This window comes from Poromitra crassiceps (genome assembly GCF_964638095.1).
Source record: "Poromitra crassiceps genome assembly, chromosome: 3".
Classification (NCBI taxonomy): Eukaryota; Metazoa; Chordata; class Actinopteri; order Beryciformes; family Melamphaidae; genus Poromitra; species Poromitra crassiceps.
Window position 1 is genome coordinate 34,415,812 of NC_139625.1, and position 239,024 is coordinate 34,654,835.

Sequence of the window (239,024 nt, forward strand, 5' to 3'; positions counted from 1 at the left end):
AATCGAATTGTTGACAGATGAATCGTTGAATCGTTTATGTTTAAATTTCTGTTGACAATCAGATTTTAAAGCGCTTTCTAAGTAAAAAAGGCCCTTGATATTTATGTGACTGCTTGTATTAATTGATGAAAAAGTAGCCATGTGCAGTAATAATACAGAAAATTGAGGATTTGATACTTGGAGCTGCAATACCTTGAGCTGTATCGAGATGCATCGTGGAATCGAATCAAATCGTTGACCGATGAATCGTAATCGAATCGTGAGGCCAGTGAAGATTCACAGCCCTAGTCCCTAGCATGCCCATGTGTAACAGAGGAGTACTGTGTAAGGAGATACAATTTAGACACAAATGGTGGATATTATTGCCAAATATTATTTATATCTATGATCTTGTCCCTCTCCAGGTGAGAGAGCAGTTCGTCCAGTTGAACGATCAGATGTCCGCCATCAAGAAGCGTCTGGAGAGGAGCACTACCAGTGAAATGGACTAGCCTTCTGCACCTGCTCACTGCACTGCAGCCAGCAACTGGGATCTGGTTGATTTTTTTATGTTGATGTTGGTTCTTTGGCCTGTACAGTGTTCAGTGTTTTTTATTAAACAGGTTTTGTTGCAGAGTCGTCATGGTCGTATCATGTTGCTCTTGTTGTTAGGTGAACCTGGAAGTGAATCGCACCCAAACCACAGTACAGACTTGGTCAAGGTTCCTGCAAATTTTCCATTTCAAAATATTCAATTTATTCTTCAAACCTTGGCTTAAAGCAATATTCCAATATGGCGGTTATGTGGCAATTGACCCACAAGAAAACCAGAATATAAATGACTCACAAAGATGAGATGCATCTAATCTGGATGAGTTTGTAATATTTGTAAGTAAATGCTATCAGGATCAGTTGTTGAATCTGTTCATGAACATGTCAATTTCAGTTTTCAGGCTGTTTTCATTATGGCCTCATTCAAATGAATGGGAAGTAATCTGAACACTACAAACTCATCTAGCTGCATCTGATCTTGTTAGGTAGTTTATATTCTGGTTTTCATGGCGGTCAAGTAAGTGCCAAATAAACCCCCATGTTAAAACTATGTGGAACATGGCTTTAAAGGGATAGTTAGGATTTTTATGCCTCCGCCGGCGATAGCCAGGCCGGAGGCATTATGGATCCGGGTCGTACGGCCGTACGTCCGTACGTGGTTCGTTAACGCGATATCTGAGGAACGCCTGGACGGAATTTCATCAAATTTGCCTCAAACATCGACTTAGACTCAAGGATGATCTGATTAGATTTTGGTAGTCAAAGGTCAAGGTCACTGTGACCTCTCGAACGCCATTTTCCAGCTTGTTAACGCGATATCTCATGAATACCTTGACGGAATTTCATCAAATTTGCCTCAAACATCTACTTAGACTCAAGGATGAACTGATTACATTTTGGTGGTCAAAAGTCAAAGGTCAAGGTCACTGTGACCTCTCAAACGCCATTTTCAAGCTTGTTAACGTGATATCTCAGGAATGCCTTGACGGAATTTAATCAAACTTGTCTCAAACATCGACTTGGACTCAAGGATGAACTGATTAGATTTTGCTGGTCAAAGGTCAAGGTGAGCTCTCGAACGCCATTTTCAAGCTTGTTAACGCGATATCTCAGGAATGCCTTGACGGAATTTAATCAAACTTGTCTCAAACATCGACTTGGACTCAAGGATGAACTGATTACATTTTGGTGGTCAAAGTTCAAGCTCACTGTGACCTCTCACACACCCAATTTCCAAGCTCTGTAACGCAACATCACAGGAGCGCCTTGACGGAATCTCTTCCAATTTGCCTCAAATGGCGATTTGGACTCCAGAATGAACTAATGCGGAGGCATAAGTCCGCGTTGCGGTCGTTCTAGTTTTATGTGGGGTGGTGAGGTACTTGCTGACAGTGTACTACATGCAGTAGAATGCAGCCGGCGTGGTCCCAGTTTGGAGAAATGGAGACAGGCTGCGTCAGGCAAGTATAGAGCTGTCTGCTGAGTGAACAGGCCCAACACGGTCACGAACAAAAAAGTGGGGGGAGGGGGCTCACCTGGCGTAATCCAAGTCTCCACAAGCCCTGAAAATATGTAATTTACACCCAGTTTTTATCTTAAATCTGCACTGTGGATTACGCCAGGTGAGCAGCATGGAAGCATATGCTTTTTTTTTTTTTATGTTTTTCTGTTCACACTACTAGACGCAACCGATCTCATTTCTCCAAACTGGGACCGCGCCAGCTGCATTCTACATGTAGTACACTGACTGTCGGCAAATACCTCATACAACCCCACATCAAAAAAATCTCAACTATTCCTTTAAATACAAGTGCAACATCATCTCCTCCTACCTAGTCCTACGTTGGTACTTGTAGCTTTATCCTCCAACACTGAGTAGCTGTGTTTGTGTGTATAACTGTAAAAAGATATTGAGGTTGATTCATTGTACTGATGAACTTCTGCAAATACATTGTGGTTATTTTGTAGTAGGAGGCAGTAAGACTTTAATGGCCCTTTAATTTCTTGACTGGATTTTAACTAAAGTAGGCTAACAGTTGTGCATTAGGACTGTAAACTAGGCCATAGTTTATTCTTCACAACAACACACATGGGCCTACGACTATTTGAAACATGTATTCATCTGCTTAAGAATTTTCCAGATTTTCCATACATTCCAGCCCTACCAGACCCATGTGGGAATGCAGCAAGGTCTAGTCATTTATTACAAATAACAAAACAAACCAACACCCAGACGATCCAATTGGCACCATGCTGCTTTTTATTGCTGAATTTCTGATATTTTCTCAGTTAATACAAAACCAGACAAGAGGCTCACACATAAGCATGCCCAGTTTCTCCTCCTGGAGTGCATAGTTTCTACATAGTCCACCAATGTCACTAATCTTTTCTTATTCATAGGCTTTTGTTGTCTTTTCCCCGCTAGAACAGAGGTTGATGTTTTTCAGCTGCACTGCTAAGCTTACATTTGACACAAAAGAGAGCAAGAGCTGAATTGCTGAAACCAGCTGACAAGCAGCAGTAATATAATATATATATATATATATAGTAATATTCCTTGAGATGTTTTGTTTGTGCAGTTGGTTTCTCAGTGAGGTTCAGCAGTCGGCCTGTATACTCCTGACAAAGGCCGTCCTGTTGTGTCAAACAATCATCCCATATGTGTCACCTTGTTACAGAATCATAGTTACACTCATTCACATTACAAAATTGGATTATTGCATGCAATACAAATCATTCATTATTCTGCTAAACATGCATATTTTTTAACCCATATATTCATGTCGCTAAACGGCTACTTACTTATAAATTGTGATTATAAATCCCCACATATAGCATTACAGAGTTTTTAGAACACAGTATTCAAGACAGGGTGATGATGATGACAGAGAGAGAACGTGCTTTTCAATGAGTATCAAGTTCGTTCATTTGTCCTTTGAAGCCACACAGTTACTGAAAAACTTGTTATTTTGGGGCGGGGGGTGGGAGGCAATGCTACAAGAATGAGATTTAACTGCATCTGGTTAAGTGCAATAATTTAAGCATCAAGTATTTTGTTTTGGGGAATTTGTCAAAGCAATGCTACGGTGCTAAAGCAATCATGTTAGCCCAGCTTCTGTCCAAAGTAGCCCCAAACCTTTGTAAATTATACTGTATTCTAAAGCCAAATACAATACATATCCCAAAAAAGTTGACTCAACAGCTACCATAGGCATAAAAAAGGGCGGTGGGATGCGGCGGATCCTTTCGACACTTATACCCTGGCACTAAACTCATGCATTATTGTCAGTTATTGCTTCTAAAACTCTAATCAAATACAATTTTATGGATTAAAATATAATGTTCTGAGTACCAAAACTAGGAGGTATTATCTACATTACAATGTTATGGTGAGATCGTTTGTTCTATAACTAAAACACTATGTTGATTGGATCCAGATCTAGAATTTAAGTACTACTCTTATTAGATTTCTAGGTTTCTATCATCTGAGACTTTTTGGAGCTTTTTGGCCATCACATAAGGCTAAATACGTTTTAGTTTTTCTCAGACAATAACGGTTTACAGCAGCTCTGTTAGAAAGCGTATAACTTCAGCTGAAAGTATTGAGCATATAAACCTGCTTAAAAATACTTGAATCTATACTTTATAATTGATATTTTCTTGTCAAATACTTATACTTTCATTACTCAACTCATGCTACACCCTTGGCCCAGACTAGAAAGGAGATTTTGCATTAGCCTTAAAGAGTGTAGGATGAAGCTGTGACGAGATACATAATGTGGTTTAATTATGGTATAGTATACTGATTTATCACCTAGTCCCTCCGTCAAGTCTCACTGAAATAGTTTCCGCAGTTTCAAGCTCCAACTTAGTCTAGAAATCGATTTCACTATTCTTCATGAAGCAAGCATCACTACTAGTCATCATGCATGGCTACTATAATGTTGGCACCACAGTCCTGCTAAATAAGCTAATGCACATGGGTCTATACATATCATAATGGAAGACATTGGTGATTTTGTTGCTTTCAAACAACTTGTCACTTGTTTATACAATATACAGTTTGGTCAACAACATGACAGTTAAGATCAAATATTGCACAAATCCCGATAAATGTGTTTTTTTCCTATATATATATATATATATATTGAAATAATCTCAACTGAACCAAAAGAGGCTTAACGAATGATACCAGGGTTACCTTCAGGTCAGGACCTATCCAAGGTGAAAACAGTTTGAATCACTCACTGGAACTACAGATGAAATATGATCGTACAGCTTCTCTGGACCAACGACACACAGCACAGTGGGTCAGGTGGAGGCAATATGACGTTAAGAACCAGCAGAAAGAAACGCATGGAGGAAATTAGATTTAGCATTTTGCTGTGGAATTTGTATCTCAAGGATCAAGATGGGGAAAATGGACAATTCTGTCTCAAAGTGCAATGTGTGAAGAAACTCCCATTCATGTCTCTTACTTGCTAATAAAACCACTTAACAAATGGCAAAAGACAATGAGAGTATGAGGAGAAAAAGAAAAAGTATGTTGGGGGGAGGTATTTAGGCAAGTGGGTTGCAATCAATCAACAGGTGTGTGTTGCTACTGCTAGACGCAGAGCAATACAGTTTTTGACATAAATGTAGCGGCGCTAAGCCTATAACGTTAAGTCACTGAGGTGGCTGCATAGATGGCGATGTAGTTGACGCGCTGGCCAACAGTAGTGTCTGTGAAGTAAATAAGATTCCAACTCCAGTTTCTTATTTTGATGAATATGCGGCCCACCGTTTAATGGTCTTCAATAATATTGGCAAGAATCCATACACGATGCAGGGGAAATCTTCATATAAACATAATTATTCCACAAAACACCAAACCGGTGGTCAAAAACTGTATTGCTCTGCATCTAGCAGCACCTGTTGATTGATTGCAACCCACTTGCCTAAATAACCTGTGACTCAAAGTAACCATTGACCCAAGGGTGTAACTTAGTGACCAATTTAGTATCATGCATAGAAAACCATGAAATGGCTCCTACAAGTATGTTTGTGAATTTCTATCTCAAGGATCATGGAAATGTAACTCTACAATAAGACTGGCAGCAAGATGAGGAGAAAGAAAGAAAACACTCTTGTGACTTTCCTCAGAACAGGTGCATAGGAGAGGAGACAGTTTGAGCGAGTCAGGCTTTTGTAAAGATGGCTGAACTGAAGTAAGAGACAGAGTGCAGTTTTGTAGGTTTCTAAATCTCCTATTCGCCTGTTGACAGCATTACTCAGCTGTGCTGTGCAACCCTCTCATCAACTCCATCTAGAAAGACTGTAAAACCTGGTGGCGCTTGACAACCATTTGGCTACTCATGCTGATCGCACTCCATCTCGTTATAGTTTCATGTGTATGACAATGAGGTAGTGCAAAAACACGCAAAAAATCCAACACCCTTTAAGTCAAATTCAATCACAGTCCTGGACCAGAGCCGTCTATATAGCAGAGTCACGCCATCTCCATTCACTCCAATGGACCAGTTTTTGACTCTTAAGAGTTCCCGGAAGTAAGGTTCTGGATTAACCCATTGACACCTGATGCATAGTCTCTTAGAACAGACGAGTTGGCTTCCGCAATTTTCAAATGCTTCCGCCATACCGTCTGTAATTTGTGGGGGAGAATCATGCACCAACCGAAATGGGAAGCAGAAAGGCGGGTCTTCCGCTCATTAGTCCAATCAGAATTTTTTTAAGGCGGGTTTTCCGCTCATTAGTCCAATCAGAATTTTTTTTTGTGGACACACGTGTTGTGAATGGTCGGATTTTGTCGAACTTCCTTCCTGTCTGAAGGTTTTTTTTCCCAACTTCCTTGTGCATGTTCTGGGGGTGTAACGTACAGACTGTATAGCTGCATTTGCCGGATGTACCGGTAGATGAGACAGTCTGTTTTAAGGGACTACCTGATGCGTGTATATCCCTCATTTGTGTGTGTATCCCTTTAAGACCGCGTCATGTGGTTTGCGGTCTTAAAGGGATACACACACAAATGCTGCATCGGGTATCAATGGGTTAAGCAGCGCTATCGAGTTGCAGCAAAATGGACAGTTTGTGTTGTACTTTGAAAGGGTCAGACCAGACGTATAAAGAATCAAATTGTACATTATCAGCTTTATTTTAGCATTCAAAAGTAGCGCAAGACCCCTTCCTGGCTATTCATTGGCTGAGTCACACATTTTGGACCTCCGCTGACGCCACTCTCTTACTGGATTGCTCTGGCCTGGACGTTTGCTACAGTATGTTGTGTCTTACTTTACTCCCAGAAAATGGGAGCTAAGAGCAATTTGTTCATAATAAAATTGCTTTGTTCTGATTACAGCAAGAGGCATGGCAGCCAGTGTAGGAATATAGCCAGGGGCAAGGGCAAAAATGCCCAATAAATCTCAGAATACCCCTAAAAATTGTGATAGCGGGGCAAAAATTGCCTAAGATTATTTTAATTTCCATTTCCATCTCTATAATACACACTGAGCACCTGCAGGCTGGTTGCCAGAAGAAGACGATGAAGAACACACCCCCACACAAACGGTGATGTTCACACCATGCTTTAGCAACTTATCTTTAGCCCACAGAATTTAGTAAATGCCCTCGTTTTTTTAGACAGTGGATGGGGCAAAAGTAGCCCAAATAAAAGTAGCCAACATATTTTTTTTATTTCCTACACTGGTGGCAGCCGTTGTAAACTAACGACTGTGTTTACATGCAGCCTGAGAGTTGGAACAGCCTTATGAATCTCGTTCAGATTTGAGTCAGCTGTTACAACCCAGTTTCAGGCTAAATGTGGACACAGTCAGAGCATGCATTGACCCAGATGCATCCTGCAGAGGCCCTCGCCGTGATGGGGAGCTGCACTGCAGACATGAGAGGGGAGAGGGGAGAGGGGAGGAAAGGAGAGGAGAGGAGAGGAGAGGAGAGGAGAGGAGAGGAGAGGAGAGGAGAGGAGAGGAGAGGAGAGGAGAGGTCAGTGTCCCGACAACTTCCCTGAATCGGAAGCAGTCTCCCAAAGCCCAGAAGAGCTTGTCATGGTCGTGGGTCTTCATGCTTTTCTACGGGGGTCTCCCAGTTCCAGGGTCTACCAGGCTCAGCAGGCTGCTGCAGTCCGGCTGGGGAGAGCTGGGTCTGGGCCTGGGGAGAGCTGGGTCCGGCCTGGGGAAGACGCATCTCTCTAGTCTGGGCATCAGCTGACCTTAGAACTGCACCAAAGTAAATTGGCAGTCGAAATTAGAAAGGTAATGTAAAAAGCGTTTAGAGACGTCTGACATGAGTGAACAGCACTGACCTTGGCGAGCGTTTGTCCAACATGATGCACAGATATCTCCACTGTGACTTGAGCTGCAGCTGCTGCATTCACTGGTAAACAAAAGCCAGGGGGGTTTCTTCCACCGCGGGGACACATTTTGGCTCTTCCAAAACCGGAGAACTGGACTTAATAGCGACCAGGACGGCCAGACAAGGCGACGATACGTTTGAGAGTATAAATATCGACTCCGAAATGCCAGAGAGGAGACGAGAACGTCCCCTCGTCCCTTTGCACACTGCCAGTCTACGCCATTTTCGCTCTTCTACTACAAGGCAAGCCAAGGCAAGGGCGTGCGTGTACGGTGATTGCGCGGGGAACCTGTCACTCAAAGCCCGCCCCGACACCATAGAAGTGGATGTTGTAGTAGAGAAGCTGCTTTAAATGAGTCTTTATAGTAGTTCACCCCAAAAGTAAAAAGAGGGGCAGTGTTAATAGTCAGTTGAAACAACAAGTTTGTACTTTAACTAAACACTTTGTAGTCCCGTATCAACCCTCTTTCAAACGTTGCAATCTTTTAACACTAAAAAAAGCAAAAAGCATAACAGATTTTTCCAAACATCTCATACAACATAAATGTTTTGTAACCAAACATTACACTATGGGTCCAAAAGTCAAATGTTTTCAGTTTTCTCTATATTTCCCCCATTGTCTATGTGTGGTCGTGAATATTCGGCAGCACTTGAAAGCAGCGTCTGTTCTAAAGATTCTATCTCTATGTCAGACAGCAGTGGGAAGGCCTGCACACGCGTCATCGTTTCTACCTGCCTCTTCTGCCCGCCCACTTCACAATGCAGGAAGACAGCTAGGTGCGCTCATGGATCTATTAAATTAACTTGGATGCAGCGATCCCCAGCGCGCACTTCCAGCGTTTAACCATACAGTCAATTGTACCATAGATACCATATATCTATGGAGCAGACTCTCTGGTTGTAGGCAGCCAGCCTCGGCACCCTCACTGCTGCAAGTGCAAGGAGAGGGTATGCTGCCTTCAAGCGCTCCTCGTTTAGGAAATTGTAATGTAAAAGCTTGTACCGCATAAAAGTGCTTTTGGAGGGGGAATAAAGTTATTTGGGTGGCTGTTGTATTTTCGAAGTGACCTTTTCCCAAAGTGGGAGAATGAAGATAAAAAGCTGCAAATCAGGCAATTGACGTTTTCAGTAACCAGACATTTTGTATTAGAAGACACGAAATTACACCTTAGTGGGGGGAAAACATGCAGAGTATTACCACCCACACACACAAACCGTTCACTCTTCTGATTAGTTGACAATCTGTGCGTCTCGTCATGGAATGTTCATTGTTTATCCTGTACCTACACCGGCTTTTCAAGTCTTTGGTTGCTCACGTGCGCTCAACTCGTTAAAAATATTTACGACAGCACAAGACAGCAACCTGAGGTGGTAAAAACAGGAAGTAAAGCAGGTGTATAACCAACACCATTAATTATGGTTCCATTCCATTTGTGTTCCAGTGCCTGGGCCCTCGTTAAAGCTAATTGTTACACCTGCTTTAGCAACTCAAAAGGTTGCTGTGAAATTTAGCTATTTCAACCGATGTTGCAGGCCAACGGCCTTTCATATCATCCAAATCAATATGAAAGTTCAGATAGCATCCTATGTAAACCCTCAGATTTATATTTCCCATCCCTTTAATGATTCTAAATGTGTTTGTAAAAAAAAAAACAGATCTTACAAAAATCTTTTAATTTTGAAAGGATGACAAGAACCAGGAGTAGTAAATACAAATTATATGATTGGCTTGATGCAAGAACATTAACATAAAACTGCATATCAATCCATTTGGAAAAAATTAAAGTGTAATCTCTGGATTAAGTCAGACCATTTGAGTCTTAAAACAAGACTGTTTCAGAGCCAGAAATAACAAGGTTAAACAATGCCAAACACCTCTATTAAGTTACAACATGGGATAAGACATTCTGTTACGACCTCTTACAGTGCACACAGCAGTGCCACACTGTATGCACTGATAAAGGCAATAGTAACAGTATGTTATGTATGTTAGCTTCTGTCTACACTCCATAAGGTCAGTGGTTCATGCACATCAGAGATGATCACTGCACATGCAATCAATTCTCCATGGAATCTACTGGATGTTGTGTGAATGAGTTGAAACTTGCCCAACGCAAACCTCAGTGTTTAAACCGTTTCCCTCCATGGTTATTTAAAAGCAGGGACAACACAAGCATCTTTACAGTTTAGGTAATACACTATGGGTCAAACCAAAATCAAAACGAGACTTCCTTGTGACAAATCAAGCTCTTAATGAAACCCACACTTCAGAACATACCAAACCCGTAAAAAGAAAACAAAATACTAAAGAATAAATCTGTACATTCTAAAGCTGAACCAGGTTGATGACAAACTTCAAAAGAGTGAGTGGAAGATTGGGGGTGGGGGTGTGGGGGATTGTGGCCCTTGTTTTCAGGACATCTGTGAGGGGGACATCTGTGCCTTCCTCATGGAGCGCAGGGCCTTCTCTCGTAGGTGCTTCTCTAGGTCATCCAAGCATTCCTCTACTTCACTGTCTGATTCCTTAAAGAAAGGTAGCATTAATTATATCTCACTCAACTTAGCCAGCTGCGTAGATGCAGAATGCTGCTGCATGAGAGACAATAATAATAATATCATCCATTTCTTAGATGTACACTAATATTGATTTAATATTGATTTAGACACCCAGGCCAGGACAGAAAGTCTAAACAGGCAGCCTTGGTCACTCAAATAGGAGAAATAGACTTCACCTTTTTTGACTGTCCATCCTCGTCCATGGCCTGGTTGTCTTGTCCGTCCCCGGGCCCAGCGGCACCGCTCTTCTCCTTCTTGTGTTTCTTGTGCTTCTTATGCTTCTTCTCTTTCTTATGTTTCTTTTCCTTCTTCTTCTTCTTTTTCTTTCCTCCGGCGTCAGTGTCAGAATTCTGCAGTAAAACCAATTTCATGAGCATGTCATTGAGTGTTACACAGAGAAGAAACACATTGCACCACCATATTTCTCAGTAAGCTGATGTTATCGAACCTTGCTTGGGGACTGACTGCCAGAGCCGCTGCTGGGCTTTTTGGCTGGAGGTGGAGACCCACTAACAGAGCGGGAAGGTGATGGGGAGGCAGATGTAGGAACTGGACGTTTCTGTGCTGCTGGTTGAGGGGAAACTGATCTGGAGGATGCTCTCCTCATAGGCTGGGGGCTTTGAGAGACTCTGGAGAGGAGGAGGAGATGACATCAGAAGTAAATAAAATAGAAATGCAAAAATATTTTGTTTAATCAATGTGACTATGATCATATTGAAGGATCAATGCTTGCTGCCTTGCTTACCTCTGGTTCTTGCGTGGCTCTGGGGTCCGGGACACCCTGCGGATGGGTCTACCGGCATGGGAAGGGGACTGCTGCCTCCTCTGGTTAGACGGAGATGTACCGGAAGTCTCAAAATGCCCCTGAGGACTGCTGGAGCCCCTCACCATGCGACCGCGGTTAGCAGGGGATGGGGAGAGGCGGTTAGGCGGTGCAACAGGGGATCGGGCATCCCTGCTTGGCCGGTTAGAAGGCAACATGGGGCTCCTCCTGTGTCTGGGGGGAGACGTGGAGGAGGGAGGTGTGCGTCTCTTTTGAGCAGGAGGACTCCTGCGTTTGGGGGACCTGGAGGGGCGTCGCTTGGCCCCTGGAGAGGGGCGTTTTGTGGGAGAGCTAGACAGCTTTCTTTTCTGAGGGGGCAGGGGTGAGGGGCTGTAGCGGCGCTGGATAGGGGGAGAGTACCGTCTGGGGGATGGAGATCGTCGGCGGGGAGGTGGGGAAGGAGACCTGGGGAGCACCAAAGACAAATCGATCAAAAACAATTCTTGCATTGCCAATGTTAACACTCAAATGTTCATCCAGAGCATGGCTGTCCAATTTGGCTCCCTTTTCTTGGCCTTTCCATGGATTTGACAAGTTCATCCTCGTCCACGGTTGACATTACTGGCTTTCACAGGGTGTAGCAGGCGAAATAATGGTCCAAAGTTAGGCTAAATGTTGTTGAGGAAAAAACTGGCATGGCCATTTTCAAAGGGGTCACTTGACCTCTTACCTCAAGATATCTGAATGAGAATGCGTTATTCTATGAGTATCCACTAGGGATGGCCCGATCCGATACTCAGTATCAGTATCGGAGCTGATCCGGCCAAAATCACTGGATCGGATATTTGGTGGGAAAAAGAAGTAGAATCCGATCCGATCCATAGCCTAAACTATCACTAAATGCTTCACTAAACTTTGAGAAATGCGCCATCACGGACGCGTCGCAGATGAACAACCGCAGCATGTGAACAGAGTGAGATTGCACTGTGTTGTCGCCACAGCTGTGTTGATCAAGGAAGAAAAAAGCTGCATGCAATTTATAGACAAGTTTCCTCACGCTGGCCTAGGGCGGCGCCATAGCAGCCTTAAGCTTCTGGCATACTCTTCGCGCACGCGCTGGAGGCGGGGCTCAGAGGAGGGCGCGCGCACTCTGCGCGGGCCAAAACAGAACATACTCAGTGCGCAGCTCCAGGCTCCAGGCAGTCTGAATGAAATTGAATGTAACGTTCCCAATTCTATGTATTAAATTATAAAAAACGACCCCTCCACATTTGGGAAGGCTAAGCCACACAACTAGTTCGTTATAATCGAACAGCATGCTTTGAAGGCGACTTTACGACGGTGAGGACTCAATCACAGCAGATATCCGCTGATAGCCTACCACGGAGATCTCAGGCACAGGCAGCAAAACCGACGCGCTGATAGAAAAATCTCCATGGACGCGCCGCGCTGCGCTCAGGCCTCGCCCCCCGACACGCCCCGTGCGATGTCGTCATAATCGCCGTGCGCCCTATGCGCTTGGCTGGGCGCGAAGAGTATGCCAGAAGCTTTATATGTCCCCGGCTTCCGGTTAAGTCCACATTGCGTCCACAGCAGCGAGCACATCAGAAGGCAGCAGCCGAAATATCCAAACTTTTTACAACGATCGCTAACATCAGCTACACTAACGTTAGCAGACGTTATTAACAATGGGTTATTCTGGAACACATTGTGCAGTGCGTGGCTGTCACAATACACAGAAACGCCTGAACGAGTGGTTGGATCGACAGTGTTTTGAGCTGTTTAAAAGTGACTGACAGCTGTCATAGCTTAGGACGCTAGCCAACGTTACTTACTAGCCTATTTAATGCCGTTTTTACTGCGTCAAGAGCTATTTCACAACAGCGATAGTGTGCTGTGTAATAATAAACGGCTGTAGTAATAGCAGCAATAAAAGCCCGGGTGTTAGCTACTGTCCACAAACGTGAAGGGAAAGAGACTAGAGGCTAACGTTAGTAGCAAACATTGGGCTCATGCAAGCAAGCGTCAGATCATATCAAACAAACATTTAATGTTAAGGTTATTTACCTTTGCTGTCACGACAATGTTTGATGATGATGATGTCAGACCAATTGCCACAGATGAAATAGTTATAGGACTCAAGGATTTGAAAGCCTTCAGCTCCTGAGACGTGTATGCCAATACTGTATTCACAAGGTAGTTATAAATGTCCGGTACGTTATACCTGGCAATATAATGAGTTATCTTTACTCCAAGTCAGTTTTTTATAGGCCTCCGCACCTCCGACCAAAGCCGTCGTGTTTGTAGATGAGCACACGACCTACTTTGTTGCTGTGGAGATATTGGTACACTTCGGAGCTTTTGAGATTGTTCATCACGTTGCCGTCCACCGCCATTGATTCCTCAAAATACGCTATAATCCTGCCTGTAGTTACGTTCGGCCATTTACACATATTATCTTCCCATGTGTCCACTGTCAACGGGTGTGGGATAGACACTCTTTCGTTAGACAGGAGACTCGGAGACTGATCCCAAGTTTGCATTTTTTCGGCGGTCGCTATGGCTACTACGCTAGTACGTTACGCTTCTCTGTATTCACAAACACCGGAAGAGACAGACATATCGCGGCCGAGTCCGGAAGCTATCCGGAAGTGCCCAGGAAACTTGTCTATACGATGTGAGTGTTTTAAGCGTTGGAAACTTCCAACACTGCGGCGCAGACTGCCTGCCTGATACAATGGTCACTGTATCACACACAAACCTGACTGCAACGTTACAGAGAGGGAGAGAGAGGAGATCAGATGCAGATCCACTCCAACTAGACACCGGTGAGCCACAAAACACACCACCAGCCGAGTCAATTCCGCAGCTCAGCATGCCACAATATCACAATCAATAATAGGCTACGTTACCATTCCAAGAAGTGAAGTCAAATCTACACACTTTCTGCATAACGGATCGGCAGATTAACATTAATAAACACTCACCCAACTCAGCAGCGATAAAGTTAGTTGTTCTCTCCTGTTAGTCCTTATTATAATTAATCCCAAAAGTACAAATCTTCCTTGAAAACACCAAATAAAACTAGATTAGGCCATGTGTCCATGTTTACAAACACCATGATCTGTGAACTGCGCTCCTCCGCCCCTTGTTTCACGCAACACGAAAGTAGGGGAGAGCGGGGACAGTTATAACAAGGATGTGTGTGCGCGTGTGAAGGCTTAAAAAGAAGCAGCAGCATTAGTGCATTGCTGTCTATGTTCTGGGCTATAGCCTTTCATTTAACTCATTCACTGCCAACAACGTATGAACACGTTTTCAGAATCCAGCTGTTCCCTGCCAACAACGTGTTTACACGTTTTTGGCATCGATTTTTTTTTTTTGACGGTGGGTTGTGCATCTAAGCCTTTTACATCTCTTATATAATTATTGGAGCCACCGAACGTTTACAACCCATTCCACCGACCCACTAAGTGGCAACAGTGCTCTCCTTGCTAGAGGAAGGAAAGCATTTTTTTAACTTGTCAAGCCATTCTCAGCCCAGCCATTCTCCTTTTCGCGCTGATTGCTGGCGATGCGGGATTGCAAATTTACATAATAGATTCAGCCGATCTACTATGATCGGGTGATAGATTACAGGTGGACGAACACACTTTGAAACACGCAGCATAAATATGACCAGAATCGCAAAAGCTTCTCTCAACCAAAACTCCAAACGAGTGAGTCCATCCCGACTTCCTCAAACAGCGGCTGTGCAGACAGGCACAGGAGAGCAGCAAAGCACTGACTGGTGACAAGCTTGTCCGCCCACGGAGGGCGGAGTTGAAGCAACTCGAGAGGGAGGGAGAGAGAGAGAGAGAGAGAGAGAGAGAGAGAGAGAGAGAGAGAGGGAGGGAGAGCGAGAGGGAGGGAGAGAGAGAGAGAGAGAGCGAGAGGGGGAGGGAGAGAGAGAGAGAGAGAGAGAGCCAAAAATGAATGGTTAAAGTGACAGTTCCATCCAATTTCACAAAAAGCCGTTTATCTCTGAATATTCTTTTTCACGCTAAAACCATGCTGTATTCAACTGCTAATGCTTACATAACTACTAACTCTACAAACTAACTCTTTTAGACAGAGAAAGTACACATTCTATTAGTACTTTTGAGATATTGTATGTTCACAAACTCCAAGCTGAAACGAATCCTCGGCTCTTATAAAATGAGCCATAATCCTCAAAAAACGGCTTGGCAGAAGCTATCTACAGCAAAAAAAAACGTCTGGCAGTCAATGTGTTAAGGAATAAATATCGTTCCACAGATTGAACATGCTGTTTAGATGGCTGGGTTAAGCAAAGTGCATTGGTACATTTATTATTAACAGCTTAGTTGTATAAGCGAGGGAAAAAGATCGGCAGATACTCAAGATTGTGGATCGGATATCGGATCGGATATGGAACTAGAACGACCGCAACGCGGACTTATGCCTCCGCCATTAGTTCATTCTGGAGTCCAAATCGCCATTTGAGGCAAATTGGAAGAAATTCCGTCAAGGCGCACCTGTGATGTTGCGTAAACAAGCTTGAAAATGGCGTTCAAGAGCTCACCTTGACCTTTGACCACCAAAATCTAATCAGATCATCCTTGAGTCCAAGTCGATGTTTGAGACAAGTTTGATTAATTCCGTCAAGGCATTCCTGAGATATCACGTTAACAAGCTTGAAAATGGCGTTTGAGAAGTCACAGTGACCTTGACCTTTGACTTTTGACCACCAAAATCGAATCAGTTCATCCTTGAGTCTAAGTAGATGTTTGAGGCAAAGTTGATGAAATTCCGTCAAGGTATTCATGAGATATCGCGTTAACAAGCTGGAAAATGGCGTTTGAGAGGTCACAGTGACCTTGACCTTTGACCACCAAAATCTAATCAGTTCATCCTTGAGTCCAAGTCGATGTTTGAGACAAGTTTGATTAAATTCCGTCAAGGCATTCCTGAGATATCGCGTTAACAAGCTTGAAAATGGCGTTCGAGAGGTCACAGTGACCTTGACCTTTGACCTTTGACCACCAAAATCTAATCAGTTCATCCTTGAGTCCAAGTCGATGTTTGAGACAAGTTTGATTAAATTCCGTCAAGGCATTCCTGAGATATCGCGTTAACAAGCTTGAAAATGGCGTTCGAGAGGTCACAGTGACCTTGACCTTTGACCTTTGACCACCAAAATCTAATCAGTTCATCCTTGAGTCCAAGTCGATGTTTGAGACAAGTTAGATTAAATTCCGTCAAGGCATTCCTGAGATATCGCGTTAACAAGCTTGAAAATGGCGTTCGAGAGGTCACAGTGACCTTGACCTTTGACCTTTGACCACCAAAATCTAATCAGATCATCCTTGAGTCTAAGTCTATGTTTGAGACAAATTTGATGAAATTCCGTCCAGGCGTTCCTCAGATATCGCGTTAACAAACATCGTACGGACGGATGGCCGTACGGACGGACGGACGTACGGACAACCCGGATCCATAATGCCTCCGGCCTGGCTATCGCCGGCGGAGGCATAAAAAGTGGTATCGTGCCATCCCTAGTATCCACGAGTCTCCCCTGTACAGACATGCCCACTTTATGCTAATCCCATGCAGTTTTTCCATCGTCTTCAGGTTAATTGTCTCCAATTATGATGCCAGGGTGTAGTGTGACCTGATTGGTCCACGCATGCCCTCCTCTTACTCTGTAAGAAGAATCTGATTAAGGTCGTTGGAACGAAACATTATTCTTTTTTTAATAAACCTCTATTTTGCAAGTGGAGACAGTGTGCAGGAGTTCTCTTTTCTTTGAATTCAGTCATGTTGTCTTTTTACAATCAACTCTGCAAAGTAGCATTTCTATTATTTCGAAAGTTTATTTTAGATTTAGAATGTAAATTGTCTATAAAATAACTATAATACATTTTAATGTAATGTAATTTCACATATCAACATTTATTTTTGGCCCACAGCCAGATAAACTTGGCCCTTCATGGCAAAGAATTTGGGCAGCCCTGATGTGGAGGTGAAATGAGCATGCCTGTACCTGCGTCTGGCAGGAGAAGGGGATCGGCGGCGGCGTGGGGGAGAGGGGGAACGACGTCTGCGTGCTCCAGGAGATGGAGAACGTCTTTTCCTGAAGAGAGGAGGCCAAATACACAACAACAGATGAAGAAGGCAAAACTTTTATTTCTATCGAGCTAATTGAGTCAAGTGGCATTCATATTGTGGATGAAGTGCTAAATGTCTGACCTTGGAGAGGCATCCCGGTGTCGTCTCCGTGGGGAGGGCGTATGGCTGCGCCTCCTTCTGACTTCACCATTCCTGGCCCCTAGCCCTGGGCCCCCTGCTGGCCTCTTTGGCCCCTCATCCTCTGATGAAGAGGAAGAACCTGTATCTGAAACCAAACGGACAGAGGACCCCAACAGTCCTTCTATTATAGCCTCAACTGTATGTGTATAGAGGGAAAAAACACAGAGGTTGGGGTTAGGGCACGGCTTCAAAGGTCCAAGAGACGGTGAATGCAAGATGACACAGACAACAAGGACTTGGTTAGACAGAGGGGGGATAAAAAGGCTTCTAACCTGAAGACGTCTGCTGATTCTGCCTGCGATACTGACGTCGTTGCTGCACAGAATCGGCTGTTGCCCCTTTCTCATTCTTATCCTCCTCTGAAATGTAAAGCAGTGAGCGTCCAATCAGAGTCAAGAAAACCAGAGAAACAAACAGAAAAAGACATGCAGAATTTACACAGACAACATAGGACACACAGATTTGTATCCTTGTGGCGTGCGTTTCTTCCTTTTCGTTTTTCTATGGCAGTGGTTTTCAAAGTGGGAGGCGGGCCTCCCCAGGGGGGTTCCAAGCAGTTTCAGGGAAGGCTCAGTGAATGGAAGTGAAAAAATATTACATAAGTTTTCAAAAGGAGATCACATAGAATAGCCTAAATGTTTGTGATTTTTGTTTGGTTAAAGAGATACAGTAGTTTGGGGGCAATTTGACAGTTTTCCCATAAGGCCCAATTACACTCGACGTTCAAGACGGAGACGGACAGAGCCTTCTGTCATAGGCATCCAGGAATTGAGCGAGGGGGGGCACCTTTTTCAAGCTTTGTCTGGGGGGAGGCCCACAGTCTCAGACTTTGAAAACCCCTGCTCTATGGCATAGTGGCATTTGTGTGGTGCCTCTGTATATACAAAGTAGGGATGTCACCGTGTACACGGATATTAAATCATATCCGTTTAGAAAAATCAATAACCGTTTACATGTCTTTTTGTGTGTGTCCTTTTAAATACAGTTTTGACAATGATTTTACTGTGTTCTAGACTCACAATCATTCATCTCTCATCAAAAATAAACTGTGCATGTGTCCGCTAGGCGCATTCCTGTCAATTGGGCGCTGGGGGTGCACTGGTCCCAGTGGACAGTGTGCGGGGAAGGAGATTAAAATAACAGTGGCTTCAGAAAGGCGCTGGTGCGGGCGATCGTTTTCAGGCAACTAATCATATGGAGAAACTATCACTACACTACAGAGACAGAAAGGCTCAATTGTGGGAGCAGATTGGCTAGACACTGGTGAGTGCTGTGCTTTTTATCACAGTATGTGTTGTTAGCTGTTAGCTATCAAGCTAGCTACCGCTGCTAACGTTGTTTTGCATCCTTGCATGTTGTGTGGTGTGTGGCACTCCTCAGCGCTCTTCCAGCGTTTAAATGCCAGAAAAATAAGTTTAGTGGATATCTACTGCCTGTAAACTACAGATGATAACTTTATCGTTAAAAGTTTGCAGTATGTTGCACGTAAGGATGCATTGTTCACAATGCACAAATGCGGTAAAAAACAAACAAAAAACATCTGGTTAACCGGTTACACGCTGCCAGAAGGTCCAGTGTACACGTTTAGAAAATGTTAACATGTTAACAACATGTTGACATCCCTAATACAAAGTAGTAGGGTCTTTGTGTGCACTGTGTGTAATTATAATTTCATTTTTTAACAATATTTTTATTAAAATCTTCAATGCTCAAATGTTAGCATTATTTAAGCAACATATTACTTTGCAAGTTTTGCTTTTTAACAAACACAAACAATACCCTCCCACACACATATCCCCACATACACACCCCTACTCTACATACCCCTTTCATTTTAGAGCCAGAAATCAATATAAAGCATATGGCAATATCAACCATACATTTCAGTGGTACCACAAATAAAGTGCCTTCATCCCCTTCTGGGGTCTACCACACACCCACAACTTTAAAACTATAAGACTCAATACATTTTATCTCTAGGGGCTATCCAATAATTAGTCTCAACACCAGACCCATGACAGTTCTTACACTGATACACTACGTTACTGCATGCTGCAGATCTCTCTCTGGGTCTGGGACACTTCCCCTCAGCCACCTGGGGTCGGAAGTGAACCGTTCACTCGGCCAGTGGTGGATTCAGTCTTCACCATTTAGTAATGACAGTGACGGCATGGGAGGCGCAGCCCATTTTTTGAACCACTCTCATTGGTGCTACAACCTGTCACTCATTCAATTTCACCCCCCTAGATGTGCCCTCAAACCCCAGCAGTGGCTGTGAACTGGCACAGACTCACTATGTAGTATGCGGAGTGCAGCGATTCAACGTAATATTTGAGTCTGGGGAGAGACTATCCAATAACAAACATTCAGAGGTAAGACCTCAATGCCACTTTCGTCACAACAGTGATATGGGGGTAAATCACAAGTTTCATCGCGATATGATATTATAGATTCTTTGGAGTCCAAAGTTTGGACGATGCAATATTTGCTGAAATCACAAAGTCTGCCATGATATGATTTTGATGCAATTCATGGGTCTGCGATCGATATGAGACAATGTATGCCCATTTAACACAATCAGCTAAAAAAATGTAATACCTCATTGTGATTAAGACTTTTTAATACTTTTAAGGGCTTAAACTTTCCCTAAATAGATTTATCAACTTTTAATACTTTTCAAGACCTCGCAGATACCCTGATATATAAAAATCCACATCTGACAGGTGAAGGAAAGGCTGCCGCTGCACACATGATTGGACTCGTAGATTTGTGAGTTGAGACATCCTGAGGACCATTAGTGTTTCCTTTCTTCAAACACTCTGCTCACCTGACTCAGACCCTTCAGATGGTCTGGGTTTGGTATTATCAGATGGAGAATCACTCCTCCCTCCTTGTTTTCGCTTTAAACCTGAAAAACAAGTAACGTACAGTAGATCTTTAGATGCATTTATAGTAATCAAACTACTTGTAATATAGCTCTAGTGCGCTAGTCCTACATCTATTCATATTTACAGAAGGAATGCTGTGGTAGGGAGGCGGGAAAAAAAACTGTTTTACACCATGGTTTACACGCCAACAGCAAGGAGTTGAAGGCAAAGTCATGACCCGCCTTCCTCTGCCTCTGATTGGCTAGACTCATTCCTTTCGTCGATTGGATTGGTCACATTATCACCACAGGGTCAGAGCCGTATAATAGAAGAGTTCCGACATCTCCATTCACTCCAATGGACCAGTTTTTTTTCCAGGAAGTAAGGTCCTGGAACTCAAGCAGCACTGTCGAGTTGCAGCCAAATAGACCCTTTGTGTTGTACTTTGAAAGGGTTTTTCATCCCTTGAATCAAATTGTACATTATCAGCTTTATTTTAGCATGCAAAAGTAGTGCGAGACCCATTGCTGTTCATTGGCTAATGAGTCTCGCATTTTGGTCCTTCGCTGACGCCACTCTCTCTCTAGAGGACACTACACAGGGTGAAGTATGATTCACAACACAGGACACGCTTACAATATTGCATGTGAACCATTGAGTTTACAGGCGTCAACGCCATTTTGCGTAGTTTTAACTGACAAATCGTACGAGTGTACTTTGATGCCAAAATGCACGCATGGTACGAAAAATGCGTGCAGGTTGGCAGGTCTGCATTTGAAACTATTAAATCAAATCCAATTTCCAAGTCATTGAGTTCAAATCACAGTCACAGCAATCCTGTACCTTGTCCAGTCTCCCCCCATCAGCGCTAAAACAATATACTCTCCTGTATATTCTGCTGCCACTGGCAGATCATTGTATAACAAGAGACGTTGGTCCGATGTTAGAGAGAGGGTGATATGATGCTACAGTACAGCATGGGATAACACCTATTTTCCAAGTTCCTCTTTTACCAAGGCCCTATGTAAGAATAATGCAACTGTGTTTTCTTTACATTCATGTAGCAGTGCCCCCCAGCTCCCACGCACAGCTATGAAAATATGTAAATACAATGAAAATTGTTATTGTTGTCATCAAAAGCATCATAACTGCAGTACAACACTGTCCATATCTACGGTAATTATATAAATATTCCGGCAAGTGCCATTTACGGTGCCTACTGAATTGATCATGGAATGGGCCTCAGAATAAACCCAAGTCTCCTAATCAAAATGGCCTGAAAACATTACATTACATTACATTTCGTCATTTGGCAGACGCTTTTATCCAAAGCGACTTACAATAACACACTTTTTGTCGGCAATAGAGCAATGAACTATGGAGCACAGTCTATGACAACTACAAATCCTGAAGGAACAGTGGTACGAGTTTAGTTTAGGATTTATTTATTTTTTTTATAGAGAAAGAAGTTAGATCAAGAAGGGCCCAGATGGAGCCTGAAAAGGTGAGTCTTTAGTCTTTTCCGAAAGATCGGCAGTGATTCAGCAGTCCTGACCGAAGGTGGCAGCTCGTTCCACCATTGGGGTGCCAGGGACGAGAAGAGTCGAGATCGGGATGAGCGATTTTTGAGCACCCGTAGCGAAGGAGGAGTGAGGCGCCCTGCACTGGTGGAGGAGCGAAGGGAGCGGTGAGAGGTTTGGAACCTGACCATAGATTGCAGGTACAGTACAGGGGAGCTGACTGGTGTACTGCCCTGTAGGGGCAGTACAAAACAGACCTACACAATATCTATTCTGCAATCCAGAAAATCATCCTGTAAACATACTCTAATATCCAGGTGGTTGAAAATAATGTTACACTGTTATGAGTGTAGGGCAAGGAGGTCATAATTATTATAGAGTGCAATGGAAGAAGAAGAAAGGTCTTCATACCAGATGATCTGGATGGGGAGGCAGAGGCCCGGGCCTTTCTGGCCCGTGGAGATGGTGCTGACGGGCTGATGGGGACGTCAGGATGGCGGGCCTGTTTTCGGGGTGGTGAGTTAAGTGTCGTCTTCACAGCTTTCTTAGGTGAGCGAGAGGTGGAGGAGCTGCTGCCCGAGGATGAAGCAGAGCGAGAGCGCCTCCTGCGTGCCACAAATAACATTAACAAGATAATTCGTACATTTCAACATGTCGGGAAGTTATTTTTTGCTTGCCCAACCCCTGCAGGCAGGTCAGAGGTCATGGAGAACTACAGAACAATACCCCTGGAGCTGGCAGCGATACATTATCTTGCTCAAAGACACCTCAGCTGGTGAAACCCCATGCTGGCAAGCATGCACCCTCATGCTTGCCAGCATGGGGTTTCACCAGAGGCCATGCGGTTTAAAGAAAGGCTTTGCACATTTTCAACCTGCTTTGTATCATCATGTCAGTATGCAGATGGGCAGCCTTTATCTTCTCTTCGTGTTTTCTGGCACCGAGAGCTCTGCAGTTATTCCAGGCAAAATGACGGGTTTTGTGTCATTCTGATACGGAAGTGTACAGATGTTCTTGAGGGTGGCTGTTCCAACTACAGATTGTTGTTTTTATTTTTTCTGTATGCGCACAGCCATGGAGAATCGCATTGAGAGCCTTAACAAGCATTAATGACCCATACCAGCTGGCATAAAACATAGAGAGAAGGTAAGCACTGTCCAACTGCTTATATTACCCAGATTATGATATAAAGCGGGTTGAAAATCAGCAAAAGCCTTCCTTTAAGGACGGTTCCTCATCACCCCTTTGCTTTTGTGAAATAAGCCTGGCAACACACTGACCTGCGGACAGGTGAGCGCCTGTGTCTGTGTCTGGAACTGGCGGGGCCACGTCTAGGGGGGCTCCTACGGCGGGGGGACATTCTCCTCCTGGGACTCAGCCTTCTACGGGGGGAGTATGATCTGAATAGGGTAGAGAGCGAATGTTTATAAAGCTTCAAAGACTGAAAAGAAAACATACAAAACACAGTTAACCATCAACAGGGTCAGGGTGTTTTATGTGTTTATTTCTTTTATGTTTAATTGAGACAATAATACTTTTGCAGGACCTCCACACATCCTGATAACACCTTTATGCCATGAATGGTGGAAATTACCTGGAACGAGAGCGTCGTCTACGAGAGCGGGGGGAATGTGAGCGTGAGCGGTGGCGAGGTCTGTCTCTCCTGCTGTCCTTCTCTCTCTCCCGGGACTTGGGCCTCTCCTCCTTCTTGACAATCTTTTCTGGGGTGGGCTCTTTGACTTCAGTCGGAGCGTCTGCTTTCACCTCCTCTACCAGCGGATCACTAAAGGACAGGGAAAAGCCACAGACTTCTACATCTTGCCGCTAAATTGCCTCACTCAGGATAAGAACCCGGGATTTCTGACAGGGCAAAGCAATGCAAGAGTCAGGAGTTGACCAAGTGAGTGACCATAGCTGCTGGTCGCACATAACATACTAAAACTGAACTATAATTATATTGCCTGGTTCCAAATCTTTGGTTTTGATCCAGGAGCATTGAGAATGCAGTCATTTGAGCGTCAAACTTAAATTAAAATGATTATATACTATACTATAATAACTGCATACAAAACAAAATAAGCACTCTGCCAACCTGGTAGAAGAGGGTTCTTGGACGACTGGCTCTGGCATGGCGGTTTCTGATGTATCGGGCTCTGGTTGCTGCTCCACAGGCTTTGGGGGCAGCTCCATTAGGGCTGGAAGGGGTGAACTGCCACCAATGGGACTGGGTTTGGGACTGGGTTTGCGTCGCGGAGAGCGTGAGGGACTGGGCTTCCTGTCCCGCTTCACTGGTGACCTTCGTCGCGGTGACGGCGACCTCGACTTTCGCCTGAGCAGAGAAGCACCAACCAGAGAGATAAGATTTTCATGTTTTGTGATAAATATCCAATTTCCATTCACTGAAACATAATATTGAGGACATTTTGCATTACCTCCTCGGGCTCTTGGACTGAGCTCTCTCTCTCATTTCTTGTCTCTCTTGCCTGTCTTTTTCCTTCTTGTCATCATCCACTTTCTTCAGAGAAGCAAGCTTCTCCTGTTCAATCTGCCAGGGAAAGAAAAATGCAGTACAATTACATTACAACTAAATTACAACTTTTCCGCAACTTTTCATGGATCCAAAATAGAATTCCCATGTAATGTGAGGCAGTGAGTCTGAATCAATACCAGGAATTATGACCACAGTGGACAAATAGGACACACCTCTTTATATTGGATTTTATTGCTTTAGAGTCACTGCGTCACATTACACGGAAGCTTTTGAAATAAAACATGAATTTTACATTAAAAAATAGATTTTGATACTCCATGACTTTTCCAGATTTTCCATGTCCGTCGGAACCCTGTACATCTTTATCACCAGCATTTAGCAGATACTGGGCCTAACAACAATATGATTGATGATTACGGTGGCCTTTAAAGTTACTGGACAGAGCTTGTGAAAGTTTGTAGTTGAGAGAATCTCACCTGTCTCTGTTTGATTTCCTCTTTCTTCTGCTCCAGGAAGGCGGAGGGGATGCCAGCGATGTTCTCCTGGGCACTGAGCAGCAGGGGCCACAGGTCCTTCATGAACTCCCGGGCATTCTTTCCGTTCAGGAAGCCGGTCAGGTTGATCTGCATCATCTTGCTATCCGGGTGCTGCAACACACACACGAAGGGGGAAGAGAAAAGGCCATACAGACATTGAAACATGGAAGGAAAGCGAGCAGGAGGAGGTAGGATCCCATTAAGGGGACTGCCTACCCCATAGTCCTCACTAAACTACTGTATACCTATTGGCTATGTAAATTTAACCATACTCAAATCAAGTGAAAATAAAATGACTAGATAAGAATATTCAACATCCCTGGGTCCAAAAGTGGACTCAATAACAGCCTATCAAAATGAGGGTGTGATTGATTTAAATTGTATTCACAAACTCCTGAAACTGAGAATGTGAGCTAGCTGAGGGGAGACACATCTAGCAAAATACTGCATGCAATACTGCCCCCCTATCAGATTTTTAGTAAATTGGTAAGCCCCATACTTCCAAAACAACTATGAGTCCCACCCCCACCCCCTTACAACTCTACATCCCTGCCCACCTCTTGTTCTCCATCTCCCCACAGTCTACTCTCCAGGAGATAGAACAAATAGCCACAATACAGAGAGCATTAAAACCCAACACTGCAAGTACAGTTCCGGTGTCTTCAGTGAGTCCCGTGGGATCAGTGGGTACGGAGCTCCATTGGCTTGCTTCCGCCTCCCTACTGCTTGAGAGTCAACCACCTTGAGCTTAATGTTATATCATTTATCTAAATTGCAAGAGACGAACAAGCAATAATGAGTACACAGTACATAAAGGGGTTTTATTTCAACAACTGATGCAAGAATGATTGTGAGATACCGCCTTCACAGGTCAAAAAGCCTTTCTTAGCAATGTGCTACAGTAGCCTTTGAAGGACAATTCCAGCACAATTTGATTTTTGCTCATTTCCTGCATTCCCTTACGGTTTCACATCACTGTAGATTGTTTTCCAGCGCTTTTCCATATTATGAAATGTTTGCTATTTGCCTTGGTTGTTTTTCAAAGTAAATATTTTTAAACAACCGTTGTCTAAATAACAAGCTACTCCAATTAAAGGGATACGCCAGCATTTTTGGAGATTCACCTATTTGCCAATAGTAAAAGTAGGATCTAGAAGCCTTTATCTTCACTGTGCGTGCAGTACAAACTGCGGTACAGCCCTCACTGCTAATTAACTTAGCACTACATTGGCAGTCTATGGTACCGCTTAGGGATGTAACGATAACCGGTTTTAATGATAACCGTAATAAAATTCCTTATAACGTACCATTTCAAATTTTCATTATCATTAAAACCATACTGTGATGTCACCATGATTACAAAAACATGGTAAATACTGTCCATCATCAACCAAAGTGGGCAACCGTCTCCCAGATGCAGACACGCATGCAGCCTTGGAGAAATGATTTCAGTGAGTGTATCAATAATTTTGGGGCGTGGTGACGAGTACACGAGTCACATGTCGCTGTGTAGTGTACACGTGTAACCGGATAGTAATTCAGTTTAGAAACATCAATAACCGACTACCCGTCTTTTTTTCCCCTTTTAAATAACATTTTTAAATAAAGTTTTGACAATGATTTTACTGTGTTTTGGACTCGCATTCATTCATTTCTCATCAAACAACTGTTTAGAGGTGATAATGCTGCCTGTAAGCTACAGATGATAACGTTAACGTTACACTAATCAGTGCAGTAACGTTGCACGTAATGGACGCATGGCCCATGTGACCGTGGCGGTCACAATGTAACGTTAATAAAGCGGGCGAGACCTCGTGGGGAAACCAACAAGGGACAATTTTGTGACTCGAAAACTCACAACCATAATGACAGCGAATCTTGCCGCTATTTCCGCTTGGACCAGACAATGAGTTCAACAAAGAGGGAACAGACACACAGAGAACATGCTGCTGTCTATGGGTTCGGGAGGTATTTGAATGGCGACAGTGCCCTCTAGTGATTATATAATGCAAATGCAGGAAAAAAAAAACATTAGAAAATGTTGTAACCATTGACACCCCTACAACATGTACATGTGAGTGTTTTTCTGGCACTGTTGGAATGTGTATTTTGGGCGATTGAACGGGGGTAGGCAACGGTATCATGGACTGCCATTGTAGTGCTAAGCTAATTAGCAATGAGGGATGGACCAGTTTGTACTGCACGCACAGTGAAGATAAAGGCATCTAGATCCTACTTTTACTATTGACAATATGGCAAATAGGCGAATCTCCAAAATGTGGCCGTATCCCTTTAAAGGAAAGCTATTTTAAGCCACTTTTAAAACTTGCAAATCGCTTTCTCTCTAATAAGGTCTATTATATAATTACAGAGTTGTTAGCTTAAAATCAAATTTGTATGCAAATTCTCCACAGATGAGACAATAATACCATATTTTATATTTGAGGTGCATGTCACTGTTCTCAAATGCATGCATTCATAAGAACCCGTGAAACATGTAAGTTTATAGCTTGATATTAGCTTTCTGGCGCAACTCTGCAAAATGTGATTGTGAGCTTCCCATTCACAGCGGATGGATTTCACTTACTGACCAAATCATAAATCTCCAGTTATTTTCTATGGCATTTTGAATTGAGTTGGAGTGAATGAGCCCGAGAGGTATTGCGAAACTAATTTATGCATGTAAAAAGTCCAAATTCACGCTCAAGGGATGGAAAATGTGAGAATTGAGCAAAAAACTACAATCAGATTGGAATTGTTTCAAACGTAGCAATAACGTCCCTCCCACAACCCCAAATAATATAGCAAACAAAATAAAATCAAAAACATTTTTATAATGGAACTATTTTCCTATAGACTAAGACTTGACTGCAAGTATGCTATGGGATCCTAATTATATTATAATTATTACAATAATTATTATCATTTAAGAAGGATGCTTTTTTAAATTCTCATTATTTTTCTGATGTTCCCCTCATTTTCTCACCAATTGTACTTGGCCAATTTCCTCCCCTGCTGCCCCGGTCGCTGCTCCACCCTCTTCCAATCTGGGGAGAGCAGAGACTAGCACCATGCTTCCTCCGACACATGTGCAGTTGCCAGCCGCTTCTTTTCACCTGACAGGGGGAGCTTCACTGGCAGGACGTAGCACATGGGAGGATCACGCTACTCCCACCAGTTCCCTCCCACCCCGACCAGGTGCCCCAACCAACCAGAGGAGGCGCTAGTGAAGCGACCAGGACACATACCCCCAATCCGGCTTCCCACCCACAGACACCAGCCAATCGTGCCTGTATGGACGCCCGACCAAGCCGGGGGTAACACGGGGGTGCAAACCTACGACCCTCGTGTTGGTAGGCAGGGAACCTACCACTACACTACCCGGACGCCCAAATGAAGGATGCTTCCTAAATTATTTGGGTTTCATCCATTTTACTTTTTTAATTTTCCAAAAGCGGGTGTAATAGAAATAATCAATTGCTCTATGAGACCCCAAGTGGTCTGAAATATCAGTGGGGCACAGAATATGACAAACAGAAGAAATAACTTAGACAAAATATTTATCTAAGTGTACCAATTCAATGTATGTGGCCTATGGGCTATAAAGTGAGGAGCATGCACACTTCAGTCTTAAAAAATATGATGCATAACATCAGCGGGGCTTAGCATTACAGCTCCAAAGTTTGACTGCCACAGACATCCTTTGAACTTGTACTTTTCCAAGGATGTAAAGAAGCAAAGCCATTAATTTTACCAGTGGGGTATATCATATTGATACACTGCCCTGTTTTCAACTCCTGTTATGGCTAAGGGGATTTAGGAGATTTTGCAAATATCTATGGAGAATATGATTATGGCATTGTTCAGGTGCGTCTATCACTGACATGATATTGTTGATCCCTGCACATAACTCACCTCAAACCACACACTGCATCATGAAGGGAGAGTTGGGCTCAGTGACTTTGGGCTCAGGAGAGAGCTAATTAGGTGTTGGTGCTATACTTCTGATGCAAGGTATAACATCCATATTGGTTCAGGCCTTTTAAATCATAAATCACATCATCATTAGAAGACTGCTGAATAAGAGGAACTTTGTCACATCACAGAAACAACAAGGTTATGTCATTATAAATTCAGTTCATACCAATTGTTATTTCCCCATTCAATTTAAAAAATGTAATAGAATGTCAATCATTTTCTTACACCCGCTGATTCTCATCTTACTGACTAAGCAATACCCTGCATTAACACTTGTAAAAAAACAACTTTCACACAATAAATGACATTACCTTCGTCTCCTCAAGCTGGTTAAATATGAACTCTATGACGACATCATCCTCGAACCCCAAAATCTCTGTCACTCGCTGAGTAATCCAAGGTTTGATGACTTCCAGGTTCACTTTGGTCATGTCCACCTAAGGATTAACCAAGCAACAGACAGCATTCAATCATCATAACAGTTTCAAGGACTGTGACAGTCAGTACGTTTACATGTACTTAAAAAATATATATTATTGCGTTAGTCCGCCTAAAACCGGACTTTTGAAATGTATGTAAACATGTTAGCTCGACTGAAATCGAAGTTATAAAAGTCCGACTAACACACCCAGATAATGCGATTGGTAGTCGATTTACTCCTGCATGTATACAGGCTAGTCGGACTGGAACTGGATGAGGCAATCAGCGCATGCGCTGATGTTCTTTGACCCGAAAGTCGAACAGCGTGTAAAACTGTTATGTTAGCGTCCAGGGAGTGATTAGCTAAAGCTAAATGTGAAGTTTGTTGATGTAGAGCTAAATCTGTGTCTAGAAAAAATGTTTTTTTAATGGAATATATTCGTTTCAACTGTATTGAGCTAACAAGGGGCAGCTTTGTGTTACCTGACCATCCCTGCATTTGAACGGTTTATCAGCGCTCTCTCTCTCTCCACATAAACACAGAACACAGCAAAACAATGTCTTATCACTAAAATACACACAGGGTGCAGCGTCTGTCAACATAAACACACTGCCACCCTATTATATGGGCCAGAAGTAATTGTTTTGAGGGGAAAGGTTTGTATTTTTTTTTTTTTTTATGAAATAGCTGCATTATTGAGACTTGCTGCTACCAGCTGTTAGAATTGGGGGACCTTTGGGAAAAGTGCATATCGCCACCTATCATAGCGGAGGCAAGATGATTCCATAAAAAATCGATTTCCCATCCGTGTTTGTATACTGGGACAATACAGTAGTCCGAGTAAATAGCCTAATCAAGCTATAACCATAACTCGACTTAACTCTGCATGTAAACGTACGGAGTGTCTGGTAAATCATAAAATTAATCTGTCAATAACAGGACAATTTGATTTTTTATAACAAAACAGGATATCAACACAATGGTCAGATAGTTATCTACAAAAGAGGCTGGTAAAGGAACCTAAAGATGTACTGTATTTATGTATTTATTTAAAACCTTGGTAGTGGAAAAACTGTACCTTCTTGTCCAGACATTCTGCAAATTTCAGCTGCTTCAGCAGTTTCTTCTGCTTGTTGCTGAAGCGGTTGTCTTGTTCCGCACTTGTGCCCTAGAGAACAAACAAAGCTTAGTTGGCTTGATTAATTAACAAGTAAGTTAACGCTAGTACAAATAGACGCATTGTTCTAACGTTACAGCTAACCAGAACTGGCTTGAAGGTGTCTTGTTGTAAAATCATCAGTGACCCAACAACTTCCCTGCTTCTTCTTCCTCGCCCTGGGGGAAGCATGTTCAGCTCACACACGGACTTGGAAGCCAAACTCCAACATACGACAGCTAACGTTACTTTAACGTGACTTATTTGAGTAACGTAACGTTGCCTCACAATATTGGAGTGAGAGAGACAACTGGGCTTCTTCTTGTTGTTGTTGTTAAACCCACAGACAGAGTCAAAGACATAATATTCATACGAATTACTTTAGTTAACAATTGGTTAGCCTGCTACTGTGTATTAACGCTAATCCTCTGTGGGAAGCAAATGTTAGCGACAGCTGGTTCGTTAACTACCGTAACGTTACACCCACCAGAAGATCACTGGCATGGACATTAGGTAAAAATATTGGTAAATAAGACAATAGTACGTTAACGTTAACAACACACGCACACGTCTAGACACGACCATCGTTAGCTAGTAATGTTAGCCGTCGTGGTTAGCTCAGGGGAAGAGGCGATGCACCGCCATAGATACTGAACTACGGCCGCCATCTTTAACCAAGGCTAAGTTAGGGTTAGCTAGCTAGCTTGGCCTATTTGCTGCCACTGTATGAATATTCTCTCAAATTTGAGGCAAATATGTATGGTCTGCCAAGTAATATACCCAAACATATTAGGTGACAAATGTTCATAATTTACTTATGAGTCGACACATTATCTATGGCTAACGTTAATTCACTTGAACAGGAAGGAAGCTCAAGTCCCAAAATGTTTCTCATCAGTTGATAGTCTGAGCCCTAACCATACCGTTCCCAACTGAATGGCGCACGATCTAGCGAACGTTACATGTACCATGCATGAACTGAACATAGGACAATGTCCTGAGAATTAGTAACAACACAATGCAAATGTCAGAAATGTTTTAAAGCACTTACGCGGAAGAATCCCGCGTCCATTATTGTTGGAGAAGGATATTAGCGGGCGCAGTTGAAGAAGACGTGCCGCTCCGGGAAAAATCCAAGAGTCGAGGTCCGTCTGTCTGAAGCAAGTGCGCCCTTAGAGGAAGCAGAGTGTACTGCAGCTACTGGAATGACAGCATCGAGGAAAAAGATGGACCAGGGATGGACGATGACATTCTCTGTATGGGCAAAGTAAACTGGCTCGTTTATAGATAAGCAGAAAAATCTAAATTTGCTCAGGCACTAGGCTGCATTGTTCACATTGTCGTTGTTATCACCAGCCCCAGTGAACAACGTCACTACGATGTGGGATCAAATAATAATTTAATAAAATAGTAATTCATTCAGATACAACTCTCATCAACTAAATTTGACCTGGCTCTCCATTTATTCTTTAAAGTTGTATATTGGCCACATACAGCCACGGGTTCACTCATTATCATCATCATCATCATCATCAAAACGGAAATAGAGTAATACATGGATATGACAGACATGACCCACAAGTTTAAATATTAGTCTGCTAGTAGTAGGCTATGCAATAGATACTGAAAATTGGAATAATGATTAATTATTGGGCAAATGAGAGCTGTATTTCAAGGTCTGATTCAAAGCACACTGCACTGTTTCTATACATGTTCTTACATAGGAACAGGGTTTCAAATTAATGTACAATTGAAAACAAGGCTTACTTTTTTTTTTTATTGTACTACTCATTCCTACTCAAATCATACTGCTGGTAAAGAAACATTATAAATAGGGTTCCTGTGTTATGTGCTTGGGCAAATGTAATGGAGTTGGATGATTGTAATATTAGTTGGGCCTTTCTTATAAAACATTCAGATGACTCATTTTGAAAGGATAGTGCCAGTTGGACCAACATGGACCAGGCCAAATCCCGGATTCAAATTCCATTTTAACTGTGGGTTAAGTGAATAGGCCTTTCCCAGATATTTAACAATGCCCTGTAGGTTTAGCCTTGTTAACATTTAAAGACAATTTTGCTTCTGTGGAGGAGTCGAACCAGTCCACTTGGACTAGAGTTTAAATTAAACATCCAATGAGGCAGCTCTAACATTTGATACAGTAGTAGTATACAGTGGGAGCAGACTGTGGTACCGATGGGCCATATCATTGCACCAACGAAGGCCAAGATGTATGAATGCAGATTGCTCCAGAATTTCAAATCATTTAATATTTTTTATTTTAATAGGTTTTCCTCATGTATCTTGGGGTGTTGATGAGTCATTATAATCCATACCAATTAAACCAAATTCAAGACATGTATGACAGCCAGATCATCATGGTAATATGGTAATAATTCCAGATTAAAGCCGACTTCAGATTTGCTGGGCTTGTGCAACGGTCTTGAAATTGACCCCAAAGAGAAAAACAATCATAAAAAAGTGACAGTACAAAAATGCATTGATTAATTTATTAATAATAATCACAGAAAGTGCAAGCCTCATACAAATCTCCATAATTGCCTGAACAATTGTCTTGACAAATTTCAATACACCTTTCGGTCCAAATAGCATGGAGATGAATTAGTCATTATAATAATAAACATATCAAAATCAATAGAGTTCTTCCTCTAGGGGTCATCAATGTCCATACCAAATTTGAAAAGATTCTTATAAAAACAGTTTGAGTTATCATGTTCACACAAAGGATCTGCGTCGGGTGGGGTGAATCCATATTTCGGTGGGTTTAATAGAGCACCACAGGAATTAGTCCAGAAGTAGCATGTTGGAGCTTACGGGCAAAGGTGAATGGGGTTTTAGAATGTGGATTTCACTTAAATGCATAAAATAAGGTCTGTGGTTAACAGAAGTTTATGGGAGTGGTAATTTGTGTTCAGCTGGATAATCTTCACAAACTTGAATCACTTTGATGACTTTTGAAGCGTAAATGCGTTTCTTTGTGTGGTTTTCAGAAAACGCTTCAAAAGGCATACAAATGATTCACGTTTGTGAAGATTAACCTGCTGAACACAAATTAATACTCCCATAAACTTTTTTTAACCACAGACCTTATTTTATGCATTTAAGTGAAATCCCCATTCTAAAACCCCATTCACTTTTCCCCTTAAGCTTCAACATGTCCAGGACTTCTGCCTTCCGACTACAAAAATACATCATCTCTGTGGTACTCTATTATTACGTAACATTTTAAAACCTATGATGCCTAGAGAAAAGTATATTGCTGTTTCATTGGAGGCAAGATCCCCATGTGTAAAATGTTTAAACCATTATAACAAAACAATAGAGAATAAAGATAGTAACAACCGAAGAGAATGTTTGACAGTATATGGTTCCCTGAAAATGAAGAATGAAGAAGGCTGCAATGTGTGTGTGTGTGTGTGTGTGTGTGTGTGTGTGTGTGTGTGTGTGTGTGTGTGTGTGTGTGTGTGTGTGTGTGTGTGTGTGTGTGTGTGTGTGTGTGTGTGTGAGAGAGAGAGAGAGAGAGAGAGACTGAGAGAATGAGTGAGTGGGTGAGAGAGAGAGAGAGAGAGACGAGAGAGAGAGAGAGAGAGAGAGCCCGGCCCAAGGCCGGGTCGGAATTTCCCTTCTATTCCTCGGGCCTGGGTCGGGCCAGCCTGGGCCTGGCTCGTGGTCAGATATTCATATAATTGGGGTAATTTTTGGTGTGATAATCAGAATGTTATAACATTGTAACCTTAAAACCTTGTGTATTCATAAGACTGAACAGATAACAGGGTTATAGTTTAGACCAACCTACCAAGACAATTTCAGGTTCGGGCCGGGCCCATAAATGCAGCCAGGCTCGGGTCGGGCTTGTCTTTTTGGGCCCGATCTAAGAGAGAGAGAGGGGAGAGAGAGAGAGAGAGAGAGAGAGAGAGAGAGAGAGAGAGAGAGGGGAGAGAGAGAGAGAGAGACTCTGGCTGCGTTCCGATCTGCTATAGTTCCCAGTGAAGTGGACTGCACAGGGTATTCAGCCATGTTAAGTATGGCTGAATACCCTGTGCAGTCCACTTCGCTGGGAACTGCTAGCTGATCGGAACGCAGACAGAGAGTAACAGAAGTTTCCAGTAGACACCTTAAGTCAAAGGAAGATTCACTGTATTGTGCGTAAACATAGGTTGAAGAAAATTGTGGGCTAGGGCAGGGGTTTTCAAAGTGGGAGGCGGGCCTCCGCAGGGGGGCCCCAAACAGTTTCAGGGAAGGCTCAGTGAATGGAAGTGGGGGGGGGGGGGGGGCATTACCAAAAGGAGATCACATAGAATAGCCTAAATGTGTGTGATTTGGTTAAAGAGATATTTCAGAGATACAGTAGTTTTGGGGAAGTTTACTGTGAAACAAATAAATGCCTTCAGACAGACCTTTTTAATGTATTTGGTGTAGTCTGAAGCATGTCAACAGCTAAATCAGACCATCTTGGCTCAATTTGTTGAGTGGCAATGGGATGAAATAACATAATCGTGATGGGGGGGGGGTGTCTGAGTCCAAACTTTGTCTGAATGAGGGGAGGCCCACAGTCTCAGACTTTGAAAACTCCTGGGCTAGGGGATTGGTTGCTCAGTGGTTGTTCAGTCTCTGTGAATCGGGCTTTGCGAGCTCACTGGCAGTCCCTCGTTGGTCCTCTTGTCTCGAATGGAGCTGAGCATGTCTGCGACCAACTCTTCCAGTGCAAAGTTTGGTGCCCAGCTCCAGTCTCTCCTGGCATTGGAGTCATCAAACCTCACTGGCCAGCTGTCCGCTGCGAAATGACAATCCAGATGAGCACATGACCTCCATCCCAACAGTTAGTGACAGAGAACAATATCAATCCCACCAATGAGTGCATGATTAGGAGGAGCTCAAACTAAAAAGTAAGAAGAACTCATTGCTTTATAGGCCCATTCAGGAAGGTTGGACCTTAAAAACCTCATAGATTTGGCATAGTTTTAACTCATCACAGCCTCTAACAAGTAAACATTTCCCATGAAAAATGCAGGCAGTCAGTAACAAGAGTCATCCTTCCCAGTTTCAACAAAATTGCACCAGGGATGTCTGAGGTATCACATAAATATCACACAATTTTCACCTTTAATTTGGTAAATGTTGGAACACAGTGCAAAGATGCATTATCCCAAGCAAGGTTTGTCAAAATTGGACCTGTGGTGTCTGAGATATCAATTCACACTTTGATGGAGGCAACCTGATCCACAGATTTCATCACGTGGGAAATGAAAACACACACATGCATGCACGCATGCACGCACACACACACACACACACACACACCACAGACAGACATTTAAGTCGTACCGATGGTCTGGCGGACAGAGTCAGGGTTGTAGGTGACCTTGAGGTGAGGCAGATGCTTGCGGATTTCCTTGGCCACCTCTTCTGGGGTGAAGCTCATGGCAGCGATGTTGTAGGTGCGCAGGGACAGCTGGCACTCTGGAGCCTGCATGAATTCCAATGTGGCACGGTGGCAGTCAGAGATGTGCATCATGGGAAGACGGGTGTCTGGGCGCAGGTAGCACTCGTGGTGACCTGTGCTGAGAGCATCATGGAAGATCTGGACTGCATAGTCTGCGGAGAGAGAGAGAGATGAAGAGTGCTTCATAAAGCAGTAGCTCACGACAGGCCATGGTACTGTATATACTGTATATGCACATTATATCACAGCTAAGGGGCGTGGTTCGTGGAGGGCAACAACCCCCTTAGCTGTGATATAATGACCATATAGACCAGAACTGCGCCGCGTCTTCAAGCGTCCAACGCCAAGGCCGCGCCCCTTTTTAGGGGAAACCCACCATAGTAAAAGACGTACAAGAAGCCGAAACCACTTCAAACAAACTATTTAAAACGGTTTAATTTGATAGAGATATGCTAAAGAGCTGCTGTGTTGTTATAGTTTCAGTAACAATAAAATAAAATAAAACGGGTCTGCGATAGAGTAGGGGTGACACCGTCAATGTGGACGATGCATGTAACCTGGTGGAAACTGGATACAGCGTTCGTATAAGGCAAGTACCTCGTGTCGATGTATCTTGCGCATTCTATGGCGGGCCGAGTTGAAATATATTGTCATGTCATGGTGTCTTTGGGTCATTTATAAACAGTACGCAGATACAATTACTTCTCATCTTACTTCGCAGGTTCAGAACCCCACTCCATAGAACAACAAGGACAAACAGAACATTCATCCCCACATCCATTGGACTAATAAACAGACTCTGATACCCCCCCCCAACACCACCCATCCAACCCCTCCCCTAGCCCAATCTTGTGATTTGTTGATGTTGCCAATAATCTTTGTTGTTGTCTTGTGCTGTTGTCTTGTCTGATGTTTTTGATGTCCTTTTTGCCAATGACCATGATGTACAAACCAATTTTCCTAACGGACAAATAAATACTTCATTCATTCATTCATTAAATATTCCTTTCAAACTCCAAGTAGCTCCTTTTTTTGCCTTGTATTCTATTTTGCCTGCTGAGCTGCTTTGGTCCACATTTTTGTGCTTCTCTGGTCATTTATAAACTAAATTAATTCTGTTATTCTTCTATAGATTTTTTTGGTACTGCTATTTTACATTGAAGTCAACGCAAGTGGCTTGTGTTGTCCCGTAAAAAGGGGCGCGGCCTTCATGTTTTGCAAATTGGCGCGCGTCAATTGGCGCGCGTCCACGCGAAAGAGGTGCGCTAGCCAATCACATTATGAACAGCTGAGTTGACACGGCAGGCACACCCATTTCCTCATTCAGTGAAAGCGCAGTGTGATCAGAGTTTTAGCGGATATTTAATGTAGCCTATGTCAGAATGAAAATCCGCGTTGGATATAGTTTGCTGAAGGACTGTCTAAAGCTGCCGCTTGTATTCACATCAGTCATTTGATTTACTTTGATCCGCGATTTCTGTCTCCTACAGCAGCTTTTTGCGAGTGTAAATGTAAATGTGTAATCTCAGTCTATAAATTTCCACAATCTGTAAGCCTATTTAGACCATAGATTTAGAAACGCATGCTCAATGAATAATGATCTCTATCACTCATTATGTGTGTGGTTGCACTGATCGAATAATTCATATATAAAATAATGATATCCTAATATAAAAGAGAAAACTGCTGAACTGAATTGAGACGATGCGGGCATAGTTTTCATTGATAAAAACTAGCCTATTTTGTGGTCACATATATCTATTGTCAGCAGAGTCACATATCTCCATATTTCATATAATGATGCTGGAAATATGAAGTTCAATCACATCATACAGGCCAAAAGCAACACAGTTGCAGCTGCAAAATGCAGGAGTAGCCTAGATATGAATCATCTTAATATGGGATCGCCTGTGTGCAGGTGATCCCATATTAAATTGCTTAGATGTAGTAGGCTATTCTAGCATGTAGGCTATGACCATTTCAATTCCAACCCAACGTCAGTCTCAGCTCCGTTGCGCACACGGCACCGTGCGCTTTGGAGACGTTTATGTAACCTTTTTATGCCGGTTTAGTGATATTTCTCCACTCACTATTCAGCTGCAATCGATCAGCGGGGTCAAACAACGTATCTAGGCTACTTGAGAGCACAAAAATGAATATATAAAAACATATTCCAAAGTGGTAAGTAGGGCTTAATTAAAATGTAGCCTGCAACAAGTGCAAGGCTTTAGTCCTTGATTAATTCAACATTACAATTCGTGCTCCTTCCTCGATGGGAAACTCGTCCAGAAAGGGGTTGGCCATTTTTCCAAACTGCTGATTCGATTGGTTCGTGGGCGGTGTATGTAAGGTCTAATCTTATCCTTGCAACTTAACCTGCTGCGGACCAGGTTAAGTGTGAAGCATAAGTTGCTATGGAAATATATGTCGGTAAGAAGTTAACTTGCTTTGTAGTACGGCTAAACCAGGTTTAAACCCAAACTTATCAGGATCAACCTAAATCTTGCTTTGTAGTACAGGCCTCTGAAGTGAGTTATTGCTTTTATAAAACGGTTACCAAGTATAGCATTATCACTAACAGACACTTTATTTAAATTGTTTTTCTTTATTAATAAATACTAATGTTCAAAATAAAACAGGCCGTCCTGGCTGCCTGAACATAGTAGTTGTAGTAGTAGTAGTAGTAGTAGTAGTAGGGGGTACGGTGGCGCAGTCGGTAGCGCTGTCGCCTCACAGTTAGAAGGTCCTGAGTTCGATTCTCGCCTGGGACACTGTGAGCGCTGTGGTTGTGTTCCCCCCCATATCTTCAGTGCCTACTGCCCAGGTGGGGTATCTCGTCGTAAGGGCCTTTCTCTCTGTGTGGAGTTTGCATGTTCTCCCCGTACCCCCCAGGGGGTTCCTCCGTATATGGCCCCCCCACTGAAAACATGCAGAAGATCAGATCGTCATCGTCATCCGACCAGTGATGACAACACCCGAAGTTGGTCCCCGGGCGCTGTACGAGAAAGCGACCACTGCTCCTGGCCTGCCCCTCGGAGGAAAGGACATGCCTGGATGGGTTAAATGCAGAGGACACTTTTCACCGGCCACCGTCAGCATGAGTGTGTTGTGGCCGCATGCATGTATTGTGGTGTTCGTGTGACAATAAAAGACGGGCTTGTCCGTTACGAGAGTTTTTTTTTTTTTTTAGTAGTAGTATAAAGTAGTTGTAATAGTAGTTGCTGTGTAATATAACATTAGGTAAGTTACAGCAGCTAACTAGCAGCTAGCGGTGCCATGGCACGAGTCCGATACCTCACGAGTCCGACACCTCACGAGTCCGAAAAAAGAGGCTAACTTCCCCCAGACCCTAACCCAAAACCTAACCTCTCCCACCCCCACGCCTAAACCTAACCTCCCCCAGACCCTAACCCAAAACCTAACCTCTCCCACCCCCACGCCTAAACCTAACCTCCCCCAGACCCTAACCCAAAACCTAACCTCTCCCACCCCCACGCCTAAACCTAACCTCCCCCAGACCCTAACCCAAAACCATGAGGTGTCGGACTCGTGAGGTATCGGACTCGTGAGGTATCGGACTAGGGGGCAGTCCCCCAGCTAGCAACACAGGCTATCTCCGGTTTAGCTAGTAAATTTGGTAGCTGTAAAACACAATTATCTCAACAACCGAGCGAACGGATTTCAAAACAAATTTTACCACTGAAACAAAAGAAAAAGAACGTGACTTGTACATGTTGACAAGCTAGTGTTTCAGTCATTCAGTGGCGTTTTGAGAGTATTTGCTAACTACTACCAGAGCCATAGAAACCCAACCCAATCAGAGGCAGAGTAGGGTAGGACATGCCTTCGCCATCCTGGGGGGAAAGACTGCAAATCAATCTGTGAACCAGTTTGCAGCGCTGCATCTCAGACGCGGAGTGATATTGAATTGTGTAAAGTAATGACGTCATAGCCGTGGTATGTGCTCAATATACCATGCCTATGAACCAATCAGATCACTTGATTTGAGGTGAGGTGAAAGAATACCTGTTGTTCCTCCCCCAGGTTGTGTATTGGCTGAGATCACGCCAGGGTAGCGAAGGCAGCGGAAGTCCAGGCCATATTTATGATGGAGATACTAAAAGAAAAAGGAAGCAGACAAGATGGAGATCATACCTTGCTATAATGTGAGAATGGGAAGGATGGGAGTGGGTCCACCAGTGTTAGTGTATACATGCGTGCATAGGTCAGTCTCTATGGGTGTGTGTGTGCATGCAAAGATAGGCCAACCTCCCCCATCAGTTCTCCGTGCACTTTGGACACCCCGTAGATGGTTCGAGGTCTTTGGACACAGAGGTCTGGCGCGGGGTCCCGAGGAGAAGAAGGCCCAAAGGCTCCAATGGTGCTGGGGACAAAGAGACGCAGGCAGTTCTCCAAGGCCAAGTCCAGCACATTATGAAGACCTAGATGGATAGCAGCAGAGGTGTCAACTTTGCTCAAGTCCCAAGCCAAGTCAGTCTCAAGTCTTCAGGCACAAATCTCACGTCAAGTCCCAAGTCTAAATGAAGATTTTCAAGTACAAGTGTAGTCCATGTCGTTAATGTCAAGTCTCAAGTCTAAATGTAGAAAACCAAGTCAAGTCAGAACAAATCAAGAGTCCAGTATAGATTTAGCATTTTAAAGGAAATAAAATACCTAGCACTTTTCAATGCAATATGGTTTTATATACGGTACTTGGTAAGAGCATCATGAGTTTGCTTTCTATATAATCAGTCCCACCTTCAATGTATTCAATTATTCCATAAAAATTAAATACAAATCCGAAAACAGAATTTAAAGGAGGACTTACCCCCTAGATATGTATTAGAACAGTGATTTGAAAATACCTATGGAAAAAACCAAGAAATGACATATGCTCTTGTCTATACTGGACTCTTTGGCTGTGTTCAAGTCGAGATTCTTTTTCGGAAATCGACGCCATTAGAGTTTGCCTACTGCCTCAAAAATAATTTATTTGAGAGGGGCAATATCTCTATAAATATCAACAACTAGCCAACGCTGTTGGTCTGTATGGAAACAGAAAATCCTGAAATGGTTGATAGTTATATCAATTTGGTAATTCAGTGGCGAACTAGAAATTTAATTATTTTTCTGCATGTATCTCTATGGCAGGTGTCAAAACTACGTTACGAGAGCAAAGTGACATGGGCTCTTACAGCATCACCGCACAATAGGAGAAACCCCCCGCTCTGGGGTAACACAATGCGAGATTTCTCCACGTCATTCCCTCGTACAACTAGCGATAAACCGCGCAATGAAATCTGTTTTTAATTTGCGTTTTGGGGCTTTTCGTGATTCTTGTTAAAAGTTGTGCAAAAGTTTTCCTCTCAGCGCAGTTGCAGGCTGCGCCCTGGCTGGCGAAACAGCCTGGCTCCTCCATGCATGGGGCGCTCTGTAACCTCACGGAGCAACAAACAAACACAGACAGAAATAGCTGGTGTGCGATTTTTCTTTGTGCGATTGAGGGAATCCCGCATCTTTTTGCGAAGGTGCGACTGGACAGGACGCTTTTCACAGACGGGCACAGTAGCTGAGTAGCCTGTCGGATCTCTCCTCCTCCTCCTCCGCCCATTCATTCACAGTCTGTCTGCTGTGCGCGCTCCCGCGGGTGCATGAGAGTGCTGACTCTCCCGTTTGACTGGCCGAGAGAAAGTGCTTCCAAGTCGGACTGATAATATAAACAACATAATTAGAGCTTATCCAGGTAAGATATTTATAATGTAATGACACATTCAGCGATAAACTGTCTACAATGAAGACATATGTCAAATATGACAACGTGGTGTTCAGTATTTTAAGAGCACAGGAGCTACTTGCTTGATCAAACGGTCAAACCCAATCCGCACAGCAAAACACACACACACAGACACACCGAGAGAGCCCAGCTTCTGCTGCGCGCGCCGCCGGAGCTTGGTGCTAGTGCATGAGGTTTACAGTACCGACTCTCTCCCGCCCGCTCCCGCCTGCCTGCGCTGGAGACAGTGCTTCCCACTCGGACTGATAATATAAACATCATCATTCGAGCTTATCCAGGTAAGATAGTGACACATTCAGCGGGAAACTAACTATAATTAAGACATGTGCCAACTTTGACGACGTTTGGTTCAGTATTTTAAGAGCAAACTTCAATAAGAATAGGCTTGGAGTTCTGAGGAGCCGAAAGGGTACAGGGGGGGTAGGGGAGTAATTATCTTGAAATCCCATAGTCTTTGGGGGCACTGTGACGTCAGTGTGCCCCTAATCTCCCATTCATTTGAGAAAAAAAAAAAAAGCAGTGTTCGACCCTTAGAGGGCGCTTATGCCAGTTATGCTGCTGAAAAATGATACAAATGGTAAAATGGCAACAGTTTGGTGTCAAATGTGGAAATTCTGACCAGAATTCTTCACACATCACCCCCAAAGTCATATATATTGGTTAAAAGCTGAAAAAAAGTGTTTTGGAGGTAAGTTCTCCTTTAAATTCAGTCGTCTGGTGGAATAAATCTCATAACTTTCAATCTAAGTAATTTACACATGCACAAAATCTTTTGTCAAGAGTTTAGAAACCTTTTGAAGTCATCAACGTACAAGTCCCAAGTCACCAAAATCCAAGTCAGGTTTCAAGTATTCTCTTCATGCATTAAGATTGCACTTTATTGATCTCCTCAGGCAGAGGTTTTCAAAGTGGGAGGTGGGCCAGGGGGGCTCCAAACAGTTTCAGGAGAGGCCCCAAGTCAGGGGTGTCCAAACTTTTTTGAATGGGGTTCAGATTAGATAATGTGAAAATACCTGGGGGCCAGCTGCTTCTCGCATCATATGGGTTATACTAAAAAAATCACATACAATACTATACATATATACGTAGTATAATATACACAGTAGTTTTTTTCAGCGCCATAATGTTAGCTTAAATCAATAGTTCAATAGGCTGTTTCACTTTACCCACCCATCCACTGCCAGACAATCGCTGGTAAGAATTATGCTTGAATGGAAGTAAAAAAAATTACATTACATTACATTACTTATCAAAAGGAGATCCCATAGAATACCCTAAATGTGTGATATTTGGTTAAAGACATAAATTATAGATAGTTTTGTGGAAAGTCAGAAACAAATAAATGCCTTCAGACAGCCCCCACAGTCTCAGACTTTGAAAACCCAGCTGCTCGAGGAGAAATTCGCCCAGTCATTAGACTTGTGACTCAAGTCTGACTTGAGTCCAAGTCATGTGACTTGAGTCCCCACCTCTGGATAGCAGATTTGTGCAGGGATAGTTTAAAGCAGACCTGTGATGTTGATCTTGCGCGCCAAGGCCACATTAGCCTCCCCCACAGCGCTGAGCAGAGCGCTGTAGTGCACTAGCCAAGTGATACGATTATTTACAATCAGCTCTCTGAGGTGCCTGTAGTCCAACACATCGGCATACACAAATGGGCCTAATGGGAAGAGAGAGGGGAGATCACTTAAGGGCAGGAAAGGAAGTAAGTTGTACATTCTTTGAACTGAGTGGGAGAAGAATTGTGTGAGGAAAAACAACATAAAAAAAAGAACAATCAAGACTTCTATTTGATTTTGCATACCACTGCTGAACACATGTGGTGGAGGCTTCTTTATGTCTGACAGGATTACATTCTCTGTTCCGAACTGTTTCCTAAGAATATACAAATCATCACTTTCAAATCAGGAATATTTTGAATTTTGAACATTTTGCAAACATTCAGGGAATTGTGATTGTCTCACCTTAGCATCTGTGCAAGTCCCACACCTAACTGTCCAAGGCCACCTACATACAAAGACAACAATAAATACTGTATTTTATAAAGGACAATATGTTTGGAGTTGTACATGATATGAAATACACGTTTTTGATGCACCGTGCTTCAACAGCAACCCATTTCTTTGTCATCACAGCTTCATCTAGAGACAATAGTGAGTGCAGGCTATTGTTCTCCCCTCAGTCACTCATTGGCTCTTTTATGGCACCAGCACTGTCTGCATGCGATCTATTGTGATGAGCCAAAATAGGGTCCTGCTGCCAGTGACCAGGGATAACAACACATGTTGCTGTCACTGTAGTATCCTCCCATTCGTGCCACAATGTTATGAATCCTCCCCATAGGCGGAGTTCTATGTTGTATTCTGGTGTGTGTGTGTGTGTGTGTGTGTGTGTGTGTGTGTGGGGGGAGGGGCACCAAAAGAAAAGCTATTATATCCCTGTCAATTCCCAACTATACTGCACCATGTTTCACACACAATGCCAATATAGATCACCTATAGCCAATAGACAATATACCACAACAAATTACAAAAAAGGAACCGACCAAAACCAGGCTTGTATAATTCAATACCGTATGACGGGAAAATAGCTGACTTGCCAGTAGAGTAGACCAGAGGACAGAACGTGATAAAGTTACAACCACACTGCAGGAGCCTACCTTCAGATTCACTCCCACTGAACAAACACGCACTACAAATAAACAACCGGATCGTCTCTGTTTCTGCCCTGCATAGATGTCAACAATCTTTTCTGGTGACAGTCCTCTGGTCAAATCCGTCAAATCAATTTCCACAGCTTAGCTAGTAGGCTAATTTGATTTGACCAAATCTAACAACAAATCTAAAAAAACTAAAAAGAAAAGAAAAAATTTGCACACATATGCAACATAAAAACCTCCCCACAAAACACTACAAGTCAATTGGCAGTAGGCATAACTGGAATTGATTAATCTTTTCTAAAATAGAAGTTTGCACACTCAATACTCGAGGGAAAACAAAAACGGCACATGGTATTCTATCCGTTAACGCAGAGGGATTGGGAAATCATCTTGCACACTTGTGCTTTACAATATTAATGAATAATCATTACATTATATTATGTATAATAATTATTATACGATTTGAATATGATTGAAGAAGCCATTTGGCTATCACATTCCACCATACTGCGCAATGTGCGCATACGCAAAACGGCAGCTCCTAATTTTTTTTAAATTATAATTATGTTAAAGACACATCTGGATCTTACGCCGCTTTCCGTATGACCTTAAACTTTACTATATTTTGCCAAAAGGGTAATGGTGTGATTGAGACATTCCCAGCTAAAAAGAAGCAGTGTCGTCTGGCAGTGAAGACGTGAGACCTGTCTATTGCTTTGCTTGCTCTCTGATTGAACTATCAGAGCTTTAGCTATATGAGATCCCTATGATGCCTGTCAAAATGGATGATTATATTCAGGTAGTGACATTGAGATTTACACCAGTGGTACATACAATAACACATTGATATACCTGCAGGAGTTTACTTTGTGCAGAGGTGCAAATTAAGCTTTATTCAAGGGTTGTTGTAGTCAGAGCCGTATAATAGAGGAGTTCCGACATCTCCAGAAAGTGGAACTCTTGAGTAAAAAAAGCAGTACTGTCGAGTTGCAGCAAAATAGACAGTTTGTGTTGTACTTTGAAAGGGTTTTTCATCCCTTGAATCAAATTGTATAATATCAGCTTTATTTTAGCATGCAAAAGTAGCGCGAGACCCATTCCTGGCTGTTCATTGGCTAATGAGTCTCGCATTTTGGTCCTCCACTGACGCCACTCTCTTACTAGAGGACACTAGTTGTAGTGATACATTTCAGCCAACAGGGGGGCCTTGAATCACCCCCCCCCCCCCCCCGCTATCTCCGCCTATGAAAGTTCTTGCACTTCATCATTGTACTGTATTTGGGAACCCAGGACCTACTGGGAAACTGTGGTTGGGTTAAAGGAATAACACCCCCCTTCTCTTGAGCAAGGCATTGATCCCCCATCTGATCCAGTGTAGCTGCTCAGTGACCAACAGTAGAAGATTGATTACACTGTGCAGTGTGCAGTTCCAAGGTGTGTGTGTGTGTGTGTGTGTGTGTGTGTGTGTGTGTGTGTGTGTGTGTGTGTGTGTGTGTGTGTGTGTGTGTGTGTGTGTGTGTGTGTGTGTGTGTGAATGTGAAATTAGATAAATAAAGAAGCTATAGAAGGAAAGCTACATGTCACCTGTGATGAGGACGCGGGGGTTGTCCCGGGGCAGGGGGGGGTTACAGGCCTCCTGGCTGTTCCACCTGCTGCTCTGGCAGGGTGAGCAGCTGAAGCTCCGGCCAGGCAGACTGCTGTGACACCCGCCGCAAAACGGGGCCACGGCGGACACACACACCCGCACACCCCACTGCATCTCACACAGCAGTGCCTGAAAAAGGTGTGCTGAACATAATTTTCCAGGCCATACTGATGAACTGCAATTTCTACCTCCCAGTATTAAATGATTAAAATCATAGTATTAAAATCTGAAATAGAGCTGGGCGTCCGGGTAGTGCAGCGGTCGATTCGCTGCCTATCAACACGAGGGTCGCAGGTTCGCATCCCTATGTTACCTCCGGCTGGGTCGGGAGTCCATACAGGGACGATTGGCTGTGTCTGCGGGTGGGAAGCCGGATTAGGGGTATGTGTTCTGGTCGCTGAACTAGTGCCTCCTCTGGTCTGTCGGGGTGCCTTTTCTGGAAGGGAATTGGTGGGAATAGCATGAACCTCCCAATCGCTATGTCCTGCCGGTGAAGTTCCCCGCTGTCAGGTGAAAAGAAGTGGCTGACAACTGCGCATGTGTCGGGGGAAGCATGGTGCTAGTCTACGGCTCTCCCCAGATCAGCAGAGGGTGGAGCAGCAACTGGGGCAGCAGGGGGGAATTGGCCAAGTACAATTCTGGAGAAAATCAGAAAAAAATGAAAATATCGGAAAATATTACCTGTGAGCTGACAAAATCTGGGATCCCTGTCAGATCAACGGGCGATCACTTGCTGATCCGAGACCAAAAATTGACACTCGTAGTCGTACTATTCCACTTAACATGAGCTGATAAAAAGGATGTTGTGGCATTTAAGTGTTAGAATTAAGAGATTGCCATCTGATTGGTTACTGTTTGAGCGCACCGAGCAGCCATTGGGTGAATAAGCAGGTGTAGAAAGTCATGCTGAGGTCTGTGGTTGTTGTCCAGTTTGTGGAGTCAACGGGGCTCGTGGCACTGGACTGAACAGGACCACAGTCTCCAGCTCGCAAAGCTCCCATGTGCAAACATGCTGACTTGCTGCTCACAGGGATTTGTATTGTGAAGAGTGTTTAGCTGAGCTTAACAGGACTGAGTGGGAGGTGTGTCAGTTGTAGCCTTCTTCTATTGATTGAGTGAAATACACAGCAGGGATTAAATTTAGACCCACTTGCAATTACAATAAATAGGTCTACATATTTTGAGAGAACTGAGCATTCCATGGAGAGTTTAGATCAAATAAATACACAGGGATATATATATATATATATATATATATATATATATATATATATATATATATATATATATTTAGAACACGGCTCTCTCGAATACTCGATTCTGATTGGTCAATCAACAATATTCACCGGTCATTATTTCTCGACAACCGACCGCTGCTCTGCCACACCTGGATTAATCAGTTGATAAGAGCTTTTACTAATTAGGCCAACCAGTTGCAGCTGTGGTGTCTTGTGTGCCAATTACGAATGAAACCGCTTTGCCGTTGAAAACGCTATTAAAAAATCTATTTGAATAATTATTTTTGTCAGATTATTGAATGATTTAGTTGTAGGCCGTGTTCTAAGCGGGATAATGTATATTGAGGCGGTGATTACTGGGAAATAATGACCTTCAGGTGAATCATTAAGCCCTCCGCTGCGCGTCGGGCTCAATCATCACCTGTCGGTCATTATTTCCCCCGTAATCACCGCCTCAATATACATTATCCCTTACATATATATACGGTATATATATATACCGTATATATATATACCGTATATATATATATATATATATACCGTATATATATATACCGTATATATATATATATATCTATATATATATTTATAAAACGGCTCTCTCAAATCAAGCAATCTGATTGGTTCACAGCCATTGTATAAATCCAATAACCCACTCCAATAACCCATGGCCATGGGTTATTGGTTGCCATGGCAACTCTCTTACTAAAAGCCTTTGGTTACCTCAAATAAAACAAATGGCGGAGACAGCTGTCAGATCCTTGTGAATCGATCTTCGCTTATAACTTTACTAATACTTCGCAGAAAATTATGTTTTGTACAAGAATAAATGTGGGCTAATGTCTTCTTTGCAAAAAAAAGGCTGTTAACCCCGCATTTAACCCCGCATTTAACCCCGTAACGTTAGTTGGTGTCGGGCTTTGCAGAAAGCACTCAGCTTCTCAGCAAGCGCTGAGAATGCAGCGCTGCGCTCGAGCTGCCTGTCGGCTTTCCAGAAAGCTCTCAGCTTCTCAGCAAGCGCCAGGATTGGCCAATGTCAACTTCAGTCTCCAGAACGATCCAATCAAATCACCCGCACGTTCTTGCGGTCCCGCCTTACAGTAGTGTTTCAACTGACTCTATCAGAATACCATGCCAGTCGGACTTATAGTATTATTATTATTATATTATTATACTTGGAAACCGTTTTATAAAAGCAATATAGCACTCGAGCTGCGTGGTGTTGTGGAATATATCCCGCTGATAAGCTGTTATCCCACTCGGCCTGCGGCCTCGTGGGATAACAGCTTATCAGCGGGATATATTCGCCACAACACACTTGCTCTCATGCTATATTGCTTAAATATACATTGAGTATGTGGACTTTGTTTCAAGTTCTGTGTTTGGCCACAGCTATGGTGTTTTACGTGCGATCGGGCCATCGGGCTGAAACCAGGGTGTGTAAAGGGCCTGACGGAGCCGGATTTTCTAATTAGCCTAATTAGCTAATGATGTGATGTCATCAGTGATGATGTCACATCATTAACTATGAGCTACGGGCAAGGCTGCGCAGCAGTATATATATAAATTTGGCAATGTGGGCTCTGTTCTCTGTTTAAATTTTTTTGCCGGCCACAGCTATGCCAATTACGTACGATCGGGCTGAAACTTTCAGGGGGTGTAAAGAGCACCTGATGGAGCTGGATTTTTTAATTAGGGCAGATTAATTGCCCCAATTGCCCTCAGGCTGATTGCCCTAAGGCTGAGGCTATAGTTCAGTGATGTCATCAGTCATGATGCATGGGGATCCTGTGACAAAATCTTATCAAATGGGGGTCCGTGGTCTAATTGATGTCAGTTTAGGGGTTCTTGACGTAAAATGGTTTGAGAACCACTGGGTTAGGGCATCAAAAATGACATCAATAATGACATTTCTTCAAAAACATTTTTTATGAAAGCATTACTCAACATAATACATAGGGTGTTTATGAAAGACAAATTCCACAGTAGAAAAGCATTGCACATTGGTAACAGTCCACGTTAAAATACGCTAAATACTCGCCCCTCATCAGTCAGGATGATCATCCAACACATATTTTCAGTTTGAAAAGCTCCACATCAGCTGAGTGTCAACTTGCCCCACTCAATCACCATGTTCCTGATGTCCTCCTGGGCCTCTTCCAGGTGACGAGCCTGTTGGGTCCACCTCAGAAAGAAGGCTGAAGATGACAGTGATGATGGGAGTCAGTGAGGCAGAAACAATATTCTTGCTGATAATAAAACATTGGCATAAATTGCTAGCATCAAAGTCAACAACACCAGAAACATACAAAACTAGCCAGGCATCTACACAAAATTCAGGAACTTGTTTTTGCTTGAAGGATTGCATAATTAATTTTCATCACAAGGAGATTCGCTCGCCCACTCACTCACTCCGCTAGCTTACCATTAGCCAATTAGCCTGCACACTGCAGCTAATAACACAACTGGTGCCTCAAATTGTCAAGACTGCTCTTGAACACAAGTGCTAACAAAACTCTGTCCTTAACTTGCAAGCTACAGTAAGTAGCTTTACAACCATTTATCTCAAACTGAGCCGCACCACTGTTGTTGATCACTTGCCCCCCTCCCAGCAGCAGTCAGACGGTCATTGTGATGTCAGTAAAATACGTTTTTCAAAAATTGTGAATCACCGCAACCATGAGAGGTCATTGAGCATACATACAGGCATAAATGTGCACAGAAAATATTAGGATTAGTCCAGTAGTCTGCGAGATTAGCTGCAGACAGAACGCATGATCTCCTCCAGGCTTCCCCTGGTGGAGAGAACTAACGTAGACAACAAAAGCATCATACACTGATCATATAGGAGGCTTGGCTGAATGAGCATCACCGGTGATAGTAATTAATTAACATGTAAAAAATGTAAAAAATAAAATAAAGTAAGAAAAAAAGACAGAAGATGATGTTTATATGTACTGTATGTGTGTCTACTTAAGCTCACCTCTCCAGAGCTGCAGGGACTGGGGGTGGACTGAGGGCCAGATGGCCAGCTCAGTGGGCTCATACAAGGGGTTGGAGTAGCGGTCTCTCTCCCTGGGTCTCAGCAGGGCCTGGAACAAACAGTGAGTCTTCTCCATCACCCCTAAGGCAGACCTGAGAGTGAGGGCAAGAGAAGGAAGAGTGAGGTGGTCAGGTGCTGCAGCGAGCGACAGAAGGAAACACCATAGTGATGTGATGTGTGGAACGTCAAACCCGTGACTGACCTCTCCTGGTGGCTGTTACAGAGGAAGGTGCCGTAGTTGGAGGAGTAGGCCTCTGTGGCCAGCCTCAGCAGCAGGGCCTCGGTGAAGCCCAGGGCCAGGGGGAACTGGCGCCATAGCTGCCACACGCAGTCCAGCAGCAGCAGGAAGACTGGCACCTCCTGTTGGAGACGGGCGTGGGAGTAGGCCGAGTGGGCACACCGCTGCTGCAATGGGTGACCCGCCTGGGGAGGACACACAAATATATATCAGAAATATATTGTTGGTTATTTGGTTGGCTTGGTATCAACATCTCTTTTCATGGTAATGTTAGATAAGAAAGTAACACAACTTAATGAGAACATAGTGTTATTGGGTATGGGGGTTGTGATGAAGGAAATGGATGTTTGTTTATTTATTTATTCCAGAGGGTCCAACACTTAATCTTAAACTGAATTTAAACAAATGACTGAAGGTTAGCCAAGGTAGTTTTGTTTCATTGTAATTGATGTGGAACAGCCGAAATCTAATTGTTACACTTAGATGTACAGCTATGACATGGAGGATGATCTGATAGAACAGGATTATGCGTAAGCGCATCACTGGCAGAAAGAAGCCTGGCAATGGTTTCTTGAATGGCTTTTTGTTTGCATCATATCCACCTATCCTATCCTCCTATAATAAGAATGCGAAGTGTCTGTGTGTGTGAGCAGAATTGTGTTCGGCCACAGCTATGCCATTCTATGTGCAATCGGGCTGAATCTTTCAGGAAGTGTAAAGAGCACCCCTGGCTGCGGGTGATTTAGGTAATTAGGGCTGATTAATTGCCATAATTACCTAATGATTGCCCTAATTACGATGTCACTCGACCAATGATGACATCACTCATTGATGACATCATTAATTCTTTTCATTTAAATAGGGACAGATACCCTAGATATCCCTAGATGTTATTAAAAGCACCTGTTAAAAGCAAAGTAGAGGAAAATGCAGTAAAATATACAGTAAGCATCACCAATTCTATAAATACCGGTAAGTGATCATGAATTTGAGTGTGTCCTGGAGGCATTTAAAAAAATAGTAATTAGTTAGTGCATAAAGTTGCTAAAGCATAGTGTGAACAACAGCGCTGTTTGTGTGAGTGTGTTCTTTGTCTTCTGTCAACCAGCTTGCAAGTGCTGAGTGTGTGTTAGAGATGGAAATTAAATTAATTGAATGAAAATAAAATTATCAAAATATTGGGGACAATTTCTGCACCTGGATCATGGTTTTTAGGGGCATTCTGAGATTTCTTGGGGGCATTTTTGCCCTTGCCCCTGGCTAAATTCCTACACTGAGACTGACATTTGTTAGAAAAGAGAAATAACACTAATTTCATGCTCATCTTTTGGGTGAGTGTCTCTGACAATAAGAGCCACCAGGGGCACGGGGGGAGTGAAGGGTCAGTATTTATGTTAACCCCATGATTTACAGCTACATGAAAAAATAGCAAGCCAATTCAACATTTTGTCAAGACACGCCCTGCTAGAGGATATTGTGGGGGAAACCACAGCAAACACTGTGGTACAACCAGTGGCGTAACGTCATTGCCATGGGCCCCGGTGCAAATATTTGCTCTGGGCCCTACCTAACAATTATATTGTTATAGAAAATATGGACTCACTCATTATTTTTTCGTCAGGCAGATTGTTAACCGTCTATTGTGCATTAGCAGTACACCCCGAAGGACCCAAGACACTGGTAAACAAGAGCAATGCTACGTGAAGGGATATTCCTCCTCTCTTGCTCCAGCTCCATATATGGTCAACAGTGTTGGGGGTAACTCATTACAAAAGTAACATATTACGGTACATGTAATATATTACTTTTAGCAGTAACTCAGTAATATAACTTATTACTTATAGGATTTCAGTAATATTATGCCAGTTGTCAAGTAACTCAAGTTACAAATTGAGTTACATTTGATAAAATCAAAGCACATATTTAAAAAAAGATACAATTATTTCCTAATCAAACTGTGTGTTTTTATGCAAATAACCACTATAGATGACAATAACAAAGGAAAAGAATAACATTTAGAATTTTGGATTGTTTACACTGATTTCAAGGTGGTTGAAATTATTTTTCGGGATGGTTCCGGGATGGCAATGTCATTCTGCTGCTGCTGTTGTTTTGGTAAAAGTAATGCAAAAGTAGTGTAATAAGTAATGAGTTACTCTACACAGAAAGTAATATTGTAAAGTAACTTATTACTTTCAAATGAAAGTAACTAGTAATATGTAGTATATTACATTTTGAAAGTAACTTGGCCAACACTGATGGTCAATGATGTCACCAGAACCTCACAGAAGACTCCACTGACACGTTGGGAAGAGAACGCGTTTGTATTTTCCCATATGATGACACCAATCCACTGAATCCAGTAAACTAAACTTAAAGCCTAGTAAGCTACATAAGGGAAAGTGCTGACTGCATAATACAGCATGTAAGTTTATTTGGAGTCGGACTGCAGCAGAAACCGTAAGTACGTTACGTCTCCCCAAAGCAAGACTCTTCGCTCTTCATGAGCCCTTGACAGCTCTGGGCCCCGATGCATTGCACCGCCTTCACCGCCGATCCTTACGCCAGTGGGTACAACCACAAACATTAATGGCCAATATACAAATCATAATACTTTCCGTCCTCAATTTGGGTGCTTCACCTATTTTTGCTATATTTTTGCAACAGTCTAAATTTAGTTCATTAGTATATTTAAGTAGATAAGAATACTTAATTTTGATTTAAAACCTTCACTTTTCTATGCACATTACTGTGCATCCTCAAGATGATTTCACAATCAAAATTAAGTTGTGAATAAGAAATGGCCGCGTCTCAAAATGTCAATTTTACAAAGACAGAAATCCTCTGGCGGCCTTGGCCTTCCTAACTTTAAATTGTATTTTTGGTCTTATAGACTCCGTGCTCTTCATACCTGGTTTAACCCAGAAGCACAGGTGGTGTGGCACTCATTGGAAGAGGAGATGGGTAACCCGTGCAGACTTCATTCCTCTCGAATCCTGTAGATCTAGATATGGCCCTATAAGCTCTAATCTTATCGCAACATTTAGAACTGTTGAATCTCATGCCAATATATCGCTCAAATTTCATAATCAGACATTTACCCTTGTTTAAAGTCGAGCTGAACCCAAAAATGACTTATTTTATTTTAGTTCAAATACCTGGGTATTCAGTGCACCTATTTAACTCATTGAGTGCCAATGACGACAATCGTCGTCAATTCGATTAGTGACGTAGAGTGCCAATGACGACGATTGTCGTCAATTGCGTTTTTTGACGGTGGGACGTGGATCAAAGCCTATTACATCTCCTATAAAAATATGGGAGCTATTGAAGGTGTATAACCTATTTTACAGACCCATTAGGTGGCGACAGTGCTCTCCAGATTAGAGAAAGGTCCGGAAAACAGCAGGAAAAAGCCCTGTGATGAAAGCGAAACCGCTCATGCTGCAGCCAGAGCCATATAGATGGCTCTGGCTGCAGCTGACGTTGGCTGCGAACAGCAGTCAATCCGCGCCCACAACTGAGCCTCTCTGCCTCTGTCTGTCTGTCTGCATAGTTTCTCCACACGATTAGCCGCCAGAAAAGCAGCACCCGACGCCGAAGGGCCAAACCTTTCCCTGCAGTCCGGTTTGGCATTTCCTTGTCGCGCTGGGAGCCGGCGCACAAAAACGGAGCGCTCCGAAAATAGACTGGGTGCGTGAGGCTGTGTGTTTAGTGTGGGGAGGAGTTTGCAGCTGAGGGGGGGAGAGGGGGGTGGGGCACGCAGGGCACCACACAACTACACCACGTCACTACATCAGAAAATATTAGCTTCAGACTCAGTGAATGTGCTTGAAATGCTTCTTTTCACAAAAGGCGGAATATCTCAGCTTCTAATTTGAAACGTGTCTTTTTGCTCAAAACAACCTATCTTCTCCGGCTCATAACTAAAGAACGGAAAATGGTATCAATAAACTTTTTTTTGCAGATGATAGAAGAGAGTCTCATCGTTCTTTGTGCGTGTTCGGTGTTTACATACTAATATCACACAATATTCTGTGGGCCTCGAGAAATCACTGAAAACGCTCTGAAACTCTGGCACTGGGAGCGTCCGTTCTCCAAAAGTGGCTGGCACTCAATGAGTTAATAATGTATGCCCAAAACAAAATCACAAAAATCTAATTTCTTTAGTTTTTCACACTTTTTCACATCAAAAGTTCATTTTTCTATTCTTTCAAGAAGTAGCCGGCACTATACTTCCAAACATGACCGCCAACCTCTTTTCCTTCCAAAAAGACAGATTATGTGCATTTTGGATTAACATTTCATCATGTGGTGAGTACCCGAAGCACAACATTGGCGCCGTGAGATGTGTGTTTTGACAGATTTTTAACAGCTGTACCATTAGCCTCCATTCTATGGCGATAATTACTAACTTCACGACTGTAGCTCACTGTAAACTGAGCGGACAGTGCCGGTAAGGCATGGTGTATCTTGGTTATGTGGGGGGGATGTGGCAAATGAGCTACACGTCCCAAAAAGTGGAGTATCCCTTATGCCAAAATTTTAAAGCAGCTACGAGCAACTTTTTCGATTGTTATTAAACAGTATAAATTTAATATCAATGCATCACATCTTACCTCTAATAGTAGACGAGACCAACGCAGGGTAGTCTCGCTTGAACCCCGAGTGAATCGGCCAGTGTTAGTCTGTCTGTGGCCAGGGAAGATCAGGAAGTGAAATGAAACGGTTTGCAGCAGCCACTTCGGCCATAACCACAAAATAACTTCCAAAAACCTGTTAGAATATAACGAGAGATGTTCGCGAGAGTATGCATGGCGTTCACATTGTTTATGCTATGTTGCTAGGCAGCGCGAACGGGTGAAGGCAGGCAGCTGCGTTTCACTTCCGGGTTTCACTTCCGCGTTTATCCGGTCCGGCGGTAAGGAGAGAGAGAGAGAGAGCCCCCTGTTGACGCGAGTTTAGACAGACACAGACTTAATAATCATCTAAGGGAGCAATCTCCGATTCACACGGCTTTGGTCTCAGCTACTATTATAGGTAAGATGTGATGGATCAATATTGTAATTATACTGTTTAATAACAATCAAAAAAGTTGCTCGTAGCTGCTTTAAAATAAAATAAAATTATCACAAAAAAAGGTTGTGCAAAAAATGTTCAGTTTGGGAGATAATGCACAAAACATATCAGCTTTGTGATGTGGGTGAAGTAGCACATTATTTAATTTGACCATTGTTACCATGCCGTTGTGCTTGTCTGTAATTCTCTCTTTCTCTCTCTCCCTCTCTCTCTCTTTAACTTCTAAAAGGAACAGCCTACCCCGAAGACATAAGAGAGGTGTTTTCTCAGGCAGGAAGACATTGACAATGAGAGATTATTTCTGTAACGATTTGGAATGTTTGTGTATTTTTTTTAATCTCATGACCTATGCCCAAAAATTATTCTCACACGTATTTGCAATGGCAACAGACCCCAAGCATGTTTCACACACACACACACACACACACACACACACACACACACACACACGCACACACACACACACGCACACACACGCACACACACACACACACACACACACGCACACACACACGCGCACACACGCACGCACGCACACACGCACGCACGCACACACACACACACGCACACACACACACACGCACATGCACACACACTCACCTGCAGCCACTCCCTTTCCAGCAGAGCGAGGAAGCCATCTAGCGTGCGGCAGCCTGGGTCCATGATGAGCTGAGCCAGAGTGCTGATGAGCAGGGTGGAGTCTGTCCCTTCAGAGCCGTGGACCAGGACCGAATGACCGTCCCTGCAAAACCAACACACACACATTAGTTCTTCTGCATGCAGCAGCTAGCAAGCCTGCACTCTGACTTTTCTGCAGAAATGCATGTGTCTCTAGGGAGCTATGGGTGTGTGTACTTGGCTAAAATGGCCAATGAAACTATGTAATATCTAATGCTTATCTTTAAAGCTGCACTGGGCAATTTCCCCAAATTACAGTGAAATGTAACTGTATTTTGAGAATGGCAAAGGCTGCATTGGGTTTTCTTCTGAAGCAATTTTTGTATTCTGCTCTCAAGTTTCGATTTATCACTTCCTGTGCTCAGATAGATAAAATTCCTGCAAGTAACCAGACCCAGCTCACACATAATAATAGTAAAATTAGTTTGAGAGGGTATCTCAATTAAGGGCGGTGTAGCACTGCAGTCTTTTCAGTTGCAATCACACTTTTTGATGTGCTGAAAAGACAGGTGTATTTTTACATAAAAAGCTGAAGGCCAGGGTCAAAGTTAATGTGTTGAATGAGTTACGCCATCATTCCCCATAAATGCCGGAATGTCCCCAGAGTTCAAACCTCCCTTGGCCACTCCTCATTCCAGTTAACCACTCCAAACTGACTGGAAATGAGTTGCAAAACACTTTCCAACTGCACTGTTTCATCTGTCTCTGCCTTCCACAACTCTATCACAGACATTTACTGGCAAATGACTACATTAACTTTTCTACCAGCGCTGTCACATTTGAACTGCTTTTATATATTAGTAGTGTTCTTGTTGATGGTGTCTTTGTTATGCTGTTTGCTGTCCTCATGCTGTGCCACTTCACCATCTCTTTCAACACGACTGTTTCTATTATGTTTTGCATTCGGCAAACTGCTAGCCTTTTTGTCTCCCTGGTTTTTCCCCTTTCGCCCAATTGACTTGCCTGCTTACATAAAGTTTCAATTAAATTTTAATCAAATTTTGGTGTAGCTGATGCAGATGTGCATTTATTCTACTTATGTATTATGTGTATCGAACAAAATTATTATTTTACTGTGTTTTTACTAGCTCTGTGGGAAGTTTTCATGATGAATCAGTGTTTATCAGTGAAACTGGGTTGCAAGGAAAATGTATGTATCTACAGTCAGTCACTATTCATGCCTGGCCAGTTTCATTTCAATACATTTGAAGTGTGGGATCCTCTGCAGTACAGCTGTGTTACAGATGAAGCAGTGACAGCCTGGCTGTGGGACCTACCTCTCCACACACTCTGCCAGCAGGCCAGCGGTGGACAGGGCGGTCTGCACGTGAGACAGCCACTTGGAGTTCTCCAGCTTACTGAGCCAACGGTCCATATTGTGGGCCTGGTCTCCACAGGCCTCCACCAGCTTAATTAGACTCTCCTGGAGTGCTTTACCCCTGTGTACACACACACACACACACACATGCACTCACACACACGTGCACACACAGACACAGAGACACGCACACACACCACACATCATAGAATGTATAAAAATATGGACGCAGCCACCCTGACGTCACCAATTGGTTTGTGGCACCGTTTTGAAGCCTCGAGTTTGGCATTTTGACCGTCGCCATTTTGGACAAGATGAGTGGCAGCAGAGAGAGATCATTTAGAGACACCTCACTCCAGGCTCTGCCAGTAGAGAGAGATCATTTAAGCCCCTTTTAGACTGGCCAGAAATCCCACTAATGACCACAAACTAGTGGCATTTTCTTCAGTCTAAAAGTTTCCAAGCCGGGCCGTTTAGCCGATAGAGCTACCCTGCAAGTGAGGTGGGTTTTTACGCGGCGGCTCTACTCTGGCTGGTGATATAAATCTTGGCGGTGGTCCAACACGTGATTTTCCGACCCTGCTTCTCCTCCGCCTGAGTTGCCGCCCCTTTTCCAGCGTGAGTCAGTGAGATTCAATGATTCCCGGTTAATTAGGCTACTTTACATTGATGGAATATGCTGAGAGAAAAAAGCATCTCTCATGCACGAGTGCACCCCACAGCCGAGGTGCAGACAGCATCAAGTCAGCCAGAATGTAAGTAGGTCGTCCGCTTTAGCTCTTTCAAAAATAAAACCCTCGTTGTAACGTTAAACATTTTGAGTCATGCTCTACAGCCATTCATGTCATCTTCATCCCTTAATGAGTATTTTGATACAATGTTTGCTGCTTCGTTTGTTGAAACACCTTTTTCTCCTCCAACATGCATCAGTGAGGCTATTTACTTGTTTAAATGACATTAGTTTGACATTTTTACCCGGAAGTTTCCATTTTGTTTTGAGTGGCCTGACACAGCGCCGTGAGAGAAGAAGGGAAAAGGGAGGGGGAAGAGAGAGCCCGCAGTGGTGGAGAAATGCGGGTTGAGAGTGCGATATAAAAGTTTAAAAGGCGATGCTGCTGCTGCTGCTATCCCCTGCTGCTTCCCTGGGTAATAAAAACACGTGTTCTAGTGCGACTTTTGATGTAAAAAAGGTATTAGAGACACCTCACTCCAGGCTCTGGCAGCAGGAAGAAATGGTACTCTTCCGGTCTCCTAAATGGCAACCATAGGCAACCAGGAATTTTGTGAAAAGTAAACTAAGCTTTGTCTGAGGGGAGGCCCACAGTCTCAGACTTTGAAAACCCCTGCTGTATACAATAACTCAATGAAGGTATCTGTCTATTCATTGCACTCTGCCTCTCTCTTACACACCCACACGCACACACACACACACACACACACACCTTTCCATCTGACTGTGCAGTCTCTTCCAGCAGCTGTAGATGGATTTGGACTCAAAACCGCCGCCTGTCATCCGGGCCTGCTGAGCCTGCTGACTGGACCGGGTGTCGATGATGTAACCTTTGTCCGAGCTGTCAATCACAGCCTGGAGGAGTAGCTCATCTTCCCTGCAGCGCTTCCTATTGGCTCCTACCAGCGGCTGACTGCTGCGCATGATCACCTGAGAGTTGGATTCATCAAACAAAAATGGGAAAAATAGTCAAACACACAAATAACAGAGGAAGACTGGACAGAGATGGCAACTACTACAAACTGAAGAGCCTGGGGAGTTTGGTTGGGAAACATTAGTGGGATTCTTTATCGCTCCTAAATTAACTGTTCGAAAGGTTGTCTTGCAGAACTATTCGCGGCGGGATGGCCTATCCTGGGCCTTCGGATCCAGCCAGCTCCCTGAAACTATCCCTGGATCTATTGCAAATGATGACATCATCACCGATGTCATCACAATGGGAACCGCGGCAGCAAACGACGACATCATCACCGATGACATCACAATGGGAGCACAAATTACCTATAACATCAGATGTGACGTCTTGCCGATGACATCATCAGAGCCAATGATGTTATGACATCAGCTGTGATGTCATATGCACTGCAAACGGCTATATCAGCTAGTGCATGACAGTACGAAGCACTATCTCTATCAACGAGAATATCTCTATCGATGAGAGCCAGCCATCGACAGATGAAAAGGACTCCATCGACTAGTTCAGAATCAGAATCATTTTATTTGCCAAGGTAAGTTTTCACATACTAGGAATTTGTCTTGGTGTGGTTAATGCTCATTAACATTGATAAGAACAAATATACAAGACATAAACAAATAAGATATAAAGGATCTAAAGAGATTATAAAATATTATAAAGGGATTCAGATTTTAACAGATATAGATAGTATTAACAGATATAAACAGTATTAACCGAGTATAAACAGACTTGCCAGCTAGGTGAGGTAGCTTAAGTTTGCTGTTTACAGATTATGTACAGGGTCAGGGTGCATCATATGTAGCAAAAGTAAGTGAGCTTGGTGTTGACATGGTTTGCAGATAAGTGACAGTCAGAGTAATACAATATGTACAGTGATAAGGTGCATGATATAGCAGCAGTAATGAGATAACAGAGTAACACAATATGTACAGTAGAAAGGTGCTCAATAGCAGCAGAGTAATGAGCTTTAGTATTGCACATGGGGTTACAGGTATTGACAGAGAAGCATGTTGTGCATTTAGCAGGATTTGAGTGAGGTTTCAGACTGTGTGTGTGTGTGTTGTGCGTGAGTTCGACAAGATCAAAGACACTCTATGGGGCGGCTGTGGCTCAGGAGGTAGAGCGGGTCATCCACTAATCAGAAGGTCGGTGGTTCGATCCCCGACTCCTCCAGTCTGCATGTTGAAGTGTCCTTGGGAAAGACACTGAACCCCAAATTGCTCCCGATGGCTGTGCCAGCACCCTGCGTGGCAGCTCGCCGCCTTCAGTGTGTGAATGGGTGAATGCAGGCACATTGTAAAGCACTTTGGATAAAAGCGCTATATAAATGCAGTCCATTTACCATTACCATTTACTCTATCAAACGGGCTCGACAAGATCGACAAGATCGACTCACATTCTGTTCAATGCCACAAAGATTAAGCAGATACCGAAGCGGACAAGCAGATACCGAAGCGGACATCAACTCCATGCCAGAAACGATGACTTCCAGGAGATGGACGACTGGACCCCTCTCCAGGGCCAGTCTGTTGCTGTGATGTCTGTTGTGCTTACCTATCGCTCTTCCAGGTAGAAGCCACGGAACATACACCACCTTCTCCCCCACACTTTAGAGGAGGTTCTGGCCAACACAACTATCACAACCATCCAGTTGGCCAGCAGGTTATGGGTATATGGGACCTCCAATGTGCTGTGATGGGCACGGCTGAGACAATGCAAGCTAGAAACAACGAACAGCAGACGGTTGGTTCTCCAAACTTATCGGCGGGGAGTCCAGAACTCCCCTCGGGAGATCCGGTGCACTATTTAAAGCATGGCACCCATTCTTCCCTAAAGCGAGGCACCCATAAGCTCTATATGTGAACATGTGTTTATTTAGCAAGGGGACTCACTACTAAAGGCTTGCAGCCAATTAAATTAGGCATAGTTTGGTTGCTAAGAAATCGACATATGTCCGTTTGCAAGATGTGTGTCTATATTTCTCTATCATATAATTGTTCGATGTGTTATTAGTGGCCAGGCCAGCGAAGCGGCAGGGCCACTTATTGTATTTGCCTGTATTATTATTATTTTTCTTCTCCCGGGAAGTTCGACTTCCCATGGATGAAAACTAACCAAACTTTGCACAAAGGTCCAGTCCATGCCAAACGTCTTTGACACAAATTTGGGGCCAATAGTCCTAACGGTGGCACTACAGCGACTGTCTAAAGTTTCAAACTTTAAAAATTCATAAAAAATCAGGCATACGTGCTACGGCTTTGCAACTTTCACCAAAATGTGCGCCCAAATGAGGAGAAACTTTTGTACAATGCAACCTATGGCCAATTATGAAGTCTAAAGACCGCAAAACTGCAAAAACGAATTAAACCCTACTCCTCCCACATTTTTTCTTCAAACGACACCAAACTTCAGCATCTGCATCGTTAGACTGTCCTACACAAAAGTATCAAAACAGATTTTCGATCGGTCAAAAATTGAGCCCACAGTGCATCAAAACGTTGAATTCTGGCCCCGTGTATAGCCTAATTGCCTTAATTACCTATGGCAATTAGGTTGTATTTGTGATGTCATCAGTCAGTCAAGCAATTGTGATGCCATCACTGATGTCACTCGAGCAATTGTGATGTCATAATAGCTCAAAGTAGAGGTATTCACAGGTCCAAAATCACGGACCGGACCCTAATGGACCCGGGGAATTTGTGCCCGAACCCGTAATGGACCCGTCTATTAAGACCCGGCCCGTACAGATCCGAGAAATACCGAGGCAGAGACTAGTGGTGTCGATGTCAAAGTTGCTTGTTAACTGCTACAAGTTGTATATCAAATGAAACTTTGTGCATCTTAACGTTATAGCATTCTCACCTGGTTGATGCTGCCTAACGCTAGTTAGATAGTACAGTGGCAGTCTCTCTATGCTACCGCCGTTCCTTCGCCCAAAAACACACACAACAGCGCTAGAAACAATCACATACATGTTGTGACTTGTGTACTCACCATGCAATCATCGAATAATAATCCAAAAGTATGGGAAACAGTCATCTTCAATTAAATCCATAGCGAGAGGAGCCAGCAAGAGGGTTACCTCTCTGCAACGAAAATCACTTCCTCATTTGCCTGAGGCACATGTGTGCGCATGTGTACGCATGTGGTGGTCACATGCGCCTCATGTAAACGAGGAAGTAATTTTCATTGCAGATGGGAACGCTCTTTGCTAGTTATTTTCTCTATGGATTTACTTGCAGTTTGTGACAACAAGCCTCACGTGTGCTGTTTTGATGCGTTTCTCTCGTGATCAGCGCTGATCGCCGGGGTCCACTCGGGTCTTATTGGATCCGGCATTTCACTGTCAGAGCCCCGAGACCCGTGACAATCGCTACCGGAACCGACCCAGACCCGGAGGCACTTCTTTTGAATGGACCCAGACCCGGCCGGGTCTGGGTCGGCACCTCGGGTATTCGGGGGGTCGGGCATACCCGAAGACCTCTAGCTCAAAGCCTTGAGACTTGCCCGGCCACGACCCATTGCTGCGCAGCAGCTATAATTACTACTGTAATTTGTTAATGTTGTGTCAGCTAGCCCTCCTTTCCCTGTTCTCTCCATATAGTCTCCCATACTCCTCTATACTCCCATACTCTTCCATACGCTCTCTCCTCTCCCACATTTCCCATTCTCTCCCCACCTCCTCCCTCCCCCTGCTCTCTTCTCCCCCACACACACCCCCGCTCCCCCCCCCTTTCCCCTCTCCTGCTCTCTCCTCTTGCTCCTTCCCCACCTCATATACCCTCCAACATTTCCCATTCCCTCCCCACCCCATCACTCTCTCACATTCCCCCTGCTCTCCTCCCTTCTCCTGCTCTCTCCTCTGCTCTATCCTTCATTTCTATATTTTCTATATTTCTCTATCAATTGTTCAAAATGTTATCTTCATTCTGTATATTCTTGCTACTGTTGTGTCAGCTAGAATTAGCTAGACATATTTTCTGTGAAGCCCTCTGAGACATGCTTGTGAATTAGGGCTATATAAATAAACTTGACTTGACTTGACATGAAAAGAATGGCTATGGAGATAAAGCGCTTTTTGTGTTGCCAGTAGGTGGCGCTATGCCAAATTGCACAGAATTCAGCTCCCTGCACTCCCTTGAGTCCCCCTAAGCACGCTCCCCAAAGTTGAAGTCGATCGGACGAATGGTTCTTGAGATAAACAGCATTTTTTATGTTGCCAGTAGGTGGCGCTATGCCGAATTGCACAGAAACAGGGCACCGCACTGCACAATAGGGCACACTGCCAAAGTTTGAAGTCGATCCGACCAACGGTTCTCGATGGCATGCAGCAGATGATGCTCATCCATAAGCAGTGGTGGAAATAGGATGGGGGTTCCTGGAAGTGGTGTTGCCCTAGAGCAGAGGTTCTCAAATGTTTTTCAGCCAAGGACCCCTTATAAGATAGAAAATATACCACCAGGGACCCCCTCATTCTGATTTGTGATTTCGGGCTCAGCTTGTTTCCACGCTAACGTGCTTGACATTTAAATTGATAGGTTTGTCAGATTAGAATGTAATCCATGAACCATTTTAGATTTAAAGCATAACATATTTTCGTTGAACTATGAAGCTTTTGCACACACAAACAGTCCCCCCCCCCCCCCCCCCTCCTGAAAACTTTTCGCGGACCCCCTGGTAAAGTGCCATGGACCCCTGAGGGTCCCCAGACCCCCATTTGAGAACCACTGCCCTAGAGGATATTATTTCTGAATGCGTGACTCATTATAGCCTACCATTATAGCCACATAAAGATCTCTCAGAAATCTCACTTAACTAAGACCCATGAGCTCTACTGATTATTTCCCCTTGATTTTATTCATAGCAGACTTGAATATTAATGCTGCTTATTCAGTTTACAAATACATGTTCTCCTACCATTCTCTCTCAAATGTTGACTTAACCCCCCCCCCCCCCCCCCCCCCCCGACCCTGTCGTTAAAGTGACGACCCTGTGTTTACTCTCACTTGGTGTCAAGCTGGGGTTGGGGCTTAGGGCTCGAAGGAGCAGAACTGAAGACAAATATTCAAATATCGAACGTGTTTCGAGTCCGAATCGCACGGAAACAGGGCACCGCCCTCCGTCGGGTCGCCATCAGCGCACCCCCGAGTTTCAAGTCGATCCGACCAACGGTTCTCGAGATACACGAAGGACAGACAGAGAGACGATCCCGGAATTATTAGATAATATTTTACAGTTTTTCCCACTTTCCCAGCATTGAAGTATGTTGAACAGCGATATTAGGCTATCTTAGCTCAAATATGAGATAAAATAACATAATCATGCTCCCATAGGCAACCAGGAAAACCAGTAAACTAAGGAGGGGGGGCGGCGGCATTTTCCAAGCTTTGTCTGAGGGGAGGCCCACAGTCTCAGACCTTGAAAACCCCAATAACTCAATGAAGGTATCTGTCTCTTCATTGCACTCTGTAGGCTCTTTCACACCGGCCTTGAAAGCCGAAAAATGCACGGAAAATAGGATCCGCTCCTCCGATGTGAAAGTCATGAACGCGCGTTGGTGGTAAATTGTTATACGCCTTTTGTCCCGGGAGCAAAGCTTGTCACAGCGCCGGTTTAGCAGGCAACCCGCCTCACTTGAAAGCGTCGGAGCAGCAAGGCGGAACAGTGCGAATGCTTCACTTTCGTGTTTTCTGCACCTGCACAGCTGCACCTCCTTGGCTGGCATACATCAGCGATGTTTGGTTGTTGAATGAATTACACAAGGTGACACCATATCGATCTGCTTAGTCAGTGAATTTACTTCTATGAAATGTGTTGTATAAATAAAGTTGGCTTTCCTTGAATGCAATTAATGCAACACTTCGCTGCCAGAAAGTCGGCAGATGCACTCCCCGGCGGAGCCCGTTTTGATATTAGGGCGAGCCCGCCCACCATGCGAGTGCACCTATCCTCCCTGCTCAGCGGACTAGGAGAAGGAGGGAAGTCTTGTTGTTGAATGAATTCGTTCATCATACAGTAGCCTAGGCTACACTAACCTATGAAAATATTAATTTGGGCTAGGAGGAACTGGAAATCCCTCCGCTCGCCTTTCAATCCGGGAGCGGGCGATTTCACCTGAAAGTACACCGCAGCACGGGAATGTGGCCGTGCTGCTTGGCTCTGTGTGAAAGCAATTTCTGTGGCGAGGCTGCGAGCTTTGCGGGACTCCTAAACTGCAATTTTGCGTGATCTGTGTGTGAAAGAGCCTTGTCTCTCTTTCTTACACACACACACACACACATTAGCCTCCATTCTATGGCGATAATTACTAACTTCACGACTGTAGCTCACTGTAAACTGAGCGGACAGTGCCGGTAAGGCATGGTGTATCTTGGTTATATGGGGGGGATGTGGCAAATGAGCTAAACGTCCCAAAAAGTGGAGTATCCCTTTGATGTTTTGTGGTTGTTGTTTTTGTTGTATGTCAAAATTTTTAAATAAAAAAAAATTATCACAAAAAAAGGTTGTGCAAAAAAAATTCAGTTTGGGAGATAATGCACAAAACATATCAGCTTTGTGATGTGGGTGAAGTAGCACATTATTTAATTTGACCATTGTTACTATGCCGTTGTGCTTGTCTGTAATTCTCTCTTTCTCTCTCTCCCTCTCTTTCTCTTTAACTTCTAAAAGGAACAGCTGACCCGAAGACATGAGAGGTGTTTTCTCAGGCAGGAAGACATTGACAATGAGAGATTATTTCTGTAACGATTTGGAATGTTTGTGTATTTTTTTAATCTCATGACCTATGCCCAAAAATTATTCTCACACGTATTTGCAATGGCGACAGACCCCAAGCATGTTTCACACACACACACACACGCACACACACACGCACACACACACACGCACACGCACACGCACACACACGCACACACACACACACACACACACACACACACAGTGAACACCTCACCATGCCATTCTTCCTGTGGTAGTAGCAGAGAATGGGGAAGCGTCCTCCGTGTCTGAACCTGGCCACCTTCAGCAGCATGTCATCATCTATGACCTTGGGGACAATGACAGCCGGAGGGTAGGAGGGACACACTGAGTAGTCTCTGTTCACATCACTCAGCCTCCACCTGGCATGCTGCCAACAGAGGAGACAGAAGGTGATGAGAGGGCCAGGCACAGAGACAAATGAATGATTGAACTGACTGACTGACTGACTGACTGAACGAATGAATGAGTGACTGTCATGCTACTACAATTAATATTTTATTTTATGGTTTCATCATTGCTTCATCATCATTTCCTTTGCATCTTGCGATGTTGGTTGTCCGTCTGCTGCTGGAAAGCACTTTGAGTTGCTTCTCTCCATTAAAGGTGCTATACAAAGTTATTATTATTATTATTATGATTATTATGATGATATAATGTGACATGAGTAAACTCTGTTGCAGCCGCACTGTGATTTAGGCTAAAACAGGTGTATTTTTCTTTTTACCGTAAATTCCGGACTATAAGCCGCGGCTTTTTTCCCGTTTTTTGGGCTTTTTTGCCCCCTGCGGCTTATATAACGGTGCGTCTTATCTATGGATTTTTTCCAAAAAAAAAAAAAAAATCTCTCTTTTTTAGCACTCTTTCTAACTATAAATCCACTTCTGTTTTAATTTCCTCTCTTGCCCTCTTTTAACAACATAACATAACATAACATAACACAACACAGGTAAGCAGAAAGAAAAAGACGAAGCAATCACGCCATGAATGAGGAAATGACTCACCTGCTGGAGGCTGGAGATACACGCTTGGGCTAAACTTTTACTCCGTGAAACACTATCGATTAAGTCCGACATCGCTCAGAGGTTTTGAGCAGCTTGAAAACAAGTTTGAAAACGTGCAGAAGTCCATCCACTCACTCACTAAAGAAACTAAGGCAACCGTGAACAGAGTTTATAATGCGGAAAAGCGCATCCGCGCACTGGAGGACAAAAACAACACAGTGAGTCCGAAAATGGATAAAATGCAAAATCGAAACCCTGCACACGCAGGTTGATGACTTAATCAGCAGGAGTAAAAGAAATAACATTCGCCTGATCAATGTAAAAGAGGAGCTGAGATTGGTGACATGGACGCTTTCGTGGCAAAATCCTGTGTTACATCCTGGACCTGAAGGAAGGCGAGAAACCACCAGAGGTGGACAGGGCACACCGGGCGCCTCGGCCACGTCCAGACCCCGGCCTGCCACCGAGGGCCATCTTCATCTGCCTACTCCGCTGGCCCGACCGTCAACTCATCCTCCAGGCTGCGGGGAAGAAGCCCCTCACCTGGGAGGGTACGCGCTTTTTCGTCCGGCAGGACCTCTCCGCGTTGGTGCAACAGAAACGCGCAACATACAACAGCATCATCGAGTCAATGGATATCGCTTTGGCGTACTGTACCCAGCGAGACTCGTCATAACCAGACCGGACTATCTTTAGCACTCTTTCTAACTATAAATCCACTTCTGTTTTAATTTCCTCTCTTGCCCTCTTTTCACCACACCGCGGACACTGTGTGCCCAGCGGCGGAACAAGAGCTCAAAGTGAAACTGCCGAATATCTTTTGAGTTGGACTGGTCAATAGTACTGTGAGTAACTAAAATAAAAAAATAAAAAACGGAATTCTCTCTTCTTTAGCACTCTTTCTAACTATAAATCCACTTCTGTTTTAATTTCCTCTCTTGCCCTCTTTTCACCACACCGCGGACACTGTGTGCACTGTAAAAAAAACAAAAAATACCACAATGTGTGATTTTGTCTGGGGATTAGTGACCTGACTTTTGTTTTGTTGAAATGTTAATAAATGGGAGCTTCCCCAAACAGCCATCTCTTTCCCGACAATCCCCTCTGTGCATGAAGCCTTACATATGGTAATTAAACATCAAAACACCCGCGGCTTATAGACCGGTGCGGCTTATAGAAGAAAAAAATAGTCACCTTTGAAGGTGCGGCTTATAGACCGGTGCGTCTTATAGTCCGGAATTTACGGTACTTCAAAATCTCACCGAATGCAGCTTTAAATGTGAATGAATGCTTCATAACGAGAAAAGAAAACACTTAACAAACTCAACTCCATACTTCATCTTCATGCATAACATCTCATTTGACAGTTTGTGCTTCTGCTTGCCCCCTGCATTCAGGAGTGAGTGCCTTGCTCAGTTTTCTCATTGTCTCCTCCGTGAGCATGCTATGTGCTGCCTCCCCATGTAATGTACGCATATTCCACTTAGTACAGTGTGTGCACTTCACTGGGTCTATGTGGCCCGTTGCCACATGCAGCATTGCCCTAGGGCTCCTCTACCACTCACCATAACAACATTCCCAGAGCGGGGCCTATTTTGAGGAAGCAGGGATTCAAGCTGTTTCTTGGCACATCTAATATACGAGCTACATGAGCCAGCCAGTCTAAAGTCAAGGGGAAACACGTGGACGCTGTGGTCAGAGTTCTGCACTCTCAGCAACATCGGGATGTTTTGCATCTTGACCCTGACATCAACTGTGGCTGACACTTTCCCGTCATGTGGCTGCCTGGATCACTGTTGGGAGCGATCGACTGTGTGTGTGTGTGTGTGTGTGTGTGTGTGTGTGTGTGTGTGTGTGTGTGTGTGTGTGTGTGTGTGTGTGTGTGTGTGTGTGTGTGTGTGTGTGTGTGTGTGTGTGTGTGTGTGTGTGTGTGTGTGTGTGTGTGTGTGTGTGTGTGTGTGTGTGTGTGTGTGTGTGTGTGTGTGTGTGTGTGTGTGTGTGTGTGTGTGAGCATGTGTTTGAAAGTGCCATACTGTGTGTATTACAGTGTGGTGTGTGTATGTGCGAGCATGCCTGTGGGTGTATTCACCCTATTTTCCAAAACAGGGGTCAGCCAGTTACTTCCTATTGTGTTTACACTTCCTGTGACAGTACAGTTCTAGTGCCCAGGTAAAACAGACAGTGTTTGGGGGTACGGTGGTGCAGTAAGCGCTGTCACCTCACAGCTAGAAGGTCCTGGGTTCGAAGGAAGGAATGCGTGCCCATCCGCATGTCCTCGAGTGCCCACCGCCCGGGTGGGGTCGTCAAAAGGGCCTTTCTGTGTGGAGTTTGCATGTTCTCCCCGTGCCTCCCGGGGGTTTCCTTCATATAGGAACCCCCTTCACCAAAAACATGCAATATCCTGGTTGCTAATGTGGTTCCTCCTCTGGTTGTTAAGGGCGCCTGTTCAGAGGGAGGGGAACTGGTTGGAATAGCGTGAATCTCCCACGTGCTATGTCCTACCAGTGAAGCTTCCTCTGTCAGGTGAAAAGAAGCGGCTGGCTAACTGCCCATGTCTCGGAGGAAGCATGGAGCCAGTTTCGGCTCTCCCCAGATCGGCAGAGGGTGGAGAAGCAACCAGGATAATTAAATTATCGGGGGGGGGGGGGCACAGACAGTGTTTTGAACAGGAAGTCATAACACAACTGGGTCATAAGGCTACATAAGGTGAATAGTATTTCCCTGTGCTAATCTGTGTATTGGCGTATCAGTGAGTGCGAGTGCACACATAGTGGTTGATGTTTCTTACTAGCGCCTCCATCTGAGCGTAGTGCTTTTCGGGAGATGAGAGACCCCACTGGTCCTGCAGGTCGAGATCAGGCGGCCTGTAAAAGAAGGGATACATCTCCGAGACGCAGTCCAGAGAGGACAGGGTCTAGAGAGAGAGAGAGAGAGAGAGAGAGAGAGAGAGAGAGAGAGAGAGAGAGAGAGAGAGAGAGAGAGAGAGATAGTGTGTGTTGTGAGAGACTGTGAGATATTGCTATTGGACTATGTAAAGCAGACATGAGGGCGCAGAGGAAATAGCAAGGAGGAGAGGAACAGAGATCACATCACGAGACAAAAACAACTACTGTACTGTACCTGGTCTACTCTAACTAGTGTACCTCAATAGAGTGGGCAATGTTGAGACACTCCTCCATGCCTGGGATGTCGAGCTGGAGCACACACAGGTCCTTACACTTGATGGTGATGGTCCCTGAGGATCCAGATATCCTGGGCATGACACGCGCACAGAAACACACGACAGCATTATGACACTTTACGCAAGACACTGAAACAATAGGCTGCCCCTCCCCATGTTTCACTGTAGCACTGCAGAAAACTGTTGCTGGCAGCAGGAAAGGAAGAGAGCAGGGCAAACCCAGTCAGCTGTGTCTGTGTGTGGGAGGAGAGCTTCTCTTGCTAACAAATGGGGCCTTGGTTTTCCCTTATTAACAGTCCACTTAACAAGTGGTTCTCAAAGTGGGGTCCTTGAGAGGGTTCCAGGGGGTCCCCAGCAAAAAGGGGAATGCTTTATTCTCACTTTAGACAACAGTTAGTTCGGGCCGAGCAATTTGATTGGACAGGGATCCTAGCCATGCTGATATTTCACTTTTCACTTTATTCTACTACCTCACTTTACCGGTCGCTGCGTGTCTGCACTTTACTGATCGCTGTGCACTTTACTGATCGCTGTGCACTTTAATGCTACCTTGCACATTTATCGGCCATTGTGTGTGACAAACAAGGTCCTTGATGTTTTATTTAGCCTTTTATTTATTCTTAACTACATGCATGTAACATGTTTAACATGCCACTTGTGTTGTTCTTGTCTGTGTTCTTATCTGTATGTCTATCTGCTGCAACTCAATTTCCCCTTTGGGACACTAATAAACTTGAACTTGAACTTGAACTTGAACTTGAATTTCATGAGAACATCACGGGCGCTTCACTGTGTGTATATCACTCTGCTTCACAGCTGTTCTAAACGTTTCCTTCATTAGGCTGCGTTCAAAACAGTGCTCGCACTCAGGGAGAACAATATGGATTACTCAAAGTAGCTAACATTAGCTTAGCTAGCTTGCAGATGGGAAACTGCAGGCAGCAAGGTTACCTGTTGTTGCTTGCTTGGCAACACTTGGTAGTGCAATCCTGAGTAGGGATGCAGCGGTATACCGTTTGAAGGTATACCGCGGTTTGAAAACGTCACGGTATCAAAACCACTAAAATTTGCCGTCATACCTTCCCCACGGTATCAGCTGTTTCCCCAAAACAAAGTGCCCAGGTCGCTTGCAGAGTGCAGCTTACGTGGCCCCTCCCCCTGGCTGCATGCCTACCTAGACTAGAGCACAGTAGAGAGGAGCCGCAAGGACCCCCCTGAACTTTCCCCCATCTAAAAAGATGACGTCGGCTGTATGGGAATATTTCGGCTATTGTAAAAACACAAATGGTCCGCAATACCGCGATACCGTGAAACCGTGGTATTTTTGTCCAAGGTTATCATACCGTCAAAAATACCGTTGCATCCCTAATCCTGAGGGAACTGTTTTTGTTGGCGGAGACGAATAACAGACAGGAATAATATGTTGTTGCAAATTACTTGAAAGAATGCTATTATTACTTGATGAATGGCTTTGTTTATGCTGTTGTATAAAGCAATATCAGACTCGAGGTCGTGCTGTTGTTGTCTAATACCGTCACGACTGTGATTATCTTCGGCACGAAGCCGCGACCTCTCCTGTGATATTGCTTAAATAATTCCATCAATAATGAACACAATGACAGAATGTATGACTATTTTGGTCATGGTTTCATACACTTTCTGTAATAAAACATTTAAAAGCAAAAATCTTATCAGATAGGGGACCCTGGGACAAGATCTTGTCACGTGAAAAAGTTTGAGAACCACTGGTTCAAGCAATGTAGCTTCTGTAAAGCCAGAGAAAAAAGGGTTCATAGCAGGCAATAGTGTCTGGAAGGTGACAAGAAAGAGGAATGGGTGTGTAAACTTTGTGAAGGATTAGCAAATGTCCTCTCCCTCAGCACTGGGGGCAGAAAGCACACACAGCAACACAAATGATATCCAACCTTTCACTCTGGCCTGCACTAGAGAAGAAGCTGGAATAGCCGGAAAGGTTTTCCACACTGGTTAGAAAGGATTTGAGGGATACAGGAATTAGACATGAATTAGACACTCAAGCTGATTTTCACGATGATTAAGGAATTAGACATGAATTAGACACTCAAGCTGATTCCATGATTATTAGTTGTTAGTGTGATTATGTACTGTCAATTACCAAGTTTTCTATACAATTCATATATAGGCCCGCATCACTGGAAAAAAAAATCACAAGTCATTCAATGGCAATGGCATTGAGGCTTAAAATGGTTTTTCTTATGTGGAAAAAAAAATATGTGAATGAAGGGTGATATTCCATTGCAGATCACTCATGAATTCTCTTGTTTCAAGTGTCCCTTAAACATGTTACAATATGGGTACATTAACTAAGGGTTAGTTAATACCTAATACAGTTTACTAATGCATCTAGTAATAATTTACTAATGGTGTTGTTGTTCATGTAAACTAAGGCATAGTGGTTCGGTTGAGGCATGAAGTCACTGAGGTTAGAGCAAGGTTTAGGATCAAGGTTGTTAATTAACCTGCTTAAGGGTTATGCTTATTAAGCATCAACTAACCCTAAGCAGGTTAGTTACAAAAAGCTAAAAACCCTTAATTAATGTAGCATACCTTTATTGTAAAGTGTTACCATTTTCTACATATCAGTCAGAAATCTATTGACACACATGAAACTGCATGTAACCCCAACCCCCCTTACTCGACTAGATTACTTGTGGAGATGGCCATGTACTGTATCGCCCCTCACCTCACCTCTTCTCAATGGCATCGATGTTCCTGAGGAGCAAGAAGAGCTGGCGTGAGCCGCCCTCCTCCCTGTCCGAGAAGAGGAGGTGATGGCCGGTGATGCACAGCGTGCCTCGGCTCGGCGGGTGGAAGGGCTGCCGGAGCACCACAGCCTCCACATTGGCGGTCTTGATGTGCTCGGAGAACTCCATCAACTAAACCCCGCGGCTAAAGCCCAGTCTACCGCTACTGGCCGTCAAAAATCACTTCCTCGACTCTTGTTTTTAGTTCCACTGAAAATGAAAACGTGATTCTTGAGAGAGCCACTCCGCCCCTTTACTCACAGAGTCGTTGGTAGGTTGGTAGAGGTTTGCTCTCTGTTTGTTTGAAGATAAGGAGCCTATAAATAGCTAGATGTTTCCTTTTCTGCCAGCCGTAGCCAGGCCTGAGCTTGCGGCACCTTTTTAAAAGCAAGCTGCTGAACACGACACCGCGCTGAAAACTGCTGCAAAACATCTTGTGGTACAAAAGACGGAAGTGAACGTTTCCTGAGTGGAGCAACAGTGTGCGAGGATGGGAGCGAGGTGTGACCCGGCCACCAGGGTGTGTGACCAGATCGACGGACCAGATGCTGGCTTAGACTGTGTGTGTGTGTGTGTGTGTGTGTGTGTGTGTGTGTGTGTGTGTGTGTGTGTGTGTGTGTGTGTGTGTGTGTGTGTGTGTGTGTGTGTGTGTGTGTGTGTGTGTGTGTGTGTGTGTGTGTGTGTGTGTGTGTGTGTGTGTGTGTGTGTGTGTGTGTGTGTGTGTATGAGGTTGACGCCCCATATGTGTGTGTGTGCGTGTGTGTGTGTGTGTGTGTGTGTGTGTGAGAGAGAGAGAGAGAGACAGCGCATGGGCGGATTTAATGGAGGGGCCAGGGGGGCCAGCCCCCCCAGTGGCAATAATAATAAAAATAATAATCATAATAATGCTCACCATTGTAAATCTCCATGTCACTGTCTGGCTGATTATCATAAAATGTATATCCACGACCACTTTGACAAGTATATCAGGTAGGCCTATCTCTTTGCTAAAGCTGTGACAGGGCCTTGCTGCAGCTGCCCCCTCCCTCTGGAATGCCCTCCCAAGTCACATCTGACAGGCCAAAACTCATTGTCTTTCATACTCTTCAAATATATACATACTACTGCATGCTACATCATACACCCTGGCCCAGTAGACCCAGCCGAGGCCGATTATGACCCCAGGCCGCGCCAATGTTTACGCAGATTTTCAGGAGGCTGATCCGTAGCGTTTGTGGATTTCTCCCTCACGAGAGAGCCAGGCTGGGGTGCTAAAACCCATCCCGTACCGGATGCCGTCTCTCCGACCGTTAACTGTCTCTCCAGCTTGTCACCAAACTATACTTGGTTGTCACCTAGTCTATTCCTAAGTGTCACTGGCCAGGGGGAGCCAGGATTTTAGTTTCAAATATATACATACTACTGCATGCGCTGGGACGCGTCATCAGTGATGTTAACTGGGGTCGTGGGGTGTTTCGGGTCTGTCAACATCATACACCCTCGCCCAGTAGACCCAGCCGAGGCCGATTATGACCCCGACCCGCGTCCCAGAAGCAGCCGCTCACGGATCAGCCTTCCTACTCTGTCTGCAACGTTGCCCGCGGAAGGGTTGATCATGCCCAATCCGCTGCAATAGAGTTAGTGCTACGCAGCAGTATTGCAAGACCCTTCGGTGCATGGAGGTCTAAGGCCCTGTGGGGTGATTCCAGGCCGGGCACCTCCTTCATCTCACCAGAACCTCTCGTGGAAAAAGACAATCCTACCATGCCGTACCATGGCATGGCATGGTACGTACTCATGTCATCTTTAAAAAAAGCCTTCAAAACACACCTTTTCACTGTTGCTTTTGAACTATTCATCTGTTTTTCTCCCTCTCTCATCTATTTTAATATTTTCTCTCTTTATTAAAGTTATTTTATCCTGTGTTAGTGTGTTTGTTAGTATCTGAGCACGGTCAAAAGCAACAGTGAACAGATATAATAAATAGATATATAAATGTACATTACATGTAAATGTAGTGTAGGCACCAATGACTGTAAATGGTAGGCACCTACATCATTGCATTACTAAACATACAATAATGAGTACTAATGTTCTGTAATTCTACTCATATTCTAATATTTCTTATTTTTCCATTCTTATACTTATTGAACAGTAATTACAATAATTACTCTCTGATTAATAACACTAACAACAACCCATCAACTCCTTCCTCTCTCACCTTTTATTTATTTTCTTTATTTTCTTCTCTATTCTTGTTATGGTATTATATTGTGTTTTGTATTGTGAAGCGTCTTTGAGCATTTGGAAAAGCGCTATATAAATCCGATGTATTATTATTATTATTAATAATAAAACAAGAATAACAATAACAATGATTTTATTATTATTCTTAGTAGTAGTAGTAGTAGTAGTAGTAGTAGAACTAGAAGCTATTATTATTATTATGATTATTATTATTATTATTATTATTATTATTATTATTATTATTATTATTATTATTATTATTATTATTATTATTATTATTCAGAGACTGTTGTAATTATTGTAAATAATAATTCCTCTAAATAAAAAAACAGCCAAAAAAATTCGCCGGCGACCCCCAAGTACAAAAGTCAAACTCCGGCCATGACAGCAATGATAATATTGTCAAAAAAATTATACAATTTCAGAATTTTTTACACAGAGATACAAGCATACAGACAATACAACACACCATAGACCAGGGGTGCCCAAATTATTTCCCATGAAGGGCCAAAACTCAATCTGGGTGGAGGGCCGAGGGCCAAAAATAAACGTTGTGGAATTAAAATGTATTGTGTTTTATAGAAAATTAACATTCTAAATCTAATATAATAATCTACTTTTTATCTGTTTGGTAATTGTAATAATTTGCAATTGGTTATATATATTTAAAAAAACATCTGCATTTGTGGGGAGCTTAAACATTAAATCAGTAAACACCCAGTTAAAAACAGTTGTATTTTCCACCTTTGTAATCAAGAGAGAAATTTAACTTAATTCACAACTTCAAAAATCCTCAAGGTACTTTGAAAATCAGTTTCGTAGTGGCGACGTATATTGTACTCTTTCAAAACAAAAGGGCCCGCGGGCCCCAAATTGGGCACCACTGCCATAGACAGTAAAAGAGACACAGTAGGTTAGTCTATGATCTGAACGTTCTTACGACCGACGCCCACTAGATGGCAGTATATTCTCAAATGTAGGCAAACCTGGGGTCCAAACAAGGTCCAAATCCCCCGTTACCATCTGACAAGGATTTTATAAAGCTGAGCAATTAATGCAGAGTAACCGCAAACGTTCTAATCGTAGGCTACTTCTTTAAGTATTTATTTGAAATTATGCAATTGACAGAAACATGCAACACACACACACGCACACGCACGCACGCACGCGCGCGCGCGCACACACACACACACACACACACACACACACACACACACACGCACACACACACACAATGCAGCAAAGTACATGTATTTGTACATGTATCTAGGGCTTTATTGTGTTTTTATCCTTTTGATCAATATTCTTTGTATTGTCCTTTGCAATCCTGTTTTATTGCATCAATAAAGACATCAATCAATCAATCAAAATTAAATAAAGTAGGACGTGTCACCTATAGACATTGCACACATCTGAGTTATAATTGTAAGACTATCAACTATAAGAGAGTGATTTAGGAAGTGTAGGAAAGCTAGACATAAAAGCGCATTGACTATCCAGCTCCATCTCCTTGCTCCTCGGATATGGGCGGTCACAGCTGCTTCTCCCTATAAATGGGCAAGGATCTGTTGCGCTCCAATCGCCAAGTTTCCAATCTAGACGGCGCACTTTAATGCATTGCAGCCTCATTTACTTCCGACCAAACTTTCCACGTCGCACCTATGGATTTTAAAGAGTTTGGGGGAGATGACATCTCAGACACAGAAGATTTGGATAGCGTGAAGGCCCTGACAGAAAAACTCAAATTACAGACGCGCAGACCATCTTATTTTGAATGGCAGGAGCGGTTACAGAGCCGACCGTGGGAGGAGAGTGCAGGAGACAGTCCGAAAGACAGTCCGGACTCAGGAGGACAGGCTGGGAACGTGCCTGTCATTCTGAGAGATGAGAACTCAGAACTAGTTGTGCGCAACATCTGCGGCTTTGATACCATTGATGATGCCTTGGACTTTCTGAGAAAAGAGCTGGTGAGTGACTCTCAAAGATGTTATATTAAACCGAATGTTTAACTTGCTTCATGTAATAATTCAAAGTGTGTGCAGTTTGCAAATAATAATAATAATAATAATAATAATAATAATAATAATAATAATAATAATAATAATAATAATAATAATATACACTGTTTAAACGTTTTAAACCAAGACGTCCAGAGTTTATTTCACACTGCTGCAGCTATTCAGCAGCGTATCACGGTATCACCACCATACATGGTGGCGATCTGCTTTGCATGGATGCCTGCATGACTGACATGTCAACAAAGAGTTTGTGAAACAATAGGAAGGCTGTGTTTTCACACTCAGATTTTGCAACCCGTATAATAAACATAGGCTATTATGATAAGAAAGATAAAGACATGATAAGACACCTCTGAGTCTCCCTCTGGGTATAAAGTGTGCTATATATACATTTGATTCAGTTTGATCTGTTCACTCCCATGAGTTCTTGCAAAATGTAATTTTGCTCTCTCATTGACGCCCACTCTCTCCCACCTTGTGCCCCCCCCCCCCCCCCCCTCAAGAAAGACATGTATGTTAGGGTTAATACTCCTGTCAGTGCCCCTGACCAAGGTACTGGCAAAAAGAACTGGAGTTGGTCCCCGGGCGCTGCACAGTGGCTGCCCACTGCTCCTAGTTCTAGGAAGGTTCCTAGTAGAGGATGGGTCAAATGCAGAGGATGAATTTCCCCAAGGGGACAAATAAAGGATAACTTAACTTAACTTAACTTAACTTAACTTAACTTAACTTAATAACTTAACTTAAATCCCTCCCCAGAGAGAGATGCAGCTTCAGGACAACCGGCTGGCCCGCCAGCTGATCCGCCTGCGGGGGGAGATCCACCGGCTGAAGGTGGAGCAAGTGTGCCACCGTCACAAGGAGATGCTGGACGATGCCACCTACGAGCTGGAGGAGTGCGTCGAGGAGTCCGACCTGCTCTGCGACATCCCCATGAAGGCTGCCTTCGCCCTGTCCACCCCCCTTAAGCACCTGGGCCTCACCAAGATGAATATCAACTCCAGACGCTTCTCGCTGTGTTGAAGTTGATCTCTCGAATGAGAGGAGAGGGTCCAGCGCCTCTGTGTTGGTCTAGTATGTTGGACTGACTGATGGGGCTGTTTCCACCTCAGGATGTGGTTTGGCAAAAGAGTGAAGAATGGCTGCCCCCATTGGTGCAGTGGTGGGAAGTGGAAATGAGTCCTTGCACACTGGCTTAAACAGGCATGAGGAAGCCTTCATGTTCCACCCTGTAGGGGCCCACACCCCAAACACCTTTGGGCTGAACCTACAGAGCGTGAGCTGCTGTGGGATGCTCTGATCTCTGCACATCTTAGTCTGAATCAGTCAGCATAGATAGAGACATGGGTAGATGAATGGCCCCTGCATAGAAATATTTTTTTCCTATCAAGTTCTTTCAGATTTCTCTCTCCAATTGTACCTGACCAATTCCCCCTGCTTTCCCAGCATTGTTCCACCCACTCTGCCGATCTGCGGAGAGCTGTAGACTAGCACATGCTTCACATGTAGTTGCTAGCCGCTTTTCACCTGACAGCGAGGAATTTCACCAGCAGGATGCTATTCCCCCCCAGTTTTCCTCCCCCCAAACAGGCGCTCTGACCGGCCAGAGGAGGCACTAGTGCAGTGAACAGGACACATGCCCCACCGGCTTCCCACCCACAGACATGGCCAATTGTGGAACCACTGACCAAGCTGGAAGTACCATTGCTGGGAATTGAACCCGGGTCTCCGTTGTGGTAGGCGGGTGCTTTTGCCTCTACACTACCCAGATGCCCCAGAAAGAGGTATCTCTTACAGAACTTCCCCTCACGTTTCATGGAGTTGATTGCGATGGACAGGTATAAAGACAGCGCTCAGTATTTCTTCCCTGTGTTCTGATCTGATCTGATCTGTTACTGTCCCAAACAGCAGTCTGTCAGGACACGGGAGGGCACGCTCCAGCATTCTCACACATCTTCTTCACAAACCAAAATAACAGGGATCTGCATTCTGTATAGGGTCGCCACTGAAATGCATTTGACAATTGACGATGGACATGGTTGTTGAGTTATTGTTCTCTGCATATGGCTGGCTAAATGATTCTACTGTAATATGGATGTACTTATTTGACAAAACTCTACAGTGAATATTATACTGTATGAATACAAAATATTTTGAAATGAATTAGTTTCTCTTGCACACACACACACACACACACACACACACACACACACACACACACACACACACACACACACACACACACACACACACACACACACACACACCACATTGCCAGTTTAAAGAGACTTTACAAAAGTCCATGTCATTTTTCAATTACATTTTTATTATACTGTATATATAAAGAAGTACAAAAAAGATTATTAAAATGTCTGTAAAATAAAATAAAATAAAATAAACAAATTAAAAAAGCTTGCATTAAATTCTGTGTGTCTGTCTATCCACTTGTCAATCTCCTATCCATCCTATAGGGCAAATGACCTCAGTCACTCACCGCTCTGTCAGATCTATGTATATACCTTACATAGTGACCCAGCACAATAGTTTCCTCTTTCCTCATGTAATATCCAAGCATAATGTGGCCCTAGAGGCATGTGCAGAACGACAGATAATATTAGTATAACAAGAAACCAAATATGCCTTGTCAGAGTGCAGCCGTTATCGAGCACAACTAGGACTGTTGTAATGACATACTTTAGCACATGCATGACCTCATGTGTGACATTAGACCTGAATAGTGAGGCCAACTGACTCCATTGAAACAGGTGCTATCATATGGAGGATGTGGCAGCACCTTGAGGCGTTATTCGTTAGTGCATGCTTTCACAATAATGTGCTACAGAGGGACTGCTGTTTCTCATGCCACTCAAGTCGAGTTTCCCCCTGACCTTTTCCCCCATATCACACCATAGTATATCACTGTATCAGCACTATAGGTGATCTTACTGAGTGTAAATACAATAATGTCACAAATACATCCATCTCTTTATTTGAAACTACACATAAATGTAACGATGATTATGGTGAGAATTTGTTAAAGAACAGTGAACAGCAGGATTATATTGTTGGATTATTTTTGCTCTGCTGCATTATGTGTAGGCTACATGAGTAAGCATTAACAACAAACAAAAGCTCCCTCAGTCACCTGCAAACAGCCAGCCAGCTGCATGATGAAGCAGGCAGTATAGGCCTAGAGGGCTGGAAAACGTTGTGCACACTGATGGTATCTCAGTTAGATTGCGTAAGAGAATGTGATTTCCAACCACATTTGGAATTTGTGACACCTGTGGTGGAGGGGAAAAAGAGGATTACCCCGAAACGAAAGCCTCATAATAAAGCATACATTCTAGTGATCGCTGATCTCTATAGTGCTACTCTTATAGGCATGCACAATTTAATCTGCACTATCTACTCATCACACAAGAATGTATTAACTACTATTACTGCTGCAGCAAAGCACATGCCTCTCATCATTTCTCAATGCAAATCTGTTTTTCTTATTGCAACATCTCAATAAATGGGTACATACTGTACTGTATATATCGTTATCAAAATGAACATGAAACTACTTGTAAGATAATTTGTCTCCCTGGTACATTGAGTTACACTCTCTGAGCTGCCTCAGGTATGCACTTGTTTCATGGAAAAAGAGTCATCTTAGGTGGTTAGCATTGTACGAACCAATCTATGCTGTGGCAGTCATCTGAGCGCCTATTTCTGTGCACTTCCTGTAAGGTTTGGACCAACTTCCTGTCAGTGCATGCTCTGAAGCTGCAGCCTGCCACCACAAGAAAAGAGCTGTGGCCCATAGCAGAGTACTGTGTCTGGTGGGGAGCGAGCATGAGTGTGTTAGGAACTATGCCAAAGACTTGTTAATTCGTGTCTTTTCTCAGGACTAAATATGATCACAGGGCAGCCAACTACTGCCAAAGAGCCCTGGTGTACATAATGGTTCATAAGAGAGAGTCATCCAGTGGTTGGCCTTTGTATATGATTTGTTTTGTTGTCAGGGAGATATTCAGTCACCAAGCCCTTTCTTATCCAATCTGCCTGTTATAGTTTCATCTGACTGCTGTAATGTGGCAACAGTGCCATCATGCAGATACAGGTCAGCAGCTTCAGTTAACGTTCACATCAAACATCAGTATGGGGGGAAAGTGATCTCAGTGACTTTGACCATGGCATGGCTGTTGGTGCCATGACGGGCTGCTTTGAGTATTTCTCAAAGTGCTGATCTCCTGGGATTTCACACACACAACAATCTAGTGACACAGAATGGTGCAAAATAAAAGAGAGGAAAAAAATAAAAATAAAAACACCCATTGAGCAGCAGTTCTGCAGACGGAAACACATTGTTGATGAGAGAGGTCAGAGGAGAATGGCCACGACTGGTTGGAGCTGACAGAAAGGCTACAGTAACTCAGATAATCTCTTTACAGCTGTGTGAGCAGAAAACAATGCACACAACAGATCGAACCTGGAAGCGCACGTCACTTTGGTAGCCAGTTGACATTGAAAAAGTGGATACCCCCACTATTAGTATGGTGCAATAAAGTGCTCCTCAGTGACCATTTTGTTAAGTCAGTGGTGAAAACCAAAGCCAAATTTCTAAACCGCATAACTGACAAAAATAGCCTTGTTGTTGTCTTGGTGTTGAGGATACACGTCATTCAGGCCTGAAACCACTGCAGAGGAAGCGTGACTGCTATGTTAACTTGCAAGAACATGGACAAAATGCCACTTGTCTATGTGTTTGGATCTGTCCCTTTGAAAAATCCCACTTCAAACCTAAAGCTGATAGTGTTCCTCATCTTAACAGTCACACAGATGTATTATGCAAAAGTTCCACCAAATATGACCTGCAGCACTGTCTCATACTCTGCTATTCATCTCCATTTTTAACTGATGGAACATTCACATCTAGGCTCCCTGTTTTGGGGGGAAAGGTGCTGTCCTGACCCCTTTAGCATGGAGCCTAACGTTCCCTGTGCGAACACACAGCTGCATGCTAACCAAGCACCTGTCAGAGCAACCCTCAACCTTTCAACGACAGGAAATACTCTGGGCTGAATGCTCCACCAAAGTCTTTGCGTGTGTGTGTGTGTGTGTGTGTGTGTGTGTGTGTGTGTGTGTGTGTGTGTGTGTGTGTGTGTGTGTGTGTGCGCGCGTGTCTGTGTGTGTGTGTGTGTGTGTGTGTGTATACAAGCAGACATCAGCGCATATGAGTTAGTTATGATATGAGAAACTGATGATGACATCTTCACGCCCAGACTCTAGTGGTAAAAACACAAAACTCCCTGATTGTTAAATAGTTCTTTTCAGAAATAGAAGCTATCACTCAAACGTATTCTCATCATGGATAACTGAGTTGCGGCTCGAGGAATGTGAACTTGTTGGACCTTCAAAGACCTTCAGTTTTCAAGAGGTGAGTGTTAACTTGTGATTGTGTCAGTATAAGGCTTGTGTAAAATAATATGCGAAATAAAGGACTGTGTGCAAGGCAGACAGCTAAACAATGTGAATTAGGATGTCATTATTATGTTATTGTATTATTTTCTTTTTTACTAAATAAATGTAATTGGTCTTTTCGTTTGCCATGTGTAGGCTATACAGCATATTCAGATACAGCCTGTTACATCACTGTTTGACAAGAAATCGATATTATACCAAAGATGGGAGAACAGAAGAATTATTTTGAGGTTTTGATAATTTTCTTTAAAAATATGCACTTTTGACTCATGCTATTAACCAATTTTATTATTGTAAAATTTAAATTTCAAACATGTCATCCAAATAGGCTATACGAGACATGTTCAGGATAGCCTAATGGCTGTTGTGTGTGACATACAAAGAACATTTTGATTTTTGGGGATCAGAAAGTTACTTTTGAACAGTAATATAACAAGTACTTCTTTTACAACAACAAAAACAAGATTCCCATATTATTATTCTACATGGAGATCAAGCTTGTGTCTTCTTTTATTTTTATTTCAGTGTCAAATGGAAAGGCACATGGCTCACTGACAGCCAGTAGTGGAGGAAAAAGAGCTAAAGCTAGGCTGCTGTTCAAAAACTCGCTCACCATCTACATTCCAATAATACTGTACACAAACAGCAACAGTCAGCAGAATGTGTTTGGAAGGCCATTCAGCATACTGTAAGAAGAGGGTAACCCCTCAATGGAAGATGCTGACTTTGTTTGTGTGCCAGCAGGCGTAGGAGGGCTGATATTAAAATAAAAGCCTTTCCCCCCCCCCAGTGATCATCCCCTGGTGGTTCCTTGGGGTCCCAGTACCACTAGGTCAGGCTTCCTCAGAGTTTTCTCACGGCTTTGAGCCTCTGGGACAGACGGCTGCTGCGATTAGCCCACTGACCCTGTTACATGAGTGGTCCGATGGGAGCAAAGTGAGCTTGAGAAAGCTGGTTTGAGCAGCTCAGCAGTGTAAAACACGATACGGAGCTCGTGCAGACTGTGAAGAATACGATTAGCACGGCTTTTTGTGAAATGTTTATAAAGCACGAATCAAGTCTGAATTACAATTAGAACGGAATTAGAATGGCCACTAGATGTGACACTTCTGAAGCTGATTTGTATGATTGTATTTGGCTGTCAATACAGTAAATTAGGTCATTCTGTTGGAAAACATCAAGTTTGAGTTGACATCATGTTTAAACAGTACAGTGTCCAGTACAAACAGCCTGTCACTGGCCTTGCTTAGGAGGAGTTTTTAGCCTGATCTACCATTGATCCACCATTTTGTGTCAAGGCGGTGACACCGACATCTGATTAAAAATTCTGCAAACCTCTGAAGCATCCTGTGTTGACAATCTGTGACCTATTGCTGGATATTGGAAAGCTTAGCCCTGAAATAATATGATCTCAGCTTAATTTAATTAGGTATTTGTTAGAATTTGTTCCATATTTGATGACTTCAATTTAAAATCTGGTATTGGATTTTAAGCCCTTCTAATCAATATGGTCAACTGTGGGACACACTTATTCTACAATGACATAGCTGACTGGGATCCAGGCCATGATGTTGGGCCTCAAAGAAAGCACTTTCACCAATGCATTTTTGTCCACCCAAGCCAATCCCTTCCAGTCTAACAGCCATAATAAATCTTAAATAATCACAGTTTGGTGTTCAATTAAAGTTGTAAATATAGATATCTGGATTTCCTAAGATTTTTTTAAATCTATAACATTAACATGAACTGTCCAATTTCAGTAAAAATGGGATGTAACTGCAGTTCCGACTATTCAGACAATGACCAATGGATAGAGAACCTGGATGAAGTCTGTGAACACTGCAACTGCCCAATACCACCCCAGTCATGCAATCCAGTAAGTGACAGTATGCACATTGTTTGTGAATATGCGCATATATTATGTTTCTTTGTCTGTTTGTTTTTCTGTCAAGTCAAGTCAAGTCAAGTCAAGTCAAGTCAAGTCAAGTCAAGTCAAGTCAAGTCAAGTTTATTTGTATAGCCCGAATTCACAAGGATGTCTCAGAGGGCTTCACAGAGAATATGTCTAGCTAAATCTAGCTGACACAACAATAACAACTAGAAGATCTACATTTCCTACCGGAAATGTAATTGTGCTTGCAGTCCTCACCATGCACCGCCTGCCCTGCAACGTCCCTGCCCATGCAATTAGGGGGACTACGTAGTTATGGGCGGGCCTATGTGAGTAGCAGCGGGAGGAGGCAAGGAATCCAGGGGCGGAAGAATTTCGATTGTAGATGCTACAGTTCAAAAGTTATGGACCAAAAGGTGAAGAGGGCTGTTATAGCCCCACCATCAGGTCAATAGGAGTATTTTCTTTTAGATCAGAGCAATGAGTAAACATGGGGGGCGATCCGAGGAAACCTGTGAAAAAATAGTTTTGATTGTAGAAACTACGGTTCTAAAGTTATGGACCAAAACGTAAAGATGGCTGTTATAGTGCCACCGTCAGGTCAATCGGTGTAATTTTTTAGGCCAGAGTAGAAGAGTACTCTATGAACATATAGCCCCAATTTGGGAACAGTCGCTCTTATGACTTGTGAGCTACAGGTACTTGATGTTGCTACAGCGCCCCCTATAGGCGAAATTACACAATATTTTTCCTATAGGCTCAGAGTACATCCGTCCACACCTGGACCAAGGTTAGTTAGGTGTTCCGGCGTTATGCCGATTTTTGTGAAATAGGCCCCACCAACAGAACTTTGGAAGTCGATTATATCGCAACGGTGCAGTTGCTTCAAAAACTTCAAAATCAGTGTTGTGCAGGACAGTCCCCACATGATGTGTGCTTTGGTTTGGTGAAGATTGGACAAAGTTTCAAGGAGGAATCGCAAAAAAACTGTTTTGGACCAAATTCAAAATGGTGGAAAATCTAGTTGGACGGAAATGGGCGTGGCCTATATGACTAGATGCGGAACGTCCCAAGGAATCCAGCGAAAAAAGAAGTTTGATCGAGGACCCTACGTTTAAAAAGTTATGGACCAAAACGTAAAGAGGGCTGTTATAGCGGCACCATCTGGTCAATTGGTGTATTTTTGGGGGGAATAGTAAAAGGCCCCTCTGTGAACCTCCCTACCAAGTTTCGTAGCTGTCCCTCGTATGCTTTCTGAGATACAACTAATTTAATGCCAGATTTTTCGAAACCCCATTCAAGTGAATGGGAAAAAAACTTGTGCTTGATCGCGAATCGCGCCCAAACCGCTTCACCAAACCCTTAGCAAAGTCATAGCATATCGTTCCTCAATCAGCCGCATGTTTTGAGTTCTGGCATGTCTATGTGGTGCGAAAAATGTGGGAGTTATTATGTCCCAAAAATTTGGAAGATATAAAGAACTATAATAATAAGTATGTCAGACTTTATAGATTGTGCCTTGCTTTCAGCAAGCACAATAATTACAGTAATAATAATAACAACATGATTGAACAATCATATGATAGAAAGAGACAGAGAGAAGGGGAGAAAGGGGGGGTGGGGGAGGAGAGAGCAGGGAAAGGGAGGAGGTGGGGAGGGAGAGAGGTAGGAAGAGAGCAGGGGAAGGGGGGAAGAGTAGAGAGAGCAGAACAGATAGGATATACTGGGGCTGGGCAATACGGTCATGAATAGCCACAAGAGACAGAAAATGTAGCAATCAAGTTATGTATTATACTTACCAGGTGAAATGAGCCACTGAATAGACAAGAAACAAATTGACATTTATCGCCCAGCCGTAGGGCATACAGCAGCTACTCAATCCGCCTGGCCATCCCGCTGCAGCGGCTGAGGTATCAGCGGCACACTAGAACTGGCAGCGGAGCGGCCAGGCCAAACGTGCAACAGCTCAGACAATCTGACTACTCTAGGCATTAACCTGAACTAATTAGCACACAAGGAATCTAACTAATCTACAGCCTAGTCTGCCCTATCCTACTCTAATCTAATCTTAGCCTGAACACTATAACAATCAATACATATATATTATGTTTGTATGTACAGTATGTATACATGTATGTATGTATCTATGTATTTACGTACGTACGTGTGTGTGTGTGTGTGTGTGTGTGTGTACACGCACGCGGCGCACGCATGTGTATGTATGTATTTGTGTGCATGCCTGTGCACGCACCTTTGCATGTCCATGTCAATAATAACATCTCTGTACATGGGCCGGTGCTCCTGTAGGCTGTTGTATGTGTCAGTGTCAGTATCTGTGTTTGAGTGAGTTTGAACATGAATGGGTGTCATTGTATGTGTGGTTGAATGTGAATGAGGCCACATCACACCAATCCTCAAGATTCAAGATTCAAGATTTTTATTGTCACTCCATGGTACAAGTATCACGTGTGAAATTCTTGTGCTGTGGACTCCGTTTACAACATAAGACAAGTCAGAGACAGTGCACATAGGTGCACATGTCATGTGCATACTTTAGACGTGCTTCTACATCTTATATTTGACGTATTTGACATACAGGTGCAAATAGCATATACCTTATTAAACATACAATTGAACATTAGACATACGTAATGGTAGCAGCTACAGTACGGTACAGTACGGCTACTACACTATTTGTGTATGTTAAGGAGTCTCGTTGCCTGCGGGAAGAAACTGTTCCTCAAGCGATTTGTGCGTGCTTTTGGAACCCTGTATCTCCTCCCTGAGGGTAACAGGGGGGAACAGGCTGTTGTGGGGATGGTTTGTGTCTTTGATGATCTTCAGGGACCTCCTGAGGCACCGCTGGTTATACAGTTCATGCAGTTCTGGCAACTCACATCCTGTTACGTGCTGGGCCGCGCGTCTCACTCTCCGTAGCGCCCTGCGGTCCATGGTGGTACAGCTCCCGTACCAGGTGGTGAAGCAGCCAGTCAGCAGGCTTTCAATGGTGCCTCTGTAGAAGTCCCTAAGGATTTCTGGCCTTAGCCCAAATTTCTTCAGGCGCCTGAGTCCGTGTATTCGCTGTTGGGCCTTTTTGACAACAGTGGCGGTGTGACCGGCCCAAGTCAGGTCCTGGTGGATGTTGACTCCCAGGTACTTGAAGCTGTCCACCCTTTCCACCACTGTGCCGTTGATGGTGATTGGGGGGTGTGCGCCCCCCCTCCTGTAGTCTACAATGACCTCCTTGGTCTTGTAGACGTTCAGAGAGAGGTGGTTGTCCTGGTACCATTGTTCCAGGGCCCCCACCTCCTCTCTGTAGGCCGTCTCGTCGCCCCTCGAGATCAGCCCCACGACTGCTGTGTCGTCTGCAAACTTCACGATGGTGTTCGAAGTTTGAGTCGCCACGCAGTCGCGGGTGTAGAGGTCGTACCAGAAGGGGCTGGAGACGCACCCCTGGGGCGCTCCTATGCTGATGGTCAGTGGTGAGGTTGCCCACCCTCACCACCTGGCGGCGGTCTGTCAGGAAATCCAGGATCCAGTCGCACATTGCCGTGTTTAGTCCCAGATCCTTGAGCTTGCGTACCAGCCTGGAGGGTACTATGGTGTTGAATGCTGAGCTGTAGTCCACGAACAGCATTCTTACATAGGTGTCCTTCCCCTCCAGGTGGGACAGGGCGGTGTGGAGCACGTGTGCTACTGCGTCCGCTGTGCTCCTGTTGGGGCGGTATGCAAATTGTAGCGGGTCGTGGTCCGGGGGGAGTGTGGGGCGGATCTTTGATATGACCAGCTTTTCAAAGCACTTGCTGGCTATTGGCGTGAGGGCTATTGGGCGCCAGTCATTGAGGCTGGTCACTTTCTGATGCTTGGGAATGGGGATGATTGTCGCTGCTTTGAAGCAGGAGGGAACTCGTCGGAGGGAGAGAGACTGGTTGAAAATGTCTGTGAATACGCCTGCCAGCTGGTGGGCGCAGGCCTTGAGGACCCGCCCGGGGATGCCGTCCGGGCCGCCCGCCTTGCGTGGGTTGATGCGCAGGAACGACCGGCGCACCTCATCCTCAGTGATGGTGAGAGGGCGGTCTGGATCTCGCTTCACTACACTGGCTCCCTGTCCACTTCACAATTCAAGTCAAATCTCCTGTTTGTTTTGCATGCTCTTGCCCCTGGCTACATTTCTGAACTCCTGACCTGACCCCCACCACTGTTAGCCCCTTAGGTCCAATGACAAAGGCCTGTTAGCCATTCCACAGTCTCAACTAAAGAAAGCTGGGGACCGGGCCTTTTCTATGGCAGCTCCAAAACGCTCTCTCTCTTCTTCTTTTTTTATGTGCTGATTCAGTTGGACGCTTTTAAAAGATGTCTTAAACCCTTCTTTTTACTCACTAGCTGATTGATCTGGTCTCTGTCGATATGCATGCATGCATGTACTGTATGTATGTATGTATGTATGTATGTATGTACGTACGTACGTACGTACGTACGTACATGTATGTATGTATGTATGTATGTATGTATGTATGTATGTCTGTATGTATGTACGTACGTATGTATGTATGTATGTATGTATGTATGTATGTATGTATGTATGTATGTATGTATGTACATACGTATGTACGGTATGTATGTATGTATAGATACATACATCTACTATGCATTTACACCTGGCAAACATGCGTTTTCTGTGATCAGATTGCAATCGGATAGTGCTTGACCACATTAACCTGATTTACACCTGGTATTAATATGTCTCCAGTGTCCACATTGACATCTGATTGCGATCGCGTCAGGCAAGCTCCATAGTGTCGAGCAGCAGAAAAACAGTGGTGACTGCTGTTGTATGTGGAGTAAGAGGATGCATTGCATTTACACTTGTGTTCAATGTGGTCACAATGCATCCCTGACCACCTCCGTAGGTGGTTTGGCCAATCAGATCGCAATCTGTCCTCAATGTGTCTTGGGGCGTTTACACCTATACTTTCAGTGGTCAAGCACTATCCGATTGCAATCTGATCACAGAAAACGCATGTTAGTGCCAGGTTTAAATGGCTTCAATGTATGTATCTATGTATGTATGAATACCCATGACTGTGTGCAACTGTGCATACCGTATGTGTGTGTAGCACGTCATTTCTATTATTATTATTATTATTTTTTGGGAACAGGGTTGGCACATGTTGTGCAGGACAATACAGTGTGTTTACATTGTTTTCCAGTTTTCAACATGGGTTATGGAAAGGGTGAAAAATAAATAGGTTAAGTAAAGACAAAATAAACACCAAGTTTCATTTGAAAGAGCAGATTATGTTGAAAAGCAAGCATTTTTCAAAGAATATATTCAAATTCAAAAGCATATTCCTAAACTTGCAAACATGATGGTAATAATCAAGCATTTTCCCAACATTCAAGACTTTGTACAAACCATCATTTGTATTATTGTTTTGTTTATATTCTCTGCATTTCTACTTCAGATTTTTTTAAATCTCTGTAAAGCACGTTGGTACAATCTTGTTTTGTTTTTTAAAAGTGCTATATAAATAAACTTGAACTTGAATGACAGCATAACGGATATTCACACAACAAGTTGAATGCAAGGGGGAAGGTGTGATATTTTTGTGAGCTCACACAAATAAGTGTAGCCTATGTTGTTCGTTTCCTCTCCGTCAGTTAGATATCCCATTAGATTAGAATTAGAAGAGAATAACACACGTGAGTGCCACAATGCTGTGAGACACTTTGACTCACAGCTTTTTTTTTTTGTTAAGAAATTAAATAAAGAAAATTAATTGTCTACTTCAGTATAGATCGGTGTATGCGGTCACAAACTTGAGTAGCTAACTGTGAGCGCCACGAATCACCATGCCTCTTACTGCATAAATGTTCTATGGTTTCCTCAAAAATTTTACAGGTCAATGCAACATGTCTGATGTAATCTTGATTTTATCTTTCATCAGTACACAGATCAGTTGATCCCATATCCATCACAGCATTCACCTCCTACATCTCCATTACCAGGTGACAACATATACTTTCCTGTGTGTGTGTGTGTGTGTGTGTGTGTGTGTGTGTGTGTGTGTGTGTGTGTGTGTGTGTGTGTGTGTGTGTGTGTGTGTGTGTGTGTGTGTGTGTGTGTGAGAGAGAGAGAGAGAGAGAGAGAGAGAGAGAGAGAGAGCTCTGCCTGGTGGAGCAGTGGTTCAGGACCCCCGAAGGGCTCGCAAGATAATTTTGGGTGGTCTCAAGATGATTAATGGGATAGGGGCTAAAAAAAACTATTTATACAGTACTAAACAATGTATTTTCATGTTTATTTTGACTTTTTTCTTGTGAAATGCTGAATAGTTTTCAGCTTCTAGGCCTCCTTATTAATCAAATGAAACAACCTGAAAAGAGAAACTTGGTTGAACTCTCTGCATTATGCAGCCCGTAACGAGAGGTCGTGAGGAGGCGTTGCTTCGTTTTGTTATGAGCCAAAAAGCTTGAGAACCACCGTGGAGCAGTGCTCCCCAAACCTTTTTCTGGGCACCCACTTTTTAAAAATGACAAACCATCGCAACCCAATTCACAATAGGTCTTATCTATCAATTGTGAGAAGAGCCAATTTGAATGTACCTCACCGCTATCATTCATCAAATTATATTATCTTGAATACGTAACCAACCATTTCAAAGAGATATAGCTATTTGATAAATCACAACTTTGTTTTATGCACACGTTATTGAAAACATATGAGACCAAATAAATGCATTTAGACAGAGTTAGCAGGCTGTATTCCCCCCAACTCATGAGTAAAACAATATACACAATTAAAATAAAACAATGGAAGAAATTCTGCAAATCTATTTGCAGACCCAAATAAAATCTCCTGTGCCACACCTGTGGGTCACGACCCTGTGTTTGGGAATGACTGCTTTAGTTTAGAGCATTTGGGGAACCAGATAGGAGGCTGCTGCCTCTTAACTTCATATTTAAGATTGTGGGGTTGGATGCTATATGGATTTAAACTAAAAAGTTAAAACAGAGAAGAATGATACTCAAAAATCTTTTACTGTCATGAGTTATGTTGTGCACAGTGCTTTTAACCCCACGCCTTACTCTATCTTCCTGTTATGAATGCTATTCTGTCGGTTCTATTTAACACCAATATTCCTCTTGCAGACAACCTCGTGTTGGCCATATATAGCTATGAGCCCACCCACAATGATGACCTGGGCTTTGAGAAGGGAGACAAGCTCAAGATCATCAGCAAGTAAGAGTTGATACTGAGCATACAGTGCCCATTGTTCAAGGACAATAGTTTACTCCAAAATAACATTCCAGTGGTTATCTACCTACCCCATGTCAACAAGAAGGTAGTTGTGGGTTAACGGAGTCAACTTTTACAGCTCCAAAAAGGCATAACATATCCATCAAATTTCCAAAAGTTAATGCAGAATAATCCGTGTTGTTTTTAGGGCCAAACATTTCCACAACGGGTCCAAAAGTTGAATATTTACCTCATTATATCCTATTTTCCTCACTGACAATTCTCTGGGCATATGCAATATGTGAAGTGTGAAGTGTAAACAGATGGCCCTGTTAACTTTAATAGTTTGAGAGAATGCTAAGATGGAACATTGGGGTGATCTACTGATTTGATAAGCTTCACACCTTTAATAAACCTTATGTGGTGAAACTACAAGAGTAAAAGTCAGTAGTCAGGGTTTCTCTTGTCTCTATGTCTGTTTAGTTTCGATGGCTGGCATGTGTGACAAGATCTTTCCACACTTACTAAGTCTTGCGTGCTTCATTTCATGCGCCAGGCATTTACATTGCAAAGAAACACGTGTCATAGCTAATTATAACATACAGCCATTTGTTTAAAGTTTGAATGAAAAGGTCATGTGCTGAGCCATGACAGATATTTGAACTCACTGGTGGTTTTCTTGCTTTCTGTTTTGCCTACCAGGGATGACCCAGAGTGGTACATGGCAGAGTCTCTCATCACGGGCCAGAGGGGCTACATCCCACACAACTTTGTTGCCACCATGAACACAATGGAGACTGAGCCGTATGTCATACAGGAAATATAATGATACTGCACTCAAAAGCAGCTCACCGCACCTCAACACATCTCATGTGACATATTCTATGCCCCTGGGGGGAGCGGATGTGGTTGGCTGACGTGTGGGACGTCTTGTCTGTTTGCTCTGCAGGTGGTTCTTCAAGAACCTCTCTAGAAACGACGCCATCAGGCTCCTCCTGGCCCCTGGGAACACGCAGGGCTCCTTCCTCATCCGGGAGAGCGAGACCACTCCAGGTGGATTTATTTGACTGTCGTATCAGAAGTATAGTGATTTTACTCCTGCATTCATGCAGCCAGGGTTCATATTTCTCATGGTGGTTATTTGACTGTCATATCAGAAGTATAGTGATTTAACTCCTGCATTCACACAGCCAGGGTTCATATTTCTCATGATGGTCGTATCAGAAGTATAGTGATTTGACTCCTGCATTCACACAGCCAGGGTTCATATTTCTCATGGTGGTCGACATTTCTCATCGCTACTACTGCTGGATGTGGTGCCACCTCTTAATGTTATCTACATGTAGCATTTTGAAACATCAATATATCATTGTCAAATTAATTGGGTTATTGTTAGCCAGTGGCATTGTTCGTGCTTGTTTTTCTCAAAGTTAAGATATATTGATGTTAAAATGCGCCATGTATAGGAACTTTAACCCTATGTTTATGTACCCATGCGTTTCACAGATAGATAGGTAGGTAGATAGATAGATAGATAGATAGATAGATAGATAGATAGATAGATAGATAGATAGATAGATAGATATATAGATATATATATATATATATAGATAGATAGATAGATAGATAGATAGATAGATAGATAGATAGATAGATAGATGGATAGATAGATAGATAGATGGATAGATGGATAGATAGATAGATAGATATATAGATAGATAGATAGATAGATAGATAGATAGATAGATAGATAGATAGATTTGGTCGATCATCTCTGTTGTTACTGTATCCTTAGTCTTGCAGTAGCCAGCCGTAGATATCTATGTCTGGGGCACAACTCTTGACAAATGGTTAAGCACCGCCCCCTGAGACCAAAACAAAATGCGTGACAGACATATGAATTGACCATCCACAGACCTCCTTATTTGCCTGACGCAACTCATGGGGCGGTACATTTTGAATGATGCACCAATGCATGCAGAGAGCCAGACTTCCATAACAGCCCAGCCAATCAGAGGCTTACCACAGGAATTTCTATGGCAAAACCTGGAAATGCTGACTTATGATTCAGACCCCTCCGCTGTGGAGGATCTGACCACGTGAGACTACTGTATCATCAGCATTGTAATGTGTCTGATCTCATTTGAAAGTGTGTTCTTTTCCCTTTACAATGAGGCCTCATTTGTATGGATCCAGCATTTGTGGCTCAGTCCCAAATGAAATGTGCCAAATTTCCCTGCCAATGTCAAACAGTGTATTCTCCTTTTGGTATTGCCCTAGTATCATCTCCAAACTCAAAGCCAAGTTCCATGAAACTGGTGATGTCAAAGAAAGACTGTGAAGTGGGCGTCCCAAAAAGACAACACCTGCACAAAGACCACGGTTCATCACCCTTACAGCACTGAGGAACTGTAGACCGGTTCATCACCCTTACAGCACTGAGGAAGTGTAGGCTGTCTTCCAGAAATGTGCAGGCAAGGTTTACAGGACGTTATGGCAGACGGCTCTCTGATCAGACGATGAGGAACAGACTGCACACAGGCAATCTCCAAGCTCGTAAGCCTGCCAGGAAGCCTGCTATGACTGCCACTCACCATCAGGCCCATTTCCGTTGGTGTCTGCAACACCGACAATGGAACCTGAACATGTGGAGGAATGCCATGTTCAGTAATGAGTCCAGGTTCTGTCTGTGGAAGTTGGATGGCAGGGTCAAAGTATGGAGACGGCGTGGAGAATGCTCTGCTGATAGTTGCATCGATCGAGTAACAGCTTGTGGTGGGGGCACTATCATGGTGTGCAGCTGCATTTCCATCACTGGCAAAACAAGGGTTGTCACCATTGACGGCTATCTGAATGCAGTAAGATATCAGGATGAGATTCTGCAGCCAGTGGCAATTCCATATCTCCACAATCTGGGGCCTAATTCCATCCTCCAAGATGACAACGCTCGCCCCCACAGAACCAGGGTTATCACACACTACCATGACAACACTCACCCCCACAGAGCCAGGGTTATCACACACTATGAGAATGTGGGAGTAGAGAGAATGGAATGGCCTGCCAACAGCCCAGACCTCAACCCAATTGTGTGCTGCACATGCTACAGTGACCAACGCAGAGTTTGGAGATGGTACCAGGGCAACAATAGAGTCAACACCAACAGGAAAATACACTGCATGCATACACACTACATTTGACATTGGCAGGGACATTTCCCACATTTCACTTGAGACCAACTTACATAATCAGTTGTGCTGCTCATCCCACAAATGCATAATCCATACAAATGGAGCCTCATTGTAAAGGGAAATGAACATGCTTTCCAATGGGATAAGATACAATGTTGATGATACAGTAACAACAGAGATATATGATCGACCAAACACAAATTTCCAAACTTTTTTGAGCCTCAGATAACTGTATGATCTCACTTTGTGTTCCTCTGTGTTCCAGGCTCATACTCCTTATCAGTAAGGGAGTTGGACCACATGGCCGGCGAAAACATCAAGCACTACAGGATCCGCAACATGGACAATGGAGGATATTACATTACAGCCAAGATCTCCTTCAACTCCCTGAAGGAGCTGGTCCAGCATCACACAAGTACGTGCCGCCTCATGACGGGTTTCACAATCAACATGAATGGATGGATGAATGAATGAATGGATGAAACTTTTTTGGTTGTGGGCCGCATACAGAAAAATATAAGGAGTCGCGGGCCAAACAATATTAAGCACAGCAGTTTTCGCGGCAAAAAAAATTGGACCAGAAAACCCTTGTGGCATGAACAATTTAATTTCTACCTAAATAAATATATGACACATAGTTTATTGATGTGCTCACCTATTACAATGGGTATTTCTGTATGTTTTCAAATGTTCTTTTCTGTTATTCCTGTGCCAACAGGTTAAGACAGAGATAATTTAACATAACATTAGTATTAAACATTAATTCAGTATTAAAAACGTTTAAAAATAAATAGACCAGGTCAGGGTACTCAAGTATAACCCATTTTTAATGGTTTTAAATTGAAAAAACGAAATGGGGGGAATTTGTTTTCTCGTTTTCATTTTCCGTTTTAAATTTTAAAACAGAAAAACGGAAAAAGTTTTTAGCACAATTTTTTTTTTTTTCTAAATTTGTGGCGGGCCACTTAAAAACGGGCAGTGGGCCACAGTTGGCACGCGGGCCGTAGTTTGGCCACCCCTGACCTCAGGGGCGGACTGGGATCATAATTCAGGCCGGGCATTAGATACCAAGCAGGCCAGGCCGATATGGGCCGACGCGCGTGCCGGCGTCCGAAGGGCGGCGGCGGAAAATTTGGGGCGTTTGAAGCTCAATTTGGGCCGTTTGAAGCCCAATTTGGGCCGTTTGAAGCCAGATTTGGGTCGTTTAAAGCCAGATTTGGGCTGTTTGAAGCCCGATTTGGGCCGTTTGAAGCCCAATTTGGGCCGTTTGAAGCCCAATTTGGGCCAAGTCCAATTTTACAATGAAATGCACCCACTTTAAACCTGAATAAAGTAATAAAACCACTAGTAAACCAGTAGGCGGCGCCTGGCCTGCTGTTCAGTGAGTGGCCTGGCCTGGCTTGCAAAAAAAAAAAAAAAAAAAAAAAAAAAAAAATTTTTTTTTTTTTTTTTTGGCAGGCCAGGCCAGGCCAGGCCACCGGGCATTTGCCCGACGTGCCCGATTATGCAGTCCGCCACTGCCTGACCTACACTGTCTGGATGTCATGAGTTTTTACCTTGTCTGTGGGCCATCCAGGTGAAGCAGACGGCCTGTGCAGCAGGCTGGTGAAGTCCTGCCAGTCCACGGTGCCACAGAAGCCCTGGTGGCAGGACGAGTGGGAGATTCCCAGAGAGTCCCTCATACTGGAACGCAAGCTGGGAGCCGGCCAGTTTGGAGAAGTCTGGATGGGTGAGTGAGAGAGACAACTATTACCACTTTAAGACCAACTTGATCCATGTTCATCCCTTCTTTTGTCAATTCACACCAAGTCAGTCAACACAGGTTAATTCATGACAATTCAGATACTGTATGACCTGGGTCACAACCTGGGAGAGTTGCATAACAATTAGCATAGGCTGTTAGCATAACAAATAGCATAGCAACCCAGGTGGTGCCATTCACACTGAAATTAGTCTCACAAAACCGGGTCGGACAACCCGGGTTAATCCTTATACATACCCTAAATCAATTATAGGAATAACCCTGGTTGGTCCCTTGGTGTGAAAGGGGTATGTGGTAGAGAGATAGCCTATAGGTAAACCCAGCCCCCACGTGACCTGCTCTCTCAGTTCCCAGTCACTAGCTACCTTGTGACTGTAAGCAGGGTGAGCCTGAGAGCAGGTCACTGGGGGCTGGGTTTACCCAGGCTAGTAGAGAGATACTGAGAGGAGCAAGAGAGTGTCATCATGAAGCATATGAATCACAGGAGTGTTTGGTGGATATTGTCTGAGTTGGAGTCAGTGTGGCATTTCCAGATAATATATACTCATAGTGCCAGTTTACACACATGTAAATCGTGTGCCATTTCCCCAATATAGCCTTAATTGTAGACTTGTGTGAGCTAGTGAGCCAGGGATTGATCCTGTTTATTAGCCCTATGTTGTGCAACTACACTCAAACCACATAAAGTCTCCCTTTGAAATGAACTCATGGGTTGGATTTCTATATTGTCTCTTTAACAATCCTCGTGTTACTCTCTATTGTGACTGTGGAAGCCAAGGTTAAACAAGAAGCCAAAATATTTTGACCGGTTGAAATAATATGTGCTGCTGCTGCTACCCCTTATTTTTCAATTGGAAGGGTATTTCCCCCTTCCGTTTCCATCTCATGTTTCCAACACAATACAACATTCTAAACAAACCAGTGCACCAGAGCCAGAAATATCCCACCATGGAGATTGTCTTCATTTCAGAGACACTTTCTATTTACAGCTTAGTTGCATGTGATCTTGGCACTATGTTTGTTTCTCTGTCCTCATCCAAACATTGGTTATTGAATGCACCTATTGCACCAGTGTGATGGGAGTGATTGTCATTTGCCATGAGATGTTTGTCGTGTGTTAGAATATAGTTATAAGAAATTATAACCGAGCCTTTCAGCCAGAGGATTTCCACTGCAGATCAAGAAATGCTCTGAATAGTAAATACAGTTTGTTCCCACCATTACTGAGCTTCACGCATGGTTGAAGATGTGAGCGGCTTTATAAATGACGGTAAACCTGGTTGGTTATCTACACATAGTGCAGCGCTAGTGTACCGGAGCTGGAATGAGATCCTGTTTGCATAACCTCTGAGTAGCACCGTGCTTCTGCTCCCTGCAACATGACTGTTTGAAACCATTTGGCCCTGCAATAGCTGACATGAAGGAATATGTGTAATTTTATTCATTCATGTGCACAAGATGTTTTCTTAAAATCATTCGCTTTTACAGACCGAGTGCTGAGGTTTAAATGTGTATTTCCAGGTGTCTACAATAATGACAGGAAGGTGGCCATAAAGAATCTGAAGATAGGCACCATGTCAGTAGAAGCCTTTTTGGCCGAGGCCAACCTGATGAAGAACTTGCAGCACCCTCGCCTCGTCCGGCTCTTCGCTGTGGTCACCCAGGAGCCCATCTACATCATCACCGAGTACATGCAGAACGGTGGGTGGAAACGATCGAGCACTGTGGTTACTGCGTTACGTCACTGGCTTGCTGGGGGAGCTAAGCAGGTCTGGCTGTGGTCAGTCATTGGATGGGAGACCATCCGCTGCTGGAAGGGGTGTTGAAGGACCAGTAAGAGGTGCTCTTCTCATATCCCCATCCCCAATAGGCTATGCCAGGGCAGAGACAGGGACTTTGTCCTTTGAGTGAGCACGGTCCTTCAGACGAGATGTGAGGTCCTGACTCTGTGGTCAATAAAGATCCCATTGGCACTCTTCGCAATAGTAGGGGTGTGTAACCCCGGTGCCCTGGGGGGTGTAACCCCGGTGCCCTGAGGTGTGTAACCCCAGTGCCCTGAGGTGTGTAACCCCGGTGCCCTGAGGTGTGTAACCCCGGTGCCCTGAGGTGTGTAACCCCGGTGCCCTGAGGTGTGTAACCCCGGTGCCCTGGGGGGTGTAACCCCGGTGCCCTGGGGGGTGTAACTACGTTGCCCTGGGGGGTGTAACCCCGGTGCCCTGGGGGGTGTAACCGCGTTGCCCTGGGGGATGTAACCCCGGTGCCCTGGCTAAATTCCCACATAGGCCTCTCTTCCATCATGGCCACCTAATCTCTCTTTCAGTCCTCAACTCTGATAACTCATGATAGCTGATGTGAGCATTGTGGCACAAACTGGCACACCCAGGTGCTACACATCAGTGGTGGATCATGGATGAGTTGAGTTCCCCCCCCTTCACACACACACACACACACACACACACACACACCCACCCCCGATATGTAAAGCGCTTTAGGTGCCTTGAAAAGCATAATAAATCCAATAAATTATTATAAGAATCACTATTGGCAAAAGAAAAGGACTACGTGGTCCCTGGGCGTTTCCATGAAATGAAAGCTCACTGTTTTCACAGCAGAAGACAAATGATCAAGAAATCCATTTATAATCAGTTTAGCTTTCAGTTTAGTTTTTGGACAGTTAAAAAACATGTCTGAGCTTGTCGGCAGCCGTGACTGCCCTAATCTCCTGCCCTGTTAGACTGAACACGAAAGGCAGCGTCATCACGTTTGTCTCTGTGCCTGCAGTGAAGACACAGTCAGTGTGTTGTCATAGCCTTTCAGGATCAAACATGTTGACCTGTTATCGGAGTTTGGGAGCTAGAGCACGCTCAAACAAAAGACTGGGCTGTGTAGCTGCCCTGTGCGTGTCGCCCCTTTCATGAGTCATGCAATCTTTTCACACGCATTCTCCACTCCACTGACTCTGTTCAATTAGACCCAACTCCTTTTGATCTGACACCCAGACCTCTCTTTCTCACTTTGATATATGATATGGGATGATGAATGGAACTCTAATAGACATTACCTGAGATGATTTCACTTTGTCAAAGAATTCAAGCACTGTGAACAAACTGAGATTGCGAGCAAGTCGTGAGCCTTGCCTCTCAAAACATGCCACTCTGCTGGAGTGGCGCCTTCTGATAGGCTATTTTCAGCTTCTCCTCATGACATGAGAGCCTCCTGCATTCGCTGCCCTGTGCTAAAATGTTTCAAAGCAAACGTGAACTTTCACTTCTATTTTGACCCAGGGCCCGGGACAGGTCTCTTATGTTGACTCACCAAAGGGAAGTCTCCTCTGGCGGGTCGGGGGCGAGAGGGTGATTCACTACGTTATTGTTCACTGAGACCCCGAATGACGCATGACTCCCCTTCTAGAGTCTGCACTTCACACATCACATGCATACCCAAACACACACGCACACGCACACGCACACGCACACGCACACGCACGCACGCACGCACAAACATACATACTGTAGCTACAGGATCTCCAGGAGCGACGAGACAGCCTACAGAGAGGTGGAGGCCCTGGAACAATGGTGCCAGGACAACCACCTCTCTCTGAACGTCTCCAAGACAAAGGAGGTCATTGTAGACTACAGAAGGGGGGGGGGGGCGCACACCCCCAATCACCATCAATGGCACAGTGGTGGAAAGGGTGGACAGCTTCAAGTACCTGGGAGTCAATATCCACCAGGACCTGACATGGGCCAACCACACCGCCACTGTTGTCAAAAAGGCCCAACAGCGACTACACGGACTCAGGCGCCTGAAGAAATTCGGGCTAAGGCCAAAAATCCTCAGGGACTTCTACAGAGGCACCATTGAAAGCCTGCTGACTGGCTGCTTCACCACCTGGTACGGGAACTGCACCACCATGGACCGCAGGGCGCTAAGAAGGGTGAGGCGCGCGGCCCAGCACGTAACAGGATGTGAGCTGCCAAAACTGCATGATCTGTACAACCAGCGGTGCCTCAGGAGGTCCCTGAAGATCATCAAAGACACAAACCACCCCCACAACAGTCTGTTCTCCCTGCTACCCTCAGGGAGGAGATACAGGGTCCCAAGAGCACGCACAAATCGCTTGAGGGACAGTTTCTTCTCACAGGCCACGAGACTCCTTAACATATACAAATAGTGTAGTAGCCGTACTGTACCGCACTGTAGATGCTACCATTATGTATGACTAATGTTCAATAGTATGTTTAATTAGGTATACGCTATTTGCACCTAACAGAATGTTACTATGTTCAAAGTATGTTCATGCCATTTGCACTATGGGCAGTGAATACGCCACTGTCTGTGGCGTGTCTTACTGCTTTATTGCTTGTTGCCTCTTGTTTTTATGCCTCCGCCGGCGATAGCCAGGCCGGAGGCATTATGGATCCGGATTGTCCGTCCGTACGGCCGTACGGCCGTCCGTCCGTACGGCCGTACGTCCGTCCGTACGATGTTTGTTAACGCGATATCTCAGGAATGCCTTGACGGAATTTAATCAAACTTGTCTCAAACATCGACTTGGACTCCAGGATGAACTGATTAGATTTTGGTGGTCAAAGGTCAAAGGTCAAGGTCACTGTGACCTCTCGAATGCCATTTTCAAGCTTGTTAACGCGATATCTCAGGAATGCCTTGACGGAATTTAATCAAACTTGTCTCAAACATCGACTTGGACTCAAGGATGAACTGATTACATTTTGGTGGTCAAAGGTCAAGGTCACTGTGACCTCTCAAACGCCATTTTCCAGCTTGTTAACGCGATATCTCATGAATACCTTGACGGAATTTCATCAAATTTGCCTCAAACATCTACTTAGACTCAAGGATGAACTGATTACATTTTGGTGGTCAAAAGTCAAAGGTCAAGGTCACTGTCACCTCTCGAACGCCATTTTCAAGCTTGTTAACGTGATATCTCAGGAATGCCTTGACGGAATTTAATCCAACTTGTCTCAAACATCGACTTGGACTCAATGATGAACTGATTAAATTTTGCTGGTCAAAGGTCAAAGGTAATGGTCACTGTGACCTCTCAAACGCCATTTTCCAGCTTGTTAACACGATATCTCACAAATGCCTTGGCGGACTTTCATCAAATTTGCCTCAAACATCGCCTTAGACTCAAGGATGATCTGATTAGACTTTGGTGGTCAAAGGTCAAGGTGAGCTCTCGAACGCCATTTTCAAGCTTGTTAATGCGATATCTCAGGAATGCCTTGACGGAATTTAATCAAACTTGTCTCAAACACCGACTTGGACTCAAGGATGAACTGATTACATTTTGGTGGTCAAAGTTCAAGGTCACTGTGACCTCTCACACACCCAATTTCCAAGCTCTGTAACGCAACATCACAGGAGCGCCTTGACGGAATCTCTTCCAATTTGCCTCAAATGGCGATTTGGACCCCAGAATGAACTAATGGCGGAGGCATAAGTCCGCCTTGCGGTCGTTCTAGTTTATTTATATACCTTTTATTCTTTGCACTATGTTGTAACGGAGCCTACAGCACAAGAATTTCACACGTGATACTTGTACTACGGAGTGACAATAAAAATCTTGAAATCTTGAATCTTGAAATCAGAAGTGATTCTCAACCTTTTTCATATCAAGGACCCCTAATCTAGTCCACATTAGGGCCGCGGACCCACATCTGCTGATATTGTCTCGGATCCAAATGTCAGAATATTTTGTTATCGTTAGATATGATTTTGTCCAGAATTCCATGACTATCTTTATTGTAGGTAGAGAGATAACAGTGAAGCTATGATCAAATCAGTCATTCTTCTACATTCTCTAATTGTGTTAACTTCTTGTAAATGAAACCTCATCAATGACTCATCAAATGACTTCATCAATTTGCTGGGGAGCCCCTGGTGGTCGCTGGATGCTATGTTGAGAACCACTGGACTAGGCTACTGTACAGTAGGCTACACGAGCAAAAACACACTTTTGTACACTCTCTTTTTTTCATTTTTTAACACATACCATACAAATACATATAGTAGCACCAAACAATGGCAGGTTCTGCAGCTGCTTGCCACAATCAGAAATCAAAAGCCATTTGGAACCATGACAACCGGTGCAAACAGAAGAGTCGGACATAGGACTCTTAGAGTCCTATGTAGAATTGAACATAATATGCCATGTAGGTGTTATATATGCAGTCGTCTGAAAGTGATCCAATATCATTGCCTATTTCACTTTAACCCCCAAAGGTTGCGGTCATTGTAATTATTTGTCACTAGAGGAAACAATAACAAAGTACAGACTAGAGAGAGATGCTGTAGGCTACTGGTGCAACAACAGCCTTACTATTGAACTGAATGGGAAGCCTTTGTATGGTCTTCTATGAGAGGCCTGTAAACCACCAACAGTGGCTCTACATGAGGCTGTCCCTTTGTCTGGGATCCACGTGTGTGGACAGGACACAATTGTGGCCTCTGTTGTCAGGAGAAAGGATGCCTTGGAGTTCCCATCCTCTCAATTTGTCCCTTTTCTTTTATCACCGAAGACAACAAAGATGGAAAATAACAGGCGTGGCATCCCAGCTTCCCCCTGTGACCTTGACAAACAGCCTTCCTTTGGCTCTCAGACTTCAAAAGAGGCCTTCCGGACTTAAGCAGAGGAGCAGCACGCACGGTCATTCCTCTTAAGTATTTCCTGTGATCGGCCCGGGCTGGCCGGAGTGCGGGGGTATTGTTTCGTCCTAATCAAACTCAACACAGCGTCAGGAGCCGTCAGAGACTCCGCATCAGCATGACTGATGCCCAGCGCACTTCCTCACAATGTTATGTTCCCTGATTTAAACTGCTATTCTGGATCAACTCCATCTATTTATGTCCAGGGGGGGGGGTATCTTGATGTTTTTCCACAAAGGAAAATGTAATTATAGTCTTCTGAACAAAACATGTTTTTAAATAACAGATCAGATCATTCATAGACTTTTCTTTTTGTTACATAGCCTAATTGTTGCACAAGCGTCAGTACATAGCACCTCTAAATACAACACAATAAACACGAGTAAACCAGTGTTAACCATTGCTTTATGTGCAGGAATAGATTTTACAGCAACCAACCGTTTTAAAGCCGGCATAAATCTTTATGGGGTGAATTTAGTCTACACTTTAGCCAGTAGTATCAAACTTGTGTAAGTAATATGAAGATGGGTCTTTTAAAGGAAACAAGACAAGACAAGACAAGATACAAACTAATATTATTGCTGAGTCATTGTTATGCTGACTGGGGGGTCATAATGTACACACCTTTTTATTGACACTCCTAATGATCTGATTGTAATGTCTTACAGGTAGTCTGGTTAATGATCTGATTGTAATGTCTTACAGGTAGTCTGGTGGATTATCTCAAAACCACAGAGGGATGCAGTTTGGACATCACCACTCTGATAGACATGGCTGCACAGGCAAGCAAACTTTTTTGAATCTCTCGATTTGTCTGCGCTATCATCTCTGTAGACTGTCATCTCTGTAGACTACTCGGTGTCTGTGCTGTCATCTCTGTAGAGTGTCATCTCTATAGACTGTCATCTCTGTAGACTACTTTCACTTACTCTTTCACTTCCTTCTCTCTCCGCATGAATCCCATAGAGGAAACCAGCCATTGCTGTAACCAGGCTTACACTCAGCACTAAATCTTGCAATAACACAACTGACCTGTGTGTGTGTGTGTGTGTGTGTGTGTGTGTGTGTGTGTGTGTGTGTGTGTGTGTGTGTGTGTGTGTGTGAGAGTGATGCATATTGTTCTAGACACCTTGTCACAAATACATCCATGTCCCCAATCTGCCATGTCCCTATCAAGCCACTCCTAGTGAGCAAACACCACAAGATTTCTTATCACACTACAAATTTCGTGAACACACAGTTGCCATGACAGTTACAGTTTTCAAAATCAGGGTATGGTGAGAGAAGAATAGGAAAATGTAAAATCTATGACGTGGTGATTTTTCCATCAATTCTAATGCATTTCATCACCACAAGATGAGCAGCGTCTTATCTACTGTATGACAGAGTGACATCAAATATATATTGTTATCCCAATACAAGTCTGATGTTACTTGTGAATCTGCCATGTAACTCCTGAAAAAGTACCCGATCTTTATCTGCAAGTGTAGGCTTAATGAAACTCACTGTATCTAATGGGTGTGGGAACGGAAAACAAAACCACAACAAGAAGTAAAGGGGTTAGAAGAGTGGTTCTCAGACTTCTTAAGTGTGTGAAACCCATGACCAAACAGTCATACATTATATCATTGTGTTACTAAAGGATGGAATTATTATTATTCCCCTTTTTTGCTGGGGACCCCCTGGAACACCCTCAAGGACCCTGACCCCACTTTGAAAACCACTAGGCCAAACATATTTGGAAAAGTCAGGGGCAGGCAAATTCTCAAAGATGCCTTATAGCCCAAAAGAGCTGCAATGCTGCAAATGTGTTGTGGAGAAGGATGTTTTCAAGCAATAGTCAGTACACTGATAGCATTCAACGTAATAGCTGTAAGCACGTAAGTCTAACCATGTGACTGGCTGTAGAATTTAAAGTGATGACTCTTGCCTCAACAGTAGAGACTATTGTCTAGATATCCTTGTGCGTGTGTCTTCTGTCAGAGGATGTTATGTTCATATGTAATCAGAGAAACTAGAGATTTTACTCAAGTGGAAATTACAGTACATAGGAAGCATAGGTGTCTCATAATTATGGTAAATACCAAAAGTGGGTTAGCTTGCGTGTGACGCCTCCCCCAAGTGAATGCAATGGAAAGAATAGAGGCATTGAGAGGTTCCTGAGTGGGTCAAGACAAAGGTTGAAGTTGATGCTATACACATACGCACATCTCAGTTTTCTGCCAAGGGCCCCAGGACCTATGATACTTATGTGATAGATTCTTAGGTCTGAACTCTGAAATATGCACCACTGACCCAGCAACAGACATATATTCACATATGTACACAAACACATGTACACACACACAATGACACAATTCCCATGTGTGGGTGTGGTGAGTCTCACAGAAATCATAAGCATTTTCTTCCACATTAGTTACCTCACACATCAATTTCCTCATACATGAAGAGGTCCAGTGCCATTTTTTGTCCAATAATCTGTCTATGTGAAAATTACTCATGTAGTCTTTACTTCAATCACAGGAACAGCTATTGAAATTTCCCAGTCTGTGTGGTTAGGTGAAATAAGGTAAAATAAGTATGAGGAAATATAAGAGGTACAGCTGTGTACTCCACCCAGAGAGGTGAGGGGCAAGGGACTGACTAACTCAAACATACACAGATCACGCACAGAGAGAAAGACAGATTCACACACAGGGCTCATAGGGAGGGCCCATTCTTATGATGTGCTGTCCCCTGCAGGTAGCCGAAGGCATGGCCTTCATTGAGGAGAGGAATTACATCCATAGAGACTTGCGAGCAGCCAACATTCTGGTGGCTCATGACCTCATCTGTAAGGTTGCTGACTTTGGACTGGCAAGACTCATTGAGGACAACGAATACACAGCCAGAGAGGGTAAACACAAACAGGCCTGCCAGGAAGCTAATAGATACAGTAGATAACATGATTTGTTCAGAGGCTGTTATCTATGAAACTACACTAACCAGTCAAACGTTTTGGATACACCTAATTGAATGTAGTATGTTTTTCATTCTCTTTGTCTTAAACACCAGTTTGATCTAAAGGCTTCTGCTTGAAATGTGTTTCTTAAAAAGAAAAAAAGAAACATGTTTCTTAGACAAATAGGCTATAAATACTGAAGTTGATCCCAATGTATGAATTTCTGTCCAAAGCTTTTGCCTCTCCACCAAGGCAAAGGGCAGCTATATGATCTACATTTTAGATATATATGTATATTTTTTATAGATATATTTTATATTCTAAAATATAAGATACTTTTGATTCGGTCACTGCATAATTCCACTTCTGGTATTTCAGGTCGGCTTACATTATTCTAAAATGTGAAAAATAAAGAAAGGTCCAAACATTTGTGCATTTTAGGTGGGATCACACAAACTGAAAGAGAGAAAAGATATAGTTGTGTTCTACCATGTGAATCCAATGTGAATGCTCTCAAATATGAGATGAGCTTTCAGTACAAGAGCTCCACCAAGTGTTCATGTCTTTCATGCAAATTAAGGGAATTTCCTCCCTTCTTCATAGGTGCAAAATTCCCCATCAAGTGGACCGCTCCCGAGGCCATAAACTATGGCACCTTCTCCATAAAGTCTGATGTGTGGTCATTTGGGATCCTGCTGACAGAAATAGTGACATATGGACGCATACCTTACCCCGGTATGTACTTTATTCACCGAGCATCACATGCCACATTTTGACATGAATTGGTGAATGCATTATACATTCAGAGCTCTAATCATATACATTACAAAATCATTTCAGTGTCTCCAAATAACAAGGCTAGTGTGGAAGGCACTTACTGAAAACATTCAAAGTGTGAGATTGCACTGCACACTAGTTTCACAAAAGAACATTTCCACCATGGAGACCTGGGTTCAATTCCCGGCAGCGGTACTTCCGGCTTGGTCTGACGTTCCTACATACACAATTGGCCGTGTCTGCGGGTGGGAAGCCGGTGGGGTATGCTGGTTCAGGTTGCTGCACTAGCGCCTCCACTGGTCAGTCAGGGCGTCTGTTTGGGGGGGAAAGGGAGGGGGAGAGTAATCCTCCCACGCGATACGTCCTGCCGGTGAAATTCTTTGCTGTCTTGTGAAAAGAAGCGGCTGGCGAACGCACATGTATCGGAGGAAGCATGTGCTAGTCTACGGCTCTCCTCAGACCGACAGAGGGGGTGGAGCAATGACCAGGACAGCAGGGGGAATTGGCCAAGTACAATTGGGGAGAAAATGGGAGGAAAAAAGGAAATATAATTTCGAGCCTACATCTTCCCTTGTGCTGTGCACTGCAGGCATGTCCAACCCAGAGGTCATCCAGAACCTGGAGCGCTACTACAGGATGCCGAAGCCAGAAAACTGCTGCGAGGGGCTCTACAGCATCATGTGCCACTGCTGGAAGGAAGGCCCAGAGGACCGGCCCACCTTCGAGTATCTGAGGAGCGTCCTGGAGGATTTCTTCACCGCCACAGAGAGGCAGTACCAGGATGGTACCTGCTGAGGCACAAAGATACATTCATATTCAAACTAAACGGACAGTTTGTGATGGAGGACATTGGACATTTTTGTGTTGTTTGCTGCAGAGTAAATGCAAACTGAGAGGGCACAGATTTTTGCCCAATAGGAGCACTTTGCTTCTGTATCAAATGTTTTCTGGTGTGGCTTCTTAAACATGACCCAGTCTTATGTGGAACATTGAACCCCAAAGAGCACAGTCTGACATACCTTCAGACTTGAGCATTTTGATTTACTTGTGCAACATCTGGATCACTGCAGGCTAGAAGAGAGGAGAATTGATCTCCTGGTACTCGTTAAGCTGTAAATACTTTCAAACTGCTTCAGTGTCTTACTTTTGTAACTCATTTTAATAAAGAATTTCAAACTATTTTACTTAGCCTACAGAAAAATGCTTTTTGTGGGATTAAAAATACTGCAGACAAACCCAAACTATATCTAGGCTACTGTATACATATCACATAAATAGAGATAATTGTTTTAAAGTATACATGCTGTAAAGGTGGCAAAATGTAAAGGCGAAACAGGCCTCCTGTCTGAGCCTCCTATCCTCCAGCCAGATGGTGGAAAGTTACCAAACTCCATTCAATCCAGAGTGACAACCGCCAATAAACCTCAAAGACGAAGAAAAACATGACATTGATTTTTTTTTAAACTGTGGATACAATGGCAGCAACTGCTGTATGGACTAATAAACCTTACGTGATTTGGTCATGGGGTGAGTATATTAAAGGGGGACTAACCCCCTAGATATGTATTAGAACAGTGATTTGAAAATACCTATGGAAAAAACCAAGAAATGACATATGCTCTTGTCTATACTGGACTCTTTGGCTGTGTTGAAGTCCAGATTTTTTTTCGGAAATCGACGCCATTACAGTTTGCCTATTGCCTCAAAAATAATTTATTTGAGAGGGGCCATATCTGTATACATATCAACAATTAGCCAACGCTGGTGGCCTGTATGGAAAGAGCTTTGCTCAAAATGGTTGAAAGTTATATCAATTTGGTAATTCAGTGGCGAACTAGAAATTTAATTATTTTTCTGCATGTAACTCTATGGCAGTGTGTTAAACTACGTTACGAGAGCAAAGTGGCATGGGCTCGTTACAGCAGCACACCGCACAATACGACAAACCCCCCGTTCTGGGGTAACACAATGCGAGATTTCTCTACGTCATTCCCTCGTCCAAGTTGCCATATAGTCCCTTTTTCATTTTAGTTTGGGGGCTTTTCGTGATTCTTGTTAAAAGTTGTGCAAAAGTTTTTTCCTCTCAGCGCAGTGCAGGCTGCCTGCGCCTCCTCCCTCCTGCCAGACCCCGGCTGCCGAAACAGCCTGCTGCATGCATGGGGCGCTTGTAACCTCACGGAGCAACAAACAAACAGACAGAAATAGCTGGTGTGCGATTTAGAGAATACAGTCTGAGATTGGGTACAGGATTGAGGGAATCCCGCATCTGTTTGCGAAGGTGCGACTGGACAGGACGCTTTTCACAGACGGGCACAGTAGTCGGAGCGAGGCGAGTGTCTCTCAGGGCTACTCAGGGCAGAGCTGCAGATCTCTCCTTCTCCTCCGCGCATTCAGTCTGTCCAAAATCATTACCGATATAATCTCAGTAGGAGGGATGCAGGGAAATGATAGTAGCCGATGTGTTTAGAGAAGCTTTGTCACGTTGTCACGTCGTAGTATAGCGTTATATTTTACATGTGCGCTAAACTGCGACCATATTTGTTTGCGGAAATATCAGACTGCTCTCTCTACTCTCAGAGCACAGAGAGCTCTGCTCTGCTGCGCGCGCCCGCGGAGCTTGGAGCTAGTGCATGAGGTTTACAGTACGACTCTCTCCCGCCTGCCTGGCTGGAGACAGCTGCTTCCAACTCGGACTGATAATATATACATCATCATTCGAGCTTATCCAGGTAAGATATTAATAAAGTAGTGACACATTCAGCGGGAAACTAACTATAATTAAGACATGTGCCAACTTTGACGACGTTTGGTTCAGTATTTTAAGAGCAAACTTCAATAGTAATAGGCTTGGAGTTCTGAGGAGCCAAAAGGGTACAGGGGGGGTAGGGGAGTAATTATCTTGAAATCCCATAGTCTTTGGGGGCACTGTGACGTCAGTGTGCCCCTAATCTCCCATTCATTTGAGAAAAAAAAAAAAAGCAGTCTTTGACCCTTAGAGGGCGCTTATGCCAGGTATGCTGCTGAAAAATGATACAAATGGTAAAATGGCAACAGTTTGGTGTCAAATGTGGAAATTCTGACCAGAATTCTTCACACATCACCCCCAAAGTCATATATATTGGTTAAAAGCTGAAAAAAAGTGTTTTGGAGGTTAGTTCTCCTTTAATGAGAGAATTTTCATTTTTGGGGCTGCACCCCAAAAGAAGGCTCGTTTTTAGTCAGGGATCCAGTCACCCAAAATTTGAGAGGACCTGACATGGCATGCTATACTTTTTGTTTGTGTTTTATCTATTCATTTGGACATTAAGGTCCACTGAATGAGAGGTCTGCTCTGCCGGAAACCTCGCGAAAAAAAGTTGTGGCCACTTTTGTATATGAAGCCTTTATTTTTTGACCGAAAAATGTGAAAGAGTTTTTTTTCCTCAAAGTCCTCAGTGGGTTGCGTAGGCTGTCAATAAATTCATCCCAGGTACACAGAACATGTGTGTTGACAACACCAAGTTAAGAAATACACTTACAAAACCTTTCCAAATGATTTATAGCCATTTTCTATTACAAAAAAGCACTCGTTTTTTGAATTTTCTCCATTATTTTCATCTTTACTTTGTTAGTAAGCAATTATATCCTGAAATATGACATCAGCCAATGTGTCATTCTTTTCAGCAGATATTATAGTCATTCCACACTAAAGATGATTAAAATCAACCCAAAATCAATGGATCTGGTGATTTTATTACCTTTATGCTCGAAATTCCTCGAGACATGTTTTTAGTTTTAACAAAACCCTGTACCCCAAAGACAATACTTGTAACACACGAAATTCAAAACAACAAAATGATTTTAATCACAAAATGTACACTGGATGACAAGCCAACAAAACAATTATTGTTATACAGCTTAATTTGGATAGATTGTGACCAGTATCTAGAAAACATTAAATTAAACATTAGCTGAACAAAATTATTGAACACAACACATTAAAAAAAGAAAGAAAAAAGACTGGCAACAAGGTCTATAATATAACAAAATTAACTTTGCAATGAACAAAATAACTCAATCACTGTCACTGTCTTCAAGTGTGAGAAATAACTCAATCACTGTCACTGTCTTCAAGTGTGAGTTCAATCCTTGAACATTTGTTGGGGTCCCCAGTGCAGAGACATGCGATGACACACTTGACATTGGCTCTCACACAAGAGCATCCTCGGGCACACATGCTTTTCTTGCAGTGACAGTATTTCGTGTGTTTGAATTCTGCAGGTTTTGCCTCCTTCAGCATCATGGTTGCCATCAGCTTACCACTGACAAGCTCTCTGCCAAAGTCAATGGCAACAGGGTAGGTTGGTTGAGACATGTGTGCTCGCTTGCATACAGCAAACTGATGCAGGGCTCGGCGAAGGTGTAACTGGAACGAAGGCATCTTCGGTAGGTGGAAGGCAACGCATGGCTCCTTTGATATTGCCAAAGAGATGGGCTCGCAGTGCATCCAAATTACCACTGAAGTCACTCCTCTCATACAGTGACACCATGTACCGCCTAGCCGCTGTCACAACATCTTCTTTAACATCCAGGCTTTCCCCAGGGTTACCGTATCTGCACAGGGGCAGAAGGTCTTGCAGGTGATCAACGGCAGTTTTGTAGGCGTGCTTTTTTCCTCTTCTGTAGAGCTAGCTGTAGAGATAGCTCACTGTGTCACAGCACAAGCTCAAGGTCCTGGGACTAAACACAGCAATGTGTGACTGGATCCTGGACTTTCTGACAGACTGCCGCCAGGTGGTGAGAGTGGGCAACCTCACCTCCTCCCCACTGACCATCAGCATAGGAGTGCCCCAGGGATGCGTCTCCAGCCCCTTCTGGTACGACCTCTACACCCACGACTGCGTGGCGACTCAAACCTCGAACACCATCGTGAAGTTTGCAGACGACACAGCAGTCGTGGGGCTGATCTCCAGGAGCGACGAGACGGCCTACAGAAAGGAGGTGGAGGCCCTGGAACAATGGTGCCAGGACAACCACCTCTCTCTAAATGTCTCCAAGACCAAGGAGATCATTGTAGACTACAGGAGGGGGGGGGGGGGGGGCGCACCCCCGCACCCCCCCCAATCACCATCAATGGCACAGTGGTGGAAAAGGTGGACAGCTTCAAGTACCTGGGAGTCAACATCCACCAGGACCTGACATGGGCCAGCCACACCGACACTGTTGTCAAAAAGGCCCAACAGCGACTACACGGACTCAGACGCCTGAAGAAATTTGGGCTAAGGCCAAAAATCCTCAGGGACTTCTACAGAGGCATCATTGAAAGCCTGCTGACTGACTGGCCTGCTGACGGGAACTGTACCACCATGGACGGCAGGGCACTAAGAAGAGTGAGGCACGTAACAGGATGTGAGCTACCAGAACTGCAGGAACTGTACAATCAGCGGTGCCTCAGGAGGTCCCTGAAGATCATCAAGGACACATACCACCCCCACAACAGCCTGTTCTCCCTGTTACCCTCAGGGAGGAGATACAGGGTCCCAAAAGCACGAACAAATCGCCTGAGGGACAGTTTCTTCCCGCAGGCCACGAGACTCCTTAACACACACAAATAAACAATCATGTAGCAGCTGCTACCATTACATATGATAATTATGCCTATGTTATTTGCACCTGTGCAAACAGAATGTTTATTTATGTTTTAAGGTGTCTACGCTAGAAAAGAAAAGGAAAAGTTTACTGTTATTGCTTGCATCTATATGCCCTGTTTTTGCACTGTTATACTGCACTATGTTGTAACGGAGCCTACAGCACAAGAATTTCACACGTGATACTTGTACTACGGAGTGACAATAAAAATCTTGAATCTTGAATCCAGTAGGTGCTGAGGAGGAGGAAAGATCTGCAGCTTGAACATCATAGTTCACTGCCAGGGCGTCTGCGATTGCATCTTCTTTACCCACAGCTCCTGCAGGCCATCCATGTAATTTTCCGTGACCCTGGTCGCACTGTTCTGTTAAAAGCAGATTGTCAGGTTGAGCTTCCAGAACTATCCTGTGAGAAGCATGAGGAGGCAGATACCAGGATGTTTGCCCACATTGCATACTCATTACAACATCTGCACCACAAACGGGCTGTAGTGGTGGCTACTGACACAGACGTGATCATGATGTGCATATACTACATTGCACACATGGATGGCCTGCAGGAGCTGTGGGTAAAGAAGATGGATATCTACCTGCTCATGCAATCGCAAACGCCCTGGCAGTGAACAATGATGTTCAAGCTGCAGATCTTTCCTCCATGCTCCTCAGCACCTACTGACTGGATATGACACAGTGAGCTATCTCTACAGAAGAGGAAAAAAGCACGCCTACAAAACTGCCGTTGATCACCTGGAAGACCTTCTGCCCCTTTGCAGATACGGTAACCCTGGGGAAAGCCTGGATGTTAAAGAAGATGTTGTGACAGCGGCTAGGCGGTACATGGTGTCACTGTATGAGAGGAGTGACTTCAGTGGTAATTTGGATGCACTGCGAGCCCATCTCTTTGGCAATATCACAGGAGACATGCGTTGCCTTCCACCTACCGAAGATGCCTTTGTTCCAGTTACACCTTCGCAGAGCCCTGCATCAGTTGGCTGTATGCAAGCGAGCACACATGTCTCAACCAACCTACCCTGTTGCAACTGACTTCGGCAGAGAGCTTGTCAGTGGTAAGCTGATGGCAACCATGATGCTGAAGGAGGCAAAACCTGCAGAATTCAAACACACCAAATACTGTCACTGCAAGAAAAGCATGTGTGCCCGAGGATGCTCTTGTGTGAGAGCCAATGTCAAGTGTGTCATCGCATGTCTCTGCACTGGGGACCCCAACAAATGTTCAAGGATTGAACTCACACTTGAAGACAGTGACAGTGATTGAGTTATTTCTCACACTTGAAGACAGTGACAGTGATTGAGTTATTTTGTTCATTGCAAAGTTAATTTTGTTATATTATAGACCTTGTTGCCAGTCTTTTTTCTTTCTTTTTTTAATGTGTTGTGTTCAATAATTTTGTTCAGCTAATGTTTAATTTAATGTCTTTTAGATACTGGTCACAATCTATCCAAAGCTGTATAACAATAATTGTTTTCTTGGCTTGTCATGCAGTGTACATTTTGTGATTAAAATCATTTTGTTGTTTTGAATTTCTTGTGTTACAAGTATTGTCTTTGGGGTACAGGGTTTTGTTAAAACTAAAAACATGTCTCGAGGAATTTCGAGCATAAAGGTAATAAAATCACCACAGATCCATTGATTTTGGGTTGATTTTAATCATCTTTAGTGTGGAATGACTATAATATCTGCTGAAAAGAATGACACATTGGCTGATGTCATATTTCAGGATATAATTGCTTACTAACAAAGTAAAGATGAAAATAATGGAGAAAATTCAAAAAACGAGTGCTTTTTTGTAATAGAAAATGGCTATAAATCATTTAGAAAGGTTTTGTAAGTGTATTTCTTAACTTGGTGTTGTCAACACACATGTTCTGTGTACCTGGGATGAATTTATTGACAGCCTACGCAACCCACTGAGGACTTTGAGGAAAAAAAACTCTTTCACATTTTTCGGTCAAAAAATAAAGGCTTCATATCCAAAAATGGCCACAACTTTTTTTCGCGAGGTTTCCGGCAGAGCAGACCTCTCATTCAGTGGACCTTAATGTCCAAATGAATAGATAAAACACAAAAAAAAAGTATAGCATGCCATGTCAGGTTCAACCCATTTTCTTGAGCTTTTGGGCCTGTGGATCCCTGACTATTTGTGGTTATTCTGGCTAGCTTAGGTTTTGACAAGAAACTCAGAAAAGTCTATATAGGCCTACTGTAAAAACGTTATGGCTAAATTTCCTTCTGTGGTGTTTTATGGCAGTTGGCATCCTTTATGTTGCATTTTTTACCGCCTCCTGGATTTATCCCTACATCTATTATAAAAGGGAGCATGTGGGCAATGTTCTCCGTTTCAATTTTGTCCCATCAGTGATGTCATAAGAGCAATTTGTAATGTCATCAGTTTGTGACATCATCAGTGATGTCATAAGAGCAAAGAGTCCGCACAGCAGGCGAGCTGCAGGGCGGGCAAGGGAGCCCGCACAGCGGTCGAGCTGCAGGGCGGGCGAGGCCGCGCAACGGGCGAGCCTAGGAATCGAGCGTGCATAGCGTGCGAGATGCCTAGTTCTGTAAAATCGGATCCTCCTCTCCCCCAGGGGAGCTCCTCAGTATCTTCCACCTCTTCTCGTCGGGGCCACGACGTCATACTCGTTTGCAGGCCGTCAGCTATATAAGAGCACATGGCCCTTATTTGTATGACATTCAGCTCCACGCTACGGTGAACAAGAGCAGATATATATTTTGAAGCGTAAATGTGTTTTCTTTAATGCAATTTTCAGAAAACGCTTCAAAAGTCATAAAAGCGGTCCTCGTTTGTTTAGACGATCTTGCTGAACACACACTTCACCGTTTCATAAACCTTTGTTAACCACAGACCTTATTTCATTCACCAAAATTACCATCCAAAAATCCCATTGCCTTTCCCCCCTATGAACTAGCAGCGCAGGGACTCCCGGGACAAGGCTACACAAATACTGTAAATCATCCCTGCGGTACTCTATAGAGCAGTAGCCAGTTTGCCAGTTGCTCTCTCACCGGGGACAGTCCCAGGGTGTGCAAATATGTGGGCTGAAAATCGCATGTGGCTCCTTTGACTTCAATGCTGTTTGATGCCCAAGTTTGTTTCATGATATCATGCATGAGCTGTGATTGGTCTAATTTTGTGGGGACACAGACATACAGACAAACGCTGTTGTAAAAATCTGCTCGTTATCAGAAAATGTATTAACAGGAAATATTTATTCTTAATAATGTCAATGGAAAACAATATGGATTTACTGGACAATACAAAACAAGGCTAGCTTGAGTTTTCATCACATAAACAATATTTAAATAATTCATCTGGGACCTTCTAGTTACAGCATACAACCCCCCCCCCCCCAAACAAAATAAAAAATAAAATCTTTAGGTGTCGTCGAGGTCTCCGGCGTTGCTGCCGTCGTTGTCGTTGGTGACCAGCACTTCTCTGTTCTCATAGGTCCAGAAGCCGTTGAGGTCGATCAGGATGCTGCACACCGTGTCACCCTGGCAACTGGTCACCAAGTCCTGCAGCGTGATCTTGTAGGGGTCTTTAGGCTTCACCATGTCAAAGATCTCATCCTGAGCAGAGAGAGAGAAACATCACTGAATATCGTATTTAGTGCCTTTAAGTATTTAAAGCAGGGGTGGCCAAACTTTTTTGGTTGTGGGCGGCATAGGCGTACAGAAAAATATAAGGAGTCGCGGGCCAAACAATATTAAGCGGGGCAGTTTTTGCGGCAAAAAAATTGGACCAGAAAACCCTTGTGCCATCAAAGATTTAATTTCTACCTAAATAAATATATGACACATAGTTTATTGATGTGCTCACCTATTACAATGGGTATTTCTGTATGTTTTCAAATTTTCTTTTCCTGTGCCAACAGGTTAAGACAGAGATAATTTAACATAACATTAGTATTAAACATTCATTCAGTACTAAAAATGTTTAAAAATAAATAGACCAGGTCAGGGTACTCAAGTATAACCCATTTTCAATGGTTTTAAATTGAAAAAACAAAATGGGGGGAATCAGTTTTTTTGTTTTTGTTTTTCCATTTCTTTTTCTTTCTTTTTTACAAACAGCCATTGCGAGACGGGAATCTGATTGGTTTTGATTGACATAATGCCCAGCATTGCCTGGCCACACCCGTGAATAATTCTGGTACTTAAGACCGCCCAAATCCCGTTTGTGCAGGCATTTTGGGGCACAGATGATTTTGGCACGGCTCGAATTTGCAGCTGCGACACGTGCCGTGATCGTTTCCGCATCCCTGCCGAGAATTGCATCCCCAACATATTTCTGGGCTGTTTTAACTTAGAAATCAGGGAGGTCACGTCTACCAGACAATTATATCACTTTTTTTTTAAATATATATTTTATTTTACAATTTTCAGAACAAAAACAGGCTCAGACAAAACAGAACAAAACAAAAACAACAACAAAAATATATATCAACATTCCAATGTTACAGCGTTGTGCTATCAGCCACATCAAGTGCTTATTGTGCTTGTAAGAGATGTGCGTGGGATCCCATGCAAGGGGTCCATGAAAAGTCAGCTGGGAAAGTTACTTGTCGCTTTCAATCTCGTCTAAGCAGGCCAGAAATGGGTCCCAAATAGCCGAGAATTTCACAAGAGAATTGGTCCTCAGGAACCGGAGTCTCTCCATACATATAACCGAAACCATGTCCGTCAGCCACAGCTTAACACATTCACTGCCAGCCGTTTTTTTTTACTGTAGGTAGCTTCTGCCAGAGGGTTTTTTTGAGGATTCTGGCTCATTTTACAAGAGCCGAGGATTATTTTCTGCTTGGACTTTGTGAACACAAAGTTCACAAAAGTACTAATAGAATGTGTGCTTTCTCTGTCTAAAAGAGTTAGTTTGTAGAGTTAGTAGTTATGTAGATATTAGCCGTTGAGTACAGCATGGTTTCAGCATCTGAGACTGAAAGCTGAGATAATCGCAGTTTTGTGAAATTCAATCAAACAGGCAGAACAGTCACTTTAACCATTTATTTTTGGCATCAGTGAGATATCAGACATCTAAACAATATACAGTGGGTTCGGAAAGTATTCAGACCCCCTTAAATTTTTCACTCTTTGTCATATTGCAGCCATTTGCTAAAAGCAATTAATTTCATTTTTTTCCTCGTTCATGCACACACAGCACCCAATATTGTCAGAAAAACACAGACTTGTAGACATTTTTGCAGATTTATTACAAAAAAACACTGAAATATCACATGGCCATAAGTATTCAGACCCTTTGCTCAGTATTGAGTAGAAGCACCTTTTTGAGCCAATACAGCCATGAGTCTTCTTGGGAATGATCCAACAAGTCTTTCACACCTGGATTTGGGGATCTTTTGCCAATCCTCCTTGCAGATCCTCTCCAGTTCTGTCAGGTTGGATGGTGAACGTTGGTGGACAGCCATCTTCAGGTCTCTCCAGAGATGCTTAATTGGATTTAAGTCAGGACTCTGGCTCGGCCATTCAAGAACATTCACAGAGTTGTTCTGAAACCACTCCTTCGTTATTTTAGTTGTGTGCTTGGGATCATTGTCTTGTTGGAAGGTGAACCTTCGGCCCATTCTGAGGTCGTGAACACTCTGGAAAAGGTTTTTGTCCAGGATATCAATGTACTTGGCTGCATTCATCTTTCCTTCAATTGCAACCAGTCGTCCTGTCCCTGCAGCTGAAAAACACCCCCACAGCATGATGCTGCCACCACCATGCTTCACTGTAGGGATGGTATTAGGCAGATGATGAGCAGTGCCAGGTGTTCTCCACAAATACCGCTTAGAATTAAGACCAAAAAGTTCGATTTTGGTCTCATCAGACCAGAGAATTTTATTTCTCAGAGTCTGGGAGTCCTTCAGGTGTTTTTTGGCAAACCCGATGCGGGCTTTCATGTGTTCTGCACTGAGGAGAGGCTTCCGTCGGGCCACTCTGCCATAAAGCCCCGACTGGTGGAGGGCTGCAGTGATGGTTGTCTTTCTAGAACTTTGTCCCATCTCCCCGCTGCATCTCTGGAGCTCAGCCAGAGTGATCTTTGGGTTCTTCTTTACCTCTCTCACCAAGGCTCTTCTCCCCCAGATGTTCAGTTTGGCCGGATGGCCAGTTCGAGGAAGAGTCCTGGTCACTTTACACTGTGAGCTGTAAGGTCTTATATTGACAGGTGTGTGCTTTTCCCAATCAAGTCCAATCTATATAATTAAGCACAATGAAGGTGTAGGCCCATCTCAAGGATGATCAGAAGAATTGGACAGCACCTGAGTTAAATATACAAGTGTCACAGCAAAGGGTCTGAATACTTATGGCCATGTGATATTTCAGTGTTTTTTTTGTAATAAATCTGCAAAAATGTCTACAAGTCTGTGTTTTTCTGACAATATTGGGTGCTGTGTGTGCATGAACGAGGAAAAAAATGAAATTAATTGCTTTTAGCAAATGGCTGCAATATGACAAAGAGTGAAAAATTTAAGGGGGTCTGAATACTTTCCGAACCCACTGTAGTTCTGAACGCCCTCTCCTTCAAACTCCTCCCTCCGTGGGCGTGTCTGGTGGCTTTCAGCAGCGCGTTTGTCACAAGCAGTTTCTACTGCCTGTCTGAGCAGTGAGCAGCCTCCCTCCCTGGGAGTGTGGATGGGGCTCACTCGTTTCTTGGGTTTGAGAGCTTTGATGAAGCTTTGTGCGATTCTAGGCTTTATGCTGCGTGTTTCAAAGTGTGTTTTCCACCCAGTCTATTTTTGGAACCCCCCACCGTTGTGCGCCCGTGTGCGCCAGCGTGAAAGCGTTTTCGCCTACAGTATGAGAATGAGGCTCGTTCGTTTCTGGGTTTTCGGTTGAGAAACCCCAAGAAACGGGGTTTCTTTTGCGATTGTGGTCTTATTTATGCTGCGTGTTTCAAAGTGTGTTGCACCCATAATCTATTATGCAAATTTGCAATCCCGCACCGCCAGCAATCAGCGCGAAAGCGAAAGCGTTTTCGCCAATCCATTTTACAGTAGGAGAATGGTTTCATCGCGCGTTCCCCTGCAGTTTTGGCTCGACTTTTTCTAGAATGGAGTGCACTGTCGCCACTTAGTGGGTCGGTGGAATGGGTTGTACACGTTCGGTGGCTCCAATATTTTTATAGGAGACGTGGGTTGCGTTGATCAACGTCCCACCGTCAATTTTTTTTTTTTTTTTTTTTGACGACTCAACTCGTCATTGGCAGTGAACGTGTTAAAAGAAGGTGGAGAGGAAGACTTCCACTCCTTCAGAATAAGTCTCTTGGCAACAGTCATCCCCTGTGTCAGAGACTGCTGCACAGCCATACTGAGGAGCAGAGAGGATTCCGAGCAGCCGAAGATGGCAAGTTCCGCCACCGGTTGAAGGGTTATTTTATAGGCCTTAGCTTAGAGTACCAATACAATATTTTGGCCCAAAATCCAGACAGTGAAGGGCAAAACCAAAAAGCATGGGCTAGTGTCCCCTCTGACACCTGACACCTATCACATAGTGCAGTGTTTCCCATACATAAAGGAATTTGTGGCGGGCCGCCACCAAAGGAATTTTTATTTTTTTACAGTGCACCTACAGCGCAACATGCAAGATACCTGCTGAATAAGTGTCCAATAAATGTTCATGTCATTCTGGCCAATACTTCTGTTATAGCATTTCAGTGTGGAATATGGAATATCTTTCAATAATCTATGATTTAGCTGCTAAATTGTCAAATACCACCATCTGCTCGCTACCCAGGCACTTATGTATGCACTTAACCTAACTAACTATCCTGTGTGCACAACATTGTCAGCCTAAACTCCGGCTGACACCCCAAAAACCTACAATCCGCTACAGAAAAATGTATAGTGTTTGTTTATTAACTGGCCCCTCGCCTTCTATCATTTCACGAAAGTGGCAAAGCAAGTTGAGTATCCCTGACCTATAGGGAGAAATTTAGTTTGTCATTGTAAACCCACAGCACAGTAATGATGACATGTTCTTCATAGATCTAGCCTTTTAATTTTGCTCTTAAGCTTTCTCAAAGTACACCAAATTCATGCATTTTACTTTAAAATGTTTTAAAAAAATCTTGCGGGGGGGCATGGCCCCGCACCCCCCTAGGGGGTCTGCGGTCCCCCACCACAAATACTCAAAATCCTGTGGGAAACACTGTAGTGGTGAGACAGAGACAGAAGGTAGATCTTGTGCAACCTGGACTTGGAATAATGAAGATGATGAGTGACCTTAAATTGGATCAGCTGGTGTCTGCTGTTAATTGAGCAGAGTTGAACCACAGACAAACTCCTGTCCCATATACTGTAACCTCAGACAAGTCAACACCAAGTTCCTCCTGCCACGCCTCCTTAATCCTCTCAGTGGGGGCTCTGACATGGTCATCAAACAGACACACAAATCTAGAGATAAGATGCCTGGAGTGAGGGGGGATTGACAAAACATAAAAAAAAGCATGTTAATTTGGGATAACTTCAAAATCACAAATCTAGGATCGAACATAGTTTCTGACTTGTAGATATCTGAACCAGTGCGAGTTGGGCAAGTCAAATTTCCCCCTCAAAAGATCAAAGGGTGCAAAATGACCATCCATGTATAGGTCTCTGATGGAGACTAGACCCTTCTCACTCCAGACACTGTACTTTCTGTCTGACCATGGAGCTAAAAAAGAATGATTAAAACAAATTGGTGAAGACAGAAACATCTGGTAGACTCAAGGCACTCCTAACTTGGTTTAGAATTCTGACTGAGTTCTTCATTACGAAACTTAATTTTTGTAAAGTCCCATGGTGCTCAAGCTTAGAAAATAGCATAGCTGGCAAAGAGGAGTTGGTAATAGAGCTGGCCTCCATTTTCAGTCACAGGGGGGCCCCAAGAGTTAAGTTGCTAGGAGTCCCTTGCCGCCAAAACATTAGAGCCGTGACGTTGGCAGCCCAGTAATAATGCCTAAACACTGGTAGGGCCAGCCCTCCTTCAGACTTGGGTTTTTGCAAGTGAACTTTCAAAATTCTATGGTTCTTATAATTCCAAATGTAGGAAAAAATTATGGAGTCCAGGTTTTTGAAGAAAGCTGAGGTAAGGAAGATGGGAAGGTTTTGACACAGATAGAGGAACCTGGGAAGTGACACCATCTTAACTGAGTTTATACGGCCAATCATGGACAAAGGGAGTATTTTCCAGTTTTCTATACATTGTTTAAGTCTTAAAACAAAATCCTCAAAATTCAATTAATTCAACTTAGATATTAGTTTAGGATCTCTGGGTATCGTCAAGCCAAGATAGGTCAGGTGGTCCTTTGCTAATTTGAATGGGAGATTTTCCAGGAAACCCAGAGTAAAGACATCGGAGAGAGGCATAAAGTCACTCTTTGTCCAGTTGATTGTGTATCCAGACAGCTTACCGAAGGAGGTGACTAATTCTAGGAGAGGGGGGATCAATTTTTCTGAATTGTGTAGATATATTATTACATCATCAGCGCACAAACTGATATGTGTTTCTATACCCCCCGACCTTCAGACCTGCAATGCTTGGGTGGCCACAAATTTTTAAAGCAAGGGGCTCGAGCGAAACGGCGAAGAGTGCCGGCGAAAGAGGGCAGCCCTGTTGGACCGAGCGAAATAATGGAAAACTGGTTGACCTGTCACCATTGGTTAACTGAACATGTTGGACTAGCATATATGAGTTTTACCCAGAAAATGAATGAATTGCCAAATCCAAATCTGTGCAGTGACTCGAACATAGTATAAGGCCACGCAACCTGATCGAACGCCTTCTGTGCGTCGAGTGATAAAATCGCTGCACCACTGATCTTGTTATGGTCTATATATATGGTGTTGAGGAGGCGTCTGACATTGAAGAAAGATAACCTATTCGGGATGAACCCTGTCTGGTCAGGATGTATGATGGATGATAAATGCCTTTTTAGCCAGGTAGCCAGCATTTTAGTGATTACCTTTCTGTTAAAATTCTGGACCGCTATCGGTCTGTAGCTGGCCGGGTCTACTTCCTCCTTCCCCTTTTTTAAAATGAGGGAGATGTTAGCTTTATACTGTGTTTTAGGCAAGACTTTGTCCTTCTTAGAGCTAGATGTCATTCTGAGGAGGAGTGGGGCGAGGATGTCACAGAATTTCTTGTAAAATTCAGCACCAAATCCATCCGGCCCGGCAGCTTTGCCCGATGGAAATTATTTAATGGCAGAAGTTATTTCTTCCAATGTGAAATCTGAATCTAAGTCCTCTCTGGCAGCGTCACTAAGTTTGGGTGTTTCAAGAGAATCAAAAAGGTCGTTTAAATCGGATTGAGCAGCATCAGATTAAGATGAGTAGAGTTCACTGTAAAACTCCCTAAAATGATCATTTATCTCCTTGGGGTTAGTCAACAGGGCACCCCTCTTCAATTTGATGGAGAGGATTGATCTGGAGGCCTGGGCGCCCTTGAGCTGTCGTGCCAGGTGTCTCTCAGGCTTATCTCCCAGTTCAAATTGCTTTTGTCTCAATTTTAAAAGGAGTGTTTATTTGACCACCCAGGATGCAATTGTATTCATATTTTAGCTTCAATATCTTATTGTATTCTTCTGAGGATTTTGAGACTTGGTATGTTGCTTCAAGGGCGGGAAGAGCATTTTCAATCTCCAATAGTTGTTTCTCTCTCTGCTCCTTGGCAGCAGATTCATATGAGATTATGTCACCACGAATGACAACTTTTAATGCTTCCCATAGTGTGGAGTCTGACACTTCACCGTTATCATTGAATTCAATAAAATGTTTTAATTTGGTGGTAATACATTCTATGAACTTTTCTTCAGCGAGTAAGGAGGGGTTGAAACGCCAGGAGTAAGTTTGTTTGGGAAGAGAGAAGTTCAGGGACATCGTTAAGGGACTATGGTCGGAGATCAATATATTATATTTTGTATTAACTACTTGGGGGATTAATTGGGAATTTATTAAAAAGTAGTCTATTCTGCTATAGGATTTGTGGACATGGGTGTAGAATGAATAATCTTTGTCAGTAGGGTGCTGAACCCTCCAAATATCCACTAGATTCCTGGATTTTATCAAATTATTTAGGACCTGCACTGCTGAGATGTTTGGGGGCGGACATGAAGATAGCCTATCTAAATATGGATCCAGATAACAATTTAGGTTGCCACCAATTATTATCATCTATGTTTGGGCCGTAGATATTGAGTAGGGTTAAAGGAAATTAATTAAGGGTGCCAGAAACTAAAATATACCTGCCAAAAGGATCCGCTGACATAAAAGTAAGTTGAAAGGGAATATCCTTTTTAAAAAGAATGGCCACACCTCGGGCATGTGAGGAGAATGGTGATTGGTAAACTTGTGAGGTCCAGTTGCATCTCAGTCTGTCTGAGTGTTGTTGAGTTGTTTTGATGCGGGTTTCCTGCAGGAAAACCACGTCTGCAGAAAGAGATTTAAGGTGTCTAAAGACGTTTGCCTTCTTCACATCTTGGCCAAGCCCCCTGACATTCCATGAGAGTATTTTAAGATCTCTCCCCCCGAAATGAGTCTTACCCCAAGACCCAGGCATTTGTAAACAAGGAGAATGTTGCAAGCAAGCACAGATATATATACAGCAAATTAGGGCGACCGGCAGCACCGTAACAAGAAGCAAAAAAAACTAAATAAAACAGGCTAGAACGAGCCAAACACATAAACCACACACAACCCCCCCACCCCCCCCTCGTGTCTCCGCGAAACCCCTAAATACCTATAGACTTTGGTTATTTTACCTGGCTGATCCTCACAAGGAAGAGCTTGATGAGCCTCATTCTTCCACAGGCTCCAGAGCAAACAAAAATAGGATAATGATTAAAAAAATTATACATATATTCAGACCATTTGAACAATTGGAACATGAAATGTAACTTATCTTATTGCTTTTTTGGTCTTTTTGTTATATAGCTTTGGTCAGACCCCAGAATGATAGGCTATTGTGAGGAAGGGAAAAAAGGAAGAATAAAAAAACATTTTAACAGTTGTCCCCAAGTTGTTATTCAGTTAGCATTATAAATGTCTTAAAGCATATTTAAGCCTCATTCTTCTGCAGGCCCCAGAACAAACAAAAATATGATAATAATAATAATAAAAAAAGTATACATATATATCTGTACGCATACATCCAGACCATTTGAACAATTGGAACATGAAATGTAACTTATCTTATTGCTATATATTTTTTGTCTTTTCTTTCCCCTTATTGCTATAGCTATGGTCAGACACCAGAATGATAGGCTATTGTGAGGAAGGGAAAAAAGAAAAAAAAACATATTATAAATGTCTCAAAACATAAGCACCCATTCAGGGACAAACAATTCCAATACAAAACAAAGGCACCTCTGGTTCAGCTATTAACATTAATGTGCGTGGCTTTTAGACTGACCAACTCCGTCATCACAACACACAGGCAACACTGTAGCAACGTGTTGTTTACCTTCTGTCCATGAAGCAGTACCGGTCTGTTGGCCACGATGAAAAAGTTATTTAGTTATCATTCTTCGCTGATGCAGGCCTGCCTTCCTTCTGTATTCCTTGGATGAACTTTTCTGCATCGGGGACTGTCTTGAATGAAAGTCGCCGTCCGTTGTGCGTGACTACCAGGATAGCCGGATAGAACATAGCTGCTTCTTCACTGGATCAAACAGCCTCTGTTGTCGGTGAGTTTCTGCTGAGTGATCCGGGTAGAATCTGACGTTGTGGGTTCCAAACTGCACAGACTTCTGTCTCCGGGCTGCTTGCATCACGTTTTCCTTGTCTTTGTAAGGAATCTCATAATCACCGCTCTCGGTTTTGGATCTTGGTCAGCAGTGAGTCGCCCTATCCGGTGCGCTCTCTCAATGATAAGTACGTGGGGAAAGTGTTGGTTCCGCCGAGCGCTCTTGGCAGCCATTCTTCCAAAAATGCACACGTCTCGACCCTCAGCATTTTCGGGGAGGCCGATGAGCCTCAAATTGTTGCGACGTCCCGTGTTTTCCTGGTCTTCTACTTTCATTTCAAGCATAGCACATTTCTCTTGTAACTTTTTAATGGCGTTGTGCATTGAGTCCAGATTGTCCTCACCCCTTCCGATTATGTCCTCTGCTTCGGTAATTCTGGTAGCTTGGCTTTGTAGATCAGTTTTAAGTCCACTTATGCCAGCCAGCACATCTTCAAATTTCTTGGAGAAGTCGCTTTGCATCAAACGTATGGCGTTGAAGACTTCTGCACTCGGTTCTACCGCTGGCGTTTCATCCATGTTAACGTCGCCGTCTTCGCTAGCGGCTACAGTTGGGTTAGCCTGCGAAGCCAGTGCTCGTGGTGAGGGTGTTTTTTTCAGAGCCAGCATGTTTCTCCTTTGTTTCGTCATGAAACTAACTAGTAGTCTGGTTCATTCATAAACATAGGGTTTAAACTATTTACAGCCTGTCAAGTAGTAATTTCAATGAGTTAGCACTGGAGCCCCTCAAGACGCCTCTCACCAGCACCACGCCATAACCGGAAGTCAATTATATCACTTTTAAACAGTTACATTTGTATAAATCATTACAATATGCTCCCGTGAGGTGTGGATGCTGCCGGCGCTGGAGTGCAAAACTCGGCATAACACCTGGACAGCGGACTGCAATCTTCCCTGCTTTAAGGCATGCGCAAACAGGTGCGCAAGCGCTAATAGGGGATATCGCCTGTCGGAAGATAGATAGGGCCATTTATCTTCTCTTCATGTTTTCCTGCACTGAGAGCTCTGCAGTTTATTCGGGGCACTTCTATGTCAGAATAATGCAAAACATGGAAGTGAACAGTTGTTCCAACTACAGATTGTTTATTTTTATTCTTTCTGTATGCGCACATCCACGGAGAATCGCATCAAGAGCCTTAACGAGCGTTAATGCCCCATACCTGCTGGCGGAGGTGGAGTTTCTGCAGGCAGACGGATGGAGATTTCTCGGTGCAGAAAACATATAGAGAAGGTAAACACTGTCCATCGGCTTATCTTACCGATTATAATCTTACAAAGCGAGTTGGAAATCGGCAATGCCTTCCTTTAAGCAGTTTACCTGGACACTTCTGGGTGGGTGTGTTGTGTGTACCTCTTGTCAGTAGCTGTCTTTCCATTACCCTCAGAAATGCGCAAATTCGCCAAATCTAAATATCGCAATAAAAATCGGGTAATGGAAACACTCCCAAATATCGAAAAACGTTTTTGCGCTCTGATGAGGTGGTTTTTCAGACGTGTCGATATACATGTAGCAGTAGTGATGTGACGTTCGCGAACGATCCGAATCTATTGAACGGATCTTTGCTATGAACGAAGGGAACCGAGTCCTACTTGAGAGCCGTTCATTTTAATGTTGTGCCTAAATTTCACTGCCTGCCGCTCCCCACCACACACACAGGGTAGACCTCCCTCGCTCCCTCTGCTAGCCCGCTGAGCAGGGAGGATAGGTGCACTCGTTAATTGCTACCAGCGCATGCTCTAACTGGCCTGGGTGGGCGGACTCAGCTTAATATCAAAACGGGCTACGCCGCGGAGTGCATCTGCCGACTTTCTGGGCAGCGAAGTGTTGCATGAATTGCATTCAAGGAAAGCCAACTTTATTTACACAACACATTTCATAGAAGAAGTAAATTCACTGACTAAGCGCAGATGGATAATGTGTCACCTTGTGTCATGTTTACAATGCAGATCATTGATCTATGAGTAATTTAATGATGCTGCAGTCCACAGATGTAAAATGAAATAGTGGTGGGTCTAAGATCAAATTTGATCCAAATCGTACCATATCATTATCCTATGATATGTTATGTGACCCATACATGACGTAGGGGAGGGGATTGTAATGTTGACCAACTTGCATCTATCCATCCAGCCGCAAGGGGTCAGTTGAACCTCAGTCAGTCAGTTGAATACGGAAATCATATGGAAACCTATTTATACTAAGCCTGGTGGGTCTGTGTCTGTAACATGGTGTCATTCATTCACCAAATAAAATAAAATTAAACAATTACAAAAACTGTTTTACCGACTCATATATCCATTATTACACGTTTAAATGCTGTTCATGAGGATTAAGGGGCGATTTATGTTATATGCTGTTTAAAATAGTCACGGCAGCAGCAACCGAAATCACAGTGCCAACACCAAGGAGGTTACGCAGTAGGCTCTGGAGTCCATCTTCCTTAACTCATTGAGTGCCATTGACGTCTAAAGACGTCAATTCAAATAGTAACGTAGAGTGCCATTGACGTCTAAAGACGTCAATTGCGTTTTTTGACGGTGGGACGTGGATTAAAGCCTGATGCATCTCCTGTAAAAGTATGGGGGGTTTTGAAGGTGTATAAGCTATTTTACGGACCCATTAGGTGGCGACAGTGCTCTCCAGATTAGAGAAAGGTGAGGAAAAACAGCAGAAGAAGCCGTGATGAAACGGAAACCGATGCATGCTGGAGCTAGGCATGGGTCGATTTCCGGTTTTACCGGTTCGGTTCGGTATACGAGCCCAAACCGGTTTGATCACGTGCAAACCGAAAAAACCTAAAAAAAAAAACCTAAAAAAAAAAAATTAAGTTTTTTTTTTTTTTTTTTGCCAGTCCATTCTGATTGCACTATTGTTCGTATTAGCCTCTTCTCAAGTTGCACTAGTAGGCAAAAGTATTATTTTGTTTATTATGTTGATGTTTGAAGAAAAGTTAAGCTGAATAGTTATGAGAAATAAAAACAGTGTGTTGTTACAGTTAAAAGGTTCTGCTTATTTGTATTCAGTGTTCGTGCTGGTTGGCAGCATACCAGCTTAGAGGTGCATTATCGCCACCAACTGCAGCCGCTTTGATACGTTTTTTTGGGGAATATCGAACCGGTTTCAAAATGTTCAAACCGACCCATGCCTAGGCCCTATATTGTGTGAATTTGTGAGTTTTGAAGTTTATAAGGCAGCTCAGCTGTAAGCCAATCCATTCTGATTGCACTGCTTGTGTTTTTATTAGCCTTTTTTCTCAAGTTGCACTATAGGCAGAAGTCTTATTTCATTTATTATTTTGATGTTTAGAAGAAAAGTTGAGCTGAATAGTTATGAGAAATAAATACAGGGTGTGTTTGTTACACAGGTGTCCTGCTTCTTTTTATTCAGTATCATTGCTGGTTGACAATACCAGCTTAGAGGTGTATTATCGCTATCAGGTGGACTGAAGTTGCACTACAGACAGTTATGGGCCACACTCGGGAGCCCTGCTTGAAAGATTTTTTTTTTTTTTTTTTTTTTTTTTTAAATTACAAAAAAAAATCGGTTTACCGGTTCGATCCGGTTTAGACGGCAATATCGAACCGGTTTTAAAATTTTCAAACCGACCCAGCCCTAGCTGGAGCCAGAGCCGTATAGATTGCTCTGGCTGGAGCTAACGTTAGCTGCGAACAGCAGCCAATCCGCTCCCACAACTGAGCCCCTCTGTCTCTGCTGCGATAGTTTCTCCACACGATTAGCAGCCAGAAAAGGAGCACCCGACCGAAAAGCCAAACCATTCTCAGCTGGGACTGCTGAGAATGGTTTGGCTTTTCGGTGTCGCGCTGGGAGCCGGCGCACAAAAACGGCGGAGCGCTCCGAAAATAGACACTGGGTGCAGCTCCAGCATGCAGGCTGTGTGTTAGTGTGGGGATGAGTTTCTCCCAGCTCCGGCATGCAGGCTGTGTGTTAGTGTGGGGGTGAGTTTCTCCCAGCTCCAGCATGCAGGCTGTGTGTTAGTGTGGGGATGAGTTTATCCCAGCTCGAGCATGCAGAGATTCGTCGCCTGACGCAGGTAGCAGATTCGAGCAGAGCCACCAGAGACACTCCCACGGAGGAGGAGTTTGCAGTTGAGGGGGGTGGGGCACGCAGGGCACCACACAACTACACCACGTCACTACATCAGAAAATATTAGCTTCAGAGTCAGTGATGTGCTTGAAATGCTTCATTTCACAAAAGGCTCATTATCTCAGGTTCTAGTTTGAAACATCTGTTTTTGGTGAAACCAACCTATCTTCTCCTGCTGATAACTAAAGAACGGAAAATGATATAAATAAACTTTTTTTTGCTGATGATACAAGAGAGTCTCATCGTTCTTTGGGCGTGTTCGGTGTTTACATAGTAATATCACACAATATTCTGTGGGTCTTGAGAAATCACTGAAAACGCTCTGAAAGGGCTGGCACTGAGAGCGTCCGCTTTCCAGAAATGGCTGGCAGCCAATGAGTTAAAGTGGAGTCTTGCGAGAAGAGATTTTACAAGACGGGACTTCAAACTCAACTTCAATGGAAATGCCTGCAAGTCGCAATTGTACTTTTTCGAAATTGTAGAAATATCGCAATTATTTTGCGAAAAACTGTAATGGAAACACAGCTAGTGATAGAGGGAAGGTAGGAGCACATTCTCAACAGCTACACAGTACACACCAACCATCAATACCATAGCAAGGATGTGAACATTCAAATTTAAGTTTAGGAAACTTGGCTAGACTGTGCATGTGTATGTGCTTGTGTGTGTGTGTGTGTGTGTGTGTGTGTGTGTGTGTGTGTGTGTGTGTGTGTGTGTGTGTGCGCGTGTGTGTGTGTGTGTGTGTACCTTGACATCCTGGAAGGAGACAGCCTCTTGGCCGTGGAGCTTCATCTGCTCCTGAATGGCCTGATGAACACACACACAACACCAACGTGAAAACCTGCATGTTGTCATTTTTAGCCGTAACTGTTACATTTAAAGATATATACCGTAGTTAAACACAGTGATCCGACCTATCTGACATTTCTGCTGCGTTTATTTTAAGTAGCATACTGTGTTAGCCAAATCTACCCAACAGTGATAGGCTGGTTGGACTATTTACTGCTAGTTTTGGGTAAACTTGGGTAAGCTGTCATTTTCTTTAGTCTGTAGCTCAACGGGTAAATTAGGTCTCTAGACAGACTAACATTAGTGAAAGTGTTGTTATTAAGCACCAAAAATGCATTTTAGACTTTACAATTTTCTTTTTATCTCGCCCCAGTTTGCTCCACACCATGTATTTAGTATTTATGCGATGCAGGCGTTTTCTACATAGACGATATTGTCAATAAACATTCTATAATAATTAATTCATTTTAATTATAATGTAGAACTAAAATTGTGTGTCTCAGATAGTCTCAGATTTTGAATGTGTGCATTTGTGTGTGCAGATGATACCCTGAAGAAGTAGTTGAGAGAGAAGACGTTGAGGTATCCTTGGTTCTCCATGTCCAACAGCTTAAAAATATACTGCAGCGCAGCAGGCTCCTTCCTGTTCTCCAGCGCCAATACAAAGTCTAGATAGGTCTTATAGTCCTGGGACAGGGATACAGAGACAGACAGACAGAGTTTGTGTGGTTTGCTTAAAGTTGAACTTCAACGTACTACTACTATTTCTACCACAACTACTGTTGCTACTGCTATTGTTAGTACTCCTTCTGGCAGTGTTACACATCTAGTACCATTTCTCCATCGTAGGTGAGGCACTCCTGGTAAACTCTGTCTAGGAAGACTGAGGTGAGAGTGCCGGTGCCGTAGCGGGAAAGCTCCTCTTTGCTCAGCATGCCGTTATGGTCCTTATCCAGGTTGAGGTACTGGCCTGCACAGACAGAGGCACATATACTGAGAAATATCCAGAAACACAAGCACAAACAGAGACAGGCTGTGGTCTGTAATCTCCATTTAGTTTCCTGTCTACACAGACACACACATGCATTATGCAAGTGATTAACAGCACCCTTTTAGACATGATTCATCAATGAATCATGCTTACATTGTTTTTGATTCAGAGAATGGGATTCCTCTTGATATGGAGAAAAAACAGGAAGGGATATTTTGAAATCAGTTTATGGCTCAAAATGACCCTGAAACCATATCAGTAAAACATAATCATGTATCACAATAAATAAATAAAATACACTGCCTAACTTGCAATTCACTATTATTTTCCACATTTCAGAATAACAGTAAAGACATCAAAACTATGAAGTGACACTAATGGAATTATGCAGTGACGAAGAAAGTGTTAAACCAATCCAAACGATCTTATATTTTAGTTAGTATATTTTAGATTCTTTAAAGTAGCCGCCCTTTGCTTTGATGGAAAGGCAAAGGCTTTGGAAAGAAATTCACACATACTGGTAGCAAATAGCAATCTATTTCTATTTGTCTAAGAAACACATTTCAAGCATTTAAGCAGAAGCCTTTAAAATAAAAATGGCTTTAAGAGAATGAAAAACATCGTTGTTATGGAATGGAATTCACCACTCCTCATCCGCTGTGTAAACATCAGCATTTCCAGCCAATATGAAAACGATTACCAATTATTTGAATGAAGCCATAGAGTCAGGAAAGTTAGATCAATCAGTTGTATTCAAGCCATAACATATACTTCTGCTAACTTCATAGCAGAAGGGCTGTATTCACTTCTCAATTGTACACATGATGTATGCAATTACAGAGGTAACAGAATGCAGACAAGAATCTCACATTTGACAGAGAGGGGAGGGGTGAATCTGATCTGACTTGAGCACACAGATTGCGTGCGTGTGTATGTGCGCATGTTCCCTTAGCAAGGTCACTTGACATGCTGAAGGCTAGATGGTGAAGAAATCTCCTCCTTGATAAGCTAGTTATGTGTCTCTGCATATTGCGTCTGTATATGACGTGCATATAATGTGATAACTCATATCAATACAATGTGTATGCAATTATCTTGAATATAAAATGCCAATCAATGGAACTTCAATTTTATCTACAACAATAGTAGATTCAATCAGGTGTCCAAACTTTTGACTGGTAGTGGTAGGTAGTGTATAATGTATGTGGTATCAATACAAATTGTATCATAACCCATAGTATGGTGAGGTCCTTGACAATATTCTGTCCTAACGCCTGCATTATTCCTGAGGGTATTAAACTATGACATGAAACAGCCAGCATCCACACACAGACGTTTTTCCCTCACCGTAGACTCGGAGAGCCGAGGGAGCTGAGAACCAGTTAGACTCCTGACTCTCTTTAGACAACTCCTCATCTCTCAGCTGGAGACAGACAGACAGACAGAGAGACAGAGACAGAGACACAGAGAGAGAGAGAGGTGAAGAAAGAAATTACATCAATAACAGTGGGGCTTTACATTTCATGGAGAGAAAAAAGAACCCATATAATAAAATTACAAATTAATGTACCGTAAATTCCGGACTATAAGCCGCGGCTTTTTTCCCGTTTTTTGCCCTTTTTTGCCCCCTGCGGCTTATATAACGGTGCGGCTTATCTATGGATTTTTTCCCAAAAAAAAAAAAAAAAAAAAAAAAATCTCTCTTTTTTAGCACTCTTTCTAACTATAAATCCACTTCTGTTTTAATTTCCTCTCTTGCCCTCTTTTCACCACACCACGGACACTGTGTGCACTGTAAAAAAAAACACAGGTGGTGTTGTGTTATGTTGTTTTGTTGAAATGTTAATAAATGGGAGCTTCCTCAAACAGCCATCTCTTTCCCGACAATCCCCTCTGTGCATGAACCCTTACATATGGTAATTAAACATTAAAACACAATTAAAAAAAAAAAAAAAAAAAAAAAAAAACATTAAAACACCCGCAGCTTATAGTCCGGTGCGGCTTATATATGTAAAAAACAGTCAATTTTGCAGGTGCGGCTTATACTCCGGTGCGCCTTATAGTCCGTAATTTACGGTATTTACTCTGGAACACAACAAAATTATACTCCCTTTTGTTGCTTTCACCCTCGAAGAAGTGAACAAAAACTATAGGTAAGGACAATCCAGGAATGAGCATGATTATAAATAACCTACTTCCAGCAGGTCATCCAGAAAACTGCAGGCCAAGATGTCCAGGATCTTTATCTTTCCTGAAAAAGACAAACAGCTTCAGTTAAAGAAATGCTACCACTGACTTTGGCTGTAAACCCAGTCTCTCTCTCTACTTTAACCTTTTGACAATCATGTGGATCATTTGTTTACTGTGGAGCTGAGTCTCACCGGTGCGGAGGGGGTCAAGGAAGAAGAAGAACTTGCGAACAGCAGTGCAGACGTAGAATGAGTAGAACGACTTCTCCAGTCCGTCTAACTGGGGCAGAGTGGGGATCAGCTCTAGAATATAATTCTCCAGATCCTAGGGAGAGAGAGAGAGTGTGTGTGTGTGTGTGTGTGAGTGTGTGTGAGTGAGATAGAGAGAGAGAGAGAGATGCTCAGTCATCCTTTATAATGAGATTTTCACTTTACGGGGAAAATATTTGTATATTAATTGAAATCACTGGTTACTGATGGAAAGCTTACCGACTCTCTGAGGTATCCTTGTCCTGCAACATCATATAGACTCAGACCTATCCTAGTCTGGTGCAGCCACACTAGACACACACACAGACACACACACACACACACACAGAAATGGATGACCTTCAGCGACAAGATAAGGTAATCCCATCTCCGCATAAAGCATAATTAAAACACCACACAGGCGTAGTCTCAGAATACCACAGCCACAAAAACAAAGGCTTCTCTGCATTGCAAATCAAGGAAAACAAAGCAGTACAAATTCAATAAATGTCATGAGGTGAAGTCAACCAAGTGGAGCCTGCTCTTTTGCAGACTGCTAAACTTGGGACAAGGGCGAAGGAGAAGACGGAAGGGGAGGAAAGAGGATGAAGGTCCATACCTTTTCTCATGACATAGTTGAAGAACTGCATGATGGAAATCCTCCCATAGGGGTCGCTGTGGAGCAGCTTGCCATACACTCTGGCTGTGAAGAACTGTCTGGAGAGAGTCGAGGAGAACATGTTAAAGCTGAATGTGTAACTTTTGTAGCGCAGAACCTTTGTCTCCTCCTTCTAGCAGTGAGAGTATTTGCGCTGCATTCATGTGGCGTCGGGCAAATTAGTTCCCAACCGTTTCCATTGCTCTTTGTTGTCACGCTAAAACTGCAAACAGCTATCAGTTTAAACGCTCTGAGCAATAAAACACATACGGTACATACATGCATAGATCCATCCATCCATCATTGAGTGCGTTTATATGCAAACAATAAACGGATAACTGAGAATAATCAGGTAACTGGCAATAATCTGATTTCTGCATTTACACGCACCTAGTAAATACCTCAAAGTCTGAGTGGACATTGACTGCAATGAATAAACCTGATGATTCAGCTGAAAACTAGGTGTGTTTAACAGTTTTCTCATAAACTGATAACGGCCTTTATCCAGCAAAGGATGCTGTTTACATCACACTTGAATAATCAGGTAACTCTAGAAATCCCATAATAAACGGTTTATTAGTGTGCATGTAAACACACTCATTATGATTTAAACGATCATGAACAAGGAAGTACGACTTCCCAACTCGGGAAATGGGACAATTTGAGCAGCACATGAATGCAGCATTTCTCACAGGCTACGATGTGGCCTACTGCATCACAGCTGTAAAACAGTCAATAGTTTTGAGCTTCCGCAAAATTACTCTTTCACTTCAGGATTTAACTAGAATGACCGCACCGCGGATATATGCCTCCGCCAACAAGTGAGCAGTTGACGCTTGAGCCAAATGTGAAGAAATTCCGTCAAGGCATTCCTGAGATATCGCGTTAACGAGGTCAGCTAGGAAATGGCATTAGTGAGGTCAGTGACCTTGAACTTTGACCTTTGACCACTAAAATCTAATCAGTTTATCCTTGAGTCCAAGTGGACGTTTGAACCAAATGTGACGAAATTCAGTCAAGGCGTTCCTGAGATATCGCATTAACGAGCTAGAAAATGGTGTTCGTGAGGTGACAGTGACCTTGAACTTTGACCACCAAAATGTAATCAGTTCATCCTTGAGTCCAAGTGGACATTTGAGCCAAATGTGACGAAATTCCGTCAACGCGTTCCTGAGATATCGAACATCGAAGGGACGTACGGATGGGGGAGCCATAACAAAATCTGTCCGATAACATTTGGAAAGTGTAGAAGAGCCGCACGACTGAATTATTTATCCACATTCAAGTTAGAAAAAGCCAGGCTAACCGGAAATTAGCCGGCTAGGCCAGAGCGAAGTCTGTGGTGCGCATGCTCCAGTCTAGCGTGGGGATGCCCCCGGATGACAACTGATTGAGAAATCTGCTCTACTGTGGAATACAGAGTTATCTGGTGGAGATAGGCTTAATCAGCATTGTGGGAACTCGTTTGGCATTGGTTTGAATGTAACAGACATTCATTCATTTATGTAAAAGACTCAGACCCACCTAGAGCAGAAATTGTTTTACTTTTACCCAAACCGAACTACCTTTTCAAAATGGCCCTCTCTCTAAACATACTTGCACTTTGGCCCAGCCTTCTCCCCCACCTTCCGGTAGGCCTCATAGCTGATCATGGCCTCCTCCCCGGTCACTGGAGGCACCTGGTGCTTATCCAGCAGAAACCACAGATTCTACAAACAGATAAGATAGACAAAGATACACAGAGATAGATAGAGAGATACACAGAGAACCATAATGGTAGCCAGCTATGAAGGAAAACACACAGAGGCAGAGAGACAGATATAGACATCTTTTTTCCTGAATACTTTTAGTTAGTCATTATGTGGTGTCTGACTGACATCATTCCAAGAGCAGTAACATTGGAGTTATGTGGGGGCCAATGGGGGCTATGCTCCCATAAGGAGAGTCCGAGACCCCATGAACACATAAACCTGTGGGGGTATCTAGACATACCAACAATGATTATTTTAATCACAAATAATGCAAATGTTCAATGTAACTAATTAGTATTATTTATGTTAATGACATAAATAGACTAAATCACTCAAAGAAACATGGTGTCCAAGTGCTGAATCTTTCAGCACTTGGACAGCGCCATCTGTTGTGTGGGGTCAAGGGGCGAAAAGGCTGCTGTGTCTGTGTGTTTTACCTGTAGTTCCTCATTGTCCAGCAGCTCTCTGCTCTTCCTCTGCAGAAAGACTGCTCTGGACTCCTCTCTTAGCTTCTGCAGAAGTATCTCATCCTCTGCTGGTAACTACAGGGCAATATCATCATCATCAGACTGATTTTCACTTCTGCACCTCATCTTCTGCTAACAAGTAACAACCACAGTACAGACTCGTCAATATTAAAGTCCCTGGAAACCAAAATCCACAAAAACCTTCTAACTATTAAATTTAGGGTCTTATGTGAGTAATTGTGTGCCTCAGAAAGTAGGAGACATTAGTTTCAACCCAAAGCCCCAAAATCGCCACTTTTCTACAAGGTCTGGATTTCCACTTCCTCATTGAAGATGATTGAAGAGAGCGGTGCGCGCGGTGCTACAATGAATGATCTTATCACGTCATAAGATTTAATCGAATCACACACACGCACGCACGTGTGCACACACACACACACACACACACACACACACTAGTGCTGTGCACTCGCAGCGGCAGTCTCTCTTCCTCTCTGTCAGTATGCGCCGAGCAACGAGCGAACACACACACACACGCACACTCCATCTCTCTTTCCTTCTCTCTCTCCGTTTCCTCTCTCTCTCTCTCTCCCCCTCTCTCTCTCTCTCTCAGAGGAGGAGGAGGAGGAGACCTGCAGTCATGCACGCACACACACGGGACACACCCACACAGTCCGCGGGAGAAAATACAGTCTAAAATCTAATTGATTCTCATGACTTTTGTCATGGCTGTCAAACCTAAATTTATATACTTTGCGACGTTCATCATCGTTCAAATTTGGCTGGTGGCTTATTAACACATTCACTGCCAACAGTTTTTTTTTTTACTGTAGGTAGCTTCTGCCAAGTTTTTTTTTTGAGGATTCTGGCTCATCTTTCAAGAGCCGAGGATTCTTTTCTGTTAGGATTTTGTGAACACAAAATATCTCAAAAGAACTAATAGAATGTGTGCTTGCTCTGTCTAAAAGAGTTAGTTTGTAGAGTTAGTAGTTATGTAGGCATTAGCAGTTGAATACAGCATGGTTTCAGCGTCTGAAAATGAAAGGTGAGAAAAATGCCTTTTTGTGAAATTCGATAGAACAGTCACTTTAACCATTTATTTTTGGCATCAGTAAGACGTCAGACATCTAAACAATAGTTTTGAACAGTAATTTCCTCCATAACAGCAGGAAACCCCCCTCTCCTTCAAACTCCTCCCTCCGTGTGTGTTCTCCTCCTCCCTCCGTGGCTGCAGCGGGTGTGTCACAAGCGAGTTTCTGTTGTCTGTGCTGCCTGGCTGCCCCTCGTCGGGCGAGTCTGGATGGGCTCGCTCGTTTCTTGGGGTTTCGGTTGAGAGCTTTGATGAAGCTTTTGCGATTCTGGGCTTTATGCTGCGTGTTTCAAAGTGTGTTCCACCCAGTCTATTTTTGGAACCCCCCACCGTTGTGCGCCACCGTTGTGCTCCAGTGCGAAAGCGTTTTCGCCTACAGTATGAGAATGGCTTCCTCACGCTTTTCCCTGCAGTTTTGGCTCGGCTTTCAATAGTCTGGAGAGCACTGTCGCCACTTAGTGGGTCGGTGGAATGGGTTGTACACGTTCGGTGGCTCCCATATTTTTATAGGAGATGTAAAAGGGTTAGATCAACGTCCCACCAAAAAAATTTTTTGACGAGTTAACTTGTCCACAGCAGTCAACTGTTGGTTTGTTTTTGACGAGTTAACTCGTCCACGGCAGTGAACGTGTTAACATAGGTTCCTGTGATGTGATGAACTCAAAATGCTAAATAATAAAAAGATATTTCTGGTTTCCAGGGACTTTAAACTGTTGAACGTTTTTTCTGCTGAAAACTATGCATCGATACATCATCTTCTACATAATCTTCTTCATCCTCACAACCATCATCTTAATGTTAGTTTTATTTAACCCTACTTCAGTGTAACAGTATTATCATCATCATTGCCAATGCCATCACATCACCAAGTGTAATGTCTTCAACAACATAACAATATTAAAGGGATAGTAAACCCAAAATGTCTTGTAAATGAATCAACTAACCCCATGAGCAACAGAATGAATACAGGACAGGAATAAGGATTTTCTCACAGTCACAGTCAACTTCACGAGTGTGTTTTAGGACACTCAAAATGAAATAAATGAAAAGGTTTTCAGGAAGTCAACGTTACCCTGTAGTAGAAGCGTGGGATGTTCTTGTAGGAGTGGTCTTTGTTGCCTCCCCCCTTCCAGTCTGAGTAATATTTGGTGAAAAGTTCATTTTCCTCTGCTTTCTTTTCCTCTTCGCTTCTCTCATCTATAACGTTTCAGAAACAGAGAAATCGACAAAACAAAAACCTGTTCAGAATAAAATCAAACTCGTTGAACGTTACTCCTCTAACTCAAAGTTGGCTTTTTTGGAGTTTGCTATCCTTATTTTTTTTAAATATCCAACCAGTGAGGCGGGACTTCTGTTATCATGTTTGCGATCTAGACTAATACTACATAAATATAACCTTTTTATCTGAACTGAAACGTCTGTAAATAAACCCACGACAGTAGCTACTGAAAACAAGCGAGACAGATAAACTTCCAGTCAAAACTTTCCAAATAAAACCCTTATCGATGATGTGGTCGGAAGGCTTTTTATACCATAATATGGAATCAGATGACCTGTGACTACAGCGCTCATAGAATGCTCAGAACCTATCACTGCTCAGAACATTTATGGCATCATTAGTGATGTCATACCTCCTTCCTGGCTAAGGCCAATATAAGTGGTGGAGGTTGGGTAGTCCTTCAGAAGAACCCCACCAGTCTACAGTGACCTGAAAAGCTTCTTACTACCTACTATAGTCTACTACTATCTTCTTACCTGCTTACCCCTGACATGGCCTTTAACCAGTTCAACCATCATCTCCAGCAGATGACAGAGGAGCCGAAGGCTTTTGACATAGAGAGACTTGAGATATCAAGAAACCGTCAGTGCCAAAACCCCATAATGTTCCGCTGTATCTCCGTTTCTCTCTTAAACAGTGTCACATAACGTCCCATATTGAAATGGGGAGGTGGGGGGTCGAGCAGTTAAAATGCTCTCCTACCCGTCTCCGACGTCCAATCGCAGATCTGAAGATATAATAATCTCCCGACAGAAGCCAGTAGTATAGGCGGGGGTGTTAAAATTATATTCCTGCGTGAAACAACCATTTAAAAGCAGTCTTTCCAGCCTGTGCCGAATTTAGGAGAGGAGAAGCATCCCAATGCTGACAGGAACCTTGGAATTTGAGTATTTCATGACATGTTTTGCTTTCCAGGTGCGCTGGATTTGATCACTGTTCCGCCGTATCCGTGTGACTGCAATGTTGTTTGCTCGCTGTGTGCAAGCGGTGCACCATGATAGTAAGTAAGATCAAACACACCCTGCTGTAAATTCGGCACAGGCTGTGGAAAGACTGCTTTTAAATGGTTGTTTCACACAGGAATATAATTTTAAACCCCCGCCTATACTATACTACTGGCTTCCGTAGGGAGATTATTATATCTTCGGATCTGCGATCAGATGTTGGAGATGGGTAGTTTAGCGTTTTACCCGCATGACCCGGATTTACCCGGATTTTATTGTCCCTCCATTTCAAAACTCATTCCGGTGAGCCTGCAGAAGGCTTTGCTAGATGAGGGACAAGCACTGTTAAATGAGGAAATGGCATTTCCTCATTCCTCACAACAATGAGTTGACGCCGCGGAGTCACATTTTCGAGGAGCTGCACACCCCCTACGCCGAGCTGCGCCGATAGGACGCCCAGCTGCGGCGACCCCCTCGGTGCAGTCAGTGCCGGCGATTTCGCTCGAGCATAATTTGCGCTAAGTGTTCATGACTGATAGCACATAGAGGTCACGTGGAGGCTGGGTTTACTGGGTACTGATATCATATGAAACTAGAAGCTAAGGCATCCATCCGTTGCTACTAAGGCTCCAAATTTAGGCTAAATGTTGGTGAGGGAAAAATGGTCATGGCCATTTTCAAATGGGTCCCTTGACCTCTCACCTCAAGATATCTGAATGATAATGGGTTCTATGGGTACCCACAAGTCTCCCTTTACAGACAAGCCCACTTTATGCTAATCCCATGCATGTTTTCTTTAAAAAAAAACACGTTTTATTTTGGCATGCACTATAAATGTGTTATTTTCGTCTATTCTTCTTGAATATTTCCGCATACTAGGGCACTTAAACAATCTTGGAATTGCATAAATTGGGTATGACTGGAAAGCTGAGACTCTTGGGAATTAAATTAGCCAAATTATATTGATGATGTTAATCCCCATAGTCGCCATTTCATTGTAATGAACATTTGTTTTAAACTTTACCTCACTATAAAATGAGCTATTGTGACCTCTAGAATAATCACAACCTCATAAAGCTTTACAACCATAAACTAGAGATATAGGGCATTCAGGGGATGTATAGCATGAGGATGGCCACCAGATTTCCATCATTATGTTCTTCTAAGCCCTTATATACTCTAAACGTTCAACATTTGAATAGACGCCTAATCATAACACAATGTGTATTACAGATTTGACTAGAAAACCTTGACACTGACTCTGACCTGCACCTCAAATTAACATTCAGGTCCCCAGCTTTGAGCTTTCAGATGATGTGTACCTCTATGTGACATACTGTTGACCTGCTATCTTACTATACCCTAAATGTGGAGGAGATGGAGAGGTTGTCTAGCAAGAAGCCTTCCCGAGTCCCGACAGAAGAGGATGCTGAGAGGCCTTAACTTCAAGTGAAAAACCTTGGCTGCACCATCAGCACTAGAAGTATAATAAAAGTCCTTACCTAGCAAGATGCCTTCTCCTAATAACGCTACGCTGCTAGCGTTAGCTTGCTAGCTGTCAACTCACACAGTTGACGCTGATTAGCTCGCTAGCTAACGTTACACGTTAGCAATGTACGTTAACGTTACTGCTCACCTTTTTCTGAGTTTGCTAACCTCCTTTTTAAAATATCCGACCAGTGAGGCGGGTGGTTTTCTGATGTCATGCTTGCTCCAAACTATTGATTTTCATGATACCGGTGTTACTTTTATCATCAGAGATGCGTCAGTCTTCTTCTTCTTTGTTTCTTCTTCTTCTACTAGTGATTTATGGCGGTTGGCAAACAACTTATGGTGCATTACCGCCACCTTCTGAAATGGAGTGTGGATCAGAATGGACTTCTAAAACACTATCCTGGCTATATTCTTCTATTTAGTCCAGTTTCCTCTAAAAATGAAAATATAGCCCTATACCCCACATTCCCTGAATTCAACTGCAATAGTTTTTGTGGCGGGGCTATAAGCTTTCAGCAGGGGCCGCTGCAGACTATACCTATACCAGACTAACCTCGCGTCACCAGGCTCTTCTCGGCGAGAAAGAGCCTGGCTCCCGCCCACAATTGATTTTGTCACCCTACTGGTTCCCGCCTAGAGCCCGCCCTAGACCGGATGGCAGCGTTTCTAGCTCGTCAACTTTCACGTTAACTTGACAATTTGACCCAAGTATCAGAATCCTCTTTCACCGTTTTGACCGGTGTGTCAGGCGGTGGTGGCGGAGATGCCATATTGCATAAACGTTTTGTTTTATGTAACGCAAGCTTTGTTTTGATCAGACTCTAGTTTAGGTAACATCACCGCGTCAAGCTAACGGCAACAAAGACGTTGTTAGGCGCATTGCCATCCGGTGTTAATTCTGGGTCCAGGGTTTACGCCCCCATGACAAAAAGCGGGGTGGAAGGTGCCCAGACTAATACCAGACTGTATCTGGACCTGCAGCGCCCCCTGCTGAAAGCTTATAACATTGCACCCCATCGATTCGACATGATATCGCCTCTGTCGCTCGCGGTTCTCCCTCCTTCGGTGTGCGGTGGCAAGCCGAGGAGGTTCATCAAAAAAAGAGACTAAAATGGCGCTTACTTCGCAAGGAACAAAGAAAAAAGTTTGCTACTACTATGATGGTAAGTGTTCATGTGTCTATAAATTGGACAGCGAACACACCGATCCATGAACTCGGTCGCTTTGGTCCAACAAAGGTTACAGTTTATTTTACCTCTTGCCGACCTGGCTATCAAGCTGTACAGCTAACGTTAGCTAAGCTAACCCTAGCTAGCTTGACCTGCGCCCTGCTTCCCTAGTGTGGCGGAGTCCAGACAGAACGGAACGTTAAATTATACACCATGATATTTGGACATTTTCCATAAACACATAGTTTCCATAGAAAATGCTGCGCTCGTTAACTAAGTTACTTGACTTTATTACTTTAATTCAATTAGTTACTAGCTAGCGAGCTAACAAAGGGAATACGAGAACTTCATTGTCACTGCAATTAACATTAACACCAAGCTAACGTTACGTTCCTGAAATTGCTCCTCTTTGACCTAACGCTAGATACCACCAGGTAACGTTACTTAGCTAGCTAGTTGAGCTTGCCTTGTTAGTAACGTTTTGTCGACATTACAAGTAGTTTGCAATTCAAATCTCATCCTGTAATCGCAGCTGCCTGGTTAGTTTCGTAAAGGCGCATACGTTGTGAATTTCTTGACCTACATTTTCACTGAAGCCAAATATTGCTCTGCGAGTCTGCGTAGACACAGTTTATAGATAATATGATCTGATACAATTAGTTGATAATTTCCTTTCTTTAGGCTTAGGAGGAATAACATTATCTGTTCTCATTTTAGGTGATGTGGGAAATTATTACTATGGCCAGGGACATCCTATGAAGCCCCACCGAATCCGCATGACACACAACCTGTTGCTCAACTATGGCCTCTACAGAAAGATGGAGATATATGTATGTATACAATACAACACTGCTTAGTCAGTTAAAATGACTGGGTGCTGCAGTAGCAGTTGCTGTGCGTTTCAGGGACTAATTCATCCTCTCTGTTTCAGCGTCCCCACAAAGCCAATGGAGAGGAGATGACCAAGTATCACAGTGATGATTACATTAAATTCCTGCGTTCCATCCGCCCAGACAACATGTCGGAGTATAGCAAACAGATGCAGAGATGTAAGTTTGGTCAGAGTTGGTCCATGTAGATACGGTTTAGGTTAAGTTTATTTGATATGGACATCACACAGCGTTGGAGATGTTACATACATGTATGCACAACAGCCAGATACACAGTGTTAAGTGTTTATAGTCGAAACGCTAATTTTCAACACCTGTCCACAGGCGACTCCTACACCAAAACACAACCCAAAAGGACATACCCAAAAAGAAACATAATCAAATATAAAACCACAAGAGTAAAGCCATACATACAAATGTATTGACAAGAAAGTCACCAAAACACACCCCAGGGGACATAACACAATCAAATATAAAACCACATGAGCAAAGCTATACATACAAATGTATTGACAAGGAGGTCACTAGATGCTGGAGACTTTTTAAGGGCAAAGTCATGCCCTTTCATTGATTGCCAGATATCTTGACCAAACATGGAAGAGAGCTTCTCCTAGGGCTGTGTCGTTTTTGTGTTCACTGAACTGATTGTGCAAGTCTTGATCTGAGTACTTTTTCTATACTATTGCTCTACAGTTAATGTGGGAGAGGATTGCCCAGTGTTTGATGGTTTATTTGAGTTCTGCCAGCTCTCAACAGGGGGGTCTGTTGGTAAGTTTTCTTATTTACACTGCTCAGATCAAATGTGCTGTGTCAAAGTAGCCGCCGTACCATCATACATATTGCCCCAGTAATACCTAAGAAGTTCAGTATAAGCAATCTGTTCATTCTTTCCTCATCACTGTGTTCCAGCCGGCGCTGTAAAGTTGAACAAACAGCAGACCGACATCGCCATCAACTGGGCCGGAGGCCTGCATCACGCCAAGAAGTCTGAGGCCTCAGGGTTTTGCTACGTCAACGACATTGTACTAGCTATTCTAGAGTTACTGAAGTGAGTACTAAAGCACTATCACAGCCACTCAAGTACCCGTTTGTTTTGAATGAGGGGATAAGCACTACATGGATGATTCAATGGCTGTGTTTAAAAAAAAGTCAAGGGGGGTTTCAGCGATGGTTGTCTTACCATTCAGGCCTTACCTTTTTCAGATTGTAGAATCTCAAGTCCAAGTCGAGTCTCGAGTCCCCAGTGTTCAAGTCCAAGTCATCAAAGAAGAGTCGAGTCAGAGTCAAGTCCCCATTACCTGAGTCCAAGTCCGGAGTTAGCCTACTGAACATGATTGTGAATCCACGTGTAGGTGGAACACACATGCATAATGTGACTAATGTCACAGTATTAACTATTAATATAGCTATCAATGACTTATGCCAACTTAATAAAAAATAATAAATTAATAAAATAAAATAAAAGTATTTATCAAAATAAGTCAGAGTCCGAGTCTCCAACTTCCGAGTCCAAATGCACCGCAACGGTGGGGGCCCTCACTGGCGACGCTAAACTTTTAGCTAACCTGTTTGCATCTATGTTCGCAATGACATCCCAAGTGTCATACTATTATCGGATGCGATGCGAACAGTTGTATTTATGGGATGTGGCACAATGCTCCTAAAAGCAAAATGCTTATTGTTTTGAATGATTTGGCATCTTCTATTACTGTCAACACTGTCAACAACAGTATTGTTGTGTTGTAATAATATGCCATAAAGGTTTATTGAAATGTTGGGGGAAGCAGGCCCGCCAGGCCTGTAGAATGGCAGGGGAAACACTGAAGTGTTAGTCATCAGTGCTCAATTCCAAGTCGTGAAAATGTTTCTATTGACTCGGAGTCGAGTCGGACTCAACTATAACACTCTTGTAGATGTATATGAAGCTGTAAGGAGAAATATTATTTATAGTTACGGAATGTTTGCAAGGACTAGTAAAATGTCTTTCATTTGTCAGTACAGTACCACGTATCTGTCCCTTCCCTCCAGATACCACCAGAGAGTTCTGTACATAGATATTGACATCCATCATGGGGACGGCGTGGAGGAGGCCTTCTACACCACAGACCGTGTCATGACTGTGTCCTTCCACAAGTATGGAGAGTACTTCCCTGGCACTGGAGACCTCAGGGTAACTATTTTATTCATACAAGTTAAGTTGTCATGGTCTCAATGATCTATTGTGTCAGTGAGTTGACTTTTGTCTTGTCGTCTGACCACGGCAGGACATTGGTGCTGGGAAGGGTAAATACTACGCTGTGAATTACCCACTGAGGGATGGGATCGACGATGAGTCATATGAAGCCATATTCAAACCTGTGAGTAAATAAATACCATATTTTTTGTTCATGTTCACTGTTGTGCTTTGGTAGTTTATATCTCATACATAGCAGAAGCGTTCTAGATAGCAGTTGTTTTTGTGTCTGTGTAGATCATGGCCAAGGTGATGGAGATGTACCAGCCCAGTGCCGTGGTTCTACAATGTGGAGCTGATTCTTTATCAGGAGATCGGCTTGGCTGCTTCAACCTCACCATCAAAGGTACAGTAAGTTCACAGACAAATAACGAAGGCTGTGGCTGTTGCACTGTCTGAGAAACCAAAGAGTTGGTCCTTAACTTATCCTACTGTATGTTTAGGGACTTTTGTATCTTATGTATAGCCTTTTTGTGTACAGTTGTCTACTTGGAGCCTAGTCACTGAGGTTTGATTTGACCAATGCAAGCCTTATTTTGTTTCACTCATGCTGTGTACTCAGGCCATGCCAAGTGTGTGGAGTACATGAAGAGCTTCAACCTGCCGCTGCTCATGCTGGGTGGAGGAGGCTACACTATCCGTAATGTGGCTCGCTGCTGGACATACGAGACGGCTGTAGCCCTTGACAGCTCCATCCCCAATGGTGAGTCATGATGAATGTCATTGGTCTGGTTTTCACTCTGGCTTGAAATCGACTGGAGTGGCAGTCAACCACTATTTTTAGTACTGTATTATTCGATATTTTGCGAAAACATTATATGCTGCATCAGGCATTATTGATCCAGTCTATCCAAATCCTCTTATCAAAAGCATAACACTTTGAAGCAAATAATAAGAAGTAATAAGAAGTAACATCTATTTCACAACAGGTGAAATGGGTGAAGGACTAATAGAGGCTGGTCTGCTGAAATAGTAACAGCCACATAAAAATTACTTTACTAAACGACGAGAATGTACTGTACATTGATTGCATATAAATGATCTTCACTCCATAGAGCTCCCATACAACGACTACTTTGAGTATTTTGGGCCGGACTTCAAACTGCACATCAGCCCCTCTAACATGACCAACCAGAACACCAATGACTACCTGGAGAAGATCAAGTGAGTCCTTTATGCCTCTATCTTATCTTAATAAATACATATTTGTCAATCTGCCATTCAAATGAAAGTGCTACTATTTGTCTGTTGCTATTTATTAATGTTGACAGTAACTGTTTCCTCTGGTTTGTCTTTGTTTGCTGATTGTTTACTGTGCTATTAGCAGGTCTCTTGAAAAATAGCTCTTGAGCTCAATGAGATTTCCTGCTTAGAAAAGGAACACAAAAAAATCCCACCCACATGTTGGAAGTAAGCGGTGCAGGTTTAGCGCCTACGTTGCCCAGGTTGGCCCCTTCTCCCCCGCCCCCCATATGCATAGGCTACTCCTGATTGGTCTATCCTCTCATACTGGACATGCATGTCCTACAGGAGCACCTGCACTGCTTAAAAATGGGCTAGAAATAGTTTTCAATTAGTTCTCACTCTAAAATTCTGTATTTGGTTTCTGGGGAAACACAATTAAATTGCCCATCCCAAGTTTCATATATCCTGTGATGGAATAGTTGAGTTTGGCCATATTGTAGATACAGTTTCAGCTGTTCTCTGTCTCATCTCATTGTTACTGGAGTTAGTATATGGGACCTGTGCTCCATCTTCTAGGCAGCGTCTGTTTGAGAACTTGCGTATGCTGCCCCATGCTCCGGGGGTTCAGATGCAGGCCATCCCAGAAGACGCTGTACAGGAAGACAGCGGAGACGAGGAGGAAGAGGACCCGAACAAACGCATCTCCAGTAAGACACTCTCACACATAACACACACTCACTGACACCAAACCTGTCACATCTTGCCCGTTTCACCCTCCTAGTCAAGGGTGTGTCATGTTTAACTTGCCCCTGTCCTGCCATCTTGTTCAGTCCGCGCTCATGACAAAAGGATAGCATGTGAAGAGGAATTCTCCGACTCTGAAGACGAGGGCGAGGGAGGCCGCAGAAACACAGCCAGCTACAAGAAAGCCAAGCGAACCAAGACGGAGGGAGAGAAAGAGGGAGAAGAAAAAGAGAAGAAAGGCGAGGAGACAACAGGTATCCATCCTTTTTTTCTTCCTCATTCCACCTTACTGAAGTCATTCTGTAATATACAGAAATCCTCATTAATTAGCATTTGTTTTAAATCAGACTGACCATCTTCTATAATGCAGATATGCTGCCTGACTGAGAATGCCTATCGATTTGTTTTATTACAGAAGTCAAAGAAGAAGAGAAGGTGCCAGAGGAGGAGAAGATGGACACATCCAAGTGAGCAAACATTGTGCACACTTAATTGACCGGTTGAGTGTGTTAATGATTTCTTTACAGAAAGTGACAGGTTGAGTGTGTTAATGATTTCTTTACTCTGGATCATTTAGGCCAAAAGAGGAGTCCAAGACGCCTTGAAGTCCCTGACCCCTAACAACGCAAATACAATGGATCTGAAAACATTCGTTTTTCAGACCGCTCATCTTTCCAGGCTGCTGCAGTGGATATCAATGAAGGACTATACCCTTTTAAAGATGGACCCTACCCCCTCAAAATGTGGTGGGGATCTATAAATGTTTTTCTACGACACTTTTAAAATATTGCTGTTGGTGGACTTAAGTCAAATGGAGTGTTTTTGTAAGTATTGTTTTTGTATGCTTTGTTAGTGGTTTATCTTTTTTATTCTATTATATAAACCTGATAAGCAGTTGTATAGTCTAAAAATGGCCTAGCACATGTATGCTTTTTTTAATACATATTTTGGATTTAATTTATTTAAATCATGGCTATTTTGGCTACTTTTTTGTTTTTGGGTCTTTCAGGCCCACTTTTGGTCTGTGCCTTATGTAGTTGAAGCATGTTCGTACAGTAGATTAATTTCCCGGATACATTTGTCACTGCTCTTTCCTGCTAAAGCAACAGAGTGGTTCAGAGGGTTGTATAAACTTGAACACTTCTTCCACAGCACAGTATGTTATTATTAATTTACATTCTTGTGTTAAAGTCACAATTTTATATGCGTAGTGTTGAATATTAGAAAATGTTCATGGATGAGATTATGTAGGTGGTTTAGATTCCACTGCAATTGGGACTTAAATGTCCAGTGTACTGTATAGTATACATTGTAATGTACTGTATACTATTCATTGTGAAATGGGAGGCAGGTAAAAGTGCCAGATCTCATTTATTGTTGTAAATATTTTTTATTCTGCAAACATCAGGACAGTTGTTCCACAAGAGTGCGTGCATATTTCATATAAATCTGTGAAAAACCTCAGTCTGTATTGACCACACTTTAAACACCAATAAAAACTGCGATGAAAAGTTACGTTCGGTTCTTAAAAGCTGCTGTTATACAAAATATAACGTTTTTCCAAAATAAGATATTCACAAATGTGATTGACTTGAGAGTGAAAGTCACACTGAAATGAAAAAAAACTCATACACCCTACTGGATGATTTATGCCAGAAACACTCAGTCCTAGAAAATGAAAAATCTTTAGTGATTTACCAGGAGTCAAACATACAAATTTTAACTTATAAAACTTTCTCTCCCTGAGTTCTCATTGGTTTACACATGATCGCTGAATGTCTGCCGTAATATCCTGTTTCACCAGGAATACATATTTAACTACTTCCAATTAAGGAAGCAGTGGCATGCCTGACCAAGTTGGTGGCCTAGGCAAGATTTTTGCTGGTGCCCCCCCCCCCTCCCCCAAAGAAAATATAATAAAAATTATATCTCAGCTAATCCAGCACTGCAGTGCAGGCTCAGAATCGCCCTTCCCCAGTGGCACTGGAGGTACTTTTAGGTAGGGGGTGCTGTAAGGAAGGGTCTCTCGGTGCTGCCTGCGAGGGCAGCGCCGAAGAAAATTTTACGTTTTTTGGACTTTCATCCATATTTAGAAGAATATTTAATTTTAAATTAACATTAGGATTATACTGTTGTGATGTCATTATTCAGTATCTTCTCCTTTTCTCACTCACTTTCATGTAAGCACCTGCTCTCCCTTTAGTCGTTTTACACTACAACAGACAGAAACACAGGCATAAACACTGAACTTATTATTATTATTATGGAAAACCAGATTATGATGAAAATCAAACACTTTTGAAGAGAGAGCGTATGAAATAAGATTAGAGCTGGGAAGCACAAACTGTTTTTTAATGCATCTTGTTGGTGGTATAAACACAAGACAGCCAAATCCAACAATTTCAAAAATCCATTTCTTGCCACCAGGGGGTGCTGCAGCACCCTCAGCACCCACCTTCCAGCTCCCTTCCCCCACTCTGGGAAAAAGCTCCGAGCAGGTAGAAGGGGGCGTGGCCGCGCAGTGGGTGGGGTGGTATGGATTAGGGACCATGGTGAAAGTGCTGGGCCCGGGCAGCCAGAAAGCCAGAATTAGAAAAATGATTTCACTATTATTTAAAGACTTAAGACGTTGTTCTTCTTATTTTTGTCTACTATTGTAAAATAATAGTAGGCCTATTATCATGAAGAAGTATTTGTAAAAAAAAAAAAAAAAATTTTTTACCCTCTCTGGCGCCCCTAACGGCTGAAGCGCCCTTAGCATTTGCCTAGTTCGCCTAATGGACGGCACGCCACTAAGGAAGCAAGAGACTTTCCAAGTACGGTTTCATTGTGACTTTAGATGAACATTCACGTTTTTAGGTATTTTAAGACCTTTATCTACAAAATGCTAATACCTAAAGTATGAATTAATCTTCATATTTTTTAAGCAAACAATGAATATCAGGTACATTTTTAAATGGACAAAGTCTTGTGGAATGAACACCTTTAGTATTTTAAAGTTTTGAATCTGATCTGATAATTCCTTGACATTATAGTTGGTTTAGCAAAGTCCCACAAAATGTCTTCATCAGACACTCCATGAACTGAAGCATTACTGGAGCACCCAACACAACATTCTGGAGTTGAGGGATCCAAGTTCACAGAAGACTGCAGTTTGGGCCCAGCAGTTTCCAACCTATCACATTAGGTTTGGCTCTTCAGAGCCACTGGCTCTGCCCCGCTGCAGAGTTACACTCCAGCAGTTCATGCTGCTCTGCAGCCTCAGTGTCTGGCTCTGGTGCTGGAGGAGGCGATGATGATGATGGGATTTCACTCTGTCTCTGGATACGCACCTGGAACAGTGAGTGAATCAGAACTGAGTGATGCGAAGCCACCACCTCCACCTGTAGCCTGCACTATGATTCCCCATGGGGGGATGCAATGATCTCTCCCTGCTCTCACTTTTTGCTGGATTTAAATCGTAAACAGTAAAAGAGATTTAAATTCACAGTCAGTGAGTGATATGAAAGAGCCATGATGCCGAAATTAAAAACATTTACATTTATTCTCAAAAGTGTTCATATTCAAAACATGACTGAACTGACATTAATTACTGCTGGTGACATCAATCACAACATGAAAATGCATGTTCTGATATGTGCAACCAGTGACACATCATGCAGAGTTTTGCAGACGAGCCAACACTGGCAGCCGGTGACATAAGGGTAACTTACCCTTCTAGCGTTGAGGGGCCTCCTCCTGTGGCATGGACAGAGGTAGAGGAAGGAGGTGCAGGCAGCAAAGCAGCGGAAGGAGAACACCAACTCCACCATGGACATCAAGATGAGAGGCACCCACAGAATTATCGTGGTTCCCTGGTGGAGGAAATGGGCAGCATGACAAAAACTCTTCTTTCTTGCAGCATTTCATGTCACTGTCAAAGCTGCTCTGCTATCTTGGTTAAATATCCATCTTCACGTTTTTAAACTTACGTAGATGCGGGTGGGGTCAAAGGGGCATTCGTTTGTGATGCTGGAATAGCTAATGGCATCAGGAAACTTGCAGTGCGTTAGCAGGATTCGCCCTTTATTGACGATGACCGTCACCATGGAAACTGACATGCCCAAGGCGGAGGCAGTTGCCAAGAGACCTCCAAGGAAGCTGATGACCAACAGGACCCACTTCTGCAAGAGAGCAGTGGCATGGCAGGGATATAATGAGCATTCAACCTTGTTTGTATAATAGTAGCCTTTATATGATCCTCATGATCTTTGCACACTTCAAGTAACAAACGCAAACCTTATAGCCTAGTAGGAAGGAGGGGGTATCATGCACCCCCCGGAAATATACTTCTAATCAACATTTCTAGATTGGAAAAATTGTGTAAAAAATAATGAGCTATGTTATGTTCCCACATATCATTTTTATGCAAATGAGTGCCGCCATCACCAAAAAGTATATTTTCACTATATCTCAGCCAATATTGCAGATAACTGAAGAAATAAGGTGTCTAGACCCATGTTTTGAGGGTCAAGGATCATAATAAAACTATTCCTGAAGTGGCCACATGCAGGGGCGGACTGGGATCATAATTCAGGCCGGGCATTAGATACCAAGCAGGCCAGGCCGATATGGGCCAACGTGCGTGCCGGCGTCCGAAGGGCGTCAGCGAAAAATTTGGGCCGTTTGAAGCTCAATTTGGGCCGTTTGAAGCCAGATTTGGGCCGTTTGAAGCCCAAATTGGGTCATTTAAAGCCAGATTTGGGCCGTTTGAAGCCCGATTTGGGCCGTTTGAAGCCCAATTTGGGCCAAGTCCAATTTTACAATGAGATGCACCCACTTTAACACTGAATAAAGTAATAAAACCACTAGTAAACCAGTGTTCAGTGAGTGGCCTGGCCTGGCCTGCAAAAAAAAAAAAAATCTTTTTTTTTTTCTTTTTTTTTGCAGGCCAGGCCACCGGGCATTTGCCCGACGTGACCGATTATGCAGTCCGCCCCTGGCCACATGTATCTGTGGCGTGCTACTATGCAAATTAGTGCTGCCATTATAAAAATATATGTTTTTTGTTCATGTACTAAATACCTCAGTCCAAAGTTCAACCCCTTCGCTGATGCCAACTGTGTATTTTGCTGGCTATTCAACCTCCAAAAAACAAGGTAAGGAGCTAACTCAGCAACACACCACACTACATCACAATACAGACGTGTAACAGGACACAATTCTACTACAGGGTAAAAATGTGGTCATGAAGAGCTAGTAGCTAGTTAGTACTACTAGCGAGCTATAAACATACACGTTCACTGCCATTGACGAGTTATCTCGGCTTACTTTTTTTTTTTACGGTGGGACGTGGATCAACGCTCCCCACGTCTCCTATAAAAATATTGGAGTCAGCGAACGTGTACAACCCATTCCACGGACCCACTAAGTGGCGACAGTGCTCTCCACACTAGGAAAAGCAGAGCCAAAACGGTAGGGTAACGCGCGAGGAAACCATTCTCTACTGTAAAATGGATTGGCGAAAACGCTTTCACTTCCGCGCATTATCGCGCTGGGAGCTGGCGGTGGGGGATTCCAAAAATAGACTGGGTGGAAAACACTTTGAAACACGCAGCATAAAGCCTAGAATCGCACAAAGCTTCATCAAAGCTCTCAAACCCAAGAAACAAGTGAGCCCTATCCACACTCGCTGCCAGGGAGGGAGGCTGCTCAAACTCGCAGCAGTAGCAGCAGCAGCAGAACACTCGCTTGTGACAAACGCTGCGGAGGAGAACGCCCACGGAGGGAGGAGTTGGAAGCAGAGGGGGGTTTCCTGCTGTTATGGAGGAAATTACTGTTCAAAACTATTGTTTAGATGTCTGACGTCTTACTGATGCCAAAAATGAATGGTTAAAGTGACTGTTCTATCGAATTTCACAAAAAGCCGTTTATCTCTGAATAAATTTCCAGACGCTGAAACCATGCTGTATTCAACTGCTAATGCTTACATAACTACTAACTCTACAAACTAACTCTTTTAGACAGAGAAAGCACACATTCTATTAGTTCTTTTGAGATATTGTGTGTTCACAAAATCTTAGCAGAAAAGAATCCTCGGGTCTTGAAAGATGAGCCAGAATCCTCAAAAAAACCCTCTGGCAGAACCTACCTACAGTAAAAAAAAAAAGGCTGGCAGTGAATGTGTTAAATCTAGCTAGAACCTAGTTTGTTGATGAAGCTGGGTTCATCTCTTATCTCATAATAAGGGGTTACACTTAGCGCACGCAAGGCACGCAAGCTAGAACTGACTGTGTGATATTTCTAGTCATATTTAAAAGTCCAGATTTCATAACAGGGTGCCTATAAGTTAATGGTGATTTGGTGGAAGCAGACATTAAACCTGCATGCCCAAAAGAAAACAGAGTGTAGGTCCTGCAGCCCACAAATGCTGTCCAGCTACATGCATCCTTCATGTGCCATCATGTCTGATCGTGGTCATTTTACACCCCTCACTAAAATCAAAGGAACTGCTACAGAAAAACTACAACAGCTTCATACAATCTGGAACTGACATCTCCACCAGTCACATGAGTCCCCATACCGTATGCAATAAGTGTGTGAGCAGATCCCTACAACTCTCCCCGATGACCTGGAAAGTGTTGGGTATCACCGCAACTGTTATCAGCACTTTACAGGCAATCTTCATCTTCTGGTAGATGATACAGAACCAGAACCATCAACCTCACAGTGGCATCGCTGCCCCTGTAAATTGTCTTCAGGGGGTTCTGCTAGATTCATCTTTACACCAGACTACATTTGTTGTGACAAAGTTGAGATCAAAGATGGTCATCGCAACACTGAGAGACCTGAATACTTCTCATCTTATAAGAACAACGAAAATGCATGGGAGCAAACTGAATCACAGGCTGAAAAATTGAGTCTAGTTCGTAAGGTAAAAGACCTCTTTGCTTGTGAGGTCAAAGAGCTTTAAATCTTTCCGCACAGCATTCGCTAACTATGAGTGCGGGATTGGCAGAGCCAAAAGGAGCAAAGCATAATGAGCAGTCTTGCATGTACATTGCATTACATTACATTACATTCGTTGCTAATGTAATGTAATGTCTTGCATGTCAGCCGCCCATGAAAAAGCATTAATCTTGGTAGTGGAACACATTCAAACTTATGTCGTCCAGCAAAATTAGGTCCCACAGCTATCTTCCTTGTGATTGCTCTTGTCAAAGAACTGAAATTGAATGGGTACGGGAACTGAGATTATCGTTCTGAGAATCTACTGAAATGCCTACAGAAGAACCCAATCAAGGAGCATATCCACTTCACAAACTGATGATCATGACAAAGCTGATGCCATTTCTTTCTGGCTCAAATATCAGCGTTTCTAATCCTCTTGCACGATCGTACACTCCCGGAAGCACAGACAACTACCAAAATGTTGCTCTCCTACTTCGTCTGAATGTCCAACAGGCTTTCATAGAGTCCAATGATCTACCGTGGCTGCCAACAGCCAACGATATGGAGCTCACTTCTGAAAATCTCCCACCCCCAGACCTCGTCCATTCCTCAGCACGGTTATTGCTGGCAAGTAGAGACAAATGCAACGTCTGCAGCGTTCAGTGTATGAAGCGTCTGGTATTCTCCTGGTATTTGGCAAGACCTGTGCTGGGCAGTGTCAGAGGGAAAATGGAAGTTACCAAAACACATTCTACTCTGTGTGACCGCCAGGTACTTGTTCCGAAGCAGGCAGTTCACCATGAGATCAGACAGACTTGGCCTCTCTGAGAGCTACGATTTTGGCTTAGAGCGGGAAACTCCCCTGGCCAAGGTCCTAGATGAAGTCTCAGCCTATCGAACACACAAAATTGTGACAGGAGAAGGCAACCTCGTATTCCACTGTGAGTTGGATAACTTTAATAAAACCACTATCAATGTGCACGACAGCAACAGTGTGTGGGAGGAATAATGGTGCAGGAGGTCAAGAATGGGTTCGAGAGCAATAAGGTCCGAATGCTGCATCAACAAGTCGTAACAGCGTAGCCTGAAAGTCGACACACCAGAAACTCTCTCACACTTTACACATTTTACTCGTGTTGGCCCAAAGTTTCCTGATGGCTCATCATTCACACCCCCTGCAGAGAATGATACTGTCTATCTATGCTACTAAGATGCAAGAGTACTACATCTGGTTCTTCAGCAGGTATATCGGAAGCAGCGGCAAACAGCCCGTGCCTGGACTAGCTGGACTAGGGGCCTCATAGTTAGCGAATGCTGTGCGGAAATATTTAAAGCATGATGGATGGTGTTTGGCCTTACAAGCAAAGAGGTCTTTGCCTTTTGCCTGCCTATGAAGTCGAACTAGACCCATTTTATCAGCCCGTGATTCAATTTGCTCCCATGCATTTTCGTTGTTCTTATAAGATGAGAAGTATTCAGGTTTCTCAGTGTTGCGATGACCATCTTTGATCTCAACTTTGTCACAACAAATGTACTCTGGTGTAAAGATGAATCTAGCAGAACCCCCTGAAGACAATTTACAAGGGGAGTGATGCCACTGTGAGGTTGATGGTTCTGGTTCTGTACCATCTACCAGAAGATGAAGATTGCCTGTAAAGTGCTGATAACAGTTGCGGTGATACCCAACACTTTCCAGGTCATCGGGGAGAGTTGTAGGGATCTGCTCACACACTTATTGCATACGGTATGGGGACTCATGTGACTGGTGGAGACGTCAGTTCCAGATTGTATGAAGTAGTTTTTCTGTAGCAGTTCCTTTGATTTTAGTGAGGAGTGTAAAATGACCACGATCAGACATGATGGCACATGAAGGATGCATGTAGCTGGACAGCATTTGTGGGCTGCAGGACCTACACTCTGTTTTCTTTTGGGCATGCAGGCTTAATGTCTGCTTCCACCAAATCACCATTAACTTATAGGCACCCTGTTATGAAATCTGGACTTTTAAATCTGACTAGAAATATCGCACAGTCAGTTCTAGCTTGCGTGCCTTGCGTGCGCTAAGCGTAACCCCTTATTATGAGATAAGAGATGAACCCAGCTTCATCAACAAACTAGGTTCTAGTTAGATTTAATATGTTTACTAGCTCGCTAGTAGTACTAACTAGCTACTAGCTCTCCATAACCACGTTTTTACCCTGTAGTAGAATTGTGTCCTGTTACACGTCTGTATTGTGATGTAGTGTGGTGTGTAGCTGAGTTAGCTCCTTACCTTGTTTTTTGGAGGTTGAATACCCAGCAAAATAACACAGTTGGCATCAGCGAAGGGGTTGAACTTTGGACTGAGGTATTTAGTACATGAACAAAAAACGTATATTTTTTACAATGCTATGGCCCCTCTTCCTTTGCCCCCCCCCCCCACACCACCAACAACATCCCTAGCCATCCCCCAACCCACCCTCAAATCCTGACTCTTTATAGAGACAGTCCGCATGTCTGGGAACGCCCACAAAATGTTAAAACGGCTGGCGCGCGAGTGGGGTAAAACAGCCGATGTATCTCATGGGCTGACTCACCAAAAGACGATGCTGCGGCTCTAAACTACATGTTTGGGGGTTCTAGAGCAGAACACAAGACGTCTGCTCAGATGTGCGTTTACTGCGGTGGTTAAATCCCCGAACGTGTCTGCCTGGGCTGGGCTATCAGCTAAATTCTAACTTTGCTGAATGGATAGAACGGGGGAATTTACCCCACCCTGACCCCGCCCCCAGCAAGGCTGAGCCAGCTAAAGCGCAAATTATGCTTGTGCGAAATCGACCGCGCTGACTGCGCCGAGGGGGTCGCCGCAGCTGGGCGTCCTCTCGGCGCAGCTGGGCGTAGGTGGCGTGCAGCACGTCGAAAATGTCACTCTGCGCCGTCTCGCGCCGTCAACTCTTTGTTGTGAGGAGTGAGGAAATGCCATTTCCTCATTTAACGTGCTTGTCCCTCATCTAGCAAAGCCTTCTGCAGGCTCACCGGAATGAGTTTTGAAATGGAGGGACAATAAAATGTTCCCCCACCAACATGATTGCAAGTTCTTGGTAAACGTCACGATAACGTTTTGGACGTGTTTTGAACGAGTTACGTTCGAGTATGCACAGTCTCGCTGTCGGCAGCAAGGCTCCAAGTCGTGGCTGCGCAAAACCATGCCGGGCGCTTTACCCAGCGTCTATTGTGGGCGTTCCTAGAGCCTGTATGGGCGTTCCCAGACATGCGGACTGTCTCTATGACCTTCCTATCTCTAGCTACGATCCCTAGCCCCTCCCCCTTCACGAAACTCACTAAACGTCCATGAGTGACTGAGTGGCCTGACTTTGTCATCTTCTGACCCTGGTGTGGGCTCCTGGCCCGGCACCATGGGAAAACAAAGCTGTGGCAATGTGAAAAGACATGACTTTTCCTCAGTAATGGTAACAGGTTTAGCCTAATAGATGAAAGTGAGGTAAAAAGAGCAGAAAACACACGTGAGCACATGTGTTGGGTAAAGGAATTCCATATTTGAATGGATGATTGATCTATATATTTTCATGTGTGTGCACTTTATCTATGCAAATACATCCACCATCTTCCTTGCCTCCACACACTCAACAAAATAAAAGGCAGGTCCTAACAGGAATCGGCACAAGACTGACTGGAGTGAGTCCTGAGCAGAGGAAGGAGAAGCAGTGCCATGGAAAGGGGAGCAGTATTTACCAGGATCCTGTTTTTCTTGTTTTTCGACAACACAATGGCTGTTATCCCACCAATAATTCCCTGAGGGACACAAGAAGTTACATGTTCAGCCAATAAGACAGATCCCATGATAGGTTAGTAATGCAATATTACTAGGCTACTCAAAAAGCAACAAACGCAACAGCACGAGTCCATGGTTATAGATTTGACCAGTGTTGGGCAGTAACTTAGTTAGCTAAGCTATAGACCAAATCAGCAGGGATGTTTACATTTACTTCCGGTTACCCCTGGGTCCACACATTATAATGGCGGTGAACGGCACAAACTGACGTGTTGAAGAGACAAAAACAGACAAAGAAGACAAAAATGGTTCGTTCGTGTTGTGTTGTTGTTTAATATCATTCATAACAACACTTTCACTAACGTTAGTTTTTTTCGATTTCAGAGACGGACAAGCCCGTCTTTTATTGTCACACGGTTACACATCAACACATGCACGGAGGGCCACAAACACACACATGCTGACGGTGGCCGGTGAAATTTGTCCTCTGCATTTAACCCATCCTGGCTTTGTCCTTTCCTCCGGGGGGCAGGCCAGGAGCAGTGGTCGCTTTCTCGTACAGCGCCTGGGGACCGACTTCGGATGTTGTCGTCACTGGTCGGATGACGATGACGATCTGATCTTCTGCATGTTTTTGATGGGGGGGGGGGGGGGGGGTATATACGGAGGAACCCCCCTGGGGGAGCACGGGGAGAACATGCAAACTCCACACAGACAGAAAGGCCCTTACGACGAGATACCCCACCTGGGCAGTAGGCACTGAAGATATGGGGGGGAACACAACCACAGCGCCCGCAGTGTCCCAGGCGAGAATCGAACTCAGGACCTTCTGACTGCGAGGCGACAGCTCTACCACTGAGCCACCGTGCTAGTGGAGACCAGACTAGCTAATTTACCTGTTGGACCAGACCAGAGTAGACTTGAAGCTAAATTAAATTAACGTGGCGTCAGTAGCTCTGTCTGTAACGAGTCTGCAAAAAAACAGCGAGTTTGACAATTGTAAACAAACATTATTAGCTAGCTAACACTACATAAAACAAACACAGAAGAAAGGCTAGATACGTCGGACAAGCATGTTTACCAACCGTTTGAACATTTAAATTTAAAGTAGTCGGCCGAAAACAACGAGAGGGTTTGACAGCATTTATTTGACAACACGCACATTTAAACCTGCCGCCTTCCCCAAGTGGTACGCGGAAGTAATGTTGTTTACATGGTAACGTCACGGTGATTTGGTCTATAGCATGGCTGACCAATTTGGGGCCCGCGGGCCAAACTTGGCCCACACTCCGTTTGTTTTGGCCCTCCATGGTTTTGAAAGAAAGAAAAAACGTTGCCAATATTACCGTCTTTCAGAGGCTGTGGCGGGCTAATTTTTAAAGCTAGCTTGATGATACTTTTACCATATGAAACTAGAAGACCCATTTTAGATTTAGAATGTAAATTGTCTATAAAATAATAATAATTTAATGTAATTTCAGATCATATCAACATATTTTTGGCCCACGGCCATCCATCCAGATTACTTTTGGCCCTTCATTGCAAGAATGTGAGCACCTCTGGTCTATAGTAACTTAGTTATCTAGAATTGTATTACTTTCCCCAGTAACTAGTAATGTAAGGGATTACAATTTCCAGAAAGTCATTATATTACCTACAGTTACTAATCTAAGTAACTTCAAGTTACTGCATTACTTTCTCCAGCGCTGGCACAGCGCTAGAACGAGGTGTGGAGATAGGTAGGCGAGACTACTGCCTTGCCAGAACACAATTAGTTTTTTGTCCTAGGCAGAGCCGTATAATAGAAGAGTTGCATTCACTCCAATGGACCAGTTTTTTACCTCACAAAAGTTCCCGGAAGTAAGGTTCTAGAATCTAGATTAAGCAGCGCTGTCGAGTTGCAGCAAAATGGACCGTTTGTGATGTACTTTGAAAGGGTCCGATGTTTAAAGAATCAAATTGTATATTATCAGCTTTATTTTATGCATTCAAACATAACGCAAGCCCCCTTCCTGGCTATTCATTGGCTACATGTCACACATTTTGGACCTCCACTTTTAAAAGAGTAATCAGTAATAATAAGTAACTAATTAGCCTACACTTCCGGAGTAACTTGCCCAAAACTGGATTTGACTAATATAATATATCAAAATGTTTGTGCTTTGATTCTGTGTAAGTCCAGGCTAAACAATAGCTCTATGGTGCATCGCTCCCTCATGCCTGTAGGAGTCAGTGTGCCATCAGTGTGAAGCACTCACCACCAGGCCAGCCACTATGGCGATCACATTGGCGATGGCGTAGACCATGCTGCGGGCCTTACCGTGCCCCGTAATGTGCCGGAGCACGGCGCCGTGCACCAGCGCACCCAGCAGGAAGTTGACATGACCCACCAGCACCAAGCCCAGCCCCATCTTCATCAGGGCTTTGTTGTCCTTCAGGTTAGCACAGCACACTCCTAGAGGAGGCAGAGGGATGCTTTTTAACAGATCTCATGAGGCTCACCAAAGTCTTCCTGAATTAACCTTTGTGATAAGATCCCGTATGCACTACCAGGGAAACGTTTGGACACACCTGATTGGATGTACTACCAGGGAAACGTTTGGACACACCTGATTGGATGTACTACCAGTATATGTTTTCCAAAGTCATTCTGATCTAAAGGCTTATGCTTGAATGCTTGAAATGTGTTTCTTATGCAAATTTAAACAGTGAAGTTTATGCATATAAATTTCTTCCCAAAGCCGATGCCTTTCCATCAAGGCAAATGGCAGCTACTTTAAAGAATCTAAAATATATACGTTTTTGGTAATTTGTGTTATTTCATAGTTTTGATGTCTTTATATTATTCTAAAATGTATACTAACAAGCGCAAATTTGCAACAGCTGCGACCAAATGTTAAACATTCTGAAATGCAGGATGGTAGGGGTAGCCCAACCTACTCTGCCTCTGCCGCCCTGCATTTCAACAATGGCATGGCATGAACACAAACACACACCTTCTTCTCACACACACGCACACACACACACACACACACACACACACACACACACACACACACACACACACACACACACACACACACACACACACACACACACACACACACACACACACACACACACAATACCAAATGTCAGCCTCCTAGCGAAAACTGTGCCCATAAAAGGGTGAGAACTTTTTGTGGACCGACCGACAGAGGGACTTATAGAGCTGCTGGTCGCAGCTCAAATGTAAAGTCCCATCGTTTGACTGGTAGTATAATGCCTTATTACAGGTGTGTGTAACAAACCCCACATTCTCAGATTTCTGCATCTGACTTTTACATGTATAAGCCAGCTGTGCAAGCATCACTGCTGTGTTGACAAAAGCGACATGGCATGGCTTAGTGAAGCAACAACACAAACACACACCGCAGGTTATTAAATTTCAGCTTTTCATATAAAGCATGACTCTGTCTGCTGTCACACTGACAAAGTGTAGGCTGACAAAGAAGAAAATCAGGTTGTGTGAGCGCTGACATCAGAGCAGTGTTGTAGTCTCACTGTCTCAGCACAGCACGAAGCACATGGGCCAGCTGGTTTACCACAAGACAACACTTATCACACAGGACACATCCCTGAGCACTGCAGAGACGGCATTCACCTGACAAGGCAATACGACATGCTGCAGCTATGGCAATTCATTAACAGAGTCTGAGAAAGGGGTCTATAGGCTATCGACTCTATAGCCCAGCGATTCCCAAACTGTGGGCAGTGGAGGTACTGCAGGTGGGCCGCAAGTGGTCTGCCAACGGCCAACACTCCCGTTTTTCGCGGGCAATCAAATGACTGTAGCAGGGTCAGTTTTAAAGCTACAGTGGAGATCCTGTTATCAGAAGAAACTATGCTAGCTTCTCGGGAAGCGGGCTAAATAACGCTGCAAACATAGGTTACATTTTAGCGAGGGAAAACTATCTCAAAGGGGTCCCTTGACCTCTCAGCTCAATTTATCTGAATGAAAATTGGTTCAATAGGTAACTCACCAGTCTCCTCTTTACAGATAAGGTAACATTTTTCACAGCCTAGCACTAATAGCTTGTGGGTTGATTTCTTCTGTTGTTGCTCATCACAGTTTGTCTCAACAAATGTGTTATGCATGCAAATACTTCTGAGATGAGTAAGAGGGGAGAAAATGTTGGCAATCTGCTTTTGGGTATTTTGCCGAAATTGTAGCCCATGTAAATGTATGTGGATGGATGATTAATTTCCCTTATGCCCAAGTTCACATGCTGTCAATGACGTAAAAAATATATAATATATTAAAACATATAGGGACATACATCATCTTAGTCTTGTGTGTTGATCAGAGTTGTGATTAAAGGGTTGGGTGGGCCCCAGAAGATTTTCACATTTCAAAGTGGGCCGTGGCGTTCTTGGGAACCCCTGCTATAGCCTATAAGAGCACTGTTCCTTCCCCTGAGGCAGGTTGAAGCACCCAAAAAGGTGGTGCTAGCCCCTCCTGAACAACAAAAAGACAAAGCTTAGGGTGGGGTGTTCAAACATTCACCACCAGATAACGCCTGCGGGGTCAAGTAACTGCTGCATGTCTGGCTCCACAGCCTATGGTTGGGTGCTGTGGAAAAACTCACTATGTTTTTGGTCATAACACTAGTCTAATATTTGCTGTTCAGATACACATTGTCATGTCACTGTTTAGAAAACAAAACTCCGATATTATTTTAATATTCTTATAAAGGGGACTTTATAAGAAGACCTGTGGCACTCAATAGTGAATTTATAGTAGTGGCCTTATCTGACTTTTTCAAAAGTATCACTATAATATTCCAATAGGATATTATAGTGATATACAGTACTACGCATTCCTAATCATCATCATCATCATCATCATCATCATCAGTGATGTCATAAGATGATTTTGCTCTTATGACATCATCAGTGGCACAAAAATTGAAACAGACAGAGATTGCCCACTTGCCCCTTTTATTTTATTAGATAGATAGATAGATAGATAGATAGATAGATAGATAGATAGATAGATAGATAGATAGATAGATAGATAGCCTAACCTTGCAAGCCAGCTGGATTCTCTCGCGAGATCAGATTGCCATCTGGCAGCGTCACGTTATAGCCTAACGCAATTTGATACTAAACATTTTTTCATTCACTTAAGCTGGTGAAAAATATATGTAGGCTAGCTATATGCAAGTTAAATGTGGGAATTGCATTTCTATTGAATAACATAGCATGACAAAATACCTACTTGGAGTGTCCCCACCACAACGCACTGGCGCTGACCACGCCTAAAAGTTCTACACGCAGCATGCCCATATTCTGTCAGTTTAGCTTACATTCTGTTGAAGCACACAAAAACAGCTGACTTACCTAAGTTTACCATGGTGGATTTGCTTTTCTCCTAATGTAAAAGTTGTAGTAACGTCATTTCTGTTTTCCAACACCCAGCCTTTGTTCGCTTGTCTTCCTCTACTGCCGTTCACCTTAACAGGCCAGACCTGTGTGGATGCTCCGCCCCGAAGCACCTTGGTACAGTCATTTCTGTCATTTTAGTGGTTCCCAAACTGGGGTACGCGTACCCCTAGTGGTACATGGAGCTACTACAGGGGCTACTTGAGAGCTAGGAGAAAATGGAAAAATGTAAGAATAAATCATGAAAATGAATAAAACGTTAAAATAAATCTGCTCAGCAGGCACTAATTACAACTCTTTCAATCAATTTCTTATTTTGTAATGTTATATTTTTCAAAAGTGTTATCATTCATTCATTGTTTTCTAAGCAAAATGGTGTATAGGGGATACTTTGATTCAGAAATCAGGGAAAGGGGGCACTGAAGGCAAAAAAAAAAAGAGAACCACTGGCCTACACATATAACAAAACTATAATAGACTCATTCTTATTATATGATTAGAAATATTACAGGGATAGCCTAGCCTGGGTAAACCCAGCCTCCACGTGACCTATGTGCTATCACAGATAGAGGTCACGTGGAGGCTGGGTTTACCCAGGCTAGGGATAGCCTACCATAGCAGATACAAAAATACTATAGGGGGCCTACAATAAGATAAGATTATAGTAGCCTTGTAGGCTACAAATTGAGTCACAAACAAGGATATAGGAATATTATTGAGATTTTTAGTTAAGTTTTTCTTAATCCTTGAGCTTGATTTGACATTGTACCTCTTGCCATCTTGAGTGTAATGGTGCATTCAGGCCACATGGCAAAGAAATTGTAGATACGAGATTCCTATTTGAAAATAACATTCACCTCAGCGGCCAGGTGGGAACAGCTACCTGGGAGTCGATGAATTTCTCAAACATTCTGACAAGGAAATGTCATGTTCTATAAAGGTATAAAAAAAAATAAAAAAAAATGGATAAGATAAACTATTCATGACATGATGTATGTAGTATGATCATAACTCTTCAAATGCCACAACACAGCCATAAATAGCCTACTTCCTGGGTTTTAATTTGTGGTTGACATTGCAATGTGTGGTTTGCTGTAAAACAAACAAACAAACAAACAAATAAACAAACAAACAAACAAACAAATAAATAAATAAATAAATAAATAAATAAATAAATAAATAAATAAATAAATAAATACAACTCAAATGTATACTCCTGTGTGTGGCTGCATTTGGGTTGAGGGTGAAAAAGCTGAGAAATCCCATATGACTTGAATGCAGCATCAGCTTCATTAGCTTTATTAACACCACCTGTCCTACTTCCATCTTGTTAAAGTCAAGCTTGTGTGATCAGGGGGCCAGAGAGCAGACAGTTTGGGCTTTGTCATGGGGAAGTTAGAGATATTTCTGTTCTTTGTTCCTTTTTTTATTCCTGTTCAATCAACTATCTATCGTTTTCCAGTTGAAAGGAAATTTGACATAAAGGCAATGAACTGTGAGTAATAAGGGGCGAAGGGCTGAATTTCTCTGTATACTCCAAGAAAATGTGTTTTATTTGTATTTATGGGTTATTCTCTTCCTACAGCACCCTGGACCCACACAGCAGAGTCCAACATCTACCAAAGAGGCCAGGCTGTCTATCTCCAGGTGTCTGCCAAAACCGCTCCAGACAAGCAGCTTTTCATCCAGTCCTGCTTCGTCTCTGCCTCCCCTGACCCTCAGACCAGATCCAGGCATGCAGTCATAGTGAATAAAGGGTAAGCTGATGGGACAGAAGCATGCATCACTTCCAGTTTATACCAGGTGTGGGATATAATCTGACTGTCTTCTGCCAGGTGCACAGCCTCTTTAGGATCTCAGGCTGTCACACAGTTTGTGGCCTCTAAGAGAGAGGATGTGGTTAATTTTGTTCTGGACACGTCTCATCTAATTTATAAGGTGAGTGTTAACAAGTAGGCCTAATTGGATAGACTTGGATGTGGCTTCAATTAACTGTATGATTCCTCTCCTCTGAAGGTGTACATCCACTGTAGTGTGCTCATCTCAGACCAAGGCATCACCTCAGGTTCTAAATCCTGCAACTACAATGAACTCCAGTCAAGGTATTTATACTGAATGAAAATAGAAATGCAACACACTTGTTTTTGCTCCCATTTTACTTTTTATATGCGCACAAGCTATTTCTCTCAAATTGTTAAAAAAAAATGTTTTATTCCTGTTAATGAGCACTTCTCCTTTGCCAAGAGAATCCACCTGACATGTGTGGCATATCAGGATGCTGATTAAATGGTGTGGCTATTGCAAAGGTGTGCCTTGGGCTGGTCACAATAGGCACTCTAAAATGTGCAGTTTTATCACCAGATACTGACTGGTCTTGAAAACATGCATATCTGTAGCCCTAGTCTCATGAGATCTGTAGTTCAGTGCCCAATAAATGTTTTTAAAGATAAAACTGCACATTTATTGTGAGCACCCTAAGGTACGCCTGTGCAATAATCAGCATCTTGATATGCCACACCTGTAAAGAAGTGCTCACGAATTCAAACAAAATGTGAACAAAATAGAGAGTGCATAGAAAGTCTTAGATATTTTATTTGAACTTGTGAAAAATGGGAGCACAAACAATGTTGGGTTTATATTTTTGTACACGGATGACTTGGACCTAGTCATGTTACTGAGTAGTTCTGATGTTTCAGATGGGAGGAGCTGAGTGGAAAGGTGGAGGTGTGCAGATGCTGCAGCTCAAGGTGTAAAGGACCTTCAATCACACACCTTCATGCTGGTCAGTGCTTGCTGTGTTTTTGCTCAAATGTTGCAACAATAAATTTTCGTCCTATAGTCCCGTAATACTTTACAAAGCTATTTCTGGTCTGTGACTTCAGCAGTGACTCACTACCAACCCTGTAGTTTCAGATGCCAAGGCTGCAGTCCGCACTGGCCCCTTATTCATTGTGGACAAAGAATTCATTATGAGATCTCTTCCTTCAGTCCCTGAATCCTACCACACATCCAGCAGCGCTGTAGCTAACTCCATGCAGTCTGATGCCTCTGAACCTGCAGTGACTGACTACCAGACCTCCTCAATCTCAGAGGCTAGCTCTGCAGCCCGAAAGCATGGGATGGCTTCTACCTCAAGAAGCTGGATCCCTGAGGCCCCCTGGTACTCTTCCCAAGAGGCTGTGGCTGTCTTGAGTCGGGACCCGATGGCTAGACAAACTGTGCAGGTTGGTGATGTGAGACTCAACGACAAGATCGCTTCTCCTTTGAAAAGTGATGTAACCCAGCCACTATCAAATTACATCCTGGAGCTTCACCCTGCAGCAGCCACAGATCAGGACTCTCTTCTAAATAGAATAGATGAGAGAGGAAGTGATGCTCTTCCAGTGCTTGATGGATGGCCAATTCCTCCACCTCCAGTGCTTGATGGATGGCCAATTCCTCCACCTCCAGTGCTTGATGGATGGCCAATGCCTCCACCTCCAGTGCTTGATGGATGGCCAATGCCTCCACCTCTGGAAAAAGCAGCTGGTGCAGAATGGCAACAGAAACTGAGGGCTGGAAGATCTTGGATGCTTCACACACAAGCTCCACAAGGGGGCTACAGCACGCTGCCAGCTGGAAACAACGGAGTGAATGACTTGAGCCTGCGTGGGAATAGTTTTAACCATAAGAACCACGCTGGCTCAAAGGCAGGCGGGTACTAGTAGGCATGATCAGAGGATTTGGGATGGATACAGCTGCTGGAGATTGGACAGAGGCTGCTCAGCTGGACTTGTTGTGGTATCTAATCTTTTATCAGCGGTTCCTAACCTTTTTTTGACTGGGGGCCCACTTGAAAATTGAAATGTTCGCAGCCCATATCCGACCGTAAACTGTACGGAGGCCAAATAATGCATTCTCAGAGCACTTTCTTTTTAACGATGAAAGGAGCGGTCTATCAGCACCACACATAAATCAACTAAAAGTGAGGCTGTCTGCAATATCTAACAAATTTATTACAAATTAAATTACGCTCATTCAACAATGGAGAAATTCTTTTTAATCTAAAATGCAACAATGCATGTTTCTAACATTTTTAAGGAGTCTATTTTTCTAAACTTTATTAAAATTATAAAACGATTGACTTATGACCAATTTCGAAAATTTTAAGGAGACTTTCTGTTCCAGCTGCTGGTTCACGGTTTCTCCATGTCGCAGCCTATTTCACCAGGGCGTGACCACAGCTTCTGGTCTCCTTGCACCGTGTGAGGGGGCAGTCTTCCTCACTCTGGTGCTCTGAGGCGGTGGGAAATGGCCATCCAAGGGGCAGCAGTTGGGACATCTGTAGGACCCATCCACACTCTGCATGGAACTGGTTGGAGAACAAATTACTTTTTTTTTTTTTTTCTCCACGAAAATTGTAATGTTTTGCTAATGGTGGCCCACTTGCAATACCTTCGTGGCCCACCAGTGGGCCCCACCCCATAGGTTGTGAATGTTGTGAATGGTTGACCTAAGGCAGTCATTCGACGGTATTGCAAGTGAGCCGCCAAATCATTTTCAAAACATTACAATCTTGTGTATGAGAATGCATTCCTCCATTGTTCATGATAGTTTAATTTGTGATCAATTAATTTGCCTATTGCAGACAGCCCCTCACTTTTAATTTCTGTGCAGTGCTGATGGACAGCTAATTTTTTTCGTTAAACGGTGGTCTGAGAATGCATTATTTGGCCTCGTCTGATGTGGGTCGCAAAGATTTTCAAGTGGGCCATGAGTCAAAAGGTTTGAAACCGCTGACTTATGTGGTTGTATTTTTTCTGTATTGACATAATTAAGTCCATTGCATGTTTTGACAACTTTGATTTCCATTTGACAAATATTCATATCAAAAGATCAAGCATTCATTGCATGTGTAATTGTTTTTTCTTCTCCCCTATGCCCAGGAGGCTGAACAAAGCATTTTAACTTTGTAACTGAATAAATAACTGAATTTTAACTGAATAAAATAAGTTTATCGATAATAATTTCCTCGCTTTTTTCCCACGCTCATGATGTTCCCAAAGGTTCTGATTAAGGCAGGGACAGGAAATTAACCCTGGAAGGCCAAGAGTGCAGGTTTTCAACAGGTTTTCAAATAGACTAACAAAATGTTAGTAAGAACTTGTCGCAGAAGGTTTTCAGAGCAACACTCATCCCTCCCGCCCTATTCTGTTGTATTCCCACCCAGATGTCACAGTAGGGAGCGCAGCTCTGACAGCACAGTATGCACACAACCTTTTACATGACATGCCCCCCCCCCCCCCCTCTCCTAGAGGGTTGACCCTGGCCAGATTTTCTTCACACGGCACTCATGTAAACAAGTGTCCATGCTTTATTCATGTAGTCTCCTTCCCTGTGACAAAACTAGTTACTGTAACTGGGGGGGGGGGGGTATAAGGCTATAAAAACTTTTTGAAAAAAAGCTACATCTAATTTAAAAATGTGATCACCACCCAGAAAGGTGGTGAGAGCCCCTGATAACCTCGCGTCACCAGGCTCTTCTCGGCGAGAAAGAGCCTGGCTCCCGCCCACAATTGATTTTGTCACCCTACTGGTTCCGGCCTAGAGCCCGCCCTAGACCGGATGGCAGCGTTTCTAGCTCGTCAACTTTCACGTTAACTTGACAATTTGACCCAAGTATCAGAACGGCAAACAACAAAACAAAAGATGGACGTACCGAAGTTCTTTTAGAAACATTGCGGATTCACAATCTCACATCTTTTAAGCCAATACAGAAGCTTTGCATCAGACAATTAATCGAGGGAAGAGACATCAAGCTAACAGCAACACAGATGTTTTTTGGCGCACTGCCTTCCGGTGTTTATTCTGGTTCCGTGGTTTACGCCCCATGACAAAAAGCGGGGTGGAAGGTGCCCAGACTAGCCCCTGATGAGCAAAAGGACAAAGGTGTGTGTTCAAACATTTTCCACGAAGGCCTGAGAGGTCAGGTAATATCTGTAGTGCTGCCTGTACTATGAGAGGTCAGGTAATATCTGTACTGCTGCCTGTACTATGAGAGGTCAGGTAATATCTGTAGTGCTGCCTGTACTATGAGAGGTCAGGTAATATCTGTAGTGCTGCCTGTACTATGAGAGGTCAGGTAATATCTGTACTGCTGCCTGTACTATGAGAGGTCAGGTAATATCTGTAGTGCTGCCTGTACTATGAGAGGTCAGGTAATATCTGTAGTGCTGTCTGTACTATGAGAGGTCAGGTAATATCTGTAGTGCTGCCTGTACTATGAGAGGTCAGGTAATATCTGTACTGCTGCCTGTACTATGAGAGGTCAGGTAATATCTGTAGTGCTGCCTGTACTATGAGAGGTCAGGTAATATCTGTACTGCTGCCTGTACTATGGGATGAGTGCTGTGGAAAACTTAACTGGTCACAAGTCAGGTTGCTGCAGACCTGTAAAAAAAAACAACACATTAAATATTGTGTGGACTTGCATATGTGTGGCACTCAGTGACTTTATAGTGACTATCTGACTAAGCCCCCCCCATGTTTGTTTTGAGCTTATTCCTAATATTCTGTTACATCATCACACAGCCATCTTGGTAGGACAACAGGATTATAATCAATGATGAAAACAAGACTAGTATTAATTGTAAGCGTAACATCATGGGCATAATATGAATGTCAATTTGTGGGTGGGGGGTGGAATATGCTTGGACGGCAAAGAATTATAGAAAACCACAACACAGATTGTCTTAGTTAGGCCACGAGCCACCAGGTACAGTATGAGGACGGCTTCAATGCGGGCATAGTTACAAGTCTCTGGAACTCTACTGTAGAGATGAAACACCATTCTTCCAAGATATTCCCTCATTTGGTGTTTTTCAACTAACACAGCATGAAAAAGACACTTGTTCCAACAGCAACACCATGGAACATAGCTGACCACACCTAAAAATTATACCAGCAACAGTCTGTGTATTCTGTCAAATTGCATTCTGTTGAAGCACACAAAACGGCTAGTTTCCCATATTGTAGCATGGTTGATTTATCATACAACAGCAGATAAAGTTATAAAATAACATAAAGTCACAATATATTCACTCCTGAGCAGCCTACTACACTGCAAGAATATTATTTGTTTTTTTGTTTGTTTTTTATGTAATTTAAGTTTTTTAAGTAAGTCATTTTTTTTTAATCATTGTGCTTGAATTGACATTCTTGGTGAGTGTGTAATTAATGGTGCTTTCAGGCTACGTCGCAAAAATGGTAGATATGAGATTCCTACTTGAAAATAACATTTACGTCAGCTGCCAGGTGGTAAATAGTCTCGCTTGCCAGACTCTCTCCCTACAAAGGGGAAGAGTCAAGCGAGACAAGGTGGTAAATGCTAAATGGTAGCCTATAAAATTAGCACAATCAAGGATTTTCATATAAAATGCCATGGATGGATGGCATGACACAACTAGTTAATATTTGCTGGGTTTCCCAAAGACTGGGTCGGGACCCACAGGTGGGTCGCAGGGGATTTTACTTGGATCATCAAATAAATTTGCAGAATTTCTTCAAGTCTTATTTAAAATTAGTATATTGTTTTACTGAGAGGAAATAAAAACAATTAGACAGCCTTTTAACTCCGCCTAAATGCATTTGGTCTAATTTAAAAATGTTTGTATGTTGTATGTATCTATGTTGTATGTTTTCAATAACGTGCATAAAACAAGGTTATGCTTTACCAAACATCTCTTTGAAATGGCTGGTTTACTTAAGATAACAAGATGATGCGGAAATGGCAGTAAAAATGGTCAGGAATGTTCATTTATGCACAAATTCGTTCTTCTCACGATTTATAGATAAGGTCTATTGTGAATTGGGTTGCGATGGTTTGTCATTTTTTTAAAGTCCAGAAAAAAACTTTGGGAAACACTAAAACACAAACGCAAATCAATTGCTGCATTTGTGTTGAGAGTGAAAAAGCTGAGAAATCCCATATGACTTGAATGCAGCATCAGCTTCATTAGCTTTATTAACAGCACCTGTCCTACTCCCACGCTGTTAAAGACAGGCTTGTGTGATCAGGGGGCCAGAGAGCAGACAGTTTGAGAGTTGCCATGGGGAAGTTGGAGATATTTCTCTTCTTTGTTGTTGGAATTTTTATTCCTGTTCAGTCAACAATAGCAGAACAGGCTGCAAAGTTTCATGCTTTCTTTGACAACATCTATCGTTTTCCATTTGAAAGGAATTTTGACAGCCCGTATGACACCATTTTCAGTTCCTGGCGAACTAGGATCCCTGACATGCTTGAGTTACCTCCCCACTTGAAGGTTCCCGAAATACAGGTGTTTTGTAACAGATCTCAGGTAACGTTGCTGGTCGATAAGAGCTTAAATGGTGTCTCACTGAATGGAGAAGAGGTAGAGTTTGGTGAAGGCTGCTACAGCAACGGAGACCTAGAAAACCAGTTTGTCTTTACTTACAACTTTCCTCAGTGTGGAACTATCCATGTGGTGAGGGTGCTCAACTAAACGCTTGAATGGCTTTCCAAATTTCCATAATCTTATAAGGCTTTTCTGAAACCACACTTTGCTCCACAGGTGCAGAATGGCTTGGAGGTGTTCTCCAACTCTCTCCACTTCAATCTCAAAAAGTCTCTCTCTACCTGGTGGCTAACTCCTTTCACAGTGCCCATCTCCTGCATCCCAACAAGGTGTGTATTTTGTGCTCTTATCACATCTGTAAATGGTTGCAAATAGCCATACAAGTGGCATGCTGAGCACATGCTGAGCACATTCAATGTCTTTCAGGTCGGACAACAAACCTAGCTTTCTTGTTCCAAGGGCACTACCCAAGCCTGACTGGAGCTTTGACATAAAAGCAATGAGCCGTGAGTAATTATAAGGGGCGAAGGGCTGAATTTCTCCCCCAAGATAATGCTTTTTTATTTGTATTTATGGGCTATTCTCTTCCTACAGCATCCTGGACCCACACAGCAGAGTCCAACATCTACCAAAGAGGCCAGGCGGTCTATCTCCAGGTGTCTGCCAAAACTGCTCCAGACAAGCAGCTTTTCATCCAGTCCTGCTTTGTCTCTGCCTCCCCTGACCCTCAGACCAGATCCAGGCATGCAGTCATAGTGAATAAAGGGTAAGCTGATGGGACAGAAGCAGACATCACCTCCAGTTTATACCAGGTGTGGGATATAATCTCCTGACTGTCTTCTGCCAGGTGCACAGCCTCTTTAGGATCTCAGGCTGTCACACAGTTTGTGGCCTCCAAGAGAGAGGATGTGGTTAATTTTGTTCTGGACACATCTCATTCTCAACTAACTTCTAAGGTGAGTCTTAATTGCATTGACTTGGATGCGGCTTCAATTATCAATTGTATAATGTTTGATTCCTCTCCTTTGAAGGTGTACATTCACTGTACTGTGGTCATCTCAGACCAGGGCATCACCCCAGGTTCTAAATCCTGCAACTACAACAAACTCCAGTCAAGGTATTTACATAGAGATGAAATGGTTTGCTTTCATTATTCAAAAGTTGCTGACTAGTTTTGATGTTTCAGATGGGAGGAGCTGAGTGGGAACGTGGAGGTGTGCAGATGCTGCAGCTCAAGGTGTAAAGGCCCTTCAATCAAACACCTTCGTGCTGGTCAGTGCTTGCTGTGTTTTTCTCACATTTTGCAACAACAAATGGACAATAGGCTTTCTTTGTCCTGCAATCCTACTTTACAAAGCTGACAGTGACTCACTACCAAACCTGTCGTTTCAGATTTCAAGGCTGCAGTCCGCACTGGCCCCTTAGTCATTGTGGACAAAGAATTCATTATGAGATCTGTCCCTGAACCCCATGACACCTCCAGCACGGCTCTAGCTAACTCCATGCAGTCTGATGGTTCTGAATCTCCAGTGACCTCCTCAACCTCAGAGTCTGGCTCTCCAGCCCCAAAAGACTGGATAGTTTCTACTGCTGCTTTCCCAGGAAACAAGATCCATCAAGCCCCCTGGTACTCTTCCCAAGAGGCTGTGGTTGTCTTGAGTCAGGACCCAATGGCCAGACTGACGCTGTGGCTGCCCGGACAGGTGCAGGTCGCCGATGCTGGACTCTATGATGAGATCCCTTCTCCCGCAGAAAGTGATGTGACTGTTGAAAATGATGTCACCATTGAATTACAGCTGAGTGATATACTATCAAATGACATCCCAGACTCAGAGCTTCACAGTGCAGCAGCCACAGATCAGGACTCTCTTCTGAATATGCCTGCAAATGAGACTCGGGGTCAAGATCTAAATGAGAGAGGAAGTGACGCTATAATGCAGAGTATGGATTTTCCAGGGTTTGATGGATGGGCAACCTTTCCACAGCTGGAAGAAGCAGCCGTTGCAGAAAAATCACAGAGGAAACATTGGGGCAGAGGATATTGGGTTGTCCACAAGAAGGCTCCACAAGAGGGCGACAACGCTCTGCCAGCTGAAAATGCAGTGAATGACTTCAGCCTGCATGAGAATAGTGTCAACCCTAACAAGGATGAGCTGGCTCAAAGGCAGGCTGATAAAGTAGGAGCTATGGCTGACTTCCAACCAGTAATCCGCTCAAAGGTGCAGTTCTCCAAAGGCATGGACGGGTTGCAGACACTGAGTTATGAGGAAGAAATGGTGAGGCCTCAAGAGGGGAAAGGCATGCCCACAGGATTTGGAATGGGTGAAGCTGTTAAGAGGAAACGTGAGACCGGACAGAAGAGACTGCTCTCAACTTTCCTGGATTTGTTGAGGTATTTAATCTTGGAAAGCTAGCGTGTTACATCTTTAGCTATGTAGTGAAATTCCATAACATGTTTTGACAAATGTAACACCCCATCCCATTCTCATCAAATATCAGGTCATGCATTGTCATTGCAGGTGAATTGTTTTATCTCTTATCTCCCCTATCCAGGAAGCTGGACAAAGCAGAATAGTGCAACTGGAATTTTCACTTTTGTAACTGAATAAATGATAACTGAATAAGAGTTGAACTATACATCTTTTTTCCACATCCCCTCCCCCCATTGTTATTCTGCTGACTGAACAGGCATAATGTTCCTTGGAACTAAGGCCAAGAGTGCAGGCTACAAAACAGTGGAGACCGGGGTGGGTTGGTTGGCACACAGGTAGCCTATTTGCTTGTCATTTGACAAGATCCAACACACATGCAACATTGTTTGCTTTCTTGACCTACTCATCTAGACCACTAGGCTACTGTTAAAACAACTGAAGGTCACCAACTTCTTGTGTGAGGGTAACATAACATTTAATTTGTATAGCAGCCTATTGAAAGTATAAAGTGGTCATGGACTAAACTAAAACTGTTAAGAGATAGGGTATTGCAAATCTTACTTCTGGACACAGGAATCGGTTACATTTTGATATAAGATTTGATCTGATGGCAGCTACATATTTCATCAGTCAAATGTGAGCAGGGTTGGTTGGCATACACTCGAAATCCTAATCCACATGTGCATGGAGTAATGTAGGCTACAGAGGGAGAGGGTCATTTTGAAAGGGTAGGTGTAATTGTTTTTGATTTGGCAAAATTATTTTTCAATGGCCAATCAGTAATTCTTAAAGATTAACCAATCCGTTTAAGTGTTTGGTTTAAACTATTTTCTATTGAATCAATGTTCATCTGGTTGCATTGGAACACCCTGTCGACTTGTGTGCCCACCACGGTACGGGCGTTGGGGCTGGTTGGCACAATTGCACAACATGACTTCGATAATCTCCTAATTTTAGAAAACAGTTGTGGACATTAAACTAGAGGGTTTGTTTGTCACTTAGCCTATCACATTCATTTGTACAACATAGAGAAATAGGATTATGGCAGGGCAAAAGGTGTGCCGCTGTGCCAACCAACCGACCCCGCGGTTGGTCTCAGAAGTAGGGTTTCACAGCGTCGATTCAAATGGTTCCCTGGTCCTATTGTATTCCCACCCAGATGTCGCTGTAGGGAGCTGGGCTCGGTAGTTGTGACAGCTCAGTGTGCGCTCTCCCTTTTACACCGCATGCTCAGTGTTGTGCTTTTTTTTCTACCCCAAGTTTGACCCTGGCCACTATTTCCTCCGCACCACACTCACTATAAAGTGCCCATGCTTTTCTCACGCAGTCTCTTTCCCCAGCCACAAAACAACCGTGAGTGTCTAACTCACTGTTCTTGAAAAACCTAAGAAAAAAATATAAAAAAATATAAAATCTATAAAATCTTTATAAAAATAAGTACCGTAATACTAAAAAATAAATAAACATTAAAAAAAATAGCAAAATATTTAATTTAAAAACAATAACAGGAGGCCTCGGGCTTAACCCGAAGTTGCGTCTAAATTAAGGCAGAAATACTATTGATACGCCGAATTACCCGGCTTTTCTGGCTTGTCATTTCATTTTTAGGACTCGGCAAGCTGGAAAACTTAATATCGGAGACACATTGAGTCTATTAGAGCGTCTCTTCATTTGGTGAGAATAAACGCGCTGATTCTACCCCGATTATAATTCATACCAACATTTCTCTGGCTTTTGAGGAAAGAATAGATTCCTTTACTTTGTGAAGTCCGAGATATGAACACGGCGACTACGGGGAGTTATCCAATGGCTTCTCTCTATGTTGGCGACCTGCACCCCGATATCACGGAGGCTATGCTGTATGAGAAATTCAGCCCAGCTGGACCGGTGCTGTCTATCCGAGTATGTCGAGATATGATCACCCGACGATCTCTTGGTTATGCTTATGTCAACTTCTCACAACCTGCTGACGGTAAGAAATTAACGTCTAATGTGATAGTGATGCAGTTGTCACGATTGCTATAACCTATCAGTAGGCTATACCTGCATGCATGCATCAAAGCAGGGCACGAGAGACTGAAGCTATAGGCTACCTACCTATAAGGACTGGTTGTGATTCTGCTATTTGCATGGCAAAATGTTTTATAATGTTTGAAATGATTGCATCAGTGTCTTCATCAGTCTACATCTCAGTGATAAAGCCCTGTTATCTGGTGATGAAAGGGTAAATGTCAACTCTATATCCTGATTTGGGGTAATTGCAGCTTCCACTATCACATGCAGAATAACATTGATAAATTAAAAAATTATGCCATGCCTTTACACTGAATTATGATTTGATAATGATCAGATTATTTTACTACTCCGTTTCAGTTGAAATACTTCAGATTGGTGGGAGTAATCATTTGACCCATATAGCCTATAAGTGCAACCATGGCCCAGTTCTTGCATGCTGCAGTGTATGGCATTGCTAAGATCCACTGAACTAAGTAGCCTACTCACATCTCCACATATGTATACAGTGTATACAGTAGGCTATGTGCAGCTAAACTTTAACGTTGATTGAAAAGTCATTCCCAATATCACCAGCCTAACACTACAATGGGCAAATAAATCCTTTTCCAGTTCTTCCATGCCTAACCCAAACTGACCCATTTCTGCTCCTATTTAAAGGGCCACTGAGGGACAGTTCTGTAGTGAAATTAATTTCCATTGCCCTCTGCTGCTACTCAGTGAAAGGAAGAAAAGGGACAGGCACAGCTGAACAATAACTCTTGCATTTGACTGCTTGACGTCTGTGTTGTCATCTGTCATCTGTGTTGTCTAATAGATGAACTAATATCAAAGACCTGATTCTGTCTAAAAGTATCTTGTATCTTGTATCTTGTCTCTATTTTGATTTAACCCCAGCTTTATTTTTGAAGCGCTTTAGGATTAGCCAATCAGATATAGCATAGTCGGGTTAGGTTCATCTGCAGTATTCTAATTATTTATTTGAAGGATTGCTATATCAGGAACTATTGCGGATGTTGGCAGCAGCGTTATTCCAATATACTGTAGTGCATCTATGTTGACTAGGCTCAGCCTAAATGGGTTCCTAATGGTTTGATTCAAAGGCACAACACATATTATGGGTAGACTATTCAATTCTCAGACTATTCAATCCTTCAGGCCATTGGAGGTCTTACGAAAATTCTGTTGTCTTCAGTGCCATTGTTATAAGTCACCCTTTTCCATAGAGTCTATATGGCATCAAAGCATTGAGCAATGGCGAGTGTTGTGGGGTGGCCATGTGAAACTGTTTACATAGTGTGGGCCTTTTGGCCTATCAACGTGAAACACCTGTCCCAACTTATCTGCACTTGAGCCAGTTACTTAGAGCTGTTGCAATGACTAGGTTACCATGGGCTTACTTCCAGAAAGGTAGTATCAGTCACTGGAGTGAGTGTAAGCGGAGCCACAAGTGGGAAAGTGAAGAGACGCCATTTGTTGGCAGTTTGGAGGTGTAGATATGGGGGATGGTAGCTATTATATGAAGTCCTACCGGAACAGCCTGCCGAGAGACAGAACATATTTACCAACAGTAAATAGGCCTACGACTAGTCCAGGTGTAGTTTGCGCTGGGGTGGCTGACCAGACTTGCATCTGGTTTATATAGAGGATTTCATGCACGGTAAGCCTAGGCAAGTATGTCAAGGCTGTTTATCATCTCTGTTGGGTGTAATGTCACAACTGTACGTGTAAACATTCACAAGACCTGGTGCTGCTCATCTGAACATTCTTGTTGAATGTGTCTCCTCCCCATCAATGGTAGAGAATGCTCTACTCACACTCCATGCCAGCACATACCTCTCAGGACCCCTCTCTAATTATAGAACCTCTTTTAGGCAGTCCAAATTCTGCCTGACCACAATATTTAAACATTTTAACTCCTCAAATGACTTAAATGGGTTCGCAGTATGGCTCGTCACATGCTAATAATTCAGTTTTGGTCCATCGCCTTGTGCTTTTTTGCTAACTGACCAGTGACATTTAATTTGAGGAATTTTGTCTGACACATGATTTAATTAATGCATCATTATCCCTGTATTACACAGCTGAGTGTGGCCTCTTTCTTTTTTTTTCTAATCAAGAACTCCAGTGGGAACCTTCCCGAATTAGAGCACATGTTTGACCATGATCACACCTTCTCTGAGCACATGGGTTGTGAAGTACAATTGCAAGCCAAACTGCTGATGCCAGCAGACGCAAGGCAGCGCCGTTTTGTTTACCAGACATTTTTAGCTGGAAAGCCCTGTGTGTGTGTGTGTGTGTGTGTGTGTTACGGTGGAGTGATTGAACAAAAGGACAATTGCCAGTTGGCATGTGTGCCGAACTGGACATGAGAGCTGACATGAAAGAGAGCAGGTTATATGCAGGAATCCTGAAGTTAAATTCTATACATTTTAAGACCCTTTCAATATATTTTAAGACCTCAACGCCACAATTAGAGTTTTTAATACTTTTTGAGGGCCTTAATGTTTCCTAAATGGATTGATCAACTTTCAATACTTTTCAAGACACCGGGAGTACCCAGAGAAAGAGAGGGAAAAAAGTATGAATTGAACTTCAGGGTTTAAACTGGACTACATGGAATTGTTTGGAAAATGGATAGTATCGTTTTATAGGACAGATATTAAGTACGTCAATTGATTTTGCCTATTTGTGTTCATATAACTTGTAGGCTATATTATGTAGATTCACACTGTATTTTACCCAGTGGCCTGCCAGACATCTCCTATTCTTTGGCTTGTCTAGGTGGGACCTGCTGAGTGAGAGGGCCATGTGCTCCCTGCTTGCCCACAGCAGCTGTCCCCAAACTAACCGTCCCAGCTGCTCCTCTATGGCTCCTCAGCCACATGGTCTACTGCAGCCCTTCACCATGTTACACGTGCCTTGATAATGGCCTGGGAGCAGGGATTCTCCACGGTGGCATACGCAGGAGGACGAACACTTTATGTAGCCTCATTTCATTACAGGGAGATTGTGGGGTAGCGCAGGCAGTATTCTATGGTTAAAGGAACAGTTCACCCAAAAATTAAAATTCTGTCATTATCTACACACCCACATGCCGATGGAAGGACGTGTTAGTTTTTTAGTCCACAAAACATTTGTGGAGTTTCACAGCAAAACAGCATTGCAGAATTCTCCTAAACCAGTGGTTTTCAAAGTCTGAGACTGTGGGCTTCCCCCAAGACAAAGCTTGGAAAAAGGAGCCCCCCTCGCTCAATTCCTGGATGCTTATAGGATCAAGATTATGCTATTTGATCCCATAGACCAGAGGTTCTCAAATGTTTTTCAGCCAAGGACCCCTTACAAGATAGAAAATATACCGGGGACCCCCTCATTCTGATTTGTGATTTTGGGCTAAGCTTAATTGTTTCCACGGTAACATGCTTGACTTTTAAATTGATAGGTTTCTTAGATTAAAATGTAATCCATGAACCATTTTAGATTTAAAGCATACAATATTTTTGTTGAACTATGAAGCTTTTGCAACAAAAAAAAGGTTTTTATTTTTATTTTCCTGAAAATTTTTCGCGGACCCCCTGGCAAAGTGCCACAGACCCCTGGGGGTCCGTTGAGAACCACTGCCATAGACACTCAACATTTACTCAACATACTCAAGATAGCCTGATATTGCTGTTTGACACACGTCAGACTACACCAAATACATAAAAATGGCTATCATTTATTTGTTCTGAATCTGGGAAAGTGGGGAAAACTGTCAATTTCCCCAAAACTACTGTATCTCTGAAACCAAATCACACACATTTATGCTATTCTATGAGATCTCCTTTTAATAACTAATGTAATATTTTTTCACTTCCATTCACTGAGCCTCCCCTGAAACTGCTTGGAGCTCCCCTGGGGAGGCCCGCCTTCCACTTTGAAAACCTCTGTCCTAAACAATTGAAGTGGATGGGGTCCAACTTTAAAAAATATATAATAATAATAATAATAATAATAACGATGATTATTATAAATAAATAAATAAATGCTTCCATACTGCTTGCCTGGTGTAATACAAGTCTCCACATCCTGTAACAGGCTACCTTGGAGCACCTGGCTACCGTGAAGATTTTAGCTAAAAACAGGGTGTAAATTACATCTTTTCAAGTCACCTTAATAATAATAATAATAAGCTTTATTTGTATAGCACCTTTCATACATAAAATGCAGCTCAAAGTGCTGGACATGCAAGAAAAAGACATTTAAAACAGGAGTAATCAGACCATAGCAAAAGAGAATACATTAAAACCAATTTGTAGACATGGAAATAAGTAAACACAATAAGAATGATAGTATAATTAAAATAGAAGTAAAGAAATAAAAGATAAAAAAAATAGGGCTTGTGGAGACTTGGATTATGCCAGGTGAGCGGTATGGAAGCTCCCCCCTCCCTGTTTGAAATTCCACTACAGTGTTTAGGAGAACAGGATTTTGCTGTGAAACTCCACAAATGTTTTGTGGACTAAAAACGTCACCCGTCCTTTCATCGGTATGAGGGTGAATAAGTAATGACTGACTTTTATTTTTTGGGGTGAACTGTTCCTTTAATATACAGTATAAGAAATAACGTGTCATGGTGTGAAACTGTGTACTGCAACAGAGCATGTGCGGACCATGACAGATGAACGCATGTGTAGTGTACTGCTGGCTGGACTTTGTCGACTCCTGGCTCCATGTAAACAAGCACTCTCACCCTTTCATCTGACCTCTTGCCCCCTGACATGGCACACCAGCCGAGAGAGCCCTGGACACCATGAACTTTGATGTGGTGAAAGGGAAGCCAATCAGAATCATGTGGTCCCAAAGAGACCCCTCCCTCAGGAAGTCCGGAGTGGGCAACGTGTTCATCAAGAACCTGGACAAGTCCATCGACAATAAGGCCCTCTACGACACCTTCTCTGCCTTTGGCAACATCCTCTCCTGCAAGGTATAAATGGGATAGATCAGACTGAGGGACAAAAACATCAGTCTGTTTTTATCTGTGCAACAGGAAAATGAATGAAATTAATTTTGTTCATGCTCTTTTGCATGGATTGACCATGCATTCACATGCTATTGGATATATCAGAAAAACCCATTTCCAACTTCAAAATTTCACATGAACATCATTCAAAATCAGATGAAGGAAATTCTGGGAAATTTGGATACCCACATTTACCCACCTTATCAACATGGCCGACAAATTTGAACATCTACTTTGTCTCATACATGATATGTTTTGTCTCCGTCTACATGAAGAAACTGACAGAATTGATTTTCTAACAAAATGCCATGTGAAAGCCATGCTGTTTAGCAGCTGACTTGGAAGTTCCAGCTGTCAGATCTTTCTATCAGCACCTGAACAAGAGTTTGGTTTATAGCAGACTCTGTTTTGGGACTTGGAGATGTTGGACATAAAGACGACTGTATATTCCCTCACCCATGCTGCTGAAAGGATCTGTCTTTATTAAATGCAATACATGTTGCCTTTACATTAAACTGTATAATATCTTCTCTGGCCCAGGTGGTGTGTGATGAAAATGGCTCCAAAGGCTACGCATTTGTTCACTTTGAGACCCAGGATGCCGCTGATCGTGCCATTGAGAAGATGAACGGCATGCTTCTGAATGACCGCAAGGTGTGAGTGTCTGATCATCTTTATGGGAAGGAAGGGTGTCTCAGTTATCATTATTACCATTTAATAAAATCAATTTAAGAAGATCTATTTAAGAAATGACTGAAGTTTCAATGTGACTTTTTAAAAGAATCTTACTAGAGCTTTAAAATGACTTTGATTGGGTTTGGTGGCAGCAGTGATTATGATGTTGAATGTCCAGAAGCAGAAGGTGCATTAACAGTTTGACTTTGTAATGCTTATAGTGATGATGGTACAAAGAGTGATATGTCCTGTTTGTCTGTTCTGCACTTGTGTTACTGTTGAGTGATCTGATTTTTCACGTTGTCTTTTTTCGTGTTGTTGAGTGGTAGGTTTTTGAGTTTGTGTGTGTGGATAATATGACTAACAAGCAGACTTCTTATGTGACCGTGGCCAGTGTCAAAATAACTTCTGAACTGATATAACAAAACTAAACGCTCCTCCTTACTTGTATCTTTCCTACCAGATGCATTTTCTGTTTGTGCATTTTTCCACTTGCTGGTCCACCCGCCTCAGAGTGTCTGTGTGTGTATGACCTCAGAGTGTTGGTGTGTGTATGACCTCAGAGTGTTTGTGTGTATATGACCTCAGAGTGTTTGTGTGTGTATGACCACGCTTGTGTGTTTTAGTGATGGATCGAATGCAGGATTGCAATACTGGATGGCGGATTGGGAGAGGTCTTCATAGCAAGGTATATAAGATCATTTGGTCCTCCTCAGCTTTCCTTTGTCCCTCCATCCCTCTCCATCCACCTCCTCACCAAATCTTGGACCAAGACTTATGACGGTTGTCACTGTGTTGTCTGTGTTTATAGCATGCCGACTTAGTTGCCTGCCTCTGGTGATATTAACAGCCATTAAATGGTTTTTCATTGTGTATCCCAGGATGAGTCACATGATGAGATGTGGCTGTGAATTTGGCTTGTGAATGTTTCTTATCATGGTGGAATATACTCTCTCCTGTTGCTGTCCTTTGCGTGGTCAGGTCTCCCTCTGTCTTTGCGGTGGGAGCCTACTGTACCCGGAAGCCTGGAAACCCCAGTGTGTTTATTTTTTGCTTGGCTCGGTCGGGACTGTTTTACAAGAGTGTGTATCGTTGCTCTCCCCTCCGTCTTTAGGTTTGTGGGTCGTTTCAAGTCTCGCAAGGAGCGGGAGGCGGAACTGGGGGCCAAAGCCAAGGAGTTCACCAACGTCTACATCAAGAACTTTGGCGACGATATGGACGATGAGCGGCTGAAAGAGCTCTTTGACAAATATGGTAAACGGAGATCTCATTTCTATAGTGGATTAACATAGTCTGTTTCTACTATCAAAACAAAGGCACAGAAAAGGATCTCTTTAATGAATAGCTTTTCATATACATGTATAACCCCTGTAGGTAAAACACTCAGCGTGAAGGTGATGACAGACCCCACTGGCAAGTCCAGAGGCTTCGGATTTGTTAGTTATGAGAAACATGAGGACGCCAACCAGGTACTTTGCAGTGTCCGTAATGGCATCATGGGATGTGTGTCAAGTGTGTGTTTATCTGTCATGATTCCTTTCTGATAAGTATATCCGTACCCAAAGGCGGTGGAGGACATGAACGGCACAGAACTCAATGGCAAGACTGTGTTTGTGGGCCGAGCTCAGAAGAAGATGGAGCGCCAGGCAGAGCTGAAGAGGAAGTTTGAACTGCTGAAACAAGAAAGGATCAGTCGTTATCAGGTCAGCCAGGGACTAGTGATATTCATTGTTAAACCTTCAGTGAGTTATATACTGTATATACTGTATCTATTGCTTTTGTGTGTTAGAAATCCAAGACAATTGAAAGAGTATTGTGTGTTCATGGTGTGGATCGTGACTGCTTGGCTTTGGTTTCAGGGTGTTAATCTTTACATAAAGAACCTTGATGACACCATAGACGACGAGAAACTGCGCAAGGAGTTCTCTCCTTTCGGATCCATTACAAGTGCTAAGGTGAGAGAAATCAGACAGATGGGTGCATTGCATTATCACCAGTGTAGTGATATCATTACACAATAGGTATTGCTGCAGCTTTGGTTATATATATATTATATTTGGTTATATTATATTTGGTTATATATTTATATTATATTTGGTTATATATTTATATTATATTTGGTTATATTATATTTGGTTATATATTTGTATGTTTGAAGTTATGTCTATATTTTAGGTGATGCTGGAGGAGGGTCGCTCCAAGGGCTTTGGCTTTGTCTGCTTCTCCTCTCCTGAGGAGGCCACCAAGGCCGTGACTGAGATGAACGGGCGTATCGTTGGCTCCAAGCCTCTCTACGTGGCCCTTGCCCAGCGCAAAGAGGAGCGCAAGGCCCACCTCACCAACCAGTACATGCAGCGCATCGCTGGCATGAGAGCCATGCCAGCCAACGCCATCATTAACCAGTTCCAGCCCACCAGCGGCTACTTCATGCCAGCTGTTCCACAGGTGAGAGCATCTAAAGTCTGACATGACATAATGTTACTTGACTTCAGAATGCCAAGACAGCTGACGCCTCATACTTTATTTCACAGTATTTTAAGTCACTTTCTGGTTATACAGTATGTGTGAGGTTCTTGTTCTTTTTATTTTTGATGCATCTTTGGTGCTTTGGTCATTGCTGTGGTGTTTCTGCACTGTGACGTCTCTATCTTTGTATTTTCTGTTGATGCAGTTTGAGTCTCTCTAGGTGGCGCTCTTCTCTCTCTGTTCAGCCATGGTGCCTATTGCTGTTAATGCTAAACAAGTTCTTCTATTACTTATTCCAAACAAAGAATCACTCCCTGTGTGACAGGACATGTTTTTTCTTGGAAAGAGCTACCAGACACCAGGTGTTTAGAACAGCATACATAAAAGCTTGACCTGGGTATTGATTGAATCACTATTGTGTAATATCAGTCAGCAGAAGTGGCAAAACTGAATTTTATTTATATTAAAATGCTAATTATAGTTTTAAGGGAGCATTCACTGATTGTAATGCCGTAACACACACATGGGCAAAATACGGCCCGCGGGCCGGATGCGGCCCGCAATGGAATTTTTTTTTTTTTTTTTTTTTTTACACACACAGTGCACCTGAACGCAACATGCAAGATACCCACTGAATAAGTGTCCAAATGTTCATGTCATATTCTGGCCAATACTCCACTTCTGTTATAGCATTTCAGTCCGGAATATGGAATATCTTTCAATAATCTTTATGACTAAAAGGCTACATTGAAGTAGAAATTTAAATAACTCAAATAACTCATTGGTTTTGGATTTATTTAGCTTCAAGACTGCATTTTTGTTCGTGTGACCCTCAACACAGGCTTTGATCATCCCGGGACACTTACTGATACTTATGCTTAAATTAACCCACTCATATCCTGATTTATTTCAAGAAAAAATTTTCAGCTAGTGGAAATTCTAATTGGCTGGTAACTTTAAAATCTAGCAGCCATATTGGCAGGTGGTCAAAAAAGTTAATTTCAAGCCCTGAGAGCAAGTGGTGACATAGGAGTGAGTGAGAAAAGGATCAAATATTGGTGGTTAAGACTGATTCATCACAACTGTTAATTTAAAATTAGTTATTCCTCTAAACCTGGCTTCAAATGCACCAAATTTTTCGCGCTGGTAAAACCTGGTAGCGAGGACATTTTTTGTGGCCCTCTCTATCATCAAAGTTACCCATCCATGGGTTACGGCATGACAATATTTGTTCGGCCCCCGGCAACAATCTGGGTTTTTCATGTGGCCCCCCATGAAAAATAATTGCCCATCATGTTACGGCGTAACATGATGCACTTGTCTGTGCCTACCAGGCCCAGAACAGGACGACTTACTATGCACCCAATCAGCTGGCCCAAATGCGACCCAACCCCCGCTGGCAGCAACAAGGAGGTCGAGGTCAAGGTGAGCACATGATAGTACAAGTATCTATAATAGATGTCATCGTTATCAGACTGTAATAGTCGTACTCTAAATATGTGACATTTCAATACACTGTTAGTTCTAAACCCTCACTGTCCTCATCACCACTTCTACCACTTCCAAGGTGGTTTCCAAGGGATGCCCAACTCACTGCGTCAGCCAGGTCCCCGTGCCAACCTGAGACACATGTCTCCCAATGCCAGTTCCCAGGGCCCACGAGGTACGTCCTCCTGTCAGATCAGTCCACCTAAATGACCAGCATCCACTTACTGACTCAATGTACACACAATCTTGAAACATCCTGACATTTTTTTTTCTTTTTCAAAAAATCTATTTGCCATTTCTATACTGGTTTTCTGGACTGTCAAGACTTCTCAGCTGGTTGGTCCCAGTTGACGCAAGAGTGAATCTAATGGATACTTTGACATTGTGTGAATCCTGTTCCTTTTTTCCCTGCCCTCCCCTGCTAGGTGGTGGCCAGGCCATGGGTCCCCGTCCCTCCATGGGAGTCCCTGGCCCCCGGGCCATGCCACCATACAAGTATGCCACAGGTGTCCGTAACCCCAACCCGCAGGTGGTGCAACCTATTGCCTTACAGCAGGTAAGGGCTAATGTACACCGCCTCCGGAACAGATGCGGTACGGCTCTGGTACGGCTGCGAACAGACCCACACTCATGTAATCTGTCTGACGGATCTGACAAAAATAGAACGGGTGCATAATTTTTCCGTGCCGCATGTATCGCCTATTTATTAACGAGAGTTAATAAATTATTAATTTATTAATTAATTTATTAAGGCGAGAGTCGATCCGGCAGTTTTTACCGGATCCACAACGCAGCTGTAACGCATCTGGTGTACATTGCCTTTAGACTGGAAGACCAATCACATTGTGTATAGGTGCTTCAATCCTAGCTAGGCTGTGATTTCTTTTCTCAAACTCCCGTTAACGGTTTTGTTTTCTTCATCCATGGCCTCCAGTCTCAGCCAGCTGTGCATGTTCAGGGACAGGAGCCTCTCACAGCCTCCATGCTGGCTGCTGCGCCCCCTCAAGAGCAGAAGCAGATGCTGGGTAAGAGTCCCATATCACCATACAGATTTTTTTTGTTTAATAATACATCACAGATATTGAGTGGGTTTTATCTCCATCCACTGGATTGCTTTTCTGTTTTTGACAGATTGATTCACTACTACTCCACTTCACCAGTATTCTCTCTCTCTCTCTCCTTCTCTCACATGCAAAAAGGGGAGCGTCTCTTCCCTCTGATTCAGGCCATGCATGCCAACCTGGCAGGGAAGATCACCGGCATGCTGCTGGAGATTGATAACTCTGAGCTACTACACATGCTGGAGTCCCACGAGTCTCTGCGCTCAAAGGTGCCTCACTCTCCTCCATCATCATCATCATTATCAGGGCAGGAAGGCATTTAGGGGACATCTTTAATTGTAGCTACAGAAAATAACCTGCGTTACACTTACGATGATTTATGATTTATGATATGATTTATGATTTATGAGATCCTAGTTAATCTAGTTGATCTATCCACCAGGACCTTGAGTTCATATTTCGTTCCCTCTCATGTTTCATGTTTTGGAATGACAATAAATATCCTTGAACCTTGAACTTGAACCTTACGTCATCATGTGTCACTCGACATGTAACTAACTTTGCAGTCTGAGCCATCTTGCTGTATCACACTGCAGCATTACAATTTTCTATTAGGTTATTTATTTTGTTGTGGAAAAAGGACTGAAAAAAGGATTTTAATAACCATTGGTTTTCGCCTTGGTGCCTTACATTTTGGCCGCGATGCCCCAATAAGTTTTGTATTTATCAAAGGCCAAAGAGGCCTTCCCCTACGGATGCAATGATTGCTCAATTCTGGGCCGATACTGATGTTTAAAATAATTATTTGGCTGATAGCGATGCCGATATTTATTTTTATTACCCCTTTTGTGACAGGGAAACAAAGAAATCTTCATTATAGAAAAATAACTGAACTGTTTTAAAGTATTTTGAGCCCTTAGAATGAGCAGAAATGAAATCATACAAATTTAATTATGAAACAAACAACCTTTAATATAACCTTCTTTCACATGACAAAGATTGTTTTGTGAAAAACAACGTCTAACCAGTGGCCAGGCAGAAATGATGTGACCCAATACTGATTGGCTAAATATCGACCACTGCAATCGGTGAATGCCACCGTTTTTTCCAATAGGCCGATTGCAGTGACCAATGCCAATATTGGCAAATACCGATATATTGGCGCATCCCTACCTTTCCCTAAAATGGCTTAATTCCAGGCCTGCATTATTGTGCTCATATTTATTGGATGGATCTTACATTTTTGTCACTTTGCAAATGGCCTGTCTGTTGTTGTTACACTATTTCATTGTTCTTCATGTTTGATGTTGTGTTTGTGCAGGTGGAGGAAGCTGTGGCAGTGCTGCAGGCCCATCAGGCAAAGAAAGACGCCACCCAGAAAGTGGGCGGCGTCACTACCACTGCTGCTGCTGCCACTTCCTGAAGACGCCATGCTTTGTCGTTAGATTGGTACGACTACACACACACACACACACACACACACACACACACACACACACACACACACACACACACACAAACCACTGCAGTGCCGATGTTCAAAAGCCTATTTAATCTTCTGGACCCTAAATGATTAGTTCATGTACAAATAATAGTAGTTATATCATGTAGTTTCACTTGAGGTTTATGGCACTAATGAAATGTAATTTTATTTCAGCGCACAGAGAGATGAGCAGAGACGGGGAGAGAAACGTGATACTGACTGCAGCCACTCGAGTCCTCTGAACAATATGCAAAAATAAAAAATTAAGAAAATAATTTAAAAACATACTTGAACATTTTGAAAAATATTACAGTACTTAATTTTCTTAGTTCTGTAATAGTTTTAAACTGCATACCAAAAGAAATAATGCAAATGAGGGTATTCTCTGGAGTCAAGGCCCTTCATTTTGTGACTACGGAGAGAACCCTTTTTCTATAAGGAAAATGAGCCTCGCTCGGTTTCTTTGTTTGAAAGTTTTATGTTTGATTTGCTTTGAATTGATGGATTCCTCCATACCATTATGTTATCATGGGTGTGTGGTATTCTCAATAAAGGGATAATATATCAAATTTACCACTGTTGTATTCTTTTTTATATACAGTTATATACAGCCTATACAATTCCTTCCCTGTGTGTGTATAGATTCTACAAAAAACATGCTAACCTAGAGCATTTCATAATCTGAGTGCATTTCTCTTGATAGAAGAAAACTGAAATACAAGAATAGGGACAAAAAGCTTATATACATTAGGCAAAACATCTGCTAGACCACATTTAAGGTCTAGGTCAGTCATTCCCAACCAGGGGTATGTGTACCCCTAGGGGTACTTGAGCAGCTTGCAGGGGGTACTTGGAAATATTGAGGATTATTTATTTCCAAAACGATAAAAAAAAACACAATATTCCAAGTAATTTCATAGGCCCCTCTTGGTAAAACTGATTACTTTTTATTATTTATATTTAATATTTATATTAAAGGGGAGTCATTCAAATGATTTCCATGCAATAATCAGATGTGTTAGAGATGCCTACTAAAAGTTTAATATGAGTTCAATAGAACAAATTTAGGAGAGTCATCGACATGCATGAGTAAGGGGGTACTATTGGCATGGCAAAACAGCTCAAGGGGTACATAAGATAAAAAAAAAAGGTTGGGAACCACCTAGGTAAGGGGTTGAAGTTAGGAGGATTTTGATGCATCAGTCATAATTAGGCCTACTGAAATACCATAATGCTGTAGGGGCATCCAGGTGGCTCAGTTGGCCAGCTCCATGCATGGAGCTGGGAAGTCCTAGGTTTGAAACCGACCGACCTGGGCTCTCTCCCATCTTGCTCTCTCCACTGTAAACTGTCCAATAAAGCAAAACATGGTGGTTACTTCCAACAGATAGGTCACAGGTTAAATCCCCACAACAACCATAAATCCTGTCAAAGTGTCTTTGAGCAAGAAAATGAACAAAATCTGCTCAGTCACTCTATAGTCCTAAGAGTAATCTAATTATGATAAAGTATGATCAGATATGACTGGTGATGAATACTGCAGAAGACGGGGGGCGCTAGAGCTCATTTTAAACCAGGGGGCGGGCTTTTTGCAATGCACCAATGAGGAGCTGCGGGGGTCAGAGTTGAGAGGTTAAATCCAACATGGCGGCGACCAAACGAGTGCTCTATATTGGTGAGTAACAACACTGCTCACAAAACTCGAGTTAAGTATCTTTTGTTTCAATCTACTGAGCACATTAATTCGAATTAAATTAACGTTAACCCGACCTACGTTTGCGGCATAGCAAACTTAAACAAGAGTGAAAATAAAAGAAATTTTGAGAGCTAGCCGGGTAAATGCTAACGGGTAAACGCGAGTTAGTTACTGTTCATAGCTCAAACTTTTTCAAAATACAGTTTTTCCAATACCCCGTGTAAAGCGCTCTATTTCGGGTTGTTTATTGAATTGTAACGGCGATATGAGACAAAAAAGTAAGATTACCCAAAACACTTAACTTAACCACTGAGGGAAAATCCATGATAGCGTAAACGTTACCTGAACGCAGCATCTTGACCTGCCTGCCCGGCTGTCCTGACCCAATGTTCATCCTCCTGACGTAACGAATAACGTTAAACAGGAAAATGTTGATGGTCGTATTTTCTCATAGGCTATAGGAAACCCCGTCATTACCAGATTAAAGTTAGTCTTTCACTAGCCTCGACGGGAGAATTAGACTGAAGAATGAAGACTGAGTCTTGCGCCTCGCGTCGAGGCTAGTCTTATCGGTCACAGTGACCAGAGATGTAGCGTTAGCTAATTTGTTGCAAGTCCACACAAGTCTCAAGTCTTTGAGGGGCAAGAGTCTCTTATGGATGAGCGTTCTATCATCTGCTGCATGCCATCCGGTCTGCTTACAACACTGCATAGCTTGGAATTCAAAGCATGTACTTTATTATCCTCAGTCTTTTGTCCATTAGCATACAATATCAGCATTGATTAGATGCCGTTATTATTAGTAGACATTTCCTTAATGTTAATAGAATAGAATATAACTTTAATTGCCACACGACCAGGACCGGTGGTATTTGTTTTTAGTACATACAGGATGTAAAAATAGACACTGCATCATAGTTACAACACATGAGTGCATCACAATAAAGTGCAACCAGACACAACCAGTAACCGTGCAATTACAGCAAACAGCAACCATTTAACAAAACCATTGAGGAGACACACATAGCCACATAATACACAGTGCAGCAAGTACAAAGCACCAAAAAATACTGTATATCTATCAATATAAAATTGAGTAAGGGCTCTATCTGTCTGTCTGTCTCACTGATGATGTTATCAGGGATGTCAGAGGCATTGTGACATCACACACACACAAGAGACAGACGCGCACACACCAAGTCCCAGGGATGATGTCATCAGTGATGTCATAAATTGTGACATCATCAGCGATGTCAGGGGCATTGTGACATCAGTGATGTCATAAGAGGTTGCGATGTCATCAGTGATGTCATAAAAGCAGTTGTGACATCATAAATGATGTCTTAAGAGTCCCACTGATGATGTCATCAGTGATGTCATAAGAGCAAAATCAAGTCCCATTTCCAGACACTGAAAGAAGTGGGAGTCTGGCTTCAGACCCCCTCTTCAGCCATGGACAGTTGTATGTTGCCAGCTCCAGGACAGGTGATCCAGCATCCCTGAAGTATGCCATCAAGGAGCATGTGAGCTGCAGGGCCAGCTCAGCGACGTGCAGGGCGGGCGAGTCCACGTAGCGGGCGATCCTAGGAATCGAGCGCATGCCTAGTATACTGTATATGTCTTTTGAGGACGAGTCTCAAGTCACTGTGTGTGCGACTCAAGTCCAAGTCACAGTGACTGACTTAATATTGGTCAGTCCATTGTCCAACGCTGCTCTGTGTGTTTCTGACAGGTGGGCTGGCAGAGGAGGTTGATGAGAAGGTGTTACATGCAGCTTTTATTCCATTTGGAGATATCACAGACATCCAGATACCGTTAGACTATGAAACAGGTAAGATAAATTGTTTTTCTGCAGTGTGTGTCAGCACCCACAGTGCATTGGTCTGTACAACTTTTATATTAAACACTGCGCGGTAGCCAAATGTTAAGTTGCATTAATGTCTTTATTTTCAGAAAAGCATAGAGGGTTTGCCTTCATTGAGTTTGAGCTGGCAGAGGTAAGTCCCGGGTATTATGCTGCAGCATTGATTGCCACCTAGTGGACATTGTATGGAAGCAGCTTGATGGTGATCTGTCTCTGCACTGAAGTTGTTTATGTGCTTTATCCACCTTAGGATGCTGCAGCTGCTATTGATAACATGGTGAGTTAATCACATTCCAGGCTTGAGTCTGTATACTTGTCACTGCACTTACATTTCTGTGTCCAGTTCACCCAAAATGTTCAATTAATGAGATTACACTTTTAATCTTGAAATATGTTTTGCTCTCTTAATCTACCAGAATGAGTCCGAGCTTTTTGGACGAACTATCCGGGTCAACATTGCCAAACCCATGAGAATCAAAGAGGGTTCTTCTCGACCAGGTGATTCATGAAATCTTATTTAGCGAGGCTTTGCCTGGATTGTGATTTGAATCTGTGGTTATGATCTTAACTGTGTCTTTCCCTCAGTCTGGTCTGATGATGACTGGCTGAAGAAGTTCTCAGGGAAGACCACAGAGGAGGCAGAGGTGGAGGAGTCTGCTGGAGAAGCAGCCGGCACAACATCACAGGAGGTGAGATTGTGTTTCTTTCCAGTGGGTGTTGGTCTGTCTGCTCTTGTTAAACCTTCTTAACCCGTCTGTGAAGTATGATTAATATTATGGTGGTGGTGTTTTTGCAGGCTGAGCCCCCAGCGAAGAAGGGCAGAGTTAACCCGCAGGTCTACATGGACATCAAGATCGGCAACAAGCCAGCAGGGAGACTACGCTTCCTCCTCCGGGCTGACATCGTTCCCATGACAGCAGGTCTATACGCTTTTCCCTGTACTGTTTTCAGCATCATATCCATGTCAAAAATGTATGTATACCTCTATGGTAAAATGTAAATGATCAACTGGTGAAAGTATAGGCTGTAAGTGTTTTATTTCATTTGCACAAATGAATAAAACAGTGGGGGTGAAGACGAGAAATAAACTGTACAGAGGCAACAAAGAAACCACAAAGAAGTAAAGTAAAAGTGTCTCTTTTATTAATAAGGCCACAGCGATGCCATTTCAAGTGCGATCGGGCCGAAAGTGTAAAGAGTACCTGTGCGGGTTACCTGACGGCCGGAATTTTTTAATTAGGTAATGCCCTAATTACCTAATGATGTGATGTCATCCTTCCTGGATGTCATCCTTCCTGGCTGATGCTACAGTAAGACCACTGTGTTCGAGTGGGGTCTAACTCCCACGGGTCCACTAGTACTCTAAAAACAGATAAAACAAAATGACAAATAGTGAGTGACACAACACAACTGTCTTTTCTTCCATCCTCTATAGAGAACTTCCGCTGCTTGTGCACACACGAGAAGGGCTTTGGCTTCAAGGGCAGCAGCTTCCACCGCATCATCCCTCAGTTCATGTGCCAGGGAGGCGACTTCACCAACCACAACGGCACCGGCGGCAAGTCTATCTACGGCCGCAAGTTTGACGACGAGAACTTTGTCCTGAAACACACCGCTCCAGGTCAGGCATTTCTTGGAAAGCTCTCCGACACTGTGTGGTCTGTGAAGGAGTCTAGGTTTGTGTCTGTTTGCATGTCCTGTGGATATGTTTCCAATGCTTGTCTGTTGTGCACACAGGGCAGCTCTCCATGGCCAACTCAGGGACCAACACTAACGGCTCTCAGTTCTTCATCACAAATGACAAAACGGACTGGCTAGACGGCAAACATGTGGTGTTTGGAGAGATGATGGAGGGGATGGATGTGCTACGTTCAATGGAGGTGAGGCATACAGGGCAGATATACAAGTAGTCCAGGCATTTTACGCAAATATGTGGGTCAACCTCACACTAATTGCAACAAAACCAAACTCAACTGATTTTGTATCCTCAATATGTCCTCAATGAAGGAAAAAAAGTGTTAAGGAAATGTATGAAGGGAAAGTTTTGAAAATGACCTAAATATGATGGTAGCCTATGGAAGCCTATGGAAGCCTTTTTTTTTTTTTTTTTATGTGCCATAAATCTCATCACTTATATCCTGTATGTGTTTTTTGCTTCAAGGAGAAAATGGAAAAAATAAAAATAAAAATAAAAATAAATGTTAAAAAATAAATAAATAAACGTTTTTGGTAGCATCATATAGGTAATTTTCAAAAATTTCCCTTCATACATTTCCTTAACACTTTTTTTCCTTCATTGAGGACATATTGAGGATACAAAATCAGTTGAGTTTGGTTTTGTTGCAATTAGTGTGAGGTCAAGTGACATTTTTACTGGACTAAAGGGCTGTGCCAGGGTTCGAGTTATGTGGGGGCCCTAAGGAGAGTTTGAGACCCCATGAACAAATACACCTGTGGGGTATATACGTACCAACAACCATTATTTTAACCACAAATAATGCATTTTTCAATGTAATTAGTATTATTTATGTTAACGAGATAAATAGGCTAAATTAAACATGTTTTCAGTTTTCCAAAAGAACGAAGCACCGTTATCTTGTGTTGTGAATGACAGTAGGGCCACACTTCACCACCTTGGACAGCTCCGTTTGTTGTGTGGGGGGCAAAAATGGGCTGCTAGTGTGTGCAGTAAAAAAGAAAGAAGGTCCGCACACTGAGCCCCCCTTTACCTTTTAATTAGCCATCCAACAGTGACGTTTCGAGCCGACGCTCTTCCTCAGACATGAAATTACATAGAAAGACGCCATGTTTAAATACACCTGTGGCCCGGTCATGTCACATGTCACATGATCGCGGGGAAGTTACATAATAGAAAATACAAAAACATGTTTATACAAACTTCAAATATGTACAGCTATACTACAGCAAATATAGATCAGACCCCTAGAGCACAGAAAAGACAAGATATCAGGCTAAATAGCCGTCATATGCTAAAACTGGCTAGGTCTAGATAGGCGCCTCTATATTTGAAAGGATGACCCTGAAGCATATACCAAGGATTCATATCCAGTAAGCTCTCACTGTAAGCGACAAGCAAACATTAAAATTATAATGAGCAGCACAGGAGACCACAACAGTGTATTTAAACATGGCGTCTTTCTATGTTATTTCATGTCTGAGGAAGAGCGTCGGCTCGAAATGTCACTGTTGTTGGATGGCTAATTAAAAGGTAAACGGGAGCTCAGTGTGCGGACCTTCTTTCTTTTTACTGTTTACTGTTTTTGGTTCCTGCACCTACTTTATTGTGTTGGATGTGCGCGACTGCCTGTTCTACTGCTAGTGTGTGCATGCATATTTGTGTGTGAGAGAGTGTTCAATTAATGATCAGTTAAGTCTCATAACCGCAGCACTGACCGCACACTAGTAGGCTGTGTGTGTCTGCGTGCATGTGTGTGGTCTAACTGACCGCTTAAAAAAATTAACCGACACTCGTATTCGACGACCCCCCCTGTGCACCCCTAACGTCAGGTACGGTGGCGCAGTCGGTAGCGCTGTCGCCTCACAGCTAGAAGGTCCTGAGTTCGATTCTCGCCTGGGACGCTGTGGGCGCTGGAGTTGTGACCCCCCCATATCTTCAGTGCCTACTGCCCAGGTGGGCTATCTCGTCGAAAGGGCCTTTCTGTGTGGAGTTTGCATGTTCTCCCCGTACCCCCCAGGGGGTTCCTCCGTACATAACCCCCCACTAAAAACATGCAGAAGATCGTCATCCGACCACTGACGACAACATCTGAAGTTGGTCCAATGATGGTCCAATGATGGTCCCTGGGCGCTGGAAAGAAAAAAAGCGACCACTGCTCCTGGCCTGCCCCCTGGAGGAAAGGACAAGCCCGGATGGATCAAATGCAGAGGACATATTTCACCGGCCACCGTCGGCATGAGTGTGTGTTGTAGTGTTCGTGTGACAATAAAGACGGGCTTCTGGGGGCTTCCGTCTGAAATCGAGTTTGCCTATTTTAGAGCCCCCCGCAAAGCTCTGATTATAACTCGAACGGTGGGCTGTGCAATCAGTTGTCTCTGAAAAAATATCACAATTTTACTTTCCAAGGCTAATAATGGTTTAATTCAATTATGTTGACGATATTTATAAATGTCATTCATAACACCTGCTGTGTCTCAGACTCAGATATGCACAATCAGTTCTGTAGCCAATCACCAATACAAAAAAATAGCAAATAGTTAATGTTGATTTAAAGATGTAAACATTCAAATAATGTTCCAAAAATCAAAATAATAATTGTGTTTCAAATATTCAGCGAAATAATCTGGATTGTAATTTTAGCCATAATAATCATATGGCCTTGGAAAGATGATGTTACGGTACATCACTCACTTACAGTGATAGAAAGGGTAAAGAGCTCAGAAAATTTCAAAAAGTTTGGCAATTAATTTCCTAATGCAAAATATTTTAATCTGTTTCTTGTTTGTACAGGCTCAGGGATCAAAAGACGGCAAGCCAAAGCAGAAAGTGATCATCTCAGACTGTGGAGAATATGTGTGAATGAAAATGTTATGTGTGCTTGTATGTGTGTTACTTGGGACAGCTTATGTCTGAAATAATGAGTATATTTTGTTCATGGTCTTTTCCACATTGAACCTGCCTTCTCTGCCATGTAAATATTTCAATAAACACTTTTATAAAGAAACACAACCTGCTTGCATGTTAATTTGTACAACTTAAATTCAAATTCAAACTCCTACATTTCCTTTATTATTTTGGAAAAGATTACTTTATTAGTTCAATAACTTGTCAAATAAATGTTGAAGTAGCCTAGGCACCCAAACTCCCAAGCATTAACATAATATGACACTTTATTAACATGTATATTAATTATCCCCCTCCAGGTAAATTAATTCACCTGGACAAGTAGCATAAGATAAGATTTTACTTTATTTGCAGAAATTAAAACATTAGGGTTATTGACAAATCCAAACCTTACAGATGTAAAGCTACCCCAAGGGGCGGGTCAGGACTCCCCCGCGCTTTGATCCGCTGCTTGCGCACAAATGCACGAGTTTTCCCCACATAATTGGGACAAACGAGTTGGTGTCCTGAGCAGGTTGTGTATAGCGAGGACAAGGCAGAGAGAGACACAACTCAACTCCACCCCCTCCGCTCCCGTACTGTTGAGAAATCTTGAGATCTCCTCGGCTGGGTGTGCATCCAAAGCCTGTTCCTCCACTCCCAACACGGAATCGCAACAACAGCGCTTATTGTAAGTAGGTCTACTATCGGAATACATTTGACAGTAATTATATATAAATTGTAACATGTTTAGTTTTTGTTGTTTCGCCAACTTTGTGTGATTTTGGATACGCGTAATTACGCACGAAATCTACAAGCTTTGTAGAGTTTAGGTCAGCCGTTGTGGAGTGAATGGCTGAGCGGTATTATAAATGTCCGACCGTACATCGATACAGAGAGGGATAACGTCCTACATTCTTACTTACAAAAATATTTAGTTGGTAGTGTTATTTTGTTAATAATATTATTTTGCCTTTTAAAGCGATGTGAACATTCATAGCCTACCTGAATTCATAGTGCTGCTGTGCGTGACGTCTTGACGTCTTCTTGGCCTATCACATAAGGATTGGCTGTTACTTCTTCCAGTCTGTTATCAGGGTTTCCCTACCATAAGTCTTATGTGCAGCACCCAAGTCAAATTAATGTAAAATCAGTGTTGGTCCCCACTATGGCCTTCAGCAAGTTTTGTCTTTTGGGGTGTTGTTTAGATCTCCTCTGGCTTTTCCAAATGTTTGTACACAGATATGGTAATAATAATCGTCCAAAATTATGTGAAATTGCATTTTTTTTTACATAATTTTCTATCCCTAACCGCCATGACCCTCCTCCCAGCGACACAGCACCAGCAGCAACTAAACCCTACAAGAAGGAATACCCTGGTTATACCTGAGGTTTAGCTGAGTTTCTTTCTCATCTTAGCCTATTCGATATACCTAAGGTTTGTCTGTCATTTCAGCTTGAAGGAGCTTCGTATGTGTTGAATCAGCCAGAAGGGAAGGCAGATTGTGAGTCAGGGTCGCCATGAACTGGTCATTCCTCCAGAGCCTCCTGAGCGGGGTGAACCAGTACTCCACCGCCTTTGGCCGCGTGTGGCTCTCCATCGTCTTCCTCTTCAGGGTGATGGTGTTCGTGGTGGCCGCCGAGAAGGTCTGGGGCGACGAGCAGAAGGACTTCAAATGCAACACGGCTCAGCCCGGCTGCCACAACGTCTGCTACGACCACTTCTTCCCCGTGTCTCACGTGCGGCTGTGGGCCCTGCAGCTCATCTTCGTCACCTGCCCCTCTCTGCTGGTGGTGATGCACGTGGCCTACAGGGAGGACCGGGAGCGGAAAAACCGGGAGAAGTACGGCGAGAACTGCCGCCGCCTGTACAAGAACACAGGCAAGAAGCGCGGAGGCCTGTGGTGGACCTACGTATTGACCCTGGTCTTCAAAATCGGTGTGGACACCATCTTTGTCTACCTTGTGTACCGCATCTATGAGGGCTACGACTTCCCCTCACTCGTCAAGTGCGAGCAGAAGCCCTGTCCCAACAAGGTGGACTGCTTCATCGCCCGGCCCACCGAGAAGCGGATCTTCACCATCTTCATGGTGGTCACCAGCCTGGTTTGCATCCTGCTCTCCTGTTTTGAGATCGTCTACCTGGTGGGCAAGCGCTGCCACGAGTGCTTCACCCACATCCATCACTCCCGCCAGCAGTCTGAGGTCATGGCCACCTCGCTAAAGAACGGAAGCCTAGTGGCGTCTAGCACTTTAAGGGTGGCGGACAAACACACCCCAGATACTCCGGCCCCTTCATACAGCGTAGCCATATCTTGAGATGCTGAGGCTGGGCAGAGACTTTGAGAAACAAAGAAGGCAAAGGAAATGTATTTATTGGGATGATGCTTCCTCCTTCTACTCCACAGACACTTCTCCCTAGAGACTTCTCAGCAGACATTTGAGACTGACCTAATGGAGCCAGTTGGCTACTATTGCTGTATCATACATACATCACTGTCCAGGAATTTAAAGTTCTGGACCATAGGACATTCAAATAAGCACTCATCCTGCCATACCTTGTATCATTAATATGGAATGCACTCAATACTGTCGGTTTAAGCCACAGTATTATGTTGAAGTTCCATAACCTTAACAAAAAAGCAAGTTGGCGTGATGTGTGAGAGCTGCCTTTTGTATGATTACATTGGAAACAAATGCATGAGTTACAGATCAAACATCCATCATTTAGAGAGTGTGTGTAATATTTCCCCTCTCTATTTGTTCATTTAACTTTATCCACAAGTTGAAACCACAATATACTTGAGCTTTTCTCAATGCTCAGATTTTCATATTTGAAGGCAAGACATGGTTTTATTGTTTCTTTTTTTTTTACACATAATTTACCTGATTTATCCACAGTTAAGGCTTGAAAGATTGAGTTTACTTATTGCATTTTTGTGTTACTCTCCATGCCTGATGTTTTCAGGGCTAAATGTTTACTTTACTAGTAGAGGAGTTAAGTCAATAACATGGTGTTTTGTAAACCCACTTGTGAATGTATCAGGATGTGTATATTATAGTCGTACACAGTGAGATGCAGTGTGCATGCACCTCACTGTGTACGTACAAATATTTTTCATTAAAGAACATTTTTTCAAATCTTTTCCAAATCTGGTTTATCTGCATTATTCTGGGTGTGGGGAGGGAGGTACCTGCAATCATCAGCTACAGAAAGTATTTAAAGGAGTATGTTTGCATACGGTAGGAAACATCCCAATAAGATCTAGTTAAAGAGGTTCACATCCAAATGAGCCACCGCTCTATGGACAAAGATTTTCCAAGTTTTACCTAATAGTTTTAGAAAGATCATAAACTTTCACTGTTGTGTGTTTTTCATAGAGCTTGTTGCCTATTGGACGGGACGTGGTATTATGTTACTATAGGAGCAGCACCCTCATTGTTTAGGGTGCTTGGGACTTAAGGGTTGCCCAGTTTGATTCATCAGAGACCCACCTAGCGGAGGAATTTGAGCCATCAGTCACCACAGCCTCTGAATGGGGCGACTCCAGTGTTTACATTGCAGTGGGTGATAAGAGAGATGATCTGTGACTTTATGGATGACATCATTGCTCTTTCACTTGTCATTGCAAAAGTGGAATTGGTGGCAGAACAGGTTTTGTGTTTTTGCAGTAGTAAAGTAAAGTGCCAATGCACCTTTGTATCTACTGGTCCTCCTAAGAATGTAAGCAAGGTCCACTGTTTGTTCATCCTATTCTGTCGTTGGGTGGGTGCAGACTGAAGATCAGGGGTATTGTTTTTACTATTGTCCTGACATCCTCTGTGTTGGTTGTTCACAATCTCAGAGCAAAGTTAGTGAAAAGCTATGTGTTTTTCCTGTTGTGTTGGGGCGGCTTGTTGAGACATGTGGCTCACAGAGGTTGAGTCACGGGGTGCATTCCTTCAGGTGCGCCCCGGCAGACTGCCTGGACCAGTTCTGGGCCAAGAGGGAACTTTCCACCCCTCCTCCTACTAGTCCGTTTAACTCCTGTAAGTAAGTGTTGCTAAGGCAGATGTTGTTTAGATGTACTTAAGCCTTATGCCACAGATCACCTGTCCTAAAAAGCAGCAACTGCACTTGATGCTCCAAACAATATGCATAGCCTATCTGTAAAAGACAGTTTATAGTACATGGTCGCCACCGACCATGGCCACAGACTATCATCGATGTCCATTGGGTCCAATGGACATCGATGATAGTCGGTGGTCATGGTCGGTGGCGACCATGTACTATAAACTGTCCTTAAAGCTTTGGGATGAGATATTCTGACAAGGCAGCCCTATACCAACCTTATCTACCATGACTACATGTACATGACTTTTCACTTTGACTGTTGATCAATCTAAAGCCTGTTAATATATAAATTACTGGCTCCCAAACTTACCCAAAGATGTAAAAGGCAGAACATATTAGGATAATCTTTTTGAATAATTTGAAAGTTTATCGCATTTCGTTCAATCATATGTAACATACTGCACTGAACACCTGTGCATAATATGCTGAGATCATTGTGACAAATGTATTAAAAAAAAGTGTTGTATCCTGATTCCTGAGGTGAGAGGACATAATAGTGTCAGCAGTTGAAATGTGACATTCTTCTGTAACCACTCTCTTTTGTTTCATCGGAAGCCAATTCTCTTTCCTCAGTGGGGTGACAAAGGAGTTTATATTCTTCAAGACATTGTAGGGCAACAAGGTCTCTGTCCCAAGATCTAAAAAGGTCCTATAACCTCCCGGGCACTTCTTTTTACTTTTACCTTCAGTGGTATTCAGCAATGCGTGCACAAGCTTGTCCCATGGAGCAATGATTTGGAAACTCACCCCCTTCATGCGATACTTTGCATCAAAGGTAAAAACAATGGTACTGTTGTCTCCAACCTTTATAAATTCATTACAAAGTCCTCATATAAACCTCTTCCACTTAATAGACTTTGGAACAGAGATATGAAGACTCCCTCAGACCTGAATATGGCCACTACTATATGGACCATCATTTCCTTGTCTTAATGTAATTCAAACCATCAAATGATACATTATAAATGTATTCACAAGTCTTATCTCACTCACATCTCGAAGATTACAGCAAACAAAACTCAGAGATTGTGACCACATTGTGACTTTTGTCCATTGGCACTTTTCTTCATATGGTTTGGCAGTGCCCGGAGGTTAATCAATTTTGGGAAAATGTTTCAAGCATAATGTCTAGTATCATTGAGGGAGTCATCCCTCACTCACAGTCTTTGCTACTGAATGATACCTCCTGCTTGCAACTGACTACAAATGATAGGTGCCTCTTGTTGGTGGGTCTTACAGCGGCTAAAAGACGGTAGCTTGTTCTGAAACCACCACATGCACTGGCGGTGAGGGAATGTTCTCTCCTCTTACCGGGATATGGCACAGCTGGAGCTTTCTACAGCACGAGTACATTGTGCCAAAATGTATAATGCTGTTTGCTGGTCGAGGTTGCTGGAAAAAAATAATGCTTTGCTGGGAATATTTGTGGGAACTGGGTCCTGTGGGGAGGGAGGGATTTGAGTGGTTATGTATGACAGTATGTACTGTGTATGACAAAATCATTAGTAGGCTTTATCATGTGCTTAAACCTTATGCCACAGATCACCTGTCCTGTAAAGCGGCAAGCCATTGGGACGAGATGTTAACTATTAACAACCACCCTATCTATCAATAACATCACTTTTCACTATAACTGTTAATCTAAAGCCTATTATACCATGGGAACATCTACTGTATGTGCAATTTCATTAATATGTTTTACTCAAAGATGTAAAAGGCAGAAAATATGAGGATAATTTTATTAATTTGAAAGTCTCACATTTTGTTCAATCATGTATAACACACTGCACTGAACACCTGTCGCCTACATAGTATGCTGAGATCATTGTGACAAATGTAAAAAAAAAAAAAAAAAATGTATCCTGATTCCTGAGGTGAGAGTTCGTTACACATAGGCCTATAGCTTACAACCATTTTTGAAGGTATTAGTGATATAGTCATTTGTCATTTTGTAATGTGTGAATAGAGAATTCAAAAGCACTGAATGCCGGCACCCATCTTAAAAGAACTGGCAAGTTCTGGCAGGGCTGGGACAAGCCGATTGATTGTCTTTCCCAATGAGAACACCATCTGGGGGCTTAGAGTTGTCTACATGGATGGAGTAACATTGTTTTAATGTGAACGCCGAAATCTTATCTTCTACAAAAAATCTGTTCGGTTGTAGAAGTGGTGGATGCTTATGGCATAGCTCCTAATCCGACATTGAGGATGGTCTTCAAAGTGTTTGCAGGCATCTTTATAGGGAGTTCATGGACATTGTTATTTGAGTAGAATTGGGATTTGTAAAGGACGGAGGAAATATGATACAGCTATTGTTTCGTTGCAAGTGTCACACAAAGGAAAGACAGCCAAAGCATAAACAAAAGTGGAGCAGAGGCACACAGATGAATGTTACAGTGCTGGTAACATGATAAGGAGTTCAGACTTGAAAGCATCTGAAATAGATATGAATTCTATTGCTGACATAGACTTTTATTTGCCCCCCCCCCCCTTCTGCCTTGCCACTTCATCTTTTCCATCACGTTACCATCCTATGATAAGATGTTGCATAATGGTTGCCTAGCGACTGTCGTGCCCTTAGAAACTTTTGACGAATCTGGAGTGAGGAAATGAACAAGAGCAAAGACGCACTCACTTCAGGGTGTGCCTGCCTCCTACGTGAATTATGGTATTCTCAGACAAGTTGGAACAAGGAGACAGGCCTGGACAAACAATCACACCACAGTCCAGACCAAATAGATACACTGTAACAACTCACAGTGCAATTGAATGAAATCAAGCTAATTTCTCAATTTCAAAAGAGCTAGTTATGAGCTTCATGACTTAAAATGCAGGAGTTCACATCTTGTGACTTAAAATTATGAGTTGAAAGAACAGTTTATAAAGCATTCACTAAACTCAACAGTTAGTTTATTAGCAGACCTCCCAGTATGCATTATATTTAGTTTAATCCAAATTCTCAGTACTATCTATCTTATCTTATGGATCTGGGAATTCACAAGTACGTGTTTCTCTGATGCACATGGCAAGTATAGAATCCACTACAAGAAGAACCAGAACTTGAAGCTAGCAAACGTTAAAATAAAATAACCCTGGATTTCACTTAATCAATTAATGCATTCAACTTGGAAACATGACTCAGCATGACTAGAAATTTGTTGGTTGAACTTATTGTCTTACAGTATATGACTTTGCACAGAATTACAGAGCTGTCTATAATGTAGGTGGGGGGCAAATGTTATACATTTTTACAATGAATTGTTGACACACACACACACACACACACACACACACACACACACACACACACACACACACACATTGGTCATTAAGCGGCCCGCCGGGCCCGGGGGCTAGAAGTGGCTCTCATGATGGTTCTGCCTGGCCTAGGAGATCTAAGACAAATCACACCATTTTACTCATGAAGCAAAAAATTAATAAATAAATAAATAAATAAATAAATAAATACAATTTGGGGGGGGAATCAGATTACCTAAATTGGCTGTTTTGAGTGATTTTCAATATACAGTAATAAATGCTGAAGAATAAGTGTACGGTATTATGTTTTCTATAATTTAATCTAGTGATAAAATTAGAGGTTATGGCATGACAACAAAAATGGCCCCCAGGAAAAATTCTGTGAACAGATCAGTGTTGTGCAAAGAGGAAAACTGTGTGTGTGTGTGTGTGTGTGTGTGTGTGTGTGTGTGTGTGTGTGTGTGTGTGTGTGTGTGTGTGTGTGTGTGTGTGTGTGTGTGTGTGTGTGTGTGTGTGTGTGTGTGTGTGTGTGTGTGTGTGTGTGTGTGTGTGTGTGTGTGTGTGTGCGAGAGAGAGAGAGAGAGAGAGAGAGAGAGAGAGAGAGAGGCACAGCTGGGGCTCCAGTCTTTCTTCTGTAACCACACCCACAGGCGCATTTCTCAAGACTGCTCTTCTACCTGTCGAGTCCCTATGGTCGAGTCCCACCGAGTCTGTGCGTTAAAGTACTAAAACCAAATTAAAACTACAAGAAAGCTATTGCAAAGATGTACTCACATTCTCTTTCGAAACAATAATGGAGTAATACTTCTTTTGGTGAGTAGAAAACTCAATATCCTAAACTTTTGATGTAGTCTACCTGAGGATGAGTTGCGATAGCCTATAACTTTACGGACATTTTGTAATTGCTGTTTGGTCTACATGAGGTTAAAGTTACGGTTAAAATCCGTTGGTTCGGTGGATTTTATAGGCTAGCCTACTACAACAGTCGACGAAAGTTGCATTCATATAGGCTAAGTGGTCGAAGGGCTATTGTCGGCCGAGTCAAACCTGACAGAACACTGCACAAAGAACGTACAGCCTTGCGCACTGAGCAAAGTTTGCTTTGCTGAAGAATCGTAATAATTCAAACTACTACATGTAGGCTATAACGTTTACTGTTTCTGTCAACAGCTAAATATGATTGATAATATTCTATTGTAGGACCTGAGAAGATTGAAACATCAAATACAGGAGAGAGACAGTTGGAGGACGGAAATCTATAGAGTCACCATGGGTCGCAAGCGACTTGATGGAACATGATGATGATGATTCTATTGTAGATGTTTTATTTAGAGAGATGCTTGTAGGCTACAGATGACAGATGAAGTATAGTAGGCCTAGGCTAATGTGCATAAGATCATACAATTCTGCTTTTTCAAATATTTGGTTAGACTAAAGCAGGGGTGGGCAATTCTTTTTCCTGTGGGGCCACATGAGAAACCCAGATTGTTGCCAGGGGCCAAACAAATTATAGAAAACATAAGCTACTAGGCACTTATTTGTCAGAATTGATTATATTGAAAATTTAGCCAATTTAGGTCATCTCATTGGATATTTTTTAGCTTCACAAGTAAAATGGTGTGGTTTGTCTTAGACCTCCTGGGCCAGGCAGAACCATCATAAGGGCCGCATAATGCCCAGGCCTTTAGTCATTGTTTCCTTCATGAAATAGTATGAGGCCTAGTCATGGAACAACTCTGTGTGTGTGTGTGTGTGTGTGTGTGTGTGTGTGTGTGTGTGTGTGTGTGTGTGTGTGTGTGTGTGTGCGTGCGCGTGCGTGCGTGTGCGTGCGCGTGCATGGGTGTGTATAAGATTGTTCACTGTCAGCTCCTCAGGGTCATGACTGCATATATTTCAATCATGAGAGACTCATAATATAATTTTAACAAACTTTATTGAATCAGAATAGACAGTTTGAGTATGGCGTATGACTCCATGATGTGACGCTCCTCTTGCTTATGAGAGAGGGGCGTCAGTGCCGTATGAGATATGCTGGATGAATGCGTGATGCTGACACAAGGTGAGTGATGACTGCACAAGTGTGATTTAAGCTGTGGTGATGGGGGCTTTATATAGTACCAGGAGAAGGGCATTTATGATGTCATAACTGATGTCATTTATGATGTCATAACTGATGTCATTTGGGAGAAGGGCATTTATGATGTCATAACTGATGTCATTTATGATGTCATTTATGATGTCATAACTGATGTCATTTGGGACGTCATGGAGAAGGTGACGTCGGAGATGGAGACGTCATTTAGTGACGTCATTTGGGCTGAGGGTTATGACAGCATGGGGTGCTCTATTAATGCCTTATTTGGTCTTCCATGATTGAACTACAGTCTGCGACTACACTTAATGTCCAGCCTTGGAGTTAACAGTAAAACGTGTTATTACAAGGTTATGAAGCCACCTGAGATATGTGGGACTCCATCAATACTGATCTTCAGTGTGAGAGCAGATTCTTCAGTAGATGAAACAACCCTGTTCACACGTTCTTTGTCCTACATTTCTAGGTTTCCAGGCAAACAACAGCCAGCAAGAGAGGACATTTGAAGAGGGGAGACAATTGACCCCCAGCCCAAGCTATGGACTGGAAGACGTTCCAGGCCCTGCTCAGCGGGGTGAACAAGTACTCCACGGCGTTCGGTCGGATCTGGCTGTCAGTGGTGTTCGTTTTCCGGGTGATGGTGTACGTGGTGGCAGCGGAGCGAGTGTGGGGCGATGAGCAGAAGGACTTTGACTGCAACACCAAGCAACCCGGCTGTGCCAATGTCTGCTATGACTTTTACTTCCCCATCTCCCACATCCGCCTATGGGCCCTGCAGCTCATCTTCGTCACGTGCCCCTCCTTCATGGTGGTGATGCACGTGGCGTACCGTGACGAACGCGAGCGCAAGTACCGCGCCAAGCACGGCGAGGGTGCCGCCAAGCTCTACAACAACACGGGCAAGAAGCACGGCGGCCTGTGGTGGACCTACATGCTCAGCCTCTGGGTCAAGACAGCCATCGAGGTGGCCTTCCTCTACATCCTGCACCGCATCTACGACAGCTTCTACCTGCCCCGGCTGGTCAAGTGCGAGGTGTCGCCCTGCCCCAACCAGGTGGACTGCTACATCGGCCACCCCACCGAGAAGAAGGTCTTCACCTACTTCATGGTGGGAGCCTCGGCGCTCTGCATCGTGCTCAACGTCTGCGAGATAATTTACCTCCTCAGCAAACGCCTGGTGCGATGTGCCAATAAGGTGAAGAGGCGCAGTCACAACATGGCCACACGTCACAACGACTACAGCGATGACAACTTCAACAACTGCACTCAACTACAGATGTCCAGGCTGGACCTGAAGGAAAAGGAAAGGCCTCCGTCCTTCAAGACCTCTAACAAGTTTGCGTACAGACTCAAACTTTCAGAGACGATGCGGGCCTCTGCCCCTAACCTGTCTTCTTCATGATCAAAAATGGAGACAAAATCAATCAGCACAAAGATTGAGAGATCAGCTGTTGGACTAGACCTCAATCAAGACTTCAGAGGACTAGTCTCGCTGGCCAGCCTCCTCTCCCTTCCGTCCGAGGAGTCTGGCGCCGGAGGTCTCCATAGTGGGATTGATTGCGATAGGCGGCGCTTAGCGGCAGTGCCCTTGGAAAATAGTTTCAAACAATCCAACTTGCATTTTCAGCGTGTAGCAACAAGCTAGCGTGTAGGTTTCTGCCGTTAGCTTTTAGTTAGCGTTGTTGTTTTCCCTGAGGCGGCAGGGGACTATTTACAGCAACACACAGGGAGGAGGGAGCGGAAGCCACTCTGATTGACATGGTCAGAGCCAATGACAGAGCTTCTTAAGCGGGGAGCGGAAATCTGGCAGCGTCTGAAACCGACGCCTCCAATGGGAGAGCAGAGTAGAGCAGGGGAGGGTTTATCCCAGTTATGGAGACCTGCGGCGCCAGACTCCTCGGACGGAAGGGAGAGGAGGCTGGCCAGCGAGACTATCAGAGGACAGACTCAGCTCTATGAGCCTCTGTCAAACCCTGGAAGCTGGGCTGTCGCTCAGTGGTGGATTCAACCTGTGGGTCCATACATCTTAGCCTAAGACTCTTTTTTTAAGAGCATGGTCTTTTCTACAAGTCAATATCTACAATATTCACAAGTAAACTTTGATCCAAATTGATTTGTCAAAACAACGTGGCCATGGGTTACTTTCTGAAAATAATAAAGGTGACTTGTGATGACTTTTTTCCATCCAACTCTTTATTTGAACATTTCAGTATGGTTTCCGCCTAGGTGTTGGAGGTGTAACATGGGAGGGGAGGGTAATGAAACACTCATGTTGAACTACTCAGCCGCACACAAGCAGGCATGTACTCAGGACACACCTGGCAGAGGTATTCGCCCACAGTGACAGCCACAAACGCACATTTCAGTGATCTGTCCTATTTATTATAGCTGATGTGAAAAATGTAACCATCAGAACTTTTGCTTTAATTATTTTACATCAATAGCCATGATTTTATTTTCTCAAATTGCTGTCCGATGACTTGTTTCTTTTTTTAGCATGGCCCGAGCCTTTCCAGAATGGTAAGTCATTCTGGAGTGAGGCAATTTATATGTAAACTAATTATTATTAATACTCAGATAATTATGGATACTTGAAGGTGGCACACTGGCCTAAAATAAGGTTTTTACTTCATTAGTTGCTTCAATCAAGTTTATTACAGTGAGAAACTAGGCTACATATAAAACTTGTATTTCTATATCTAAAGCCTCTGCAGGCATGTGCTTGGTCTCAGGTTTATGGTGCAAAGCCACATGCTGTACATAGACCACCTGTGTTTTGACGTGCTTGTACACAATCTCTCCTCATCTAAGTCCACTGTTGATTTAAATCAGGCAGAAGGAATGCTACGGTTTAATTCTGCATTGGTAGAGCCGGGGGGACACAAGCAGCAGAGGAGGAGATGGGAGGAGTGGGCAAACAGATGGTTCGTTGAACTGTGATATGGATATCTGGAAGTCACGCATCGTCTACAATGGAATTATCAGCTGGAAATTTATTTTCTGCACTCGTCCTTTTAATATATTTTTTTAAATAAATAAAGCATTGAAGGAATGTATGGCTCTGGTTGCCTTTATGCCATTTTTCTTTTTATTCTAACCGTAAAAGGTACTTATTGATAACTACCGGTATATGGTATCCCTAGATCTGCAGTATGGCTCCAATATGCCCTCAGATGATCTCTGAAACATGCAATAATCAGCAAATCATTTAAGACATATGACATCTTGAACCATAGCCCTATGGTAAATTCAGCATCACCAATTCATGTGAACTAAAGGACACATGTCATGGGATGTTTCCTTATTGTTGACCAGCTGGATTTATCTGGTTCTGTTGACTAGAAACCGATACCATCTATCGGGCTTTCCCCAACACTTTCCCATGGCTTAAAAGCAGCAAAGTTACCCATTTGAGCTTCCTGTTCATGATTCCATGTCGTCTGTCAATGAGACATCTGACCACGGCCTTGTTTCAAAATCTCATAGCTCCACAGAGGTTTTGTGGAATGGGAATGAATGTGCTGTAGGAATCTGAGTGCACCTGTCAGGCTCGTCAGTCAGGTTTCTCAGGTGCGGCAAAGAAAAAAGTTTGTTTATCCTGAATCATTTCCTTTACAGGCAAAGTGCAAAATAACAATATTGATTTGAGTCGATTACCTCTCGCTGGAGTAGTTTATGGTTATATTATCGATGTTATGGTGTATGATGGGGGACATTTACATACTCAAGGTTGAATATTCTTCAAATGAGTTACATACAATAATGGGTAAGTAATGTGTCGTCATAGTAGTGTAGAGCAGCCATGTGTACAGTATTGTGTCAGAACCTGTACCTGATTTGATGCCTCACTGAAACTTCCCCATTAATTGTGAAACACTTTATGTATTAAAGAGTTAGCATTTATTTTTTTAAACGCAATTTAGTTTTCTATATACACACAATTCTGAATCTGAATAGAATATATTAAAATAAATATTTACAAATTAAAATGAAACCAAGAACCCAACATAAGCAAAAGAAAAACAAAATCAGGTTTCCTCTTTAAAATAAGTGGAATACAGCACATACACAATTTTTTACAAGCCAACAAATGCCCAAGTTCATAAGGACTGATGTCCAATGATCCTCTATGAAGATCCATTTGAAAACACTACAGAGGATTGTGAAATGGAAATGGCTTTTCTGTCTTTTTTGTAATGGAGCAGTTTTTTTGGTGGTAACACTTTAGAATACAGCTGGCAAATAACCCTGTAACTACAGGGTAACAAGATCTGTACTTATAGAGTAATTACGGGGTACTACACCTGTATGTACAGGGTAACTAACTACGGGATACAAGAAGTGAATTTAGCCTGTAACTAGAGTAACACGATCTGTACTTATAGGGTAATTACGGGGTACCACACCTGTACTTACAGGGTAACTACGGGGTACAAGAAGTGAATTTAGCCTGTTAACTACATGGTAACAAGATCTGTACTTATAGGGTAATTACGGGGTACCACACCTGTACTTACAGGGTAACTACGGGGTACAATAAGTGAATTTAGCCTGTAACTACAGGGCAACCAAGATCTGTACTTATAGGGTAATTACGGGGTACCACATATGTACTTACAGGGTAACTACAGGGTACAAGAAGTGAATTTAGCCTGTAACTACAGGGTAACAAGATCTGTACTTATAGGGTAATTACGGGTTACCACACCTGTACTTACAGGGTAATTACGGGGTCGCGGGCTGTATTCTAAAGCAGGGGACCAATTCTGTACTTACAGGCAAAGTACAGGCTAAATTTACTTATTGTACCCTGTAGTTACCATGTAAGTACAGGTGTGGTACCCTGTAATTACCCTATAAGTACAGATCTTGTTACCCTGTAGTTACAGGGTTATTTGCGGGCTGTATTCTAAAGTGTTACCGTTTTTTTTGCGACCTTACTGGCTGATCATATTAGTTTACGTTTAAATAAAGGCTGTGCATGTACCCTGTTAGTATGATCAATCTAACAAGAGACATACAATGCGGCTTTATCGCTGTCCCCCTCATGAGTTGGTAAATCAGTGCGAACATATTTTTTTCCCGAAGGCTTATGACTTTGACTATTGAACTATTTGAGTAAAAAGTTATACACGGGTCAAGGCATTTTGTGTGACAGGCAGGCAGCCGTATGACTAGACAAGACTGTACATAAGGCACCATTCCACCATTCCAGCAATGCTTTCATTCCCACTATGAAGCCGAATCCGTATTCCTGACAGAAGGAATAAGGAAAATATTCAAGTAAAATTCTCATACCATTACAAGATAAATCAAAGCAAAACCAGGATTGGAAGAAATTAAGATGATGGCTCCACATGTTCTATGAGATGATGTATAGTCTGAGAGGTCCCTGTGTATGGGTTGAGTCTAGAGTTTGCAGGTGGCCTGGGCCACTTTGGAGTTGCTCTTCCTGTTCAGGGAACGGCAGATGAAAGCTCCAGCATCCATCAGCTTGGGAAGGTCCACTCCCTGAAATTAAGACAGCAGAATCAAAATGGAGCAATGACCATCTCAAGCATTTCATGAGGGAACAATTTACACTGTGTACGGACAAAAGCAGAGACAACGGAACACCTATCCCACAGATTAAACCACCTATAAACACAGAAGCCAGTGATGCTTTTAATTACACAGCAAGTACAGCAGCTGCAGTCTACACTGTGGAAAGAGAGGGGGAGCCAAAGAGAAATATAATGGGTGACTTCTTACTGTGTGAATGCCAAGTCCATGCAGCATGTAGACCACATCCTCTGTAGCAACATTCCCAGAAGCACCCTGGGCGTAGGGGCAGCCACCCAGCCCAGCTACCGAAGAGTCTACCACACTGATGCCCATCTGCAAAACAAGAGGAGTCTTTACCTTGACACAAATGAAAGGAACTATTAGGCTGGATTCACACAGAATCCAGCACTGCTGTGAAAACACCAGTCCTCCCATTCATTTTAATTCGGGTAATAAATGACTGAATGAATGTTATAGGAATATTATAGGCAGCCGTGTGTGTCTGTGCTTCGTTTCAGCAAGAGCTACATGAGCCCCAAGTGTGTGTGTGTGTGTGTGTGTGTGTGTGGTGACACGCCCACACAGCCGCACAACCCTCCGCTAATTGCCAAATCGCCTGATGCTATGTGAACGCAGCCCTACACAGGTAGCAGATCAGCTACAGGCATATCCTTTGTGGTTCTGACCTGCAAGGCGATGAGGATGTTAGCCAGGGCCTGGCCGTAGGTGTCATGGCAGTGGACTGCCAGGGCGCTGACTGGCACCTCGCGGCTCACTGCCTCCAGCATCTCCGTCATGCCTCCTGGAGTCCCCACTCCTATGGTGTCGCCCAGAGAGATTTCATAGCAGCCCATGGAGTACAGACGCTTAGCCACCTGCAAGGGAGGGAGACAAAGCTTGAGCTGGTAATATGGGTGATACCACTTGCATGTGTCAGGAAAGTAGAAAGTAGACCATGCAGCGATGTAGATTATTTGCTATTTTGTCAATAGATATGAAGAGATGTCTATCAGTATGAAAGAGGCAAACTCAAACTCACATGTGCAACTTTCTCAGGTGCCACCTCGCCTTCATATGGGCATCCAAGCACACATGACACATAACTGTTGCGACAAGAAATGTACACGAGTCATGGCACAATCAAACATTATAATTTCAATCATTTGAATTTTTCATTTCACAAAATTGCCAAATGGTTGTGAGCCAGTCGTCTTACCCTCTGACTGGCACATCGGCCTCTTTAGCAGCCTTCATGACCTCCTCAAAGCGCTGCAAACTCTCTTCCACTGAGCAGTTGATGTTCTTCTTACTGAACAGCTCAGATGCAGCACCAAATATGGCGACTTCTGAAGCTCCTGCCTTCACCTACAGGAGGGCAAGAGCAAAGGGCATTGGGGCAAGGCATTTCAGCCCAAATCTCAAGGCACAGCTACTTAATCAGAAGTATCACATGCAAGTTACAGAAGGTCAGAGATGGGCAGGTCAATAAGCAGAATGCAGTAAATCTGAAGGAGAGAGTATCATCTGATATCAATCATATTTAATGAAGTTTTCAAGTCATCGCAATAATTTTGTTCAACATAGAATTTCTTTCCATTTGTGCAAAAATATGAATGCACACCTGAGCTCACACTGCAGCACACAGTTTAACAGTATATGGCATCAAATGGATTAAATGAGTGAGCTTTGTGTGTGTTGAAGGGGGCGGTGCTTGATACTCACAGCAGCTTGGAAGCCTTTGAGGTTAGGGGTGAGGACTGGGTAGGACACTCCAGGTTTCCTCTGGATCCCTCTCATCACCTCCACCTGGTCTGCCATCTGACATTCAACAAGAATTAGCACCGGAGAAAACAAACATTCTTGCTCCTATCATTTCTCGTAATGCCTAGTGGGTGTGTCAGTGCTGTAAACTCACCTGTGGGACCCATTTTGGAGAGACAAAGCTGGTGGCTTCAATGACCGTCAGTCCTGATTCTGACAGCATGTCAATCAAATTAATTTTGGTCTCGGCTGGGACAATGGTCTGAGAGTTGAGGCAGCAGAACAAAAGAATGAGGAAAACATCAGCAACCTTTGGCACACTAATTCTGCATGGAAGAGAGGGGGGTGCCCCACAGTATTGGAGAGGTGCTGATCACGACAGGTAGATAGATAGTAGGGGTGGGGGAAAAAATCGATACACCATAGTATCGCGATATTTTGCCTGATGATATTGTATCGATATTTGGACGCCAAGTATCGATATTTTATTATATAATGTGCAAAAAAACTGTTTGCTATTACAGTACTAGAATAATAGAATCAATTGCTTTTTCAATTGATTCTGTCTACAATGTTGCTGCAATAAAATGGTTGAAGTCAGATGAACAGACTGGAAAATTGATCTTATAACCAGATGTTGACAAAGTTTTCCTTTGGGGACATAATTTGCAGTTGAAAAAGTAAGAAATCACAATATATCGAAATATCGCAATATTCAATATATCGCAATACTAGCATATCGCAATATCGCAATACTATCGTATCGTGACTCAAGTATCATATCGTGGGCATCTGGTGATTCCCACCCCTAATAGATAGATAGATAGATAGATAGATAGATAGATAGATAGATAGATAGATAGATAGATACTTTATTGATCCCCATGGGGAAATTCAGGTGTCCAAGCAGCTCATACAGTCTGATAAAAACATATAAAACACAGATTAAAACGACAAGACACATTAGAAGAGAGGAATAAAGTATACAGAGGGGTTAAAACCAGGGTTATCTTAAAATGAGATAAGAACATAAAAACGACATGGAGTCATAGAGAAAAAATTGTTAAAAAATAATTGAATCTGATAAAAAAGTGCCAATAAAAAATAATATTAAAAGGTCCGATAGTGTAGTAAAAATTATGAAAATTGCACTAGTTCCAGTTCCTGTGATTGCACAGAGACCACGCATGTAATGTAATTAATTGATTGCACCAGAGTCCAGTCAGGTCATGAGCGCCTGCCACTGGCAGAGTTGTACAGTCTGATGGCTGTGGGGACAAAGACCTCCTGAAGCATTCCGTCCTGCAGCGTAGTGAGAGGAGTCAACCACTACCACTGCTTCTCCGGCCTATCAGGGTGGTGTGGAGAGGATGGCTGGCGTTGTCCAGGTATATAGAAAGGAAACTGCATGCTCATAAACTTGATGCAAAAAATAGTTTTAGTTTTGTTTGGACAAAAAGTCTTCTTCAGGCTATTTTCACAGTATGGTATACAGGTCAACAGGTGTGTGTACTCAAGGAGGGGAGTGCCCTCAATCAAATTACCATATTGCGTCACATTCTTCCATTGAAAAATAATTACAAATTGGTATAGGCAAAGTCTCAACATAATCATGATTACCCCTGTCCAATTGCAGCCATGTTTTTTTTTTGCTCACCATATGTATTAGCCTGGGTAAACCCAGCCCCCAGTGACCTGCTCTCAGGCTCACCCTGCTGACTGGGAACTGAGAGAGCAGGTCACGTGGGGGCTGGGTTTACCTAGGCTACATATGTATAGCCTATCGTCCTTTTTTAGACATTTTTAGGCTGTAGCCTATATATTTTTGTAGTCAGATACCATGTCTGCTTTTCCTATACATCATCTATTTGTAATTATTTTGTGACGCAAATGGTCATTTGATTGAGGACAATCCCCTCCTTGAGTACACACACCTCACCTGTCTATCCTATTGACCATACTGTGAGAAAAGCCTGAAGAATAATTTTTGTTGAAGCGTCTGCTAACGTAATTATTGAACTATTTTTGTATCGAGGCTATGAGATTTCCTTTGTAATAACAATAAATCTGCATGACATTATGTCTACAGGAGTATTACGTAACACATTAACTATGCACCCCGCCTCATCTCAGCAGAAGATAAACAATCTCGTCTGCATAATTAGACAGAGACATTTCCACGTTGGAAGAGTCATTATTATATTCACATTACCTTCTCATTCTGAAGGCCATCTCTGGGTCCCACTTCCACGATTTTCACTCTTTCCGGCAGAGCTTTCCCTGCATTCACACCAAGCTACACACACACATTTTAACAATTTATTTATGTCCACGGTACAAGAACATAAATACTGAAGGTGCAGTGGTCTGGAGTACATTCACAAAACCATGGACTTGTGTCATAGGTCTTCACAATATAAAACATACTCAGTTCTCAGGGGTATAACTAGCAGCGTGTCTACCATATACTGTATGGCAAGTGCCAAAGATAGCAGAGACAGCACAGTACTTTGCAAGCTGTTTAGCCCACTTTTGGGGCATCCCAAGTTGTTGAAGCCCTCTTACGACCACCCTGTGAGTATATATGTGAGTAATATATGTCCTATCCTGCCAAATGCAAAGGCGAATAGTTTTGCACCTGTAACCTAGCTGTGAGATGGTATTTAGGAGCGGTTGGTATTTAATGACCATGGTCATAAAGGCTTCTTCTAGGCTAGAGTCAATGGTGCAGGCTACCAAACACTTCTCTGGACTCTTCATTAAACAACATCTGGAGTATTTGGTTTGACAGGAATGCTTGTACATTCTCACTGAGGGTGGAAAATTGCTTGATATGTCCTTGCTATGAGGTCCACATCTATCCCCACACACACACACACACACACACACACACACACACACACACACACACACACACACACACACACACACACACACACACACACACACACATTTCTTATCTAGCTAACTGTTAGCTCACACGTATTTAAGTCTACTAAAGCTACATGCCATTGCTTAACATCCACACAATACAACTGAATTCGACATAGAACAGACAGAAACTCACAGACTTGGCCACAGCAGCAGAGCAGCTGAATGCTAGACAGTGGTGACACATTCTGGAGCTGAAAGTATTTCTGTTGACAATCCTCATGACGGCCGCCATGATACTCTAGGCTGGTAGTGACGTCCACTCTTCCTTGTGGGCTCGTCCTCCTGCCGATAAAAGTGGCGCGTTATCGCCATCTATGGGTCAGAGATGGCAGATACAGCTTTCTGATGATGACTGAGACCAGGCAGGCAATCTATAACCAAATATCTATGAAAACTGCAAAAAGTAGTCGACTCTACATTATATAGGATATCTGTAGACAGACTATTTGGGCTACACTGCTGCATGATCAAGATTTATTTATTTATTTATCCATTTATCTATTTAATCATTTTTCCTGAATATTTTCGAAATCAAATTTTTTTACGATAACGTGGCAATTTCTGTGACTATGTTTTACACATTGACTGTATGTTTTACAGCACAGAGGTCCTCGCTGTCCCACAATCAGCTCCCTGTTCAGTGAATGGTCAAAGGCGTGACTGTCAGCGAGTGGTTTCTGACGTCATTGCAAGTGAAAGAACTGTAGAGGACCGTGAAGTTAGCAGTAATGCACAAAGCAGGGTCCGGTGTTCTTTCAAAATAAAATCACTAACACAGCCCTAGCAGTAGTTATTCTGGTCATCAGAAAGAATTGCACATTGGCAGCTTCAATTGTATTACAATACAAGATAAGACGTTTCAAGCTATATATATATGCTTCAAACGATGTGGCTGTATGAATGGCCATGCTTGCTCATGTGTGCTTTTATTTTGAAAGCAACGCTACAGAAAGTCATGCGTTTTTCGTTCACTTTACTTTCTGTTCCACGTCTTACAGGAAGTAGGGAAAATGTCCAAACGAGACAGAGGAAAACTTCATTAATTGGACAGATAGGTAACTCCACTCCCTCTTTACATTGACTTTCCATACATCTGTCGAGCTGTCTCTCTGCCAGGAACGAGAATTCACAGCTTTTAACTGGCGCTTGAGTAAGTATTTCCACAACAATCCTATATACAGGAGGATGCTCAAATTGACATTGCCTAAGAAGTTGACTTTAGACTTAGCGTTAAGAATAGTTTGCTAGTTCTTTAGCACTGCACTGAGTGGAGCTGATCAGAGCCCAGGTCTAACGTTACACAGAATATGATGCCACTTTCAAACTCACTGTCAAGTGGGCTTTTCTGTTCTTCAGTTTAACAGGATTGGGTTCCAACCATTCCCACAGTATCCTTACAGCACATTTGTGTTTTCAATGTTATTAAATCAGTTGACTACTGTGGTAACACTATCTCTCAAGACAAGTGTGTTCTTTACCACCAAGCCAAGGGCTCTTAAGAGATGAGGACTACAACATTGAAAACTGATAGTTGGTTTCATATTGACGTGTACAATAGCTAACTGAAATGCTGTATTATGGTATTATGAACAGGTTAGGTGCACCAACTGGTGACGTGGGACAGTAGGTGTGGTGGGTCAGATATCCGCCTCTAGGTGGGTCTTTCCAAACAAAAGGATAACCTGTTTTTCCAAAGTAGTTGTATGAGATGGTCTGAATCGGCCACATACAACTATAACCATTATATACCTCAAATGAGTAAAACAGTTTAAAAAAAAGTTCTGAAAAAGGCACAAACCAAGTTTACCAACATGGCAAGAATAACCACACAGGATGTACCATCTTTGAAGGAAGGTGGACTAGGTACTCTGTGTTATTGGGGTGTGATGTGTGCCACTGTTGGACAACAGGTGCTGAGGATGGCAGAGAAAGTCCTGGTCACAGGTGGAGGCGGCTACATTGGCAGCCACTGTGTGGTGGAGCTCATTGAAGCGGGCTACTATCCCGTTGTCATAGACAACTTCAGCAATGCTGTGCGAGGTACATTTCCTTACTGGAACCAGACGCTATGTACATCAAGATGCCTTATCTGTGGGAGAGTGTTTGTTTAAGGCTGTGTGACTGATATACCTGTTAACACTGTGTGTGTGTGTGTGTGTGTGTGTGTGTGTGTGTGTGTGTGTGTGTGTGTGTGTGTGTGTGTGTGTGTGTGTGTGTGCGTGCGTGACGCACACACGCACATGCACGTCACCTCTTTTGAATGGAGGAGAGGGGGATGTGCCAGAGAGCCTCCGCAGGATAGAGAAGTTCCTGGACACCAGCATTGAGTTCCATGAACTAGACCTTCTGGACCGACCCGGCTTGGAAAAACTCTTCAAAAAGGTCAGAGAGGCAATCCAGTTGTTTTATTGCATGTGAAAATAAAACTTGTAAAGGTGATTGTGAATTATTTTCAAGCCCTCACTTTAGAAGACAGTGACATAGGGGTGTGAAACTTAATTTCATGCCACATCGGTATTATGGTTGCCCTCAAAGGGCCGGTTGTAAATGTAACACGATATAAATGTATCTAGCCTACTTGTTATCATAACACATAATTGCCTCTGATTGATTATTATTGTTTTTAGTAAGAACTTAATAATTAATGACTAGCTCTGAAAGCAGAATTAGAGGAAAAATAATGGCATGCGTAGTGTTTTGAAGCCTTTGCTTTAGAAAATGCTGACATTTATGAGGATGCAGTTATCTTTTATAACCTGACGCTGCCAGATGGTTTGTTTCACGTTATAACCATTCAGGAACTCGTTCGGGAAACTGTTTAAAAGGGGCAGGCACTTTCAACAAATACCTGGCAGGTGATTGGATGAACCATCTGTCTATTACGGGCTCGCTTCTCGCTGGCGTCCCACCTAAATCCCGCACGTAGCTGCCTCATAAGACACTGATAGCGCTTTCAGACAGACACGGTTCTGGGTCTGGCTCCGGCTCCGTTCTGGAGTCTCAGAACCTTGGTGCTTTCTGGCGAACCAGACCGTGTTCACACCAGTTTAAGCGGAACCAAAGTGGGAGGACATTATTCGGTAGTCCTTCTTCAGTTTATTTTTTATTTTTTTAAGTTTATTAATTATTTGGTCTGGCGTTCGAGTGAACCCAGCCTTGGCCCTCTCTTCTGCAAGTTCGGCATATGACTTGCTCTTTCTTGTACTGCTTTCTAGCTTTTCTTGAGATTCGGTAGATGCCCAAATCACCACTAAACATTTGGTTTCCTCAGGAGACCACTGCAAATTATTTTTCTGTGTTGTCACTGCCTTCTTCTCCTTCCTGCTCGTTTTCACAGCCTAGAATGAGACACGCCCACTGATGATGTCACGGTTCCCAAGGAAAACCAACTATTTTTTGGTTCCGCTGAGAACCAACTTTTCAGGTTCCGAACCAATTATTTTTTCGGTCTGAACGCGCCGGCCAGTTCAGATTAGGGTTCTGGAACCGGAACCGGCACGGAGCCCTGCCGGTGTGAAAGCCCTATGATTGGTGCGAATCCCTGGTGGTTCAGATTCAAACGAATAGATTGGGGCATGGCAAGCTGGATTTGTCATGTGATCTAACCATCCAGCTACCTCGCAAAGTATCTTTTATGCCTTTTATGAGATATTGAGTATTGAATGTTGGGTGACTTGTTCTTCCTATAACCCAGGTCTGAAACAAATTAATACCAAGCAACAAATGTAACCAGTATTTTTTTTAGATGATAAAATGTGAATGCCTCAGTTATATAGGCTTTGGTCTGTGCCTGTTCTCAAAATGTGTCCCTGCTGACCACCATAAGAAAAAAAAAACGGGTGTCGTCGTGACACAGATTTAACTTAAAAGCATTTTGACAATACAATCCTTCTGCTCACACCTGTCACACATTCATGTGTATTTCTGTGTCACAGCATTCCTTCAGTGCTGTGATGCACTTCGCTGGTCTGAAGGCTGTCGGGGAGTCGGTGGAGCAGCCGTTACGCTACTACAGGGTCAATCTCACAGGCTCCATCAACCTGCTTGAGGTCAGTTTGCACCCCTGCATTCCAACACAGCCTGACTAAATATCAAAACACTGCACCGTTTCAAGTGATCACTCTTCACACTAACGCTCGTCTTTGTTTGCTGATTGCATGACAATCTGTGTGTGTGCGTTTTTGCATTAGCTAATTTAATACTGTGATGTAATGTGATGGGTGGAGCTTGTGGTTTCCTCCAGACTCACCGGTATGATGTCAGCGCATATGCTTACAGCTAATGTGTATGTGGCATGCTGTAAGGGGAGGTGTGTGCGCGCTTTAGACTGCTGATTGTGAGCTTGTGTGGTGTTTGTGCGTGCCTGCATCTGCATGTGTCCCAGGTGATGCAGGCTCACGGAGTGCGCCATCTGGTATTCAGCAGCTCGGCCACGGTGTACGGAGACCCGCAGCGCCTGCCCATCGACGAGCAGCACCCCGTGGGCGGCTGCACCAACCCCTACGGCAAGTCCAAGTACTTCATCGAGGAGATGGTTGTGGACCAGTGCAAGGCTAACAAGGTACTGCTCAAGGGGAACGAGAGGCGTACACTCTCGTAACGGACAAGCCCGTCTTTTATTGTCACACGAACACCACAATACATGCATGTGGCCACAACACACTCATGCTGACGGTGGCCGGTGAAAAGTGTCCTCTGCATTTAACCCATCCAGGCATGCCCTTTCCTCCGAGGGGCAGGCCAGGAGCAGTGGTCGCTTTCTCGTACAGCGCCCGGAGACCAACTTCGGATGTTGTCGTCACTGGTCGGATGACGATGACGATCTGATCTTCTGCATGTTTTTAGTGGGGGGGTTATATACGGAGGAACCCCCTGGGGGGAGCACGGGGAGAACATGCAAACTCCACACAGAGAGAAAGGCCCTTTCGACGAGATAACCCACCTGGGCAGTAGGCACTGAAGATATGGGGGGGGACACAACCACAGCGCCCACAGTGTCCCAGGCGAGAATCGAACTCAGGACCTTCTAACTGTGAGGCGACAGCGCTACCGACTGCGCCACCGTACACATGCACACACCCACACCCACACCCACCCATACACACACCCACACATGCATACCAGTCAAAAGTTTGGTTTGTTTCTTAGACAAATATAAAGGCAAAGGGCGACTACTGTAAAGAATCTAAAATATAGTTTTAATTTGTTTTACACTTTTTTTATCACTACTTTTTGTTATTTTGTTATTAGAAAAATATCTGTGTGCTAACTCTTATGCAATAGTCCCCCCCCCCCACCCCCCCAGGATGGCAGTGGCATGACCCGCCCTACTCTGCCTCTGATTGGCTTACTGATATTTGACCCTAACCTTAACCAATCATCACTCATCATATTTAAACCCAACCAATTTTTATTAGTTATTTTTGTTCTTTTCCTTTTTGTTTTTATATTTCAGTATTTTGTCATGTAATGTGTATTGTTGTCTTGGACCCCAAGAAGACTAGCTGTCATCTAGGCATCAGCTACTGTAATGGGGATCCTTTTAATAAACAAATAAACATTCATTACTCCTCATGACTAAACCTAACAAATCATCACTCATCATACCCAACCAATCATCACTACTCATTACTAAACCCAATCCAACCCATCCTTTGCCATCCTAGATTCCACTGCCATCCTAGGAAAATAAATTGCATACAGTAGCTACAAGGTGTCTCATTATGGCCTGTGTGTGCAGGAGTGGAATGCGGTGCTGTTGCGTTATTTCAACCCAATCGGGGCTCATTCCTCTGGCCAGATAGGAGAGGACCCTCAGGGCATCCCCAACAACTTGCTGCCGTATGTCGCTCAGGTATGTGCCTCAGGGCATCCCCAACAACTTGCTGCCGTATGTTGCTCAGGTATATGCCTCTAAAATACACATCTTCATCATGATTGATTGGCCAGAAGAACGCATCCCATTATGATTCCATGTTCTGCTTGGTGTCGTCTGATATGTAGATTCTGTGGAGGATTTGACAGGTTTGATTTGATTGCTTCATTGTACTGCTTAATTTTCTCTTCTTCCTAGGTTGCCATTGGGAGAAGAAAGCACCTCAGCGTGTTTGGGAACGATTACAACACGCTTGATGGGACCGGTAATGGAGGAGCCCTGTTATCTGCAGTGCATGGCATCTGTTCACAAATTGGATTTAATTGTGGTTTAAATTCTTCTTCTTTTTTGGCAGACGATTGTGAACTAAAATATCATACGACTTTTTTTAATGCTCCCATTCGTGTAAAACATTTGTTTCTCTCTTTTGGTAGGTGTGAGAGATTATATCCATGTTGTCGATCTGGCAAAGGGACACATAGCAGCTCTCAAGAAGCTGAAGGACAACTGTGGCTGCAAGGTACATAAAAAAAAGAAACTTGAACCACCTACCAAGGCTACCACCACTATTTTTCTTCTCTTACAAACCAATTTCTGATTTGTTGTATATAGGGATGTAACAATACGAAACTTCACAGTACGGTATGGTATCTACCAAAATATCGTGGTATATGGTATTTCACGGTATTAACCCCCCCCTTTTTTATGACACAAGGGTCAATTCTGAACTTATGTGTAGTGGCGTGCGGCGCCATGGATATTGCGCAACATATCGCGGGCACGGTATTACAGGGAAAGTTTATGGTATGATAACCGTGGTTACAGGGAAAGTTTATGGTATGATAACCGTGGTTACAGGGAAAGTTTATGGTATGATAACCGTGTTTACAGGGAAAGTTTATGGTATGATAACCGTGTTTACAGCAGGGAAAGTTTATGGTATGACAACCGTGTTTACAGCAGGGAAAGTTTATGGTATGATAACCGTGGTTACAGCAGGGAAAGTTTATGGTATGATAACCGTGTTTACAGCAGGGAAAGTTTATGGTATGATAACCATGGTTACAGGGAAAGTTTATGGTATGATAACCGTGGTTACAGGGAAAGTTTATGGTATGATAACCTTGTTTACAGGGAAAGTTTATGGTATGATAACCGTGGTTACAGGGAAAGTTTATGGTATGATAACCGTGGTTACAGGGAAAGTTTATGGTATGATAACCGTGTTTACAGGGAAAGTTTACGGTATGATAACCGTGTTTACAGGGAAAGTTTATGGTATGATAACCGTCGTTACAGGGAAAGTTTATGGTATGATAACCGTGGTTACAGGGAAAGTTTATGGTATGATAACCGTGGTTACAGGGAAAGTTTATGGTATGATAACCGTGTTTACAGGGAAAGTTTATGGTATGATAACCTTGTTTACAGGGAAAGTTTATGGTATGATAACCGTGGTTACAGGGAAAGTTTATGGTATGATAACCGTGGTTACAGGGAAAGTTTACGGTATGATAACCGTGTTTACAGGGAAAGTTTACGGTATGATAACCGTGTTTACAGGGAAAGTTTACGGTATGATAACCGTGGTTACAGGGAAAGTTTATGGTATGATAACCGTGGTTACAGGGAAAGTTTACGGTATGATAACCGTGGTTACAGGGAAAGTTTACGGTATGATAACCGTGTTTACAGGGAAAGTTTACGGTATGATAACCGTGGTTACAGGGAAAGTTTATGGTATGATAACCGTGGTTACAGGGAAAGCTTACGGTATGATAACCGTGTTTACAGGGAAAGTTTACGGTATGATAACCGTGTTTACAGGGAAAGTTTATGTAAGGGATAATGTATATTGAGGCGGTGATTACGGGGGAAATAATGACCGACAGGTGGATTGAGCCCGACGCGCAGCGGAGGGCTTAATCGTTCACCTGAAGGTCATTATTTCCCAGTAATCACCGCCTCAATATACATTATCCCGCTTAGAACACGGCCTACAACTAAATCATTCAATAATCTGACAAAAATAATTATTCAAATAGATTTTTTAATAGCGTTTTCAACGACAAAGCGGTTTCATTCGTAATTGGCACACAAGACACCACAGCTGCAACTGGTTGGCCTAATTAGTAGTGTCTTGCTGACAAAAGGCTCTTATCAACTGATTAATCCAGGTGTGGCAGAGCAGCGGTCGGTTGTCGAGAAATAATGACCGGTGAATATTGTTGATTGACCAATCAGAATCGAGTATTCAAGAGAGCCGTGTTCTAAGGTATGATAACCGTGTTCACAGGGAAAGTTTACGGTATGATAACCGTGTTTACAGGGAAAGTTTATGGTATGATAACCGTGGTTACAGGGAAAGTTTATGGTATGAAAACCGTGGTTACAGGGAAAGTTTATGGTATGAAAACCGTGTTTACAGGGAAAGTTTATGGTATGATAACCGTGTTTACAGGGAAAGTTTACGGTATGATGACCGTGGTTACAGGGAAAGTTTATGGTATGATAACCGTGTTTACAGGGAAAGTTTACGGTATGATAACCGTGTTTACAGGGAAAGTTTATGGTATGATAACCGTGGTTACAGGGAAAGTTTATGGTATGAAAACCGTGTTTACAGGGAAAGTTTATGGTATGATAACCGTGTTTACAGGGAAAGTTTATGGTATGATAACCGTGTTTACAGGGAAAGTTTACGGTATGATGACCGTGGTTACAGGGAAAGTTTATGGTATAACCGTGTTTACAGGGAAAGTTTACGGTATGATAACCGTGTTTACAGGGAAAGTTTACGGTATGATAACCGTGGTTGCTTGATAATGTAATCTACCTTAAAACTGTGTATTGTTAGATCCATAATATGCCGCATGCATGCATTGCATACTTGACGTGTGTGTGTGTGTGTGTGTGTGTGTGTGTGTGTGTGTGTGTGTGTGTGCGCGTGTGTGTAGGTGTACAACCTGGGAACAGGGACAGGCTATTCTGTGCTCCAGATGGTGAAAGCTATGGAGAAGGCCTCAGGGAGAGAGGTGAGTGACTTACTGAGAGAACAGGGACTTGTGTAGGTCAAAATGGTTGTTTGGGGTTAAAGGAAAAACACTAAAACACTTTAAACATTGCATTCCTGGAACCATTTTGTTGTTGGTGTATTTTTCTGATTCACACAGATAATTGGCCACACATAGACATTATTTACAGTGCAGCTAGAATGGAGTGTGATAGCAGAAATGATTACAGCTATTTAAAATGTAAACGGTAAATGTCAGGTTTTGGTGTCAGTCCCTCAAAATCAAAACGAAACGCTTCCTTCTAGACTCAGCATTTTGTACCATTTTCTACAATCATACAGTATCCTCTTACTCTCACTCTGGTATCGCGGGGGAAAAATGCTCTGTTATCTCTACAACTATCCACCAATAAAGCAGGGCTGCTTTATTGCACAATCCAAATCTTTGTCAAAACTTGCCATTTTCAGTGTGTAGGTTGCTAGCTAGCCTTGTTGTTTCACAGCGGACACGCAGGGAGGTGGTCGGCACCAATGGCAGAGCTTAGACCTGCAGCCTGCTTCCAGTGAGTCAGACTAGGATCCCCCCCCCCATATTTTATTTTATAATTTTCAGAAAACCAACAAACAAAAACCAACAAAATCAAAGAAATGGGGGAAAAAACATACATTATACACACACAAAAACATACATGTATATCGACACTCCAATATCAATGTGGTTCCACCAGCCGCACAAGGTGCCCTACGTGCCTGCAAAAGACGCTATGTATGGGATCTCACAGAAGGGGGTCCATGAGAGACCAGCCGAGCGAGTCACCCATCACTCCTAACCTCGTCAAGGTATAGGCCAGAAACGGGTCCCAAATAGATTGAAATCTCTTAAGTGAGTTGGTCCTCAGGTACCTGAGTCTCTCCATCTGTATAACAGAGGTCAGGTCCGCCAACCACCACTGAAAAGAGGGTGGAGAGGGGGACTTCCATTCCTGCAGAATGAGTTTCTTGGCGACAATTGTCCCGTGTTTCAGAGATTGTTGCACAGCTGTAGGGAAGTCCAGAGAGGACTAGACTAGGATTTCTTTAACCCAAAGTCCAAGTACAGAAGGACTGACTTAGACAGAGTTGAAGCTTATAATCTCTTGGTTTAGGCGTGTGTTCCTGCATTCCTGCGCTATTTTCTCTACAAATAAAATTATTTGGGTGCTGTAACCAGGCTACATAGCCAATTTTGTTATCCTGTGAGTTGGAGAGGTGAACCATAGCCTCAGCTGCATTGTGCTATGAAGGCGGCCTATCAAGGCTCCCTCTCCTTCTTTCGGCTAAACTACGTCTCATTTTTTGTTCTCCCTAGATCTCGTACCAGATCGCCCCTCGGAGGGAGGGTGATGTCGCGTCCTGCTACGCTGACCCTCGCCTGGCTGAGAAGGAGCTGGGCTGGAATGCCGACTTCAACCTGGAGAGAATGTGTAAGGACAGCTAAGAGTCTATCAGTCGCTACCGCTCAGCATCTGCACCTGTTGCCCACACTTATAACACCTGATTTGATTTTATTGTTTTAATATCAGTAAAAATGAACGCTCCCTTGAAGCGATCCTCCTCCAGGATTCAGGATTCAGGATTCAATACTTTATTGCCATGTCAACAGAGTTGATTGGAATTTGTTTCAGTGCAGCTCTAAAGAACAGACATAAAAACAGACATAACAAATCACAGATTCAGACACAAAAGAGAATAAAAAAGTGGAAAAAAACTACATAAAATATGAGAGAGGCTGAAATAGATAAATAAAGTGCACAGTTTTACAAGCAGCATTTGTTCATAAAAGCAGTATCCAAAACAAGACTAAACATATTTTTCTATAGCTTGATGAGGTAGAGGTAAAATATTCTGTAACCCTTTATTTTACAGTTCGTAACCAATGTAATTACTGTGTAATTACAGTAATTACATTGGTGTTCATGTCTAATTACAAATAGTCCATAGTTACATGGTACCTGACCTGTAAAATGGAGTGAGACTATTCAACTGTAGTTCAGTACATGGTACTTTTGTATCTCATGTCATTTTCTCTGTAGGTGAGGACCTGTGGCGCTGGCAGTCCAAGAACCCCACTGGATTTTCCAACGGCCCAGCCTCGTGATGGACCTCCAGCCTCTTCTAGTTTACATCCTCCTCCAAGTCATCGGGCCAAAGCAATCATGAAGTTCCTCATCTTTCTATCTCATATTCATGTTTCAACATATTTAATTATTAATTTGATTCTATACTGACTGTGATCTCTTTTTCAAATTATCGCTCATGTTAGATGCAACATGTAAAATGTCTCGTCTCTCTGTTTTCTCTGTCTTGTCATTTCAGTGTTGACAATGGGTATTTTCTCTAATTATGTATTTCTCCGTGAGCCATAACAATGAGGGAATAAATTAATTTTCTTACTGAAGAAATTGTATGTCATATCACTACAGCATTATGAAACTGTTTTGGCTCATGAAAATGATTATGAAATAAGTGTTGAAGTGAGACGAACAAAATGTTGGATAAAAGTTGAGGTGATAGCAAAATGTCCATTATGAGATATGTCTTGTGATTTTATGTTTTTGAGGGAAAACATCAAATACCACATTTGGTATATCACAGCAAAACAAATAGGCTATGTTCCGATAGCAATATTGATATGATAAAAGACCCTGTAGGGATATTGGAGTGATCCCATAGTAGATTACAAAAAATACTATAGCCTAAATAAAGTATTATAAGGTCAGTAGGCTAGGCCATTGGGGACCACAGACAACATCAATTCCTACATAAATATTGGAGGAACATTACAGTGATTTATTTTTTAAGGGCGAGGGATTTGGAGTTGAAGCTTGCTCTCCTGTTAGGGCTATTTTAATATAAAGAGGGCACTGGGGCTTTAAATGGCTCCTTGGCCCTCGGGCGCCCAGTTAAACACCCACGTCAGCATAGAGCTCTGTCGCTCTAAACGGGTTTCGGTCTTTAGGGCTGAGCAGGAAGTGCCTGTCTGGACCCTGGACGAGAGAGAAAAAGGGAAGAAAAGGGCAAAAGCAATAAAACCATGGATATGGTGGCAGACTTGGGGGCGAGTCGACTATACCGGGCGCCGGGTGAATCAGGTCACCAGTGAGTATGGAGGGATTTGTCACGGGTATCACGGCTTAGGGCGTAAACGGGTCCTGCAGACACCGCGTGCCTGGGAGAGAGTCGCCTGATCCGGGTAGCAAGGCAAATCCTCCCCGCTGCTCATTGCTCCGGAGAGGGAGGAGGAGGGGCGGACTTTAGGATGGAAACGGGTGTTAGCGCGTCTTATCCTCGCATTGATGTATCTGGGTCGTGTTTATTAGTCATTATGCAGTGTTGTCATTTGCTGTAGGGTTGTCTCTCCGCCGGCTTTCCATTGTGTGGGAGCTGGAGCCTGAAGTGGGCGTCTCTCCAGGAGGACACACTGGGCTGCGCTCACTGGCGCGCCGCTGCCCGCTTTTCTGCAGCTCTCTTGCGGACCCACGGATGTCTGAATGACGGAGAATCGCTCGGTTAACGGGATATTTGATTGGGCACTACCGGCTCTTGCGGGCGGGCGTTGCACCGTGGGCTATCGGGCGCTGCAGAGCATCGCCTCATTAAAATGAATGCGTATAATTAACCATAGCCTACATGAATGATGTTAGGTAAATAGCCTACCACATAAGAGGAAATGTAACTAAGTAGCCTAAATACTAATTCTGCAAAGCATACACATATTTCTTTCTCTCCTCAGGACCATCGACTTATAAGGACGCACGTGTCAGACTACAGTGTAGCCTATTTTGCCTTTGACAATCTGTCAGGCAGCTGTCTCATATCAGAGATTTGGTGAGTGCTTTCCTCCGGGACGACGACAGTACGGGCTTTTGTCACCCGATGCTCCCTGACTGAAGTCGGGTGTAGCCCATTAGAAAAACCGTTGATGGAAGGCTCGTCCGGCCAATCACAGCGCAGGATGAAGTCCTGTGGGTAGGCTCTCTGCGGAGCTGGCGCTGTTCCAGTCCACAGACAAAGACAGTGGATTGACAACGCCGATAAATGGGGTGACAGTGACACCCGTCAATGGGTGACACACTGCTTTAGTTGAAACTGTACTATTGTTTAGCGTAATTATACTAAGGAGAAGAGCTGAGATAGCCTACAGGTCTGCATGTCCAGTGACTCACTCAGACCACATGAGACTGTATACTAAAGGTGTGTGTGTGCCTCCTACTGTGGTCAATTATATGGGTAACACTTTACAATAATGCTACATTTAACTAATAGTTAATGCTTAATAAGCATAAACACCATAGACAGACTCTCTATCATGGCATATAGAAACTGTTAATACGCATTAACTAACCTGCATGCTTAACATGAACAGCCTTGACCCTAAACCTTGCTCAGTGACTTCATGCCTCAACCCAACCAACCACAATACCTTAGTTAACATGAACACCATTAGCAAAATACACATTAGTTAGGCTAGCTGTTCATTAAGGGCTAGTTAATTAACTAATTCGTTGGTTAATCAACGAATTACAGGCAGCCTCAGAGGTGGTTCAACACGGCAGACATCACGGCGGCCCACCAGAGCAGCCTGCTGAAGCAGCTGAACCAGCAGCGGCGCCAGGAGCTGTTCTGCGACTGCAGTGTGCTGGTGGAGGGCCAGCTGTTCCGCGCCCACAGGAATGTGCTGTTCGCCAGCAGCGGCTACTTCCGCATGCTGCTGTCCCAGGGCGCCGAGGGCCTGTCCACCTCGGCCAACGCCACCTTCGATGTCTTCAGCCCCGAGACCTTCACCGTCATCCTGGACTTCATCTACTCAGGCCAGCTCGACCTCTCCGGCCTCAACGTGATCGAGGTCAAGTCAAGTTTATTTGTCTAGCCCTAATTCACAAGCATGTCTCATCAGAGGGCTTCACAGAGAATATGTCACGCTAGGTCTAGCTAAGCCAGGGGTGGGCAATTATTTTTCTTGGGGGACCACATGAGCAACCCAGATTGTCGCCGGGGGCCAAGAAAATGCCATGACATCATATTTTATCACTAGATTAAAGTATAGAAAATATACTGTGCACTTTTCTTCAGCATTTATTATATTGCAAATCACTCCAAACAGCCAATTTAGGTCATATCATTCTATGTTTTAGCCTCATAAGTAAAATGGTGTGGTTTGTCTTAGAACTACCGGGCTAGACAGAACCATCATGAGGGCTGGTTCTGGCCCCCGGGCCGCATAATGCCCAGGTCTGAGCTAAGCAGTATCAATATAATAAACAGGATTGAGGAAGGGGGGAGGAGAGAAAGAGAAACGGGGAGAGAACAGAAGGGAGGGAGAGGAGAGAGAGAGCAGAACAAACAGGGTATACTGGGGCTGGGGCCACAGTTTAAATCAATATCACGATAACCATAAGGGCCATTGTCAATACCAATGTACAGTACTGGATATCACAATATGGTTCATGTAAGCAGTCACATTTAGTAATCAAAATTATCATATTATCATATAGGTGATGTCGGCGGCCAGTTACCTCCAAATGAACAACGTCATCAACTACTGCAAGAACTTCATCAAGTCCTCTTTGGACATCAGCGTGAAGGACGATGATGCAGCCAGCTGTCTCAATCTGCCTGAGCCCTGTAGCTTCCCACATAGGCTTGAAGAAGAGGCGTCAGAGGAGCTGCAGGTAGACCTGGGCAATATAGCGATATTATTTTGAGATTGTGATATGAGACTAGATATCGTCTTACATTTTGGATATCGTAATATCGTGATATAAGTGGCATAAGTGTTGTCTTTTCCTGGTTTTAAAGGCTGGATTACAGTAAAGTGATGTCATTTTCTGAACTTACCAGACTAGTTCTAGCTGTTATTAGTGGCCGGGCCAGCAAAGCGTCAGGGCCACTTATTGTATTTGCCTGTATTATTATTATTCTTCTCCCAGGAAGTTGGACTTCCCATGCATGAAAATAAACCAAACTTTGCACAAAGGTCCAGTCCCATGCCAAACTTCTTTGACGCAAATTTGTGGCGCCAATAGTCCTAATGGTGGCGCTACAGCGACTGTCTAAATTTTAAAACTTTGAAAATTCATAGAAAATCAGGCATATGTGCTACGGCTTTGCAACTTTCACCGAAATGTGGGCCCAAATGAGGAGAAACTTTTGTACACTGCAACATATGGCCAATTATGAAGTCTAAAGACCGTAAAACTGCAAAAACTGTAAAACTAATTAAACCCTACTCCTCCCACATTTTTTCTTCAAACGACACCAAACTTCAGCATCTGCATCATTAGACTGTCCTACACAAAAGTATCAAACAGATTTTCGATCGATCAAAAATTGAGCCCACAGTGCATCAAAATGTTGAATTCTGCCCCCATGTATAGCCTAAAGAGCATCTTAATTGCCCTAATTAACTAATGATGTGATGTCACTCGAGCAATGATGTCATCAGTGATGATTTCATCAATGATCTCATCCTTCCTGGCTGAGCAGACTGGGTAGGTGATGTCATTGTTGCTATGATGTCATCGGTGATGTCATACTTGCTACTGTGATGTCATCGGTGCATGGCATACATGCCAAAGTATAAATAAGCAATGTTTCAGTATCTCTCTCTCTGCCCACTAGCTCCACTGTCCCTACTCTCTCTCTCTGCTTCTCTGTTCAACTGCCACGTACTTAACCTGCTGCAGCCTTACTTCTGCCCCAGCCCTGTCACTAATGGCAGTGTTCTAAGCAGACTGGATTCAGGATTGCATGCAGCAGATTGGACTATAGCTAAAAGACTTGAGACTTGACTTGGACTCTAGCTCAAAGACTTGAGACTTGACTTGGACTTGCAAAAAATGATGTGAGCATCTCAGTCAGTGCCCGGCCACGACCCATTGCTGCACAGCAGCTATAATATTACTATTTGCTTTTACCCACTTAGTCATTATATCCACTTACTGATGATTATTTATCAAAAACTCATTGTGTAAATATTTTGTGAAAGCACCAATAGTCATCCCTACAATATTGCCGCAATATCGATATTGAGGTATTTGGTCAAAAATATTGTCCATATATGGTGATTTTGTCCATATCATGCAGTCCTAGTACTGTTGTGTTCAGTAACTTGCATAATAATCTTAAAAACCCACATGGAAAGGAATTGTGATAAGATCATGGATTGTGATCCTGCCTGGATTTTTCTTTGTCATGATATTGCCATATCGCCCACCCCTAGCTGCAGGGTCCACGCTCTGTCGGCCCCCGCTCCGTGAGCCCCCCGCCGGCCCTCTGGACACACGACAGCTCCAGGTCCCAGTCCAGCTTCATGGTCCCAGACCAGGAAGATCCGGCCCTGGCCCTCAAGACCGACCCGAGCAGCCCGGCTGTGGAGCCCAACACAGAGGTGGAGGAGCTGCAGGACCCTGAGGACCCTCTGTTCACCCTGCCGGGGCCCGAGCGGCGGCGAGGAAAGGGCGCGGCCAAGAGGAGAACGCCCTACGGCACTCGCTCCTCCACCCAGCATGAAGCTGCGGAGGTGCAGGAGGCGCGGTCACAGAAGGCCGACAAGGCAGAGGAGCTGTACGCCACTCTACCAACAATTGTGGGCGTTATCGGACACTTTAATAAAGGTGAGTGGGCATGTGTGTGAGAAGATTAAGAGTCTGTATTTCTTGTATCTATTCACCTTATGATTTGCCCATATCAGGACGTCATTTTGTAATTGTTATTCCGTTTTAGACCTGGAAGTAGATTACTCCCACCTTTATCATTTTTAGACTTGTCAAAAAGCCAAAAAAAAACCCACTGTTATAAAGTTTTAATATTTTTTCGGATGAGAATGGAACATTCCAAATATGTGACCAGTTTATCAGAATAACGCCTATTTGGAAATTTTTAATGAGCAGTGAGGAGCACTGGCTGTGACCGGTCGTACTAGTATCTGTCAACCCTACTGTACTGGCAGTGAGACCACTGTCGACATGCTTTTGTAACTAACGTTATGCCGACCGGGTAGGCTATAGCCATCGGCTCCTTGCAGCAGTAATGCTATGAGCATGTAACTGAAGTTGGCCACACTCCCCGCAGTGTAGCTGCTGAATGTTGCCAAACTTCATTCATAGTTTACAGTTTATCAATGTCTACAATGCAACCGGCCGGCTGGCACGCTGAACCGGAAGAACAACTACAATTTGCGTCTGACATGGAAGAGAAAAAGTGGGCAGGACAACAAGGTGAATAGAAAGAGATGAGAAGGGGCGTTGGCGTAGTGTAGAGGTAAAAGCACTTGCCTACTACCACTGCGGAGACACGGGTTCATTTCCTGGTACTTCCGGCTTGGTCAGACATTCCTACAGACACAATTGGCCGTGTCTGCGGGTGGGAAGCCGGTGAGGTATGTGTCCTGTTCGCTGCACTAGGGCCTCCTCTGGTCGGTCGAGGCGCCTGTTCGAGGGGGAGGGAAACTGGGGGGAATAGTGTGATCCTCCCACGCGCTACATCCTGCCAGTGAAACTCCTCACTGTCAGGTGAAAAGAAGCGGCTGACGACTGCCCATGTATCGGAGCAAGCATGTGCTCGTCTACATCTCTCCCCAGATCGGCAGAGGGGGTGGAGCAACGACTGGGACAGCAGGGGAATTGGCCAAGAAGTGCAATTGGTGAGAAAATGGGGGGAAAACAAACATTTAAAAAAAGGAAAGAGATGAGAAGATTATCAACTGACTAGTGTTATCCAGGGAGTGAAGCTCTGAACTGCTTCTGTTCCTCTCTCTACAGATTTCAACCCCAGCATGCGCTTCAAGTGTCCCTTCTGTACGCACACAGTGAAGAGGAAGGCAGACCTGAAGCGGCACCTGCGCTGTCACACGGGGGAGAGGCCGTACCCCTGTCAGGCCTGCAACAAGCGCTTCACTCGCCTGGAGCATCTGCGCAGCCATTTTGAGACGGTAGGGTCATCTGCAACCAGGGGGTGTCTATTAGACCAGAGGTTCTCAAATGTTTTTCAGCCAAGGACCCCTTACAAGATAGAAAATATACCGGGGACCCCCTCATTCTGATTTGTGATTTTGGGCTAAGCTTAATTGTTTCCACAGTAACGTGCTTGACTTTTAATTTGATAGGTTTGTTATTAGAATGTAATCCATGAACCAATTTAGATTTAAAGCATAAACTATTTTCGTTGAACTATGAAGATTTTGCAAAAAAATATATATATATTTTTTTTTATTACATTACATTTACATTACATCATTTAGCAGACACTTTTGTTTTATCCAAAGCGACTTACAATATCACAATTTGTCAACAGTACAGAAAACCACTATGCAACACAATCAATGACAGCCAAGATATTTTGATAGACTAGCACCATGTAGGAAGTAGTTTGAGAAGGAATAAGTAACATGTAGCATTTTATTAAAAAAAAAAAAAAAAAAAAATTTTTTTTTTTTTTTTTACTTGAAAACTTTTCGCGGACCCCCTGGCAAAGTGCCACGGACCCCTGGGGGTCCCCCATTTGAGAACCACTGTATTAGACCATGTTTCAATGGGGCAGAAGTGCTGACTAAAACTCTTGAATGAGATGAAAGGAGAACCTCACCGAAAAACAAGGCTGATTTATTTTTCACATGATCTCGCTCATATCTGAAAACTTTAAACCGTTTTGCAGACATTCATTTAGTCTGACAGTTATTGAGTTAAGTTGTGGACCAGTGCAGAAATGACATCACTGGTCCACAATTGAACCTTTATTGAAGTAGGCAGGTCAAGTACCGTAAATTCCGGACTATAAGGCGCACCGGTGTATAAGCCGCACCTGCAAAGTTGACTATTTTTTTCTTATATAAGCCGCACCGGACTATAAGCCGCGGGTGTTTTAATGGTATTTTTTTTTTTTTTTTTGTGTTTTAATGTTTAATTACCATATGTAATGCTCCCATTTATTAACATTTCAACAAAACAACATAACACAACACCACCTGTGTTGTTATTTACAGTGCACACAGTGTCATACAGTGTCATACAGTGTCATACAGTGTGGTGAAAAGAGGGCAAGAGAGGAAATTAAAACAGAAGTGGATTTATAGTTAGAAAGAGTGCTAAAAAAGAGAGATTTTTTTTTTTTTTTTTTTTTTTTGTTGGAAAAAATCCATAGATAAGCCGCACCGTTATATAAGCCGCAGGGGCCAAAAAAGGCCAAAAAACGGCCCGACCCAGCCCGGATGAGTTATGAAATGAATTGGCCCGAGCCCGCTGCGAGGCCTGAAGCCAATATTACCATATAATGACACATCTCTCCCTCTCTCTCTGTTCCTCAGCTGCTGCGGCGCGGCCGTCCTGCTCCTGCAGCCTCTCTCTCTATTTGACTCTCTCTCTCTCTGTTCGGGAGCTGTCCGCTGTACACGGACAGACACGGCACACACGGCTTGTTTCTCTCTCTCTCTCTCTCTCTCTCTCTCTGTTCGGGAGCTGTCCGCTGTACACGGACGGACACGGCACACACGGCTTGTTTTGTTGTTTTTTACACACTGACACAGCACGCTGTCTGTCGCTGACTGAGCGGAAAGCTACATGTCATGACATGAGTATGAATGGCAGACTAACGTCACGTGAGGGTCTGTGTGTGACTGTGTGGCTGGGGGAGTGTCTGTGCACTCCTCCTCTTTGTCTGACTGTGCTCTGCTGTGTAAAATTAAGCGAGTAATACAACGTTATTCAATTTAATTATTGAAACACGCCCCACCCCGGCCCGGCCCGGACCTATTAATTAAAAAAAAAAAAAAAAAAAAGCCCGGCCCGGCCCGTATTGGCCAGGCCCGAGGGGCCCGCGAGGGTACACTCAGGTTTGCAGCTCTCTAATGCACACACAGAAACACCAGCAATAGCACCACACCCCAGCCCTAAACATATTTTCTCCATTCTTAGAAGTTTGTGTCTGACTTGTCCCCGCTCCTGCTCCACAGATCCATCAAGCCAGGAAGCTGGTATGCAGGAAGTGCAAGTGTCCCGTGACGGAGGAGACGGGACATGTGGTGTCTGAGGGCTCACGGCGCTACCGCATGTGCACCGTGTGCATCCAGGAGGTGGGCTGTGATAACATGCCCATGGACAGTCTGGAGGACACCGGTGACGAGCCGGCGCTGCTGCTGGGGGTGGACGGGGAGGAGGAGGGGGACACTCAGAGGTCCTGGATGGTGCCTGATGATGACGACCTGGCCGAAGACACAGGGGCCGACCTCATCATCCACCAAGTGGATGACAGTGATGAAGAACTGCAGTGATATGGGACCAAAGTGTGTGTGTGTGTGTGTGTGTGTTTGTGTGTGTGTGTGTGTGTGTGTGTGTGTGTGTGTGTGTGTGTGTGTGTGTGTGTGCACGCATGCACAGGCGTGCACACATGGTGATTGTGTGTGTTAAAGCCATGCAAGTAAATTTATGCATAAAATGTATGATCCAGTTATGTAAATAGATACATTTATGATATATTAATTATCCATTAGTTAAATGCAACTGGTTGATCATTATTTTCAAAGAAAATTATTGACCTTTGTTACAAAATGGAATTTTTTGTTGTTGTTAATCTTCATAAAGATTTGCAGTATCCAAAGCATACTTCATGCATGCATGTTCAATGTTTTCTTTTCTTTGGATATGATTATAATATAGCTGTTATGATGTTATAGGTTCTTACACATGCATGCAAAAACATTTTTGCTACTTTTGAGACTCTCTTCTTTGTTAAAAGTTGTATTGATGGCACTAAAGCAAAACAAAATTGCAAGGACAAAATGAAGACTGCTGCCTATTGCCTGTAAGGAAAATGAGCAGATTGCCTTACTATTGTGAGGCTTTTTATGATTATATTTGAATTGTACTATGAAACAATGGCAATTATTATTTATTTCCTTTTTTACTTTTTGACAAATTAAAGATATTTTTTTATAAATTGCCTGGTCTCAGTCTCTTCAGTGTCTATCAGAAAGCTGTAGCTCCAATCTCTGACCCATAGATGGCAATAACGACATCTATAAGCACAACCTGAGCTGAAAATTTTCAACCCCTAACAAGTTACTTGCCTGGTGCTGTGGTTCCTCTAAGATTTTGTGTGTGTTGGAAAATCTTTTTTGCTACTGAGAATACTGAGGCTTGACATTTTTTTTACAAGAAATAACTTTCCAATCTATTTTCTGAAAGACACGTGATAAACCGTAATTACTTGAGTATTAATTATAATCTGCTCATTTGACATAAATTCCCTCTGTTTTTCCCTCTGTTTTATAGATATGGGTAGCTTCTACAGATATATTAGTTTCCCTTCCACATACATTTTCCATTGTAGCCTTAGCTGATGCTCTCTTCCAGAGTGATTTACAATAAATGAATGAATACAGGGTTCCTACACATTTTCCATTTCAAAATTCCATACCTTTCCAGACTCAAATTTCCAGAATTATCTGTCAGACCCTATTTGACATCTGAGTACACAAGGGTGTCACTTTGTGTTGAAAAGTGGTGGGGACATGTCCCTATTGTAAAAGACACCTATGGCCACACCACAATTTGGAGGTTTTGGGGTTGAGCCTCAGTGAAAGCTTGGACTTTGAAGAACTTCTCAAGTGAAGATTGAAAAGCTCTGACAGAAATTACACTTTTGAGGTTTAGGGTTCGAGCCTCAGTTATAGAGTTATGAAAATGGACACCCAGATGAAAGACAGAAAAGCTCTCATGTCTCACCCCCGATTTCCACAGAGATTATGAGCAGGGGAGTTTGAGAGAGGAAACTACAGACTGCTGAACTTTTACTGACATTGAAAGAGTAAATGCTTTTTATTGGGATACAAAATTATGTGGCCGCCAGGCGTAAAACGACACAAAACACATTGAGACTGTCAGCTTTGGCATCTGATTTGAAAGTAAAGAGTGAGACAGGTGCAGGGACGCCGCTACACCAGGGCAAGGGGGGGCTATAGCCCCCTCACAAATCTGCCAAGCCCCAGTTAAGCACCCTCAAGCATTTTAGTATATTTTTTATTTTTAAATAAACAAATGTGTAAAGTTAATAACCAGGTTTGAATTTATTTGATAATTGATTAAAAGATAATAACTTAAGTTAAGTTAAGTTAAGTTATACTTTATTTATCCCCATAGGGAAATTCATCCTCTGTCCAACAACAACCAGCAGGAATTAAAAAAACATACATACATACATACATACATTTAAAAAATCATTGAGGTTGAGAACACAAGAACACAATAACACATCAGGGACCATGGCTCTATCATTGC

The 239,024-nt window shown here is 43.2% G+C and overlaps 16 protein-coding genes across 22 annotated transcripts in view; 10 read left to right on the forward strand and 6 right to left on the reverse strand.

The window, feature by feature from the left end:
* oip5 (opa interacting protein 5) overlaps positions 1–581 on the forward strand; it is a 9,900-nt gene extending 9,319 nt beyond the window's left edge. The window contains exon 5 of the mRNA XM_083633593.1: positions 405–581. Coding sequence (XP_083489719.1) covers positions 405–491 — 87 coding nt within the window. The 3' untranslated portion in view covers positions 492–581. The remainder of the gene's footprint in view (positions 1–404) is intronic.
* An 8,977-nt stretch (positions 582–9,558) lies between these two features.
* On the reverse strand, positions 9,559–31,646 carry srrm1 (serine/arginine repetitive matrix 1). Of its 2 annotated transcripts, none has more exons than XM_083634377.1 (17): positions 31,548–31,646; positions 30,419–30,508; positions 29,231–29,356; positions 24,882–25,052; positions 24,347–24,459; positions 24,007–24,243; positions 23,509–23,697; positions 23,195–23,314; positions 22,326–22,519; positions 20,355–20,435; positions 17,800–17,886; positions 17,468–17,612; positions 17,262–17,351; positions 11,201–11,683; positions 10,904–11,084; positions 10,632–10,805; positions 9,559–10,415 (listed from the first exon to the last, which is right to left on the reverse strand). In XM_083634377.1, exons 1-17 carry the CDS (start codon positions 31,566–31,568, stop codon positions 10,404–10,406), a joined length of 2,514 nt encoding a protein of 837 aa, XP_083490503.1. In that variant the 5' UTR covers positions 31,569–31,646; the 3' UTR covers positions 9,559–10,403. The 2 variants fall into 2 exon arrangements, with proteins under 2 accessions (XP_083490503.1, XP_083490502.1); XM_083634376.1 differs by having other exon boundaries at positions 9,559–10,422.
* Positions 31,647–35,121: 3,475 nt separating this feature from the next.
* tdh2 (L-threonine dehydrogenase 2) lies at positions 35,122–46,172 on the reverse strand (the record flags this gene model as incomplete). Its single annotated transcript, XM_083633006.1, has 8 exons — positions 35,122–35,291; positions 35,843–36,112; positions 39,987–40,077; positions 40,230–40,402; positions 43,265–43,414; positions 43,559–43,629; positions 43,719–43,761; positions 45,998–46,172. 8 exons carry the CDS (start codon positions 46,170–46,172, stop codon positions 35,122–35,124), a joined length of 1,143 nt encoding a protein of 380 aa, XP_083489132.1.
* Positions 46,173–49,219: 3,047 nt separating this feature from the next.
* LOC310772662 (myotubularin-related protein 9) lies at positions 49,220–73,635 on the reverse strand. Of its 3 annotated transcripts, none has more exons than XM_083632523.1 (11): positions 73,027–73,635; positions 72,225–72,281; positions 70,262–70,370; positions 69,907–70,032; positions 66,311–66,403; positions 59,095–59,312; positions 57,612–57,773; positions 56,257–56,398; positions 50,542–50,762; positions 50,280–50,431; positions 49,220–49,494 (listed from the first exon to the last, which is right to left on the reverse strand). In XM_083632523.1, exons 1-11 carry the CDS (start codon positions 73,209–73,211, stop codon positions 49,394–49,396), a joined length of 1,566 nt encoding a protein of 521 aa, XP_083488649.1. In that variant the 5' UTR covers positions 73,212–73,635; the 3' UTR covers positions 49,220–49,393. The 3 variants fall into 3 exon arrangements, with proteins under 3 accessions (XP_083488649.1, XP_083488648.1, XP_083488650.1); XM_083632522.1 differs by having other exon boundaries at positions 66,311–66,484; XM_083632524.1 differs by lacking the exon at positions 72,225–72,281 and having other exon boundaries at positions 66,311–66,484.
* Positions 73,636–76,903: 3,268 nt separating this feature from the next.
* Positions 76,904–79,662, forward strand: fam167b (family with sequence similarity 167 member B). Its single transcript, XM_083633718.1, has 2 exons — positions 76,904–77,275; positions 78,083–79,662. The coding sequence occupies exons 1-2, from the start codon at positions 76,970–76,972 to the stop codon at positions 78,344–78,346; spliced, it is 570 nt and encodes a 189-aa protein (XP_083489844.1). The 5' UTR covers positions 76,904–76,969; the 3' UTR covers positions 78,347–79,662.
* Positions 79,663–82,542: 2,880 nt separating this feature from the next.
* On the forward strand, positions 82,543–108,789 carry lck (LCK proto-oncogene, Src family tyrosine kinase). Its single transcript, XM_083632650.1, has 13 exons — positions 82,543–82,748; positions 84,553–84,668; positions 90,632–90,692; positions 91,833–91,923; positions 92,623–92,724; positions 92,870–92,973; positions 95,374–95,523; positions 96,685–96,837; positions 98,392–98,571; positions 104,251–104,327; positions 106,288–106,441; positions 107,090–107,221; positions 107,853–108,789. The coding sequence occupies exons 2-13, from the start codon at positions 84,558–84,560 to the stop codon at positions 108,056–108,058; spliced, it is 1,521 nt and encodes a 506-aa protein (XP_083488776.1). The 5' UTR covers positions 82,543–82,748; positions 84,553–84,557; the 3' UTR covers positions 108,059–108,789.
* A 7,410-nt stretch (positions 108,790–116,199) lies between these two features.
* On the reverse strand, positions 116,200–141,943 carry ppp2r3c (protein phosphatase 2, regulatory subunit B'', gamma). Its single transcript, XM_083633705.1, has 13 exons — positions 141,803–141,943; positions 139,016–139,140; positions 136,824–136,928; positions 136,232–136,344; positions 134,597–134,694; positions 134,218–134,288; positions 133,921–134,053; positions 133,735–133,790; positions 132,887–132,962; positions 131,382–131,518; positions 131,098–131,235; positions 130,507–130,566; positions 116,200–116,497 (listed from the first exon to the last, which is right to left on the reverse strand). The coding sequence occupies exons 1-13, from the start codon at positions 141,870–141,872 to the stop codon at positions 116,303–116,305; spliced, it is 1,377 nt and encodes a 458-aa protein (XP_083489831.1). The 5' UTR covers positions 141,873–141,943; the 3' UTR covers positions 116,200–116,302.
* A 768-nt stretch (positions 141,944–142,711) lies between these two features.
* Positions 142,712–150,352, forward strand: LOC310772727 (putative histone deacetylase 1-B). The gene is made up of 14 exons (XM_083632633.1): positions 142,712–142,823; positions 143,547–143,659; positions 143,761–143,878; positions 144,413–144,487; positions 144,629–144,767; positions 145,748–145,889; positions 145,984–146,076; positions 146,190–146,298; positions 146,515–146,655; positions 147,008–147,116; positions 147,714–147,844; positions 147,968–148,135; positions 148,297–148,348; positions 148,459–150,352. The coding sequence occupies exons 1-14, from the start codon at positions 142,772–142,774 to the stop codon at positions 148,484–148,486; spliced, it is 1,470 nt and encodes a 489-aa protein (XP_083488759.1). The 5' UTR covers positions 142,712–142,771; the 3' UTR covers positions 148,487–150,352.
* Positions 150,353–150,506: 154 nt separating this feature from the next.
* On the reverse strand, positions 150,507–164,089 carry tmem54a (transmembrane protein 54a). The gene is made up of 6 exons (XM_083632634.1): positions 163,966–164,089; positions 160,842–161,038; positions 158,544–158,603; positions 151,853–152,044; positions 151,595–151,735; positions 150,507–151,213 (listed from the first exon to the last, which is right to left on the reverse strand). The coding sequence occupies exons 1-6, from the start codon at positions 163,976–163,978 to the stop codon at positions 151,079–151,081; spliced, it is 738 nt and encodes a 245-aa protein (XP_083488760.1). The 5' UTR covers positions 163,979–164,089; the 3' UTR covers positions 150,507–151,078.
* A 12,055-nt stretch (positions 164,090–176,144) lies between these two features.
* pabpc4 (poly(A) binding protein, cytoplasmic 4 (inducible form)) lies at positions 176,145–189,400 on the forward strand. Of its 2 annotated transcripts, none has more exons than XM_083633805.1 (15): positions 176,145–176,765; positions 181,579–181,772; positions 182,349–182,464; positions 183,598–183,737; positions 183,858–183,952; positions 184,049–184,186; positions 184,343–184,438; positions 184,659–184,928; positions 186,284–186,374; positions 186,517–186,612; positions 186,863–186,993; positions 187,372–187,462; positions 187,637–187,767; positions 188,820–188,947; positions 189,156–189,400. In XM_083633805.1, exons 1-14 carry the CDS (start codon positions 176,570–176,572, stop codon positions 188,919–188,921), a joined length of 1,887 nt encoding a protein of 628 aa, XP_083489931.1. In that variant the 5' UTR covers positions 176,145–176,569; the 3' UTR covers positions 188,922–188,947; positions 189,156–189,400. The 2 variants fall into 2 exon arrangements, with proteins under 2 accessions (XP_083489931.1, XP_083489932.1); XM_083633806.1 differs by having other exon boundaries at positions 186,863–186,966.
* A 1,219-nt stretch (positions 189,401–190,619) lies between these two features.
* On the forward strand, positions 190,620–197,232 carry ppie (peptidylprolyl isomerase E (cyclophilin E)). Of its 2 annotated transcripts, none has more exons than XR_014552572.1 (10): positions 190,620–190,656; positions 192,410–192,508; positions 192,631–192,674; positions 192,792–192,818; positions 192,958–193,039; positions 193,127–193,230; positions 193,338–193,461; positions 193,977–194,162; positions 194,284–194,421; positions 197,031–197,154. XR_014552572.1 is itself a non-coding variant. In XM_083634039.1 (10 exons), the coding sequence occupies exons 1-10, from the start codon at positions 190,626–190,628 to the stop codon at positions 197,097–197,099; spliced, it is 909 nt and encodes a 302-aa protein (XP_083490165.1). In that variant the 5' UTR covers positions 190,620–190,625; the 3' UTR covers positions 197,100–197,232. The 2 variants fall into 2 exon arrangements, 1 of the variants encoding a protein (XP_083490165.1); XM_083634039.1 differs by having other exon boundaries at positions 194,279–194,421; positions 197,031–197,232.
* Positions 197,233–197,671: 439 nt separating this feature from the next.
* gjb10 (gap junction protein beta 10) lies at positions 197,672–200,208 on the forward strand. Its single transcript, XM_083633394.1, has 2 exons — positions 197,672–197,814; positions 198,580–200,208. The coding sequence occupies exon 2, from the start codon at positions 198,645–198,647 to the stop codon at positions 199,440–199,442; it is 798 nt and encodes a 265-aa protein (XP_083489520.1). The 5' UTR covers positions 197,672–197,814; positions 198,580–198,644; the 3' UTR covers positions 199,443–200,208.
* A 4,950-nt stretch (positions 200,209–205,158) lies between these two features.
* gjb3 (gap junction protein beta 3) lies at positions 205,159–208,062 on the forward strand. Its single transcript, XM_083632749.1, has 2 exons — positions 205,159–205,308; positions 207,054–208,062. The coding sequence occupies exon 2, from the start codon at positions 207,126–207,128 to the stop codon at positions 207,987–207,989; it is 864 nt and encodes a 287-aa protein (XP_083488875.1). The 5' UTR covers positions 205,159–205,308; positions 207,054–207,125; the 3' UTR covers positions 207,990–208,062.
* Positions 208,063–208,643: 581 nt separating this feature from the next.
* Positions 208,644–217,058, reverse strand: hmgcl (3-hydroxy-3-methylglutaryl-CoA lyase; the record flags this gene model as incomplete). Its single annotated transcript, XM_083633544.1, has 9 exons — positions 208,644–212,098; positions 212,339–212,464; positions 212,818–213,006; positions 213,171–213,234; positions 213,348–213,496; positions 213,854–213,949; positions 214,047–214,154; positions 216,105–216,188; positions 216,960–217,058. 9 exons carry the CDS (start codon positions 217,056–217,058, stop codon positions 211,997–211,999), a joined length of 1,017 nt encoding a protein of 338 aa, XP_083489670.1. The 3' UTR covers positions 208,644–211,996.
* Positions 217,059–217,828: 770 nt separating this feature from the next.
* gale (UDP-galactose-4-epimerase) lies at positions 217,829–227,982 on the forward strand. 2 transcript variants are annotated; one of them, XM_083633558.1, is made up of 11 exons: positions 217,829–217,976; positions 218,737–218,866; positions 219,093–219,208; positions 220,762–220,875; positions 221,211–221,387; positions 222,567–222,680; positions 222,900–222,966; positions 223,136–223,221; positions 225,659–225,736; positions 227,063–227,177; positions 227,787–227,982. In XM_083633558.1, exons 2-11 carry the CDS (start codon positions 218,746–218,748, stop codon positions 227,849–227,851), a joined length of 1,053 nt encoding a protein of 350 aa, XP_083489684.1. In that variant the 5' UTR covers positions 217,829–217,976; positions 218,737–218,745; the 3' UTR covers positions 227,852–227,982. The 2 variants fall into 2 exon arrangements, with proteins under 2 accessions (XP_083489684.1, XP_083489685.1); XM_083633559.1 differs by having other exon boundaries at positions 219,096–219,208.
* Positions 227,983–228,775: 793 nt separating this feature from the next.
* zbtb8a (zinc finger and BTB domain containing 8A) lies at positions 228,776–237,170 on the forward strand. The gene is made up of 6 exons (XM_083633416.1): positions 228,776–228,852; positions 230,281–230,599; positions 231,249–231,425; positions 232,976–233,369; positions 234,516–234,685; positions 236,702–237,170. Exons 1-6 carry the CDS (start codon positions 228,788–228,790, stop codon positions 237,017–237,019), a joined length of 1,443 nt encoding a protein of 480 aa, XP_083489542.1. The 5' UTR covers positions 228,776–228,787; the 3' UTR covers positions 237,020–237,170.
* The last annotated feature ends 1,854 nt before the right edge of the window (positions 237,171–239,024 follow it).

Excerpts from the sequence above, each read along its gene's own strand:
- LOC310772727 (XM_083632633.1), top strand. The coding sequence starts at position 142,772 with ATGGCGCTTACTTCGCAAGGAACAAAGAAAAAAGTTTGCTACTACTAT. Across the intron at positions 146,656-147,007 it reads TGACAGCTCCATCCCCAATG|AGCTCCCATACAACGACTAC; the intron begins GTGAGTCATGAT and ends TTCACTCCATAG. Across the intron at positions 148,136-148,296 it reads GAAAGGCGAGGAGACAACAG|AAGTCAAAGAAGAAGAGAAG; the intron begins GTATCCATCCTT and ends GTTTTATTACAG.
- tmem54a (XM_083632634.1), bottom strand. Across the intron at positions 152,045-158,543 it reads ACAAGAAAAACAGGATCCTG|AAGTGGGTCCTGTTGGTCAT; the intron begins GTAAATACTGCT and ends GCTCTCTTGCAG. Across the intron at positions 151,214-151,594 it reads GGCCCCTCAACGCTAGAAGG|GTGCGTATCCAGAGACAGAG; the intron begins GTAAGTTACCCT and ends TCACTGTTCCAG.
- gjb10 (XM_083633394.1), top strand. The coding sequence starts at position 198,645 with ATGAACTGGTCATTCCTCCAGAGCCTCCTGAGCGGGGTGAACCAGTAC.
- fam167b (XM_083633718.1), top strand. The coding sequence starts at position 76,970 with ATGGATTTTAAAGAGTTTGGGGGAGATGACATCTCAGACACAGAAGAT. Across the intron at positions 77,276-78,082 it reads ACTTTCTGAGAAAAGAGCTG|AGAGAGATGCAGCTTCAGGA; the intron begins GTGAGTGACTCT and ends ATCCCTCCCCAG.
- gjb3 (XM_083632749.1), top strand. The coding sequence starts at position 207,126 with ATGGACTGGAAGACGTTCCAGGCCCTGCTCAGCGGGGTGAACAAGTAC.
- pabpc4 (XM_083633805.1), top strand. The coding sequence starts at position 176,570 with ATGAACACGGCGACTACGGGGAGTTATCCAATGGCTTCTCTCTATGTT. Across the intron at positions 183,953-184,048 it reads AACATGAGGACGCCAACCAG|GCGGTGGAGGACATGAACGG; the intron begins GTACTTTGCAGT and ends CCGTACCCAAAG. Across the intron at positions 187,768-188,819 it reads ACGAGTCTCTGCGCTCAAAG|GTGGAGGAAGCTGTGGCAGT; the intron begins GTGCCTCACTCT and ends GTGTTTGTGCAG.
- ppp2r3c (XM_083633705.1), bottom strand. The coding sequence starts at position 141,872 with ATGACATCAGAAAACCACCCGCCTCACTGGTCGGATATTTTAAAAAGG. Across the intron at positions 134,695-136,231 it reads AAGGCTGGGCCAAAGTGCAA|ACAGTTCTTCACAGCCAGAG; the intron begins GTATGTTTAGAG and ends GACTCTCTCCAG. Across the intron at positions 116,498-130,506 it reads TCTCCTTCCAGGATGTCAAG|GATGAGATCTTTGACATGGT; the intron begins GTACACACACAC and ends CTCTCTGCTCAG.
- LOC310772662 (XM_083632522.1), bottom strand. The coding sequence starts at position 73,211 with ATGGAGTTCTCCGAGCACATCAAGACCGCCAATGTGGAGGCTGTGGTG. Across the intron at positions 72,282-73,026 it reads ATCGATGCCATTGAGAAGAG|TGTGGAAAACCTTTCCGGCT; the intron begins GTGAGGTGAGGG and ends CTTTCTAACCAG. Across the intron at positions 50,763-56,256 it reads TGGAAAGGGAGTGGCTGCAG|GCGGGTCACCCATTGCAGCA; the intron begins GTGAGTGTGTGT and ends TGTCCTCCCCAG.
- zbtb8a (XM_083633416.1), top strand. The coding sequence starts at position 228,788 with ATGGATATGGTGGCAGACTTGGGGGCGAGTCGACTATACCGGGCGCCG. Across the intron at positions 228,853-230,280 it reads CCGGGTGAATCAGGTCACCA|GCAGCCTCAGAGGTGGTTCA; the intron begins GTGAGTATGGAG and ends AACGAATTACAG. Across the intron at positions 234,686-236,701 it reads TGCGCAGCCATTTTGAGACG|ATCCATCAAGCCAGGAAGCT; the intron begins GTAGGGTCATCT and ends CCTGCTCCACAG.
- lck (XM_083632650.1), top strand. The coding sequence starts at position 84,558 with ATGGGATGTAACTGCAGTTCCGACTATTCAGACAATGACCAATGGATA. Across the intron at positions 90,693-91,832 it reads TCCTACATCTCCATTACCAG|ACAACCTCGTGTTGGCCATA; the intron begins GTGACAACATAT and ends TTCCTCTTGCAG. Across the intron at positions 104,328-106,287 it reads TGATAGACATGGCTGCACAG|GTAGCCGAAGGCATGGCCTT; the intron begins GCAAGCAAACTT and ends TGTCCCCTGCAG.
- ppie (XM_083634039.1), top strand. The coding sequence starts at position 190,626 with ATGGCGGCGACCAAACGAGTGCTCTATATTG. Across the intron at positions 190,657-192,409 it reads CAAACGAGTGCTCTATATTG|GTGGGCTGGCAGAGGAGGTT; the intron begins GTGAGTAACAAC and ends TGTTTCTGACAG. Across the intron at positions 192,675-192,791 it reads TTGAGTTTGAGCTGGCAGAG|GATGCTGCAGCTGCTATTGA; the intron begins GTAAGTCCCGGG and ends TATCCACCTTAG.
- gale (XM_083633558.1), top strand. The coding sequence starts at position 218,746 with ATGGCAGAGAAAGTCCTGGTCACAGGTGGAGGCGGCTACATTGGCAGC. Across the intron at positions 218,867-219,092 it reads CTTCAGCAATGCTGTGCGAG|GAGAGGGGGATGTGCCAGAG; the intron begins GTACATTTCCTT and ends TTTTGAATGGAG. Across the intron at positions 219,209-220,761 it reads TGGAAAAACTCTTCAAAAAG|CATTCCTTCAGTGCTGTGAT; the intron begins GTCAGAGAGGCA and ends TCTGTGTCACAG.
- srrm1 (XM_083634376.1), bottom strand. The coding sequence starts at position 31,568 with ATGGACGCGGGATTCTTCCGC. Across the intron at positions 23,698-24,006 it reads CAAGAACCCTCTTCTACCAG|TGATCCGCTGGTAGAGGAGG; the intron begins GTTGGCAGAGTG and ends CCTGTCCTTTAG. Across the intron at positions 17,887-20,354 it reads ATCTGAAGGGTCTGAGTCAG|AGGAGGATAAGAATGAGAAA; the intron begins GTGAGCAGAGTG and ends TTTACATTTCAG.